We start from the raw sequence: 288,358 nt of genomic DNA on the forward strand, positions 1-288,358 counted from the left end.
TAACCCCAGGTCATATTATAAATCTTCCCTGATCTCCATGGCCAGATGTGCTCACTCCTTACGCTGAATTCCAATAGCATTTATTGTGTCTCAAGGCCCGCCCTTTATGTTGCATGTTTTACCTCTTCAACCAGATTGTTCCTCCTTCCCTTCCCCTTCCTTCCTTCCTTCCTTCCTTCCTTCCTTCCTTCCTTCCTTCCTTCCTTCCTTCCTTCCTCCTTCCTTCCTTCCTTCCAGCTTTGCTCTTTGCTTTAGATGGAATACTCTCAGGAAGTGAGAATAATTTTAGATGATTGGGTGTCTTCATAAATTATCCATTGAGAAAGCAAACTAGAGCAAGGTTAAAGTTGTAATTGGTAAAGGAGCAGCTGTCACTCATACCAGCCAGGAGAGGGGGTTGTTTAGTCATTTTCGTGGCTGGGACAATGCTCATGTTGTGTCTGTTCAGATGGCTGTGTGGTGATTTTTTTGTTTTGTTTTGTCTTTTGTCTTGGCCCACATCATGATCACAGAGTAGCCTTGTTTGTGTTGATGTTCACTGGGTGCCTGTTATGGGCCAGGCGTGTTGCTAGGTACTGGGATTCATAAAAAGGAAGACAGACATCTCTCCCTCACGGTTTACAATTTAGTGAGGGTGGGGGAGTATATCAATCGAGGTTCAAACAATGAACGGAGTAAGTAGAAAACATAAAGACATTTACTGTAAGGAATTGTCTTCCAGGATTCTGAGGCTGACTAGGCAAGTCTGAAATTCTTAGGGAAGGCCATCAGGATAAGTGTCAGCTGAAACTTTTGCCACAGGCGGAATATCTCATTCTCCTGAGAGGCTTTTAGTCTTCTCTTTAGATCTTTCAGCTGAATGAATCAGGGCCATTCAGACTGTGTACGATAATTGCCCTTACCTAAAGTCAGCTGATTATGGATTTTAATCACCTCTACAAAATACCTTCATAAGACCCAGTACAGTGGCTCATGCCTATAATCACAACATTTTGGGAGGCCAAGGTGGGAGAAATCTGCTGTTAATCAGATAGGTTTTCCTTTATAGGTTACTTGATGCTTTGCCTCATAGCTCTTAAGATTCTTTCCTTTGTCTTGACTTTAGATAACCTGATGACAATGTGCCTAGGCGATGATCTTTTTGTGATGAATTTCCCAGGTGTTCTTTGAGCTTCTTATATTGGATGTCTAGAGCTCCAGCAAGGCCGGGGAAAGTTTTTTCAATTATTCCCCCAAATATGTTTTCCAAACTTTTAAATTTCCTCAGGAATGCTGATCTTTCTCAGGAATGCCAATTATTCTCATATTTGGTCATTTAACATAATCCCAAACTTCTTGGGGGTTTGCTCATTTTCAAAATTCTTTTTTCTTGTCTTTGTTGGATTGGGTTATTCCAAAAACCTTGTCTTTGAGCTCTGAAGTTCTTTCTTCTGCTTGTTCAATTCTATTCCTGAGACTCTCAAGTATGTTTTGCATTTCTCTAAGTGTGTCCTTTATTTCCTGAAGTTGTGATTGTTATTTATGCTACCTGTTTCACTGAAGATTTCTCCCCTCATATCTTGTATCATTTATTTGATTTCCTTAAGTTGGACTTCACCTTTCTCTGGTGCCTGCTTGAATAGCTTAATAATTGACCTTCTGAATTCTTTTTCTGGCAATTCAGATTTTTCTTCTTGGTTTGGATCCATTGCTGGCGAGCCAATGCGACTTTTTGGGGTGTTAAAGAACCTTCTCTTGTCATATTACCAAAATTGTTTTCCTGGTTCCTTCTCATGCGGGTAGGCTATGTCAGAGGGGAGATCTGGAGCTCAAGGCTGCTGTTCAGACTCTTGTGCCATGGGGTACTCCCTTGATGTAATATTCCCCCTCGTTTCCTAGGGATGTGGCTTTCTGAGAGCCAAACTGTAGTGATTGTTATTTCTCTTCTGAATCTAGCCAGCAAGCAGGGCTGCCAGGCTCTGGGCTGGTACTGGGGGTGTCTGCACAGAGTCCTGTGAGGTGAACTGTGTTCAGTTCTCTCAGCTGTGGATACCAGCACGGTATTTGAGATGTCTCCTGGATCCTGCAGGAGGAATCCGCTTCCTTCAAAGGGTCTGTGGATTCTCTTGGCTTTTCTGGTATATTCCTGCAGTAGTTTTTGGAGCAATAGTCCACAATGCTAGTCTCCACATTCTGCTCTGTCTATCCAGAGTGGGAGCTGCACTTTAGTACTGCCTCCTTTCTGCCATTTTTTTTTCAGTCACCTGTCAGTTGAGAAATGTGTTTCTATTTTCCTTTGGATAACTGGAAGCTAACTAACGTTAAGTTTAATTTTTAATTTAATGTTTAATATTAAGACTACTTAAAAGACTTATCCCAGGAGCTTAATGCAATTATTAAAGTCATTGAATCTGAAACTAGGGAACTTTAAAAATACCAGTGCCTGGGCTCCACTGTGGACCAATTAAATCAGAATCTCTGACAGTTAGGGCCCTGACCTTGGTAGTTTGAAAATGTTCCCAGGTGATTCTGATATAGCCAAGGTTGAGAATAAATGCTCTAAATATATTTGAATTTTTTGGTTTTCCTGTTTTATACATGGTTTGATATTGAAATGATCATTCCATCATCTTTGGAAATAAATGCCTTCATAAATTGGAAATAACTAATTATTTCGGTAAAAATAAATACATGTTATTAAAGCCACTGAGACACTTGAAATCACCTTCCTAGACTGTAAGCACATGGAGGGCAGGTACCACGTGTTACTTAGACATTCATTAGGATAGGCAAGGTTGTGCTATAGAAACAAACAAACAAACACGAAATACACAAATTGCTCCCCTCTCAATTCTTAGACGATTCACAAAACAGAAGTTTATTTCTCACTTCTGTAAAGTAAGCCTGCTGTGCTCTAGGTGACTCTTCAGGCCACCAGTTCTCTGTGGATGACTCATGTGCTGCTCCACATCAACACATGGTCTCAGGATCACTGAGACAAGGGCAGAGAGGTTGTAGAGTTCAGAACTGACAACTGACACATGACACTTCTGTTCATTTTTTTTGGTCACCTAGCCATACATAACTTCAAAAAAAGGGGGAAAGGGCTGTGCACAGTGGCTCAAGCCTGTAATCCCAAAACTTTGGGATATCAAGGTGGGAGGATCACTTGAGTCCAGGAGTTCAAGACCAGTCTGGGCAACATAGTGAAACCTTGTCTCTACAAAAAAAAAAAAAAAAAAAAGAAAGAAAGAAAGAAAAAAAAGAAAAAAAAATTAGCGAGGCAGGTGGCATGTGCCTGTAGTCTCAGCTATTCAGGAGGCTGAGAGGTGAGGATTACATGGGCCCAGGAGTTTGAGCCTGCAGTGAGCTATGATTGTGCCACTGCACTTCAATCTGGGCAACAGAGTGAGACCTTGTCTCTATAAAAAAGGTGGGGAGGAATGTAATCCTTTGAGTACATGGAAGTTGAAGAAAAGTAGATACTGATGAACATTAGTAATATCTAGCCTGTTTGGTTTTATATTTCTGCACTTAACCTAATAACTCTCATAGTGTGAGAGCTTACTAGATATTCAGGAATCCACATTAAGTTATCCCTCTCTTATCCTTACAGGATATGTTCCAATCACCAGTGGATGCCTGAAACCTATATATATAATATTGAGCCCTGTATATACTATGTTTTTCCTGTACATGCATACTATGATGAAGTTTAATTTATAAATTAGGCACAGTAAGAGACTAACAATGATAATTAATAATAAAATAGAACAGTTAGAAAAGCTATCACAATATACTGTAATAAAAATTATGTGAATGTGATCTCTGTTTTCCCTCAGCTACTAAGTGACTGAGGGCAGGTAGTGTCTACAGCCACATGCTGGTCAAAGGGATGATTCACTTCTCAAATGGGACAGAGTGGGATGGCATAAGATTTCATCATGCTACTCAGAATGGAAAGCAATTAAAAATATATAAATTGTTTATTTCTGGAACTTTTTACTGATTATTTTTGGGTCCTTGGTTACTCAAGGACCACAGTTGACCTTGAGTAACAAAACTACAGAAAGTGAAATTGTGGATAAGGGGAAACTACTGTGCCACATTTTCTTCACTGTTAGAGATTATGCATCATTGTGTGTGTTCATGCATGTGTGTGCATGTGTATTTTTCTCTCCAGGCAGGTGCATCTCAGCATACTGGCTCTGCGAGTCTATAGCTCTGCAGATTTGCTATCTCTGGGAGTGGAAGAGCAGAGCTGGGATTCCCATACCTATAGCTGTGAGATCCAAGGTGACCTCAACCACAATGATAGTGCCACCACAGACACTCCAACTACTCATTGATCCTCAGTCACGTTTTCAGATTTTTCTCATTTATACTCAATAAAAAAGCAAATAGAACTTCCAGAGCATTTAAATGACTGGGGACGATAGCCTTGCCAAGTAGACACATAAAACTGACCCACCTTGGGAAGAACAGTGAACACATTATTCAAAAATATCACAATAAGTTTCAGGGAGGAGACAAATAACTCTATTTTCTATAGACAAAAAAAAAATCATTTTGCAACAAACCCAGATAAGTTCTGTTGTGAGTCAGTAACGTAGTTCCTGGATTGCTCCCCTGGTCAGATACATACCACTGGCTAGTGCTGTCCCTGCATCCCCGGATCGGCATAGCTCTGGAGAGTGGTGACTTGACTAGAAAGGGAAAGACAGGCTGTCCTGAGGTCAAGGCTTTTCAAGAACCTTACCAGTGACCTGCCAAGCTTCTGCACTTTCCAACCCCAGCTGTTCAGGTATCACCACCTCAAAAGGAAGGTTCACTTGACAGAGACTTCCACAGGACAAACTCACCAGAAACCCTCTTTCCTGAGACCAATTAGAATGAGAACATTTTCATAGTAGAGAGAAAATGAAGACAGACTCATATTTATTCAGACACTAAATTTTCATTGGAAATACCCTGTTTGTATTTAGGTTTTATAAAATTCCCAGTTGAAAAACTAGATTGTGATCCAAGTTGTTCTAACCATGTTGTAAAAATTGTCCAGTAACTAAACTGAGTAGCAAATAATCATTTTTCTTTAATAGTCACACCCACATTGACAGGCCTGGTATATCTTTTTTAGAAGAATTGTTTTTTTTTGTTTTTCTTTTTGTTTTTTTGAGACAGAGTCTTGCTCTGTCACCCAGGTTGGAGTACAGTGGTGCGATCTTGGCTCACTGCAATCTCTGCCTCCCAGGTTCAAGCTAATCTCCTGCCTCAACCTCTAAGTAGCTGCGATTACAGGCACCCACCACCATGCCCAGCTAATTTTCATATTTTTAGTAGAGATGGAGTTTCTCCATGTTGGCCAGGCTGATCTTGAACTCCTGACCTCAAGTGATTTGCCCACCTTGGCCTCCCAAAGTGCTGGGATTACAGGCGTGAGCCACTGTGCCCAGCCAGAATTGATTTGAACTTAAAGCAAAAGCATCTGTTTCAAAACTACATTTATTCAAGTTAAATAAATTCAGTAATTCTTATGTCAACTCAATATGATTAACATCAAATTAATAAAGTGAAAATGTTAGTTCTTTAGTCACACCAGCCACATTTTGGGTACTCAATAACCATATGTCACCAGTGGCCACCATTTTGGACAGCATGGATATAGAAGATATAATACCACTTCTGCATAATGCAGTCAGATATATTTATAGCTGTAACTCTAGCCACATCAAGGCAATGGCCAAGGTCAGGGCAGTGAACAGCATTTGCTTTTCCTCTACCTAGCTTGTAAGTCTTATACTTTATGGGCATATTTGTAATCACCTGATGTGTTCTTGCCTGCTGCACAGATAAGCCCAATTCACTGAGACAGTGTGATCGCAGTAAAGAAAGAGTTTAGGCCAAGTGCAGTGGCTCATGCCTGTAATCCCAGCACTTTGGGAGGCCAAGGCAGGTGGATCATGAGGTCAGATCGAGATCAGCCTGGCCAATATGGTGAAACCTCGTATCTACTAAAAACACAAAAATTAGCCAGGTGTGGTGGCACGTGCCTGTAGTCCCAGCTGCTCAGGAGGCTGAGTCAGAAGAATCACTTGAACCTGGGAGTCAGAGGTTGCAGTGAGCTGAGATCATGCCACTGAACTCCATCCTGGGCAACAAAGTGAGACTCTGCCTCAAAAAAGGTTTAATTAACTTAAGCCTGGTCAAGCAGAAAGGCTGGATTTATTACTCAAATCAGTCTCCCTGAGAACTCAGAGGCTAGGTTTTTATGTTTTGGTGGGTAAGGGGCTAGGGAATGGGTGCTGCTGATTGGTTGGTGATGAAATTTTAGGGGTATGGGAAATGGTCCTTGTGTACTGAATCTGCCTCTGGGTAGAGGTGGGCACAGCACCAGTTGAGTCACGAGTCACAGGTCTGGGTGGGGTCAATCAGTTGTCAGCATGCACAAGTCTGAACAACATCTCAAAAGACCAACTTTAAGTTCTGCAATAGTGATGTTATCTATGGGAGCAATTGAGGAAGTCACAAATCTTGTGACCTATGGCCATGACTCCTGAGCGGTAAGGGATTATAGAAACTATGCTTGGCTGGGCATGGTGGCTCATGTCTGTAATCCCAGCACTTTGGGTGGCTGAGGCAGCAGGATCAATCGAGCCCAAGAGTTCAAGACCAGCTGGGTAACATAATGAGACCCTATCTGTTAAAAAAAAAAAAAAGAAAAGAAAAAGGAAGAAAAGAAAAAGAAAAGAAAAGAAAAAAAAGAGAGAAAAGGAAACTACACTGACATTTTAGCAAAATTCAGACCCCTCCAATAATCCTAACGCTATAGCTTTTCATTAGTAAAGAGGGGTTAGGTTTAGGGAGGGACTATTATCATCCTTGCTTCAAAATTAAATTATAAACTAAATTCTTCCCATGATTAGCTTGGCCTACACCCTACACACAGGAATGAGTGAGGACAGCCAGCTTGCAAGGGTAGAAGTAAGATAGAGTCAGCCATGCTAACTTTCTCTCATTATAGTCTTTGCAAAGGTGGGTCATACTGACTCTAATTGATTGACTGCCAGACTAGACTCCTTGCTAGTCCAGGGCCTTGGATGTATCACCCAAGGCCTTTCTGTGAAAGACACTCAAATATTTGTTCAATGATTTCTAATTGTATCCATTACTTATTTGTAGCTTCAAAAACAACGTTTGAATCTTAACTTGTTTCACCTTGAGTTAATTTTGTTTCTATACCTCTTCAAAGAAAAGGAAGATTGAAGGGGTCTTTAACGCCTCCATTAACTCCTGCAACGTGAATTTGATATACTCTCTTTTGCATGAATTCAGCTTTGTGATTTCTGAAATGGTATCACCTGAAAGCCACTTAAGGCCAGACCAATGAAATGTTATAGGCAATATTTGAACCTAGGACTGACTGTTTTTTTTTTTTTTGCCTCTGCTCATGTCTCTTCCAATTCTAAAATTTTATGATTTAATAATTTTGGAAATGTGTCAAAGAGAGACTTAGTGTAATTCAAAATAAATTTCAAATCTGAGGTGTCTTGTTTTCCTTTTAGATATTTAGCCTGACAAATATAAAGTTTTGAATCTTAAATATAATTTTCATGTTTTGCTCTATCAAAAACACAATGGCTAAATAACAGGTGGAAATGCATTTCTCAAACGAAACTGCCCTAAATTACTTCAGCAATCACTTTGATAACTCTTTAGCCACCTGTGTATATTATTAAAAGATCAACCAGCAGGAAAGGTATAATTTTATCCGGGTGGAAGTCTTTAGTTTTAAGGTAACGAAGACAGGTGAATAACACCATTTTCAGATACAGCCTATTCTGAACAATGAGCTTTGACAGAACCCTGCTAGAAATTTATTCTTTGCGCTTGAGTCTTCTGATGAAAGTTTCCAGCTTGAAGCAATGGATTTAGGTACTATATTATTTATGCTTCTGCCGTAATTCTAAATGGACCCTTTTAAATCAAGAGCTAGCCCATCTTCATAGGAAACCTCAAACTTGTACACACCACCCCCCCATACCATCTAATTATAAAATTGAACATTATCAAAGAGAAGAAAAGAAGATAAAAAGAGTTTCTTTAGTACTTAACAGATGAGCCATTTGACTAGTCTCTGTGTATTACAGTTTTTTGTTTACAAGAATGCTTTTCAGTGGAGCAGGGACCTTGTTTATATTTGGTGTTCCCAGGATGCTTGGGTACAGTGATACTTAATAAGTGCTTTTCTAACAAAGTGGCATTCAAGTTAAAGCTCAGTCGGGCAGCCAAATTCCCCTTCCAAGCATTAAGCTATACTTACAGTGTACTTAAAGGATATTTTACGTGGAATTATAAAAGTTAACACTTCTGGCCAGGTGCAGTGGCTCATGCCTGTAATCCCAGCACTTTGGGAGGCTGAGGCAGGTGAATCATTTGAGGTCAGGAGTTTGAGACCAGCCTGGCCAACGTGGTGAAACCCCGTCTCTACTAAAAATTCAAAAAATAAGTTAGGTGGGCGTGGTGACAGGTGCCTGTAATCCCAGCTACTGGGAGGCTGAGGCAGGTGAATCATTTGAGGTCAGGAGTTTGAGACCAGCCTGGCCAACGTGGTGAAACCGCGTCTCTACTAAAAATTCAAAAAATAAGTTAGCTGGGCATGGTGACAGGTGCCTGTAATCCCAGCTACTGGGAGGCTGAGGCAGGAGAATCGCTTGAACTCAGGAGGCGGAGGTTGCAGTGAGCCGAGATCGCGCCACTGCACTCCAGCCTGGGCAACTGAGACTCTGTCTCAAAAAAAGAAAAAAAAAATTTTAACACTTCTATTCTTCTTTTGTCTGGGTCTAACTATCTTTAGACTTTGTCTCTTTATTCATACTGAGATCTGGATAAGAGGCACATACAAATCACACTTTCTCTTCTATTGCCAGAAAAGGATCTTCAAATGTTAGGCTTCAACTCTAACACGTTTTTCTCCTTCCCTGAAACAATTGATGAGAGTTGAAACGTCTACTGAATAAGTATTCTTATAAGGGCCTGTTGTTTTCCATGAAAGAAAATATATTTGCAGACCTGTGACCACCAAGGGATTGCGGTCAGGGGAAGGCTAAAGCTTTCTTCCTCCACCAACGGACTGCTTAAAGCCCCTTTAGACAAACATAAAAGACTCATAAAGTCAGTATGCTTCACTTCAAGCACAGCTTTTTCCTGCTAAGCTGCTCCTACTATATGGAAATTCTGGGGGTGTCAATGTTTGTATGCCCAACTGAGTATCTGTTATAAAACACACTTTTCCCAAGCCCCCACATTAATAATTTCTGACACATAAAAATTAAGAGTTCAGATTTAATTAATTGAGGACATTTAGGAAGGCTAATTTGAAAGTGTATAATATGGTTAAGCTTTGCGTCTCCACCCAAATCTCATCTTGACTTGTAATCCTGATAACTCCCACAGTCCCCATGTGTCAAGGGAGAGACCAGGTGGAGGTAATTGAATCATGAGGGTAGTTTCCCCCAAGCTGTTCTCATGCTAGTGAGTGAGTTCTCACGAGATCTGATGTTTTTATAAGAGGCTCTGCCCCCCCTTTGCTTGGCACCTCTCCTTCCTGACACCTTGTGAAGAAGGTGCCTTGCTTCTTCTTTGCCTTCTGTCATGATTGTAAGTTTCCTGAGGCCTCCCAAGCCATGCTTAACTGTAAGTCCATTAAGCCTTTTTCCTTTATAAATTATCCAGTCTCAGGCAGTTCTTTATATCAGCGTAAAAACAGACTAACACAGTAAATTGGTACTGACGTAGTGGGGTGCTGCTCTAAGGATACCCAAAAATGTGGGAGCAACTTTGGAACTGGGTAACAGGCAGAGGTTGGAACAGTTTGGAGGGCTAGAAGAAGACAGGAAGATGTGGGAAAGTTTGAAACTTCCTGGAGACATGCTGAATGGCTTTGACCAAAATGCTGATAATGATATGGACAATGAAATCTAGGCTGAGGTGGTCTCAGATGGAGATGAGGGACTTGTTGGGAACTGAAGTAAAGGTCACTCTTGCAATGCTTCAGCAAAGAGACTGGTGGCATATTGCCCCTGCCCTAGAGATCTGTGGAACTTTGAACTTGAGAGAGATGATTTAAGGTATCTGGTGGAAGAAATTTCTAAGCAGCAAAGCATTCCAGATGGGGCTTGGATGCTGTTAAAGGCATTCAGCTTTATTCACAAAGACATGGTTTAGGAATTGAAACTCCTGTTTAAAAGGGAAGCAGAGCATAAAAGTTCAGAAAATTTGCAGCCTGACAATGAAGTACAAAAGAAAAACCCATTTTCTGAGGAGAAATTCAAGCCTGCTGTAGAAATTTGCATAATTAAGGAGGAGCCAAATGTTAATTGCCAAGGCAAAGGGAAAATGTCTCCAGGGCATGTCAGAGAGCTTTGCAGTAGCCCCTCCCATCGCAGGACTGGAGGGCTAGAAGGAAAAAATTGTTTTATGGGTGGGGCCCAGGGCCCCCCTACTCTGTGAAGCCTAGTGATTTGTCACCCTGTATCCCAGCTACTTTAGTCATGGCTAAAAGGGTCCAAGGCACAGCTCAGGCCATGGCTTCAGAGGTGTGCCGCAGGGGTGGAGCCCTCACGAAGAACCTCTGCTAGGGCAGTGTGGAAGGGAAATGTGGGGTGTGGGCCCACACACAGAATCCCTACTGGGACACTGCCTAGTGGAGCTGTGAGAAGAGGTCCACCATCCTTCAGACCCCAGATGGTAGATCCACTGACAGCTTGCACTGTGCACCTGGAAAAGCCACAGACACTCAATGCTAGCCTGTGAAAGCAGTGAAAAAGGGGGCTATACCCTGCAAAGCCACAGGGGTGGAGCTGCCCAAGGCCATAGGAGCCCACCTCTTGCATCAGGGTGACCTCGAAGTGAGATGTGGAGTCAAAGGAGATCATTTCAGAGCTTTAACATTTGACTACCCCACTGGATTTCGGACTTGCCTGTAGCCCCTTTGTTTTGGTCAATTTGTCCTATTTGGAACAGCTGTATTTACCCAATGCCTGTAGCCCCATTGTATCTAGGAGGTAACTAACTTGCTTTTGATTTTACAGGCTCATAGGTGGAAGAGACTTGCCTCATCTCAGATGAGACTTTGCACTTGGACTTTTGGGTTAATGCTGGAATGAATTAAGACTTTAAGGCCAGGTGCAGTGGGTCATGCCTGTAATCCCAGCACTTTGGGAGGCCAAGACAGGCAGATTACTTGAGTCAGGAATCAAGACAAGCCTGGCCAACATGGTGAAACCCCATCCATACAAAAATACAGAAAATTAGCTGGGTGTGGTGGTGCATGCTTGTAATCCCAGCTGCTTGGGAGGCTGAGGCAGGAGAATCACTTGCAGCTAGGAGGCAGATGTTGCAGTGAGCCAAGATCATGCCACTGCACTCCAGCCTGGGCAACAGAGCAAAACTCCATCTCAAAAAAAAAAAAAAAAAAAAAAAAAACCAAAAAACAAAAAAAAACTTAGGAGGACTGTTGGGAAGGCATGATTGGTTTTGAAATGTGAAAGGGACATGAGATTTGGGAGGGTCCAGGGGCAGGTGGAATGATATGGTTAGGCTTTCTGTCCCCACCCAAATCTCAGGGGGGTTGTTTCCCCTATGCTGTTCTCTGATAGTGAGTGAGTTCTTATGAGATCTGATGGTTTTATAATAGGCTCTTCCCTCCTTTGCTCAGCACCCCTTCCTGCTGCCTTGTGAAGAAGGTGCCTCGCTTTCTTTTTGCCTTCTGCCATAATTGTAAGTTTCCTGAGACCTATCCAGCCATGCTGAACTGTGAGTCAATTAAACCTCTTGCCTTTATAAATTACCCAGTCTTGGGCGGTTCTTTATTGCGGTATGAAAATGGACTTTTCATTACCTAAAGTGGATTCCAATTTGAAACTTGCCATGTTGATGCTGAATACTCATTTCCAGTGATGCTAGGTAAGCACCAGAATGTAGTTACTGCTGGGATAAATAAGTGCACTGTAGTTCTAGGAAGATATGCTTTGTGGAGCATATTTTCACAAGTAATTATTAGTAAATATGTCCAAACTGGTCAGGATGAAAATATAGGACAGCATTACATTTGCATTTTAGCATGTATGTCTTTTCTAAATAATAAAAATTTGTCATTTATGCTTACCACATTTATATTAAAAAAGGTTTAGCAGGAGGGAGGTGAGGGTTGAAAAATTACCTGGTGGGTACAATGTTCACTACTGGGGTGACAGGTACACTAAAAGTCCAGGCTCCATCACTACACAATATATGCGTGTAAGAAACCTGCACTTGTACCCCCTACATCTGCTTTTAAAAAAATAATCTGAGAATAATCTACTTTGGGAATAGGAGAGAATTATCCTTTTCCTTTTTAATTAAATTAGAACAAAATTTATTAGTTAATTATCTCAGGTTTGTTTGCTTCAATTTTGGAATGGTGTGACCAAATAAATCAATGCTCCTGGACTGTTGCATTGGTTTTCTAAAAATGGAGTGAAGAGAAGTAAGAGGGCTTACATTTCTATTGCTTTAATTTTTTATGCAATAGTGATGTTGATTTTTCAGAGCATGTCTCCTCAAAATAGTCCAGATTTTCTGTCATTACAATCCTAATTGGAGAAAACCTAGAGTTTAAACATCTTTTTAAGTTTTTGATTCTGAGTGATATGGTTTGGCTGTGTCCCCACCAAAATCTCATCTTGAATTCCCAAATGTTGTGGAAGGGAACTGGTGGGAGGTAACTGAATCATGGGGGCAAGTCTTTCCTGTGCTGTTCTCATGATCCTGAATAAGTCTCATGAGATCTGATGGTTTTAAAAAGAGAAGTTCTCCTGCACAAGTTTTCTCTCTTTGCCTGCTGCCATCCGTGTAAGATATGACTTGCTCCTCCTTGCCTTCTGCCATGATTGAGGCTTCCCCGGCCACGTGAAACTATAAGTCCAATTAAACCTCTTTTTTTGTTGTTGTAAATTGCCCAGTCTTGGGTATGTCTTTATCAGCAGCGTGAAAACAGGCTAATACACTGAGGAAAGGGAGAAGTAAAGATATTTACATTTGCCATTAAATGTCTAATATGTGGCAAGTGGTTTGTAAAGGTTCTCACTTTTAAACTTCGCAGACTGTCTGGAATTTAAGAACCTAGCTAACCAACCCTAAATAACCCAACTAGTGATGACAGAGCACAGATTTGAACCCTGAAATGTCTGCTTTAAAATCTTATACACTTTCCAATACACTGTACTACCCCACTAGTTAAGAATCACCCCTCATGTTGAAATTTAATATAGATGGCCTTGAGATGCCAAAAATGAGATATCTATAACTATGTGTATATCTATAGTTTTTTAGTGTTTAATACATTTTTTCTTAATCTTACAACTTCTTGAGGATAGAGTCAATATTTCATGCTCTTTATGTCTGCTGCAAACATTGATTAGACTTGTCAGGAGCACAGTGCCTTGATGGTATCTGATAGACTAATTGCTTACAGTTCATTGTTAATCCCCAGGCTTCTTCATTTCCTTGGTTCAAATAAGGTCAATGTTAATAATAATTGCTCAAATTCCACTGCCTTCTTATCTTCACTTGTATTCTGAAGGATCTCAATTTAAAATCTCTCCTAATGATTTCTAGGGGCCCCTGGAGATGTTTCATGTCAATGCAGAGTTTAATTAAGATGTTTAGTTCTAGACTGCCTTGATTATGTCCTTGGACTGAATCTGAGAAATACCACTCACCCTGTGATATGGTTTGGCTCTGTGTCCCCACCCAAATATCATCTTGAATTATACTCCCATAATTCCCATGTGTTGTGGGAGGGGCCAAATGGGAGGTAATTGAGTCATGGGGACTGGTCTTTCCCATGCTATTCTTGTAATAGCAAATAAGTCTCATGAGATCTGATGGTTTTAATAAGGGGAGTTTCCTTGCACAAGATCTCTCTTCTCTTATCTGCTGCCATGTGAGACGTGCCTTTCACTTTCTGCCATGATTGTGAGATCTCTCCAGCCACATGCAACTCTAAGTCCATTAAAACCTCTTTTTCTTCCCAGTCTCAGGTATGTCTTTTTCAGCAGTGTGAAAACTGACTAATACACTCTGCAAATCATTCAGTCACCTGGTATTTTTAATTTTTTTTTCCTTTTTGATCCACCACTAAGAGTCATGGCAGCCAGTATTTGCATGTGTGTTTTTTCTTTTTCTTTATTTTATTTTTGAGACAAAGTCTCACGCTGTCACCCAGGCTGGAGTGCAGTGGCACGATCTCAGCTCACTGAAACCTCTGGCTCATGGGTTAAAGCAATTCTCCTGTCTCAGTTTCTGGAGTAGCTGGGATTACAGGCAAGCATCATCACATCCAGCTAATTTTTTGTATTTTTAGTAGAGATGGGGTTCCACCATGTTTGCCAGGCTGGTCTCGAACTCCTGACCTCAAGTGATCCACCCACCTCGGCCTCCCAAAGTGCTGGGATTACAGGCATGAGACACCGTGCCCAGCTGCAGCCAGTATTTTTTAATGCCTCCATAGTATGTGATACAGGTACCAGTTACTGGGAATGGGTAAAGGGTAGGTTTTCCAGAGTTTCCAAAGCTGCAAGTCCTGATAAGTGGCCTTTTCCTTATACTCCTGTGTCTCATGAAACATGAACGTAGCTTCTTCAGCTTTTATCTACAACCTGCCCTCTTCAGGGCTTAAATAACCTGTTTGTGAGAGGTAGAGTAAGGAGCAAGTATTTTACTATCCTCTATAAATTCCTCACTCCTTGCAAATCATCTCCACTAAAACTTCACCATTGCATCAGGTACTCTCAGACATGCTTCAGTCTCTAGGTACCTTGGTATCTAGGTTTTAGATATCTAGTATATTAGATCTAGATATCCAGGTATGTAGATATCTAATGTATTGCAAAGGAAAGGTTTCAACATGTTTGACTTGGGGCACCATATTGTTTTATACAATTAAGTTGGCATATGTTTTAATTCCCCCAACTCTCATTTAATATTCCTTTCCAGCTTTGCAATGTATCTGCCTTCTTCCTATTCGAAGTTTAGCATTGCCTTCATCTAGGAGCTTGTTAAAAATACAGAAATCTGGTCATTACTCCAGGCCTACTGAATTGGAATCTGAATTACTGTTGACAATTCCACTAGTTAACATCAAAGTAATTCGTATTCATGTTAAAGTTAAGAGGTTATGATCTCTATTAGTCTACCATGCCCTGAACTTATTAGGTAACAATGAGCTAGGTAGTTTGAACAAAACCTCCAATGAAACAACTAAAATGAACTGGATAAAATATAAAATTATCTTAAGGAGGTCTCAGACTGAAAGATTTCTCATGTGCCTGGCAGAAGCAAACAAAAATTGCCACAAGAGAATGGTTTCATCATCACAGGACTAAAATTACTTGTATAGATAGTTTTTAAAGTAGATATCTAACATGCTATCAAAGATACCAGATGCTCAGAGAACATAGGGGACATGAATGAGGTCCAGCAAAACAACAGGCCACAGCAATAGACTTTAGATCAACAAATTATTAGACACAAACCAAAAGACAACTGACTATGCTTATTTGAAGAAATATTTAAAATATCTAAACTTGGGTTCAGCCTCCATGAGTCAAATCTGTAATCTCAGCACTTTGGGAGGCTGAGGCAGGCAGATCACTTGAGGTCAGGAGTTCGACACCAGCCTGCCCAACATGGTGAAACCCTGTTTGTACTGAAAATACAAAAATTAGCTGAGTGTGGTGGCGCACACCTGTAGTGCCAGCTACTCAGAGGTTGCAGTGTGCTGAGATCGTGCCACTGCACTCTAGGCTGGGCAACAAAGGGAGACTGTGTCTCAAAAAAAAAAATCTATACTTGGAAATGTATTTAGTGAATAGAGAGCTGTAATAAAAAGTGACATAATAGATTTTTTAAAGGACCAAATAGAACTTCTACAACTGAAAAACAGTAACTGAAATTTAGACACAATTGATGAGTTTAACATCAGGCTAAGCTGAAGAGAGAATGTGTGAACTGAAAAATGGTCAGAAGAAATTATCTAGCATGGAGAGATATTAAAAGGGTGGATGAAACACAGTGGAAAAATCTGCCATGTTTAATTGGAGACATGGAAAGGAAGGAGAGAGTGAGAAGGGTACAGAAATGGCTGAGAATTTTTCAGAACTATTTAAGAAACTAACCAGAGATTCAAAAAGTTTATTAAATCCTAAGCATAATTTTAAAAAATCATATCTACACACATAGTAGCTGAAACATATCAAAGAAAAATCTTGAAATCCATTCTTGAAGAGGAATAAAGGCAAATATTCCTGTTACTATGTGGCATAACATACCACTGAAAACATAATGGCACAAAACCACAACCTTATGCTAACAAATTCTGTGGGTTAGGAATTTAGATAAGACAGAGCAGGGATAGTTTATCTCTGATCACTGGCATGTGTGAGTGGGATGGATGACTTGAAAGATAGGCTCGCTAGGATTGTCAACAGGAATGCCTACTTGGTTTCTCCAACATGGTAGTTTCAGGCTGATCTGTTTGGTTTTGTTTTTTAAAACATGGCAGATGGATTCTTTCATGGTGAACACCCAAGAGCAACAGGCAGAAGATGCACTGTGTTTGATGACCTAGCTTTAGGAGACACATTACCTCACTTCAACCAAACACTTGTGTGTGAAGAAGTCAGAACCCCACCTAAATTCAAGCTTAGCGGACATAGACACTAGTCAATTGGAGAAGTGTCAAAAAATCAGCTGCATTAAAAAAAAATTACCTTGGGCCGGGCACAGTGGCTCACACCTGTAATTTCAGCACTTTGGGAGGCTGAGGCATGTGTATCATTTGAGCTTAGGAGTTTGAGATCAGCCTGAGCAACATGGTGAGACTCCTTCTCTAAATAAAATAAAAATAAAAAAATCACCTTATCAAAACTAGGAAAAGCTGTATGCACACTAAGGACAAATCTCCTTAGTAGCATGAATTACTGCAATAACTTAACCAAGTTGTCTGATATGATTTTCATGGTGCTTTATTGAACACCTATTTTAATAGATTTATGGAGCTACCGGTTACTAGAGGAGATATCCCAGCTTATGCAAATTTCATTCCGCAGCAAAATACCAAGACTTCTTGGAGAGACTTTTAATCACTTTAACTTAAGCTCCAATATTAGTGGAACTATATAAACAGATGGTCAGAATGATCTTCCCAATTTTTAGAAAGAAATACATTTTAGTCCCAGGAAACCCTAATTCAATAGAACCATGTGAAATGCCACAAATACTTAGTGAACAAGTTAGAAAAATGGAAAATAAAAATAAAGAAAAAAGCCCATTTATCCTGACCAATCAATTTAATTAGACCACAATAGTCAACAAAATCTAGCCCAACCCTCTAGCTTTGGTCATATGTTCACTGTTAAATCAACCTCTTGTCCAAAGAAATATAATGCAGTGACTGGTTTAATCTAGGTACATATCTACCCCTCTAGGCTGGAAAGCCATTAGTTTCCCTCTTAAGCAAGCAGATACATAGATGAAAATTAGCAGTCATTGGGATGTGACAAATAGACGCGAGAAGAGTCACCTTCAAGTGTCCATGATAGGAGAAGGTGTATTCCAGGCAGAGAAACAGCTTATGTAAGGTTCTGCAAGATCATTGATCATTTGGGGGAAAATGGCAAGGAAGTGTTATGACTGGAGTAAATAATATCTAACATCCTTGGCCACTGAAATCCCAGGAACCAGACTATAATTATGTCACACTAAAAGGAGATTACCTAAGTGTTTCATTAACAACACTTTTTCAAAATAAACCAGAGACCTGTATTCTTATGGAACTGAGATAGGAGAAATCTCATAAATATTCTCTGGAAAAATATAGAGAATGAGAGGGTACAAAGCAAACGTATTATATAAAGGCTTAATTCTTAAAAACCTTATTTATGTTCTCTAAGATCTTAGTAACTCAGCTTCAAGCTAACGTTGACTACTCTCAATTATAGACTCTATTCATGGGTCCATGAACCTGGCACTTGAAAGCTTCCCTTGAAAATTACCTGTCAAAAATATGCTTTATCCAAGTGAAAACTAGGTTTATAAATACTTCAGCCTGTTTTTAACTCTGTCTCTGTAGACTAATATGTCATTTTCTGAGCAGACATCATTTAGGGTGACCTTTTCAAAATAGAGTCAAGGGTTCAAGAATCACATTGGCTTTGCACCTTGCTGCTTACAAAGTGTGTTTGGGAATGTTGTTGTATTGATTACTTACAACAACCCTGTAATTGAGGTATACTGATACCCCTTTTACAGAAGGATAAACTGAGGCTCAGGAAGGTCAATAATTTTCTCAAAGATACACAGATGGTCAGTGACATATGAGAATCAAGGTCACATTTCCTACCCCAAGTCCAGCCCTCCTTTGGCAGGTGCTGTTTCCTGTCATCAGTAAAGCAGATGTTAGCCAGGCATGGTTGCTTACACTTGTAGTCCTCAGCACTTTGGGAGGCCGAGGCAGGTGGACTGCTTGAGACCAGGGGTTCGAGACCAGCCTGGGCAACATGGCAAACCCCATCTCTACAAAACATAGAAAAATTAGCTGGGTGTGGCAGTGCATGACTGTGGTTCCAGCTACTTGGGAGGCTGGGGCAGGAGGATCACTTGAGCCTAGGAGGCAGATGTTGCAGTGAGCTGAGATTGTGCCACTGTACTCCAGCCTGGGTGACAGAGTGAGACTCTGTCTCAAAAAATAAAATAAAATAAATCAGACATCACTAGAGCTTCTCATTTATCAAAGTACAATTTGAATCACAGAACCCACATCATATATTAAGCTACTCTATGTAACTGGAATTATGGCAATAGTTTGTCTATACCCAGAATACTAGAATAATAAAAAAATACACATTACCTATTTTTATTGTATAATTGACCCTTGAATAATTCATGGGTCACCAGTGCTGACCCCCAGGACAGTCAAAAATCCATGTATAATTTTTGACTCACCAAAAACTTTACTAACAGCATACAGTTGACCAGAAGCCTAACAATAACATAGTCGATTAACACCTATTTTGCACAGTATATGTATTATATATGGTATTCTCATAATAAAGGAAGCTAGGGAAAAGAGACTGTTGTAAGATAATCATAAGGAGACTTCACAGCCTTTAGAACTATAAGAAATAAAGCTCTGTTCTTTAAAAATTAAATAAAAAGAAAATTATAAGGAAGATAAAATACATTTACAGTATTGTGCCGTACTTTTTGATACAATATGTTTATGCAATCTGTTTATAAGATGAATTGTCTGTCTGAAATAGTGGGCAACCACAGTTGTAGACCTCCATCTATGGAGGTCAAGAAATTCAACTTTTTCTTGTAATGTCATGACTTTTCTCTACTTTTTGCAACCACTTCCAACATCACTAGTGGCACTTTATATGAGTCCCATGCTGTTAGTGAAGGTTTACAGTACTGAATTAAATACAATGAAAAATCTAAGAGAGATCATTTTTTACTGTGCTTTGCAATTTGCTGGAGAGATGAACTGCTCACACAGAGATGATTGGCATCACACGGCTTTTTAAGAGGCTACTTGCAACACTTGAGCTATCTCAACAACAGGAGGTGAACACAAAATTGTTATGGTAGCACAATAAATACTACAGTTATTTTTATGTGGTTATGATTCAATACTGCATCTTTATGTTTGTTTACATTTTTCTTGATGGTGAATGACATCACGTACAATCTGTGTGCGTAAGTTTTGATAAATTTTTTATAATAGGTTTGTGTATATTTTATGCTAACAAATGATATAACAAACTAGTATTTATATATATTTTATGCATTCATAACATACCTGACTTCTTAATTGTGTCCATATTTCTAGGTTATGCAGTTTGCACGCTTTTTCAAATTGTCGCAAAACTCCAAAATAAATATATTTTCCAATATTTTTATCGCATGGGTCCACGTATAAGCGGACCCATGCAATTTGAACCTGTGTTATTTGAGTCAACTGTAATTTTTAGTTGAACACTATAGTTTCAATAAAGAAAATTATCAAAACACATACACAAAGCAAAGCAAAACAAAAACCACACAAGTGTGAATAAAACACTGCATTGTATGGATGGATCCTACATTCTTAGTTGTTTGTTCAAGGCTGCCTACATTTAGACTCCAAGCACTTCTGAATCATGAGTCCTCCCATTCTCCCACTCTCTGTGTCCTATATTGTCTCAGCTTTGAGTCCCCCTACTGTGACTTACACTCTTTCTTTTGTGTCTTTGCTACACCTCTTTCATTTCTGATTTCCTACATCTGACTTGAGCTTTCAGGCTCTAGTCATTAATAGACTCTAACAGTAACTAATAGTAGACTCTAACAGTCATTATTCCCCACTGATCCCTCAAACTATGTCACTGTAACTCTATTTATGTCTAATCTTTGTCTCAGAATGTGTATGTGATGAGAGCAAGGCAGATGGCAGCTTCATGGTTTCTCTGGCGTAATTCATAAATTACCTTTTTGTCTTCAAACCAAGCTTCTTGGCTTAGGTTGCAGAAGTAAGTCCAGCACTGCCAACCAGGCCAGATGGTTCTTAATTGGTTAAATGTAACTTTCTATAAAAGGTATAAAGTTATTTGTTTACATATCTTAATAATGCTGCCAAAATGTCCCCCAAAGCTTCAGCATTCTGCATTTCCATCAGCATTGCATGAGAGTGCTTGTTTCCCTCTACCTTTGCTAGCACTGAATGTTATCAATGATTTAAATTGTTGCTAATCATATCTTAGTTTTATTTTTATTTGCATTTTCCTGATGGCTGAAGAAGCAGATAATTTTTCTGCATGCTTTTTGGTCTTTTTCTTTCACTATTTATTAATTGTCATTATTATCTTCTGTCCAGTTACTGTGGAGATTTTTTTATCAGTTGTAGGAGCATTAAATAGCATGTTTTGTTTTTGTACAATATGGTATACATTATAAATATAGTGTTTTGTTATACAGTTTATAACATTTTAACTAAATTTACCTAAATATACAATTTAACTGAATTTATTTAGTTAAATATGTGCTTATTCTCTTGTATCATCTAACAGGAGTACCTCTGACAATATAACTCAAATTTAAAAAATAACTTCCATTATTTTAAAGATATTTGAAATATTTACATTTTATTCAATATTTTTCATTTTTTATGGATAACTTTGATTTGGTTATCAATTGCTGAGTAACATACTGTTTTACACCCAAACTTAATGGCTTTAAATAACACCATTTATTTTTTCTCATGATTTGGTGGATGAGGAATTTGAGCAAGGCTCAGCTGATTAGTTCTTCTGCTCCATGTGGCATCAGCTGGTCACTGTGTTGGCAGCATTCAGCTGACAACTGGGCTGGACTGGGATGGAAGATACAAGAATGAGTCCCTCCCATATTTGTCACCTCGGTGCTCCTCCCCATGACCTCTTTTTTCACGTGACCAGCTTGGGCTTCCTCATAGTATGGTGGTCTCAGGATAGTAATACTGTTACAGTAGGTAGTCAGACAGAAGCAGGGCAGGAGACAGCCCCCCTGCCCCCACCCGACAACTCCAAGGGATGTCAGGCAACCATCAGGTGATGGTCAGGTGGTCGTTAAACTGCCTCTCTGAAATAATAGTCGGGTCACAGCCGGTGCCAGGGAAAGGTAGTCTCCCGACAGATAGAAACACCAGGAACCGATGATCAGCAGCTTCCAGATAAGATCTCAGGAAATGGGTGAGTAGGCTCAAGCATATGCACTAAGAGACAAAATGGCGGAGTTTAACTGGTAACTGGTAACTTGACTGGTAAAGGAAAAATGCCTCAAGGGAACACGTGCATAACTTCAGCAAGCACTGTGCACGAGGCCCCTCCCAAGTGCTAGAAGGTCACTGTGCATGTGGACAGCCCACCCTAAGGGGAGAGTCAGGGGAGAAGCGATGCAACCCCCTGCACCCATGCCAAGGTATAAACCACATGTCAAAGGTCAAACTGTGCACTTGATCTCTCAGGTTGCCTGCTTGGCCCTGTTCCAAGAATACTTTCCTCCCTTTGATTCCTGCTCTAAAGCTTTTTAATAAACTTTCACTCCCACTTTAAAACTTGCCTCGGTCTCTCACTCTGCCTTATGCCCCTTGGTCAAATTCTTTCTTCTGAGATGGCAAGAATTAGCGTTGCTGCAAACCCGTGTGGATTCACCGCTGCTGACATACTTTGGTGCTGCGTGACTCGGATACATTGCCGTAGTGCTAACAATACTTATATTGCTGCTAGTTTTCCCCAAGAGAATATGAAGATTGGCAGGCCTTTTGCAGGCCACAATCAGAACTGTGTAACATCATTTCCATTGAATTCAAAAAGTTACCTCACTGAACTGGTAAGCGAGGGACGAATAAACTTACATTACTTTGAGGTTCATTTTTTAGAGTAGTTAATGATACTAAAATATATGTATTTCTACTTATAAAACAATAATGAAGACTTTTATGATTTTATATAGGTACACATAGGGCAGCTCTGAGCAGGGTAAGTTGGGGGTTTAGATCTGATCCTCTGTAGTTTTCTCAGCAATACCCGTCCCCAAATTTTCAGTCTTGACCCCCTCTACGTACACACTCATGCCCAGAGGAAACTGTTTAAAGGCATTTTGTTCTTTCTTGTCTTCCTTGTAGTTTGTAGATGAGCTGATAAATTATCTAAAATGTTATCACAAGTTGCATTTCTTCAATGTGGATATTGTCCTCAAACTGATTTCATGCATTTATAATTGGGTTTATTAAGCAATATGAACTCTGCAGGCTACAAACATACAAGTATTTAATTGTTGTCCACTTACCTTTCCAAACCAATTTTAAATACCTGTCTTAGTGCCTCCTCTTATCACTCAGGTTTGATTATGGCCTGAAGGAACTATAAGGAGAAGAGGGCATGGTTTTCTTTGTTCCTTTACTTTTCCACAGGCTTCATGGGTGTGCCGCCCGTGTAGCCACCTAGGCCCTACACTTTGTGAAATCATGCACTTGGTTTAATGCTTTGCTGTTGCCATCTTGAAATTCTTAATAATTTTAGAAAAAGGGGCCCTACACTTTCATTTTGCACTAGGGCTTGCTGATTATGTAGCTGTGCTGTTTTCTTGGTTTCAAATTTCTCCAACAGGTTGGAGGGAAAGGGAGGCAGAAGAAAAAAGAACAAAATTCTACTTATCTAGCCAATTTTGAAACACTCTGTGTCACGGTTGTCACTGTTTCTCTGACCATTGACAGTCTTCTCTGAACATTGATCCTGTCGACCTAAGAAAGAAACTAAGGCAAAATTAATATAAGTAGAGGGTTTATTTGGGCCAAATCTGAGGACCACAACACAGGAGAAACAGACTCAAATTGCCCTGAATATATTGTCCAATTAGCAGCAGTTACAAGTTGGTTTTTAAAGGAAAAAATAAGGGACAGTTCTCACATTGATTCATTAAAATAGCATAAGCTATTGATTGGCTATACACTGTTCTTTGTATCACAAATTTCAGGAACATGAAGATAATGGGTGAGGGTCACTTTATGCAACTCTAAGACAATAAACAACAAATGCCTTTAAACAATTGACCCTAGGCATAGGTGTGTATGTGGAGCGGGTCGAGATTCAAGTCTCTTACTTATGCCACTCTGGGCATGATACATTTCTCATACCTCATGTAGCTCAGACTGCTTTGAGCTAATTTTCTTTTCTTTTTTTTAAATTTATTATACTTTAATTTCTAGGGTACATGTGCACAACATGTAGGCTTGTTACATAGATATACACGTGCCATGTTGGTTTGCTGCACTAATTAACTCATCATTTACATTAGGTATTTCTTCTAATGCTATCCCACTCCTTGCCCCCACCCCACAACAGGCCCTGGGGTGTGATGTTCCCCACCCTGTGTCCAAGTGTTCTCATTGTTCAATTCCCACCTATGAGTGAGAACATGCAGTGTCTGGTTTTCTGTCCTTGTGATAGTTTGCTCAGAATGATGGTTTCCAGCTGCATCCATGTTGCTACAAAGGACATGAACTCATCCTTTTTTATGGCTGCATAGTATTCCATGGTGTATATGTGTCACATTTTCTTAATCCAGTCTATCATTGTTGGACATTTGGGTTGGTTCCAAGTCTTTGCTATTGTGAATAGTGCCGCAATAAGCATACGTGTGCATGTGTCTTTATAGCAGCATGATTTATAGTCCTTTGGGTATATACCCAGTAATGGGATCTCTGGGTCAAATGATGTTTCTAGTTCTCGATCCTTGAGGAATTGCCACACTGTCTTCCACAATGGTTGGACTAATTTACACTCCCACCAACAGTGTAAAAGCATTCCTATTTCTCCACATCCTCTCCAGCATCTGTTGTTTCCTGACTTTTTAATGATCGCCATTCTAACTGGTGTGAGATGGTATCTCATCGTGGTTTTGATTTGCATTTCTCTGATGACCAGTGATGATGAGCATTTTTTCATGTGTCTGTTGGCTGCATAAAGGTCTTCTTTTGAAAAGTGTCTGTTCATATCTTTTGCCCACTTTTTGATGGGGTTATTTGTTTTTTTCTTGTAAATTTGTTTAAGTTATTTGTAGATTCTGGATATTAGCCCTTTGTCAGATGGGTAGATTGCCAAAATTTTCTCCCATTCTGTAGGTTGCCTGTTCACTCTGATGCAGTTTCTTTTGCTGTGCAGAAGCTCTTTAGTTTAACTGGATCCCATTTGTCAGTTTTGGCTTTTGTTGCCATTGCTTTTGGTGTTTTAGTCATGAAGTCCTTGTCCATGCCTATGTCCTGAATGGTATTGCCTAGGTTTTCTTCTAGGGTTTTTATGGTTTTAGGTCTAACATTTAAGTGTTTAATCCATCTTGAATTAATTTTTGTATAAGGTGTAAGGAAGGGATCCAGTTTTAGCTTTCTACATATGGCTAGCCAGTTTTCCCAGCACCATTTATTAAATAGAGGTCCTTTCCCCATTTCTTGTTTTGGTCAGGTTTGTCAAAGATCAGATGGTTGTAGATGTGTGGTGTTATTTCTGAGGACTCTGTCCTATTCCATTGGTGTATATCTCTGTTTTGGTACCAGCACCATGCTGTTTTGGTTACTGTAGCCTTGTAGTGTAGTTTGAAGTCAGGTAGTGTGATGCCTCCAGCTTTGTTCTTTGTGCTTAGGATTGTCTTGGCAATGCGGGCTCTTTTTTGGTTCCATATGAACTTTAAAGTAGATTTTTCCAGTTCTGTGAAGAAAGTCATTGGTAGCTTGATTGGGATGGTATTGAATCTATAAATTACCATGGGCAGTATGGCCATTTTCACGATATTGAGTCATCTTATCCATGAGCATGGAATGTTCTTCCATTTGTTTGTGTCCTCTTTTATTTCGTTGAGCAGTGGTTTATAGTTCTCCTTGAAGAGGTCCTTCACATCCCTTGTAAGTTGGATTCCTAGGTATTTTATTCTCTTTGTAGCAATTGTGAATGGGAGTTCACTCATGATTTGGCTGTCTGTTGTTATTGGTGTGTAAGAATGCTTGTGATTTTTGCACATTGATTTTGTATCCTGAGACTTTGCTGAAGTTGCTTATCAGCTTAAGGAGATTTTAGGCTGAGACGATGGGGTTTTCTAAATATACAATCATGTCATCTGCAAACAGGGACAATTTGACTTCCTCTTTTCCTAATTGAATACCCTTTATTTCTTTCTTTTGCCTGATTGCCCTAGCTAGAACTTCCAACACTATGTTGAATAGGAGTGGAGAGAGAGGGCATCCTTGTTTTGTGCCAGTTTTCAAAGGGAATGCTTCCAGTTTTTGCCCATTCAGTATGATATTGGCTGTGGGTTTGTCATAAATAGCTCTTATTATTTTGAGCTACGTTCCATGAATACCTAGTTTATTGAGAGTTTTTAGCACAAAGGGCTACTGAATTTTGTTGAAGGTCTTTTCTGCACCTATTGAGATAATCATGTGGTTTTTGTTGTTGGTTCTGTTTATGTGAATGATTTTGTTTATTGATTTGCATATGTCAAACCAGCCTTGCATCCCAGGGATGAAGCCCACTTGATTGTGGTGGATAAGCTTTTTGATGTGCTGCTGGATTCGGTTTGCCAGTATTTCATTGAGGATTTTTGCATCGATGTTCATCAGGGATATTGGTCTAAAATTCTCTTTTTTTGTTGTGTCTCTGCCAGGCTTTGGTATCAGGATGATGCTGGCCTCATAAAATGAGTTAGGGGGGATTCTATCTTTTACTATTGATCGGAATAGTTTCAGAAGGAATGGAACCAGCTCCTCTTTGTACCTCTGGTAGAATTTGGCTGTGAATCCATCTGGTTCTGGACTTTTTTTGGTTGGTAGGCTATTAATTATTGCCTCAATTTCAGAGCCCGTTATTGGTCTATTCAGAGATTCAACTTCTTCCTGGTTTAGTCTTGGGAGGGTGTATGTGTCGAGGAATTTATCCATTTCTTCTAGATTTTCTAGTTTATTTGTGTAGAGGTGTATATAGTATTCTCTGATGGTAGTTTGTATTTCTGTGGGATTGGTGGTGATATCCCCTTTATCATTTATTATTGCGTCTATTTGATTCTTCTCTTTTTCTTCTTTATTAGTCTTGCTAGTGGTTCTATCAATTTTGTTGATCTTTTAAAAAAACCAGCTCCTGGATTCATTGATTTTTTGAAGGGTTTTTTGTGTCTCTATCTCCTTCAGTTCTGCTCTGATCTTAGTTATTTCTTGCCTTCTGCTATCTTTTGAATGTGTTTGCTCTTGCTTCTCTAGTTCTTTTAATTGTGATGTTAGAGTGTCAATTTTAGATCTTTCTTACTTTTGTGGACATTTAGTGCTATAAATTTCCCTCTACACACTGCTTTAAATGTGTCCCAGAGATTCTGGTATGTTGTGTCTTTGTTCTCATTGGTTTCAAAGAACATCTTTATTTCTGCCTTCATTTTGTTATTTAACCGGTAGTCATTCAGGAGCAGGTTGTTCAGTTTCCATGTAGTTGTGTGGTTTTGAGTGAATTTCTTAATCCTGAGTTCTAATTTGATTGCACTGTGGTCTGAGAGACAGTTTGTTAAGAATTCTATTCTTTTACATTTGCTGAGGAGTGCTTTACTTCCAACTATGTGGTCAATTTTGGAATAAGTGCAATGTGGTGCTGAGAAGAAAGTATATTCTGTTGATTTGGGGTGGAGACTTCTGTAGATGTCTATTAGGTCCACTTGATGCAGAGCTGAGTTCAAGTCCTGGATATCCTTGTTAACTTTTCTGTCTCGTTGATCTGTCTAATGTTGACAGTGGGGTGTTAAAGTCTCTCATTATTATTGTGTGGTAGTCTAAGTCTCTTTGTAGGTCTCTAAGGACTTGCTTTGTGAATCTGGGTGCTCCTGTATTGGGTGCACATATATTTAGGATATTTAGTTCTTGTTGAATTGATCCCTTTCCCATTATGTAATGGCCTTCTTTGTCTCTTTTGATCTTTGTTGGTTTAAAGTCTGTTTTATCAGAGACTAGGATTGTAACCCCTGCCTTTTTTTTTACTTTCTATTTGCTTGGTAGATCTTCCTCCATCCCTTTATTTTGAGTCTATGTGTGTCTTTGCACATGAGATGGGTCTCCTGAACACAGCACACTGATGGTTCTTGACTCTATCCAATTTGCCATTCTGTGTCTTTTAATTGGAGCATTTAGCCCATTTACATTTAAGGTTAATATTGTCATGTGTGAATTTGATCCGGTCATTATGATGTTAGCTGGTTATTTTGCTCGTTAGTTGATGCAGTTTCTTCCTAGCATCAACGGTCTTTACAATTTGGCATGTTTTTGCAGTGGCTGGTACCGGTTGTTCCTTTCCATGTTTAATGCTTCCTTCAGGAGCTCTTGTAAGGCAGGCCTGGTGGTGATGGAATCAGTCTAAACAACATCTCAAAAAGCCAATCTTAGATTCTACAATAGTGATGTTATCTACAGGAACAACTGGGGAATTTAGAAACCATGTGACCAAAGCCACATGACTCCTGAGACTACAGAAACTATGCCTACATTTTAGCAGAATTCAGGCCCCTTCCATAAATCTAATCTTGTGGCCTTTCACTAGTCTTACAAAAGCAATTCAGACCAGGCATGGTGGCTCACACCTGTAATCCCAGCACTTTGGGAGACCAAGGCGGGAGGCACCACTTGAGCCTTGGAGTTCAAGACCAACCTGGGCAACACAGTAGGACCCTGTCTCTCCAAAAAGAAAAAAGAAAGCCAGTCATGGTGGCACACATCTGTAGTCCCAGCTACTTAGGAGGCTGAGGTAGGAGAATTGCTTGAGCCCAGGAGATCAAGGCTGCAGTGAGGTGTGATAGCGCCACTGTACTCTGCCCTGGGTGAGAGAGTGAGTCTCTGTCTCAAAAATAAATACATAAAAAATAAAAATAAAGGTGATTCCAGCCCTGGAAAAGGGAGGTAAATTTTTTTTAGGGAGGGACTTTATTATTCTTGATTCAAAGTTATACTATAAATTCCTCCCAAAGTTAGCTGGGCCTATGACCAAGAATGACCAAGGACAGCTTGGTGGTCAGAAGCAAGATAGAGTCAGCTATGTCAGATATGTCTGTCATAATTTTGCATAGGTGATTTCAAGAAAATGGATATCTTTCCATTCCTTCACCTTTTTGTTCTATTCAGGCCCTAAATGGATTGGGTGATGCCTGCTCACATTGGTGAGGTGGATCTTCATTATGCAGTCTGCTGATTACAATGCATATCTTTTCCAGAAACACTGTGGCAGACACATGAGAAATGATGTTTTCCCTATCTGCATATCCCTTAATCCAGTCAAAATGACACATAAAATTAACCATCACACTGTGCTTGAGAAGTTTTGTGGGTATCCTGCCCAAGAGGGCTGCCTATTGGGTATTGGGGGAAATGGGAGATGGGGATTGCTGGGTCATCAGCTGCAGGGATAAGGGGTAAATCTGGAGTTGGGGTAGTGTCTCCCACATCAGAGAAATGGTAAAAAAGTGACCCCACAGAGCCCTCCACAAAATGCATACACATATTCATGAGATGGCAGACATTTCGCTTTCCGTCCCAAGGAGAACATAGCCAGCAATTGTATTAACCAGGGAAGAAATAATGGCTATCAGAGAATTGCAGTTGCACTTCCAGATAAAGAAAGAAATATTTACTCTATTTCCCTTCTGTCCCCCCAGTGCCCAATACCAGTGGAAATAGAACTAGAGAAGGCAGGAGAAGAACAAAACCACAGACACCGCCCCTCTTCCTATTTCGAGCTCCTCAAGCCAAAGCCAGCCAGGTGCTTAGGAAAGGGAGACAAGAGCGATAAGCTGCTTGCAAAAGCCAAGTCTATAAATTGGATTAGACTGACTGAAGATTTTAGTAATGCAAGTGACCAGAAGATATGGGATCTGCCATAGATTCATAATACAATGGCAGAAAAGAGATTTGACAGAATACAGTTGGCCTTACAGTTGGTGAAATTTAAAAATGCATCATATTTTTGTCTGCCTCACATAATTCGAGTTGTTTAATAAACCATTTACATTTGCAAGCTGACTGCTGAGGCAATGATTCCCTGTTCAGTATTCCCAGGGAGTTGGAGCAAGAGGGGAAAGAGAGAGAGAGAAACACAGAGAGAGAGAGAAAGAGTGAAAGAAACAGAGAGAGACAGAGAGAGAGAGAGGGAGAAAGAGCAAGAACCTTCTGTATGATTCCTTCCCTTCAGATCGGGACAATTTAGGTCCTATGTCTATTTCTGGGTTAAATGCTCTGATAAGGGAAGACTCTGGTGGGCTTGGTCCAGCCTGCATCCACCCTGGGAGTTGGGATACAGTCAGCTTCTCTTGCATCACATAGGTTATGTGCAGGAAGGTGGAGCCTACCAAAAAAAAAAAAAAAAAAGGTAAAAAGGAGAGAGAGAAGGCATGCTGCTGACTAGGGGACAAAAAGCCTCTACTACATGGTGTCACTGTATGTGATAATCATCTGCTTCCGTTTTGGCAATGACTCATGTGGCCCTTGGCAGTGTAACCAATTTTCTTTGGATTGCTTCACGCCAAAGATCCCCTCCATTACTCACAGTCACTATGAATGCCCAGATTGGGACAGGACAGTTGTCATTTTCAGTGTATAATTAGTGACCAACAGGTCTGTGTACTGTGGTGACGTTGTGCATACCCTGTTTCCATCGGCCTGTCTAAAGGGAAGATTCCTCTAACTCCTAGTTGTGTAATGAATTCACATTGCCATTTGTTACTTTGAAAAATAACCTCCTGTTACTTTTTCTCTTTTCTCGTTGCCTCCTGGAGTCAAGTTCTAAAAGGAGAATTTGAAAGTCTTCTCCCAGTGTGTTTAGGATTCGTTCATTCTTCCCATGCTGAGTGTTTGGCTCGTGCACGCTCCCTCTGCGATCCACTGAAAAATTCTGCTTTTTGGTTTGCTGCTTAATTTTCCATTTTGAACAGATGAATGGCACAGCATTACTCATTGAGTATTTAATATAATGTAGCGTTTTAAAGGATACATATAATATAGCATTTTTAAAATACTTCTAAAAGCATTATGAGGGAAGCCAAACTTTTTTTTTGGTGCCTTATGAAGAAACTTTTATTTTAAATTGTAAATTTCAAAGTTTTGGATACCATAACCTGGTGTTCTTCCAGATTGAGGGCATCTTTACATGTTGCGGTTAAATGCAGTGTTTGCCTGGAGGCAGCTTATATGAATGGTCTAGAAGTAGAGGCTCCTTCCCTAGGGGTGCTCTCAAACAGTCAACCCAACTGTGTAAATAGCCATCAGCTCCACTTTCCCAGCCTTAATTGTGCTCAATGTCAAGTAAGTAACACAGTTTTATTCACTGTTCTCTCTCCTTACTTTGGAAGAGTCACGGTGGCTGAGAAAATACATAATACAATCGAGAAAGAATGATTTGTGGGTTATGACTCTGCTTCTTTTTCTCTCTGCATTGTCCATCCTCTGACCTCCCTTGCTTCTCATGCTTCCAACTTATGCCAGTTAACAACCTTGCAGCAGAAGCTAAGAGTGCAGCCTCTGAGGCTCATCTGCCTGGGATCGATCCTGCTCTGCCTGTTTCTGGCTCCGTGACCTTAAGCAAGCCACTTATTCTCTTTGTGCTCCAAGTTTTTCAATAACGAAGTGGTAATAATAATACCTATTTCAGGGAGTTGTGGCGGAGAGTAAATCAGTCAATGCACATACAGCACTTCAAATCATGTCTGGAACATGGAGCAAGTGCTCACATAAATGCTAGTTGTTGTTGTCTCTGCTTCCTTGCTCAGGTCCTCTCAAATCTCTGCATCTTGATTTGCTTACCTATAAAATTACATTCAATTTTTTCCCCCACATTCAAATAAGTACGTGGACCTGAACAAGGAGCACAGAGGAAGAAATCATTAATAAAACACTGGCTAATTAGCATTGGTAAGCTTCTTGTCAAGGCTGTCCTGCTTTCCAGAACTATTAGAAGTTGACCCTTCTCGGACTTCTGTGAGATACTCATTAGCGGATGTCACTGTCTTAACTGAAGGGCTGGCCAAAACCTCCATGCTGAGTCAGGAAACTTCATTTTCTTCCATGAATAAATTTATTTATTTATTTATTATTTTTTGAGATGCAGTTTTACTCTTGTTTCCCAGGCTGGAGTGCAATGGCGTGGATTTGGCTCACTGCAATCTCTGCCTCCCGGGTTCAAGCGATTCTCCTGCCTCAGCCTCCCCAGTAGCTGGGATTACAGGCACCCGCCACCATGCCCAGCTAATTTTTGTATTTTTAGTAGAGACAGGGTTTTACCATGTTGGCCAGAGTGGTCTTGAACTCCTGACCTCAGGTGATCCACCTGCCTTGGCCTCCCAAAGGGCTGGGACTACAGAGTGAGCCACTGTGCCTGGCCAAATTTGTTTATTTTAAAATGATGTTTATTCATCAGTCAGGGGAGTTCCAGCGATGATGGTATTGCCCTCGACATTCTGAAGGATGAGACCCCATGACTCAGGCAACCTGCGCTTCTGTGTCACCCACCCATGTGGCAGCACAGGACAAATGAATGCAGCATGCAGGGACAGAAAGTGCTGGAGACAGCTGGAAAATGTCAGGAGAGAACAAAGGTGGGAAAAATACATCACCAAAGAGACATGGGGCTGAGAGGAAAAACTGTCCAAAGAATAGAGATATATTGGCTCCGTGTACACTACTGTCCTTTGATACATAGTTTACTCTTTCAACCCCGCTTCCAGCATTGTTCTCACGGTTATAACAAGGAAGCACAGACCCTCTCAGTTGATGAAGTGCAGGAAATAGCTGGCTTTCTCACCACTTCTTTACTTGGTACCAGTAATCGCATGCTGAGATCGACTAGTGAGTCAGTCCTCAGGGACCATCTCAAGTGTCACTCTTTGACTTCTTCAAAAACTTTCACATTTACTCAAAGGCCCTTGGAACCACTGAGGGGAGACATGACCTAAATGAACACTTTTCACTACCCTTTAAACCTTACTCTGCTTTTAAATTAAAGTTTTTTTTTTCTAGCATTTTTTATTGTTGCTATATGCCCAACTAAGTTTTATATATTATTTTAATATATTTTTGTTATGGCTCATCATTTATGTCCTTTACTAGAGTGAAAATTCTCAAATGTCGAAAATCCTCTCTGCTCTCCATTGCATTTATTTGTGTCATCTAGAACAGTGCTCAGCATGCTTGGTGTTGAATAAGTATTGGTGGAACGAGTGGCTAATGAATGGAATGAGTTTTTCTCCACAACTTTGCCAGCATCTACTATTTTCTGACTTTTTTATTTTTATTTTTTTGAGATGGAGTCTCACCTTGTCACCCAGGCTAGAGTGCAGTGGTGCAATCTTGGCTCACTGCAACTTTTGTCTCCTGAGTTCAAGCAATTCTCCTGCCTCAGCCTCCGAAGTAGCTGGAATTACAGGCAAGCTCCACCACACCCAGCTGATTTTTGTATTTTTAGTAGAAACAGGGTTTCACCATGTTGGCTAGGTTGGTCTTGAATTCCTGACCTCAAGTGATCTGCCTGCCTCAGCCTCCCAACGTGCTGGGATTACAGGCCTGAGCCACCATGCCCAGCCCTGACTTTTTAATAATAGCCATTCTGACTGGTGGTATCTCATTGTGGTTTTAATTTGCATTTCTGTAATGATCTTCATGAGAACATGCTCTACACACACCAGAAAACAAAAACCTTTAAAGTAGCATTACTTCTGGTCAGAATCTGACTTTTTTGATCTGCCGTCCTCATAAATGAGGGTGGGGTTTCTTCAAACAAATAAGAATTGACGATAGGAACCAGAGGCAGGGTCTGGAAGTTGAAAGCAAATGAAGAAGACATGAGCCCTACTACTCAGAAACTAGAACCGAGTTATGTAGAAGGCTTGAACAGCTCCCTGAAATTCTACCAATAATCCCTAAATTTTGTGTACTTGCAGCTTTCCTCAGGTTTTCAAAAGAGCCTTGATATGGTTTGGCTGTGTCCCCTCCCAAATAATCTTGAATTATAGCTCCCATAATCCCCATGTGTTGTAGGAGGGACCTGGTGGGAGGTAATTGAATCATGGGGGCAGTTACCTCCATGCTGTTCTCATGATAGTGAGTGAGTTCTCATGAGATCTGATGGTTTTATAAAGGGCTTGTCCCCCCACTTCGCTCTACACATCTCCTTGCTGCTGCCATGTGAAGAAGGATGGGTTCTTCACCCATGAAGGATGGGTTCCACCATGATTGTAAGTTTCTTGAGGCCTCCCCAGCCCTGCGGAACTGAGAGTAAAACTTCTTTCCTTTATAAATTACCCAGTCTCAGGTATGTCCTTATAGCAGCATGAGAAAGGACTAACACAAGCCTATGCCACAAAAATGTTAAGAATTATAGCTACATTTTTTCTTCGTCTCACTCAACACTCTCAGAGTTTTCCTCACCTCTTTGGGAATAGTTGTTCAAAATTTGATTTCTCTGCGTCTTGCCCGAGGCATTTAGGAAACAAAGAAACAAACTGTTCCTGGATGTTTAGGAGCAAGCTTCTTCTAACCTTCACGTTGTTTAGACACCGCACCCCAGACAATTGCTTTGTTCCTTCCTTGGTATCATCTCTCTGATAAACAGCAATATACAAAATGTTCAGTTAGAAATGGTCTTATATATCAGATTATTCACGACTTGTTATATTAAAACATACATTAAAAAATGAAGTATCAAAAGCATTTGGTAAATATATTGGAGAGCCTAGAACTCTCCAATACTATATACCTGCAATGAATATTTAAAATAAGATTCTGCTGTCAAAAATGCAGAGGGTAATGACTGATCTAATTCGGGGAGGTGGGTTTTTTTTTTTTGGCATTTCCGTGCATTTCATAAAAGGTCATCATGTGGTCTACTGCCCTGATTAGTAAAAATATTGCTAGGTTTAAAATAATTGGGTCCTGTTGCTTGACATAGTTGGCAAGAGTATCCTTCACAAATGTCACACATGGGCCTGGAGAAGGATCCATGGCACTTAAAGCTAGAGGCTGTCTTGGTTTCAACCGCCTTTATTCTGTCTCAACAAAGAGCCATTAATTCCACTTTTCTCTGTAAGAACAGAAACTCTTGTTTCTGCTTTATCTGTCCTGCATGTTGTTGTTTGTGACATACTAATAGAGAGACAGGTTGTGTGTGTATGAATATTTGGGCCAGATGTTCAGCCCAAGGACATCACGATTTGCCATAAAACAATCTTTGCACCTGGGTTTTGAGTGCTGAGAGCATCATTGTAAAATCCAGAGTCCCTACCATGTTCTAGATCAGAAACTGGCAGAATGAAGGGCATAGTAATGGGATGGAGTTCAACAAAGTGGTGGGAATCTTCCAAAAAGGAATAAAAACATGTTGATAATTGTTTAATGGAAGGCCATCTCCAAGGAACGGAAGGGCTTCCCTTAGCTTTTTGCAGAAAGGAGCTGTGAACACTGAACAGAAGAATGGGAAATTAGAGGACTTTCAAAAGGGCATTTTTGAAGGGACTATTCAGGAAAAATTTAGTTGGTTAAAGGATCTCTGCAACAATAAAAATAGATTAACATTTTGTGCACAAACAAGTTTTGCTGGGAGCAAGGGAGGCTCAAAGGATGTTTTTCTTCCTCTGTTAGTTTCATTCGAACCTGCCTGCACTTGGTTGGATTCCAAGTTCTGCTGGTAATGTCCTGGATATCACTTAAATTCATTCTAATACCTCTAAAATATTCTCAGTTTTGTGGTATTAAAATATTTTACGTCAAACATTCTTATATAATTCCAACAACATGCAAATATTTGTAGAACGCTTCACTTGCCTGAATCCAAAAGTAATTTCATAAGAAATTCTGAGCAGCTTTATATGCCAGGTAGCAGTCTCTAATGAGCTAAGAAGAGCATAAAAATAAAACTGTAGTTTTAGAATTAATGGCTGAACTTTATCAGATATAAACCAAGGCCTCAGTTCCCCAAGGTCTATTAGTTTTCCAGGTCTACATAACATCCGCTATTGTGCTAGGGACTATGGCAGAATTCATAGATGAGTAAAATGTGGTTTCATCCTCCAGGAATTCACAATCAGCAACGGAGACCACCTGTACGCAATGTGCCATGCTAGAAGGCAGATGGTGATAAGTGCTTGGACAGGAAAAGGTTAACTCATGATGCCTGGGTTGTTCCAACCCTGCACATTCCCCAGAGAGGTCTATTTCCAGGACTGACTTTTGGCTGGTTCCTAAGAGCTAAGCATTGAGCCTTGGGAATGTTCTGCCTGGTAAGAGTGTTTTGCATGCCTGAAGCCTTGGGCCATGCTGTACCACTGTGGCCACATAATTTACTCTAATAATGGGATGTATCATAAACATCCATTTTTGGTGTGTAGTGGGGGCTGGAGCATGAGTAGCCGAGGTCCATCACGTGGGTGCTGCATGCCTACATGACTGACCTCCAGTACCAAACCTGGACACTAAGGCTTCCCTGGTTGGCGACACTTCGCGTGTGTTGCCATGTATCATTATTGAAGAGTTAAGTGCATCCTGTGCAACTCTACTGGGAAGGGACAGCTGGAAGCTTGTATTTATTTCTCCCGGACTTTGCTCTATGTGCCCTTTTCCCTTGCTGAGCTTAATTCATTCCTTTTTGCTGTGATAAATCATAACCATGGATACATGGCTTCTGAGTCCTGTGGGTCCTTCCAGCATATCATTGAGTCTGAGGTTGGTCTTGGAGACCCCTGATGCAGAGTGCTGTATGAGAAGAAGAAATCATATAGAACTGTGGGGAACCCCTCTACCCATGAACATGCCCATGAACAAAGCTGTCTTCCATGGCATTGTCTCAAATGTAAGATAAAACTCCGTGGCCCACACATGTATTCACATATATAATTTTTCTTACATGTACATCTGATTTTCCATCTCCTTTGATTAAAAGGATTCGTGCTCAAATAATACATTTTGGGACAAATAGAGGGGCTTATGCTTGTACTCTCTGCACTTTGGGAGGCTAAGGCAGGAGGATTGCTTGAGGCCAGGTGTTTAAGACCAGCCTGGGCGACATAGCAAGACCCTGTCTCTATGGGGGAAAAAAAAAGAATATATTTTGGACTCCTTTGCATAGATGGGGAGCCTCTTAAAATGTGGCTTTGATTTCTATTCCCAGCTTCACACCTGGCGCCTCCCTCAGCTCATAGCTGTGTTACAATTGCATCAAATTTCCAGCCGAGTCTCAGGCTGCATATCCAGACTGCTGCTAATTATCTTTCTGCTCTGAATGTCTTCTCTTCAGCAGTTTGGGGTCTCTTCTCCCTACTTATTAAATGACTCCTTCATACCCCAAAAGCTGAGCTGAAATATTTTCTCCACCACATAGCAATGAATATTCCCCAGTGTTCCCTGCCTTGCCAGTCCATATAGAGTTGCATTATAGCCATTATTATATTGTTCTGTTAGACTTTGATGTGTACATTTCCCCTAAAGTCTGAGCTCCTAAGTGCCGTGCCGCGTGATTCAGCTCTTCATTCCAACTGTCTAGCATGGTGCCCAGCACCCAGTAGTTCCTAGGAAAATGTTTATTAAATGAAGGGACATGCACTTACACTGTGAAAGGAAGACAGTGGGCCCCAAGAAGATGTCAAGGACAATGGTTTCCTAAGGACTATCTGCTGAGTCTTTGATATGGACAACTGAGATGCTGGTAAACAGCCATGGTTAGGGAAATTCCCCCAACCAGTATGTTCTAGAAATAGCTTAGTGCAAGGAATCATCTTTCCACAGACGACTTAAGACTCGTGGATCACTCTCTGGTTTACTTCTAACAAGGCCAGACACAGACCCTCCAAATTTTCGTTTTTTATCTCATAATTAGCCAAGCTGTATCTATTGACCAACTGGAACAAAGGTTTGTAACTAAACTTTAGTTAAGCTTCTCTCCCTTCCTTGGTTCCCTGAACTTTGGCCCCTTCTCAGTATAAGAAGAGACCCCTCCTGAGACCAGGCTGATCTCAGGATAAAACATTCTCTAATCTACTGTGTGATTACTGGCTCACCCTGTGCATCCCATTCCCCACACCTGGTTCATTGTAGCCTTATTTACTCCTCTTTCTAACAAAACAAAACAAACAAACAAAAAACTCCTTTTTGCCTAACCCTTAACACATTTGCAGATCTTGTGGTTGGAGCATTCTTGTTATTGCAATAGTTCTATTCTCCACTGAAAGAGTCCCCCAACCCCGCTTGCCATAACAAGAGACCCCTCCTGAGACCAGGCTGATCTCAGGATAAAACATTCTCTAATCTACTGTGTGATCACGCCACCTCACTGGCTCACCCTGTCCATCCCATTCCCCACACCTGGTTCATTCTAGCCTTATTTACTCCTCTTTCTAACAAAACAAAACAAACAAACACAAAACTCCTTTTTGCCTAACCCTTAACACATTTGCAGATCTTGTGGTTGGAGCATTCTTGTTATTGCAATAGTTCCATCCTCCATTGAAAGAGTCCCCCAACCCCGCTTGCCATAATCTGTTTAAATAAAGCCTCTCTTTGCCAATGTCCAGAGTTTGTTTTTATTTAACAATATCCCCTGACTGACTGGAGAATTCAAAGCATGTTCATGCCTCCTTATTAGTGAATAAAACAAAGTGCCCATGATTCTCAATGTTCTATTTGCATATATTCTAATAGTTTATTTCCTGAATTCAAAGAGCATCATCCACTTACCTCTATCCCTGATGAGTTTACTTTGAGTTTACTTGAGTCTAGGTTAGTTTATCCCCAGGTTTGTAGACTCCTTGTCTGTCTTGTGCCTCTTTCTCCTATTCCCCAGATTTAAGGTAAAAGCCACACTCCATGGGCCTTGGGTAGGGAAATGCCCGGTTTTCAGGCTCCTTATGGGGATTCCCTAGGCGGCTGAAGGCACGTCCTCCTTTAACACCTCATAGAGACTCAGGCCCTGGTCCTTCAATGCATTCTTGACAACAGTGGTCCTCAACCAGTGATGATTTTGGCCTCCAGGGGACATTTGGCAAGGCTGGGAATATTTTTGGTTATCACACCTGTGAGGGGTTAGTTACTAGCATCTAGTGGGTAGAGGCCAGGGATGTTGCTAAACATCTCACAATATTCAGGATAACCCTCTGCAACAAAGAATGAGGTGGTCCCAAATGTCAATAGTGCCAAGTTTGAGAAACTGATTTCCATGAATATTACTGATTTTAACAAATTAAGCCAAGAACATTTACTTTTTCCAAAAAATGAAAGCAGGACAACAAAACTTTTCTAAGGGATATATAGGCCTTTATCCAATTGTACTGGGACTGTTTTTTCTATGAGGTGCTTAAAGCTCTTGCAGAAAAAATAATCAACAATCTGACAACAGAGATTTATTGATTAATTTGCAACGTTAGGTACAACATAGATAACTTCATCACATGGTTACAATCCAGTATTTGTGCTTTGTAAGATAAGTAAACATTTATTTGAGCACAACAAAAGTCTACACACAATATTCTGGGATTGTTTAAAAAATAAGTGTATTCTATTCCATTTGATAGCACAAAGAAGCACATTTCAGCGTGAATTGATGGATATATTTTAAAACTGGGCATTTAGTTAATGTGTCAAATTAAGCATAATAACCTAAATTTGGACTATCTGAATAAGAAATGCCTAATGAGCACTGGGCAAGTATCCTAGGATGGGAGTGGGGAAGGAAGTATGGCTTACAAGGGAGCTTTCTTTGCATTTCAAAATGTGGATGATAGAGAAGGTGAGGCCAGCATTCATGGTATGGGAACCTGTTCACATTTAAAATTACTTTGTGATCTTTAAAAATAGAGTAAAAGTATAGTTATCCAGAAATCCTTAATAAACATCTCTTTGATCAAGAAAATAAAAGTCCGTGTAGGTCATTTAGTTGGAAGGAAAGAAGACTTATTAGGGAGACATTAGATACCTTTATTTTTCAAAAGAGTAAATCTCTGTTATTAAAATAACTAAAATGTGTCAAAGTCTTCTTTTCCCCCAATTCAAGGCTAATATCTACGAGTCAGGGAAAGTCTATGATCCTAACTGATCATGTCAAACACAAGACCGTTACCCTGCTTCTGTCATTATAAATGTCACCGGAGCGGCATGTCTGCTGTACAGGTAGCAGCACATACGTGATGAAACAGGCCACTGAGCTCAATGTCAATATGTGACTTTAGACAACAATCTCTTCATATTTTAGGAAGCTCGAAGCTAACTCAATATATTATTTAAGACAATAATCTCTTTATAATTTACAATAAAATAAAGTGAAAGTTTGTATTTCATATTATTCAAGACACAAGCAGATTTTATCTGATAAGACTTCTTTTTTAAATATGAAAGCTTAGGATAAGAATTATGTAATCATGTTACACAAGTAATACAGTGATGGAAACAAGACAATCTTTTATCTTCCTCTTCTTCAGTTGAATGACAATAGTTTTCTGCTTAGCTGGGAGTCCACATACTATTTGGGAGAAGTGGGATATTTATCAGTGGGCTGCAGGGAATAAATGAAATCACCTCAGTAGAGGACGCTGCTATACTTTTATCAATGTCTACTGACGTTGATTTGAAAGTGGAAAACTTTTGTATAAAAGTCTGGGGATTTCTCACCCATATCTTAAGTATTTCTCCAGGCTGGCAGCCCCTTAATATAATCAGAAAAGTAAAATATAGGTTACAGAATACTTTTAAAAATTATTTTGACCACTGAGTTTGTTTCTAGTTGATTCATCTAATTAGAGACATTACAAATCATTTTATATGATTAAACTTATGTGAGTGTTGTTTTCCTGGAGATTGGGTCTCATTATAAGCATTCTAATTTGGGCCCCATTGAATTCTCTCTTTGTTCAGCCCTTCTAATCCAAGCTCTTTGGAACTCACCCACAAGTTGTATGAATTTGGACAGACCTATATTTTGCTTTTCCTCTGACTTATTCTGTATGCAGTGGATCTGAGTAGCAGATTTTTTTTTATAGTTCTGCTAATGTGATGTGATGTTTTGAGAATGTTTAGAGCATTTAGAACAAACCACTGTAATCTAAGTTGGAATAAAGGGAAGGAATGATCTATACGGCAGACTGCCTTATTATCCCAGTTCCAAGAGCCAGTCAAAGAGACTCAGTCTCCCATCCTTCTGCTCCTCATGCATTTTGCAGTACTGGACAACTGCATGGAAGATATCACCCACTTTCCAGGACTTCCGATGAACCAGCTGCACGACATCTAGAAACTAAAATAAAATGGAGAGTTAGGGCTCACAGAGCACAGAGGGTCCTCAAAGCCACCTCATTCAAACACCCTCGCGAAGCCAATGGCTCTCCAGTCTCTGTTTAAATGTCTCTAGTGTCAGAGGACTGTTTTCCGGGATAATCTATTTTCTTTTTAAGAATTTCAGATTATTACCGAACTTCATCAACTGAATTTTTTTTTTTCCACAGCAGTTTGCCATTCATTGACTGCAGAGGATTAGGTGGAATGAGACTAATTCTTTTTTTTTAAGAGCCAGTCTTTTAGATATTTAGTGTTTTCTTGGGTCTGCTTTTTTCTCAGTTAGACTTTCTGTAATAGGATTGTGTATTACAGCTCCCAGTCCCTTCTATTTCTATCAAAAATAAGATCTCATTGGGTGTGTAAATTTAGGCCAAATAAATCAAGTGGTAAACTTTGAAGCAGGACCACCTATTGGTTCTTCATTCCATCCTGAGAAGCAACTCCCTCACCCTCCAGGCTAAAATCAAGGATCAAGAAAGCCTGGCTTTCCACAGCCACAGGATCAGGAAAGATGGAGGAAACACCTTAGATTTGTCACCTGGGTATTGGTACCAGTTCTATTGGCCACAGTCTAGACAGAAAGTCTGGACTGCAAGTGAAATTGAGGGCTTGAAGGGAGGAAAAATGGAGAAATAATTATAAGTCATTCTCTTCATGGAACTGATGAAGTCCAGTGTGAAGGACTCTCTAACTCCTTAGGTACTTTTTTGAGGAAAGATGTAATGAAAGCCAGGAACTGTAGGAAATATTTTAACACATGTAACCTCATTCAATTCTGTCACAACTCTATGATGTGAGCATTTGCAGTGAAAAAGATGTGGGCTTGAAAGATGAAAAATTGTCAGTAGGATCACGGTCTTCTAACACTTACGTACAATGGTCTTTCTACCACCGCACCTTTCTGCATTTTGGTGGCAAAAGAACTATGCCTGCACATAGTAGGGGCTCCATGCATATTTGCTGAACGACAGAAGGGTTGCAAGGCCAAGCGTGAGTCAAATACATTCAAAGATCTCAAGAAGGCTGTTTGGAATATGGATAAGTAAATTCTACGTTCTTGATATTTACTTGGAGCACTGGGAGAAAAAATAGGCTGGAAATTTGGCATTGTTTTAGGAGGAGGAGAGCCTTAGTTGCTAAAAAGATGAGGATTGTGGTTCAGTTACTATTTCTTCAATTTTTTTCTAGGATTTTTTAAAATTAATTAATTATTATTATTTTTTTGGTATTTGTTTGCTCAGACTTCAGAGATCAGCCAGGAACTGGAATGCTAATTTCTTTCCAGTTTGAGTATGTTAATTCACTTCAGTTACTGAGAAGTTGTCTCATAGAGATCCGCTGTTAAATGATGTTTCTTCTCCCAGCTGTGATGGTACCAACTATTTGCACAGTTACAGTAATCAGTGCTTTATTGTACTCATTTGGCTTGTATTGGCTGAATCAAAATAAAGCAATTTCCTAGGCTGGAAAATGACATCCTTAACTTTTAATACCTGGAAATATAAACATTGTCTTAAAGAGTGTTAGGATGTTGTGAAAGGGAGACAGATGGGAGGCAGATGGCAACCATAGACAGCAATCTCCCAGCAGAAGGACATCTTAGCCATCTTTTCATATCTCGTGCCTGCACATAGTAGGTGCTCCATGCATATTTGCTGAATGACAGAAGGGATGCAAGACCAAGCGCGAGTCAAATACATTCAAAGATCTCAAGAAGACTGTTTGGAATATGGATAAACATTTAGCATCATTGAGGATGAACTTTCACTAAGTATTCATTCTTGAGTTTTAGGTAATGTATTTTCGCATATATAATTTAAACATGCATATCTTGAGGGTGTTGCTCGATAATTTTCTACTGCAGGAGTGCTCCTTGAAAATGACTGGAGGTTATAGATCTAGGAAAAGGCTGAACAGAGCCTGGAGTAGGAGAGTGGTGGGCAAGCAGCAAAATAAAAGCTGGTCATGGGGCACGTTTCTTATCACGTGGTGACTGAGTGGGAATATACGTTGTGGGGGTGAGATATGGGGCTGCTTCATGCTCATGGTAACAGCCACGGTGGGCCAGCTCGTTCACTCCCATCAGTCTCAGTGTTAGAATTTCAGAGAGGCTGGGTGCGGTGGCTCACGCCTGTAATCCTGGCACTTTGGGAGGCTGAGGCAGGCTGATCACGAGGTCAGGAATTCGAGACCAGCCTGACCAATGTGGTGAAAAGCACGTCTCTACTAAAAATACAAAAATTAACCGGGCGTCGTGGCATGCACCTGTAATCACAGCTACTCAGGAGGCTGAGGCAGGAGAATCGCTTGAACCTAGGAGGCGGAAGTTGCAGTGAGCTGAGATCTCACCACTGCACTTCAGCCTGGGTGACAGAGTGAGACTCCATCTCAAAAAAAAAAAAAAAAAAAAGAAAGAAAGAAAAAAATTTTCAGAGAAAGTATTCATTGCCTGGGACCTCTCACCACCCTTCTTAGCTTCTTGTCTACCTGATTCTTGACATTTTAGGAAAAGACTACAAACCCTTGAGGTTAAGGCTTTGCTAATGAGGAAAATACTCTTGGGAAGGGGAACATTTCAAGCAGCTATTAGTGATTTATGGAGATACATAAAAATAATTTTGTGAGCTGTTACTTATATCTAAGAGTGTATGTAAGATCCAAGCCATGATTTTGATTGAACAAAGGGATGATGACATGCGGCTACGGAATAGCAGTCTTGAAGGGAATGAAGGGGAGAAAGGCTAAAATGACAGCTTTTGTATGATTCCACTAAGCAGGCTTTTCCTCACTCTCCAGCTCTTACTGGAAATCTAGAAAGTAGAGTTCCTAGTGCAGAAGGCCTGGACATTGAGTTTCTGAGGTCTCACTGGGAGAGGCTCACAGGTTGCTGATTTGTTTCTCGAGACTTCTCTAAGGTATCCCCAGTAGTCTTGGCGCCTCCTTTCACTTAGCAAGTCTGTAAAGATTCCACTGATGGAAACATGACATTTGCCTTGGCTCCTTTCTGTAAACCGTGGCTTACAGGACCACCACCTTATCCCCAACTTTTATCTCTGAGTCATTTTCTGGGTGGGGGAAGAATCAGAGCTCTGGAGCAGATGCCAATATTTGCTAAACTCTTCCCAGAATTATCTCTGCCTCATACCTTTCTGGAAGCCCTAACACCAGCTTCTTTCCATCTATTTGGGGCCTGTGAAGGAGAGTCTCTCCAAAGTTGTCAAAATAACTCACCAGCTAGGCCACTCTGTGTATAGTTTGTGGTGTGGTCACAAGCTGGAATCTGTCATAATTTCTAAGTCCAGGCTGATATCCCAGTAAAGTGGCATTTAAAAATGGTCTGGCCCCACTAAATAGAGCATGCTCTGAGGCTGTGACGACTTAATCTTGGATATTGAGACCTGGAAACATCTTTGGGGCTGATGAGCAAGAAGAACTCTTGTTTTCTTTTCTTCCATTAAAAAAAGGTAAGAATGAAAAAAGATTGTGAAGAAGTCAGAAAAGGACATTCTAGTTCTTTACTGGGCTTTTAAAACCACGTTTTATTTAGCAGCAAGTCCTAGAGCTCTCATTGTGCCTGTTCATGCTATTGCCTGGGTATTTTCACAATCAGCTTTAGCAAGTCATGATTGAGTTTTTCTTTCCACTGCATTGAAAAATAAAAATGAAAATAATTTCATTTTCTGCCATTTCACAATCAGTGATAATTAGGTTCCCTTCCCATAGATCATAGTTGGCATTTCTTTGAGCAAATATTTTGTCTTAAGAAACTATATGATGGTATATCATCTGTAGACTCATTTGAAGAAAAGTATAAGATAGGAGATAACTTTTATATTCTTAGGTGCATTTAATAAATTAGATTAATTGTTTACAAAACTATATCATGAAATCTATGGGAGTTGTTGCAAGTTGTGCAATTTTTTGGAAACAGTCAACTTAGATTTCTGAAAGCAACTACCTTCTTTTGCTCCAAGGCAGAATTAGATTGCATTAAGCATAAGTGAGTTGGTCCCTATATTGCTCTGCAATTAAGGCCTGTAGAGCTATCAGCCTGAGCCTTGGCTGCACTCTGGAACCCCAGGCACCTTTACAAAACCCTGACGCCTGGGCAGCATCCCCAGAGAAGATTCTGATCTAATTGGTTGGAGCATTGGAGTTCGTAAAACCTCCCCACGTGACTCTAACGTGCACTAAATCTGAATAAAGGACTCAGTTTAAGGCACTTTCTTATGATTACAGATGAAGCGCCTCAGTATCAAATTCTTCTAATTTTCCCCTTCCTTTCCAATGAGTTTCTTTGAAACTGATAACCTTAACTGTAGTTTTTTTTTGTCTTTGTATTTGCAAAGGTAAGTCAAAAGTCAATACCATCAAATTGGAGACTATTATTCTAAGTTAAGTAACTCAGGAATGGAAAACCTAACATCGTATGTTCTCACTCATAAGTGGGAGCTAAGCCATGAGAATGCAAAGGCATATGAATGATATAATGGACTTTGGAGACTTGGGGCAAAGGGTTGGAGGCAGGTGAGGGATAAGAGACTACAAATTGGGTTCAATGTATACTGGTCGGGTGATGGGTGCACCAAAGTCTCACAAATCACCACTAGGGAACATACTCATATAACCAAATACCACCTGTTCCCCAAAAACCTATGGAAGTAAAAAAAATTTTTAAAGTCAATACCATCAACATTTTCTCCTTCATTTTTCTTCCACCACTTTGTATGTAAAATAGAATAAGAAATTAGAGGGAGGCACTCCTCTTCTGATGCCCACTTTCTTAGGAAGGTAAGCACATGCCCATTTCCTCCTTGGGCACATTCCTTTCTCTGCACTGCCCCCATAGAAAGGAAATAATTCTCAATGCAGGCTCAAAGATGAGAAAAATACCAATTTACTGTGAGAGGCAAGTCATCAGTTACCCCAGCTCAGAGAAGCTCACTGAATTCAAACAGTGAAGAGCTGGAGAGCAATGATCTTTGGATCTAAAACACCAGGACCATTAGCCATGTGCGTCTCTTTTATCGGCCTTGGATTAATTACATTCAAGTTAACTGATGTCAAGGTTTACAAAGTGTTTTAAATTATTGGATGTAGGATTTTCAGCAATCTTTCCCCTGGGATTTAGGATACTTTAAGGCCACCTCAAATTCTGCTGCTTGTCTAAGATATTTCTCTGGAAGGAGGTCTCAAACTTCAGTGTTTATCAGAATCACATCACTTGTGGGAAATTGTTAAAAATGCATATTTCTAGGCTCCACTCCCAGAAAGTGATCAGGTCCTAGAAGGGATCTAGCAATCCAACTTGTGAATAAATGTCTGTCCCACATGACTGTTTCATGCCCACATGGCTCATGGGAACAGTTTAAGAAATACTGTTCTCTGTGTGCTTCTTATTTCCCTTGTCCAGTAAAAGTCCCCATCATATCTCAAGGTTGCTATTTACAATCTGAGCTTCTCTCCGTTTATATTCTTCTTACCTTTGGTCTGTTCTAAATTAGAATGTAAAATCTAAGAGGGTAGGAAGTGATGTCTCTTGCTCACTGTATCTCCAGGGTGTATAACAGTGCCTGGCATTTGTAGATGCTTAAGACCTGATGAATGTTCTGAATGTATGATTTTCAGGTGCATTTAGCTTTTTAATAATTAGATAAAACACAAGTGAAAGGGAAAATTTGAAAATGAAGTACCATTTGTCACGAGAGGAGTATATTGGGCACTCAGAATGTTTGGAATTTGCCTTTTAAGTTGAACAAAGGATGGAATTAGTGGTGAGTTGCCTTTAGGTGACCTCCAACTCCAAGGCCAAGTTCCTGGGCAGTGGTGGGAAAGATGAGCTGTTTCATTATGAATTCCTGAGACCCTGTTCCCTAGCACATACCTCCCTTTTCACAAGGCAAGAAGGTTAGTAAATTGGGAACACAGTAAAATAAAACACTTAGACTAATTAGCCCAAAAAAATTTTAGGATTCACACAAATAGGAACTCAGGGATTCATCTGTGAATATTGTCCAATACCCTAGTGACAGCGGGAAGATGACATTTTCTGGACTTTGTAGAGACATTTCTTTAACCTTATCTAAGCTGATGAGAAGCTAATGAGACACCGCTGTTCTCGCATGACACAGCCTCCATGGAAGACGTGCTCTCTTTTGTACAACACTTGAAAATGGCCATTTAACTACCTGGCTAATTAAATAACATCCAGAATAAGGTCCCCAAAAGTACTATTGATAAAAGAAAGATTATCAAAATGTTGCTTAAGGGTTTTTTTTCTTTAACCAGTTCAGTCACAGACAACAAATGGTACTCGTATTCGTGGAAAAGCCACTATGTGCAGAGAGTCTTAGATGACTCAAAAGAAAAATTAGGAGATTTTGTTCTTAAAATTACATTATTTAGAATTAAGGTTCTTGAGCTGGTGCTAATTGAATGAGTGAAATATCATTTAATATCCTTCTTAATAACATTAGCGGAATGTCTATTTTCTCAGAAAAATAGTTGTATCCAAAAACAAGCATTCTCTTTGAGAATCGAAAATCATGTCGGGATAAACAAATACCAAGTCAGGGCATGATTTGTGTAACTCAGGTGTTTGTGAGACACCTCTTACCCTTGTACCGAATGGGGATTTATGAGAAATATATTCACATAACATTGTTTCTTCAAGAAGATACATTGAACAAACATCTATTCCATTCAGATACCACCTGAAAATCTACCATGTCATGCTCTTATTCAGGGAGTGGCAAGACATAGAGTTGGAACCAGCTCCTCTTTCATTTTCCCATGAGCCTGGGAATGTATTCCTGAGAATGCTTTTCCCTTCTCTACATAGCAAGGGGTCTTTGGGACAGTGTATGGCATGGGGGTAGGGTCACACATGATTATGCTTTTTTATTGCACCCTTTGCTGCTGAGTTATAAGGTCAGAGGAGAATTTATCAAATAGTGAACCGCTCAACACCTTGTAAATGAAAGTATGACAAGTATAGGAAGGTGCCTAGAATAATTTTGGGTAGAACAGCAGGCAGACATAGGCATGAAGGGAAGTGTTAATTACCAGTTGGAAAAAGGTTGAAGTGAGAAAGGGTATGAAAAATTAATTAGGTCACCTTTTCAATTTTTCCTGTAGTCAATCCCATGGACTAGTGATGCAGAAATAGAGAAGCTGTTCTAACTACTGTAAGCAGGGGCAAGAAGGTAAAGAACATTTCATTTCAGGCTGCTAGATTTTGGCACTGAGAATTAAAATGCAATTACACAGTTAAAAAAATCCAGATTGTAAGCCCAAGGTCATTTAACTTGAGAAAGATCCTTTTACAATAAAGAACTACTGAGAAGTATTTTATGGAGAAAACAGGGCGCAGGGGCTTGGCCTGGGAAATCACTCATGTACCCGATTTGCTCCTAGTCAAAAAGGGACAATAATATCTGTTCTGTTTTTTCACAGGCTTGTTGAGAAGCAAGTAGGATGAGGCACATGGAGGCACTTTGTGACAATGAGACACGGAAATCCTACCTGGTGGCTTGATAGGCAGGATCCTAAAACAGTACTCACGGTTTTTCACCCTAATCCCTGGGACCATGAATAGGATGAGATATCATGCCCTTATTACGCTACCTTACATGGCAAAAAGGATTTATCAGTTACCTTTGAGTTAGTCAGAAACCTATCAGGTAATTATAATCTAATCACACTTATTCTTTTTTGAGACAATGTCTGACTCTGCCACCCAGGATGGAGTGCAGGGGTGGAATCTCGGCTCACTGCAACCTCCACCTCCTGGGTTCAAGCGATTCTCCTGTCTCAGCCTCCCGAGTAGCCAGGATTACAGGTGCCTGCCACCACGCCTGGCTAATTTTTGTTTTTGTTTCTTTTTTAAGTAGAGATGGGGTTTCACCATGTTGGTCAGGCTGGTCTTGAACTCCTGACCTCAGGTGATCTGCCCACCTTGGCCTCCCAAAGGACTGGGATTATAGGCATGAGCCACCGCACCTGGCCTAATCACACAAACTCTTTAAAGACAGAGCTTTTTCTGGCTGGTGGCTGAAGGTATCAGGGAGATTGACACCAAAAGGACATAAAGGAGCCATGTGACAGAGAATGTGGGTGGCCTCTGGGCACTGAGAGTGCTCCTCTGCTGACAGCCAGCAGGGAAAAAGGACCTCAGTCCTACAACCACATGGAACTGAATTAGCACAACAATCTGAATGAGCTTGGACTCTTTCTCTTCCCTGGAACTTTCGGATAAGTGCCCAGTCAGGCTAATGCCTTAATTTCCACCTTATAAAACCTAAAGCAAAGATTACAGTAGAACTCACCCTAACTTTGGACCTACAGAGCTGAGTGCTGTTTTAAGCTGGTAAATTTGTGACAGTTTGTTACACAGCAATAGAAAACTAGTATGTTATTATTAATTTGAAATCTTTTAAAACGAGTCTACTTTTAAATTATGGAAAATTGAGCTTGAAGACATTGGGAGACAGATTCATGCCTTACTCTTAATAGCTAAGATTCTACCGCCGTTAATGGTAGGTCTTAGAGATATAGAATTAGAGTGATAGTTACTATTAATTTTGATGTTGGCTAAGGATCTCTTCCCTAGCTTTATATTTCTGGTAGGTGGAGAATAATAAATAAAAAGTCTTCCTAACACGAACCTGTTTGGAAGGGAATTAAAAATGCCTTCTCTTGGCCTGTTTTAGATGTCAGTGTGGCCTCACTTTGGTTTCTGTTATATATCAGGTTCTTCTTTCTTTCTTTTATTGAAAGGAGTACTATCAAGAAGTTTGTCCCAGAGCAAGAAAACACCAAAAAAAAACAGACTCTAAAAAAGTTCCCATCCCCTCAATTTACTTTTCTCACAACCACCTACTAGCCAAGACAAAGTAAGGATCAAAGAAAAGCTAAGTATATTATATTTACACAGGTGGAAGATTTCAATGTTCTAGCCGCAATTTTAAGATCAAGAACAGTCAGGATCAAATAATTCAAATGGACATGGGTTTACTGAGCATTTACTGAGTTTCCAATGGTGATGAAAACACAAAGCTTTCTTGTTTTCCAAACCTGGTACATGATACCTTTTCAATTCTGTTTTCCTGAGATTTCTTAAAGTAGATGGTGGGAATCCCCAGTTCAGAGGCAGCTATCCACTGCAGAGTGGCTCGGAGCTCGGCATCTGGACACTCTGGCTCCAGGTCAAAGTTGATCACCAGCAGGCTCCTCTGGGGGCTGGCTGTTCCCACAGGCAGTCCAGATGCAGGTGCTGAGAACAGACACAACCACAGCCTTATCCTTCTTTCCAAAGGGACAGCCCAGGCAATTGTGTGTCAAAAGTATGGGAAGGTGGCTTACCCTCTATGCTTTCTGACTGTCCTTTAAGAATCTCCTTTTCTTCTACTAATTCACTTTGGGAGAAAACAACAGTATATGGTTGGTAATGTTTAGAAGAGTAAGCTGTAAATGAAAGATGAGGCGATGGGTCTTACTGATCTAAAAGCTTCTGAAGTTCATTCTGGATTTATTGTTTTTGTAGAGTAGAGTAATGCTGGGAAAACATCAATGTGGCTATTATGTAAGATCACTGGGTCTGCAATAAATGTCCTCCTCCAACAACAACAACAGGCCAGATAACTCAAGTTACTTTAGTTAGGATAGCTAGTGTGGGAGACTGAGAGATGCAACCTTCTCTTCAACCTCCTTACCATAAACCTTCATAGGTTTAAACAATGAAAGAGAGATTTTGTGGGTAACTAGTTCTGATTTGGAGATTTATTCTTTTGCATTTTACTTTCATCTTAATGAATCATATGTTCCCATCTTGTCACAATTTTTTTTCTATACTACAATAGCAACATAGCTTTTATTTTATTTAAAAAATAATTTTACATGTATATGGTTCTTTGATCTGAAATAAGAAAAAAGACAACCAACAAACTGCAGAACTTAAATTTGACAGCAAAATATCACAATTAAAATTTTTCTTTTTCTTTCTTTTTTTTGGGGAAGTGTAGCAGGCTGGGTGGTTTAGAATGAGGGACTCATAACTGAAGTATTAGATATGGTAGAGTTTAATATTGGAGGTGTTTTCATATGGTGTGTACTTATTACAGAACCTTGCATGTAGTGGGAGGACTTGGTAAATGTTTCTAAAGTAAGAACATATGGCCAGCAGCTGAAAGGAAGTGGCTATCCTGGGAAGCCTGTGGTTGTCCTATATTTTTGTCGTGTCTAGAAATTAAAGTACAGGAGCCCTCAAAAATGTGTTGTTTGACGATAGATGATTCTCTCATTCTGCTACTGCTAAGATATGGCTGAAAAATTCCACTGTGTTCCTGATGTTGAGAGAAAGAGTATAGTAATTCTTTCATTCATACTTATTTATTTGCAGAAATGCTAATTTTTCAAGGATCTAGATTTTCTTCTAGATCTCTATGCAAGTGACATACGGGGTATGACAAATGGGAGGCACAGTTTCTGCTGTTTTGGAGCTGCAGGATGCTGACCATGGAGGTGATTTCTTGGCTTCCTCAGAATACAGATTTTCCCTGGGGTTGTAGGGTCATAGGCTCATATTGCAGAGAAAGTTGGGAAAAGTAGCTAAATAAATGTTTCCTGAAAGAGAAAAATAAATTTACCCTAAGGTAGTTTTTGTTTGTTTTGGTTTTTGGTTTCTCCTTAAAACAAAACAAAACAAAACAAAAAAACAAGATAATGTGTATGCTCATCTCTACTTGTGAATAATGGCTGTGTGGAGGAACAAAGGAACCACTGTCACCCTCAATCACTGAGGAGCACAACTAGTTAAATGGTGAAATAAAAGTGCTGTAGTTATAGATAGTGATTGAGAAAATAGGTCAGGGAACAACTTTAGCCTATACTTATTTATCATTGCTCTGAAATTTCAGAAATCTCCAAATCATAAGCTAAATCACAATGGTCAAAAATAGATTTCAATCATTTTAATTTTCCAGAATAACCACATATTCTAGAAGTAGTCCCGACCTCATGCTGCCCTCTCTTTTTGCGCCATATTTTAGGATGTATGTACTTCCTAAAAGTACTTGTCCTTCTCTAAGTCCTTTTTTCCTTCTTAAGGAAGTCCCCATATTGTGGAGAGCATAGTCACTGGGTGGGAATGACACATATCCATCATGACAACCATGTAATATTAGACACATTTAGTAGTGATAATCCCAGGTTTCTACATGTAAAGGAAAAGCCATTCACATTTGATTTTATTGAAATGATTATGTTTTATAGTGAAGACTATTGAGTAGTCTTCTTTAGTTGGCATGGTATAATTTAAATGGGTTCTTGCTTCTGTTTCTAGGTAGGTAAAATGACATACACTTCAGATTATATTGATAAGTTTTATCTGAAATGATTATTTCACAGGGGGCAGATTTGAAACCCAGAAAGCAGGTGGTGGTAGGGCAGGGCCTATTCTAGGCTTGAATTCTTCCTCCAGTGACATGGAACCACAGCAGTACAGACATGATGAGGTCAGTGGTTGGGCACAACCTGAATGATCAAAATGGATTGCCAGATGGAATTGGAGTAGTGGTCTCACAATCACTGCATCTCAGTGGCTACTTACTTAATCATGGGAGAAGATGGCATGCTTTCCTGATAAATGTCCAGATCCATAATGCCAAGACTGCTAGTGGCACTACTGTTGCCATTGCTGACAAAGCAAAAGTTTACATATTAATGCCCGTCTCCACCCTCTAACATGCTGCTGACAGTGATGTTCCATTGTTGTATAAGCTCCTTCCTTTGGTCCCCAGAAAAATATCGCTTTGTGCCTAGGACACCTCAATTCATATTTATTTCTGAACAAATTAAGAGAAATCATAAGGAGACATAAGCCTAACCAGCTCAGCAGATAATAATAATACTAATAATAATTTGTGAATAATAATAAGTTGTGATACCACTTTCTGAAGTGGTATCACAACTGGTAGATCACACCTAGGGGGTAACAATCAGTCTGCCTCTTTTCTTCATTCTAGTTACGGTGAAGGTATTTATCTATCGGCAAGAGATTTCTTGCTGCTGGGGACACCTGCAGAGATGAAGGAACTTCTGAAAACATGGGCTGGAAGGAACCAGTTTTGACAGAAACCAGTGGACTCATGTTCTCCCTTTGACATTTGGGGGATTTTCTCAGGGACATTCCATAGGATTTCATAGGCTGAGCATCTGGCTTGCTATTTTCCCATGAGACTACAGAACCATAAGTACAAAGCTGGGCAATGTCAATGTTTTATCACTCCTTTATCTTACAATCTTCAAGAAAGAGCAACACCTGGTACCTTTTTTACTGTAGAGAAGGAGGACCGCAGATTGCATCATGTTCATAGGCTGCACAATCAACATATGGTCTAGTTACTAGCCTGGAACTTACTGACTGAAACACAGCAAAGTTGAGCCAATTTTTAGGCTCTGTTTGTGCTTGTGAAATGAAATATATCCAATTTTACCAAACCACTCAGTCTCCTCACACCTTCTCTGTTTCCAGTGATGTCTCTTTCAAGCAAGGCTTCCAAAGGGTGAGTGGTGGTGCGTCGTGTAGTGGGACGGCTTTCTCCTGGATATACCAAGAGTAGATGGTACTCTAAAAGTAGAAAATATCAACTGGATGCCCTCGAATTTAAATTCTTGTCTTAGCTTTTGAGGGGGGCACCAGGCATATTCATGTATTGAAACCTGATGGCTCAAAATTGCACTGGAGATAATCAACCCTATAAACCTTACTGTTGAGTCCAAAGATTCGAGTTCTCTTTGCTTTTTGTTTCTATCTTGTAATACTTTCCGCTAGTTTTAGAAGTTTTGACAAACTCTTTAACATTGTGAAATGTTAAGTCCAAACAGACTAAACTCCCAGAAATAAAACTTTCCAAGAGTCATACATACACCCAGATGCTGATCCCATTTTCCATTTGGCCTCTGTGCAAAGTTTGTGGTTCGGTATCAAATGAGATTTTGGGCAGAAACACAGAGAGTCTTTTAGAGGTTCCACCTCAGCAAGGAATAGATTTTAGTTAATGTCTCCTGACTGGCTTGAGCCCTTCCAAATCTGATGTCTCTTAATCTCCTCTCTAGCTTTTTGGGAGGAACAATACAGAGGGCAGGGGAGATAGAGGGAGGAACAGTCAGGCCAAACAATACAACACAGTGTGGAAACACTTGCCTCGTGTAAACCCAGCCTGTGTTGCATCTGAAATACAAATGAACCAGAGACAGAGTATCAAACACACCAGGTGTAAAAGCAGCTCACCATTTAAAAACATTTACAGTTGTCATCATTGAATGTTCTAGCTGGGGCTTGCAGGGAAGGGAACACAGCTCATTCTTAATCACGGCCGAAGTAATTTAAGCCATAACTGGATATTAAGATACCTCTCAGCACAAATCATGACAGGCAGGCCCCTCGACATAGTGAGAGCTTTCCTTTTTTTGTTCTCTCCTTCTCTCTTTATTAGGGACCCTTTGCAGAGAACCATTAAAATGCATTTTTAGAATCTGTGTTGAGACCAATTTCCCTGGGAATTCAAGGGAAGAGCAGGTACCTCATGGATCGCTCACTAAGCTGGAGAAAGCTACTTGTGTCATCTGGGTTGTCCTCCTCGTTGGCAAGCTGGGTCCAGCTGCCTGTGCTCTCCTCGCTGCTGCTTGGAGGGTTGGGGGCCTCATCGGGGGCTCTGGCTTCTGTGGAGGCTTCAGCCTCTGGTACGTCTCTGGTATCAAGGCTGTCACTGTAGAGGGCAAGATATTATTACCAAGAGAGGCAGCACACACACACACCGAAACTTCACAGAGCCACTTTGTAGAGTCCCAATAAACAGGATGTCACTGGACACAGGCAGAGTCTCCCTGGGCTGATCCTTCTGCTGGTGCCCTAGGTCCCATTTGCCTTTTCAGGATTACTCCCCATCAGCCAGCTTTTCCATCTCTTCTATTAATCTCTTTCTACTGACTCCCTCCAATCATTTGAAAAACAGGTCGAATGTATGTAGCCTGGCCTACACACAAAAGAATTATTGAGGGACAATGATGTTTAAAAAGAAGATACACAAAGCATTCACCCGAGAGATTATGATTCAGTGTCTCTGGAAGGAGGTCCACAAATCTGCATTTTTATCAATCACTCCTGGTTGATTCTAATGCAAGAGGATCATTAGAAAAATACCTACCCCGTTTCTGGTGCTTTTTACCAAGTCATTTTGCACTGACTTGGTAAAAAGCAAGATGCCTCTATATTTTGATATGCATGCCTCTGTATTTTGCACTTGCACTATATTTTGTGCTGTATTTTACCCTATCTCCTCCCTCTGCAACCCCTGATTTATATCAGCACCACTCTTCTGGATGAGCACTTGCATTTTTAGGCCAAGGAGCTCTCCAGAGCATTTAACCCTTGATCTGACAGGCCTTTGTTCTTGAAGCTTCTCCTCCCTGGCCTCCTGTGAATTTCTGTCTCTCTGGTCCCTTCTTGCCTGGAACCCAGTTCTCTGTTTTTCCTTTAAGTGTAGCTATAGCTGGCTCTGATTGATTTCCTGTCCTCCTTTCCACAGTTGGTTCCTAAGCAATCTCATCCACTTGCCTGTCTGTGAAAATAGCTTCCAAGTCTGGATCCCAGCCAGGACCCTTCTTCTGGATTCTGGGCTCCTTTACAAGCGGGTCTTCTGCATATCTCATTAACATCTCAAAATCAATACATCTAAAACGAATTCTAATTGCCTTCCCACCCTCTTCCTGGGCTTCTTATTTCCATTGACTTTTCTGTGTGCCTAGGCTTAAAATCTTGCAGTCTTCCAATTTCTCCTCTTTGCCCTTTACATTCAATAAATTTCTTTGTTCATTCAGTTCCAACTCTAAAGCTTTCACAATTACTTTTAATGGCAAAACCCTCAATTACTGTTACACCAACATACTTTAATTTGTCTTTCTAAATTGCTAGAATTCCAGATTTGGAAGGAAGATTTCCTGTAGATGAAGATCCAGAAGCCCAATGAGATTGGAGGGCTTATGCTGAAACAGGAGTTGGTACTAGACATTTAGACCTTGTGTGCTTGCCTGGACTATAGTGCACCAGCCTTCCAACGGTTGTGCTTCAACTAGTCATCCACTTTCAAAACCTTCTTAACCCTGGTGCCAGACTAAAGTTCCTAAAGCATATTGTTGATTGCTCTTGTCAGGAGCCTTCAGGAACTTCCTGAAGCCAAACTCTATCCGTTGTGGGCTCCCCCTGCTTATCAAGTTTCATGTGCCTCAACCCTAATCACTACTTAACAAACAAAACTATCTACTGTTTTTCAAAAATGCAGGGATTTCTTGCCTCCCAGCCTTTGCCTAGTTGAGTCTTCTGACCAAATGGTGGAGAAGTGTGCTTCGAGCATACTTTCTGCCATCCAACTGCTGTAGATTCCTGTTCCACGACTTGTCACCTGTTCAACTTAAGTTAATAAATCTCTCCAAGAAAAGTAACAACATCTCATAAAGGTTTTTGGAAGACATAAATTAGAAAAAAAATCATTTAATGCATTTAGCTTAGTGCCTGTATATAAGTATCCAATAAGTATTCTTCTTTATTAATAAATTATATAATTCATTAAGTCTAATAACATGCTTTTGTTAAGAATCACGTCTAATAACACGCTGTTTTGATCTTTGCTTCTCACTACCCCTCAAGCCTCAGCCAAGACACTCCCACCTCCCCAAGGCCTTTCTTAATCTTCTTAGCTGGAGCTCTCTCCCTTGAATGGTTGAAGCAATCTATTTTTCTTTCTTTTTGGTGAAATGGAAGGCTTCCTGAGTCACATTCTAGTACATATAGTTATTTGTGTATATAATATTCGTTATTAAGAGTGCACTTGTTTGTATTTTAAGAACAGAGCTGTGAACACATAAACTATTCTTCAGATGAATATGTTATTGCTAAAAGTGTCTAGTTTCATAAGCAGAGCCACACTGTCAGTCTAGAGAGCTCCACTTGTTAAGTTGTAAACTGTGAAAGATCTGAGATGTGGCACTACTTGCAAGCTGGTAGTTTTTTGTTTGTTTGTTTGTTCGTTTGAGACAAAGTCTTGCTTTGTTGCCCAGGCTGAAGTGCAGTAGCATGATCTCAGCTCACTGCAACCTCCGTCTCCCAGATATAAGCAATTCCCCTGCCTCAGCCTCCCAAGTAGCTGGGATTACAGGCATGTGTCACCATGCCTGGCTAATTTTTTTATTTTTAGTAGAGATAGGATTTGCCATGTTGGCTGGGCTGGTCTCGAACTCAAGTGACCTGCACTCCTGGGCCTCCCAAAGTGCTGGGATTACAGGCATGAGCCACCGCGCCCGGCCTTTAGGGTTAATATTCAATCACCCTTTAATTCAGGTATCAGTGCCCTTTGCTCAGGAAACTCTGATGTACAGAAATGTAAACATGTTCATAGAAATTTGTCTGCAGACTACTTACAGGGTCATCAAAAACTAACAGTATTTATGTTTTTGACATTAACAGACATAAATGACTACAAACAAAAAGCAACAGCATATTTTGCTATTGACAGTAAAAATAGTCACTTGATCTAGTAGATGCTGGATTGTTTTACTCCAGGCCATGGTACCCTGACTGTGGAGAACACAGGCTGCTGACTGTACACACTGGGAATTACCCTCAGTGAAGGAATTGCCTTGCCAAGCTTAGACCCTTTCCCAGTGAGGATCCTAATGTCTGGCTAACATAGAGATACAAAAGCCCACTCCTTGCTTCCATTTGCATCAAAACTGACAGACCATCCCATCTTCGGGGTTTCCTGCAGGATGTGCCGAGGCCTCAGTTGCAGACACACTTGGGAAGGACCTCTCCTCTTGGCCAATCCTGCCTTTCCCACTTCCTTACATGGGTATGCATATATTTCTGCAGAGAACTCCCTGACAAATTATCTGCCTGCAGCTCTCCCTCTCAGAGTCTGTTCCCAGGGAATACAACCTAAGACAGGTGGCCTCTTTCATTTAAAGTAAAATATTGGCTGGAGAAAGGTCTATGTAATTTTCCTCAATCTTAGAATTAGTACTGTTATCCGTTCTCTGAGAATGGTTATATTTTAAAAATTTAAAAAAGTTCTCATATAGAGAGCAGAGTTTCAAATGCATAACTTTTTGAGTGTGATTAAAAATCTCCTTTTTGATGTGTGAACTTGTCACCTAAGGAATTTTACAAAAGGCTTTGGATGCTTGATCCTGACAGTCCTTCTCACAGTGTTCTGGGTAGGTTTGGCATTGAGGTGTGGTTATTTCTAGTATGCTATGCTGCTAACACTTTGTGAAAGAAGGTCCTTGCTTGGTTTTTCTTGTTGAAATATTGAGATTTTTCCAAATCGTGTAGGGAGGAAGGAGGAGAATGGTGCAGCCAAAGAGGCAGCATGGACTTAAATTCAAATGAAAGAAAAGTTCATTGATGACAAATGGAAATAATACACATATCCCCAACACAGTGCAAATAAGCCAAGAACCAGATACAAAGGAGAAGGTTCCCAAACCATTCACTTGCCTAGGTAAAAAGTCATTTCCTGGACCAATTTCTTATTAAGTTAGAATCTCATGTTATTAGAAACATTTATTCCAGGCTATTTCTTACTAAAGAAGTTAAATCTCAGTGATTGACATCCAACATCCTTATTAAAAAATGAGTCTGTCAGTGTATTTTACTTTATCTCAACTTCATGCTCTATTTAAAGTAAATCTCACATTCCATGTCACATAACTAGGAGTTCAGAATGAATAATCATTATCCACAACACTAGTTTTCATTTTGAGAGAAATTGAAATTTATAGTTCTGCTCATTTATTTATGAATAATGCACAGAGGTGTTGTGCAGATTCATGCAGATGGCTTCCCCCTTCTTATCTTATATATCATCCACAGAGATTCAGAAGATTATGTCATATCAAATTCCATCATAGAATCGAATCTCTCAGTTGGCAGAGATTTTAGAGACCATCTAGCCTGTAATTTCCATTAGGGTTCACTCTTGATGTTGCATATTCTATAGGCTTTGACAAATGTATAATGACTAATATCATACAGTATAAGTTCACTGCCCTAAAAATCCTCTGTGCTCTACCTGTTCAACCCTCCTGCCCTCTAACCTCTGACAACCACTGATCTTTTTATTGTCTCCATAGTTTTGCCTTTTTTGAGACTGTCATATAGTTGGAATCATATAGCATGTAGCGTCTTAAGATTGGCAACATTTGGCCAGGAGCGGTGGCTCACTCCTGTAATTCCAGCACTTTGGGAGGCCAAGGCGGGTGGATCACCTGAGGTCAGGAGTTCAAGACCAGCCTAGCCAACATGGTGAAACACTGTCTCTACTAAAAATACACAAATTAGTCGGCCGGGCATGGTGGCTCACGTCTGTAATCCCAGCACTTTGGGAGGCCGAGGTGGGTGGATCACAAGGCCAGGAGATGGAGACCATCGTGGCTAACATGGTGAAACCCCATCTCTACTAAATATACAAAAAATTAGCCGGGCATGGTGGTGGGCGCCTGTAGTCCCAGCTACTCGGGAGGCTGAGGCAGGAGAATCCCCTGAACCCACGAGGTGGAGGTTGCAGTGAGCCAAGATGGCGCCACTGCACTCCAGCCTGGGAGACAGCAAGACTCCATCTAAAAAAAAAAATAATAAAAATAAAATAAAATAAATAAAAGATTGACAACATTTAATAATATGCACTTAAGGTTCCTCTGTATCTTTTCATGGCTTGACAGTTCTTTGTTGTTAGTGCTGAATAAAATTCTATTGTTTGGATTTACCACAATTTATCCATTTACCTACTGAAGAATCCCCTGTTGCTTCTAAGTTTTGGCAATTCTAACTAAAGCTAGTATAAACATCTGTGTGCAGGTTTTTATATGGGCATAAGTTTTCAACGTGTTTGGGTAAATACCAAGGAGCAGGATTGCTGGGTTGTATGGTAAGAGTATCTTTAGTTTTGTAAAACACTCCCCAAATGTCTTCAAAAGTGGCTGCTCCATTTTGTATTCCAATCAGTAATGAATGAGTTTCTGTTGCTCCACATCTTTGCCAGCATCTGGTTTTGTCAGTATTTTGAATTTTGGGATTCTAATATGTATGTGGTGGTATCTGATTGTTTTGATTTGCAAGTCCATAATGACATAATGTTGAACATCTTTTTATATGCTTATATGCTATCCATACATGTTCTTTGGTGAAGTGTCTCTTCAGGCCTTTTGATCATTTTTCTTTTATATAAACATATATATATACACACACATATATATAAATATATCTATACATATAAATATATCTATACATATATAAATATATATACATATATAAATATATATACACACATATATACACATATATAAATATATATGTGTATATATACATATATAAATATATGTGTATATATACACATATATAAATATATATGTGTATATATACATATATAAATATATATGTATATAAATATATACATATGTAAATATATATACACACATATATAAATATATATATACACACATATATATTTATTATACTTTAAGTTCTAGGGTACATGTGCACAATGTGCAGGTTTGTTACCTATGTATACATGTGCCATGTTGGTGTGCTGCACCCATTAACTTGTCATTTACATTAGGTATATCTCCTAATGCTATCCCTTCCCCCTCCCCCCAGCCCACCACAGGCCCTGGTGTGTGATATTCCCCTTCCTGTGTCCATGTGTTCTCATTGTTCAATTCCCACCTATGAGTGAGAACGTGCAGTGTTTGGTTTTTTGTCCTTGCGATAGTTTGCTGAGAATGATGGTTTCCAGCTTCATCCATGTCCCTACAAAGGACATGAACTCATCATTTTTTATGGCTGCATAGTATTCCATAGTGTATATGTGCCACATTTTCTTAATCCAGTCTATCATTGTTGGATATTTGGATTGGTTCCAAGTCTTTGCTATTGTGAGTAGTGCCGCAATAAACATACATGTGCATGTGTTTTTATAGCAGCATGATTTATAATCCTTTGGATATATACCCAGTAATGGGATGGCTGGGTCAAATGGTATTTCTAGTTCTAGATCCCTGAGGAATCGCCACACTGACTTCCACAATGGTTGAACTAGTTTACAGTCCCACCAACAGTGTAAAAGTGTTCCTATTTCTCCACATCCTCTCCAGCACCTGTTGTTTCCTGACTTTTTAATGATCGCCATTCTAACTGCTGTGAGATGATATCTCATTGCGGTTTTGATTTGCATTTCTCTGATGGCCAGTGATGATAAGCATTTTTTCACGTGTCTGTTGGCTGCATAAACGTCTTCTTTTGAGAAGTGTCTGTTCATATCCTTTGCCCACTTTTTGATGGGGTTGTTTGTTTTTTTCCTGTAAATTTGTTTGAGTTCTTTGTAGATTCTGGATATTAGCCCTTTGTCAGATGAGTAGATTGCAAAAATTTTCTCCCATTCTGTAGGTTGCCTGTTCACTCTGATGGTAGTTTCTTTTGCGGTGCAGAAGCTCTTTAGTTTAATTAGATCCCATTTGTCTATGTTGGCTTCTGTTGCCATTGCTTTTGGTGTTTTACACATGAAGTCCTTGCCCATGCCTATGTCCTGAATGGTATTGCCTAGGTTTTCTTCTAGGGTTTCTATGGTTTTAGGTCTAACATTTAAGTCTTTAATCCGTCTTGAATTAATTTTTGTATAAGGTGTAAGGAAGGGATCCAGTTTCAGCTTTCTACATATGGGTAGCCAGTTTTCCCAGCACCATTTGTTAAATAGGGAATCCTTTCCCCATTTCTTGTTTTCATCAGGTTTGTTAAAGATCAGATGGTTGTAGATGTGTGGTATTATTTCTGAGGGCTCTGTTCTGTTCCATTGGTCTATACCTCTGTTTTGGTACCAGTACCATGCTGTTTTGGTTACTGTAGCCTTGTAGTATAGTTTGAAGTCAGGCAGCGTGATGCCTCCAGCTTTGTTCTTTTGGCTTAGGATTGACTTGGCAATGCGGGCTCTTTTTTGGTTCCATGTGAACTTTAAAGTAGTTTTTTCCAATCTGTGAAGAAAGTCATTGGTAGCTTGATGGGGATGGCATTGAATCTATAAATTACCTTGGGCAGTATGGCCATTTTCACGACATTGATTCTTCCTACCTATGAGCATGGAATGTTCTTCCATTTGTTTGTGTCCTCTTTTATTTCATTGAGCAGTGGTTTGTAGTTCTCCTTGAAGAGGTCCTTCACATCCCTTGTAAGTTGGATTCCTAGGTAGTTTATTCTCTTTGAAGCAATTGTGAATGGGCGTTCACTCATGATTTGGCTGTTTGTCTGTTATTGGTGTATAAGAATGCTTGTGATTTTTGCACATTGATTTTGTATCCTGAGACTTTGCTGAAGTTGCTTATCAGCTTAAGGAGATTTTGAGCTGAAACGATGGGGTTTTCTAGATATACAATCATGTCATCTGCAAACAGGGACAATTTGACTTCCTCTTTTCCTAATTGAATACCTTTATTGCTTTCCCCTGCCTGATTGCCCTGTCTAGAACTTCCAACACTATGTTGAATAGGAGTGGTGAGAGAGGGCATCCCTGTCTTGTGCCAGTTTTCAAAGGGAATGCTTCCAGTTTTTGCCCATTCAGTATGATATTGGCTGTGGGTTTGTCATACATAGCCCTTATTATTTTTAGATACATCCCATCAATACCTAATTTATTGAGAGTTTTTAGCATGAAGGGCTATTGAATTTTGTCAAAGGACTTTTCTGCATTTTTGAGATAATCATGTGGATTTTATCTTTGGTTCTGTTTACGTACCTGATTACATTTATTGATTTGCGTATGTTGAACCAGCCTTGCATCCCAGGGATGAAGTCCACTTGATCATGGTGATAAGCTTTTTGATGTGCTGCTGGATTCGGTTTGCCAGTATTTTAGTGAGGACTTTTGCATCGATGTTCATCAGGGATATTGGTCTAAAATTCTCTTTTTTCGTTATGTCTCTGCCAGGCTTTGGTATCAGGATGATGCTGGCCTCATAAAATGAGTTAGGGAGGATGCCCTCTTTTTCTATTGATTGGAATAGTTTCAAAAAGAATGGTACCAGCTCCTCCTTGTACCTCTGGTAGAATTCGGCTGTGAATCCATCTGGTCCTGGGCTTTTTTTGGTTGGTAGGCTATTAATTATTGCCTCAATTTCAGAGCATGTTATTGGTCTATTAAGAGATTCAACTTCTTCCTGGTTTAGTCTTGAGAGAGTGTATGTGTTGAGGAATTTATCCGTTTCTTCTAGATTTTCTAGTTTATTTGCATAGAGGTGTTTATAGTATTCTCTGATGGTAGTTTGTATTTCTGTGGGATGGGTGGTGATATCCCCTTTATCATTTTTTATTATGTCTATTCGGTTCTTCTCTCTTTTCTTCTTTATTAGTCTTGCTAGCGTTCTATCAATTTTGTTGATCTTTTCAAAAAATCAGCTCCTGGATTCATTGATTTTTTGAAGGGTTTTTTGTGTCTCTATCTCCTTCAGTTCTGCTCTGATCTTAGTTATTTCTTGCCTTCTGCTATCTTTTGAATGTGTTTGCTCTTGCTTCTCTAGTTCTTTTAATTGTGATGTTAGGGTGTCAATTTTAGGTCTTTCCTGCTTTCTCTTATGGGCATTTAGTGCTATAAATTTTCCTCTACACACTGCTTTAAATCTGTCCCAGAGATTCTGGTATGTTGTGTCTTTGTTCTCGTTGGTTTCAAAGAACATCTTTATTTCTGCCTTCATTTTGTTATGTACCCAGTAGTCATTCAGTAGCACGTTGTTCAGTTTCCACGTAGTTGATTGGTTTTGAGTGAGTTTCTGAATCCTGAGTTCTAGTTTGATTGCACTTTGGTCTGAGAGACTGTTTGTTATAATTTCTGTTCTTTTACATTTGCTGAGGAGTGCTTTACTTCCAACTATGTGAATTTTGGAATAGGTGCGGTGTGGTTCTGAGAAGAATGTATATTCTGTTGATTTGGGGTGGAGAGTTCTCTAGATGTCTATTAGATCCACTTGGTGCAGAGCTGTATTCAATTCCTGGATATCCTTGTTAACTTTCTGTCTCGTTGATCTGTCCAATGTTGACAGTGGGGTGTTAAAGTCTCCCACTATTATTGTATGGGAGTCTAAGTCTGTCTGTAGGTCTCTAAGGACTTGCTTTATGAATCTGGGTGCTCCTGTATTGGTTGCATATATATTTAGGATAGTTAGCTCTTCTTGTTGAATTGATCCCTTTGCCATTATGTAATGGCCTTCTTTGTCTCTTTTGATCTTTGTTGGTTTAAAGTCTGTTTTATCAGAGACTAGGTTTGTAACCCCTGCCTTTTTTTGTTTTCCATTTGCTTGGTAGATCTTCCTCCATTCCTTTATTTTGAGCCTATGTGTGTCTCTGCATGTGAGATGGGTTTCCTGAATACAGCACGCTGATGAGTCTTGACTCTTTATCCAATTTGCCAGTCTGTGTCTTTTAATTGGAGCATTTAGCCCATTTACATTTAAGGTTAATATTGTTATGTGGGAATTTGATCATGTCATTATGATGTTAGCTGGTTGTTTTCCTCGTTAGTTGATGCAGTTTATTCCTAGCATTGATGGTCTTTACAATTTGGCATGTTTTTGCAGTGGCTGGTACCAGTTGTTCATTTCCATGTTTAGTGCTTCCTTCAGGAGCTCTTGTAGGGCAGGCCTGGTGGTGACAAAATCTCTCAGTATTTGCTTGTCTGTAAAGTATTTTATTTCTCCTTCACTTATGAAGCTTAGTTTGGCTGGATATGAAATTCTGGGTTGAAAATTCTTTTCTTTAAGAATGTTGAATATTGGCCCCCACTCTGTTCTGGCTTGTAGAGTTTCTGCCAAGAGATCAGCTGTTAGTCTGATGGGCTTCCTTTTGTGGGTAACCCGACCTTTTTCTTTGGCTGCCCTTAACATTTTTTCCTTCATTTCATCTTTGGTGAATATGACAATTATGTGTCTTGGAGTTGCTCTTCTTGAGGAGTATCTTTGTGGTGTTCTCTGTATTTCCTGAATTTGAATGTTGGCCTGCCTTGCTAGGTTGGGGAAGTTCTCCTGGATAATATTCTGCAGAGTGTTTTCCAAGTCGGTTCCATTCTCCCCATCACTTTCAGGTACACCAATCAGATGTAGATTTGTTCTTTTCACACAGTCCCATATTTCTTGGAGGCTTTGTTCATTTATCTTTATTCTTTTTTCTCTAAATTTCTCTTCTCGCTTCATTTCATTCATTTGATCTTCAGTCACTGATACCCTTTCTTCCAGTTGATTGAATCTGCTACTGAAGCTTGTGCATTCATCATGTAATTCTCGTGCCATGGTTTTCAGCTTCATCAGGTCCTTTAAGGACTTTTCTGCATTGGTTTTTCTAGTTAGCCTTTTGTCTAATCTTTTTTCAAGGTTTTTAACTTCTTTGCCATGGGTTCAAACTTCCTCCTTTAGCTCGGAGAAGTTTGATCGTCTGAAGCCTTCTTCTCTCATCTCATCAAAGTAATTCTCCATCTAGCTTTGTTCTGTTGCTGGTGAGGAGGTGCGTTCCTTTGGAGGAGGAGAGGCACTCTGATTTTTAGAATTTTCAGTTTTTCTGTTCTGTCTTTTCCCCATCTCTGTGGTTTTATCTACCTTTGGTCTTTGATGATGGTGATGTACAGATGGGGTTTTGGTGTGGATGTCCTTTCTGTTTGTTAGTTTTCCTTTTAACAGTCAGGACCCTCAGCTGCAGGTCTGTTGGAGTTTGCTGGATGTCCACTCCAGACCCTGTTTGCCTGGGTATAGCAGTGGAGGCTGCAGAACAGCGAATATTGCTGAACAGCAAATGCTGCTGTCTGATTGTTCCTCTGGAGGTTTCGTCTCAGAGGGGTACTCAGCCGTGTGAGGTGTCAGTCTTCCCCTACTGGGGGATGCCTCCCAGATAGGCTACTCGGGGGTCAGGGACCCACTTGAGGAGGCAGTCTGTCTGTTCTCATATCTCCAACTCCATGCTGGGAGAACCACTACTCTCTTCAAAGCTCAGTTGGAAATGCAGAAATCATCTGTCTTCTGCATCGCTCACGCTGGGAACTGCAGACTGGAGCTGTTCCTATTCAGCCGTCTTGGAACTGCTTTTGATCATTTTCAAGTTTTATATTATCTTTAATGGACAAATAATAATGACATCTATTTATGGGGTACAGTACAATAATTTGATATATGTATACACTGTGGAATGATTAAATTGGGGTAATAAGAATATCCATCATGCCAAATATTTATATTTTTGATGAGAACATTTAAAACCTTCTCTTTTAGCTATTTTGAGATATATCATACATTATTATTAACTGTAGTCACTTTTCTGTGCAATAGAGCACCAGAACATGTTCTGTCTAACTATAGCTTTTTACCTATTGACTAGAATCTTCCTTTCTCTGTCCACCTCCCCCAGTCCCCAGCCTCTGGAAATCATCATTTTACTCTCTCCTTCTATGAGTTTGACTTTTTAAGATTCCATATGTGAGATCAGACTGTATTTGTCTCTCAGTGCTTGGCATATCTCATTTAACATAACATCCTCTAGGTTCATTCATGTTGTCACAAATGACAGAATTTCCTGATTTCAAAATATATTACAAAGCAATAGTAATTAAAACAGGATGGCAATGGCATAAAAACACACACATTGACCAGTGTAATAGGATAGAGATTCCAGAAAGAAACCCACATATCTATGATCAACTGATTTTTGACAAAGGTGCCAAAAACACATAATGAAGAAAGGATAGTCTCTTCAATAAATGGTGTAGGAAAACTGGATATCCACATACAGAAGACTAAAAATGGACCCTTTTCTCACCTCTTATATAAAAATCAACTAAAAATGGATTAAATACTTAAATGTAAGGACTAAAACTATAAAACTACTAGAAGAAAACATAGCTGAAAAACTCCTTGACTTAAACTGATTTAAAAATGAGTTTTTAAAGTTTTTATCTTTATGTTATTGAGTTTTAAGAGTTCTTTGTATATTTCAGGTAATAGTCTTTTATTAGATATGTATTTTAGAAATATTTTCTCCCAATCTGTGGCTTACCTCTTCTCATTCTCTTGTCAGTGTCTTTCACAGAGCAAAAGTTTTTAATTTTAATAAAGTCTATCTTATCAAGCCTTTCTTTTATAGATTGTGCCTTTGATGTATCAAAAATGTCATTGCCATACCCACAATCCACCTAGATTTTTCTCCTACATTATCTTCTAGGAGTTATTTTTTTTTTTTCCTGCGAGAGAGTCTTGCTCTGTCACCCAGGCTGGAGTGAGGTGGTGCAATCTCAGCTCACTGCAAACTCTACCTCCCAGGTTCAAGAGATTCTCCTGTCTCAGCCTCCCAAGTAGCTGGGATTATAGGCACACCAAAACACACAACTACTTTTTGTATTTTTAGTAGAGACAGGGTTTCACCATGTTGGCCAGGCTGGTCTCAAACTCCTGACCTCAGGTGATCCACCCACCTTGGCCTCCCAAAGTGCTGGGATTACAGGCTTGAGCCACTGCACCCAGCCATTCCAGGAGTTATATAGCTTTTGTTTACATTTAGGTCTGTGATCCATTCGTGTGATTTTTTCAAAGGGTGTAATGTGTCTGGATTCATTTTTTTTGGCATGTAAATGTCCAGTTGTTTCTGTACTGTTTATTGAAGAGACTATCTTCTCTTCAATATATTGCCTTTGTTTCTTTGTCAAAGATCCATTGACTCTATTTGTGGGTGTCTATTATTGGGCTCTCTATTCTGTTCCATTGCTTGATTTTGCCAATACCACACTCTCTTGACTACTATAGCTGTAGAGTAAATCATCATGTCAGGTAGTCTCAATCCTCTAACTTTGTTCTTCCTCTTCAATCTTGTGTTCAATATTCTTGGTCTTTTGGTCTCCATACAAACTTTGGAATTAGTTTGTTGATATCTGCAAAATAACTTGCTGGGATTTTGATTGGGATTGTAATGAATCTATAGATTCAACTGGGAAGAACTGACATCATGAAAATATTGAATCTTCCTATTAATGAATAGCCTTTATTTTTGAAGGAATTTTTGCTGGATAAAGTATACTAGTCTGACAGTTTTTTTTCTCCTTCAGCATAGTATAGTTGTCATACTTTGTCTTTTATCTTACATTGTTTCTGATAAGAAATCTGCAGTTTTATTTGTGCTTCTTAGTATATAATGTTTCTTTTTCTCTGGGCTGCTTTTAAGACAATTTCTTTATGATTTGCTTTTAATAATTTGATTATCATGTGCCTTGATGTGATTTTCTTTCTGTTGATCCTGCTTAGAGTTCATTATATTTCTTAATTTATGAGTTTATAACTTTCATCAAGTCTTACATTCATGTGTACCTTTAAGTCTTTTGGCATATTTATAAGAGATATTTAATTTCTTTATCATGTTTGTTTCCCTTTGCTCAAAGTCCTTGTCTGCTCATTTCATCTTCTCTGTAATTTCTGGATATGTTTCTTTTGATGATTATACTCCTTATAATGAGTGATATTTTTCTTCTTCTTTGTGTAGCATTTTTTGCTTGGATGTTACATTGCAAATTTATGTTGTTGAGTACTAGATTTTGTTGTCTTTTCTTTAAACAATGTTGAACTTTATTCCAGGTTAAATTAGTTTCAGTTCAGCTTGATCTTTTTGATGCTTGCTTTTAAGTTGTGTTAGAGCAAGTGTAGATTAGCCTTTATTTTTAGGGCTAGTTTAGCTTTAATTCTATGATGTGATGTTTTTAGGGTCTCTACTAAGTACTGTGTGTATGTAACATGGATTCTTCACTCTGGCTAGTTGGGACTAAACATTTTCCAGTACTATGCGAGCTTGTGGCATTGTCCAGCTTACAATTCTCTAGCATCATGGGGCTGTACCTATAGATTCATGCCTCAGTGTCCAGCAACAGGTCAAGGGGCTTCCTGTGCAGATTCCTCTTCTTTCTCTGCATATCTCCCTCTAGTCTGTGTCTCCTCACCTCATTGTGCCCACTGAACTCTGCTCAGGATTTCCCTCTTGGCATTATTGTCTGAAAAGGCAATCCAGATAGACAGGGCAATTATAGGGCTAATCACGTTTGTTTCCCTTCGCTCAATGTGCTGCTTGTTGTACAATGTATGAAATCAGTTGTTTAATTCTGACCACTAAAAAAATTATTCATGGATGGGCCAGGCACAGTGGCTCATGCTTATAATCCCAGCATTTTGGGAGGCAGAGGCAGGTGGATCACCTGAGGTCAGGAGTTCAAGACCAGCGTGGCCAACATGGTGAAACCCCGTCTCTACTAAAAATACGAAAGAAAAATTAGCTGGGTGTGGTGGCATGTGCCTGTAGTCCCAGCTACTCGGGAGGCTGAGGCAGGAGAATCGCTTGAAGCTAGGAGGCAGAGATTGCAGTGAGCTGAGATCGCACCACTGCACTCTAGCCTGGGTGACAGAGCGAAACTCCATCTCAAAAACAAAAGAAAACAATTGTTCACGGATGGAGGGCAAGTTGAGTTTCAATAACTTCATTGTGAGTAGAAACAGAAGACCTTTCACATTTATCTTTAAAGCTCTCTCTGTAGGTATGCCATTGTGGTTTTGATTTCAATAATTAATACGTTTTTCTATCTAGTGGTTTTTAATTTCATTATACTTTTCGTCTTTGTAGTAGTATTTTATTGATTTTTTATATCTATCTTATTCTATTCTGATGGTAGTTTGTTTCTTTCTCCTATTTTGTATGTCTCATTTTTTCCAAATATTAAACATAAGTACTTTACATTCTGTATTTAATAATTGCAGTGTCTGAGAACTTCGATAGGGCTAATTCTGCCTCTTCATGTTTGTGCTGAGTCTTTCTTACAGTGCCTTGATTCCTTGTGTGTCTTTCAGTTTAAGACTCTGAGCTTATACTTGATGGGGCTTTATTTGTTGAAATCCTTTAAGACTGGGCTTAACTCTCCAGAGATTTTACTTTTGTCTCTTCCAAGCTCTCACAGGGTTGTTAACCTGAGATTGTTTTAAGGTAACTTACCAGCTTGGGATTTCCTGGACCACAAGTATGATGCAAATGAGAATGACAAAAATGCATTAGGGTAAGCTGTGGTTATAAATTCTCAAGGGGATTGTTTTCTCCTCGTATCCAGAGCCTGAACCCTGAAAGATGCCTTTTTTTTTTTTAATCAGTTCACTCTTCTGATGGGTGAACTTTTTCCATAGTTCACACCTTTACTGAGGTTGTAACCCTTCAGGATGTGGAAGTCTGCCTCAGTTCCAAGTCTTCACCATTCGCAGACCCTCATTTCCTGGTTTCCACTAGCCTTTAGAAAATGAATTTTTAGGCTACAGAGACTGGTAGATGCCCTTAAGGGCAAGCACAGAGTCACCTTTAATTTACTACCTTTTCAAATTCTTTCTTTTTTTAACCTCTGAAATTTCTATAATTACTATTGTTAAGATTAGCCTTGCAAATAAGGGTAAATAAAATAATTCCTGAGAATATAGAAATGAGGGTAAATCATAAATGGCAGACAGCATTCTGTTTCCATCTCTCCAGATAAGGGTTCTTAGGGGCTGCTGTTTAAGACGGGGGTACCAAACATCCAAATCCATGGGGAATATATCACACTTGCTTGTCAATTTTTTTAATTGACAGTAATTGTATCTATTATATGGGGTATACTGTGATGTTTTCATATAGTTTTACCTTGTGGAATGATTAAGTCATGCTAATTAAAAAATCTAGCACCTCACATACTTATATTTTGTTGTGGTGAAAACATTTAATATCTAATCTTTTAACAGTTTTGAAATACACAGGCCAGGCCCAGTGGCTCACACCTGTACTACCAGCACTTTGGGAGGCTGAGGTGGCAGGATCACTTGAGCCCAGGAGTCTGAGACCAGCCTGGGCAACAGAATGAGATCTCCATCTCCACAAAAAAATTAAAAAATTGGGCAGGCATGGTGGTGCACACCTATAGTCTCAGCTGCTTGAAAGGCTGAGAAGGAAGGATTGCTTGAGCCCTGGAGGTTGGGGCTGCGGTGAGCCATGGTTGCACCACAGCACTCCAGCCTGGGTGACAGAGACTTTATCTCAAAAAAAAAAAAAAAAAAGAAAGAAAGAAAGAAATATACAATGCATTGTTATTTATTACATTCACCATTCTGGGCAATAGATCACTAAAGCTTATTTGCTTGTCTTCCTTTAAAAAAAAAGATCAGCTTCATACCTAAAAGGATGTTTATTATACTTAATCCAGGATTTCTAGGTGATTCATAGTGGGAACATTTTTCAGGCTGGCTAGATCACCATAATGCTTAAAATGCAAGTCTTTCACTCTAGTTCTTCTCACGGCTGGCACCTTCTCTTCGTTTAGGTCTCATCTCAATGCCAACATCCTATCTAAGTAGCCACTTTCCCTACCAGTCATTTGCTACCACATTATTTTTTATTTTTTCTCATCACACTGTACAATAATATTTTTTTGAAAGGTTTTCCTATGTACTCTCCCTGTCTCTCCCACTAGTGTGTAAGAACTATGAGAGTAGATATCAAGTCTTTCTATTTTCTTCTGTGTTTTCAGCCCCAAGGCCAACTGCTTGTCAGAATAAGCACTCAAATATTTGTTGGATGAATAATTTTTTTTCTTGAAGCAAATATAAATGGATACAGCACCTAAAATATGTTTCTAAAACTTAAGATTATGTCAGTAAGTATAGCATGTGAATGCTCAGAATTGTCAGTTTGTTGCTTATACTTTGTGGTCTCAACTTATCAAGAAGTCCAATAAATTCTGAAGTTGTTATTCTTTTATCAAAAAAGTAAGAAAGTGATTTTTATTTCAGTATATTGAGCATAAATAACTTTTTTTTAAAGTAAGAATCATGAAAACATGCCTAAAGAAAGTAGCCTAAAATTATTTTCAGGACATGACACCTCCCCATCTCCAAACAAAATTAAGAGTGCATATGCCACTTACCTTGTTTGTGTATAAGGGAGTAGAACTGTTTCACAGAGAAGTGAGTTTTGTACTTAGCTATTTGACTAATCAAATCCCATAACATCTCTGAGCTTAGAAAATGTAATCTAAATATGGTTAATTTTCCCTCTAGCAAATCCTGGAAATCCTCGTTTTAATAAAATCTTCGCAGTGTTTGTAAGATATTCCTTTTTCTTTGTTTTTTGAGACAGAGTCTTGCCCCATCACCCAGGCTGGAGTGCAGAGGCACGAACTCGGCTCACTGCAACCTCCACCTCCCAGGTTCAAGCAATTCTCTGCCTCAGCCCCCCAAGTAGCTGGGAAGGTGCCCTCCACCACACCTGGCTAATTTTTGTATTTTTAGTAGAGACAGGGTTTCACCACCTTGGCCAGGCTGGTCTTGAACTCCTGACCTCGTGATCCATCTGCCTCGGCCTCCCAAAGTGCTTGGATTATAGGCATGAGCCACCGCGCCCAGCTTTTAAGATACTTCTTTTGGAAAAAATTTCCTGGAATAAGGGTAATCATATACCCTAACTCCAAACAGCAATGACAACAACCAAAAAGCAAGCATTTATTACAACAGGCGAGGCCCTGAGTTGAGAGACTTATGTGCATTTCCTTATTAAAACCTTAAAGATCCTCTTATAAGATAATTATTATTCCTACCTATAGGTGAGTAAACTTTGGTAAACAGAGAAGTTGCTCATAGTTACAAGGTTAGTGAAATCCATGTTCTTTAATAATTCTTTATATTGTTCCACAAAGAAAAACATTTTCAATATTTAGTCCTTATGTTTTGGAAGCAGATGTAGGTCTTGAATTTCTAGGGTGGATGACTCCACATTCTTTCCTGTTTTATTGGTGGAAAACCAAACCAGAAATCATGATTTGAGAGGGTGTGTTCTTGGGCCATTCTATGTAAGTCATTTGGGGACTTTATTCATACATATTTCCAGTATATTTTGGAAAAAGCATTGAATTGTACCTATTTTAAAGATAATATCAGTGACATTTAATTCATAATTGTATTATGAATTTTATTCAACTTCAGTGACAATTGCTATTTGATCTCAGCCTACAACCATAAATCTTGTTGAACTACTATTTCATGAACATTCCCTAACTAGCCACTCTTTGGTTAAAAATCTCAGCTGGGTTTAAGATATCTGGGTTAAAGAAGACTCCAAATCAGGCATCTGGATTCTCTAAGAAGGGTTTTCCATTTTCTTGTATTTCAGGTTAAGGGAATTCTAAAGAATTACACATGAGCTAATTTGTTTCTTTAACTCTGATCACTTTAAAAAATTTGTAATTCTCCAAACGACCTAGATAAAATGCTTTGATAAATATTGTCTATAACTGGAGAACTACTGATGTATAAAAATGTGTCTTTTTGGTTAGCTCTGCCTACGTCATTTGATTTAGCTTTGTGTTCTTTTGCTTTTACGTTTTCATGCTTTCTCCTTATTCTTCCAGGATTTCATCCAATTGGAAAGTTAAGTTCTTAGTACTGAGTGGCTAAAAAAGAAATATTTAAATCCACCTAGACACTATGTACCAAATACACTCAACCATAACCACACCAGTAATGATGTCCTCTAATGGGGAGCACTGGTACCTGAGGATGAATCCCTTCTCCTTCCCTGGTGGAAGTGGAAAAGTATCAAGGATTTTCAGAGAGCTGCTGAAATTTGATGAAGGCTGTGTTCAACTTGTTGGCTGCCACTCTTGGTAAATAATAAACAATATAGGCATATGTCTCTGAAAAGACTTCTCCAACTTAGGTTTTCCAAGCCCAGTAGCTTAATTTTTTATTTTGTTTTCCTGTTTTTTTTAAATTTAATTTTATTATTATTATTATACTTTAAGTTTTAGGGTACATGTGCACAAAGTGCAGGTTAGTTACATATGTATACACGTGCCATGCTGGTGTGCTGCACCCATTAACTTGTCATTTAGCATTAGGTATATCTCCTAATGCTATCCCTCCCCCTCCCCCCACCCCACAACAGTCCCCAGAGTGTGATGTTCCCCTTCCTGTGTCCATGTGTTCTCATTGTTCAATTCCCACCTATGAGTGAGAACATGCAGTGTTTGATTTTTTGTCCTTGCGATAGTTTACTGAGAATGATGATTTCCAATTTCATCCATGTCCCTACAAAGGACATGAACTCATCATTTTTTATGGCTGCATAGTATTCCATGGTGTACATGTGCCACATTTTCTTAATCCAGTCTATCATTGTTGGACATTTGGGTTGGTTCCTAGTCTTTGCTATTGTGAATAGTGCTGCAATAAACATACGTGTGCATGTGTCCTTATAGCAGCATGATTTATGATCCTTTGGGTATATACCCAGTAATGGGATGGCTGGGTCAAATGGTATTTCTAGTTCTAGATCCTGTTTTGTTTAACTACAAACCAAAGCTAAAGAAATGATACAATGGTCTCATATTCAAGAATCTTATAAATTTTCTACAGAAAATATAAGGTGTAAAAGGAATGGAGAGTTCTTTAAGCAGCCTCAGAGAAATTATTACCTTGCGTCAAATTCAAAATGGATTGTCAACTATGTCATAATTTTCTGGAAAAAGCTGTTTAAATAACAATACTTCAGTGTTGCTTTGCATTTACACTGCCAGAATTATACCAGGCATCTAAAGGGCAGCCCTTGTGGGACACAGTGTCCTTGGCAAGATCTTTAGAAAAAGACAAAAAACAAAAACAGAAAGCAAAACTTGAAAGGAGAGACTCTATGGAGAAGAAAAATGAGAGGAGAGAAAAATGATGCCAAAATATTTAATGTCAAATGCCAATACTAATATTTATTTAACTGTTTTCAAATGAATAAGTTGCATCATTTATTATTAATATTATTGCATCATATATTATTAATATTATTATTTGCTTAAAAATTGCCATGAATGAATTTTAAAAGGTAGGAAACCATAGGAGATTAATTTTAATGGGAGGAATGATACCTTACTTCTTTGGTTATATAGATGAGTTTAGTTAGTTTTGGAGATTTTAAGAAGAGATTTACTTTCAACTCTCTATCATAAATGCATATTAACCTAGGAGATCGTTTTTTTAAATTACACTTTAAGTTTTAGGGCACATGTGCACAACGTGCATGTTTGTTACATATGTATACATGTGCCACGTTGGTGTGCTGCACTCATTAACTCATTTTTTTTTTTTGGTCTTGAAAATTTAGTTCTTGCACCAATCAAATCCTTTATGTCTAAAATTTAGACTAAACACTGATTAAGACGCAAACTCCAGTCACATGCACCCTATGTAGTCTGAGACGATTCACTCACCTATGGATTTGACAAGCGCTCATGGCTGTGTCTCCACCTCTCACCACATCTGGGATGTTTTTGTCATTTGAATGCCCTTCTGCTTCCTCTAGGAGGCTGCTTTTGGAAAGGAAGGGTTCAGGTTCCCCAGCACAGGCTTCTCTCTGATCTGTTTCAATCTGAATCAAAGGCACTTCCCTCGAGCAAAGTGATCGCCTTTTGTGGTTTATTGGTACAGGATCCTGGCACGAGGAAGTTTCTTTTTCAGAATTTAAAGGGCTGTGGTTTGTAAGAGAAGCAGTTTTGCTCAAAGATGACACTGGGGGCTGTTTACATTCGGTAACAGAGTCTTTCCTCGGGCAATCGAGAGACTCCTGAACAAGCAGAGTTGGCCCACTGCACATCCTGCTCGCAGCTAATCTATTTGCACACTTCTCTGCTTGCGAGGGAGAGCCACCAGAAACAGGCTCAGTGTCAGCTTCCTCTGCATCATCCACAATGATTTTGTTCTTGCGCATGAGAGCCTCGATGGAGCTAGCCCACGTTTCATGAATTAACATGTTGGTGATGTGGTCAGTCCCACCTCTCCGATACAAGCAAGAGTCAGATTTGCAGAGACCGGATGAGGACGCGCTACTGACCGGCTGCACGCTTAGGAAATCTTGTGGGCAGTTCTGAGCAAAGCCATCTAAAGAGTTGGCTTTGATGGGCACATTCACTGTCAGCCTGGAGCATGGGGATCTGCTGTCTGGCATGGACGACTGTCTGTGGCACACTGGGGATCGCAGAGAAGGAGACAGCAGGCCGGCTGTCCAATCCTGGCTGCTCCGTCTGGAGGAGGCACTTTCTCTGCTGTCTCTTTCGATGTCCCTCAGCATGTACCTGTAGAACTCCTCAGTGATGCTCTCTGTGCTGGACTGCTTAGAGGGACAGCTAGGCCTCACACTGAGGAGGTCACTTTTCCGGCACGCCTGTTGCATGGCTGAGTTCAGAATGCTGCTGGCGTTCTTGCCAGCATAGTAATCCAGCAGTAACTCAAATCCTCTCCCTTCATTTTCCATCTGGTTCACCATGAACCTGGAAAACTCATCGGTGATGCTCTCACAGCTCGACTGCTTGGAGACAGAGCTGGCCCTGCTGACCGGCTGGCTCAGCGTGCTCATTAAGCCCAGGCTGTTGACATAGGCCCTGGCCTCGGAGTCTTCCTCAGGAATGCTTTCGCAGCTGGAGGCCTTCAGCCGGCTCCACCTGTCGCCACTCAGTAACCGATTCCGGGGATAGCCCTGCGCTTGCCACATGCCGTCCACCATAGAGAACTCCGTTAGGTTCATGATCTTGGCTGCCACTTCATTGGCAAAAAGATTGACAGAATCTGGGACATCTTCAAGGTTCATGGACTCATCCACAACCCTGTTCATCAGCTTTTCTTTAAGCTCAGGGTGCTCGTCCGTCTTCCTCTTGATCTCACTGAGCCGGGGAGGCTTGTGTTTCCTCACAGCGGTCCCGCTCCCCTGGCTCTCTTTCTTCCTCTTCAAGGATCGGCAGGGTACGTTGGGTGTCATCAGAAACTCACTCCCTCTTTTCCATGCACAAAACCAGGGTTGTTTTCCACTGGAGTTGTCAAGGCAAATCGCTGCAATTTCAGTTGCCATGGAGACGACCGTGTCTGCTAATTCTTCTGCAAAGTCTGTAATGCAGTAGATGTCTGGATGCTTTGTTTGAAGCGTGGATTGAGCAGGAAGCAGCAAGTCATCCCCTAACAAGGACAGGTTGACTTGAACTTCGTTGATGCGAGATGTGGCACAGTTGTACTTTTCTTGGGTGTTTGGGTGGATACTCTCCTCAGCCTCCTGGGAACCACTTCTGGACTGGCTGACCGTTGGGGACCTTTGTCCTTCGGAAGAGGCTCTGCATTCATTCTCACTGTGATGAGGGCTTTTTGTATCCTCTCCTGCTATTCCTTTCAGATATATTTCCTTGGAGGATGTTGTAGCAGTTGAAGAATCGGGCACTCTGTGACTACGTGATAATTCTGACTGCAGCGTGGGGTTCTTGAAGAGGCCTGGCCTCACTCCACCCTTGTCTTGTTTTGAATACATGCCATCCACAAGATTGTTGATGACAAGACTCGTGTTGTGTGAATTGCTAAGTGGAGAGCTGCTGGAGGATTCAGTGGCTTTTGTCCAAGCTTGACTAGCACCCGGATCAGATGGCTGGCAGCTTGGTTCTGTCTCCCTCCTTCTGATGGTCTCCTTAGAAAGGACAGCAGGACATTCACCAAGCCATACAATATGACTCATCTTCTTGAACGTGAAGCATATCACATCTAAAAGCAGTTGATTTGTACTTTCCATTAAGGTGTCCAGAATTTCAGATGAATGCCTGTTGTCATTGGGGTCGATTATCATATTTTTGCGGTGAACTTCATCAATGGAATGCCTCAGGATAACATTGGACAGGGTATGTGCCAGTTCATTCCTGAGGACATTTTCTGAGCACAGGGTCTGAGACTTTGAAGCAGTTTCCATGATTCTCCTGTTCATGGAGTCCAGAAAGTCTCCAATGCTGCTGTAGGTATTAGGCCTTGTTAAAACCAGAGCAGCCTCCTTGAGCAATCCCTCGGCAATGGCTTCCTTGCCAAGCTCCATGCTTGCTAAACCACAAAGTGGGGGCATGGCTTCAGAAGCCTCAGCTGCAGGCGGGAGGCTACCACTTGGAGTCACTGAGCATGTCACCTCTTCTCTTTCACCCAGACCACAGACAGCCACGGCACTGGCCACCTGAGTCATGCCACACAAAGCAGATGGAAAGGAGTACTCATTGATGGAAGGTTCCTTGAGTCCTTGGGGTGCTTGAGTTTGCAGTGCATCACTGCCCCCTGGGGGAAAGTTTGAGTCCACTTGCTCCATTTTGAGTCTTTCTGTGGCCTGTGGACTGGAAATCGTTCCAATCACTGTGGCTGCACAAGCTAACGCCACTTCTAGAGCACTCTGGGGTTGTCTGCTGGAGTTCTCTCCAGAGAGGATGCTTGAGGTTTCAACAGAGACTTCCATCTCAGGCCATGAGGAGATGCCTGGCTGTGGGGCAGCATCACTGCCATCTGGACTCTGAACAACGACGATTTTGGGGAGCTCATTCCATGACCGAGAAACCACTGTATCTTTTGTGGAATAGCAACTGGGAAGCAGAGAACTTCCTACAGAAACACTGACTGCAGATTCCGGGGGTAATGTGGACTGAGATTGAGATAATCTAATAAATGCATCCTGCAGCACGGATTCTGCTAAATTTGTAGCATACTTGCCAGTGGTGACTTCTCCATCTTGTCTAGGAGGGAGAGCGTTTCTTGTGTCTTCATGGTCTCCTGGGTTTAGGTTGCTTCTCTGCTCTGCCACAGCACATGCAGAAGGTATATCTTTATCCATCATGGAGAAATAAGCATCTTTTGGAATATACAGTGCCTGTGATTTTTCCATTTGACCTTTAAAAGCTTCTGCATAATAATAATGTGTGGCTTGTCTCCCATTCCCCACAGCTTCGCTTTTCCACTGTGATGGCTTGGCTGAGGGATCTAGACTCTGCAAGGCTGTGTTCTTTGTTAGGTTTTCTGGAGATCGTTCTGTTCTAATCAATGGTGTGGGATATTTGTTGATGTATTTGTCTTCCAAAGCATAAAGCCACTTTTCCTTGTTGCAATTCCATTCCGCCTGGGTGGCTCCCTTTAGCTGTTTACTTTCCAAAACATTGGCTGAGACATTTATATTTTCATAACCTAGTAAGGAGAAAATGAGGGGCACTATTACTTTTTGGATAGCAGGTTACCACAAGTCTTAAGTAATAATTACTTTCTAAAAACAAAACATCAATAAAGACACATGCACACATATGTTTATTGCGGCACTATTCACAATAGCAAAGACTTGGAACCAACCCAAATGTCCATCAATGATAGACTGGATTAAGAAAATGTGGCACATATACACCATGGAATGCAGCCATAAAAAGGATGAGTTCATGTCATTTGTAGGGACATGGATGAAGCTGGAAACCATTATTCTGAGCCAACTATCACAAGGACAGAAAACCAAACACTGCATGTTCTCACTCATAGGTGGGAATTGAACAATGAGAACACTTGGATGCAGGGTGGGGAACATCACACACTAGGGCCTGTTGTTGGTGGGGGGAGTGGGGAGGGATAGCATTAGGAGATATACCTAATGTAAATGACAAGTTAATGGGTACAGCACACCAACATGGCACATGTATACATATGTAACAAACCTGCATGTTGTGCACATGTAGCCTAGAACTTAAAGTATAATAAAAAAATAAATAAATAAATAAAAATAAAGCATTGACTTTTTCTCCCCCTTCAAGAATAACAGTTTGAATGGTTTTCCTCAAGAAAAATGAATCTGAAAAGGCTTTCAAATTTCATGATAGAATGCCACCCAACAAAATGGCTTTCCATATGGGACACAAATGCAAGTAGGAGATGTTTGAGGGCTGAGGGCTGCCACCATTTTTCAGGGGAAAGCAACCCAGACAGTTGCATCTTAGAGCTTCCCATTGGGTACAGAAGGAGAAGGGAGGATGTTTACAGCAAGCTCAGTAGTGGGACTTGCTGCAAAGATTTGTTCTAAAGTTTGCATGAGACTTGTCCCAGGGACAGTGGCAACAACATCTGGGGTACCCCTTCCTCTGTGGCTAAAAGTGGGGAGGAGGAACGCATTGTTCATTGAGCTCTGTGAATGGGTCAACAGGAAGAGCTGAATAAATGGGTACTAAGCACTTTCCTGGATTATCTCTTTCTGTCTTCACAAAAATCGTTAGCTATAGGCATGATCGTACTCCCAAATTAGACAAACTAGGCTAGGAAAGATTAGATAACTGGCACCAGATCTCACAGCCTCAATGTGGCAGTGCTGGGATTCAAATCCAGGCTGGTCCAACTTGGCTTCAACTAATATATGGCTTTTATGGAAGTCTTAGGGAAGTTAACTTTCCTCCCAGTGATAGCCTCCATCTCTTGGCAGGCAGGAGGATTTTCCTTTAAAGTACACAAATTCCCTTCAGTATGCCTAAGGCATCTTTTGGGAGTCTGGATCCATCCAACCATTAAGTCCGCTAAGTGAGTTTGTCAGTATCTTCACCAGTGTTCTCATATCCTCCTTCCTTCCTTCCTTAAAATTCAGCAAGTAAAGATTGTGATGTGTCAGCCAAACTGATGTGGCCTGGAACTTTTCTGAAATCTCACCCAGACATTTTTATACGGGGACTAATTTCAGGAGGCACTAATTGGAAAGTTCTCACCGTTCCTAGATTCATCCACCTCGCTTTCCTCCTCCAAGTGCTCAGAAGCGGTGAGAAAGTCTTCCTCGATTGAGGATAAGGAACAGTTCGTGTCATCCTCCAGTTTCAAGATGTTTGTTTCCAGGTGGAGCTGTCGCTCCTGCACCAGTTCCAGACCAATCAGAAATTTGTTGATTTCAAAGATGATGCAATTGGTACTGTTTGGTCTGTTCCCTCTTGCACATTGGACCAAGCAGATATCTGGCAGCCAAGGGCACTAAAAGTGGAGAGAAAAGAAGGCATTTATTCAAAAGGGAAAATAAAAGACTATTGCCTCTGACCTTTCCTTTTCCACCAAGCTCTCCTGTTAATAGGAGTGGGGACCTTTAAAATATTTGAAATGTCTTCTGGGATTATATTAATAAACTGCTTGAAAAAAATTCAAGTGATGTTTGGAACACAAGGTACCTAGGAGAAAGCCTGACTTAGGGGAAAATAGATCAGCTGTAACACATATTTTAGTTTCCCTTGGTCAAAGCAAAAATTCAACTGGGTAAAGTTAAACAGGCAGAGAAGATTTTTATTCGAGGCTATTAAAATAGGGAAGAGAGGCCAGAATTAAGTTGGACCACAACTCCACTGAAACAAAAGGCAATAGGGTTTTTAAGGGCTAGAGTGATGGGGGAGATCATAGGTCATCTGTGTTTGATAATTGGCTTTACCCAAAGAAACAGTAAACTTCCTTGTATCTTTATGACAGGAGTTAGTTTTACAACCTGGAGCAAGATGCCCAGTGAAGTTAGGTTCTCATGCTCCCATAAAGACTGGGGACTTTAAGGGAACTATCTTCCTTGATGATTACATTTCAAAGAGACAGCTCCAAGGTCCTTGAGAAAGACATTTCTGGGTATAAAGCTGGCAAGAGGCTTTTACAAAAGGATTTACATCTCAAAAAGGCACAGGAGGAATTTACAATTATAAATTTTCTAGATTAAATGCTCTAAGAAAAGGGAAGTCAGGGTCTAGAGTCAGGAAGGAGCCTGTCTAAATTTTGGTCAAGCTGAAGGGAATGTCAGTGCTGTCTTGGTTACCTCTCCTGATTAAATTGAGTCCCAGTTTCTCAGATCAGTATCTTTCTCTGCCTTGAAGATACTCAGTAAAACTTCTACTAGTACTTTAGATGTACAGTAAGTGTTCTATCAACTACAGTTAGATTCTATAATTTGTATTGCTTATCTGAAGAATCAGTCAACATGAAATTAAATGAAATCCATAGGAAGTGAACTAATTATCTCTAAAAGACCAGCGTATGGGAAAAACAGTGATAAAGAGGCCCAAATTATAGAATCATGTACTAGTCAGACCTGTTAATTCTGTTCCGTTCTAGGGTTACAAACTATATCCTCATTCTCCACTACACATTGTCACTATTCATATTATTTATTGCTCATTGGAATCGTAATAAAAGGTTCCAATAATTCTAGGAGAGATGATTATAAAATGAAAAATTCAATCCTTCTCCAAGGGGTTTAGGAATCCCCTGGGGGCTCAAAAATAAAATTCCCCTAAATGCATATGTGATTAGGTCTATTTTTCAAAGAAGGTGGTCCATTGCCTTGCTTTTCTAAGTGTGGGTATGGACCTGCAGCCATGGCATCACCAGGGAGCTTGTTGGAAATATTTACTCTCAGGCCTCAACCCAGATCTACTCAATCAGAATCTGCATTTCCAAGGAATCTGTTGGAGATGCGTACATGCGTTAGCATTTGAGACCCACTGGTCTATAGCTTTTATTGAATTCACAAAGTATCTGTGATCCCCCGAATGGAGAGGAACTGCTGTTGTAGAGTAAGCAGAAGTTGGCTTAATTTTCTTTCCACTGAGTTTAGACACACTACACTAAACTGAAACTTACCCAGTATTTTCCGAGTGCCTATTGCATGCAAATTATGCAAGGAGGTGCATTTTCCGAGTGCCTATTGTATGCAAATTATGCAAGGAGGTGCAAATATGAATCAGACAATTGCTCTGGGGAGAAGGGCACACTATACTATCAGTGAGTCAACCTCATCAGAGTCCAAGTCATTCACATGGAGTTGATTCACCTCCAGGGCCAGGGGTGATCATGTGACTTAAGCCTGGCCAATCTGAACAATGCATTCCTTGGGTCATAGTGATTGGTTCAGAAATGGGCATGTGACATATGAGAGCCTATAGGATGCAATGAGACTTCTGCTGAAAACCACCTGGAAATGACGTCCCATTCACTCTTTCCCAACTTGAACCCAAAAAGATATTGCTTCCTTGTGGGAGGAGCTTGTCTGATAATGGGGCCAACGGAAAGAAAACAGGAAAGAGGCCACAAGAGAAAAATCCATGTCTTGATGACATTGTTTAAGTCTCTAATCTACTCCTGGATTTTTCTGGTTACATGAAACAATGTGTTCTCTTTTTGCTTAAGCTAATTTTCTGCCATGTTAGATTAAGAATCCTAACTGGGATTAATCAGGGTCTAGTAAGTTAAACTCAAGGTCAAGTCCAATTAATGTCAATACCAATTTTCATAGAGATATTGAAAGAAAGCTGGAATTTCTCAGTAATACCTGTACTTGCCAAAAGCTAGGAAAAGTGTTCTATAATGCAGAGGCAGTTTTTTTTTTTAAAAAAAATCTGTGAATTCTAGAAAGAAAACGGGAATAAAATCTTCACTCTCAAAGACATAATGTACAATTATTTGATAAGCCACAAATTACCTAGGATTCATGTGAAACTTATAGGACACAAGCCTTGTTAGTAGCTACAAAATCAGGGAGATGTGATTACCTGGAAATAAAGCCTCCTCGTTTATTAATTGATTTATCACACTGTATTATGTTTCTTGAAATTTGGAGACTTTTGGGCTTTTTGAGATTTTGAAGAGTTGAAGGATAAAAGAAGACTTTAAAAATTGACAGTGAAATTAAAACCCAAGGAAGAACAATTTGTGGAAAACAAATGCTCATCATTTTAATCTGGAGCTGTTACATATCACTGTAATATACTTTATGTGTATTTTTCTTGTAAATTAATTAATTAAACAATTTTACTTACATATCTTTAAATAAATAATGTTATAGTGATTTATATAATAGGAGTGAACATGAGTGCACGGAATGATAATAGTAGTATTTTAGTTACTGTTTATTTTTAATAACGTTTGTTTTGGAGGAGGGATATTTTATTTATTGGGCCCAAGACACTCTCTTTCCATCCTTGAAGCTGCCATCCTGGATTTACTAGCTTGGCTAGTTTGGTACCTCCTAAGGAATGCATAACATCTGAAAGATGATATTGTGGGATTCTGAAATAGAATTTTCATACTGCTCCTAAAAGAGAAGATGATTCTGTTTTTGTTTATCCAGTAGATTTGTAGAAAACCAAGCTAAGTAACCAATGCCTACTCTATCTGCTCTAGTTCAAATACAACTTAGGAATTTGAGAAGATAATAGAAATTAGGAGTTGATGTAAGAAAAGCTCTGTCAAACTCTAAGTGGCGCTATTTAAGAGAAATACAAATGCAGACTTTTCTCAAATATAAAGACACTTTGATTCCTATGTTACAGAAGCTTATGTGTAGCATCTGTTTGGGGTTTACACTGATCTGTGCTGAGCTAACTATAGATGTAAGTAAATGGCTTATCAAGAACTTATGTCTTACCTGTGAAACTTCAAAATCTGCCTGGAGATTTCCAGAGGCTAACCCACTTAGGACAACAATTTCATTTTCTTTTGGCTGTTGGACATTCATGGAACTGATAAGTTTTGGAAGATCTGGTGAAACGTTGACCAGTTTCTGTAAAGCAAGAATCTTTATTAGTTTAGCTGATTTCTTTTCACCAAATACTACTCACAAACTACTTTACCTTCAGAAATAATACTTATAACTGCTCATACATATAGACTGCTTAATCTACTAAGATTCTTACTAGAAGAAATTTTATAAAATGGAAGCATGCAAGTTTAGATTGAAAGAGAAAATATAAGCTTCAAAAACTCTTTAGTTCTACATTTTACAAAAGTAAACATTTTACAAAGTAAACATAAAGTAAACATTATGATAGTGATTACTATCATACCACAGGTATAAACAGTAACTTGGAAAAATTCTCCCTTTTAAGACCTTGCATAAAACATTTTTTGTTTTAACTAATAATCTTCCGATATGGCTTGGCTCTGTGTCCCCATCCAAATCTCATCTTGTAGCTGCTATAATTGCCACGTGTTGTGGGAAGGACCTGGTGGGAGATGATTGAATCATGGGGGTGAGTCTCTCCTGCACTGTTCTTGTGATAGTGAATGGGTCTCATGAGATCTGATGGTTTTAAAAAGTGGGAATTTTTCTGCACAAGCTCTCTCTTTGCCTGCTGCCATCCACATGAGATGTGACTTGCTCCTCCTTGCCTTCTGTCATGATTGTGAGGCCTCCCCAGCCAGGTGGAACTGTAAATCCAATAAACCTCTTTCGTATAAGTCCAATAAACCTCTTTCTTATGTAAATTGCCCAGTATCGGGTATGTGTTTATCAGCATCCTGAAAATGGACTAATACCTCTTCTTTTCTAATTTTGAATAATAATAATTATAATAAAATTGTGACTAGCATTGATTTTACTCTATGTACTAAGCACTATGCTAGAGCCTGTATATATGTTAAATCTGACTACATTTAATCTTCACAATAACCCTACATGGATTAGGTACCATTATTCCTTTCATGTTATACACAAGCAGCCTCAGGACCAGGCCCAGTAACTTGCACAGTTCATGTAGCTAAATCAGTGCCAAGGTGTCTGTATGCTGTTAGCCATAGCAGACAATTATTTCAAATCACTCACATAAACTCTTCAAACACACTACTCTTAGATGCCAACTTGCTTTGGCCCTCCCTGCTCTCTCTTTGATGGACTCTGCACCATAATTCTATCAAATACAATTGTATGTGTAATTTCTTTTGAAAATCCCATAGTACTACACATATGATGATATTTGGGGCTCGGTGAAAATTTGTAATCAATTAGCTGTGTGGGAATCTGGGTTTGAGAAGCTTGAAGTGCAGCATTGTCAATATGGGAATAACTGTCAGTAACCGAGTAATTGCAGGTCTACTGTTCTGTGAAAATCAAGTGGCAAATCGTGTGCTGTTATATATTAAACAGTATTACACCAAATGGTAAATTCAAACCATTGTCAGGTTTTAGCATGGAATGGCAACCTTATTACAGCACTTAATTCTTCCCATTGTATCAGCAGGCTCTAGTTCCAGAGGACTGAATAGATCTTCAAGTCCTTGCATACTGTCAAGCATTTACATCAGGGCCCTCACTGCCTTGGATGCACTTGGGGAATTTTAGCTGCAACAGGATGCAAAAAGTTCAAGCCAAGGGTACAGGTAAAGCATTTGATGAAAGCAGCAGGAAGAAGCAAATCTGAGAGACAGAGGGGAGGGTTGGCTGGTATCAGCAGGTTTTGGAAAATTCTTAGAAAAGTCATCTACAAATAGTCATTTTAAGGCACTGATGGGCAAGAGGATGTGTGCCTGTTTGGACAGTTCTGCCTGCATGGGAGAGCAAGTTTCACAAATGTAAAAAGGGCAAACAGTAGAGGGTAAGTGCTAGGGAAACGGTCGGGGAAATGGCCTGTAATGAAACTATCTAACTAAAGAGTCTCCTACAAAATGAGCATTATTTACAGATGAAATCAAGTTGAATAGTCCTTGTAATGACCTCCCGGACAGCTTGAGTTTCAAACGTTACCTGTTGCAGGTGCTCTGTGCTGCATTCATCCTTGTTCACATCAAGATTCACAAAGCAGACCTGGGAAAGAGGGCAAAAATAGTATGTTAAAGTAAAAAACCTGACTGTCTTTTTAGAAGAAAGAAAGCAGGAATCAGTTGGGGCAAATGCTTTGGGAGTCTTCCACATCTTAGACAGTCTGGCACAGAAATAGTCATTTCAGGGCGGGCGCAGTGGCCTATGCTTGTAATCCCAGCACTTTAGGAGGCCAAGGCGGGCAGATCACGAGGTCAGGAGATCGAGACCATTCTGGCCAACGTGGTGAAACACTGTCTGTACTAAAAATACAAAAAGTAGCTGGGTGTGTTGGCACGCGCCTGTAGTCCCAGCTACTCGGGAGGCTGAGGCAGGAGAATTGCTTGAACCCGGGAGGCGGAGGTTGCAGTGAGCCGAGGTCATGCCCACTCCAGCCTGGCGACAGTGTGAGACTGCATCTCAAAAAGAAAAAAAAAAAAAAAAGAAAAAAGAAAAAAAGAAATAGTAATTTCACTTTTGAGCCTCTAAATAGCTCTCCAACACCCTGCTCAGCTTCCCACTGGTTACAACAAATGCCCGCTTCCTTTCATGGCCCAACATACTAAAAATGTCTGCTTGTATTAGAGCCAATAGAACAGTTACAACAAAATCTTCAAGTTTATAAGGTGTTATCAGATCTCATGAAAGAGGAAAAATAACTTTTTATGCTCTAAGCCTCTGTTTGTAATTGCAATAAATACTTTTCTCTATTTTCTCCTTTCCTCTTCTCATTTTTGCTCCTTCTCTCTACCCACTTTTAATGTAGTGCATAATAAGCCAGGACTCCTCTTTGCCACATTGTTTTAGTTCATTTTACTTTATTTAACCTTGTTATACAATTTGCCTCTTTGTTAGCTATGTTGGATAAACGTTTGAATGGGTTAGTCTAAAAACAATAGCCATAATATTAAACAATAAATCTGAACAACAATGAAACATTGTTATAAAGTCATATGTTGCATAATGAACAACACTTTGGTCAAGAACTGATCACATATACAACAGTGGTCCTTTAAGATTATACTACCGTATTTTTACTGTTTTCACCTTTTCTATGTTTACATATGTTTAGATATACAAATACTTAATGATTGTGTTTCAGTTGCCTGCAGTATTTAGGACAGAAACATGCTGTACAGGTGTATAGCCTAGGAGTAATAGGTTATACCATATAACCTACAGGTACAGTAGGCTATGTCATCTAGACTTGTCTAAGTACAGTCTATGATGTTCAAACAGTGACAAAATCACCTAATCATGCATTTCTCATAACATGTCCCCAACAGTAAGTGACTCATGCCTGTAATTTAAATCCCAAATATATCACATAGTTAGAAAACTACTATGAGCATTCAGATGGGGTTGGAGAAAAGAAAGTTAAAGTTTTCAAAGAGGTTAGCTATGTTTTTGAAAGATAAAAAGACTTTTGTTGGGTAGGGAATGGGTGGGGACCATCACTAGTGGGTTGGACAGACAGTATGATTAATACTTTGAGGTGAGAAAGTGTAACGCTGTCAAGCCACAGGGAATAAGAGAATCTGACTGCAGGCAGGCCTAGAGGAAGGGAAGTGTTGGTAATTAGGTCTAGTTAGGTTTGGGCTAAATGAGAAAATGCAAATGAGGTTCTCTAATACTTTGCTAGCAATCATCCAAAGGTTTTTATTTCTAACTAGTTGATTTGATGTTACAAAACTGAGAACATTAATTACCTGGAATTTAGTTAGACATTTGAACTTTCAGATGCCTGCAAATATATGGGGCTTTCTGATCTTAGTTACATTTTGGGATCGTGGTTTCTTAGTCCATCTTTTTTCTTTTTGAGGTTAAAAAAATAATGGAAAGGTTTTGAGAAAGATCTTAAAAACTGAAATAGAAGTGTAAAGATCACTACTGCTTTAGTCCCAAAGAATAGGAGATTTCTTCAAGTTTCATGGACTCACAAGATCCTTGAATTGCAACCCTAGGATGCACCATCTCCCTGTTAAGAATAACTTGATGGGCATTAGGGGGAAGAAAGGGCATGAAAGGATGCACACTCCCATTCAGAAGTTCTTTTTGCTCTGGGTTAATAAGATGGAAAAATAGGAAGAAATTGGCATGAGTCCCATTGCAGACAGTGCAAATGGAAGCATAAATAGAAGATGGAGCTCAGAAGCAGTTCATGATCTAGGGAAGTTTGAGAATATTCATATAATAATTGAAACTTTGCCCTTGGAAAACTAGTTCAATATCCATCAGTCCTCAGGGACTTTTAATAACATGCAGCTGGCACTGGTGGTATTGAATTGATGAGAAGATTTTCCATTCACCTTAAAGAAAGGCCCATTACCTTGCCCCTGGGCATGACAAAGCTTTTATTATCATGCATCACAGTGGCAGAGGGCAAAGCAGAGATCAGAGAGCAAAGAAAGGCCTGTATAGTAGCAATGTATCTGCCCTCCAATATTTTCTTTAGTTTTCTGAGGATGAACTCTCTTTTAACCCATTTTAGGCTACTATATGAAACTCTGCCTACACCTGGAGGACACTCTCCACATTTGCTAGCTGAACCAAGATAAAAACAAAGCAAGACACAAACCAACTTCTTGCTTATACTTCTCACGCACATCTTGCAATATCTTCGTAGTAGGGGATGATCCAGGCTTCTTAAGGCCTGATGTGCATGCAATGTGGGGAGGCCTTCTTTAAGAAATGGAATAATGGCCGGGTATGGTGGCTTATGCCTGTAATCCCAGCACTTTGGGAGGCCAAGGTGGGCAGATCAAGAGGTCAAGAGATTGAGACTCTCCTGGCCAACGTGGTGAAACCCCGTCTCTACTAAAAATACAAAAAATAGCCGGGTGTGGTGGCGCACGCCTGTAATCCCAGCTACTCAGGAGGCTGAGGCAGGAGAATCGCTTAAGCCGGGAGGCAGAGGTTGCAGTGAGCCAAGATCACACCACTGCACTCCAGCCTGGCAACAGAGCAAGACACCATCTCAAAAAAAAAAAAAAAAAAAAAAAAAACCACAACAAAAAACAAAAAAAAGAAAAGGAATAACAAAATTAAAATATTCTAAATTAGGTGTGAGAGTGAATATTTACTTATTTAGAAGGAAAAAAGGAATCACAAGAAAGCTAGAACTTAAAAGGGCTGGCAAATACTAAAAACATAAAAACTGCCAGGAATATGATATCTAATTGACTGCCCAATGCACCTCCATAATATTTTTTTTTTACATTTTTGACTAACTACTCTTTGGTCACCTCTTCATGTGAAAGCAATATTCAAATATTGTCTTCTCTAGAGAAACTAGAAAAATAAGCTAGTTTTCCTTTGATATGGTTGACTGATTTTTTAACTTCCAAATTTTTATTGAAAATATGTTTTTCGAGGGTGGAGCCAAGATGGCCGAATAGGAACAGCTCTGATCTACAGCTCCCAGCGTGAGCAATGCAGAAGACGGGTGATTTCTGCATTTCTATCTGAGGTAACGGGCTCATCTCACTAGGGAGTGCCAGACAGTGGATGCAGCGCACCGTGCATGAGCCGAAGGAGGGTGAGGTGTTGCCTCACTTGGGAAGCGCAAGGGGTCAGGGAGTTCCCTTTCCTAGTCAAAGAAAGGGGTGACAGACGGCACCTGGAAAATCGGGTCACTCCCACCCTAATACTGTGCTTTTCCAACGGGCTTAAAAAACAGCACACCAGGAGATTATATCCCGCATATGGCTCAGAGGGTCCTACACCCACAGAGTCTCCCTGATTGCTAGCACAGCAGTCTGAGATCAAACTGCAAGGCGGCGGCGAGGCTGGGGGAGGGGTGTCGGCCATTGCCCAGGCTTGATTAGGCAAACAAAGCAGCCAGGAAGCTCGATCTGGGTGGAGCCCACCACAGCTCAAGGAGGCCTGCCTGCCTCTGTAGGCTCCACCTCTGGGGGCAGGGCACAGAAAAACAAAAAGACAGAAAGTAACCGCTGCAGACTTAAATGTCCCTGTCTGACAGCTTTGAAGAGAGTAGTGGTTCTCCCAGCACGCAGCTGGAGATCTGACAATGGGCAGACTGCCTCCTCAAGCAGGTCCTTGAACCCCGAGCAGCCTAACTGGGAGGCACCCCCCAGTAGGAGCAGACTGACACCTCACACGGCCAGATACTCCTCTGAGACAAAACTTCCAGAGGAACGATCAGGCAGCAGCATTTGCAGTTCACCAAGATCTGCTGTTCTACAGCCACCGCTGTTCTGCAGCCACCACTGCTGATACCAAGACAAACATGGTCTGGAATAGACTTCTAGCAAACTCCAACAGACCTGCAGCTGAGGGTCCTGTCTGTTAGAAGGAAAACTAACGAACAGAAAGGACATCCACACCAAAAACCCTTCTGTACGTCACCATTATCAAAGACCAAAAGTAGATAAAGCCACAAAGATGGGGAAAAAACAGAGCAGAAAAACTGGAAACTCTAAAAAGCAGAGCGCCTCTCCTCCTCCAAAGGAATGCAGCTCCTCACCAGCAACGGAACAAAGCTAGACAGAGAATGACTTTGATGAGCTGAGAGAAGAAGGCTTCAGACAATCAAACTACTCTGAACTACAGGAGGAAATTCAAACCAATGGCAAAGAAGTTAAAAACTTTGAAAAAAAATTAGATGAGTGGATAACTAGAATAACCAACGCAGAGAAATCCTTAAAGGAGCTGATGGAGCTGAAAGCCAAGGCTCGAGAACTACATGAAGGATACAGAAGCCTAAGGAGCCGATGCGATCAACTGGAAGAAAGGATATCAGTGATGGAAGACGAAATGAATGAAATGAAGCGAGAAGGGAAGATTAGAGAAAAAAGAATAAAAAAAACGAACAAAGCCTCCAAGAAATATGGCATTATGTGAAAAGACCAAATCTACGTCTGATTGCTGTACCTGAAACTGACGGGGAGAATGGAACCAAGTTGGAAAACACTCTGCAGGATGTTATCCAGGAGAACTTCCCCAATCTAGCAAGGCAGGCAAACATTCAGATCCAGGAAATACAGAGAATGCCACAAAGATACTCCTCGAGAAGAGCAACTCCAAGACACATAATTGTCAGATTCACCAAAGTTGAAATGAAGGAAAAAATGTTAAGGGCAGCCAGAGAGAAAGGTCGGGTTACCCACAAAGGGAAGCCCATCAGACTAACAGCTGATCTCTCGGCAGAAACTCTACAAGCCAGAAAAGAGTAGGGGCCAATATTCAACATTCTTAAAGAAAAGAATTTTCAACCCAGAATTTCATATCCAGCCAAACTAAGCTTCATAAGTGAAGGAGAAATAAAATACTTTACAGACAAGCAAATACTGAGAGATTTTGTCACCACCAGGCCTGCCCTAAAAGAGCTCCTGAAGGAAGCACTAAACATGGAAAGGAACAACCGGTACCTGCCACTCCAAAAACATGCCAAAATGTAAAGACCATCAAGGCTAGGAAGAAAACTGCATCAACTAACGAGCAAAATAACCAGCTAACATCATAATGACAGGACCATATACACACATAACAATATTAACTTTAAATGTAAATGGGCTAAATGCTCCAATTAAAAGACACAGACTGGCAAATTGGATAAAGAGTCAAGACCCATCAGTGTGCTGTATTCAGGAAACCCATCTCACATGCAGAGACACACATAGGCTCAAAATAAAGGGATGGAGGAAGATCTACCAAGCAAATGGAAAACAAAAAAAGGCAGGGGTTGCAATCCTAGTCTCTGATAAAACAGACTTTAAACCAACAAAGATCAAAAGAGACAAAGAAGGCCATTACATAATGGGAAAGGGATCAATTCAACAAGAAGAGCTAACTATCCTAAATATATATGCACCCAATACAGGAGCACCAAGATTCATAAAGCAAGTCCTTAGTGACCTACAAAGAAACTTATATTCCCATACAACAATAACGGGAGAGTTTAACACCCCACTGTCAACATTAGACAGATCAACGAGACAGAAAGTTAACAAGGATACCCAGGAATTGAACTCATCTCTGCAGCAAGTGGACCTAATAGACATCTAGAGAAGTCTGCACCCCAAATCAATAGAATATACATTTTTTTCAGCACCACACCACACCTATTCCAAAATTGACCATATAGTTGGAAGTAAAGCACTCCTCAGCAAATGTAAAAGAACAGAAATTATAACAAACTTTCTCTCAGACCACAGTGCAATTAAACTAGAACTCAGGACTAAGAAACTCACTCAAAACCACTCAACTACATGGAAACTGAACAACCTGCTCCTGAATGACTACTGGGTACATAACGAAATGAAGGCAGAAATAAAGATGTTCTTTGAAACCAATGAGAACAAAGATACAACATACCAGAATCTCTGGGACACATTCAAAGAAGTATGTAGAGGGAAATTTATACCACTAAATGCCCACAAGAGAAAGCAGGAAAGATCCAAAATTGACATCCTAACGTCACAATTAAAAGAACTAGAAAAGCAAGAGCAAACACTTTCAAAAACTAGCAGAAGGCAAGAAATAACTAAAATCAGAACAGAACTAAGGAAATAGAGACACAAAAAATCCTTCAAAAAATTAATGAATCCGGGAGCTGGTTTTTTGAAAAGATCAACAAAATTGATAGACTGCTAGCTAGCAAGACTAATAAAGAAGAAGAGAGAGAAGAATCAAATAGATGCAATAAGAAATGATAAAGGTGATATCACCACTGATCTCACAGAAATACAAACTACCATCAGAGAATACTACAAACACCTCCACACAAATAAACTAGAAAATCTAGAAGAAATGGATAAATTCCTCGACATATACACCCTTCCAAGACTAAACCAGGAAGAAGTTGAATCTCTGAGTAGAGCAATAACAGGCTCTGAAATTGTGGCAATAATCAATAGCTTACCAACCAAAGAAGTCCAGGACCAGATGGATTCACAGCCGAATTCTACCAGAGGTACAAGGAGGAGCTGGTACCATTCTTTCTGAAACTATTCCAATCAGTAGAAAAAGAGGGAATCCTCCCTAACTCATTTTATGAGGCCAGCATCATCCTGATACCAAAGCCTGACAGAGATATAACCAAAAAAGAGAATTTTAGACCAATATCCTTGATGAACATTGATGCAAAAATCCTCACTAAAATACTGGCAAACCGAATCCAGCAGCACATCAAAAAGCTTATCCACCATGATCAAGTGGGCTTCATCCCTGGGATGCAAGGCTGGTTCAACATATGCAAATCAATAAACATAATCCAGCATATAAACAGAACCAAAGATGAAAACGACATGATTATCTTAATAGATGCAGAAAAGGCCTTTGACAAAATTCAACAACCCTTCATGCTAAAAACTCTCAATAAATTAGGTATTGATGGGACATATCTCAAAATAATAAGAGCCATCTATGACAAACCCACAGCCAATATCATACCGGATGGGCAAAAACTAGAAGCATTCCCTTTGAAAACTGGCACAAGACAGGGATGCCCTCTCTCACCACTCCTATTCAACATAGTGTTGGAAGTTCTGGCCAGGGCAATTAGGCAGGAGAAGGAAATAAAGGGTATTCAATTAGGAAAAGAGGAAGTCAAATTGTCCCTGTTTGCAGATGACATGATTGTATATCTAGAAAACCCCATTGTCTCAGCCCAAAATCTCCTTAAGCTGATAAGCAACTTCAGCAAAGTCTCAGGATACAAAATCAATGTACAAAAATCACAAGCATTCTTATACATCAATAACAGAAAAACAGAGAGCCAAATCATGAGTGAACTCCCATTCACAACTGCTTCAAAGAGAATAAAATACCTAGGAATCCAACTTACAAGGGATGTGAAGGACCTCTTCAAGGAGAACTACAAACCACTGCTCAAGGAAATGAAAGAAAATACAAACAAATGGAAGAACATTCCATGCTCATGGGTAGGAAGAATCAATATCATGAAAATGGCCATACTGCCCAAGGTAATTTATAGATTCAACGCCATCCCCATCAAGCTACCAATGACTTTCTTCACAGAATTGGAAAAAACTACTTTAAAGTTCATATGGAACCAAAAAAGAGCCCGCATCGCCAAGTCAATCCTAAGCCAAAAGACAAAGCTGGAGGCATCACACTGCCTGACTTCAAACTTTACTACAAGGCTACAGTAACCAAAACAGCATGGTACTGGTACCAAAACAGAGATATAGATCAATGGAACAGAACAGAGCCCTCAGAAATAATGCCACATATCTACAACCATCTGATCTTTGATAAACCTGACAAAAACAAGCAATGGGGCAAGGATTCCCTATTTAATAAATGGTGCTGGGAAAACTGGCTGGCCATATGTAGATAGCTGAAACTGGATCCCTTCCTTACACCCTATACAAAAATTAATTCAAGATGGATTAAAGACTTACATGTTAGACCTAAAACCATAAAAACCCTAGAAGAAAACCTAGGCAATACCATTCAGGACATAGGCATGGGCAAGGACTTCATGTCTAAAACACCAGAAGCAATGGCAACAAAAGCCAAAATTGACAAAGGGGATCTAATAAAACTAAAGAGCTTCTGCACAGCAAAAGAAACTACCATCAGAGTGAACAGGCAACCTACAGAATGGGAGAAAAGTTTTGCAACCTACTCATCTGACAAAGGGCTAATATCCAGAATCTACAATGAACTCAAACAAATTTACAAGAAAAAAACAAACAACCCCATCAAAAAGTGGGCAAAGGATATGAACAGACACTTCTCAAAAGAAGACATTTATGCAGCCAAAAAACACATGAAAAAATGCTCATCATCACTGGCCATCAGAGAAATGCAAAGCAAAACCACAACGAGATACCATCTCACACCAGTTAGAATGGCAATCATTAAAAAGTCAGGAAACAACAGGTGCTGGAGAGGATGTGGAGAAATAGGAACACTTTTACACTGTTGGTGGGACTGTAAACTAGTTCAACCGTTGTGGAAGAGAGTGTGGCCATTCCTCAGGGATCTAGAACTAGAAATACCATTTGACCCAGCCATCCCATTACTGGGTATATACCCAAAGGATTATAAATCATGCTGCTATAAAGACACATGCACAGGTATGTTTATTGCAGCACTATTCACTATAGCAAAGACTTGGAACCAACCCAAATGTCCAACAATGATAGACTGGATTAAGAAAATGTGGCACATATACACCATGGAATACTATGCAGCCATAAAAAATGAAGAGTTCATGTCCTTTGTAGGGACATGGATGAAACTGGAAACCATCATTTTCTGCAAACTATCGCAAGGACAAAAAACCAAACACTGCATGTTCTCACTCATAGGTGGGAATTGAACAATGAGAACACATGGACACAGGAAGGGGAACATCACACTCTGGGGACTGTTGTGGGGTGGGAGGAGGGGGGAGGGATAGCATTAGGAGATATACCTAATGCTAAATGACGAGTTAATGGGTGCAGCTCACCAACATGGCACATGTATACATATGTAACAAACCTGCACATTGTGCACTTGTACCCTGAAACTTAAAGTATAATAATAAATAAATAGATAAAATATTTTTCAGCTTATTGTCAAATTCAGTGTGAAACTACTGTACAGTTTCTTTCATATATGAGTTGTTATAGGCATACTCACTCTTTGTAGTACCTTTACAGTTTTGTACTCTAAAGACATAATTCGGATTGATTCTCTTTGTTGTGATTTCCATGAAAAAAAAAATGCATCATGCATTTCTGATTTTCAATGCTGTACTATCAAATGAATGCCTACAAGGAGGAAATTTCTGGTTGACTGGGCATCAAAGAGGACCCAATCTTGCACTTAAGTTTTACATGTCTGATGATTGGAAGAATTTTACACAGAATAGCTTCTGACATGTAAACCTTGTTTCCTCTCGCTGCCTACATATTTTTGGTATTGGAAACTGTAGGATATGCTCACACCATCCCTGACCTGGCACATTCATGTTGCAATGTCTGCTTGAGTTACCACTCTTGATGGTAGAAGCATTCCTGGAAGTCATTCCTATGTGTGGATGGCTAGCAATCACTTAACTATATACGAAAGTGACCTGAAGCTACATAAATATATCTCATGTAAACAGAACCCCCCTCAATTTCCCTTAAGCCAGAGCCCAATAACACCTGTGGTCACTCCAATGACTCTCAGTATGCGGGGAGATAAGAGGTAGTAGGAGTCGAAATGGAAAGAGATAAGCATAGTTAAAATATCTTACTTTGAATATTTTACAAAAACACATAACCATGTGAATACATTGATAGGCCCTGTCCCAAGGGCCTTGAAACTGGGGCCTATGCACATTAACAGCCCTGAAACCTAAATTTTGGTAGTTTTACAGTAAATCCACTTCTTGATGAAATAGACAATGTGACTGGATTGCTCTTAGCAAGTTTTCAATCTCTACAAGTTTGGGCTATTAATTGAGATTTAAGCAACCACTAATGCTGAAGTCCAAGTAGAGAATACAGGAGCAGCCTCTGTCTAGTAGAGCTGGAGAGTGGTGAGCCTGGATTAGGAGGCTTTGATGAGGAGACTGAACGTTTGATGAGGAGATCAAATGTCTTCAAAGTGCGTGGTGTCAATGCTGGGTGCTGAGAAGACAAACAATACAAGGCGTTGTTTTTGCTCTTGGGAGTTATGATCTGTCTGAAGGCAGGACATGTCCTTAAAGTGACAGAAACATCATGGGCCATGTGTGCTGGAGAAGGGAGTTGGGAGAACTGGATCAATCATGAATGGTATCCAGGAGAAGGCTGAATTTGAGGTGAGTTTGGAGGTCAGGGGACATGTTTACAGTGTTATTACAGGAGGAAACTTTTGGTAGTGGGAAGCTGAAATAAAGTTTTTATTTTTTTTTGCAGGGGCAGTTAGGGTGAATGTTATGTGTGACTAAAATGATAAAACCTGGAAGATTCTGCATTACGGTTGCATGGGCTGGAGAGAAACCTGTCAGTGGGGAGGCTAGGGCTGCATGCTGGAGCCACCAGCCAATGGAGAACAAGGCATAATTACCGTGCTGTTATTGCATTCTCTGTAAAATGCCTGCATGAGCAAATCCAAATATGCCAAGTGACCTAGGAAAGGATTTTTTTTAAGTATGTATTTTTACATAATTATCCTTTTTTCTTGAACAGAGAAGTAGTGGATTTTCCTGCAGCCTTCACAACCTGTTAGTTCATGAGGGCAGGCCCTGTCCATCACTGGATTCCCAGTGCTCAGCATGGTGCCAGGCATCTGGCAGATGCTCAATAAATTCTCGTTGGTGAGTGCAAGTGACAGGTGTACAAGAAAGGGACATTTGTAATAATCATTTCCCTTATTTATAGAATGAATTCCAATGTAGTCAATAAACAGTTTTCTTCCCATAAAGGTATAGGGAATATGTAGAGACGCTACAGGAGAATTAAATGAGCTAATAAGCCAGCTATTGGCTACCATTTCCAGTACTTAGATTGGCTTTGTTTTCTCACAAAGAAGCATTTGCTAAAAAACAGAAAAAGACAAAATGTTGAGAATCATAATTGGTAATAAAGACCCATAAAAGGTGCTAACATTTTTCTTGGAATGGCAGCTCCTTTCTCTTCACATAAAATACATTTCTTTTGTGTGTTTGTGCACGTGTCCTTACTGAGACCATCTGCAGACATACTGAGCTGAAGCAGATGGAAACACACTTCATCCCGAAAGAACACAAGCACTTCTTCTCTTGCTTCCTGAACAGAGCTAATCTTGTGGTTGTACTCCACCTTTTACACTCTAATGCTGCTCTTCTATCACTATTATGGTTTTTAAACAAAACATTGCAGGAATAAATGTCACTGAGAAGATGATGCCACCTTATGATTTTGACTTTAATAAAATATTCCTCACAACTACTTACATACAATAAAATTTGAATGTCTATAGGAAATACACAGTTTTTTTTAGTATTATGGGTTATTAGCCAAGTAATCACAGTGATTACTCTTATTTATGACTCTCTTTTCATAAATGAAGTTCCATGTAGGCATTTGTAAAACTAAAATTTTGTTGTGAAATTTTATTAACTAGTGATATAAAATATATTTTTGTGAAAAGCTAATGTGAGGAAGAGGATGACATGAAAATCTAGTATTCAATACAAAACACGGTCATTTTTAAGTGGATTGTAATTCACAGCAACTTTTGCGAGGCAACTGTATTTCCTAAACAGTTTTATTTTGACACAAATAAAGTCAGACAAAATCAGTGCTTTTATATAAGATAAAAATGAGTTTGACTTTTTGAATTAAACACATAGAAAGAACTGATGACAATTGTTGGGATCAAATCCATATCATAAGTGCAGTTTTATGTTTTCATGTATTAATTTTAGTCAACATTTTAGACTATTCTGATAGTGAAATGCAATCATCAAGAAATGTCATTGTATTCTGCATCCACTAGGGGGAAATCATTGTGCAAGAGGTCAGATGACAGCAGGGTTTTAGCCTAGGAGATGAGCCCTTTGATTTCCTCTGCTTGATTTTTTTTCATTTTTCCTAAAGTTAGCTAACATCTACTAAGAAAACCTTTTCAGAAAATATTAACCAAAGGCATGATGTCAAATTGCCTTAAAATCTAGGCATTTGAATGTTGAATATGACCAAATATTTACTAACAGTTTTTCTTAGAAGAAAACCAATTCCTTCTTTGAGCAGCTTCTAACAATGCAGCCATCTGGCCATGTGGGATATGACAGCATCTCTTAATTTGATGGCATCAAAATGCTGATTCACAAAGCGTCTCAAGAAAACATTGCCTCCTTTCTTTTTCTAACCAAAAGGCTTCTGTTAGATTCAGGACCCTGGACCAAAATTACCTTCTAAAGAATATGACATTTTTTTCTGCCTAGTACTGTAGGCAATTTTTTCATCAATGGTGTTATGCCACCCATGCTGTGGACATTCCGGAATACATTTGACTGTTTGAGAAAATACTGCATTTATATCCAGTCATTGCTTTGAAGTGATTGCAACAATTACACAAAATGAAATATAAAGTTTTATTTACATTTAAGACTGTCCAGCTTCTCTTTTTTTATTGTCAACATTAAAAATAATTTTGAACTGCAATTCTGGGGGAAGCTCTTCAAGCAGTTTGTGATAAGAGATACAGTAAAAGGAGTACAAATATCTAAAATACTAGAGATCTTTAAACCTACCTGAAGCCAATTGTATTGATAGCTTAAAAAATAAAATTAAAAAAATAAGTATGCACTCAAGATAATTATCTATTTTGCCATAAAAATTTAGTGTTTGTCTTAGACATTTCATTTGAATCGAGGATACACTTATATGTAATATCTGATGTACATTTACTAGATATGTAACACATTATATTTATTTTAGATTTCCATTTTAAAGAACTGCTAGTAAGCAAGTGTTTCCTTCCTGAAAGTAGGCCCTAAGTAATTATTTGGACTAGAAGAAAACTGAAGAATCAGTAGGAAAATGTGTTTCTACATTTCACCTGCTTGGAAAAATTTGCTCTGGGCTATATAAAAATAAAGCGGTAATAGAAAATTAACATATTAAAAATACACAATACCATAAGATGTTTTCCTATATGATTTTTTAGGAATAGCTTTCTTGTGTTTTATCAGCCACTGGCAGTTTCTCTAGTGTGACTATTCTCTGTTTTCCATCAATCAGCAATTTTTTGTTGAATTCCACTACATGCTAACACTAGACTCTAAGTTTAAGGCAGATATTCCAGGCACTAATTTTTTTCTCGGGGCTAAACATTTTTACCTCCAAGGGCTCTTAGGAAAGTTAAATCAGGATTCTCCAAGTATTTGTTGGGAAGACAGTTCTGGGCTGGGCACAGTGGCTCACACCTGTAGTCCCAGCACTTTGGGAGGCCGAGGCAGGTGGATCGCAGGAATTCAGGAGTTCAAGACCAGCCTGGCCAACATGGCGAAACCCTGTCTCTACTAAAAATACAAAAATTAGCCAGGCGTGGTGGTGCGTGCCTGTAGTCCAGCTACTCAGGAGGCTGAGGCAGGAGAATCGCTTGAACCCAGGAGGCGGAGGAGGTTGCAGTGAGCAGAGATCGTGTCACTGCTCTCCAGCCTGGGTGACAGAGTCAGACTCTGTCTGAAAAAAAAAAAAAAAAAAAAAGAAAAAAGAAAACAGTTCTACATTCTCTGAAATCTTATGATCACTAGAGGGTATAACCTTGGCTTAGAGTAACTGTATTACTCTATGTAATACAGTGCAGATTTGCTGAATGAATCTAGGTGGTCATGTGGAGCGGAGGACACTGGCCGTGGGAGGGGATGTGCAGACGCTGGCTCTGCTCTCAGCTCCTATGCTGTTGTGAGGAAAGGAGATGGGAGCCATGTCCTGTGGCTTGTGAATTGTCAGGTGAGTCTTAGAAACAGAGCAGCTAATCATCTTTACTAGTCGGCAGTCTTAAGGCCGAACCATAACTATGAGGACTACTCTTGTTTCCTGGAAAAGGGAGAAGAAAGTGCAAGTGGAAATTAAAGGGCCCAAGTAGGAGAGAGCAGAAGAAAAAGAAACAAACAAACAAGAACAACATAAAAACAAGCAATCGTGCAAACAAACAAACAACCAATGGAGCATCACAGGTACTGGCTTACTCCTGGAAGGAGCTGCATTTAGGTCTGAAGACCAACGGGCTCTGTGAGTAGGAGCACTTAACCTACCTGCATGGCACATCAGAATCATCTGGATGGAGCTCTTACACTTGTATGTTCCTGGGCTCTGAACCACAACTATTTAATCAAAATCTCGGGTTGGGGCCTGAGGATATTTACTCAATTATTTATCAATTCTTACTATTATTATATATTTATTTTTTAAAGATAATGGCTTTATTCAGATCTAATTTACATACCATATGACGTATCCATTTAAAGTGTGTGATTCAATAACTTTTAGTATATTCATCATTTCTAAAAGAAGCTATATCCATTAGCAGTCATTCTCCATTTCCCCAAAATACCCTTTTCCCAGCCCTAGGCAACTATTAATCTACTTTATATTTCTATAGATTTGTTTGTTCTGGAAATTTAATATAAATAGAATAATATAATATGTAGTTTTTTGGTGACTGAGATAGAATATTTAAAAAGAACCGTCATTTCTGAGAACATAAAACAATTAAAATTTGGCTCCTTGCCTGTAATTATTTTTTCTGCCACCCAATTTCTATTTACTTGGCATAAGTATTTATTTCTGTTTAATTATATAAATGTTATCTACTGACCTAAGACATTAAATTGCCTTTTCTAAACCTTTATTACTTATGTATAAGAACCGAATGTTATTTTGTTTTTCAGGGCTATGGAACATTTAATTAAGAAAAGACTTTCATCTTGTTCCCAGAGGTGTTTATGACTTAATGGATATAAATGGGTGCCAGCATTATGGGTGCCACCTGTTATCATGTATTATAATACCAGGGAATGATTGCAAGAGATGCGCAATAGGTATCCAACTACATACATGAAATTACAAAAAGACTGCAATTTAAAACGGAAATATAGACATGTTAAAAATATCAACCATTTCCTAGTCATTATTGCTGATTAAATTTCAAAAATGAATAATGCTGAGAGAACTTACAGACCTGCAGACAACAGATCCTTTATTATTAGAGAAAAAAATATTGGATCAGAATGAGCAAATGCCAGGTTGTATGTGCAGATCAAACCCGTGAATCCAAGGCATAATTTCAACTTCTCAACACAATGTATGAAAGGATATATAGGCTAGCTTTATTTTAAACATTTAAAAGAGTTAGTTGAGGATGCACTTTTTCGTTTCATTTTGTTTTGAGATGGAGTCTCGCTTTGTCGCCCAGGCTGGAGTGCAGTGGCACGATCTCGGCTTACTGCAACCTCTGCCTTCCAGGTTCAAGCAATTCTCATGCCTCAGCCTCCTGAGTAGCTGGGACTACAGGCACGTGCCACCATGCCTGGCTAATTTTTGTATTTTTAGTAGAGACAGGGTTTCACCATGTTGGTCAGGCTAGTCTTGAACTCCTGACCTCAAGTGATCCGCCCATCTTGGCCTCCCAAAGTGCTGGGATTACGGGTGTGAGCCACTGCACTTGGCCAAAGATGTAGTTTTCATTGATGTTAAAAAGCTAATCAAATAATTGACAAAAATCTTCCTCAGGTACAATGAGACAACCTAACTGACTATGGTGTAAGAAAAAATGCCACAGACATGATAAATTGAACATAATATTGCATGCTTTACAATTTTGTAGAATTTTATGTTTTAACTCTTCCACTAAGCTTCCATTAAAGACTTTTTTCACCTTTAAAGTAATAAAACATAATAACATCTAGTGGTTGCTTTCTCCCTTTTCTGAAAATCATACACATTTGCACAGAGAAAATATGAAAAAAGAAAAGGTAGAAAGTCATGTTTGTAATCTGAACAGCTCAATTATTTTAGAATAGATAAAAGATAATTTATATACTTAGAATCATGGTGAATAAGGGATAGTGAACTTAATTATAAAATGCAAATAGTTTATCTAAACCAAACATCTAACGTTCATCTCTCATATGTTTGACAACCAAACTACTAAATAACTCCAAACTTAACCTCTCCAAGAAGCCTCAGGTATAATTGAGCAAACACTTTGTGCATCTTTAATAATTAAGAATGCTGTAATCTCATTGGTATAGGTAAAATTTATTAAAAATCCCAACAACTCAAAGCAATGACTAAAGGCACAACTTGAGTGACTCTACATAGGGAAGTAGAAAAATATTTAGAGGATTTAGTCCTAAAATATAGTTGCAAATGCAGGAGAGGTGCTTCTTTTTTTAACGGAATTATCCAGATTGAATATCTATATTAATAAAAGACATCAAGTGGTTCTTAGTTTCACGGGTACTCTAAGAACCACTCTATTTGGCCTGCTCCAGGTCTGCATATGAAAACTTTAGCCCAAGGCATGTATCTGAATTACTATCCCTATAGATGGGACGCTTTAGGAACTCATTAATTTAAATCTTCTAACAGACTGCCAAGTGTTGAGAGGTAACTCACTTTTCAAAAAAAATGACCATTAAATTCAAGCCTTTGAAAAATGGAATTCTGCAAACTATAGTTGACACATAATGAATAAATACATAGAAAAAGTAATTGGAGAAAAACAAAATACAAGAGGGAACATCTATTACAGTGAGTAGGATAACAACTAGTTTTTCATATTTGTTTCCTTTGACAATGATGCTAATTAGTTACTAAAATAGAATCTGGAGAGTGAACAGGCAATCTACAGAATGGGAGAAAATTTTGGCAACCTACTTATCTGACAAAGGGCTAATATCCAAAATCTACAATGAACTCAAACAAATTTACAAGAAAAAAACAAACAACCCCATCAAAAAGTGGGCAAAGGATATGAACAGACACTTCTCAAAAGAAGACATTTATGCAGCCAAAAGACACATGAAAAAATGCTCATCATCACTGGCCATCAGAGAAATGCAAATCAAAACCACGATGAGATACCATCTCACGCCAGTTAGAATGGCAATCATTAAAAAGTCAGGAAACAACAGGTGCTGGAGAGGATGTGGAGAAATAGGAACACTTTTACACTGTTGGTGGGACTGGAAACTAGTTCAACCATTGTGGAAGGCAGTGTGGCGATTCTTCGGGGATCTAGAACTAGAAATACCATTTGACCCAGCCATCCCATTACTGGGAATATACCTAAAGGATTATAAATCATGCTGCTATAAAGACACATGCACACATATGTTTATTGCAGCACTATTCACTATAGCAAAGACTTGGAACCAACACAAATGTCCAACAATGATAGACTGGATTAAGAAAATGTGGCACATGTACACCATGGAATACTATGCAGCCATAAAAAATGAAGAGTTCATGTCCTTTGTAGGGACATGGATGAAGCTGGAAACCATCATTCTCAGCAAACTATCGCAAGGACAAAAAACCAAACACCACATGTTCTCACTCATAGGTGGGAATTGAACAATGAAAACACATGGACACACGAAGGGGAACATCACACAGCGGGGACTATTGCGGGGTTGGGGGAGCGGGGAGGGATAGCATTAGGAGATATACCTAATGCTAAATGACGAGTTAATGGGTGCAGCACACCAACATGGCACATATATACATATGTAACAAACCTGCACATTGTGCACACGTACCCTAAAACTTAAAGTATAATAATAATTAAAAAAAAGAAAAAAAATAGAATCTGGAGGACATTATGCTAGATGAAATAAGCCAGGCACGAAAAGATAAGTACTGTATTAACTCATTTATACGTGAAATCTAAAAAAGCCAAACTCACAGAAGCAGAGAGTAGAATGGTGATTGCATGGGGCTGGGGGATGAGAAAAATGGGGAGAAATTGGTCAAAGGGAATAAACTTTCAGTTTTAAGATGAATCAGTTCTGGAGATCTAAAGTACAGCATGGTGACTATACTTAATTGTACTATATTGTTTACTTGAATTTTGATAAAGAGCAGATTTTAATTGCCTTCATCCCACCCCCTACACACACACACACATACGGTAATTATGGGTGGTGATGCCTGTGATAATTAGATTGCAGTAATCAGTACACAATGTATATACATAGGTCAAATCAAAGTGTATACCCTGAATATATGCAATTTTTGTTTGTTCATTAAATATTTCAAAGTAAACTAAAAGAATAAAAATCCGTGTTTCAAAACATTTTCTGCATGCTGAATACTGTTGTTATTCTTTTTTTTTTTTTTGGTCTCTGTTGGTAAAAACGATGTGTATCCTGATTTCTGAGTTCTTCGTCTAATTTACTCCCTTGAACTTCACTTGTTTTAGGCAATGACTTTTAGGAAAATGGCCTTTACGATGCAAGCAGTAGCTTAAGGAGCTCAGGGTGCTAAGTTGTGGTGAATAAATTTTGCACTTAAATTCCAGTTGTGGAACCAAGTATTAAAAATAAATAGGTGATTCAAAAAGCTTGCCAACACTTCATATTCTTTAATGCTACCAAAAATCATTGACAGCTACAGGATAGGGAACTGAGTTTTTTGTTTGTTTCTTTCATATTTCAATGTTTCTGACTTTATTCCCTGAAGCACTCATTAATCTGGCTTTAGTATATTCAGAAAACAACAACAACCAAAAGAACAAAGAAAAATTCTTTGTAATATCATTCTATTTTCCTGTCTGAGACTGAGAATTCCAGGAGGTAATTGAAGGATATGTGAACCCTCTATTCAGGGCCTTCAGAAAAGCCTCAAAAAGACCCCCCTCCTTGGGCAAGAAGAGACAACACTATCTGGGCAAGGGCAGCTGAGCATTGAAGTTTATCCTTTTGGCATTCCCCAACCTCATTATGATTCCACATGTTAACTTCTAGTTAACATTTTCCCACTTGAAAGCAGAATAAAAGCATAAAAAATATTCTTGGGCTTCAAATAGCTCTTGCCAAATACATTTTTAAATTTCAGTATCAGTACCTGAATGAGATAACAAACAAAAGTGGAATAACTCTCCAAAATATAAGTGAGTATATGTAGGAAAATGTGTTTCTTGTATTTTTATTTCAACATAAAATCACAGAATTTGAGAACAAGAAGTTACTTTAAAAATTACCTGGTTCAGGCCAGGTGCAGTGGCTAATGCCTGTAATTTCAGCACTTTGGGAGGCCGAAGTGAGCAGATCACTTGAGGTCAGGAGTTCGAGATCAGCCTGGCCAACACTGCGAAACCCCATCTCTGCTAAAAATACAAAAATTAGCTGGGTGTGGTGGCGGGTGCCTGTAATCCCAGCTACTTGGGAGGCTGAGGCACAAGAATCACTTGAACCCGGGAGGCGGAGGTTGTAGTGAGCCGAGATTGCACCATTGCACTCCAGCCTGGGCAACAAGAGCAAAACTCCATCTCAAAAAAAAAAACAAAAAAAAACCAACCTGGTTCAACTCTCTCATGTTATCTGTAAAGAAACTGAATTACAGATAAGTTAAGCAAAACATGCCAAGCCCCACAGCTACTTCATTCATTAATTTGTGTCCATTCATTCAATCATTCATTCATTCACTTTACTCACTCACTTATCCCTTTAAAGAACACTTAAGGACAGCCCCTCTGTGCTCACAGAGCTAGGTGTGGTATGCAGTGATGAGATGAACGAGATGGTCATGGTTCCTTGCAGTTTGGTGGGCTAAACTAGTCTAACTGTTTGATGATCTGAAACTTGAAATCAGACAGCTGTAAATGAAGACAGACTCCAGTGAGTGCTACAACAGAGGTACAAACTAAAAATTGATACTGAAGTCTGGACAAAAGAAAATGGGTGTGCTCTAAGATACGGAAATTCAGAAAGACCAGCTGGGGTTTTGAATGAGTTAATCGAGGATTCAACGTGGAAAGGAGAGTACACTGGGAGAGAAAGTTGGTAGGTGAAGAGTCCATTGTCTTGATAAGATTCTGTGCTTTCCGTTTTAAATACTGGGGAGTGACAGAAGATTTACTTCTAAAGACGGCGAGGAGGAGAAAAAAGTTGTATCTTATTTTTGCCTAATTGTCCGCTGGGGCTGAAGGGGACACCATGCTCCTTGAAATCCCTTTTGATTACCTTTAATTCATCAGTTCGCTGCCACGAAATTGGAGCACCCTCAAAAGATTTCCACAAGGTTAGCTTGCTTACAGGAGATCAACCCTGATATAAAACTCAGTCACTTCTTTGGTTTACATAGAAAAATAAATCATTCATTTCAAGTCTTTGAGTTTAGCAGGTTATCTGAATACCTTTTGGTGAAGGGGGGGGTGGAGATGGGTGGGGGGTATTTACCTATTTACCATTACCCTTTTTCTCTTTAATCATTCAACTCCACCTCATCTCTCACCTACTCCCTCCTGGCTAGTCCCTGACCTCTAAATTCTCTTCTCTTTATCATGTAGAACTGTTTCTTTGCTGAAGTACAGTCATACACCTCATAATGACATTTCTATCAATGACAGAACGCATATATGACTGTGTTCCCATAAAATTATAATACTGTACTTTTACCATAATTTTTTTAATGTTCAGGTATCTCTAGACTCACAAATACTTACCATTGTGTTACAATTGCCAACAGTATTCAGAACAGTAACCTGCTGTACGGGTTTGTAGCCGAGAAGCAATGGGCTACAGCATATGGCCTAGGTGTGTAGTAGGCTATGAGGATTAGTAATGTTGTTCATTTCTTCATATGTCTGTGGGCCACTTGTATGTGTTTTTTGAGAAGTGTCTGTTCATATCCTTTGCCCTCTTTTTATTGGGGTTGTTTTTTCTTGTTGAGGTGTTGCAGTTTCTTATAGATGTGTGTAAGCGCACTCTATGTTTGCAGAATGACAAAATCATCTAATGACTCAATTCTCAGGATGCATTCCTGTCTATAAGCAACACGCGATTGCACTGACACCAACCCAGACAGGGAAAGGGAGTGTGGGACGGTGCTTGAGAGCCCAGCTCCAATCCCAGCTCTGCTCCTATTGATTGTGTAAATTATGCAACCACTAGGAGGCTCCATATCCTTGCCCATAAAATGGGGAAAACAACAGTACCTATTTCATAGGATTTTTGGAAGGGTTTAAACACATACAGCTTACAAAGTCTAAAACACAGGAAGTGCTCAATAAATACTTTTGTTGTGTTACTGTTACTTCTCCAAACACTTATCAATGTATGTTTAAACATAATTAACTTTAAAAAATCTGTGCTATTTAAAATTTTTTAAATAACTATGTAAGTAATACACATGCACAGTTTGCCTCTTAATGAAAAATATCTGCCTTCTGCCCCACATTTTCTAAAGTGTGATTCCCTTCCCAAAGTAACTTCTCTTTCTTCCAGTATACTGTTGTTTATTGTTCACAAACGTGAGACATTGCTGCATTATAAACAATGAGGTTTTTGGCACTTCAAATTATTTATGTATTTATTTACAATAATTTTGGCTTTTATTTCAGATTTAAGGAGTGCATGTGCACCCGGGTTTGTTACATGGGCTTACTGCATGACGCTAAGGTTTGGGGTATGAATCTTATCACCCAGGTAGCTTTGTGAGCCCTTGGACTCCCACCTCTCTTCCTGCTCTAGCAGTCCCCAGATCTTCCCATTTTTTATGTCCATATGTACCCAATGTTTAGCTCTTACTTGTAAGTGAGAACAAGTGGTATTTGGTTTTATGTTCCTGCCTTAATTCACATAGGATAATGACCTCCAGTTGCACCCATGTTGCTGCAAAAATATAATTTCATTGTTTTTTTATGGCCGCATAGCATTCCATGGTATATATGTACCACATTTTCTTTATCCAGGGTAAACAGAAAACCTACAGAATGGGAGAAAATCTTCACAAACTCCAACATCCAACAAAGGTCTGATATTCAATATCTATAAGAAACTGCAATAACTCAACAAGAAAAAACAAATAAACCCATTAAAAAGTGGGCAAAGGATATGAACAGACACTTCTTAAAAAAACACGTACAAGTGGCCCACAAACATATGAAGAAATGATCAACATTACTAATCCTCAGAGACATGCAAATCAAAACCACAGTGAGATACCATCTCACATCAGTCAGAATAGCTATTATTAAAAGGCCAAAAAATAGCAGATGTTAGGGTTTGAAGAAAAGGAACACTTAGAAACTGTTGATGGGAAAAATGCATTAATTCAGCCACTGTGAAAAGCAGTTTGGAGGTTTCTCAAATAATTTAAAACTACCATTCAACCCAGCAATCCCATTGCTGAGTATAAACCCAAAGGAAAATAAGTCATTCTGCCACAAAGACACATGCACTTGAATGTTCACAGCAGCACTATTCACAATATTTCCTTTACCTACAATTTGTTCTTACCGATTTAATTTTTACCATATGCAGGTGGAATCACCCTAGGTGCTCATCAATGGTGGATTTGTTAAAAATTTATTTTTACTGATACATATTAGATGTACCTGTGTTTAGGGTACATGTGATAATTTGATACATTCACATAATTAAATCAAAGTAACTGAAATATCTATCACCTTCAATATTTATATTTTGTTTATGCTAGAAACATTTGAATTCTTTTCCTCTAGTGATTTTGAAGTGTAGAATTGATTAATGTTAACTCTAGTCACCCTACTGATCTATTGAACACCAGGTCTTATTTCTTCTATCTAAGTGATCTAAGTGTATAATTTTACTTATTAATCAGCCTTTTATATTCCCCCACTCCACCTTTATTTATTTATTTATTTATTTTGAGACAGGGTCTGACTCTGTTGCCCAGGCTGGCGTGCTGTGGTAAAATCTTGGTTCACTGCAGCCTCAACTTCCTGGGATCGGGTGGTCCTCCCACCTTAGCCTCCTCAGTAGCTGGGACTACAGGTGCCACCAACACACCAGGCTAATTTTTGTATATTTTGTAGAGACAGGGTTTTGCTATGTTGCCCAGGCTGGTTTTGAACTCCTGGGCCCAAGCAATCCTCCACCTCGGCCTCCCAAAGTGCTGGGATTATAGGCATGAGCCACTGCACCTGGCCACCCACTCCACTTTCTCTATCTCTTCTCAGAATTGTTATATCACAATTTTGGGCAAATGAATATTTAGTGTTTGCCTTGTTGTGATCAGGTAATTATTGTTCAGTAGGGACTACATTGTATATTGTAATATTTCCTTTACCTAAAACTTGTTTTTATTGATTTAATTTTTGCCTTATGCAGCAGACTGACTTATTGTTCATTCAATATTCATTCTTTTCTATATCCATAGGAAAAAATCTACTTTTCTGCCCCTTAACTTTGAGTTTGGCTGCATGACTTGCTTTGGCTAAGGGGACGTTAGTCAATGAAATGCAAGCAAGAATTTGAAATATGCCTGTGTGGTGGACTTGTCCTCTTTGTGCTTATGCCTGCCATTGCCCTGATAAGAACATGCTCTGAGGCTAGACCACTGGTTCAAGTGGGGTTGAAAGACACACAGAACACCCAGATCCAGAAATGCCTGCCTAGCCTAGGTAAGCTGCTCCCCTGACCCCACTGTAAAACAACCTGAAGACCCAGGTGAAGTACACTGCTGTCTACTGCTATTATTAGAACTCAATGGTTGATTCTTGTCTTAGTCTGTTCAGGCTGCTATAACACAATACCTTACACTGGATAATATTTAAATAAAACAAATATATTTCTCAAAGTTCTGAAGGTTGGGAAGTCCAAAATCAGGACACTGGCAGATTTCATGTCTGGCGAGGGCCTGGTCCTCATAAATGCCTTCTTGCTTCATCCTCACCTACTCACCTAGCAGCTCCCTTAGGCCTCTTTTGTACTGGCACAAATCCTATTGATGAGAGTTCAGCCTTCGTGACCTAATCAACCCCCAAACGCCCCACCTTCTATCTCCACTGCCCTGGAGATTATTTTGACATATGAATTTTGGAGTGACACAAACATTTAGACCATACCAATTCTTGCCGAACAAAAGCGAGCTCCAATAAATATTTTTCTCTATTTTCTGTTTCAATATAATAAAAGGTGGTGTGGATTTGAAGATTATGAGAGCCAAAAATGTAAAATTTAATTCAAGTATTGGAAGATAAAGTCAAGGGGGATTTTCCAGAAAGAACACACACAAAAAAGAGGAAATAATAAAAAATCTAAAGCCCAATTCAAGAAATCCAACATCCAATCTATTTTCCACTGGCAATGGTAGAGTTAGAACATTGGAAATAGAGGGGACAGAATGCATAAAACATAAGAAAATATTTCAGATCTGAAAAGTTTTGCTTAAAAGAGCTCACAAAATAGGCCAATGCTAATTCTTAGCATCATGAAATTCTAGAATACCAGGGATAAAGAGAGGATTATCATGGCTTCCAGTTTAAACAACAGCCACACAAACAAACAAAAAGAATCAGAACAATATAACACTGTTCAATAGCAGTGCTGGAAGCCAAAAGACATCAGAGCAATATCATTGAATTTTGAGTAAAATAATTTTTGCAACCTGGAAGTCTATACGAGTCAACCTATCAATCAAAAGTGAGGGTTAGAATAAGACTCTTTTCAAATAAGCAATACCTAAAGCTGTCTCCCATCCACACTTTTTGAGAATGGTAAACATTCTAGATATTTCTTTATTTGTGGAGACGTTACTTTTTTCCCTAAAACTTTTTCTCTTTCTTTCTTTGGAGTCTTGATGTTTTGTTTTATTCCTTTTATGTTAGAGAGTTTAAAAACTCTGTCCTTTGTTATACATTTATATTTAAGAATGATGAACAGATTTGAGGCCCCTGAGTGGTGCTGGTTAACTAATGGATTTCTCTCTAGGTTGATTGGAAGGGACCCAGTCATATCCTTAGAAGACTTCTTACTATAGTCTGTATAGTAAGAGCTAATCTGTTCAGGCTGCCATACAAAATATAATATATTAGATGAGCGGCTTAAGCAATAGAAATTTATTTTCTCATTGTTGTGGAGGCTGGACGTCCTAGATCAGGGTGCCTGCTGACTTGATTCCTGCTGAAGGCTCTCTTTCTGACTCGTAGACAGCCATCTTCTTGCTGTGTTATCACATGGTGGAAAGAGAGCTCTTATCTCTCTTCCCCCTGGTGTCTCTTCTTCTTTTCTTAAGGGCACTCTCCCTATAAAATCAGGACCCCATTCTCATAACCTCATTTAACCTTTATCACCACCCAAAGCCCCTATCTCTGTACTTGATCTTAGACAAAAAGCTGAGAAGCAATAGGCCCTATTTCCAAATACAGTCATGCTGAGATTAGGGCTTTAGCATATTAATTTCACTGGAATGCAAGCATTCAGTCTACAATGTATAGGTTGTACTTCCTGCAAAAAATCTGTTTGTCCAGAGAGGAATTCTTTAATTTATTGCCTGGGCATGGGTGTTAAAATCTGGCTTACAGCATTCTTGGATCTTGGTGGTACACAGGGGCTGGGGGGAGTGTCTTAGTGGATAGATTTTCACTGAAACTCATTTTTCAGGCCTATAATTTCCCCTACCTTTCTCTGGATGCTGGCCAGCATTACTATGGAATAAACCTTTAGTCCCTCTGATTTATTGAAAAACTACTGGTTGAGTCCTGGTTATGTGCCTGCTACTTCACTAAGTCTAAAACCTATTTTCAAATTGTTAGTTATTTCCTGGATTTTTAGATGTGAAATGACTTGGCATTTCCCTCTGAAGTCTTGTAATGTATTTAGCATTCTTATCTGTGCTACAATACATTTGGTTTCCATTTTCTGAAAATTTCACATCTCTCATCCATTGTCCCATTTTCTTTGTCCTTTGTGGTTTTATACATTGTTTGTTCTACTTTAAGTGTGGTTTCAGGAGGGAACAGAGATAAATTAATGTATTTAATCACCTATGTTTAATGCATCGCTTCAAACATTTCTTTCCATCAAAGACAAGATTTCTTCAGAATGTAATTCTGGTGCCAGCTCTTAAGCTAATACATTTTTCCTCATTTATTGCATTGAAATGATTGTCTTGGCAGTGATGGGGAAAAAGAGTACAAAGGAAATCATTGGATATAGGCAGTAGAAGTGGCCAAGGTAATACAACAGAAGAGAGTAAGCAGACCTTTCAGAGACAACGTGGAGAGGATTTGATTATCACATGGTGAGAGAAAGGAAGGAGTGGTCAAAAAGTTCTATGCATTTGGAAAAATCCTGAATTGTTTCAATAATAATATTTCCCTTTAGATAAAGTGCATATGAGGGTGAGAATAGGGTATTTTCTCTGGTGGGAGAATCATGTAGATGACAATGGAAGAGCAAAATTTAAGAAAATGGTAGGGTTTGGGCAAGAGACATTGCAATGGGTTGAGGATTGCCAGGAGAAAGTGAAGAATGGTATAGAATAGAAGTATAGAATAACATTTTGAGAAGTTTGGCAATAAATCACTTAATTACAGACTTGTAATCAGATAATTTTAGGGAGTAAATAATTTAGTTGTCCTCAACTGGGGAAGGGAAGAGAGGAGATTCAGAATTCTCCAGGGAGATTCATAAAATACACACGTTTGGTTCACTAACCTCCACAATCAGAATTTCTAAAAGTGGGACTTGGGCATGAGAGCACCTTGGAAAAGGTCCCAGGTGACTCTGATGTGTATTTGGAGTTAAGAGCTTATCTGCTGATAGAAAAGCAAATGGAGGCTTTGAACTATTAAATGTCTTGCCCAAGACTCATTGAGTGTGGGGAGAATTGGGACGGTTAATTAGTATACTGATGTCTTACCTACCATTCTATTCTAGATGGAGTGAAAACTTATGATATAAAAAGTGGTTTGCCTGTAATCTCAGCACTTTGGGAGGCTGGGCAGGAAGATGGCCTGAGGTCAGGAGTTCGAGACCAGCCTGGCTAACATGGTGAAACCCCGTTTCTACTAAAAATACCAAAAAATTAGCCAGGCATGGTGGTGCATGCCTGTAATCCCAGCTACTCAGGAGGCTGAGGCAGGAGAATCACTTGAACCTGGGAGGCAGAGGTTGCAGTGAGCTGAGATCATGCCATCGCACTCCAGCTTGGGCAAAAAGAGTGAAACTCCACTCCAAAAAAAAAAAAAAAAAAAAAGTGGTTTGAAAGATTGTAGGATCAAGGGACAGACAGAAGATGATTGAAGATAAAGCAAATTTAAGCCTATTTGTTTCCTAGAATGACCATGTCAATGAAGAGAGAGAAATGGAGAAGATAAGAAAGGGGATAAATAAATGGTAGAGTAATAAGAGTAACAGATAATGAGCATATTAAAACTAAATGGAAAACAAAGCAAAATGATAGTATGAATATGAAATGCCAAGTAATTAACAGCATCACCACCTTTTCCCCCCTCACTGGGGAAGGTTCATTCCCAGGTCCTTGGTTCATGCCATTACTCCTCTTATGTCTGTAGAGGAAGCCCTAAGCAATGAAGTGTCTGGTGGGTGAGACTCCAAAAACTAACTGCTGCTTCTGGCACCTTGGAGATTCTTGCTCCTCCCTGCATTCACCATGACTATAGAAAGTATTAACAGTGATGACAACAGATTCTCAAGTGAGAGTTCCAGCTCAGAGGTTAAGGGGAGCTGGTGACCCCTTTCTTAGAGAGTGCTATTGCATACTGATGACAGCTGATGGCATTGGGATTCCCAGTGATGGCAGCCTCAGCTGCCATCTAAAATCTACTACTCCCATGAAAGCTGTGCTTAATGGCAAACCTCCTGCAAATTCCGACAGTATTTTTAAAAACTTAAGCATGAATCTTCAAGACACCAGGATTCCAGATTGCTCCTCCAGTTTCATTGGGCATATTGCTGCTACTGTCTCCAGCAATCCACAGATCCCAGGGGTGAGAAATGGCCGATGCCAGTTTGATGAGATAGTTCTGATGTTGCTATCAGGATGGATTTTTGTGTTGTGCGCAACAGATCCTTGCTCCATCTTCAGTGACAGGATGAAGCTTAGAAACGGTGATGCATATATTCCTTCTCATCTTTCGGACCTTCTCTTAAGTGCTATCTCCTCAAAGTAATCTTTCTGAATCACTCTCCTACTATCGTCTCTCACAGCAGCTTGCGCCTCTCCTTCATCACCATTATCACAATTTATAGAAACGGTTGTTTAATTATTTCCTGCTTTTTCTCAACTAGAAGGTGGACTCATGAAGAGAGGGGCCATGGTCTGTTGCTATGTGCCCAGCACCTATCAAAGTCATGGCACCCTGATGATCAGTAAATAACTGCTAATTGAAGAATGGCCAGGTCACAGAGGAACATGTAGAGATATTGAAGTGGCCATATCAAATGTCCCATTTTGGCCCATGTCTGTGTTTTTGGGACCATCCCTTCTTGTTGTCTTTGGTTGGGAGCTATGTTACGGTGAAGTCGTGGCATAACCTGGAGGTACCTGCTTTCCCTAGGCACTGAGCTAGCAATACTCATTCTTTCTGACTTGAGAGGTTCTTAAGTGTTTCTTTTTCAGTTCAAAATCTGAACAAGGGGATAAAGTAAATGAGCAAAAAAAAAAAAAAAAAAAAAAATGTATCTTTGTTCTCCAGGAAGTATTACATAATGTATGAGCACGAGCCAGAGGAAATCACACTTCCACAGGGAGTAAATGCAGTCAATAAAAGCTTGTTTATAGAGTATTGGCAAATGTGCTTTTAAACCAATTATCAGACAACTTTAAAGTATGGATAGATAGAATTACCTTTATACTCTTTGCAGCTTGTATTGGGAAGGCCTCTTTTCTTTTTTGGATGGTTGCACATGTATATATTCAGGCATAATTTAAAGTGGGTTGGCCTACCAGTGTTCCTGAGAGTAGCCTGGATGGTCTCCAGGTTTGGGAAAGGAAGAAAATCATGAATCACCAGTGCTCAAGAAAGGCATATCTGACTTGTTCAATGGACTGAGAAAATTGCATTAAATATCTGCATTTGACAACTTAAGCATGCGCTCTCAAATGCCACTGCACAATAAGGAAGCGAGGCATGGCTGAAAGCAAAACCTGACTTGACATTATCCCTCACTTCTTTCTTTAAAGTTCTCTTCTATACCATGAATGAAGAAAATGTGATGTCCTCTAGAAGTATTCTATAATACCTTAAAAGAGCATAGCATTAAAATCAGATACTATAAATCATACTTTAGCTAATGATTATTAAATAGTTCTTTGTATTCATGTAACTCTTATCTATTATGAACTGAAAATGCCTTGACATAATATCATTGAAGTGATGATATTTTTATTGAGGATAGTAGGCAATAAAATATTCAAATGTGAAGTAAAACTCTATCCTTTCCTGGGGTTCTGTGTTTCTACATGATTATCTGCATCTCAAAACTTATGCAGTGTTTTATTCATCACTTGGGAAAATATCTGAATGCCTATGAGAGCAATAACTGAGAAATCACAACTACAAGAGAGAGTCTTCAGGGGGTGTGTGCCAGAGGACACTGAACGCAAAAAAGAGGAGAGGAGAGGAAAGTTTGAGCACAGGTTTGAGGGTCTTGGAGGCAAGGTGGGGGCAAGGACTGGGAAATGCATGGGGAGCCCATAAGATGGAGAGAGGTTTCCAGGTAGGGAACAAATAGCATTTGCCAAGGCTTTGTGGCAAGAGGGAGCATAGCGCATTTAAGAAATTGAAAGAAAGAGTGGTTGAATGCAGGGACTGAGCAGAAGAATGGTGGATATTGAGGCCAGTGGGATGAACAGGTTTCAGATTTTGCTGGGAAATTTCCTACAAGGAAATTTGAAGAGCTTGTCTTTATCTTGGAAGCACTAGGAAGCCAATGAGAAGAAAGGCCCCATTGGTTGGAAGCTCTTATTTGGTTTGGAGCTTTGTTATGATGAATAGTGACATAATCTGGTGGTACCTGCTTTCCCTAGGAAAGTTGACATAATTGTGAGGGCAGTTTCTTTTCTCTCCACTCTACTCCTGTCCCCATCCCCAACATCCCATTAATAATTGGTCTTATTTAGTCTCAGTTCCTTGTACATCTACAGAGCTGCTGAGATAGGACTACATTTCTTTTTTTGTTCCTGCTGACTGCTTAATTCAGAACTTCATTCTGTGACCAGAAACAAAAGCCTCCAGTTGACATCCACCACTCCAGCTACCCCATTCTAGCCCATTCTGCATCCTGCATCTCCCAGCCTGTCAAGCTTCCATTTTTTTGGCAATGTCTAGAGAAAACTTAGCAAAGTCACTCTGCATGCTAAACACTCATATGTACAATGTCTCATTATACACACATTAGGTTACATTTAGTATTTTTTAACCCTCAGGTTCATTATGCCATTATACCTGCATTATAACCCACATTATGCAATTGAATCCTCATCACTTCCAGTCAAGATAGGCATTAACATTTTACTGTACTCTGCTTGTCAACCCTGCACCTTAAATTATAGCCAAACCAGACCAACAGTGTTTCCTGAACACGCCCAGGGTTTTCTTTCCTCTGCACCCCGATCACGCTGTTAACGTTGCTGGAGGGATCTGTTACCTGTGCCCTGCTCCCCGTTCACTAACCAGAACATGCATTAAGACGTTAACCAATGTGCTAACTTCTTTACTACCTACACACACAGATTTCCTAGCATTCTGTGCTCGCCTTAGCATTCTTTTCAAGAGTTTCTATGTAGCACTGTGGCAACAAATAGAAGAGTCTTTTAAAAGTAGTTCATAAATTCCCAAATAGAAGAATCTGCTTATTCACTTTCAATGTTTTGTTCCATTTTGAATTTACATGTAGCATAGCTCACCTTTTTGGGCAAACAGTTCTATGAGGTTTTACACTTGTATAGATTCTTGTAACCACCACAGTATACAGAACAATACTAACTCTCCCAAGAATTCTCTGATGCTTGCCTTTCATAGGCACACCCTCTCCCTACACTTAACCCCAGCAATCACTGATCTGTTCTCTGTTCCTATAGTTTTGTTTTTTCCAGAATGCCATATAAGTGCGATTGTATGGTATATAACTATTTTCATACTGGGTTCTTTCACCCAGAAAAATGCATTTGAGTTGTATTCATGTTGTGTGTATCAGTTGATTATTCCCCGTATTCTACTGTCTGGATGCATGGTTTGTTTATCCATTCACTCATTTGTCTAGTCATTGCATGCAGGTGTTTTCATGAGCATAAATTTTCATTCCACTCGATTAAATACCTAGGAGTGGGATTGCTGGGTTGTGTGCTAAGTATATATTCAACTTCTAAGAAGTTACCAAACCGTTCACCAGAGTGCCTGTAACATTTTTCATTCCCTACGTACTCACTTTTGTATTTTTTTAATGTACTTGTAAATAAAAGGACTCTCTATAAAACATTTTCTATATCAATTTCTACAAGTAGTGAAGCTAAGCTGCAGTCATGGTCTTGCAGAGGATACTGCATGGGTTGGCTGAATATGCCAGCCAGTGACTGCAAAGGCTGCTATACCAGGAGAGAGAGAGGGAAAGAAAGATAATTTTTTCTCTGAAAAACAGAATCTTAAAGTGGACTAGGAGAAGTGGGTTTCTTTGCCACTTTATCCTCCAATTCTTGTCTTTAGGTAACACGAAACTTAAATACAGCAAAAAGCATTCATTCAGATGCTACTATATGGAAGTGATGGTACATTTTATCTTACCAATAAAGAATAATGTTTTCACAGATACAGAAGGCAGTCTGCTCAGTGTTACAGGGAGTACAAAGATGTAGAACATAGGATTCTTTCCTTCAGTGAGTTTGGTTGGCTTATCTTAGTGCCATCTGTGTTGATTATTATAGCAACAGTAGTAATAAGCTTCACAATTTATCATGCTCTATGCTAAGTGCTTGTACATAACTTAGCTCACTTAATCCTCATAACAACCAGATAAGCTTGACCCTGCCCCTGTATTTACACACAGATGAGGACATTGAAGGGCAAAGAAATTAATTCATTTCCCATGGCCACAAAATCAACAAACAGTAGAACTAAAAGTTTGAAGACAATTCTGATGCTATAGTCTGTTCTTTTAACCACTACATCACCATGCCTTCCCTATGAGAAAGGGTCTGAAAAGCAAATGAACAGATTAAATAGGATAGAAGGGATATGTCTACTGCTTGTTTGTGTAGAATAGACTGAATAAATTCTGTATTCAATACCGAGTTCATGGCTTTTTTTCTGGAAAAACTGTAATGGGAAATTATTAAACATAAAGCAAAAAAAGCAACATTTCTTTTCACTCACGCTGGCAATTCACTCTCGGTTTGCTAAAATTATGGGGTCAGTGACAAAACTCATATTTAAGTTTAAAAAGAATAATCACACGGGTTCTTTTTCCCATAATTGCAATAATTAAGCAGTGAAAGAACCATTACTTGGAAATGAGAAAACAGAAATTTCCATTTGGTTTAAAGTGGACAAATCAATTTTGATGAGTGAAAGAACCTAGTCTCAAATGGTTACAGTGTTTTTAATTTGATTAATAATTGGATACATTTTCAGCATGTCTTTTTCTGTAGCCAAACAAGGGTGTTTTTCTTTGTAACTATGACTTAGTGATAGGAAAGTGATATTTACTGCCATGGTTCTGATATATTTGTAGTCAAATCAATGATGTTTGTTGAGGAATGTTTATTCCATAAGGCATCTAATGTTGGGTTCAAATGGTGGTTTGGGAGAAAGCCACAGAGAGCCTGATGAGGGGCTGACATGGAGAGGCAGAGCTTAGAAGAGGCGTTCCCCAGAGAAAGGGGGAGAGGTGAGGTTTTTCTTAGGAAGAAGCAAAATTCTCAGAAAGCTCTGTGGGTATAATGGGTGACCGAGAAAGGACCATGGAAATAGGTGGTTGAGGAACAGCAGCCCTTGAAAGGGGAAAGCGATGGCTTCATCTCTAAGAGGAGAACACAGGCCAAAGCTGGTGACAAAGGCTCCATGAATCTCACTGGATTTGAGGCCAAACTTGGAACCTTTGGGATGCTTTGAACTACTCCATTTCCATATGTGTGCTCCAGATGTAATATGTGTGGGTTTTCTTTTCTTAGTGTTAAACCCCCTCCACAGCATAGCATAGGAATTGGGGATAATAACAGCAGATGTGCTCTGTTGGTTCTAGACAAGTGTACGTGAGGGATGGCAGGATCGGGGATAAGAACTTAAGTCAATTCACTTTACTATTATTATCATTATTATTTTATTTTATTTTATTTATTTTTTATTTTTTTGAGATGGAGTCTCGCTCTGTCACCCAGGCTGGAGTGTGCAGTGGCGTGATCTCGGCTCACTGCAACCTTTGCCTCCTGGGTTCAAGTGATTCTCCTGCCTTAGCCTCCTGAGTAGCTGGAACTACTAACTACTGGTGTGCCACCATGCCCAGCTAATTTTGTATGTATTTTTAGTAGAGACGGGATTTCATCATGTTGACTGGGCTGGTCTTGAACTCCTGACCTCAAATAATCTGCCTGTCTTGGCCTCCCAAAGTGCTAGGATTACAGGCATGAGCCACCGCGCCCGACCTAATTATTATTATTATTGGTCATTATTAGTTGGATTCTCAATTTTACCCATTACTGGGTAAATAGACTTTACGATATGGAATTCAAACAAAGATTTTTGCTTGACAATAACTATAATATTTGGGCTGAGGTATTTATACTCTGAATATCCAGGAAATATATATATATATATATACACACACACACACACATACACACACATATGTATATATATATTTTGAAAATAACATTAGCTGTGGCCACTAAAAAAAACAAAACCAAAACAAAATAAAACTCTTTTCATTTAAAGACTAAGAGCTCTTCTAGCGACTGAATCCAGATTCTGGCTTTATTAGCCTGTGAGATAAGGAATATCACCCTATTCCTTTCAGAGGTTACAAACTGGTACCCTCAGTTTAAAATTAGCTGTTAACCAGCTTGGAAATATGTTTAGTGTGGAATCAGTTATGCTTTAAGCAAAATCAAGGTAATATGAAACAATTGGATGATTTCATATAAAGAAACCCGGATTTTCGGCTCAAGAAAACCCAAAACCCAAAAACGACTCTGGGGAGAATGAGCTTGCATTTCTGTAGGGCAACCACTCCCCTGACCTTTTTTTTTTTTCTTTTTCTTTTTTTTTTTTTTAAATCTTGTCTCATTGCAACCTCTGCCTCCTGGGTTCGAACAATTCTCCTGCTTCAGCCTCCCAAGTAGATGGGACTACAGGGGGGTGCCACCACACTTGGCTAATTTTTGTGTTTTTAGTAGAGACAGTGTTTCACCATGTCAGCCAGGCTGGTCTTGAACACCTGACCTCAGGTGATCCACCTGCCTCGGCCTCCCAAAGTGCTGGGATTACAGGCGTGAGCCACCACACCCGGCCTCCCCAGACCTCTTTAATACATGTACTCCTCTGTTCCCCCAGTCTCCACCATTTCCTATCACATCTTGCACACTGAAGTCTCATGGCAAATGCTCTTTGTCATTGTTCTTGAACAGTCATTTTTTTTAATAATAGAGAAATATGTCTCCATACCATGTCTCTATTAAAAATGGAAAAAAAAATAAAATGCCAAAGCTGTGTATTTTTAAAAAATGGTAGAGAGCTTTTTTTGTGTGTGAAAGTAAGTCCTGGATCCACATATTGAATATGCAAACTATGTCTGTATTTAAAAGAAACAAAACAAAATCATAATATTAGAAATAATCCATCATGAAGAACCATACAGGTATAAAGAAAAGAAGCATAATGAATCAACTGGTGATCTTACAAAAGAACTGAAATTTTCTAAGCATTTGTTTTGTATGTGAGTAAAATAACTGGTGCTATTGCAGAATTAGTTATGCATTAGGGAATTAGTAATGCATTAGAGAAAATAACTTGGTTGGTCAATTGCTTTTTACAGATGGTAGGTTTATTAAAGTCTATTGAGTACAGCAGAAATTATGTGTTCTGAACAGAAACAAGCTTTACAAATAAAGTTCTAGGTGAGAATACTGTTGCTTGGCATGTAAAGTTAGTGCTAAGATTTTACTATTTAATTTATATGGAAAAGTGATTTGTGGCATCTGCTGAAAGCATAGATAGATCCCTATCTATCTATCTATCTATCTATCTATCTATCTATCTATCTATCTATCTATCTACCTGTCTATCTACCTGTCTATCTGCCATTCTATTACTGCCTAGTTGATTATATTTGTTTTTGGTGTTGATGTCAACTTTGATTTAACCCAGGAACTTTTGGATATAACACTTCTGATTATATAATATCATGAAATGACTTATTTTGCATAAAGAGACAGGGTGAATAGTTTACTGTAGACTGGTCAAATTAGTAAGACATAGTGTTGATGCTATGGTTGGTGTTAAAGTCTGATTTACTAACAAACTATACAGTGGCAACATTTTGCAACAATGTAGAATTTTAGCTCATGTAGCACATTATGAACTAGTTTTTGTTTTTATCTTTTTTGTTAAAAAGTTGTAACTGGACAATATTATGAACATAGCAATGAACTCTGTGAGCTCACTATGCTTCTATAACTTTCATCAAGATGATACTGCTGAATAAACTGGATGTGAAACACTACACAGAGTTTAGGTGGCTTTGTTATGACAAAGTGTTGTAGAGAGTTTTAGCTGTTGAAAGACACTGACTTATTCATGCATCTGTGGTTGCAAAGATTACATTAATGATTTGACCACTTTAATTGCCAGTATGACTGGTCTAACCACTGAATCGTTACAGGAATGCATTATTTCAGTGGTCCATTCATCCTGAAATTATGTATTTTGAGATGTCACTTGGGAAGACATAAATTGGTCAATCTTTAAGTGCTAATATTAGTTACCCAAATGAAAATGATCTACATTCTCCATACTATGGTTTTGAAGGCTGATGTTTAACAGCATCACTCTGGTCAATGTTAAACTTCAAGTAAAAGTAGTTGATATTGCTCAGTTCAATTTCTCTCTCAATATTTAAATTGGGAAGGAAGAACTACCAATAGAGATTACTTAAAATCAGAATCATAAGTAGTAGAATCTAAAAATGATAACATTGGAATACCAGAATTCTATCACTCTCCTAGGCATAGCGACCCTAAATGAAAAAACATATTAAGGCTTGGCAGTTCTTGTGTTTGGGACCAGCTGTTTCCTTAATGGAAAGTAGTAAAAGTAAACATCACAACCAGGCAGAAGAATCACGACTCAACTTGGTATTTATTGCACATTGTAAATAGAAATATTAAACCTGCCATTAACATCGTGTGTAGAATAAAAAGTTTCAGATCAAGTTTTAGTAAAGTATAATGTAACCATTGAATAATGTGATGTTTTTATTTTTTAGAGTCTATAATTTTAAATATTTGATTTGAAAATGTTATTTTCAGTATCACACATGTTTGTATTATGTTAAGTATTTTCATTTCTGTTCAGTAAAAATAACAGCTGAGGATTATATTTCTGGCAGTCTAGCTTTATTCCTGGGGTGTATCAGTCATTTACATTACCTTTCTTGCCCCTGTTGGTATTTGGGTTATATTTCCTGATATAGATGCTAATTAAAGCATGAAATCTTGATGGGAAAGAGTATTTAAAGAAGAGAGGAGAGGCTAATGCAGGACTCTTTAAATGGTGACATAAAGGCAGAGTAAGAGAACTAATAAAGAACACAAGTAGCCACAGAAGTGACCAAAAAACCAGGAAAGTGTGGCACTACAGTAGATGAAGAAAGACACTGTTGGAAGGGGCAAATTGCCATGAGCCTTGAGCATCACTGGATGGCCTTGGGTCTGCCAAAAATTTCATATCTTGACTGCTTATTATCAGGGTCATTTCTCAGCATGGTGTTTGAAGCAAGTAACCTTGAAGGATGGGGTACATTATTTTCCCACCTTCCCAAACATAAAGCACATTCATTTATGGCTTGCTGTAAATACAGTGATTTCTCCAAGCTCAGGATTTCCTGGCTGTGGGTGGATTTCTCCAAGCTCAGGATTTCCTAGCCAACTTAACTGTGAGTGTGGCATATACCTGGGAACCAGCTATGTCACTGCTGTGCTCTTTGGGAGGCAAGGGAAACCAACACAGCCAAGCTAAGTCTCAGGCTACTGTGTGCTGTGAGTAATAGAGTCCTTGGGTCCTTTTTCTCTGGCTCAGAAGTCTCATGTCTTTTTCCAACACACATGAAACAGCCACAGACTAGTTTATTAGCTTGAAAGTAGAGCAAAATCTCAGCTCCTTCACAGTCCTTGACAGAAAGGAGGTACCGGCATTGCCATGAGGTCAAGTAAGGCAAGGATTGAAAACAAGTCTATTGGTTCTGATAAACTTGGCAAAGAGCAGTTTCTATGGACTGCTGAGAGCTGAAGCTTAATTGCAGTGGGTTTAGTTGCTGCAGTGGAGACCGCAAGTCTAAACTATTTCAACAAGTTTGGCTATAAAAGGGGGCACTGAGAGTAATCTCTTAAAGAAGAAATGGGTTCAAATTCTATTTTTGACAGTCATTTTCTAGCCATTTCATTGTGCCTGGTCCCCTTAGGCTTTTGAGTTTGTGATTCCTGATTTAAGGCTACTACTGCTGACGGTTGTGCAAAGTGTAGGCTGCAGAACTCCAGCCGGCACCATTTATTTTCTAGTCATGGAAGAATGGCAGGGTCATCAGAATAATTTTCTAGAGAGAGACAGTGCATTGATTTGAGGGAAGGCTGCTTTTTGGGTCTGTGGCAAGGCTGCCTCTGGACACTTAGGATGAATCCTCCACTGAGCAAACCAGCCCCAGGCTATTGAGATGAATATCCTGCCTGCACTCAACAAAATTATCGTGAGTCAACTATGCACCAGAAATGGTACTAGGTAATGATGGTGCAGCTGTGCAAAAACCTGTCAGAACAATACAAGTGAGAGAAGCTAAGGAGCAGTGGGATGAAGCTTCAAATGGCATCCTTTATTCTGGGGGCAGGGGGGCTGTGGTTTCGCTTTGAAGGTTATGGTTCATGGTGGAATTTAATTATGTCCTTAGAGACTAAGAACCAAGCAAAACCCTGTAGAGTTACCAGAAAGAAGAGAGGTTCAGCTATTTTTTTCTAATAATTATACAATGGAATAAGTGTCAGAGAAGCCCCAAATGGTTCTTTTTCATTTTTTAATGTTTTCCCTGTACTTTGTCTCCAATAGATTTTCCAACAAAACACGGTTCATTCTACTGTTGAAATAAGCCTGTGTTCTGAAACTTGAAAGAACTGTGATCCCAGTGCCCATGAACGTCTGACTTCATTGTCAGCCACAGGTCACGTTTTGTACCTTCCAGCCTTGTCTCTCTCTCCCTTGGGTCTCACCTTGACACAAGGTAATTCATTTTCTAGAAAATGGTAATTTGTGCCTATTTGAAGTTTATCCTCTTTTAAAAAGGTTATTCAATTACCCTCTGTCCCCTTTCACAGTCAAGCTGTTAGAATCTGCAGATGCAAAGTTCCCCTTCACCTTCCAGAGAGAACACCCAGAGTCCCCTGAGCCCCCGGCTGCGTGGGGGCAGTGGAGCCAGGGCCCAGGGCTGCAATGAGCACAAAGCGTCTTGGTCGCATGTTGCTCAACAGTGACAAATCGTGCTCATTGCAGTTTCCATGCAAAAGGGAACACTTTTCTCAGCTACTAGAGCTGTTTGGAGCAAAAGGAATATCCATTCTTCCATGATAAATTTTCATTACAGCACAAACTTACGGGATCACATAATCTCTTCAAATTTGCCTCTGGTTTTTAGCGTTCGTTTAAACTAAGCTCGTAAATGGAAGGGTAATACTTCGGAAACTGTAAATGTATTTTTGATGTACTGTTCAGTTTGTTAACCTTCTCTTCATTTCTTTATTCATGCATCCTGTTTCATTATGTTTACTCCTTAATGTAAAACAGATCCAGAATTGTCTTTCCTCACCTAGTTTGAAAATTCAGCTCCAACGATGTGACTAAAAAAGTGCAGATCCCAAGAATATATGTTGAAAGACTCATCAACTTGGTTTTTTGTGTTGTTGTTGTATGGTGACATCAGGGCAGAAAGCCATTCTACTGCTCTGTTTCGCACAGAAGTGAAAAGAACTGAGAAATGACAGGAACATTTGCATCTTCTGTCTGAACACTGCAGAAGTCCCAATTATTTGAATTCTATTGACTCTCTGATAACTGCTAAAAACATTGATAGCTGCTCTCAATTGCAACATAAATAGATCTATTTAAAAAAATTATGCAATGAAAGAAAACTAATAAAAGCTCAATATCAAGCAAACAGTTTACAAAATATAAAATTCCATATAGGCTACCTATACTGAGCTAGGAATCTGAAAAGGTGGGTACTTCATTTCATATGCTCTATTACTATCATCCTGACTTGTAAATTGATAGGCTCTCCGGAGGGCTGAACCAGAAACAGCTAGCCATCAGCAACAAGATCAGAGACATCTGTCATGTAACTAGGGGCCTCTGGTTTAGAGCTGTGAGTGAATTTGATTCCAATCAGGGCTCTCAGCTTTCAAATGAGCACTTATGCATGTCTCTGTTTTCTCTTTTTTATATTGAGCAGGTACAGGTAAGATTTTTTTTTTAGGAAAGTGTTCTGCTGCTAGAAGAAAAAATGACACTGATCCAGGGTGTAATCAGAGTTTTATATGAATTGTTTACAAACATACATGTATAATCACTAAACATAAGTTATTAAATATACAGTTGGTCCTCTGTATCTGTGGGTCCCTATCACGTATTCAATCAAACATGGATTGAAAATTTAAAAAGAGTCCTAGCCAAAGCAACTAGAAAAGAGAAAGAAATCAAGGGTATCCAAACTGGAAAGGAAAAAGTCAAATTATTCTTGTTTGCTGATGATATGATCTTATATTTATAAAAACCTAAAGACTCCACCAAAAACTATTAGAATTGACAAATTCAGTAAAGTTGCAGGACACAAAATCAACACACAAAAATCAGTAGCAATTCTATATGCCAACAGTGAACAATCTGAAAAAGAAGTTAAGAAAGCAATCCTGTTTACAATAGCTACAAATAAAATTAAATACCGAGGAATAAACTTAACCAAATAAGTGAAAGAGCTCTGCAATGAAGCTATAAAATATAAATGAAAGAAATTCTAAAGGACACACTAAAAATAAAAAGCCAGTTCATGTTCTTGAATTGGAGGAATCAATACTGTTAAAACGTCCATACTATCCAAGGCCATCTACAAACTCAAAGCAGTCTCTATTGAAATACTGACATTCTCCACAGAAATAGAAAAAAAAACAACACCTTAAAATGTATATGGAACCACAAAAGACCCAGAAGAACAAAAGCCATCCTGAACCAACAGAACAAAACTGGAGACATCATATTACCTGGCTTCAAATTATACTACAAAGCTATAGTAATCAAAATAGCATGATCGTGGCCTAAAAACAGATACACTGACCATTTGCAGTCAACTTGTTTTCAACAAAGGTGCCAAGAACATACACTGGGGAAAAGAGAGTCTCTTTAATAAATGGTGCTGAGAAAATTGGATATCCATATGCAGAAGAATAAAACTAGACCCCTATTTCTCACTACATACAAAAACAAAATCAAAATGGATTGAAGACTTAAATCTAAGACTGGAAAGTATGATGTGCTTTTATTTTCTAAAGTTAGAGGTTTGGAATTATTTCTTTTGTTTTAGCTCCCAGACTACAAAATTGAATCTCCATAGCAAATGCCCTTTATGCAGCTCATCTCCTGAAATATTTAGTTTTAAAATAATGGTTTTCAGTTTTAAGGATTCACTTTTGTGTGGTGAGTACGTTTTTCTAAGTGTTTTCTACTGTCCAAGACTGGCCAGTCTGGAAGCCCCAGCGTCTCCCTCACCCAAAAGAGGCAGTTGGGCTGGGGTTAAAACTGGGCAAAGATCCCAGCACTTTTGGAGGCTGAGGCAGGTGGATCACTTGAAGTCAGGAGTTCAAGACCAGCCTGGCTAACATGGCAAAACCCCATCTCTACTAAAAATACAAACATTAGCTGGGTGTGGTGGCAGGTGCCTGTGATCCCAGCTACTTGGGAGGCTGACATGGGAGAATCGCTTGAACCCGGGAGGCGGAGGTTTCTGTGAGCCGAGATCATGCCATTGTACTCCAGCCTGGGCGACAAGAGCGAAACTCTGTCTCAAAACAACAACAACTGGGCAAAGACATGATGTAGGACTCCTGAAGCCACCTTCCAGAAATATTCTGACTTTTATTTATCAGTTTGTCCACTCCTTGCACTGTACCTTGTATACAGAAAGTGCCCTATTGACATTTACTAAATTTCTTTTTTTTCCTCTTTTTTCTTTCTTTCTTTTTTTTTTTTTTTTTAGAGATGGGGGTTCTCACTCTTGCTCAGGCTGGTCTTGAACTCCTGGGCTTCAAGAGAGCCTTCTGCTTCAGCCTCTCAAAGTACTGGGACTACAGGTGTGAGCCACTGTACTGGCCTCTTTATTTAAAAGAAGTTTTTTTTTTTTCTAAGAAAAGACATTTAATTACTAGAACCATCAAGTTTCTTGTTTGTAAACAACTGAAATGAACTCTGGCTAACACTAACAGCAAATAAATTTAATGCACAGATAAGGGGTAACACAGAACCAGATGAGGGAAGCCTGAGGAACCAAGCTTGGAAAATAGGAGCCACAAGAAGCTATTATAAATGGCTGGATCAAAGGTGGATTAGGCCATAGGAAGACTCTGATTAGGTCCTACTGCCATTGTTACACTGGCAGTTGTGACTTGCATTACTGCCATTCAATACATCGTGGTGTTGCCAGCACGGAGTAAGTTTTGTGCTGCCCCCACCTCACTGTGTCCCAGCTGGGATCAGGAACACGTGATTGGGCAAGCTTAGGTCAGATGCCTATGCGCTAGCTGGAAAAGGGGGACTTATCTGTCCATTTCAACTTCTAAAGGAAGTACAGTTGACCCTTGAACAATGTGAGTTAGGGATGTCAACCCCTGTGCAGTAAAAAATCCACATATAACTTTTGACTCTCCTGAAACTTAACTACTAATAGCTTACTGTTAACCAAAAGCCTTACTGATAACATAAACAGTGGATTGACACATATTTTGTTATATATATTCCATAATGATTCATATAATAAAATAAGCTAGAGACATAATTGTCATCTTCATGTCGAATAGGCTGAGGAGGAGGAGGAAGAGGAAGTGTTGGTCCTGCTGTCTCAAGGGCATTAAAGGTGGATGAAGTAGAGGAGGCGGAAGGGGAGGCAGGAGGAGCAGGCATAGTTGGTGTAACTTTGTGGAAATGCATAGTAAATTCTGTCTGACTTATTCGCTTTTTCATTTCTGTAAAAATGTTTTGAAATGATACCAATTCTTCTTCCACAGTCTGTCTCAGTCTCGGTGCCTCTATCCTAGAGGGGTCCACGTCATAAAAGAAGTCAAGAGCAGTCTTGAAGAATAGGAACTCTCCTGCCACACTGTCTAATGTCAATTTGTTTTCTGGCACTGTTTCTTTTATAATACATCGTCTTTCTCATCGTCTGGCACTGGTTCAGAAGCACTCATCTCTGTCACGTCATCTTTGGGCTCAATGGCTTTTACAGCTTTTTCAATAACAACGATGGCATCTTCAGTGGCGCAATCATTCCTGATTTTCATGAAGTTCTTTTTATCAGGATTCTCTTCCATAGCATTGACAATCCTTTCCATCGCATACCGTGTGTAATGAACCTCAAAGGTCCTTATGACACCCTGATTTACAAACTGAGTTAGAGACATTATGTTTGGGAACAAATAGACCACTTTGATTCCTTCGGTGTTGAACTCATGGGGTTCTGGGTGGCCCTGGGCATTGTTCAGTATCAAAAGAGTTGATGTTGTCCCTTATTGGCAAGGTACATGATGATTTCAGGGACGGAGCATTGATGAAACTAATCCAGAAGAAGGGATCTCATTGTCTACACCTTCTTCTTGTACAACCAAAAGACTGGAAGCTGGTGTCTATATTTTTTATCCTTCAAGGCTTAGGGGTTAGCAGCTTTATAGTATGGGTAGTCCTGGTCAGAAACTCGACTGCACTTGCACAAAACAGTAGTTTGCCTATCCCCTCCTGCCTTAAATCTTGGTGCTTGCTTCTTTTCCTTACTAATAAATATCCTTTGTGACAAGTTTTCCCCCCAAATAGGGCACTTTCATCTATGTTAAAAACCTGTTCATGCAAATATTTTTTGTCAATGATTTTCTTAATGGCATCTGGGAACTTGTCGGCTGCTTCTTGGTCTGCAGGAACTGCTTCTTCCGTTATCTTGATATTTTTTAAGCCAAACCTCTGTCCCAAATTCTCAAACCATTCTTTGCTGGCACTAAGTTCTCCGGCTTTACACTCTTTGGCTTCCCTTTGCTTTAAGTTGTCATATAATGACTTCACTTTTTCTCAAGTCATATCAGTCTATAGTATTCCTTTCTTGTAAAAGTTGCATTTTCAATACGAAATGAAGAGATATTTCACAAAAAGTGCAAGGCTTTTTTTTTTTTTTTTTGGTCTGGTGGCATAGCTGCAGTGATGGCTTCACAAATTTCATTTTCTTTCTTTTTAATAATGGTCCTTACACTGGATTTATTTACCTTGGAGTGGTGGGCAACTGCAGCTACAGACCTCTATCTATGGTACATATCAAGCAATTCAACCTTTTTTTTTTTGTAATGTCAGGAAGGGGTTTCATATGCCAGTTAGCTAAAGAATCCCCAACAGCAGTGTGATGGTTGGTTTTATGTGTCAACTTAACTGGGCCACTGGATGTCCAGATAGCTGGTTAAACATTATTTCTGGATGACTGCCTTCTACGGAACCTATCTGTGTCTGTGAGAGTTTCTGGAAGAGACTAGCCTTTGAATCAGGGGACTGAGCAGCACAGATTGGCCTCCTCAATGTGGGTGGGCATTATCTAATTCATTGAGGACCCTAATAGAATGAAAAAGTGGAGGAAGGGTGAATCTGCTCTCTGACTGAAACCGAAGAGCTGAAACATTGATCTTCTACTTTTTGTCACTCCTTGTTCTCACGTCTTCACACTTGAACTGGAATCTATGCCATCAGCTCTCAGGCCTTTGAATTGCACTACTGGCTTTCCTGGGTCTACAGCCTGCAGATCATGAAACTTCTCAGTCTCCAGAATCACATGAATTCATTGAATAAGCAGTTATCTATAATTGTCTACTATAAGTGTCTACTAATCATGCTTTTATCTAGCATCATAACTTTTTTTTAATACGAAAAATTCAAGAAGGTGGGAACCATAGAAGATGAGTTTTATTCATGCTAGACCAGACACATTGAGAAGCTACTTTTGCATGATGTGACACTGCATTTTCCAGAGGAGATGACCCCAGTATACATCACCCCAAATCCATGTTTTACAATGTACTATTGACACGTGTCTATCAGGAGGTGTGGTCAGGGTTCCTTCCCCTTTTCTCTGGGTGGGCTGTGTTATCCTGTAAATAGCCCTAATGACTTCTGAAGATAGGCCATAAAATGTAACATAGCTTCTAGCTGGCTCTTGGAACATGTACCTTGAGAAACCTGAGCCACCATATATGAAGTCTGGCTCCATTGAAGATGCAGTGCTGGAAAGAACACTTGAAGAGGCCACAAAGAGACAGAGAGAGATGCCTAGGGATGCCCAGCTATTTGAAGTCTCAGTTTTCCAGCCCAGGTGTCAGACATGTGAACCAGCAAGCTTCCAGTTGGTTCAGCCCGCGGCCTTCCAGCCAACACAGCTGATGCCCTGTGGAGCCAGGCTTTGAGTCTTCCAGCTGAGTTTCAGACAGTATGAAGTAGGAACAAGCCACCTGCCCTGTTCCCTGGCTGAATTCCTGATCCACAAACTGTGTGAGCATAATGAGAGGTTGCTTTATGCTACTAAATTTTAGGTTAATTTGTTGTTCAGCCATACTAACTGGAACAGATAATCAGAGATGGAAAGAAACTTTGAAAACATCTAGTCAAAGCAGTTTATTTTACAAATGAGGAAATTAGCTGAGAGGGGCAGAATAATTGACCCCAAATCTAACAGCTCATTAGTGGCAGATCAAATGTTCTTTCCCTCCGGATGATGTAAGGAGAGTGCTGGTCTGGCATGGAATGCCACACATGAATTACAGAATTAGGATAAGGACTTCGAATTGAATGAGTGTTGGTTCATACAATTCCAGATATTTGATGAATAAAGTCAGGGCCAAAGAGCTCTGAGGTCACTAAGAGACACTGCCTGCCTGAAAATACACTAGGCAGAAACGGTCTAGAAAAACAGTAATTATACAGATATGTGCAAGTATGTGGGTGTTAGGTAGGGGATAGAAGATGGAGGAATCTTTCCAACTCTGATTCTGCCAGAAGTATTAAGTGGGTAGTCTTGAAAAAAATTGATCCTTAATGTACTGCCTGCCTCTCAGGAAGGGCTAAAAGACTATAACATAAACAGAGCCTGACACTTCAGGAATCTTTGTTTCTGAATGTATTGCTCAGATTTTAAACTGTGCTGCAACCCTTTCCAAATTAAATCAACACATCAATAATCACAGACTTTCAAAGCAGAATGTTCTGGTGAACCCTTAAACCACTGTTACATGGTCACTCCACTTTATCTGCTAACGAACAAACCTGCTGCCCTCAGAACCACATGGACTGAGAGTTTACAAGCATCAGCCCCTCTGCAAGTGATTTTGATTATGTTACATTTACTTCTATCATCATTTAACATCTTTTTTTTAAAAGCATAAAATCAGTAATTTTGGATCTAATTGTGTCACAGTGTCATGGGGAGGACCAAAGAAAAACTCCCAATGACCTATCAATAATTAGGAGAGAACCACTCTGTGAAATATCAGAGACAATGTAGAAAACAATAAATTGAAGCAGGTTCAACATTCAGTTTTCAAAAGTCACCATATAGGTGGATAAGGATAAACTGCTGCAGACTTAACCTCAAGGTCAAAGTTTCCATAATGTACTCCAAGTAATTGTCTGCATTAAGGCAGATTGTATTTTTGATAATTTAAAAAGAAGTGTTTGCAATGCAAAAAATTACTGTAAGCATATACTGTGATTAAAAAGTGTGTTCAAGTACACAAAATATACAATGGTTATAAACTGACATGATTCCAGATCCATGATCTGTACTTTACATTAATGCCCACGTATTAGTCTGTTTTCACACTGCTAATACAGATATACCTGAGACTGGTTAATTTATAAAGGAAAGAGGTTTAATTGACTCACAGTTCCACATGACTGGGGAGGCCTCACAATTATAGCGGAAGGTGAAGGGGAAGCAAGACACATCTTACATGGCAGCAGGCAAGAGAGAGAGAATGAGTGCTGGCAGGGGAAATGCCAGACGCTTATAAAATCAGATCTCGTGAGAACCACTCACTATCACCAGAACAGTATGGAGGAAAACACCCCCATGATTCAATTAACTCCACCTGGCCCCACCCTTGACACGTGGGGATTATTACAATTCAAGGTGGGGTGGGGACACAGAGCCAAACCATATCAGCCCACGAGAAAATTAATCCTGAATTATTTGAAGTCTTCTGAAATACACCCTTCATAGTTTGTAACTCTTTTATTTCCTTTGAGTCTGCTTTTCTATTCTCCTTCCCTTCTGCCCTCCTTCCTTTGATCTTTCTTCTTTATAATTTTCTTCCTTCCTCCCCTTCTTTTCTTCCTTCTCTCTCTCTCCTTTCTCTCCTGTTTTCCCCAATCCTTCTTTCTCACTCTCTCATTACTTGACAACATGTATTCCTGCCAATCAAGTCTCAACACAGCATGAGATACCCAATGTTATAAAAAATAAGGAAGAAGAGGAGGAGGAAGAGGAAAAAAAGAAAGAGGAAGGGGAGGAAGAAGAGGGCATTCTATTCCAAGCCAAGAAAATTTTGGTTCTGAAAGGGCAGAGGGTATGTTTATCTTAGTCACCATGGTAGCTCCAGGGAGTAGCACAATGCCTATTAAAGCAGGAAGAACATAATTATGAAAAAAATACAAATTATAGAATATCATCCCCAAAGTGGACCTCAAAGATGAGAGGGATTTTATAATAACTGCATTATTTCTGTTGTGCCACAAATGTAGTAACATTTTAGCACATTGTCTTTTGGTATATACAGATGTGTTTGTTTCTCAAAATGAGTAACACCTTAGTTAGACTCAGGTGTATATGCACCTGCCCTTGTTAACTTATATCCTGAAATCTGAGGCCCAGCAATAGGGAAATGTATACTCTGTTTACCCTTTCTTTGAATTACCAAGGGCTTGCTTCTTTTTTTTTTCAAAGGCTGACCAGTGTTTGGTCCTTTCTCAGCATTGCAAACCATGCATCGAATCTTTTGAGTAGCTTTTGAAATTTCTAGTAGGTTGTAACAGGCTACAGTAAAATGGGATGGCAAATTAGGGCTTATAGGACTAAAAATACTGTTAGTAATTACAGTTGAGAGAAAAAAAGCTAGATTTATGTAGGAACCAGTATCATTCTTGAAAATGATGCCGGATTACTCTTCAGAAGGAAAAGAAAAAGCAATGTTTCTCTCTCATTCTCAGATGTAAGTCATGCGGAAATGCTGCAAAACATGTAATTTCTTAGGACACTTTGAGTAGTTAAATTAGAAGAAGCTAATAGATGAAGGAAAGAAAGCCTTTACTAAAGTGAAACTACAATAGGAGGATATATACAAAATTGTTATGAAAAGGTTGTTTTGATAAAAATTTCAAAACAAATCATACACTTAAGTAATGGGAATCAGAGATGACATGGTTTGGCTGTGTCCTCACCCAAATCTCATCTTGAAATGTAACTCCCACAATTCCCTCGTGTTGTGAGAGGAACACAGTGGGAGGTGATTGAATTATGGGGGGCAGGTCTTTTCTGCATGTTCTCATGATAGTGAATGAGTCTCATGAGGTCTGATAATTCTAAAAATGGGAGTTTCCCTGCACAAGCCCTCTTTGCCTGCTGCCATCCACATAAGATGTGACTTGCTCCTCCTTGCCTTCTGCCATGATTATGAGGCCTCCCCCACCACTGGAACTGTAAGTTCAATAAATGCTTTTTCCTGTATAAATTACCCAGTCTCAGGTGTGTCTTTATCAGCAGTATGAATACGGACTAATACAGTAAATTGTTACTAGTAGAGCGAAGTGCTGCTGAAAAGATATCTGAGAATATGGAAGCAACTTTGGAACTGGGTAACAGGCAGAGGTTGGAACAGTTTGGAAGGCTCAGAAGAAGACAGGAAAATGTGGGAAAGTTTGGAACTCCCTAGAGACTTGTTGAATGACTTTGACCAAAATGCTGATAATAACATGGACAATGAAATCCAGGCTGAGGTGGTTTCAGGTGGAGATGAGGAACTTGTTGGGAATTGGAGCAAAGGTGACTCTTGTGTTATTTTAGCAAAGAGACTGGGGACATTTTGCCCTGCCCTAGAGATTGGTGGAACTTTGAACTTGAGGGAGATGATTTAGGGTATCTGGTGGAAGAAATTTCTAAGCAGCAAAGCATTGAAGAGGTGACTTGGGTACTGCTAAAGGCATTCAGTGCCAAAAGAGAAACAGAGCATAAAAGTTTGGAAAATTCACAGCCTGACAATGCAATAGAAAAGAAAATCCCATTTTCTGAGAAGAAATCCAGCTGGCTGCAGAAATTTGCATAAGTAACAAGAAGCCAAATGTTAATCACCAAGACAACGGGGAAAATGTCTCCAGGGCATGTCAGAGACCTATGCAGCAGCCCCTCCTATCACAGACCCTGAGGTCTAGAAGGAAAACGTGGTTTTGTGGGACTGGCCCAGGGTCTCCCTGCTATGTGCAGCCTAGAGTCTTGGTGCCCTGCATCCCAGCTGCTCTAGCTGTAGCTGAAAGGGGCCAATGTAGGGCTCAGGTTGTTGCTTCAGAGGTTGCAAGCCTCAAGCCTTGGCAGCTTCCACATGGTCTTGAGTCTCTGAGTGCACAGAAGTCAAGAATTGAGGTTTGGGAACCTCCGCTTAGATTTCAGATGTATGTTTGCTGTAGGGGCGAGGTCCTCATGGAGAACCTCTGCTAGGGCAGTGTGGAAGAGAAATGTGGGGTCAGAGCCTCCCCCACCCCCACAGAGTCCCTACTGGGGCACCACCTAGTGGAGCTGTGAGAAGAGGGTCACTGTCTTCCAGACCCCACTGTCCACGGACAGCTTGCACTGTGCACCTGGAAAAGCCGCAGACACTCAATGCCAGCCCATGAAAACAGCCGGGAGGGAGGCTGTACCCGGCAAAGCCGCAGGGGAAGAGGTGTCCAAGACCATAGGAGCCCACCTCTTGCGTCAGTGTGACCTGGATGTGAGACATGGAGTCAAAGGAGACCATACTGGAACTTGAAGATTTGACTGCCCTGCTGGATTTCGGACTTGCTTGGGGCCTGTAGCCCCTTTGTTTTGGCCAATTTCTCCTGTTTGGAATGGCTGTATTTACCCAGTGGCTATACCCTCATTGTATATAGGAAATAACTAACTTGCTTTTGATTTTACAGGCTCATAGGTGGAGGGGATTTGCCCTGTCTCAGATGAGACTTTGGACTGTGGACTTTTGAGTTAGTGCTGAAATGAGTTAAGGTTTTGGGGGACTGTTGGGAAGGCATGATTGGTTTTGAAATGTGAGGACATGAGATTTAGGAAGAACCAGGAGCAGAATGATATAGTTTGGCTGTGTCCCCACCCAAATCTCATCTTGAATTGTAACTCCTACAATTCCCACGTGTTGTGGGAGGAACCCAGTGGGAGGTGATTGAATTATGGGAGCGGGTCTTTCCTGCACTGTTCTCATGTCAGTGAATGAGTCTCACAATATCTGATGGTTTTAAAAATGGGAGTTTCCCTGCACAAGCCCTCTTTGCCTGCTGCCATCCACATAAGGTGTGACTTGCTCCTCCTTGCTTTCTGTCATGATTATGAGGCCTCTCCAGCCACTGGAACTGTAAGTCCAATAAACCCTTTTTCCTACATAAATTACCCAGTCTCAGGTATGTCTGTATCAGCAGCATGAAAAGGGACTAATAAAAGAGACCAACCAATTAAAGTCTCAATGACTGTAAGTGAAGTACTTCAAACACTTGATGCAAAAAGGACCTGAGAGATTCCTCAGATTTAGCAAGAATAGTCCATACCAAACCATCAACACAGAGAAGTAGTATTTATCTTTCAAAGTGTTGGCTATTTGCTCTAGAACAGATGTTGGCAGACTTTTTTTTTTTTTTTTTTGTAAGGGACCATGTAGTAAGTATTTTCAACATACACACCGTAAGGTCTCTGGTGCATTTATTTAACTCTTCTGTGGTGGTGGTGTAGGAGTCGTAGACAATAAGTAAATTAGTGGTGTGACTGTGTCTCAATAAAACTTTATTAACAAAGAGATGCCAACAAGATGGTGGAACAGGACTCTTTAACACTCCTACACCTACAGAAACATCAAGTCAAACAACTTTCCACACACAAAAATACCTTCACAAGAGCTATGGAGACCAGGTGAGAGATTATAGCATCCCCATGTAGCAGAGAAATAAGAAATAAGAAAAGACACATGGAACTGTGTAGGAAGGACAGTGTGACATTACTCACATCACCCAACTCCAGGCAGCAAAGAGTGGAGAGAGATACCTACTGAGTAGGAGAATGAGAGGGAAGTGAGCACCAGCCTTTGCCTCAGACCTCAAAACCAGGCCCCTCCAAGTAAAACCTCCACAGCCCCAGACTCTAGGCCAGTACCCACGAACAGAGCCTCCAGGCACCCTCCAGAACCTGGCAGGATCCCCCAGCCCCAGGCTTTAGGCCTATGTCACAGACTCAGTGTTTGGGCCTCTGCATTACCAGCCTGACCCTAACGGCCACAGCAGTGATCCCCAACCTTTTTGGCACCAGGGACTGGTTTTGTGAAAAATAATTTTTTCATGGAAGGTCAAGGGGAGGTGGGGCTTAGGGGTGTGGTGGGAAATGGTTTCAGGATGAAACTGTTCCACCTCAAATCATCAGGCATTAGATTCTCATGAAGAGTGCGCAATCTAGATCCCTCGCATATGCAGTTCACGATAGGGTTTGTGCTCTTCTAAGAATCAAATGTTGCTGCTGATCTGACAGGAGGCGGAGCTCAGGCGATAATGCTTGCTTGCCTGCCACTCACCTCCTGTTGCATGGCCTGGTTCCTAACAGGCCACCAATTGGTATGGGTCCGTGGCTCTGGGGTTGGGGATCCCTGGCCCACAGCACTAGGCTGGCGCCTATGGCCCCAGGCTTCAGGTCTGCTCCAGTAGACCCTAGTGGCAGGCTGGACCCCATGGACTGAGGTTCCACGACCACTCCTGCAAGATCCAGGCTGCAGGCCTAGACCTATCCCCAGGGACTCAAGCTCCAGGCCTTTCCCATCACTGGGCCAACCTTTGTGAACTCAAGCTCTAGGCCTATCCCAGTGGATGCATGTGCCAGGGCCATTCCAGTGCCTGACCAGCCCCTGCAGACTCAGGCTCAAGGCCCACCAGCTCCAGGTCAGCCCCTGTGGACCTAGGGTTCAGCAAGTCCCCTTGAATATAGGCTGCAGGCCCATCTTCGTATACCCAGGCTCCAAACCCATCCACACAAACCTAATCATCAGGTTCACCCTAGTGGATCCTGGCCTCTGGCCCATCCTTATGGACCCAGGCTCAAGGCCTACCTGTCTGCTGATTCAGGCACAGGCCAGCCAGCCCCTGAATGCTAGCAGCAAGGCCTCCCTCAAACCACGCCATGTGCATATCCACAGGCAGAATAATGAAATTAGACCCTTATCTCACACCATAGACAAAACTAAACTCAAAATGGATTAATGATTAAAATGTAAGACCTAAAACTGTAAAACTACTTGAAGTAAACAAAAGCATTGTTACTTGAAGTAACAATGTTTTTTTTTATATGAACCCAAGAGCATAGGTAACAAAAGCAAAAATAGACAAATAGAATTACATCAAACTAAAAAGCTTCTGCACAGCCAAGGAAACAATCAACAGAGTGAAGAGACAACATATGGAGTGGGAGAACATATTTGCAGATCATGCGTCTAATGGGGTTAATACCCAAAATATATAAAGAACTCAAACAATTCAATAGTAAGAAAACAAATAACCCAATTTAAAAATTGACAAATAATATAAATAGACATTTGTCAAAATAAGACATACAAATGGACAACAGGTATATGAATAAAAAATGCTTAACATTCCTAATAATCAGAGAAATGCATTAAAACCACAATGATGGCCAGGTACGGTGGCTCACGCCTGTAGTCCCAGCACTTTGGGAGGCCAAGGTGGGTGGATCAGCTGAGGTTAAGTGTTTGAGACCAGCCTGGCCAACATGGCAAACCCCATCTCTACTAAAAGTACAAAAAATTAGCTGGGCATGTTGGTGGGCACTTATAATCCCAGCTACTCAGGAGGCTGAGGCAGGAGAATCACTTAAACCCGGGAGGCAGAGGTTGCAGTGAGCTGTGATGACTCCATTGCACTCCAGCTTGGCCAAAAAGAGTGAAACTCCATCTCAAAATAAAATAAAATAAAATAAAATAAAATAAAATAAAATAAAATAAAATAAAATAAAATAAAACCACAATGATGTATCATCTCACACCTGTTAGAATGGCTATTATCAAAAAGACAAAAGATAGCAAGTGTTGGAGAGGATGTGGAGAAATTAGAACCCTTGTACACAGTTGTTGGGAATGTACAGCTATTATGGAAAACAGTATGGAGGTTCCTCAAAAAATTAAAAATAGAATTACCATATGATCCAAAAATCTTACTACTGGGTGTGTATCCTCAGAAAGGAAGATAAAAACTCAGAGCCCTACTTCACTCTGCCAAAAGGAAAAAAAATATTAAGCTGAAAGCTGAGTCATGCAAGAAGCTGCCTTTCCTTTTGTTCCTAAGCCAACAGCTGCAGAGAAAAGGTTATATATCTCCACAGGTAGCTACTCTATGTTCACCTTATCTTATGTAAAGTGCTGAGTGCAAGAAATACACAATTGACCATTCTCCCACCTACTCCTTTTCTCTTGCAAAACGTGGATTATTGTACCCTCTCTCTTTCCCCTCCAGCCTGCTTTTCCCCTTTAAATATTGAAGCCCTCAAAATCATCTTTGGAGAAAGGCACAAACCACAGACTGTTTGATTCCATGTTCTTTTCTTCTAGGCATGTCCTTAACCTTGTCAAAATAAATTTGTAAACTGATAGAGATCTGTTTCATATACTTTTCGTTCACAATCCAAAGGGTATGAAAAAAGTATGTCAAAGAGATACCTGCAATTCCATGTTTATTACAGTATTATTCATGATAGCTAAGAAATGGAATTACCCTCAGTGTCTATCAGTGAATGAATGGATAAAGAAAATGTGGTATGTATACTCAATGGAATACTACTCAGCCTTAAAGAAAGAAGGAAATACTCTCACTTGGGGCAACATGGATGAACCTGGAGGATATTAAGTATAAATAAGCCAGGCATAGAAAGACAAACACCACTTAATTTCGCTGATGCGTAGAGTTTTAAAACGTTAAATTCATGTAAGTAGGGATTAGAATGGTGGTTACCAGGGGCTGAGAATGAGGGTGGGGTTGAGAAGATGTTGGTCAAAGGACACAAAATTTTAGTTACAAAGAAGGAATAAGTTCAAGAAATCTATTGTAGAAGATGATGACTGTAGTTAATAACAATGTGTCGTATTCCTGAAAATTGCTAAGAAAGTAAATTTCAAGAGTTCTCACTACCAAAAAAAAACCAACAATGTGAGGTAATGTGTATATTAATAGCTTAATTTAGCCTTTCCACAATGTAGACATATATCAAAACAGCACGTTGTACATGATGAATAAGTACGATTTTTATTTACCAATTTAAAAAACAAATAAATACTCTATTTACAAAACAGGCAGTGGCCCAGATTTGGTTCAAGGACTGTATTTTGCCAGCTGCTTTTCTAGAAAATCAAGGATATGAAATCGTAAGATTTCATTTTCCCAATTAATCCATTAGTTGGCAGGTGACATGGCCGGGAGGAGATTGCTTGGCATTTGTAACTGGAAGACCTGAGTTCAGGCTCAGATTTCATCGCTTTATAATCCTGGACAAGCATTTAACCTTTCAACAACCATGCACATTTCTTCACTTACAAAATGTATTCCAGCTACTTCATGGGGTTGCTGTAAAAACTTAGGGAGAAATATTAGTCAAAGTACTTGTAAACTAAAGCATTATGTAAGTGGATAAAGTTGTTGTTATTAACAGGTGATAAGTGGGCAGAAAAATTCTCAGGAAGGCATCTAAAATGGTAGCAATAAAAAGCATGTACATTTGTGAGATCGCTAAACAGTCACTTTTATAATTAAGGGATCCTCTGTCTTTGTATAAAAAGGAACAAGGATATTGTTCAGTCACCACGAAGTCACAGGGCTAAAAATGGGTATAAATAGTGTGAAGACAGTGCAAGAAGGGCTGGGACACTGGACCCCTGGGTGGATTATTCTTGGCTCCACTATTTACTAGCTGTGTGACTCAGTTGCATCATTCAAGTTAGCCTTCCCAGGAGAAAATGATACTCCTTACCCCTCAGAGATGCTGTCGGAATTAATGAATCCACCTAATGTGCTTAGGAGAGATTCTGGCAGACCAGAAGTATTAAGTAAATATCAACTCTTTTTTTAATTGAAGTGATTCATGAAGTCACATAAATTAGGAGTGGAAGATTCCACAGAAGTCATTTAGTGCACCACTCTCCACCTCTGTGATATCATGGCTCTGTGTTCACTCTGCCTCTGTTTGAACAATTTCTTTATGAGGAAGCTCATTACTTCATACAGAACTTCTCAGTACAGATAATCTATTCACTATTTCACTTGTTAATATAGGAAAGTTGTTTCCTCAAAGAAAAAATAAACCTCTCAACCCAAGAAAGCTTACTGAAAAACAAAATAAGAAAGAAAAAAAGAAAGCAATAGATGGGGTATATTACCTCCTTTCACTCTTCCTACACATTTCTAAGCCTGAGTAAAACGATGGGCAGTGTCTTGTCACCTTAAGAAATGATGCCAGAATGGCTGAACTAATTTATATTCCCACCAACAGTGTACAAGTGTTCCTATTTCTCCACAGACTCGCCAGCATCTGTTGTTTCCTGGCTTTTTAATAATTGCCATTTGACTGGTGTGAAATGGTATCTCCTTGTGATTTTGATTTGCATTTCTCTGATGACCGGTGTTGATAAGCTTTTTTTCTATGTTTTTTGGCCGCATAAATATCTTCTTTTGACAAGTGTCTGTTCATATCCTTTGCCCACTTTTTGATGGTCATCTAGGATCTAGAACCAGAAATACCATTTGACCCAGCAATCCCATTACTGAGTATATACCCAAAGGATTATAAATCATTCTACTATAAAGACACATGCACACGTATGTTTATTGCAGCACTATTCACAATAGCAAAGACTTGGAACCAACCCAAATGCCCATCAGTGATAGACTGGATAAAGAAAATGTGGCACATGTACACCATGGAATACTATGCAGCCATGAAATAAATGAGATCATGTCCTTTGCAGGGACATGGATGAAGCTGGAAGCCATCATTCTCAGCACACTAACACAGGAACAGAAAACCAAACACCACATGTTCTCACTCATAAGTGGGAGTGGAACAATGAGAACACATGGACACAGGGAGGGGGATATCACACACCACGGCCTGTCGTGGGGTGCAGGGCAAGGGGAGGGAGGGCATTAGGACAAATATCTACTGGATGCGGGTTTTAAACCCAGATGACGGGTTGATTTGGGCAGCAAACCGCCATGGCACATGTATACCTATGTAACAAACCTGCACGTTCTACACATGTACCACCCAGAACTTAAAGTAAAAAAGAAGAAAAAAAAAAAAGAAATGATGCCTACTAGAGGAGGCTTCTAGAATGCAATGGTGTTTAAAAAACCTTCTGTCATCTGCCTCTCAAAGGAATGACTGGAACATCCAAGCCCATTTCATCTTTCATAGGCAGTTCATGTTCATAATGGCCTCCTGACATTAATAATTAGTATTAAAAAGTTATATTCCAAATATTACTGTAGTTAATAATGGTTATATCAACAGTAGAGCATGACTACAAACCGAAAGGTCATCTCTGCACAACTGAAAATCGCTAAGTCTAAAGGCTGCATAAATTTTTCCTATAATCATTAACAAACTAAGAAAATAGATCCATTCACTTCATGTTGTTATACATTTATATATAAATATTGTTTATTATAAATTGGTATAAGTTTTGTTTTGTTTTCAAACAAATGATGTGATGTAAATTTTCATGCACCACAGGAATCCATTAATTTTTTATCATCTTAAATGTCCTGCAGAGCTTTGTTTTAGGCCATCTCTGAAATGTTCACCATTGATTAATTTTGAGAAGTGCTTTCATATGCTAAAAACCCAAGTGAACTTTCCCTAAGCAAATTAATTTCCCCTTTTGTTTCCAGGCACATGAATAAGGCTTGAGTCCAGTGTTTTGGCCATTCCTTGTTCTTTAGATCAAAGGGATCTCTGCTTAGGTGAAGCATGAGAAAGGGCTGGATTGAACAGAGAAAGAATGCATCTTTGCAGACAAATTTACCAAAGGAAGAAAAATAGTCAATAAAATTGAGTTGTCATAAGAGTGGTTTGAAGCCTGTGGCATTGATTGATGAATTTCCTTTGCTGTTACTGAGATAAACCAAAAATACACCTCTAGTTCTTTCACCTCTTAGGTAATTCAACAGAATGTGTTTTCACAGACTAAGTGCCAGAACAGCAGCGATCTGCTGAGTTAACAGAACACCATGCTGAAGGTCAGTGTAAAATGTATACATAAAGGCAGAAAAATCATGCTGTTCTCATTAATTAAGCAAAATATCACTTTCTTCTGACACTGCACTGTGAAGAACAATGAATAAGCATTTGGAAAGGGTCTTAAAATTTTGAGCTCACATAGTAAAGTCACTTGGGAATTTGTAGTAATAAATATCACTGTTAACTTTAATGTCAGGTTTATTTTTGTTTGCCTGTACCTACCTCACATGACTTATCATTGTTATTAGACAAAAATTGCAGTAAATTTTCTTTGATACAGATATATTCACCCATGGATTTCTGGTTGAAAATATGTAAACATTCTGATGACTTCAAGGATATAGGACTAAGCTCTCTTGTAGGCCAATGACATGATTATGTTGGAAAAAATGAACGGCATCAATAGACAATTTGGTCTTCTGTCCATTTGGTACTACAGAGAATGACTCAATTTTAGCTATTCAACATTTAACACCGTTTGACAATTCTCCTTTAATGTCTAAGTAGCTTTTAGCTGACAATTGCATTACAGGTCAACACATGTCATATTAAGGGCAACATTTTACAAACAATTTATTTCATGGGCTTATCTTGAAATTGCATTTTTAAAGTTAAACAATCAATACTGTTGAAAAAGGCTTTTAATGGCTTCTCTGGACATTAAGTGACCTCCGTTACAGGTTTTCAGATTAAGACTAACAAAAGCACCTTTTGAAGTTGGACTCCATGTATTATAAGGAACCCTGAGTTTTTTTTTTTCTGAGAAAAAAATCTTGCCTCTTTTCACAAATACCCACTTGTGAACTTTATGCAAAAATGAGATGTTCTTCCTCATTGACATTAGATGCCTTAACTTTCATGAAAGAGGTCAGCCATATCCTCAATGAGGCTAAATGCTAAAGGATATTACACTACCTCTAACAGAAGACATGAAACTGTGGACTCTATATTTACAAACCCTGCCTCAGTTATAAACTCAAACATCTCCAAAGGCCAGGCATGTAATATAAAGTGAAAAGAACTGGAAATGGAGAAAGTAGTGAGTTTCAGGTCTGGAATGACAGTATGAAGAGCTCTTAGGACAAGCTTCCCAGTGAAACAACAAAAAAAATTGGCAAAAATTATGAAAACAAGTATTATAATTATCTAGAAATTTCACTAAGGGCATATAGAAAATGAAGAAATATTTATTCAAGAAAATCTACTAAAACTCCGCTAGAAGGGAGAGTCTGTGAAAGTTAAACCACAACCCACTCCCTTCTTTCCCCTGCCTCCCCTCTTCCCAGCACAACTTGACAGAAGCTCCATTTGGGCATCTAAGAAGATGGTGCTTTCTCTCCCCTCAGGTCCCAACCAAGAATTACTGTATCTCACTGGGAAGCAGAGGCTACTCACATTTCTCATCCCTTTTAACTCCAAATTGAAGATACTAAATTCTCAGTGAGTGAAGCCAAGAAGCTGGGGACTCCTTTTTTTCATATAGGTCCTACCAATAAGATTGAGGTACCACCCCAGATATTTCAGGGTAAGAATGCCATGACCACCCTCACTCAAATTTGCTGGAGGGAAGAGGTTCCACACTAAGAGAGTCAAACCGGACCTCAGAGGATACCAGTCTACCTCATGACCAGAGTAGTGGTTCAGAGAGTTTGCCCAGGAGGAAAGATAGTCTGTGAAAGAGATCTCTGAAGCTCTCCTCAAAGGAACTAAGTGTATTTGAAACGGAGTCTGGGAAAGTTCAAGCCTAAGGGTTCTCTCAAAAACAATAGCCCCAGTTAATTAAGAGCAGCAAATTAAGCCATTGGCCAGCTAGTGCCCTAAAGAGAACCAGGGAATGAGACAGCTAAGAAGAGCCCTCAGGGGGTCAGAACAAAACTCAAAGGCTAGCTCCAAAAGTAACCCTTGCTGAAATTTAATTGGATCAGACTGCTGAGCAATTTACAGCCCAGGGCATTGTTGAAAACAATGATAAGCACAATCACCTGGCAAATAGTGAGGTCAAACATTCAGGGGCATAATACCACATGAACTAGACAGCCAAAAAAGAAAGATGGAGGAAAGACAGTCAAAGAGACCCATGCTAAGACCAGTGCCATCCTAGGTGGCTGTACAAAGTTTCAAGGCTATGTCCTCTGACGAATGATACCAAAGGCTTCACACTGCACTGGGGAAATAGACTTCACTAAAATAACCTAGCCAAATTACAAAGCAAATGAAAAATTAAGGAACAACAAAACAAGCCCTAGAGAGAAGGGAATGGAGTCAGTACCCAGAGTTGTTTGATAAAGACAATATGTTATCTAAGATGTTCAGTTTTTAACCAAAAAAATTATGAGACATGCAAAGAAATAAGAACATGTAACCCATATGCAAGAAAAAATAGCAGGCAACAGAAGCTGACTGTGAGATGTCAGCTTTAACAGACAAGGACTTCAAAATAGCTGCTACAAATATGTTCAAAGAACTAAAGGAAATGGTGCTTAAAGAAAAAAAGGTAAGTATGAGGGCGATGTTTCATCAGATAAAGAATATATAAATAAAAAGAGAGAAATTATTTAAAAGAGCCATATGAAAATTCTGGAATTGAAAAGTATAATAAAATGAAAAATTTAATAGGAGAGCTCAACAGTAGATTTGAACTGGCAGAAGAAATAATCAGTGAACTTAAAGAGAGATTGATAGGGATATGCAACCTGTAAAACAGAGAAAAAATAGAATGAACAGAGACTTTGAGAAATGTGGCACACTTTAAGTTCACCAACTACATACAATGGGAATATCAGAGAGAGAGGAGAAAGAGAGAGGAGCAGCAAATACTTGAAAGAAATAATATCTAAAACCTACAGACTTACTGAAAAATGCATAGTTTTTCTTTTCTCAGCTGTTTCAAAAAGCAATATTTTAAAAAGAATATGCATAAGTTGTATTCTTAGACCTATAACATATACATTTCTATTGTACATTTCATATTACATTTCTATGTAATACATTTGACAAAAACATCACAAAGAAAGGGGATAGAACTGAGTTGTACTGCAGTGAAGAAAATGAGACCAGGTAAAATAAAATCACAAGAAAAGTGAAAGAGACCCACAAATTGTAAATATAAAAAATTCTATAAATATATACTTCCTCTCTATTCTTTTCTTGGATTCTTTAATAGGCATAAAATTATAATAATGTACTGTTGAATTTGGAATATATATAGATGTAGTATTAATAACATTAAAAACACATAAATGAGAAGTAACATTTCTATCTTTCTAGAAATAAGTTTATATGTATCTAAAGTGTTATGTATACCATGTATTCTGGGGTGTTAAATTGTAAATGGTAAGTATTACAGCAACCACTAAGAAAATATTTTAAAAATACAGTAAAAATTGCTCTAGAAACTAAAATGTTACACTAGAAAATATTCACTTCACACAAAAGAAAGAAGTTAAGCAGGAGTACAGGAACAAACATAATACGAGACATATAAAAATCAAGAAGTACTAAGCAATATAGTTTGGATGTTTATCCTCTCCAAATCTCATGGTGAAATGTAATTTCCAGTGTTGGAGAAGGAGCCTTGTTGGAGGTGTTTGGGTCATGGAGGTGGATCCCTCATGAATGGCTTAGCACCATCTACTTAGTGATGAGTGAGTTCTCAGTTAGTTTATATGAGATCTGGTTGTTTAAAAGAGCATGGCACCTCCCTCTTCTCTCTTGCCATGTGATGCACTGGCTCCCTTTTACCTTCTGCCATGATTGTAAGCTTCTTAAGGCCTCACCAGAAGCTGAGCATATACCAGGGCCATGCTTCCTGTATAGCCTATAGAAATATGATCCAATGAAAACCTCTCTTCTTTATAAATTACCTAGTCTCAAGTATTCTTTTATGGCAACACAAATGGACTGACACAGAAAATTGGCACTAAGGAGTGGGGCATTGCTATAAAGATACCTAAAAATGTGGAAGCATTTTTGGAACTGGGTAATGGGAACAGGTGGGAAAAGTTGAGAGGGCTCAGAAGAAGACAGGAAAATGAGTTTGGAAAGTTTGCAAGTTCTTTGAGAATTGTTGAGTGGTTGTGACCAAAATACTGATAGAAATATGGACAGAGAAGCCCAGGCTGAGGAGGCCTCAGATGCAAATAAGAAAGTTATTGGGAAATGGAGCAAAGGTCACACTTGTTAAGCCCTAGCAAATAACTTGGCTGCATTGCATCCATGCTCTAGGGACTTGTGAAAGTATGAACTTAAGAGTGATGATGTAGGGTATCTGACAGAAGAAATTTATAAGGAGCAAAGTGTTCAAGTGGCAGCGTGACTGCTTCTAACAGCCTACAGTTAGATGCAGGGGCAAAGGAATGACTTAAAGTTGAAACTCATATTTAAAAGGGAAGCAGAGCAGAAAAGTTTGGAAAATTTGCAGACTGACCCAGTGGTACAGAAAGAATCCAAGCAGGCTGTGGAAGAACCACCTGTTAAAGAGACTAGCATGACAAAAAGGAAGCCAAATGCTAATATCCAAGGAAAAAATGCCTTGAAGCAATTTTAGAAATCTTTGAGGAAGCTCCACCCATCACAGGCCCAGAGGCCTAGGAGGAAAGAAAGGTTTCAGGGGCCAGGCACAGGGCACCATTGCCCTGCTCAGCCTTAGAACACTGCTCCCTACATCCCTGCCTCTCTGCCCCAGCCACATCAAAGGGCCCCAGGTACATCTCTGGTTGCTGCTTTGGAGAATGTAAGCTGCTGTAAGCCTTGGCAGCTTCCATGTTGTGTTAAGTCTGCAGGTGCACAGAATGCAACAGTGAAGGAGGGTTGCCATCTTCCACCTAGATTCCAGAGGATGTATGGGAAAGCCTGGGTGCCCAGAGGCAGAAGGCCTTACCAGAAGCACCAAGAGAAACTCTACTTGGGAAGTGCTGAAGGGAAATGTGAGATTGAAGTCACCGTACAGAGTTCCCACCAAGGAACTGCCTAATGGAACTGTGGGAAGGGGGTTGCTGTCCTCCAGACTCAAGAATGGTAGAGTCGCCAGCATCTTGTAACCTCAGCATGGAAAAACTGTAGGCACTCAACTATAACCTGTGACAGTAGCCATGGGGGCTGTACCCTGCAAAGCCACAGGAGTGGAGCTGCCAAAGGCCATAAGAGCCCACCCCTTGCAGCAGGACATAAAATCAAGGATTATGTTGGAATCTTAAGACTTAATGCCTGCCTTGCTGGGATTCAGACTTACATGAGGCCTATTACCCCCTTCTTTTGGCCAATTTCTCCTTTTTGGCATAGGAATGTTTACCCAATGTCTGTACCTCCATTGTATCTTGGAAGTAAATAACTTGTTTTTGATTTTACAGGCTCATAGCTGGAAACAACTTGGCCTTGAGTCTCAGAAGAGACTTTGGACACTGGACTTCGAGTTGATGCTGAAATGAGTTGAGACTTTTGGGGACTATTGGAAAGTGATGATTGCATTTTTCACTGTGAGAAGGATATGAGATTTTGGGGGCTGGGGCAGAATGATATAGTTTGGATGTTTATCCCTTCCAAATCTCATGTTGAAATGTAATTCCCAATGTTGGAGGTAGAGTGTTGTGGGAGGTGTTTTGGTTTGGGGGCATATTCTTCATCAATGGCTTAGTGCCAACTCCTTGATGATGAGTGAGTTCAAGTTCTCACTCAGTTCATGTGAGATCTTTTTTTTTTTTCAAAGGATGAGCACCCCCTACCTTGTTCTGTCTCTTATCATGCAATGTGCTGGCTCCCTCTTTGCCTTCTGCCATGATTGTAAGCTATCTGAGGCCTCACCTGAAGGGGAGCAGATGCCAGCACCATGCTTCCTATTTAGCCTGCAGAACTGTGAGCCAATTAAATCTCTCTCTTGATAAATTACCCAGTCTCAGGTATTCCTTTATAATGACAGAAGAGCAGACTAATACATATGGCAGCTGTAATTCATCTATATTAAAAATAGTAGTAACATGCAGCTAGAGTAAACAGTCCAATCAAAAGTCAGAGTTTGTAATACTGGATAAAAAGTAATATGCTATTATGTGGTGTGAATAAGAGACACAGTGGAGTTTGAAGGATATAAATAGGTTGAAAGTAAAAGGATAAAAACAGATTAAAAATAAAAAACATGCAAAAAGCAAGAATTAGAAAGCTAGAGTGACTATACTAATATCAAACAAAATAAACTTTAAAACGCAAAATGGAGGTCAACTGAAGATGGATTAAGGACTTAAAACTAAGACCTCAAACTATGAAAATTCTAGAAGATAACATTGGAAAACCCGTTCTAGACATTGGCTTAGGCAAAGACCTCATGACCAACAACCCAAAAGCAAATGCAACGAAAACAAAGATAAATAGGTGTGACTTAGTCAAACTAAAGTACTTCTGCACAGCAAAAGGAATAGTCAGCAGAATAAACAGACAACCCACAAAGCAGGAGAAAATCTTCACAATCTATACACCTGACAAAGACTAAAATCCAGAATATACAAGGAACTCAAACAAAATTAGCAAGAAAAAAGCAAACAATCCCATTGAAAAGTGGGCTAAGGACATAAATAGACAATTCTGAAAAGAAGATATACAAATGGCCAAGAAACATTTTTAAAAAATGCTCAACATCACCAATGATCAGGGAAATGCAAATCAAAACCGCAATGTGATACCACCTTACTCCTGCAAGAATGGCCATAATCAAAAAATAAGAAAAAAATAGATGTTGGCATAAATGTGGTAAAAAGGGAACACTTCTACACTGCTAGTGAGAATGTGAACTAGTACAACCACTATTGAAAACAGTGTGGAGAGTCCTTAAAGAACTAAAAGTAGAACTACCATTTGATCCAGCAATCCCACTACTGGGTATCTACCCAGAGGAAAAGAAGTCACCATACAAAAATGATACTTGAACACGCATGTTTATAGCAGCACAATTCTCAGTTGCAAAAATACGAAACCAGCCCAAATGCCCATCAATCAATAAGTGGATAAAGAAATTGTGCAACATATATATGTGTATATATGTATATATATGTGTGTAGATATGTATATACACATATATACATATACATATATGTGTATATGTGTGTAGATATGTATATACACATATATACATATACATATATGTGTATATGTGTGTAGATATGTATATACACATATATACATATACATATATGTGTATATATGTGTGTATACATACATACATATATGTGTATATATGTGTGTACACACACATATATGTGTGTACACACACGTGTGTGTATATATACACATATGTGTGTACACACACGTGTGTACATGCATACACATACATACGCATGCATACACAGATGTATACACACATGCATACACACATATGTGTGTATGCATACACACACGCATACACACATATGTGTGCATGCATACACACACGCATACACACATATGTGTGCATGCATACACACACGTATACACACACGTGTGTGTATGCATACACACACGTATACACACATATGTGTGTGTATGCATACACACACGTATACACACATATGTGTGTATGCATACACACACGTATACACACATATGTGTGTATGCATACACACACGTATACACACATATGTGTATGCATACACACACGTATACACACATAATGTGTGTGTATACACACACGTGTATATGTGTGTGTATACATACACACACGTGTATATGTGTGTGTATACATACACACACGTGTATATGTGTGGGTATACATACACACACGTGTATATGTGTGGGTATACATACACACACGTGTATATGTGTGGGTATACATATATACACACATATACCTACATATATTCACATATATACATATACACATATACATATATACATATATACATATATGTATATATGTGCCATATATATGTATACATATATGTGCCATATATATGTGTATATTATATGTGTATATATGTATATACATATATACATATATATGTGCCATGTATATATACGTATATATACGTGTGTATATATATGTATATATATAACACTACTCAGCCATAATAAGAAACAAATTAATGACATTCACAGCAACCTGGATGGAACTGGAGACCGTTTTTTGAAGTGAAGTAACTCAGAAATGGAAAACCAAACATCATATGTTCTCACTCATAAGTGGGAGCTAAGCTATGAGGATGCAAAGGCATGAGAACAATACAGTATTCTTTGGGGACTCAGGGGAAAGGATGGGAACAGGTTGAGGGATAAGAGACTACAAACTGGGTTCAGTGTATACTGCTCAGGTAATGGGTGCACCAAAATCTCACAAATCACCACTAAAGAACTTACTCATGTAACCAAATACCAACTGTTCCCCCAAACCTAGGGAAATTAAAAAAATAAAAAAGCACAGTGAGTTACTTCACTCACTAGGAAGGCTGTAAGCCAAAAGACAGATAATAACAAGTTTTGGTGAAGAAGTAGGGAAATTGAAACCTTCCTATACCACTAGTGGGAATGTAAAATGGTGCAGCTGCTTTGGAAAACAGTTTGGCAGTTCCTCAGGCAGTTACATATAGAGTTACCATATGTAGTAGTACCAGCAATTCTACTTATCGGTTTATACCAAAGAATAATAAAATTATATGTCCACACAAAACTTGTATGCAAATGTTTATAACAGTATCATTCATAACCGTCAAAAAGTAGAAACAATGCAAACCTTCCTCAACTCATGAATGAATAAACAAAACCCACACAATGCAATATTACTTAGCAATAAAAATAAATACCATACTGATACATAATATGACATGAATCACCTTGAAAATATGCTAAGTGAAAGAATCCAGACACAACAGGCCACATATTGTATGATTCCATTTTTATGAGTAAACAAATGTATGGAAAGAGAAAATAGCCAGGTGTGGTGGCTCATACCTGTAATCACAGCACTTTGGGAGGCTGAGGCGGGGGGACCACTAGGTCAGGATTTCAAGACCAGCCTGGCCAACATGGTGAAACCCAGTCTCTACTAAAAATGGAAAAATTAGCTGAGAGTGGTGGCAGGTGCCTGTAATCTCAGCTACTGAAGAGGCTGAGGCAGGAGAATCGTTTGAACCCAGGAGGCAGGGAGGTTGCAGTGAGCCGAGATCACTCCATTGCACTCCAGCCTGGGCGACAGGGCAAGACTCCGTTTCAAAAAAAGAAAAAAAAAAAAAGACAAATCTATTGGGACAAGAAGTAGATTAGCAGTTGCCTAGGCCTAAGGAGGATGGTATGCCTGGGAAGTGATGACTAAGCAAAGTGGAGTTTCTTTTGAGGTAATAAAAATGTTCTAAAATTGATACAAATGTGAGAATCTTGAGGGTACTGAGAATAACCAACAATCTAAATATCTAGGTACTTTTGTATAATACTAATTTTAGGTTTTCAGCATGGATTAATAATGCAAATATCTTAAGCCTCAAATAAACATGATAATCTTATAATGAATAAATTGTACCTTATGAAACATTTTCTTAAAATTATAATATTTGGAGCGGGGAACCAACTGGAATATTTTAAAAGTGATGTATTCACTACTAAGAGCTAGTGGATTTAAGCTTCGGGCCTGGCTCTACTATTGATTTACTCTGTGGCCTTGAGAAATCTCTTTTCTTCATTGCTGTTTTGTTTTCTCACCTGAAAAATGAGTAGAATGGGCAATATATCTTCTCAGGTTTATCATAGCTCTTGGGTTCTGCGATTTCACAAATGGAAGCTTAGTCACTTAGTTTGGCAGAATAGAAAAACACTTGTACATTCTATTTGTTTAGCATATGGTGCAAATACATTCACCAGTTGATATTTTATTTTGGTCTTATCACTAGGATCTGACAGATGATTATTGAAAGAGTGTTTCCAATGTCAAAATGTGCCAATGTCAAAGTGTTTTTCATTGGCCTGGCATTTTGCATGCCGTTTAAAAAATTAGGATGAAGATGGTGAATCAGCTCCTTTGGAATTAATATCCAGTTCAACTAAAAAGTAAGAGCCATGGTCTTGAATTAGATACTAGATTGACTCAGCAGCCCCTGGAGGAATTATGTGATGCTGAGGGTGGCAGTTGGGAACTAGGAATGCAGTTACTCATACCACGGTAACCTTAAAATATATCTCGGAATTAGGTGCTGCAGAGGATTTTGGGAGAAAAAGATACCAGCGACTTTTCGAGGTTGCTGGGGTCTTTTTGTTTTTTTCTGTGTTTGTTTGCTTTTGGTTTTTGCATTTTAAATATTGAGAAGAAACATGTGGGGCTTTAAGCAACAAAATAGTGACGCTGGGGCTGAAAACACATAGCCAGAATTGCAAAATCAAAACAGCTTTGATAATCAATTTAAGATGAAGGGTGAGGGAGAAGGTGTGTTTCTCAGGATTATAGATTGGAAAAACGTGTAGATTCCAAAACTGTCAATAGAAATGGGAAATTTGAAAGACAGAACATATTTTTGGACATCTACCTTTAGTCATGTTGAAACAGGACATTTTGGCCATGTGCAGATGGGAATACCTAACAGGCACTTGGGCATCAAGTCTACAGTCCAGAGATGGTAGCTATGAATAAATAGCCGTGGCTGAAACCAGGGGATATGGAGTGAGGGCAGTGAGTGAGAAGCAACCAGGCTTTTGGAAAGATCTTTGGGAAACACCACATTAAAGTTCCTGGTGGGGAAAACAGAAGTTCAGGTTGGAGACAAAAAGGTAATGATCCCAAAGGCAGGAGAAGAATTAAAGAGAGACTAGTGTTTTTAAAGCCCTGGAGAAATAGCTAATTTTCAGAAGCTGTGTGGGGGTGTGAGTTCAGTTCTACCAAGAGCTAAGTAATATAAGCAGTGAAAACATGTCAGTAGATTTGGTGACACTAATAAGAGAAATTTCAGCAAAATGGTAAGAAACGTGAGCTAGAGAGAAGAGATAGTATACTTTTAAATTTTTTTTTAATTTGGTAGTAAAAGAAGAAGGGACATAGTGGCAGTTTGACAGGGAGTGAAGGTCAAGAAAAATATTATTTATTTTGCTATTTGCTTTTTAAAGGGCAGTTGGAGAAACGTAAGTATTTGTTGGATGGAGAACTATATGCAAGAATATAAGAGTGTAGTGGTGAATAGCACTTTCATTAACAATGATGACCATTTGTTGTCTTTTGTGATAGAGCAATTTTGAAGGAGCATCATATTAAAGTAATTGAGAAACCAGCTGTCAGTTCCCAATAAAGTAAGGGCAGGAAATTACAGTAAGTTTCCAGGAATTAATCTGAATTTGAAAATTTGGTGTGTCTCTCACTGAATTGTCCTGAAGAAGAAATTCTTTAAAGTGTTAAGTAATGTTTAACAATTTTGCATGAACATGGGTGGATTGAAAACATCAGCAAGAACTTATGGGGCAGCAAGTTGGTACCAGGGGACTTCAGACTAATAAAACGTGGGCAAAGGAACATAGATGTTTGAAGAATAGCAAGCATTCTAATTAAACCGGGAAAAGGGCAGTGACTGGGAGTGAGGGCTGATCAGGAGGCAGTGTGGAGAGGGCAGATGTAGAAGACTTTGAATTGGATACTTGGGTGCGATTATACCTACTGGATTAATTTTTATCTTTTGGATCACTCTTTTGGTTGAGTTTTCATGAAGTAAACTGCTTGCTTATCAGAGTCGCAGTTTCAACAGAAATATACACCAGTCCCTCTGTGTACGTTGCAGACTGGTTCCAGAACAAAATCACCACCCCCACAAGCCCCTCTCCCTGCCCTTGAGCACGCTAATATCTCCTGCATATTCGAGTCCCACAGTTGGCCTGGGAGGAACTTGCCCATACGAAAACTGCATCCCACGAATACTCTATTTTCTCTCTGAGTTTGGTTGAACAAAATCCACTTGTAAGTGGATCTGTTCAATTCAAACCCATGTTGTTCAGGGGTCAACTGTGTGTGTGTGTGTGTGTGTGTGTCTGCGTGTGTGTCCACTAACATTACAGATGCTGTGGTGCTGCTGGGTGCCGTCTGGAATATGAAATGAAAGCAGTCTCTGGTCTATAAAGAAGTTTAATATGTAAGTTTGCAAAGACAGAAATTTCGCTTCTGCTTTTAGCACTTTCTCATTTCCTAACAAACCACTAGAGTGAGCTTGTCTTATTTTTACAAAAGAAAGAAATCATACTCTGGAGTCTCTAAACTAAAAAAAACATACATCCTGGGGGTGTCACTAGTCAGATCCATCTTTAATTACTTCTATTTTAAAAATTTACCCTGAGAATCTAGGTGTTTTTCTTTTTTAAGCTATCACTTCTAACTAGTTTTCCTAAGATTTCGGAAGAACTGATTAAGACAGACATGTTAATCCAAACAAATAATTTTGCTGAAGAGAAATAGAAAATTATGTAGTCAGTATCCTTGAAATTTAAAGGTATTTTAATGAGAAACATTGTTTATTATTGTTTTTCTTGATTGACAGGCTTTCCTCTCAGAGGATAATTGCTATAATCACAGGAATTGTATAAAATTTGAAACTTGAAGCTATTCTGAGCTATTTTAATAATGTACTCTTCTGTCAAAATGAATTAAAAAATAGTTGAGAAATGGTATAAAAACCCAAGTTTTAAAAACACACTTCGATTTATTCATCTAATTGTATTTCTAGCGGCAAAAATGTCCAGATACATAAAACATTTCATTATATATTTGAAACTAAGGCTTACATCTCTTGCTATTTTGGGGACCCTGGGACATGCAGATTATTGACTGAGCACTTCTTTTTTATTTTTATTTTGGTGAAATGCATCATTTATTTTTTTTCAACTTTTATTTTAGGCTCAGTGGGCACATGTGAAGGTTTGTTACACGGGTAAATTGTGTGTCATTGAGATTTGGTGTGAGAATAATCCCATGACCCAGGTATTGCGCATAGTACCTGACAAGTAGTTTTCCATCTCTTGCCTCTTCCCACACTCCATCTCTAGCAGTCTCCAGTGTCTGTTGTTCCCACCTTTATGTCCATGTGTACCCAATGTTTAGCTCCCACTTCTAAGTGAGAACATGTGGTAGTTAGCTCAGGACAAAGGCCTCCAGCTATATCTGTATCTGCAAAGAATATGATTTTATTCCTTTTATAGCTGTGTAGTATTCCGTGGTGTATATACACCACATTTTCTTTACCCAGTCCACCATAGATGGGAATCTGGGTTAATTCCAGATCTTTGATATTGTGAATAGTGCTGTGATGAAGAGACGAGTACATGTGTCTTTTTGATAGAACGATCTATATTCCTTTGTGTATATACCCAGTAATGGGATTGCTGGATTAAATAGCAGTTCTGTTTTAATTTATTTGAGAAATCTCTAAACTGCTTTCCACAGTGGCTGAACTAATTTGCATTCCCACCAGCAGTGTATAAGTTTTCCCTTTTTTTCTGCAACGTTGCCAACATATGTTTTTTTTTTAATCTTAACAAATGGCCATTCTGACTAGTGTGAGATGGTATCTTATTGTGGTCTTGATTTGCATTTCTCTGATAATTACTGATGTTGAGCATTTTTTCCTATATTTGTTGGCCACATGTATGTCTTAAGAAGTGTCTGTTCCACATGCACACATATGTTTATTGTGGCACTATTCACAATAGCAAAGACTTGGAACCAACCCAAATGTCCAACACTGATAGACTGGATTAAGAAAATATGGCACATATACACCATGGAATACTATGCAGCCATAAAAAATGATGAGTTTATGTCCTTTGTAGGGACATGGATGAAGCTGAAAACCATCATTCTCAGCAAACTATCACAAGGACAAAAAACCAAACACTGCATGTTCTCACTCATAGGTGGGAATTGAACAATGAGAACACATGGACACAGGAAGGGGAACATCACACACCAGGGCCTGTTGTGGGGTGGCGGGGTGGGAGAAGGATAGCGTTAGGAGACATATCTAATGCTAAATGACGTGTTAATGGGTGCAGCACACCAACATGGCACATGTATACATATGTAACTAACCTGCACATTGTGCACATGTACCCTAAACCTTAAAGTATTAAAAAAAAAAAAAAAGAAGTGTCTGTTCATGGCCTTTGCCCATTTTTTAATGGGGGTTTTTTTTGCTTGTTGATTTCTTAACAGGGTGGTTTTTTGCTTGTTTACTTTTTAATGTGGTTATTTGTTTTTTGCTTTTTGATTTCTTTAAGTTCCTTATAGATTCTGAATATTAGATCTTTGTTGGATGTATTTTTGTGAATATTCTCTCCCATTCTGTAGGTTGTCTGTTTACTTTGTTTATAGTCTCTTTTTCTGTGCAGAAGCTCTTTAGTTTAATCAGGTCCCACTTGTCAATTTTTGTTTTTGTTGCAATTGCTTTTGGGGGCTTAGACAAAAATTCTTTGTCAAGGATGATATCCAGAATGATATTTCCTAGGTTTTCTTCTAGGATGTTTATATTTTTAGGTCATACATTTAAGTATTTAATCCATCTTGAGTTAATTTGTATATATGGTAAAACGTAGGGGTCTAGTTCCTTTCTTCTGCATATGGCTAGTCAGTTACCCTGCATCATTTATTGAACAGGAAGTCCTTTCCTCATTGCTTGTTGTTTTTGTTGAAGACCAGATGGTGGTAGATGTGCAGCTTTATTTCTGGGTTCTCTATTCTGTTCCATTGGTCTGTGTCTGTTTTTGTACCAGTACCATCCTGTTTTGGCTACTGTGGCCTTGTAGTATAGTTTGGAGTTGGGTAATATGATGCCTCTGGCTTTGTTATTTTTGCTTAGAATTGCTCTGGCTATTCAGGCTCTTTTTTGGTTCCATATTAATTTTATAATAGTTTTTTTCTAATTGTGCAAAAAATGACATTGATAATTTGATAAGAGTAACACTGAATCTATAGACTGCTTTGGGCAGTACGGCCATTTTAATGATATTGATTCTTCTGATCCATGAGCATAGGATGATTTTCCCATTTGTTTGTGTCATCTATAATTTATTTCAGCAGTATTATGTAGTTCTCTTTGTAGAGATCTTTCACCTCTTTGGTTAGATGTAATCCTAAAATGTGTGTGTGTTTGTGTGTGTGTGTTGTGTTATTTGGCTCTCATCTTGAGTATTATTGGTGTACAGAAATGCTACTGATTTTTATACATTGATTTTGTATCCCGAAACTTTATTAAAGTTGTTTATCAGCTCTAGGAGCCTTTTTGTGGAGTCTTTAGAATTTTCTAGGTATAGAATCATATCATCAGTGAAGAAAAATAGTTTGACTTCTTTTTTTACTACCTGGATGCCTTTTATTTCTTTCTCTTGCCTGATTGCTTTGGCTAGGACATCCAGTACCATGTTGAATGGAAGTGGTGAGATTGGACATCCTTGTCTAGTTTGTCTTGTTCCAGTTCTTAAGGGGAATGCTTCCAGCTCTTGTTTTTTCAGTATAATGTTGACTGTGGGTTTGTCAGAGATGGCTCTTATTATTTTGAGGTATGTTACTTTGATGCCTAGTTTGTTGAGGGTTTTTATCAGGATGGGATGTTGTATTTTATGAAAAGCTTTTTCTGCATCTATTGAGATGATAGTATGGTTTTCTTTTTAATTCTGTTTATGTGGTGAATCACATTAATTGATTTGTATATGTTCCACCAGCCCTGCATCTTAAAATTAAAGCCTACTTGATAGTAGTGAATCAACTTTTTGGTGTGCTGTTGGATTCAGTTTGCTAATATTTTGTTGGGGGTTTTTTGCATCTATGTTTATCAGCGATGTTGGCATGCAGTTTGTTGTTGTTGTTGTTGTTGTTGTTGTGTGTTTGCCAGATTTTGGTATCACAGTGATGCTGGCTACATAGAAAGAGTTAGGAAGGAGTCCCTACTCCTTTATTTTTTGGAGTAGTTTCTGCAGGATTTTGGCACCAGCTCTTCATTGTACCTCTGAGAGAATGGCCAAGCACTTTTTATAAGAGTGGCCCAGAGCTCAGCCCAAGCCGCTTTCTCTATCTGCACATTCTCTCTGGTTGGCTGATCTTTACTTTCTGATGGTCACTCTGAAGACCCTAAAATGTCTATCTCTTGCCCTGATATTGCCAATAACTCCAACTTAACACTCAACTATTTTCTTGACTTCTCCATTTGAATGACTAAAGGGCATCCAGCATCATCCCCACTTCCTAGCTCCAGCCCATTCTTCCCCTCCTTAGTCTTCCCCTTCCATACACTAGAAGCATCCATACACCTAGGAACTCAAGCCATAATCATTGTAGTTATTCCTGATTTCTCTCTTTTCTTCATGTAATTCATTAACATATGCTGTTTAACATACATGTACTATTTTGTAGCCTACTTTTTATATACAGTTACATTATTGGCCTTAATTTCCATGTGCTTAAATATTTCTTGCAAATCTAGTTTATGAAGGATGCAAGAGTCTTCATGATGTAGATGTCCAAAGTTTATTTCACTATTCCTATACTGCTGGGCATATAAATTCTCTCTTAAGTCTTGCCATCACCTGCTGTTAAGTATATTGAATACTTATCTGATGCTCACTGTGTGTAGGCACTCTTCTAGCATTTTACCAGTGATAACACACTTAATCCTTGAATCTATGAGGTAAATAAAATTATTATCTCTATTTTGCAGATAAGGAACCTGAGGCAGAGAAAGACTAAACTCACTCAATATTACATAGCTGGAAAGGGGAGCCTATGGGGTTCAAACCAGTGGTCTGACTCCAGTCCCAGGTTCTAAATTGAACCATTCTGTTTGCTTAGACATACCATCTTGTACCATAACCATATTTTATACCAGTCTGCATAAATGCAACTGTGGTCATTTCTTTAAAATATGTCTCTAGAAGTGGATCAGTAGTCATACATTTAAAATGCTTTGTGTGAAACATATTACAAAATTATCCTCCAGAAAGATTATACAACTTTATCAACTTATACTCCCCCTGTCAGTTGCTGAGTGTCCTCTGTACTGTGCGTACATTAACGTTGGGTGTAATAATTTCAAAACTCTTGAGCAATTTACTCAAAATAAATGGTATAATAGTTATAGTTGCATCTCTTTGATTACCAGAGAAGCTTATTTTTCTCATGTGTATGCTATCAATTGTATCTTTTCATATGGCTTTTGCAAACTTTGCTACTGGAATTTTCATTTTTTCATATTGTAGTACAGAAACTCATTATGTATTGAGATTAATACTTGAGTTTGTCAAATACATTGCTTACCTTTTTTTTAAACACAATTGTCATTTGGTTTTTAAATTATGTTTATGTTATTTACTGAAGTACAGACATTTTAAAATTTGTTTCTGCAGCTGCATGATACTTAAATAGTCATAGAGACAATCACCTATATTTCACTATAAATTAATTTTCATCCTATTAATTATTGGGAGTCTCACTCTACTTACTTAATACTTAGATATATATTGTAATTCTTTGAGCAAGTAAAACAAAGTCATTGATCTTAATTTTACATGTAGAATTCTACCTACAACCATAAGATCTCATTTGGAGTCCATTTTAAATAAAAATAAATTTGTAAAAACTTTTTCTTTAATAGTTTCAGGATCCAAGATGTTGATAAACGTATGGAGTAAGTCTAAAGCCTGCACTCCATACAGTATTTACTGAATATACTCTAAATTAATGCTGCATTGTTTGGCAATCCACTTCAAGTTTAGCCTTCAAGTTGTTTACTAAAAGTTCCTCAATTTTTTTGTTCGTTTGTTTGTTTTGAAACAGGGTCTCACTCTGTCACCCCAGCTGGAGTGCAATGGTGTGATCATAGCTCACTGCTGCCTCGAACTGCTGGGCTCCAGTGATCTCTCACCCCAACCTCCCAAATAGCTGGGACTACAGGTGCTTGCCACCACATCCAACTAATTTTTAAAATATTTTGTAGAGATGGGGCACTCGTTTCTTTTGCCCAGGCTGGCCTCGAACTCCTGGGCTCAAGCAATCCTTCTGCCTCGGCCTCCCAAAGTGCTACGAGTACAGGTGTGAGCCACCGCACCAGGCCCCACTCTTCAGTTTCATGTTTCACTTTTCTTGGTTTCTGTTTCTTCCACACAACCGTCACAGATGTTGAGTCACCTGGCTGCTGTGATGAGTGACTCTTTTCTCCACCGATGTTCTGTGTCATGCTTTTCCCCCAACCCCCCAGAGAAACCTAATTCATTGTCTTCAAGAGGCTTGATAAAGTTTAGTAGAAATTTCATTTGACTGAAAGTCAGAAAGTTTCCTCTGGGCCTGCTGGATTTGCTGAGGTGCCTCAGGAACTGCTGCAAAGGGGAAGCCACACAGATGGGCTTGGGGTTTCCCACTCTGCCTCACTCAACTGCCTTGCTTTATCTGTTTTCTCTAGAGCTGGATTAAGGAGCAAGCCTCCCAAGTAGGTCCCTTCTGCACCCACGTAAGGGGGATGGACACGAAAATTCTTGGAAATATGTTAAAATGGAAGAAACAGAACTTATCCAAGGGTCTCTCTCAGAGCGTGGTACTGGCTGAAGTTGGCAGAAATAAGCCCTCTCTGGTGGGGGCTGGGAGCTGCCTCTCACTCTGCCCTCCGCAGCCTGCTGCTTGCTCAGGTAACTCTTGATGCTTAAACTGATTCCTAAAGTGAGTGGGTCCAGCCGGATACAGGACTTTTATTTTGCTCAGAGGCTGGATGACTTCTGCCATTAGCATTTGATAGGTTCTTACTTTTCTACAGAAAGCATTTCGCTCCTCCTTAAAAACTGTTAAATAAGTATTTAAAGAATTAATTCAGTACCCACTGTACAATGGGTACTGAACTAAGATTCCTGCAGGTCTGGGTTCAATCCTGGTTTTATGTATTTACATTCCACACTGAAGTGTGTAGAAATTAAGGAGAATCATGTCTGCAATCCATTCTCTGGTGTTTCCATTTAAGAAAATTATATATGTACATTTTCACAGAAACACATGTACATGCAGAGAAAAGGATAAAGCAAACGTGGAAAAATGTTAAAATTTGAGGAGTCTGGGGATCCTCTGCACTCATTGCAATTTTTCAGTAAGTCTAAAATTAAAGAAGTAATAATTTTGAAACTTGATTTTTAAAGAAAAAAACACTAACGGCTTCTTGAAAACTTCATAACTATCTGCACTAGGTAATTTAAAATGTCCTTTCACAGTTCTATAATTATTATATTATATATTATATAATGATTAAATATTATATGTTATATCATTATATTATATATTATATATATCATTATATTATATATTATATATCATTATATTATATATTATATATCATTATATTATATATTATATATCATTATATCATATATTATATAATAATATAAATAATATAATATTAAATAATTTAATATTAAAAATAATATTAAATAATAATATAAATATCATTATATTATATTATATTATTATATAATATATTATTCAAATTATAATATATTGTAATATTTCTTTGATCACGTGAGTCTAGATTCTTCCACAGAACAACTTATCAACTGTGGTGTTTGTCAAATAGGGCTTAGGTATATTTGGAGAAATAATATAAAATACGAATTATATGAGATGTCATTTGTCATTGTTTCCACTGGATTGCATTAGCACAGAAGACTCACAGAGCAGCTATAAAACATCTCAGTTTTGCAATATCATGTGAGGAATGTTGAAGGCTGCTTGAGAGCTTTATTTGCTTATTTACAAATTTAAGGCAGATAAAACACATTTTTAAATACTGTGATTCATCAATTAAAGTGCATGCTAGAAAAAAGGTATAATTTGTTTGGGGGATGATAGCTGGTAGTCTTCAAATAACCAATACGAAAACAGCCTGACAGTAACTATGAATAGAAATAATGTGAATGGTCAAGGTAAAGTTAATGAAGTATTAAACCAAAAGATGTTTTCTGAAAAGTCAAAAATTAAATTCTAGTAAACATAAAAAAACAGTGGAAGATTTTTAAAGAACTAATTTTGCTTGCTTTCTTTTCTTTCTTTTTCTTTTTTTTGAAACAGGGTCACACTCTGTTACTCAGACTGGAGTGAGGTAGTGGGATCATAGCTAACTGCAGCCTTGAACTCTTGAACTCAAGCAATCCTTCTGCCTCAGCCTCCTGAGTAGCTGGGACTACAGACATGCACCACTATGCCCAGCTAAGTTTTAAATTGTATGTAGAGATGGGATCTCACTATGTCACCAAAGCTGCTCTTGAACTCTTGCCTTAAGAAATTCTCCTGCCTCAGCCTCCCAAAGTGCTGTGATTATTGGCGTGAGCCACAATGCCTGGCCTAATTTAACTTTTAATTAAAAAAAAAGTCAAGAATACTGACAAGTTCAATTCCTACCACTCACATGAAGGACCTCTATCAAGATAATGTCTCAGCTGTTGGGTTTTGGAGATTGGCTTCCAATTCCATTATCCTACCCCTCATTTCCTTTCTTTTAAATAATGAGGTTTAAAAAATGCCACGAAGGTTAGTATATATTTTTTCAGAATAGCAAATTAGAAAAAGAAATAAAATTATATTGTTTGATAGGAGACTTTAATTAGAAACACATAAGCACAGTTTTTATATTTGATACTGATATGGTTTGTGTGTGTCCCCACCAAAATCTCATCTTGAATTGTAGCTCCCATAATTCCCATGTGTTGTGAGAGGGACCCGGTGGGGAGATAATTGGATCATGGGGGTGGTTTCCCCCATACTGTTCCGGTGGTGGTGACTAAGTCTCACGAGATCTGATGTATTTATAAGGGATTTCCCCTTTTGCTCGGTTCTCATTTTCTCTTGCCTGCCACCATATGAGTTGTGCCTTTTGCCTTCCACCATGATTGTGAGGCCTCCCCAGCCACGTGGAACTGTGAGTTCATTAAACCTCTTTTTCTTTATAAATTACCAAGTCTCGGGTATTTCTTTATCAGCAGCATGTAAACAGACTAATACACATAGCTTTTGAAAAACTACTGAAGATGTCTTCAGGGGGCTTCTGAGCCAGACTTCCTGGATAGCGGTTCCTGTTCCGCATGCCTATCATATTTCTAGCTGCTCCAAACTGCTCTTCACTAAGACTTCTTATATTAACCGTGAAATGAGTGCGGTTTCCCAGTGAAGAAATGACTATAACTCATCATTTGATGCTTGAGAACAAACAGGGGTACTGAAATATGCACACAACACTCTCAATATTTTCCAAGTCTGAGATTGTTCCTCAATAAAAATATTATGTGGACATCTTGAATTCAGGAAACTTTGCTACCTCTAACATACTGAGATCAAAGAAACCACACATCTAAAGACTAGAAGTTCATTACAGTGAATACCAAACCAATCACAACTGGATATGAAAACATTGGCTACTAATTTAGGTCAGGATGAAATAAGTTAAAGAAGCAAGAATAACCTAGAGCTGGGTCCCCCTAGAGTTATGAACCGGTTACAAAGCAATAATAACTGAATTACTACAGGTTCCTCAGATTCTCTTGTGATTATATGTAAAGACATTTAAGTTTGGGATGATTTTATAAAACTATTCTTAAAATTAAACTGTAATGAGAACATTATTTTAAAATATAATCTATTTTCCCTCTTTAAATTATACTTTCATTTGCATGCTGGTGTGGAGAACTGGTTTTGAAAAGGAATTAAGTCCTTATTCCTTGACGATTTTGGTCACTGCTTCTGTGTAGCTATTTTGCTCATGAATTCCTTGTCCTAGTCCATCACCTCTGTGGTTTACTTCTATTTTTTCTGTAGGTAATAATTTCCCTCAGGAATGTGCAATTCTGGACATCAAAGTTTCTTCTACCCATCCTAGAAATATGTGCCAAGCCAGAAAGACAGGGAATTTGGAAATTAAGAAAAGCAACTACAGGACACTTTTGAGAGATTAGGGTTAGTTTTTCATAGGGACCCTGAAATTTCCTTTAGGTTTAGAGTCCTGGATACTTTTTAAAAATGTTTTAAGTTTTAAATTGACAAATAAAATTGAATATACTTATTGTGTACAACAAGCTATTTTGAAATAAACAGTGTATACATTCTGGAATGGCTAAATTGAACTAATGAACATATGCATTAACTCACGTAGTTATCATTTTTTTTTTGGCTGAGAACACTTAAAATCCATTCTTTTGGCATTTTTCAAGAATACAACATATTGCTACTAGTTATCGTCACCATGTTCTACCATAGACCTCTTAAACTTATCCCTTCAATCTAAATTAAATTTTGTATCCTTTGACTAACATCTTCTCAACCTTCCCTGAATCCATTATCTCAGCCCCTGGTAACCACCATTCTACTCTCTACTTTTATGAGTTCAACTTTTTTAATTCAATTTTTCATTTTTGTGGAAGTTTCAGTTATTACAAACTATTGGGAGCAAATGAATCTTCCAATATGCCTCTTACTTGTGTATAGGTTTTTCCCATGTTAGAAGGATTAGGGAGAATCATAAAGGTGGGATAAACCAGCTGAACCACACTGATACCATCTGACACTATAAAGGGACTACAGATTTAAAGTTAGCATTCTAATTGCAGGTCTGAAATCCAGACCCCCAACATATACTCTTTGCCCTTCACTACACAATTTTTAGTACCTCAACTTTAGTGAGTTCTCCTGAGAGACTTTTTATTAGGAGCTGTTCAAATGACAACTTTGACCAAAGCGTGTCTGCTGATAGCTTTTCCTCTCCATTTTACAATTTATGGCTGTGTAACTAGAGATCTGTATCTGCAAATGCCTGAATTTTCCAACTCATCTCAAAACTGAATTTGCAAAGAAGATATCACTTAAATTTTTGCCACTTAATTCTTTGTGTTTTCCCCAAGGAATACTAGCCAGCAACTAATTTCCTGGACAAGGGATCAAAAGTACTAAAAGTAGCAGAATCATAAACTTTTGCCTAAACAAAGGGGTTGACTTAAGTCTATTGAATGGACTGTATTTCTGTGCAGTGTGAAATGTTTAACATCCTCTGTCTGCCAGTTCTGGTTCTTTAGTTCTGCTCATTATATATAAAAAGCCTCGCTATCCCATATTCAGCTTCCTTTTTTGTTTCTTTTAACAGAAATGCTGGCATGCAACTTACCTCCAGGAATAGCTCAGAGCTGATGCTCTCAATTTAGTCATGCGAATTACATTACATTTTTCTCCTCTTTTGAAACACTCTCCCCCAATCTCTGTAATCATGACCCCATTAGAGCTAGGTGATTTCAATCAAAATGAAACATATAGTTTTCTCTAACATATAGGAAGGAACATATTCTACAATAATATCTAATCACATTCCAAGCTAAAAGAATTATATTATTTATCTGGAAGAATATCTTTTCCCTTGGAAAAGAAAGTTTTGTATGTAAGGCTCAGCTTCAATATATTAAAATGTATGACTGTTTATTTTTTTAGGTTGAAAAATTTTTTTCAAGGTTTTCAAATAATGACTGTAACATATAAGAATGATGGAACATTTGTAGACACTTTTCATATTAGAAAATACCTACTAGCAGGTGATATAAAATATACTGAAAAGAATACAAGAGAGTTGTTGAATGGCTTTTTACTTCTCATCATACAATTCTATTTCTGAATCTTTTTCGCAGTCATTTTTGAAAATATAAACATTTTTTCTATTAGATAACTTACCTGTTAAAATGAGCAAAATGGGGATACAAACATTAGCTCTGCATGCTATTTTGTTAACAGTCCATATAAACCCGCTATGTATTTTCAAAGGAATATTTTCTCAACTTGGTATTTAATGAATTATGAAACTTTTGGTCCTAAACATGGGTACATGTGCCCGCTTCCCTGCTTTATCAGACAACATCCCAAGAATTCTGTGTACTTACAGAAGCACAGTTTTCAGACTTGTCTTCTACAAAACCAATTTGGCAGGGCATCCTCTGATTCTGCAACCAGTAGTCTGTTGACTCCAGCAGGCTATTGCTGCGAAGAACCTGGGGGAACCCAGAAAAACTCAGTTCTTATTCGGCAATCCTTTCTATCTAAACAGCAGCTCTCTCTCTTTTTTTTTTTCTTATAAAAAAACCTGTAGGTGTTTTCTTTTCCTCAGAGCTTCTGGGTGTTAGAAAAAAACTTGCAGGATGATAGCACCTCTAAAATGTATAAAATATCCAACCTAGAATTAGCTTGAGAGAAATATATTAATGTTAACACAGATGTTCTCTCATCAAATCCAACACCTGGAAATGTCAATTGTGTAGCTTTTGCATAATTTGCAATCAAATGATTGTTTTGGGGGTATGGCTCTGTGGGCAATGGGGATCAAATTTCATTTAGTGCTAGTGTTCTTTCACACTCCATAAGTATTTTCAATTAACAAAATATGGGGTTTTTCATTGATGGAATATTGATTCTTCACTTCTTTGGTTCTGCTAACATAGCTTTGAACTAGTGTACAATTTTTCTAGAACACCTAAGGTACTATGTTAAGTTTAAAAGTTGTTAGAAATAACTTATAAACAAATTGCATTAAATACCATTTGCCATTTAGAAATAGCACGGTATGGCAAAAATAATTGGAATACATGAATTAACAAAACCAAATATGACTGACAAATATCTAATTTCTGGTCTTGGATTCTTAAAGCAAGGAAGAACAAGCATATTTTGGAGCTGAGATATTTTGAAGATGAAATATTATCGATAACTGCTAATGTCTTTAAATTATCCAAATATTGGCTGGGCGTGGTGGCTCACACCTGTAATCCCAGCACTTTGGGAGGGCAAGGTGGGTGGATTACCTGAGGTCAGGAGTTTGAGACCAGCCTGGCTAGCATGGTGGGACCTCGTTTCTACTAAACATACAAAAAGTTGGCCAGGCGTGGTGGCGCACCCCTGTAATCCCAGCTACTGAGACAGGAGAATCACTTGAACCCAGGAAGTGGAGGTTGCAGTGAGCTGAGATCACACCATTGCACTCCAGCTTGGGCAACAAGAGTGAAACTCTGTCTCAAAAAAAAAAAAAAAAAAAGCCTAATATTGTATAACATTTTCTTCATCTTTTTAAAGATTCCCAGTGCTTTTCTGGTACCCTCTATTTTATTAGGGTAATACTTGACTACTACTTTCACTTAAGCAACATAACAAATTTAATCAGTTTGGTTAATGCCACTAAAATAGGATAGTACTTCAATTACATTTCATTTGTACAACAAAAGATTGTCTTCTCTTTTTCTGTAAAGACAGAAATACATTACTTTTAGTCTCTGAATACAGTTAACTAAATCTAATTCTGACACATTTTAGATGAGTAATATTACTCATCTAAAAATAATGAAAATTTATTAATGATAAATGTTATCATTTATAATATAAAATATAATCGCATATCAAAATATCATTTATTATATTAGTGATAAATTTTCATTAATAAATTTTCATCATTCTTTCTCAGAACAGTACAAAGAGACCCTTTGTGGATGAGCAAGTAATTGAATGATAAACTTGGATTATTACTGCAGACTGATGTTGGCTAGGGAACTTCTCAGTTCTCTTAAATATTTTACCTAAACTGGTTCTTAAAGCATGGGCTAGGACCTATCAGGGTCCCTGAAATCTTTCAGAGAGTGCAGCAATCAGACTACTTTGATAATAATACTAAGATGTTATTTGTTCTTTTTGCTCTTGTTGTCTCATGTATATTCTGTGGAGTTTTCCAGAGGCTACATGATGTGTGACAGCACAACAGACTGAATGCAGAGGCAGCCAGGATGGCTCAGCTGTCTTGTATCAAGTCAGACATTAAGGAGATTTGCAAACATGTGAATTGAAATCACTCTTCTCGCTAAAGGGTTTTGTTTTGTTTTGGAAAACAAATATTTTTCTTAAAAATATGTTATATAGGATAATGTGTTTATTATTACTTTAAAATTATTTTGTCAAATAACAAATTCTTATTTATTTAATTTAAATTCTGTTTCATTATTTGAAAATAAAATAAAAAATTTTCTTAGCTTTAATTTGTAATATGGAAATTAGCAATAAGTATAATCTCTCTAAACAAGAGTTTCTTCAGGTCCCTAATATTTTTCTTAGAGTGCAAAAGAATTTTGAGTTGAAAAAACATTGAAAACCATTGACCTAGATGAACTTTATTTAAAGCAGAAAAAGGCTCTAAATCCACTTCACTTTATGCCATTCACATGCCTTTCCCTTGTATTTCCAGCATAGAATAGAGTTTAAGAGCATCAACATTACTAGTCTAACTGGGTTGAAATCCTAACTTGGTCATTAGTAGCAGGATGACCTCAAACAGATGACTTAAACCCTGAGGTTCAGTTTCCACAGCTGTGAATGCAGATACTACTCATCTGGTGGAATCACTGAGGGTATTCAGTGAGATGATATATGTGAAACACTGTGCCATGGAAACGGTAAGCTATTCTCTCAGAACTTGGGTTTTACTGTTACTATTTGAAGGTGGCTGAAAAGGATAATAGAACATTGGATGCCTTCTGTCTGAAATGACAGGACTGAAAATATTTCAAATGTGTGATGGCAAATTTTCTTTAGCAAATATTCTGGTCTAAGGTGTAATTTTAGTTTTGCATTTTGTAGTATTAATAGTTACAGCTACTATTTTTACATGCTTAGAATATGTTGAAGTTGGGCTAAAATTTTCCTATATATATATTTTTACTTTTTCATTTAATCTTTTTTGCAATGCTCTATGGTAGGAATTATAATAAAGATACAAATCTTTACAGAAATTTTCAGGTTGAAAATGAAGACCTTGAGTCTCAGAAAGACATGAATTTCTGCCCCAAATTGTTCAGAGCCTGACTTTGGATGTGAAATTACGGAAGAGGGCTGTCTTATATACCCATACAAATGGGTATGATTTGAGGTAGGTTTCCAAAAACTTATCTGCATCTATTTTTTTTTTGTAAATAAAACTGCATTTTCTTATGGACTTCCATTTTAAAGTTAGTTTTCTATTAATGAAATTCTGAGGTGACAATTTTCTTGAAAGAGAGGAAACTTTTTGTGATGTAAATTATATAATGTAATTAATCTACTTGGCAAGTATTATCAGTATTTTAATTTCTCAAAGGAAAGGATGCTTTTACACCTACTTGAGTTATCTTTAAGCCAACTGATGTTATCATGCTTCTGCTCCTTGCCTTTCTGTGATCCCTAGATTTTGGAACACCCATCAATAAAACAAAGCACTTGTTAACTCTACGTCATAAGAACATTAAAGATTTAAAATGCAGGCATCATCGCTTCTTGGCCTTTTGGCTAAGATCAAGTGTAAAATACAGACATCAAATGAATATACTAGTTAATAATGTCTTACAATGCAGTTTAACAAACATTCTGACTAAGAATCACTTCTTAGTCATTCTAGAGCTCACTACTCAAAATTATATCCTGCACCTTGTCTACATTCTAAGATATTTAGGACACGTAATACCATGGTTACAACAAAATATTTCAACAGAGAAAAGCAACTGTCACTTATCGGTATCAGCCTTAGGAAGGTGACAGAGTTCAAAACACAATTCACTTGGTGCTTTCAGAAAATTGGTGTGCTGGGTGGGTACATTTTCGTGGTGAAACACAGACAGGCAGAGGGAAACTTGCCAAAAGTCATCAGTCTGAAACCTCCCACTGCGAAGATTCCAGAGCTATGAAAGGGGCTGTCTGAAGACGAGGCTAGTTGGGAGAAGAGCTGGCTACCTGTGGGATTTCACCTGCTCTTAACTGCTCTAACAGAGAAATGTGCACAGACAGATTAATCTGCCGAGTCCTCAGCAGATATTTTAAAGATTTTTTTTGAACCTATTTTAAAAATAAATAACTAAAAATATACGAAGATCTTGCTCTGTCCTATCCTAGAAGTGAGGAAAATGTGAAGTGCTTTAGAGACCTGCTCATTCAATGAAAAATTCTAGAAAGATTTCTCATTTGACTCTTCCATTTCCCTGGGATACTGTGCATCTTTCCTAAAGCACATCTTTGCTTTAGAAGAAACGGAAGCAGCAGAATAAGGAACTGGAATTTAAAATAAAACCTAAATCTTGCCGTGCTTAAGAAGAAATGTTTGGACGAGAGCTTCTTTGTTTGGTGAGAATATTCATTTGCCACATACATGCAACTTTAAAATTTTAATTTTATCATCGTTAAAAATTAGTTAATCTGATTATATCAGTAATTAAAATAAGATATATTTTTCCATAAATTTCATTAACATTTAGATGATTCATTATTAAATATTTATATTCTTTAATTATTGACCAAATAATAGTACATTTATTGAGAACTGTCTGGGCTAACACCCTAACCTACACTATTATCTGAATTAAATTTCTAGGCTTGTGAGGTAAATTCTCAAGGCTAACATAGATAAGGTTCTTAAAACAGTGCCTGGTGCATCCTAAGTGCCCGATAGGCATTAGCTATCATCATAGTTACTATTTCCTTTGCCCAGGCTTAGAGGGATCCATACTTTATCTAGATTTTGCAGAACTAGAATTTCAGTCAGGCTCCCAGACATTAGAGCCTCCACTAAGGCAGTGTTCCATTGAAATTATATAGCTTCTCATTTTCAGCTTCTACCAAATCCCAGTCTATGCATTTACCCATCTCTCTCTCTCTCTCTCTCTCTCTCTCTCTCTCTGAGCTCAGGTGTGTTCAGGAGGTTTGAATTCCAGTCCTGACTCCTTGTTAACTGTGTAGTTAAGTCCACTAGCTCCCAGACTCCCTTTGCCTTTGGTAAACAATTAAAGCAAATGATCTGAAGGCCACTTCTATACCAAATACCACGTAAGTCTCCTCCTCCCTTCCTCTTTTGCTCCTCCTCCCTCCCCCTTTCTCAAAAGTATGCATTGAGAGCCAAATAAGTAAAAGAGAATAAAAATGCAGACTTCAGTAAACCACTTAGCATCATATGTAAAGCAATTTTAGCCTGTGAAAAGCTTTTAGTTTCATGGCTTGGACAAATGATTAGGAAAAGAAGAATGCTTGAAGGAAGAATATGTGCTTGAGAATTCAACAATTTTGAAGCTTTATGAATATATTCTCTCTGCTGAGAGAGTTGCTTTCTGAGAAGGAAAAGAGAAAAACTCACCAGGCTCTCAATGGCTCATTTGTCTGCTATTTTTAGTTATGGACTTATTTTAGATGAAGAGCTAATAATGAATGTTTTGTGTGTTCACAAATTTGAAATAATAATGGCACATTTTCTTTTCAAATTTCATGAGTTCAGTAAATAAGTTTAGGAAGATCCTTTTGCTCTACATTACAGTTATGTTTCTTTTTATATAGAGAACCAAGTTGAAGAAATTTAGTATTGATTAGACAGAGAGGGAGAAATAGACTCTGGACACAGCCCCAAACATGACTGAGCAATGTCTTCATATTTTTTAAGTAATTTAAATTGGAGAAGACAGTGACTGGTGATTAATCTTGGAGGTTTGGAGGCAGAACTGAAATTAAACCCCATTTCATCCTACTGAATGAGCTTGGGCAAGTCATTTAACTTCTGTGGGACTTAGTTTTTACGTCTATTACATGAAGATAATTAAAGACATTTCAGAAGTTTATTCTAAGGATCAAATGAGAACATGCTTGTAAAGGGCTAGCCTCAACAGAGTATGCAATTGATACGTGGTTGCTATTAGTATCAGAAATGCAGGAAAATTTAGACAATATCTGTTTCATCGAACATTTTCTTGGCCTCTTCACAACATTTGACAATTTCTCTTCTTTTATTTATTATTTGTGATGTGCCATTCTCATTTTTCTTCTCTTACTTCTCTACTCTCCTTCAGTCAGTATCAGTCAACCAATGCTCATTGAGCTTTTTTGATGTCAGCACTGAGAATATTAAGAGCGATAACTCTTCTAGAGAAAGAACAAGTACTCTGACTGTGATAAAGGAAATCTGGTGCTTTGTTCCAAGACAATCCAGGTCAGCTATCCCAAGGATGGACTGGTCAGTTCTCCCTTGGGGAGGGGATGGCAAAGGGCTTGGCCCTTGACTAGAGCGTTGAAAGGTGGATCTGTGTTGTCTGGATGTATCAGGGCAGGTGGAGAAGACATGTCTCTCTTTTCCTACCCAGGTGCCATAAATATAAGTATTCTTTATAGTTTGCTCGTCAATATGTTGGTGTTTCTACTCCCATCAATCATTTTCCTTATCTCCTTATCATTTGCAGAGTTTCAGGGAATTAATTACCACCTGGAGGGATGACTTGCTGATCTGTAGCTCCAGGTTTAACCTTTCTGTAGAGCTTGGCTTTTCGCACTCCTGTTAGTTATTACTTTTGGATTTCTTGAGGTCACCTTGGACTATTCATGTCTACACACAAACTCCCTCCTTCCCCACTTCCAGTGCCTGAAAGAAACCTGACTTCCTGACTTCCCTATTTGCAGTTGATGTCAGGACAATTCTCCCAATTACCCTGGCTTGAAAATTTGGTGCTATCTGGAACATCTCTTTATCTATTTCCTGTCTTACAGTCTGCTCTCCAAAGTTTAATTTGGAGAGCAAATTACTTAACAATTAGCAATTATTTAAGTTCTTTCAATTACTTAAAAAATAGCAATTTTTTAGTGCATACCATGGATTACTCTCCAGGTAATACAACAGTGAGTAATATGTAACTGGTCTCCATATTTATGGAACTTAATATCTGGCATGGGGGCCAAACAGAAAATAAGGGAGCATTGAAGTACACACTTAATTACACACTGTGGTGGGTATCATGAAGAAATAAACATAGTGCAGTGATAGGGAATAAAAGGGATGGGGATTGTTATGGTCTGAATGTGTCCTCCTCTCTCCCCACCCACCCCACCAACTCATAGGTTAAAATCGAATCCCCAATGTGTTAGCATTAAGAGGTAAGGCCTTTGGGAGGTGATTAGGTTAAAAGGGCTCTGCCCTCATGCATGGAATTAGTGCCCTTATAAAAAAAGGCTTGAAAGCTTTTTGCCCTTCTCCCATGTGAGGATATGGCAAAAAGGCACCATCTATGGAGAATGAGCCTTCATCAGACACTGAATCTGCTGTCACCTTGATCTTGAACTTTCCAGCCTCTAGAACTGTGAGCAATAAATTCCTGTTGTTTGCAGATTACACAGTTTAATGTATTTTGTGATAGCAGCTCTCACAAACTAAAACAGAGATGATACTTGAGAAAGGAAGTTAGGGAAAGCTGGACACACACAAAGGTCCTATGTGTTCGTATCGTAATTCTCTCATCTCTCTATCTTCCTTATCTCTGAAATCCATCTAGCTCACTAAAACCAAAATAAAGAATAAAAATGTAAGCTTTGAAGACAAATCTGATTTCAAATTCCAATTCTTCCATTATTTAACTGTTCAACGCAAGGCAAGTCACTTAACTTCTTTGAGACTCAGTTTTCCCGAAAATGAGAGTGGTATTTCTACTCACAATGAGGAATCTTTTGCAGACATTAGAAATAATGAATGCACATAGTATCTGATTATTTCAAGTGCTCACAAAGAGCAGCTATTGTTATTACTAATATTATTACTAATGTTATATAATTCTCTCATAAGACTTTAACTTCAGTTGACTAACTGATCCAATAAATATGACTGAGGACCTTCTAATCCTTTCAGAAACTAAGCTAGGTTTTGCAAAACAAGACAGAGGGACAATATTTGCTGTGGGTGAGCCCAAAGTTTTATGGGCTTTTTGCCAAACAATAGGCTAGCATTCAAGACAGAACAGATTCTAATTCAGCTCTCTCTTGCTAATCTTTTGATAAACAGTGACTAAACTCCAATGTTTAAGATACAGCATTTTGCCCAATTTAGACATTTCCTAGGCTTTGTCTCAGATTATCTCCCTCCATAAATGCTCTGCTATAATCCACAGGTTTAATAAACAGCTCTACCATATAGCCTTTATGATGCACACATTTTTTTCATATCATTCCACCTGCTCCCTGAAGTTTTCATCAATGTTCTTCCCCAACCCTCAAGATATAACTGAAACTGAGCCTGTCCCAATATAAATATTTCTCTGTTCTTGTAAAGTCTTTGTAATACAAACAAAATTTCTTCCTCAGAATATTGGAAGGTGCATGCTTCCCAGTATCTATGAGTATTACATAAGTATATACGTATTCAATTTGTGTCCCACACTTTTCTCCCTACATGCCATTGGTACAGAGCAGCTGCTTGCTGTTAGACATCAAAATCTCTTATCAACATATCTTGAATACGTTTATTAGACTCTATACTTGATGATAACTTTGGACAGTGTGATGTTAACTTTCGAATGAGACACAAAGTATTAATGAATGTGTGCTGGCGATGTGGAGAGAAAAAGCTAGAGGAGCAGTAAAATAAAGGGAGCCAGAGAAGCCCATTGGAAGAGGCATGGGCATCGCTCAGAGGAGACTCTCCAGGCTCCTGTTGTAGTTCTAGGCTCTTTCTAGGGCACTCAGTTACATTTTCTTACACAAGAAGACTGCGATGTGAGTGGCTCATTGGACTTGAATAGTGAATGGTGAAAATGGAGAAGAGATGATTGGAATGAAGGCAAGTACTAAGACACTTTGACCTATTTGCTTGGCAAGATAATGACATCTTTACTCCAGGTAACATTTTCTTGATAGAGATACCGCATTCCTACAGAATTCACTTTTTATGTGTAAAGTTCTATGAGTTTTGAAAAATGCACATGATTGTGTAACCAGCAGCCGAATCAAGATATAGAACAGTTTCATCACCTTCCTCAAATCCATCCTTCTCCTTTTAGTTAAATGTATCCTAAGTCCCAGCCCCTGGCAACAACTGATTTGATTTCTTTCCTTTCCTTTTTTTTTTTTTTTTCTGTAGAAGGTGAATAAAGAAAATTGCAAAATTTTATTGGTGCATTGAAAAGAGGACCTGAATAAGTGAAAAATAGTGACAAATTAAGGGAAAAAATTGTGACATACTAAGAGATAAAAAGACAATATTTTAGCTTTATTCTAATTTATTGATCTGATTTGTATCCCTACACAATATTATAGCTTTATTCTAATTTATTGATTTGATTTGTATCCCTAAAATATTGCCTTTTCTAAAATGTTATGCAGATGGAGTCCTATAATATGTAGCCTTTTATGACCTGTTTCTTTCTCTTAGCATAATGAGTTTGAGATTCGTCTATATTATCGTATGCATGAGTAGTCACTTGTTTTCTTTTATTGCTGAGTAGAATTCCATTCTGTGGAGATACACAGAGTTTTTTTTTTTAAAGCCATTCACTAGCTGAAGGAAATTTGGGTTGTTTCAGTTTGGGGCAAATATAAATAAAGCTGCTATAAACATTTGCCTACAGGTTTATGTCTAAATTTAAGCTTTTGCTTTTCTTGGGTAAGTACCCAAGAATGAAATTACTAAGTCATATGGTAAATTTATAAGAAACTGAAAAAATGTCCTTTAAAGTGGGTTTACCATTTTCCATTTCCACCAGCGAGGTATGAGAGTCCAACTTGTCCCTATCCTTGTCAGTACTCAGTATTGTCAATTTTTGCTTTTACATTTATTTTAGTAATTCTAACAGGTGATAGTGGTATTTCTTTGCAGTTTGTTTTCCTTTCCATTTTAAGATATCTTTTTTCTTTTCAAGATACTTTTAAAATAAAAAATTAAGCATGGATTCCATATTGGCTCATATCATATTCAAAAGTATTAGTTAGACTCTATATTTAATGTTAGCTTTGGAATGCTATTATAAAACAAGGATAATGCCATCCATATTAAGTTTTCATTCGTTCTTTCATTCGACTACTTGTTGAGCACCTGCTGTCTGTACTAGGCGCTGTTTATTTAACTGGAGCATTGGTGCACAAAACAAGAATAACAACAACAAAAAAACCATTTTCCTTTTCATTCTGTTGTAGGAGGACACGTCATAATCACATAAATTATAAATAAGCATATATGTCAGATAATGAAACTACTATGAAAATAAATAACTATTATGAAAATAACTAAAGGGATAAGGAAATAAGGGATGCTATTTTGTAAAGTATATCTTGGCAGGCCTTTCTAAGCATGACATTGAGCAGAGATCTGAATGAAGTGAGAAGCCAGCCACACTCCCATCGGAGGACAGAGGAGCCTCCCAGGCAGAGATTACTGGGGAAAGCAAACGTTCATAGCAGGAGTGTGCCTGGTGTGTTTGAAGGACAGTAAATGGCTGGTGCAGAATGAGTGGTGGAGGAAGTGATGGGAAATGAAGGTTCCCAGTAGTGGGAAAAGAACCTTTTATCCTTCATTGAAAAGACATTCATTGCTGAGCTGGGCCAGATATTCTTTAATGTCTTGAAGCATTCTAAGAGTCTACAAAACATTTTTAGTATAATTTTGCAAAGTTTAGTCACTGGCTTAATTAATGCTTAATTGCTGACTTAAATATTTGATAATAGTTTAAAAGCCTAGTATACACACACACACACACACACACACACACACACACACACACTCTCTCTCTCTCTCTCTCTCTCTCTCATGCTGGACTAGAAGTCAGGAGGTTTCATGTAATTTTATACATTTAACTTCATGCTGATTTAGCTTACGCCATAGCAAACTTTCTGAGAATTCTATAGTCTTTTGTTTTCTACTCTGGGATATAAATACTTTTCCATTATTTCACAGGGAAACTGTGAAATGCCTATTTAAAGCACACTGAACTACTAAGAAGAAACAATAAAAGAAAATGGAAATAAAATTATTGTGTGAAAGAAAAAATTTGGCATCAGAAACTGAGTGAGTTAGTCTCCATTTCTCAGAAGGTTTAATTAAATGTTAGGATAACATTTTTCTCTTAATGATGATTTTATTGGATGACTGCCTGAGTCCTTGTGTATTATCCTCCTTTGACAAAAAGGAGAAATTGCTTCCAAAGTATGAATATTATTTTATTATTCATATGACATATTCTGTAATTCTATTTGGTTGGATGTAAAGCATTCATGCATTATACCATTGACACCTAAGAAAATTTAAAAATTTTGTAACTGATTATTTTAAAAGTGTTGTAAAATAATGGAGTTCTTTTAGCTCTTGGAACAAAATGATTCTCCGTTATCAAGAAGAATTTACCAGATCAAAGGTGTGATTGGTTAGAAGGGTTGGGAAGGAAATGGTTATTAGTGAGCCTACCATTCATTCTCTCCTTTTACTGTGAAGGGGGGGTAGGAGGGAAGACTACCAGAGAAGAGAAAAGGTAAACTTGTCATCTTATGATAAACATACAAATGAGTGACCTTCAGATAAACTAATTGTGTTTTTCTAGTAGGAGAGTCCTTATCTATGAAATGCTTTTTGCAATATATACCTGGTCTAAGTTTGCTTCTGGTAAATAAATATGGATTACACTGTTTTATGGAGCATTTATCTCTGACAAATATCACATAAGGATGTAATTTGAGCACAAAATGGAGATGCTTTATGAACAAAAGCCCTCCTTTCTTCAGAATTTATGTCCCCATATATGTAATTTAGAGACTTTGTATGTTACCCTGGGCCAGAACGCATCCTAAGATGGCAAGAAATGACCTGCATAGTTTCCGCACAGTCTCAGATATCTCCCTATTTTTCTTGTGCCACTCAATTACTCATATTCTGGAAGCTACACTGTATCTTAATGTTGTCAAAAGAATAAGAGTACAGAGGACTAGTTAGAGCTTGGGAACTGATGAGGACTGGAAAAGAAGTATCAAGCCACACTACTTCTGTCATATCACACAGATGTCAGCTGGCTGAAGAAGGCTTTGAAAGTTGATCAGAGCTTTATCCACACGAATGCAGTAACTGAGTTTGAGTCTCAAGTATAAAATGCAAGAGTTACAAAAACAGATACACTCAGGAAATGCAAATATAGTATAATTTATGAATGATCAGCAATGGTTTAAGCAGAATCAAGTTAGACACATAAATAGAGGACAGCTGATTAATTGTTATTTAGAGTCAGCATAATGCTATAATATTTATACTATCAGTGAAGGGAATGTGATTTTAACGCTAAGTGAAGGAAAATATAAGAAGAAACACACATGTAGGAAAATATATGAAGTGCATGAAAGCCTTCCATTGACTTTGGATTATTTTGTGTTGGTATGCAAAGTACAGGTAGTGAAGAATTTGCCACTAGACAAAGGGACAATGAATTTAATGGCCACATATCTCTTGAGTATTGGTGCATGCCTTTGGACTGTGGCATTAAAATACAAGTGATATGGCTGGCTGCAGTGACTCTGGCCTGTAATCTCAGCACTTTGAGAGGCCGAGGCAGGAGGATGACTTGAGGCCAGGAGTTCAAGAACAATCTGAGCAATATTGTGAAACCCTGTCTCTACAAAATAATAAAAACAAAAAATTAGCCAGGCATGGTGCCTTGCACCTATAGTCCAAGCTACTCAGGAGGCTGAGGTGGGAGGATCACTTGAGCCCAGGAGTTCGAGGCCACAGTGAGCCATGATCACACTACTGCATTCCAGGCTGGGTGACAGAGCAAGACAAAATAAAATAATAAAATAAAATAAAAAAGAGACAGTTCTCTTTTCTCTGACTCTTCTCTTCTTGGGAAAAAGCTACAGGAAACGACTGCCTTTTAAGATGCATGCAGATGGGCACATAATCTGTGAAGGGATACATCTGTTTCTTGGATGCTTTCCATCCTGGAGAGTATGAGCCCTGATATGAGTCTTTCAGAGTGAGTTCCCTTCTCAAGAGGCAGAGATGTGCCTAGTGAATGTTAGCGTGCAAAGGAGAGGGCTCATTGTAAGGGATCATGAGCCAGTAGGTTCCTTGTAGAGACATGTTCCAATTTATCTGAGCCATGTTATTCCTTCCCACTTTGACACTGGCAGGACTGAAAACTGGCACTTTAATCAGAAGGGTGAGTCTGGCAGGATATGAGAAAGACGGATGCTATGAGGACAGGTGGGGAATGCAGTGTCTACTCCAGGCTACTATGCTGGGAACTTTTCTTAGAGGAGGGACTGAAAGAAAACAGAGGAGACCTTGAGGCCAGTGATAGGGAGCAGGGTTGGCTAGTCTTTTTTTTTAAGTACCCAAAGATAAAAAGGAGAATTTTTAATGCCAGATTAGATATATTCAATGTAAACTTGTTGTGTTTCTGGACAGATATATTTAATACGTAATATATAAAAGGCTTGGGGGAATGACCACAGGAATTCAGAAAAGCAGATCACTTGCCTAGTTCCAGCAGTGCAGCATCAGCCTCAACTCCACAAAATGTTCTAAGCTATTTGAAGTTTTCAGAGTCCCCCCTTTTGATTTTTTTTTTTTAAAGAAAAAAGTAAAAGCATGCAGGTTCCTTCCAGGGGCTCTTCACACACAGTGAAAAGGATGCTCAAGGAACTGAGCTATAGAGAACAGAACAAGGTTGGCATGTTGGACTGTCACCACTGTACAGAAAAAATTGCTGGAGGCAACGAGAAGTGGGTGGAGTTCAGAGTCCAGAAGAGAAGTCCTCAAACAGGCTGACTTCGGAATAAGAAGCTGAATTGTATTCAAACTGCAAAACAACCATAACTGGTGGCTTAAAATTTTCCCACTTAGGGTCACCACATTGACATCTTCTAGAGGATGAGCTGTCCATGCAACACAGGCAGTCCCACCTCTCTGTTTCTGCGTGGACCTGGTTGCCTTTAAGGCGAGAGAAGCCATTCTTGACCTGCTTTTGCTGAAGGAAGAGAAAATGAGCCCTTAATCAAAGGTTTTATTACTTGCATTCTGTCCTCAGTACAACCCTGATGTTGATGTGGCTCAGGGCATACAGAGGTTTTCTTAGATGGTGAATGAAATCGCCTCCAGAGGGAATGTGGTGGCTGGCTCTGTAGATGCAACTGGGCTGAATCTGAACTCATGGCTTCTCCTCTCTGTCTCCCAGTGCCCCCTTCCCAGTGGTCTCAGATGTTCCACCACTCATAAACATCTTAGCCTAAGTAGTCATTCTCCTGTTCAGCCCTTACGGCCAAAGAGTCCTCCTGATCTTGACTGCCAAAGGTATCTCACCCAGGTTTCTTTTTCTCTCCATCCACTACCCCTACACTGGTTCCACCTCCCCTCCCCTCTGCTATCCCCATCCCCATCCAGTATTCCCCTCTTGAGATCCCAGATTGCAAGCTGTCTTTGTTTTAAGGAATTCTCTTGAAAACGATCAGATTAGCTTTCCTTAAGTGTCACTTTTAGTAGGATAATTCTCTATTTTTTTCTTAAAAATATCCCCATTTCTTCAATGCTTCTGATTACTCTTGCAGAATGGTGATAAAACAGAACATCCAGCTGTTTTGCAAAAACTGGCTAGGCCATTCTCTGGTATCAGAAATCAGCCTGAAGACCACTGACAGGCTGCTAGGTCAGAAGAGAGTGTTTGAGACTTGAGAGTTGTTTATCCTCCAGGGGGAAATTCTTGTGTCTTCCTTCTATAGAGATGTGAATAAGCTCAATAATGCTGATCTTTCTTTAATTTTATTTATTTATACTTAAAGTCCTTGCTTCTTTGAGAGAAACAGCTTCTACAAATACAGAATATTATATCTATTTTCCATCATGTGAATATCTAGCTTTGAAACACAGTGAAAGTACTTCTTAGCTTCTCAGAATTATTGGTGGGGCTCTTGTCCAAGAGCAATGAAACTCTGACTAATAAAAATGTCTCTGTAGGTTGCCTGTTCACTCTGATGGTAGTTTGTTTCTCTGTGCAGAAGCTCTTTAGTTTAATTAGATCCCATTCGTCAATTTTGGCTTTTGTTGCCATTGCTTTTTGTGTTTTAGATATGAAGTCCTAATGGGAGAAAATTTTTGCAATCTACTTATCTGACAAAGGGCTAATATCCAGAATTTACAAAGAACTCAAACAAATTTACAAGAAAAAAACAAACAACCCCATCAAAAAGTGGGCAAAGGATATGAACAAACACTTCTCAAAAGAAGATATTTATGCAGCCAAAAGACACATGAAAAAATGCTCATCATCACTGGCCATCAGAGAAATGCAAATCAAAACCACGATGAGATACCATCTTGCACCAGTTAGAATGGCAATCATTAAAAAGTCAGGAAACAACAGGTGCTGGAGAGGATGTGGAGAAATAGGAACACTTTTACACTGTTGATGGGACTCTAAACTAGTTCAACCATTGTGGAAGTCAGTGTGGCAGTTCCTCAGGGATATAGAACTAGAAATACTATTTGACCCAGCCATCCCATTACTGGGTATATACCCAAAGGATTATAAATCATGCTGCTATAAGGACACATGCACACATATGTTTATTGTGGCACTATTCACAATAGCAAAGACTTGGAACCAACCCAAATGTCCAACAATGATAGACTGGATTAAGAAAATGTGGCACATATACACCATGGAATACTATGCAGCCATAAAAAATGATGAGTTCATGTCCTTTGTAGGGACATGGATGAAGCTGGAAACCATCACCCTCAGCAAACTATCTCAAGGACAAAAAAACAAACACCACACGTTCTCACTCATAGGTGGGAATTGAACAATGAGAACACTTGGACACAGGAAGGGGAACATCACACATGAGGGCCTGTCGTGGGGTGGGGGGAGGGGGGAGAGATAGCATTAGGAGATATACCTAATGTAAATGATGAGTTAATGGGTGCAGCACACCAACATGGCACATGTATACATATGTAACAAACCCACACGTTGTGCACATGTACCCTAAAACTTAAAGTATAAAAAAACAGTCTCTAGAGATATGGATCACACTGTGAAAAAGCCTTCCGATTTGTATGCCTGTGCCTGAATGCATTAATTAAATTGCTTTCATTAATTACATCTTATCAAAAAGATATGAGCTTAGATGAAAGTGTATTTTGCAGAATAAAATGAAACATCCGGGGACATCCATTCTGTCATTCTTCAGATATATCTTTGCCACTGTTTACAGCAAATTTAAGTCTGTTTAAAGGGGGGAATCATGGCCAAGAACGCTCTTGAAACTTCATAAAGCTGTTCAGATATCATATTAATATCAGACTCTGCCTCTGGGAACCTGAAGTGTTTTCAGTCTGCCGCCTTTGGTAAGTCCAAGTTTAAGGTGGATTTAATTAACATGACATGAAAAGAGAAGGATATTCCAGGTGTTGATTTTTCTCCAACAAGTTTTTCCTCACATGAATCCTATGCAGAGACTCGGTTTCACTATATCCCAAATAGCAAACCTTCAGTCTAAGTAAAGCATAGATTGAAAATGCCCAGCTATTGTGGAAATATGACATTGAATATAATGCTTTCAGAGGAAAGGAAAATCTAACAGAAATTCAATATAATGGAGGCACATTGCATGCTACATTTACATCCATTTTTAAATTTCATTTAAATAAAGATTTCCCTTGTCTAAAAGATTATTTATTTAGAATGAACTAATATTCATTGAGCATCAATTATGTGCCAAGGGCATACACAAACCTTTTTGTATGTAAGTATCACACTAACCTTAGAGAATCTGAGTCAGACAGGTTACATCACCGGCCTAACCACATACAGTAAGAAGATAAACCTGGGATCTAATTCAGGTCTCTCAATTCCAAGTCCAGATTTGATACACAATATCCCACCGCAGCCCTGGAGATAACAGTTTTTTTATTTATTATAAAGAGACTAGGAAGAATTTTCACCTAGTTTTAAACAAATATAAAAGAATGACACTTGTAATCATTTAGCTCATTTAGTGTAAAATCCCTAAGATTCAGTTTAGTAATGGTGGTTGTATTTTTCTTATAAGAAGGAGTAGTTGGGTTGGGCATGGTGGCTCATGCCTGTAATCCCAGCACTTTGGGAGGCTGAGGCGGGTGGACCATTTGAGGTCAGAAGTTCGAGACCAGCCTGGCCAACATGGTGAAACCACATCTCTACTAAAAATACAAAAAGAATTAGCTGGGTGTCATGGCGTCCACCTGTAATCCCAGCTACTTGGGAGGCTGAGGCAGGAGAAACGCTTGAACCCAAGAAGCAGAGGTTGCAGTGAGCTGAGATCACGCAACTGCACACCAGCCTGGGCAACAGAGTGATATGCCTCAACAACAACAACAAAAAGGAGTGGTTGTATGAGATGGGGGCATCAGACAATGCTTATGATAAATATAATTCAAGGGATTCTAGGGGGAGAACTTTAGGGCTCCCTACCCAGCAGCTCTTTTCCATTTTTTCTTATAATATTTTGTAATTCTATCATTTTAAATGCATTATTTTGGGAAATCATGTTGCATATGTTAAAACTGCCCCTGTGTCTCAGTGCACATTAATTAGGGTGACATAGAGGTTAGCTGACTTTCCAACCTGGATGGATTGAAAGTGTTTGTTTAGAGCTTTGTAATAAGTAGAATTCTGAGGTCATGTCCAGGTTCAATAGGCTCAATTATCAATGTCAGTTAAGGGAGGGGGTAATAGTAGTAGCAAACATAACTTATTTGTCACCACTCCATTAAGCAATCACTAAAACCTCAGTGTGAATTTATCTAACCTTCCTAGCTCTTAAAAAAGAGGGAGAGAAAAGATAATTCCGAAGCCAGAGATGGGATGACCATATAAGTTATTTTGCATACCAAAGCACTTTTGAGAGAAAATGGGGGTCTTTAACAAAATACCAGGACAATATATGACAATTGTCATTGTATGGTATGGTCATCTTAGCTCTGGGGAAAGGCCATCTCTCACTACCAAAAATATATATTGAAGAGTTCCTCCCTAAGCACACCAAAGTCTCTTTCCTGATGCTATGGCTTTTTCAGAGCTGCAGGTTCCAGGGACCATATTTCTCCAATACTGCAGAGGAAATTTGAGGAACACAAGCAATTGTGTCTGGGTAGGATTCCTGAAACCCTTAGAGATTCATTATGAAACATGTGAAAGAAATTCAGTCAATTTGCAATTTTTTTCGGAGGCTGATTATCCAACTAATGCATTGTCTTGACCCTTGTTTTATTTCTCTCACCAGTTAATTTAGAAATATGTCAGTTCTAATAAAAAGATTTGATGAGGAAAAAGATGACACGATTACATGAAATGAGTTTGAGGAATTGCCGACAGATTTCAATTATCCGTGTTACTCTCAGTGAAGGCTGATTGACTGTGGAGAGTGGTGATTTATCAGGACAGCCTTGCTACTTCTCAGATGTAACTGTCCTTGTTCTTTTTGCCTTTTTTATACAGAACATACATTGCATGTGCATTTAACACACAGACCTTCACTTTCTCTGTTCTGTAATCTGTGATTAACAAGATTGTAAAGGATTAGCTTGCAATATTATTTAATAATAAAATAATTAATAAAGGCATAAAACCATTCAATGTTAAATGACTTTTTATTGGGTGCTTTTGTTCTGGATACAAAGAAGAAGAAAACATTGATGAACTACTCTTTTGAAGAGAAGGTAAGCAATGACAGCCCCACAGTGGCATACACAGTTACTAAATTGTCTTTTAAATGCAATTATTATGTAAGCTTGACAGAATATTTGAAATGAAATGAATGTGCTATAAATATTAAAAAATATATTACCAGGAAAGGTACTGACTTCTTCATTAATTTGCAGCAGCCCTTTCCAAGTTTGGGTGTATATTCTCTTTCTCAATTCAAATCTTGATCATCCTTCTGACTACCTTCTGCTGAACTTGCCGATGTCTATTGTAGATCTAAGGATGATCTTGGCTTGTAGCTTTTAATGAAAACAATATCTGTTTTCTATGGATTTATATAGGCACATCTCAGAGATATTGTGGATTCAGTCGCAGACCCCCACAACAGAGCAAATATCACAATAAAGGGACTCACAAAATTTTTGGTTTCCCAATGCATATAAAAGTTATGTCTATATTGTAGTCTATTAAGTGTAAAATAGCATTATAACCAAAAAAGTATGTAGATTAATTAAAAATACATTGTAGCTAAAAAAAATGCTAGCAATCATCTGAGCCTTCAGCGAGTTGTAATCTTTTTGCTGGTGAAAGGTCTTGTCTCCAGGTTGATGGCTACTAATTGATCAAGGTGGTGGACGCTGAAGGTTACAGTAGCTGTTGCAATTTCTTAAAATAAGACAACAATGAACGTCGCCACATTGATGAACTCTATTTTCATGAAAGATTTCTCTGGATCATGCAATGCTATTCAATAGCATTTCACCCACAGGAGAACTTTCAAAATTGGAGTTAACCCTCTCAAAACTTGCTGCTGTGTTATCAATTAAGTTTACATAATATTCTGAATCCTTTGTTGTCATTTCACAAACATTCACAGCATCTTCACTAGGAGTAGAGTCCATCTCAAGAAACCACTTTCTTCCCACAAGAAGTAATTCGTCATTCCTTCAAGATTTATCAGGAGATTGCAGCAATTCAGTCATTCTTCAGGCCCTACTTCCAATTCTAGTTTTCTTGTTATTTCAACCACATGCATTGAACCCTTCAGTCATTCATGAGAGTTGGAATCAACTTTCAAACTCATGTTTATGTTAATATTTTGACCTTCTTCCATGAACCATAAATGTTCCTAATAGCATCTAGGATGGGAAATCCTTTCTAGAAGATTTTCTATCTACTTTGCCCAGATCCATCAAAGGAATGATTATCTATGACAGTTATAGCCTTATTAAATGCAGTTCTTAAACATTAACACTTGAAAATCAAAATTACTCCTTGATTCATGGGCTGCAGAATGGAAGTTGTGTTAGCAGGCATGAAAACATTATTAATTTCCATGTATATCTCCACCAGAGATCTCAAGTGACCAGATTCATTGTCAATGAGCAGTAATATATTTTGATAGGAATCTTTTTTTCTGAGCAGTAGGCTTCAAAAGGGGGCTTAAAATATTCAGTAAACCATGCTGTAAACAGATGTGCTGTAATCCAGGCTTTGTTATTCCATTTATAGAACCCAGGTAGTAGATTTAGCATAATACATAGGGGCCCTAGGATTTTTGGAATAGTAAATGAGCACTGGCCGTCACTTAAAGTTACCAGCTGCATTAACCTCTAACAAGATGGTGTGTCCTTGGAGCAGTCAGAGCACATACATTTATTGATTAAGTTCAACATCTTATTTGGGTGCAGTTCCTGGCTTCCAAAACAATTATCACAGTAACGTCGAAGATCACTGGTAACAGATCACCACAATAGATATAATAATGAAAATTTGAAATATTGAGAGAATTACCAAAATGTGACACACAGTCACTAAGTGAGCACGTTCTGTTGGAAAAGTGGTTCCAATGGAATTGTTGGATGCAGGATTGACATAAACCTTCATTTTATAAAAAATGCATTATCTGCTAAGTCCAACAATGTGAAGTAGAGTAAAACAAGGCGTGCCTGTTGTTATCTCACATAATAGTTTAACTTATGAATTATTATATGACTTTTTACAAGAGAAACCAGTATTATATCCCAAACCATGCTGTGAATTCATTAAGGGTGAGGGTCATTTATGATCTATCTTTGCATTTCTCCCCAAGATCTAACAGAGTTTTGAATGTATTTAGGTCGGGCCATACGAAATTGCCTATATTTGATCATTTGTGATCTGTAAAAAAGACAATTCAATATGGTTCAATTTCCCAGTAGTTATTCCAGAAATAATTGTGAAATGAGTCAGATTATGTTAAAATTTTACATTCTTATTTGTAAATGTATATATTTATGTATACATATACACATTTAAACATATGCATACACACAAATATATATATATGCTAATGAAGTCATTTAGAATTAAAGATTAGCTTTAGTTTTAATTTTTTTCTTTTTTTTTTCTGAGACAGAGTCTTACTCTGCCACCCGGGCTGGAGTACAATGGCGTGATCTTGGCTCACTGCAACCTCCACCTCCCAGGTTCAAGCAATTCTCTTGTCTCAACCGCCCGAGTAGCTGGGACTACAGGCACCTGCCACCATGCCCAGCTAACTTTTGTATTTTAGTAGAGACGGGGTTTCACCATATTGGTGAGGCTGGTCTCGAACTCCTGACCTCAGGTGATCCGCCCACCTCGTACTCCCAAAGTGCTGGGATTACAGGTGTGAGCGGCTGTGCCCAGCACCAGTTTTAATTTTTTGAGTAGACATCCAGGCCCAAATAGCCCTTTCAGTTCAGTAGCTTCTAGATGGTATTTTGTTTTTAAAGAAATAAATGTGACCACCTCTTTTCCAGGGAAATAACTGTAGCTGAGATAACAGATCATAAATCCCTAACTCTCTAGGAATGGTAATACCTATATGGAATTATTTTCTCTGACTGTATGCTTGCTGATAATATTCTTCAGTAGAGTAATATTAGTGATAGAGATCTTTATTTTGAGTGCATGAGGTGTGCCAAGCACTGCTGTAAACATTTCACATCTATTAATTCATTGAGTCCTTGCTTCAATCTTATAAAATAGATAATACTATTTTCTTCATTTTTCACATGAGGAAATTGAGATATGAAGTAAAGTCATGTGCTCAAGATCACACAAGTAATGATGAAACTGGCTGTTAAATTCAGGCAGTCTGGATTCAATTCTTCTTTTAAATACCATACAACCTTGTATCAATAAACATATATGTATTTTTAAAAATTAGAATAAGCTAAAAGCTATTTAGCCCTGTAAAATGTACAGCATATGATGAAGCATTTATAATTTGGAGTTATAGAGTTCAACAGAGTATACCTAAGGCTTGGATACCTCTTTTATAAATAGTTTTATAAACTATTAGCTCTTTTATGAATAACTTGAAATCATTTTGAATTATAGTGCCTTAGTTCCCTGCGTTAAAAAGTGGAATTTATAGCACCAATTCCTTTGTAGGAATTTATAAGAGGAGAAAGAATAATAGATCATACAATATGTGTTAATATGAATCCTTAATTAATTAGACAGTTTTTTCACATTTGGTTATGAATGAATGGATGGAAATACTTTTGTAAAATTATGTTTAATTCTACCTTTCTGTAATAATTATATTTTTCAGTACAGATTAATTTCTCTAATACTTGAAAACTAGAAACTTATACAAAAGTCACACAAGCAGAGAATTAATGCTGCTTAACTGGGTATACATATATATATATATATACACATATATATGTGTAGATATATATGCATGTATATCATGTATATTACATATATACACAATACATACACATAACAATATGCTTAGTAACAGCATTTGTGTTAATTTACATCTATAAGAATTTTTATAATTTAATATTTTTGCAATAAATGAAATAACTCACTGTGATTGCTTCTGAATTGGGATGAGAAGAAACATATACTTCCCTGGAATTCAGCAGCAAACAGTGACAAAAGCATTAGATGGGGAACCAGGATCGTGGGCATTCTACTTCAAGTTTTGGGGCCTTAGGTTTGATTGGCTGGGAAAATGAGGTAGTTAAATTCTATGATTTTATGTTGTTCAAGGGTTTTTGCAAGTATCTTAGAGCATAGTTTCTTTTTTTTTATATCAGCTCTTAAGTCTATGTTCTAGAAAATAAAATTCTGTTTTTCTTAATAAAATAAGCCCAGCATACCCTTTGTTTTATGGAAATATCAAAAGCAAAACAGCCCTAAAGTTTTCTTAGATACAGATTTAGTAACTTAATATAATATGTTGAGTCATTCAAAATGCATGAACATTTTTCTGAAAGGAGATGCAAGAAACTGTTATTCGTGGCTAAGTTTAAGAAGAAGTACTGGTGAAAAGTCTTGGGTTGAGGTAGTATGGCAGCGGAGGCTTATGATTTTCTATGCCTGAATTTTCTCATCATTTCCATGAATTAAAATTTTAATGTCATCAAGGCTTACTTGGGAAAGCAAACCGTGAGCCATTTTGTTGTTTGTTTTTATTGTTGTTTCTACTTTAGGAAGAGTGCTTAAAATTTCGAATTAAATGAATGTTCAAGTTCAACTGACAAGAAGAAAGTGGCGTAAGGCAAGGTTACCTTCTTACAGGCTGTGATGGAGTTCCCCGGGCCGCTTCCTGAGCTGCCACAGCCTCTGCCCTGCTGCGGTTCCAAAACGTCATACATCCGTGATGACTCCAAGTTGCTGTTTGTGACCCAAAACAAAAACACATTCCAGTGAGTCATATCTATATTTGGAAATAAATAATAAGTAAATCACAACGTGGTGTATCAAAAATCATCTTTTTCAGATTGCATTAAACACTGCAAATCCCCCTGCTGAAATGGACATTTCTTTGTTGCATACACTTTTGTAATTGGCAGAACCACTACAGATGATCCTACTGTGACCACGAAAGTGCAGCCCAATGCCTTCCACAGTGCTTTGATGGACATCATTGCATCTGTCTGACTACTAGCCTTGTTAGCATCTTCTCTTAAGCAAGCAGCTTTAAAACCCAAATAAATTTTTCTCAATTATCACATTAATTCAGCTCTACAACACCAACACATAACAAAATATTCATTTTATTTTTTAAAATGGAGGTAAAATATAATTTTAATCTGGACTCAGAATAGTACCGTTAAAAAGAAATGAGGACTTTAGAAAATGCAGGTAATGTCTTCACCATTCCTGCGGCTGGAGATAGCTCCTCAAATTCTCTATCTCCAAAATTATAGACTTATATCCCTCCCCCTGTCTCTGTGAAATCTTCTTAATGGGCTTGACTACGTACAGAGCTGCATAAATATTTTTAAAATATTTAAAATTGGCTGAGCATGGTGGCTCATGCCTGTAATCACAACACTTTGAGAAGCTGAGGCAGGCGGATCATTTGAGATTAGGAGTTTGAGACCAGCCTGGCCAACACGGTGAAACCCTGTTTCTACTAAAAATACAAAAAAAAAATGAGGCAGGTGTGGTGGCATGTGCCTGTAATCCCAGCTACAAAGGAGGCTGAGGTATGAGGATCGTTTGAACCCGGGAGGTGGAGGTTGCAGTGAGCTGAGATCCCGCTACTGCATTCCAGCCTGGGTGAGACCCTGTCTCAAAAAAACAAAAAACAAACAAACAAAAAAGGCCGGGCATGGTGGCTCACGCCTGTAATACCAGCACTTTTGGAGGCCGAGGCCGGTGGATTGCCTGAGCTCAGGAGTATGAGATCAGCCTGGGCAACACGGTGAAACTCCATCTCTCCTAAAATACAAAAAATTAGCCGGGCATGGTGGTGCATGCCTGTAGTCCCAACTACTTGGGAGGCTGAGGCAGGAGAATAGCTTGAACCCAGGAGGCGGAGGTTGCAGTGAGCTGAGATGGTGCCACTGTACTCCAGCCTGGGCCACAGAGTGAGACTCCATCTCAAATAAATAAATAAATAAATAAATTACTTCTACATTTTCAACACGTGATAAAAATGAAAATTATTATCAAACTTTTAAACTAATATGACTGGAAACTCAAAATTAAACCTCATGTAAATATAAAAAATTATCTAAATGTTATATGCATTTCTAAATATTCTTCTTCTGAAAATATAATAATTTGGACTTTTAAAATGTACTGATAGCTTAGGTCTATCGGTTTAATATTTGTTCTTGTTGACCACATAGAACATGCACAATTCACTAACATGTACTTTTGGAATATAATCTGATAGTTCTGTATAAAATTTTCAATGCAACGTGTAGATGTTTTCTCTTAAAACAAGTGCTAAATAAAAGATCAGTTAAATAAACAATTTATTTCTAACTAACCTATAACTCTCATGTTTCAAGCACTAAATTCATCAATTTTCAATTAGCCATAAGTCACACAGGGCATTAGTGTAGCCTTTTGGCATTTCCATTATTATGGAATGACATTTTAAAAAATGACCACTGACTGTGCTGTGTAACAAATCATAGATTCAGGCAAAATCTGCACAGAGTAATTAAAATAAAATCTGTTTTGTTAAAATTTTTTATATATTACTTTTTGAGCAATTGTCACTTGAGGGCTAGAGTGAACCTAATGCACATGAAAGGATGACACCCATATTATCTTTGCTTAGCTGAGGAAAGATAAAAGGAAGGAAGGAAGGAAGAGAGGAAGGAAGGAAAGAAAAAGAAGAAAGAAGTAAAGAAAGGAAGGAAGGAAGGGAGAGAGAGAGAGAAAGAAAGAGGAAGAAAAGGAAGAGAAGGGAGGGAGAAAGACAGAAGGAAGGAGGGAGGGAGCGAGGAAGGAAGGAAGGGAAGGAGGGAGGGAGGAAGGAAGGAAGGAAAGAAATAAAGAAGGAAGGAAAGAAACAGAGGAAGAAAGCAGGAAAAAGAAATTAGCTCCATTTCCTGGCTGCCAATCCCGACCTATTCTGCCACCTAGCCTTTCTGAGTCTTAGTCTCATCATTTATAAATGACATGTTTGGACTAAAGTCTGTGGTTCCCTCATGGCTCTGGAAGTCACTTGGCGAAATATCAGAGATGACCTAAGTTTTCAGCCCCTATCTCTACAGGTTTCCTACAATGTGGGCCTATAACTTTTTAGGCTGCCGCTTACTTACCCAAGCGTGGACATCTCTTTGAATGCTTTCTTGTCCACAGGTCAGTTTGGCTTTTACCAAAAGGCCAAACAGCTATTATTGTTAGGTTCTAAATAGTTTACATGTGGAAGATAAGGCCATGCACCAAGCTAACTTTGAACTTGACCTCTAAGTCAAGTTATATGACTCCTTCTAGGAGCCAGCCAAGGCCCTGTGTGCAGTTCAGGGAGACACGATGTAGGGTCCCACAGCTCTGTGTCCTGTTGCTACTGTGACCTCCAGGCAGCTCTGATGGGCTAGTAGATCCCTTCCATGCAGGCCATCCCTGGACTTATGCCCAGTACTAAGACATCTCCCATGACTTTTCGCAGGGCTGGAGACTGCAGGAGTAGGAAATGGGCAAACTGAGAAGTAAGGCTGACACAGACCTCAGGCTGCTCCTTCCAGATATGAAACGTCATAGAAAGACCACTTCAAGGCCGGGTGCAGTGGCTCACGCCTGTAATCCCAGCACTTTGGGAGGCTGAGGTGGGTGGATCACCTGAGGTCAGGAGTTCGAGACCAGCCTGACCAACATGGAGAAACCCCATCTCTACTAAAAATACAAAATTAGCCGGGCATGGTGGTGCATGCCTGTAATCCCAGCTACTCAGGAGGCTGAGGCAGGAGAATCGCTTCAACCCGGGAGGCAGAGGTTGTGGTGGGCCGAGATCGTGCCATTGCACTCCAGCCTGGGCAACAAGAGTGAAACTCTGTCTCAAAAAAAAAAAAAAAAAAAAAAAGCAAAAAAGCACTTCAACAGCCTCTGGTCACTCTAGAAGGAAATCACATCTAAATTGGGCAGAGATGGTTAGGTCCAAAATTGGCGTGATGTAAAAATAGAGAAAACTAAAAGGTCAGCCTTGAAAACTACTGATTTGCCCATGAAGCACTTTCATTTATGGCTTTAGGTAGACAACCTGCTACAGTACTTTCTATGCGCCCAAAAGTTTAAGAACTGCTGAGCTCATCTAATAGAAGGAAGTAATGACAAGTCTACCTACAGATATCTTGGTATGAAAGTTTTTCTGCCTCTAAGGTGACTGTACAATCCTAGTTGAAAACGAAGTTATGGAAGGGAATTAGAAAGTTTTTTTTTGCTTGCCTGCAAGGCTGATGCCATTTGTTCTAATGCTAAGCCTGTATAGCATTAATAAATAAATTTAACTATATATATGCACATATGTAGTTGTTCATTGTTGTGAGTATTAAACGAGGAAGTTGAGTCACATGGTGGGGCAAAAATTAATGCATTACTAGATGACAAGTGTAATGCAACTTCACTACACCCATATTTAAAGCAAATGCATCTTCTGAAACACATTGTATATCACTTTAATGATGCCTAATATCAAAGAAAATGTAGGTAGGTTTATGTTTTAAAGCATGCAATATGAGTGTGCGTTTCCAATAGGTGACTTTACAACAGAGCCCAGTCTGTTCCCATACCTTTTGGATGGAGAACAAATTTTTAGAGTATTTACAATGATGCTGTCCGTGATCTCTAGAGAAGCAGAACATTTGCTGTTACAGGATGAGGCAGAGATGGCAGTGATATGAAACTCATACATTTATTAAAATGAGCTGAAATTGACATTAAAAGAAATGCTGTCAAGATACAGTACAGCTTTATAACTTGCTCCTAATGGGTAAGGCGGCAAATTCTTCCCTGGGAGATTTTCCTTTGATTTTGACAAGTGTTGACAATATTTATTAAGCACAACCTTTCAAACTGGTTTCATGCTGAAACCGTTAAGTGTGTTTCAATGAGGATGTAGATAAACATGGGAAAGAAGGCACAAAACCGAATTTGAAGTAGTGATTTTAAACCAGACTTCCATAAAGCAGCTTTCTTTATAGAACAATTTCATATATTAATAAATAAGATGCTAAGTTGCCACTGTACTTCTACCACTGCAGTGACTCATGCAGTATGAAGAAGTAGGTCACATCAATAGTGAAAATAGCCTAGGGAATATCCAGTTATTTCCCTAGAGAGAGATGGATCCAGTTACTGGAAACTGAGCTGTCTATACATTGCAATGCAAAGTTTGGTCCACGGACCAGCAGCATTGGTGTCACCTGGGAGCTTGTTAGACACCCAGAAACTCAGAACTACTAAATCAGAATCTGCATATTGACATTAAACTCAGGTAATTTATACATCCATTAGAGTTTGAGAAACACTTACGAAACATATTAAATTGAATTCACCTTCCATTTGCCTGTGGGACACCATTCTGATACTGAGAAAAATAGATCAGAGTAAAAGAGATTGGACAAACAGAGATAAAGAGGCTTGGGTGTAATATCCTCATGATATTACTTCATTTAGGAATATTCTACCTAGTCCCCACCTTCCCTTCTTGATAATTCCTACTCTGTCCTTTGGGTCTCAGCTTATAAATTACCTCTGGTACCTCCCTTCTCTCTTCACCCTGCCAAGGAGGCCACTTCTCCTCTCCCACACACCTCCAGTGCCCCATGCACACACAAACACACTTACGCTCCTGCCTCATTCCCACCCACATATTCCCACCCCACTCCAACGCAGGAAGTGAGACACTCTTCTTGTGTATTCCAACAGCACTCTGAGCCATATCTTGTTTTAGCACTTGTCCAAAAGGCATACAATTTTGTAATATTTGTCTCTTTCCAGTTTAGGCTGTAAGTTCTAAAAGGGCAGGGGATCACTTAGGACACAGGACAGTGCCAGTCAGTGGGAGATGCCCAATAAGCACTTATTGAAGTTGTATGTTCTTATCTTTCTGAGCATCCTGGTTAACCTCAAAAATTAGGCACAAACAAGTGTTTGAATTTAATGCTAAATTTTCTGCAGTGCTGACAGATGGTGTGATAAGCCACATCTGAGAAGATAATTTAAAGAATTTCCCAGGATAGTTCTAATGAAAAGAGATTCTGCTGTTATGCTTGCTAAAATGTCAAGTAAACACAGTGTAAAGTTAAACCATTTTAACAGATTCTAAAAGATAAGATTCGCTCTTGTCTTCTCCCTCCTTAAAGAATGCTCTTGGTGAAATGTAGTAATTATAATTCATTTGATTGTCTCAACCCTATTAGGGATATCTACTCTTGAGCTTTATATTAAATCCTTTAATCCCAACACTAGAAAAAAAAATTAAAACTCAGAGCTACCAGAAGAGATCTTCAGCAAGGAATTGAGATGTTGTCATTAAAATCAATTTAACAACATATGACAACCAAAAATTGAGAGGATTTTAAAATTTGCCTTCACACAGTTCAAAATGAAAGTTTGCTCAAGTGAATGTTCTTATTTTACCCTCTTAAATTACCCAAAGTAATTTACCTGTTACATGAAGCCCAGAGGTTTAGGTCAATTTTTCAAAAACTGACTTGTTTTAAACATCACGTGAGATGTTAGTGTCTCCTATCTTCCTCTTCTAACCAATCTTGACAAAGACTCTTTTCTTGAGCAAACTTTAGTCAAGCTCCTTTGAGACATCTTCTCAGCTAGGCCTGGACCTTGGCCTGCTGAGCCCAGCTGTAGAGAAGAATCCTGCTAAGTCAGTTTAGAAAGAATTCTCACATCCAAATATCTGATTAACTTCCTCATCCGCCCACTTTTGATACTTAAGTCCTTGGCCTGTCTAGTAAGCACCCCATTAGGACAGTTTAGCAAGAATCCCCTGCTGTTGACATCCCCTCTTAGTAATTTTCTGTTCACTAACCCCTTCACTCTGCCTGTGGGGTATAAATTTCCACTCGTCCTTGCTGTATTAGGAGTTAACCTCAGTTCTGCACCGACAGCTCTCACTCCTACTGCAATAACTTGCATAAAATCTGTTTTAACAATTTAAATATGTATCCAGTACAAAATTTTTCATTTATTGCTGTGTACATTTTTCTGGTTTCATCTCCTAGGTAAGAAGTTTATATTTTTTTTCTTTCTTTCCTAGGTTGGACATGTCATGTCATTCATGCAAATTAAATATGTCACCAACTCATTGGTAGCTGAAAGACCTACAAAATCCTCATTTATTCTGTAAGATTTTAGAAAATGTGTCATAGGAAACTATTACCAAACCTTGAAAATATTTAGAAGCCATCATTTTATGTTCTGTTTCAATACTTAAAGGTGGCTCCATAGCTGTAAAATAAATTCCAGACTTCTTAATCTCCTAGACCAGTAAAATAAAAATAACCACGGCAGTAATAATGTTATAAAGGGCCCAGCCTTTTATTTTCCCAAATAAACTTCAAGAAAACCCCTTATAGTTCTGCTTTAACCATCATTCTTCAAATAAAGGGCTTTGTAATGGTGTAGCAAGAAACTGTGATGTATTATCCAAGAATGAAGGATATTTCTTTTCAAGAAAAGATGGATGAGAACATTTTATTACAGCTTTTTGTCTTCAGATTGGTGAAAATGTTGTTGCAGACCTGAGTTTGCGTTTCACTTTTTGAGGTATTGGTAAGTGGCAATAAAGAAAATATAAACAGGTCATTCATTATTAATCATAAAACAAGTGTCCCATTCTTAGAAGAAAGAATGGCCTCAAATTTAGCTATCCTCTAATTCAATCTTGATTATTAAAAGAAGATGAAAAGCAAAGACACTACTTAGTATTGTTATTTCATTTGAGATGTAATTTGTAAATACCAACAGCGGATAAATTCCCTATTTTCAGTTCCGAAATCTTTTTTCAACAATAGCCAATATAATGTTTTCTCTAAAACACTATGTTGAATATTGTTCAATTAATGTTTTTTTATTTAGGCAACTCTAAATCTATCAGATATACACAGTAAAATGTGAAATCTCTTCTTAAACAGATACTATATAAAATTTCTGGATTACATTAGAAAAGACAACCAAATAGTAAACTTCCTAATGTAAGAAAACAGCTGTACTTCCAAATAGAATGTTATTGGAGATTATATGACAATATAAAATAACACTTATTGAACAATCTGTGCTTTGTAAATTGATATATTACCTCTCATTAAGAAGACAATAACAAGTTATTTCCTATGGTTTGATCACTACTGTACAGATTTACTAGTTTTATATCTTTAAAAGCTGTTTCACAATCTCAGGCTTTCCCAAGACCTCAACTATAATCCCTCATTCCGAAAAAGTATCAAGCAAGTGAGCATGATGACTTAGCCTTTTTCTCTTTTCTCTTTCATTTTTTAATGAAGGCTATGGGGGAATTTTTTCAAAATGTGTGCCCTACAAATAATGTGTATAAAAACATTATTTTAATGTAAGATAGAAAGTACACATTCCTGCTGCTAAGTTAATTTTGCATGAATATGTGCATATTTATACATGAATACCACTAGATCATTACTATAGAAATATTTATCCCTAGAGTTCTTTATTTCTTTATTTTTTTTCTTTCTTTCTCTCTCTCTTTCTTTCTTTCTTTCTTTTCTTTTATTTCTTCTTTTTCTTTTGAGATAGAGTCTTGCTCTTTTGCCCAGGCTGGAGTGCAGTGGCATGACCTCAGCTCACTGCAACCTCCACCTCCTGGGTTCAAGTGATTCTCCTGACTCAGCCTCCTGAGTAGCTGAAATCATAGGCACCCACCACCATGCCCGGCTAATTTTTGTATTTTGTATTGAAACATGGGGTTTCACCATGTTGGCCAGGCTGGTCTCAATCTCCTGACCTCAGGTGATGTGACTGTCTTGGCCTCTCGAAGTGTGGGGATTACAGGCGTGAGCTACTGCACCCGGCCTAGAGTTATTTATTTCTAAAAAAAAAAAAAATGAGGTATATATTTTTCAGATAGTCAAAGCACACTATGTATATGACTGCATTCTGCTAAATCTAGACTGTAGTTCAGGGACATTCAGAATGTATGTTACCGTAATTGCTTCATATTCCCGTGTTCTTCCATCAAACCACTTGGGCAGGTGTCTCACTCTGATATATGATCTTCTTCATACTACTTCTAACAGAATTTACCCTCATTTAATGCACAGCAGGTACTGAGCACTCTATAGCGTGCTTTACATACTAATTTCATTATACCCGTTTTATAGAGGAGAAACTGAGGATTGATGAGGTTGACACGTAATCCAAGTGATATAGTTTGGATATGTGTCCCCTCCCAAATCTCATGTTGAATTATAATCCCCAGTATTAGAAGTGGGGCATGGTGGGAAGTGATTGGATCATGGGGGGTGGATTTCTTATGAATGGCTTAGCACCATCTCCTTGGTGCTGTCCTCACAATAGTGAGTGACTTTTCGTGAGATCTGGCTGTTTAAAAGTGGATGACACCCCCCTCTCGCTCTCTTCTGCTTTTGCCATGTGACATGCCCACTCCCCCTTTGTCTCCCATCATGATTATAAGCTTCCAGAGGCCTCCACAGAAGCAGATGCCAGTGTTATGCTTCTTGTACAGCCTGCAGAACTATGAGCCAATTAAACATCTCTTCTGATAAATTTCCCAGTCTCAGGTATTTCTTTATAGCAAAAAAACAGCCTAATATGACAAGATTATATTGCTGCCAAATAACAGACCTAAGATTTCAGTTGCTGCTCTAGACACCATACCATGTTATTTTCCGCTGTGATCTCTAACACTCCTTTAAATGCTTTGCTTCTGTGACCGTGTCATCTAAGTGAGTCTAAATAAAGCCAGTTCCTAGTGTGTTGGCATTCAAGAATCTAAGGGCAAATTCCATTTCTACCAGTTACTAGAGAGATGGAGTTGGATCTGTTACTCAACCCTCTCTAAACCTTAGTTTTCTCATCTGTAAAATGCAGATGATAATAGAAGCTTTGTCATGAGATGGTTGTGGTGGTTTCATGGTGCTATTTCCTGTAAAGGAGTCATGTAGCACCTAGCACAGGTAATTACTCAATATGAAACTGAGAAATACCACATGAAGCCCTGTAAATCTATTTACTCTTAAGAGTCTCCTTCATAGGTTTTCAGCACATTTTCATATTCAACATTAATATATGCACATTTTTGAATAAATTGCATAAATATTTATTATAGTGACACTTTTCTTAGAGCTAGGATTTCAAAATATATACAATGAGAAATTTCTATTCTTCTGCTGACTATTAACTATTATCATTAGATTATAAAATGAAGAATAACAAAGGCTTTTTTTAAATCCAAGAGAACACAGAATTTAATCAATTATTCTAGGACAATACAAAGATGCAGCCTGTTCATGCGTACAATTTTATATCAATTATCATGGGAAAATATTGAGATCATTAAAGCAAAGCTCTAAAGCTTACAGAAGACTAATCTGATATTAGTGAAAAACATGAATTGAAAGTGTTTCCAGAGAAAAGTAGTGGTATTGCTAAAATGTTAGTTTTATTGGAGAAAATTTAATGGTTACATTAAAAATATATAATAACTATTTGTATTTAATGTATATTTTTCTTTTTCTGTTTGCCTTCTTAATTTGATTGGCAAATCCTTCCCTCTAGGCATTCCGGTAGTTATGGTTCTGTGGAGGCCCTGCTTCACTTATCACAAACACCACCAAATGGAACTGAATTAAGGAAATGTTACTGAAGGTTAGACATGGAATGGGACTCTGGCTTGAGACGCTCATGTTGATTGTTTACAGTTAAAGGCAGTCATATGAAATAGTATAATGAAGTGAAGGGGAGTAAAAGAGGAGAGAGAAGAAACGTAGTTGCATGTGAAGAGCATGAGTGTACACCATTCTGTTGTGCCCAGGGACTGCTGGGCAGAGTGTACATTTTAAGAAATCTTTGTTGATAAATAAGTGAAGGGATGAATTTTGTTGCTCTCTGAAATTAAGAAAACATATAGTATTCTGTTAATTAAAATAATGTGTTACTGGACGGGAGGCTGAGGCCGGAGAATGGCGTGAACCTAGGAGGCAGAGCTTGCAGTGAGCCGAGATGGCGCCACTGCACTCCAGCCTGGGTGACAGAGCGAGACTCCATCTCAAAAAAAAAAAAAAAAAAAAAAAAGGATTATATGTTACTGGAATATTATCAGCCATAAAAAAGAACAAGATCATGTTTTTTATGAGAACATGGATGGTGCTGGAGGCTATTATCCTTAGCAAACTAACGCAGGAAGAGAAAACCAAATACTGCAGTTTACCACTTTTAAGTGAGAGCTAAATGACAAGAGCATACGGACACCTAGATGAGGACAACACACACTGGGGCGTTTTGGAGGGTGGAGGGTGGGAGGAGGGAGAGGACAAGGAAAAATAGCTACTGGGTACTGGGCTTAATATCTGAGTGATGAAATAATCTGTACAACAAACCCCCATGACATGAGTTTATCTATATAACAAACCTTCACATGTACCCCCTAACCTAAAATAAAAGTTAAAAAATGAGTGTTGCTTTGCATGTTGCTTCTGGGAGTACACATTTATATGACATTTCTGAAAACCACCTGCCCATACTTTCCACAATTCTTATCCGTGCATGCTTATTAGTCAGCAATGCTTTCCACGAGGAATCTATTTTAGATGATAGACACCAAACGAAAGACTTACACACTGAGATATTCAATTTGTTATTCTTAATTAAAAAAAAACCTAAACATTAGAAATACATTCACCAATAAGTACATTGATAAGGTTAGTATGCAGACATGAAGATGATGCCCCTTTGCCCTCAAAAATGTCATGGGAAAATGTTCCCATGTTAACTGAACACAGTTGGGTGCAAAATATTACACTATGTAACTATTGATATGAATGTATTATTTTAAAATATAAGACTGGGCCAGGTGCGGTGGCTCACACCTGTAATCTCAGTGCTTTGGGAGGCCAAGGCAGGAGGATAGCTTGAGGCCAGGAGTTCAAGACAAGTCTGGGCAACATAATGAGACCCTGTCTCTATGAAATATATGTATATAAAGACAGGGCTGGATCCTGTCTCTAAAATAATATAATGACAATAAAAATATAAGTCCATTCAGGTCATTTCTTTCTTTTTAAATTTTTTTTATTTTTAATTTTAATTTTAATTTTTGAGATGGGGGTCTCACTCTGTCGCCCAGGCTGGAGTGCAGTGGTGTGATCTTGGTTCACTGTAACCTCCGCCTCCCTGGTTCAAGCAATTCTCCTGTGTCAGCCTCCCAAGTAGCTGGGATTACAGGCGCGTGCCAAGCCAAAACACCTGGCTTTTTTTTTTTTTTTTTTTTTTTTTTTTTTTGTAGCGACGAGGGTTTCACCATGTTGGCCAGGCTAATCTCGAACTCCTGACCTCAGATGATCTCCCCGCCTTAGCCTCCCAAAGTGCCAGGATTACAAGCGTGAGCCACCATGCCCAGCCATTCAGGTCATTTCTGTTCTTAAGATCTTGCAGGAGCTCTGCATTTTACTTCAAGCAAAATTGTAAGTCCTTGCCACGGACTACCAAGTCCTGCATGCATGGACCGTCTGTTACTGCTGTGACCTTGTCTTTTTGCCTTCTCCCTCTATCGAATCACTCTGGCCACACTGGCCTCTCTGCTGTTCCTAAAACAGGCCAGGCACAGTTGCTGTCTTAGGGCCTTCCCTAACTGTTGCCTCTGCTGGAAATGCTCTGTGCGTTGAGATCTGCACATCTCACTTCATTATTTCTTTCAGGACTTTCTCAAATGTCACCTTCTCAATGAGACTTCCTCTGACTCCCCTAACTAGATTTGCCACACAGGCCTCTTTATCTCTGTTTGCCCAGTCTCTCCTACCCTGATCTATTTTTCTCAGTATCAGTATGATGTTCCAATGTTCTATAGAATGTATTTGTTTCCTGTGTTTATTATTTATTTTATGTGCCTCTCCTTGTGTGCTCCCACCCCATGCCCTATAGATTATAAATTTCATGAATGCACTTATCTTTTTTGGTTTTCCACGATGTAGTTCCAGTCCAAGAATAATGCCTGGCATATTGTAAATGCTCAGGAAATGTTTGTTGAATCAATGAGTTCATTAAAACAAAAACATACATAGTTTCATATATATAGAAACATGAAAATGTTAATAGCAGCTATCTTTGGATAATGTAGCTATTTGTGATATTTTTTCTTGCCCCTTTCTATATTTTTTATATATTTAATATATACTATTTTGTGACTAGAAAAAGTTCTTTATTTTAAAATGGGTGATATAAAGGTATTTTGAAATCTAGTGCCTATAAACAAATAGGCATGTGAAATGAACAAACAGGAAATGTGAAATTCTATTACACTTAAGAGTTCTGAGGAAATTTTCTGATTATTAAATAATGCTTTCCTTTGAAATCAAATGAAATTTTCAATCTTAATACATAGGTTACTGCTTTGATGATGAGTTGTAATGGGTCCCACCAAAGATAACAGACAATTTAGCGGCCACAGTAAAGGGGACTGATGTGATTGGAAAAAGTGACAAAACCAATAAAGCCAGCAAATATTCCTTAAAGCCAAAGATAACATCCCACGGCAAAAGCTTTAGTCCTGCCTGAGAAGGATCTTTTATCACGGATAATTGTTTATGAGTCTATATGTTGCCTCCTCCATATCTCTGAGGGATGAGGCTGTCAAATGATTTCTAGTTGTATATGCAGATAGGTGGTGAAACGAAAGCAAACTTGGACAATCCTATGGAGCACTTCACTGATTCTGGATAATGAGACTTAAACCAAGAGCCAAACCTCTTGGAGTCAGCTGGATAGTTTCTGACACAGTTTAAAACAACGACATCATCACACCACAAAAAGGAATGCTCTTAAAAGCAGTATCTATCTTCTAATCTCCTAATGTGTAAGAATGGCCAATACTACTGGTTTCATTTTTCTTTAACTACTTTAGCGGACTCCAGGATTTATTGAGCCCTTTATTGGATTTACTGTCCTTTCTATATTTTCTATACATTTAGTATATATTATGGGGAGTATTTAGAAAATATTTACAGCTTGTAGAAAAATTTTTAAAGAAGAACCAAACATGCAGCATGTTGAAATGGGATTAAAGAATATTCGTTAAGAAAGAGTTGGGAGGATAAGCTTGCCCAGGTGATTTTGGCTCTCATTTTGGCAAGCATATTAGGATTCAATGAATGGCTCTCCAGAATGTACCTGGAGTTTCTATTATTACAATTATAGATTATTTCCACTTAATTTAGGTAACTTAATTCCCATCATGAATGCATTTTCCTTTTAGGACTTTAAAAAGTACAGCTTGTAGATATTAAAAAATTATAAATAAAAATATAGTAAACTTAAAATAGAAGTAGTTTTATATCAAAAACATTTAGCAATGAGAGTATAAACAGAACTGAGAAAGCGGGAGCCATGTTGGCCTGCACAGTATTAAATATTTTAAATTAGCTGCCAACAATTGAAGACTGAAAGAATGTACCTAAAAAAGACTGAGTTTCTGTCTTCTCTGGAAAATGTGGTAAATGGGGCTACACTGGGCAGTAATTGGCAAACTCGGGACCCCTCTAAATTGTGGCTTGTGGGCCTACTCCTTTTCATTACAATCATTGGCCTGGAAAATATTTAATTACATGATCCTCGGATAACAAACATCCCAGACATATTTTTCGACTTAGGTTTTCTCCCCTCAGATTTTTTTGCTTTTGTTTTTGCCTTTCACGTTAGAGAAATTGTTTGGTTTTCTTTTTTTTCAAAACTATGTTTAGAGCAATTTTAGGTTCACAGCAAATTTAACAGGAAGGTCCGGAGAGTTCCCATGTACCCCCTGCTCCTCCACACACATCCTTCCCATTGTCAATATCCCCAACCATAGTGGTACATTTGTTACAAAGGATGAACCCCCATTGACACGTCGTAATCACCCAACACCCACAGTTCACATTAGTGCTCACTTTTGGCCTTGTGTATTCTATAGGTTTGGAAAAGTGACACATATATCCACCATTATGGTATTAAACAGAGTGAGAGTATTTTCACTGTCCTAAAAATCCTCTAGCAAGCTACTTATTACTATTTTTTTTTAACTTTTATTTTAGGTTTGGGGTTGCACGTGAAGGTTTGTTACATAGGTAAACTCGTGTCATGGGAGTTTGTGTACAGATTATTTCATCACCCAGGTATTAAGCCCAGTACCCAATAGTTATTTTTTCTGCTGCTTTTCCTCCTCCACCCTCAAATTAACACCATTGGCTGTTGTTTCCTTCTTTGTGTGCATGTGTTCTCATCACTGATAAGTGAGAACATGCAGTATTTGGTTTTCTGTTCCTGTATTAGTTTGCTAAGGATAATAGTCTCCAGTTCCATGCGTGTTCCCGCAAAAGACACGACCTTGTTCTTTGTTAATGACTGCATAATATTCCATGGTGTATATGTACCACATTTTCTTTAACCTATCTGTCATTGATGGGCATATAGGTTCATTCCATGTCTTAGCTATTGTGAATAGTGCCAGCAAGCTACTTATGCATCTGACAAAGAATTGGATATTTTCTTCCTCTTGGAGACAATATCTATAAAAATAAAATTCAGTAATTATATCTTCACCCCTCAATGTTAATATGTACCAATCTCCATCTTAAGGCACATTTGCATTTTAGATTGAAGGAAGGCGGATTTTCCAATTTAGGTGGAGTTGAATTAAAATTGCCATATTTTATTTCTAAATTTGTTATTTAGTTCTTGAGATGAAAAGAATATCTGATTCACTATTGAACTCCACAATATACTTAGTGCAATGCCTGACAATTAGTCAGTGCTCCATAAATGTGGTAGGGTCAATAATGGCACCACTTAAAAGATCTTGTGATTTATCTTTAAGTAAGTTAATAAAGATGATCTTTTAATTATAACTCCATGCTTTTGTCTGTGAGAGTCTATAGTCCTGAGATACCAATGTTAGTGAATCTATCAGATAAGTAGAAATCATACATATAAACCGTGAGTGGAAATCTCATAATTTCTGTTTTTTAAAAATCAATACAAGATGCATATAGTTTACAATTGCAATATTTAAAACCAGTAGAATTAATGAGGCAATGTATAACAGTATCTACACATTAAATACATATGCCACCTGAGAAGACTGGCAGTTAATATAAATATGTCAAAGTCTGAACATTTCTTATGCCATAAGGTGTGGTGAAGATACTACTACGCAGAAGTCAGAAGACTGGAACTTGGGTCCCGACTGCCACTTTTACGAGTTCGACCTTGGGAAAATTCCCTAATCTCCCTGAGCTTCAGGTTCCTCATCTGTGAAATGGGACTCATATGATTCACTTTACAAGCTTTGTTGTTACCGAAGGGAGATAACTTCAGTCAATGGTAATAAACATACTTTATAGAGCACCTATTTTGCCCCAGTCATTGTGACAGGATTTTTATATTTGCCACTTTAAATCCCCACAGCATCACAAGAGGGGAGGTGCTATTTGACTATTACATTTCTAAGGAGACTGAGACTCAGGCTTAGCATTTACTCAGGCTTAGGATTTGTGTCTGATTGAGCTTCATATAATTGATGCGTTAAAGAGGTAATTTACATCATGTGGATAAAACTTTCAGGGCCTTCCAGTTTGTTTTATGAATATCTGGGTAAGAAACACACTTTGTGTTTCTCAGGCTTAATATTCTAATAGAGAGAATTTTAAGACCACATAGTTTATGAACATTTATTTCAGCTTTTTTGTATGACTTGTTTACTTTGACTAAGTCTCTACACAATGCTCACCTGTAAGGCATGCTCTAGTTCTCTTTTGCAATGCAAATCATGCAGATCAATAGGATATTACTTCAAATCTCAAAAGCTAAAAAGTCATTATAATTATGAAAAAATAAAATCAATAATATCAATGTATATAGAAGCAAGAAGTGAATAAGATGTAGTCACTTAAGTGCAACTTGATTTACTCAGTTGCACTTAATCAAGTGCAATTTGATTTACTCAGTTGCACTTAATCAAGTGCAATTTGATTTACTCAGTTGCACTTAATCAAGAGGCTTAATTTGGAATCCGAACCTAGACGAAACTGACTCCGGCCTGTGCGCTTTCCTGGACGCCCTGTTGTCCTCACAGAATACAACGTGCTTTTGTCCCATACTAACTGTCTTTAGAACTGTTTTTCTTTTGGGTGCTCTGGTTTTATTGAGATACTGGAGCCCAGAGAAGAGCAATGCAGACAGGAGTGAGGGTTAGCGTAAGAAGCTGCCTCTCTGGATGCACCAGGTTGTATGGCTACTCTTGTTGAGAGAAGAGGGGTACTTGGGTCATTGAGGGGTATCCCCCAAACACACTGCCAGTCCTAGGTTTCCATGCAAGTAGAAAACCATCCTCCTTTTGACATTTGAGGAAAGAGGAATGCTCTGCCTAACTAAAAATGTCTGCCACCTGTCTAGTCTTGCGCTGAAATCCCTAATTCCTTACAGTCATCTAAGCTAGAAGAAGGTAGCAGGATCGGGAATTGGCCACAGAATGGGTAAAATTTGATGGTAAAGAAGAGGGAAGGTGTGCAGCACAGTTTGCTGTCTGGCTGAAGTACCCTAAACAAGGACGCTTGCAAGGGCAGGGCCAAAACCCGAGACCTGGGATCCCAGAGGGCTCATGGGATGCTGGAATGGAAGAGGAGGCCCTGATCACGACTTGGCTTTATAATCCCCTGGACCCCACACCCCACAACCAACCTGGATTCCTGGGAGTGTCTCCTGGTGGGCAAGGCAGCAGAGAGGCAGGTAGGTGAGTTTGGTTCAACTACCCACATGGCTGACGGAGAGGACCACACCCACAATAAGGGAGTTACAAACACCAGCAGATTTGGAGAGAAAGCAAGAGAGGAGAGGGTAGGGGGAAAAAAAGAAACAGAAGTTTTAGTATTATTTAAGAGGAAAGATGCAGATCTCACCAGGCTGTTTTAAAAAGAACACAAGTAGCTAGATGGTGAAGATGTAATCATTTTGTTAAAACTCAGGAAAGAGTTGAAAGTTTGCAAATATATTTCCAGATAACATCTGTCTTGGGTAATACGCTGGATTTGTGTCTGATTGAGCTTCATATAATTGATGCGTTAAAGAGGTAATTTACATCATGTGGATAAAACTTTCAGGGCCTTCCAGTTTGTTTTATGAATATCTGGGTAAGAAACACACTTTGTGTTTCTCAGGCTTAATATTCTAATAGAGAGAATTTTAAGACCACATAGTTTATGAACATTTATTTCAGCTTTTTTGTATGACTTGTTTACTTTGACTAAGTCTACACAATGCTCACCTGTAAGGCATGCTCTAGTTCTTTTTTGCAATGCAAATCATGCAGATCAATAGGATATTACTTCAAATCTCAAAAGCTAAAAAGTCATTATAATTATGAAAAAGTAAAATCAATAATATCAATGTATATAGAAGCAAGAAGTGAATAAGATGTAGTCAGTGAAATTATCTTTACATCTCATTGCCTGATAGTCACTGGTAAATCATTAGAATTCAATACGATTTTACTGTGTGAATGAGAATGCCGGAGAAGAACTAAGGTAGTAAAATATCAGAGACATAAAGGCAGGACACCTGCCTTGTGTGGAGGGATTGGGGAAGAGAGCATTAGGGATGAAGGAGCAACCATCTGTAGTCACAGAAGAGGATCTCCAATCTAAGCTACTTATAATTCTCTCTGGAAAGGTCTTGCATGCTCTTTTTAGATTTACTCCTAGAAATTTCACATTTATTGATAACATTATAAATGGTTTCCTTTTTAAAATTTTCCCTTTTAGTTTGTGACTCATATGAAAAATTATTTATGTAAATTTTCTGATTTATATTCAGCAAACATCCTAAATTTATTCAGTCTAATAATGCATAATTTATCTGCAGATTATTTTTTATTTTCTATGTACACAATCAAATAAACTGGAAATGCTCAGATTTGGTTTCTTCCTTTCTAAATGTTTTACTGTTTGTTTCTCATTTTTGCTTTACTGCTTGGGCTAGGACCTTCAGGAAATGTTGAATAGAGTAATGCAAAAATCCTTAAAGTTACACCACCATGTATTATGCTTGCTATAGGTTTCTGTAGATACTGTTTATTAAGTTAAGGAAGTTCTTGTCTGTCTGTGGTTTTCTAGTGCTTTAATTTTATTTGTTAATTTGATTGATTATAATAGTTGATTTTCTAATGTTAAACCAGGCTTGAATTCCTGAGATAAACTCAGTTTTATAACAATATTATCTTTTTTACACGTTGTGGAACCCAACTTTCTAATATTTTGGTTGGGCAGCTGTTCTTTTGTTCATGAATGAGACTTGCTATATTTCCTTTGTTCCCCTGTCAAGCTAATTCAGGACATTTCTATTTTTCTACTTGCTGGGAGAATTTGTATACTATTGGAATTACCTATTTATCAAATATTTGGCAGAATTCTCCTGCAAAGCTATCTGGGAGTAGAAATTTTCTGTTAGAAGGTTTTTGATCACAGAATCAAATTAATGTCTGTAGACTATTTGTGGTTTCCATTTCTTCTTGAGTTACTTTAGTAAGTTATATTTGTACTCAAAATTGCCTGTTTTATCTAAATCTTATTTTTATGTATCAACATAACATTTTAATAATGTTATATTATTAATAATACTTTTGTCTGTAATATCTATAATGATGTTTACTTTTTTTTCATTTTTAACATTGTTTTATGGGCTTCTAGCCCTCTTTTAAAATTAAGGATACCAGGCATTTGTCAATTTGATTTGTATTTTCAAAGAACCAACTTTTGATTTATTTATTCTCCATAGTCTATGTTTCTTTTTTTGGAGACAGGGTCTCATTCTGTCGCCCAGGCTGGAGTGCAGTGGTGCCATCATGGCTCATCACAGCCTCGATCTCCTTGGCTCAAGCGATTCTCATACCTCAGCCTCCCAGTAGTTGGCACTACAGGTAAGCACCACCATGCATAGATAGTTTATTTATTTATTTATTTTATTATAATTATTATACTTTAAGTTTTAGGGTACATGTGCACAATGTGCAGGTTAGTTACATGTGTATACATGTGCCATGCTGATGTGCTGCACCCATTAACTCGTCATTTAGCATTAGGTATATCTCCTAATGCTATCCCTCCCCCCTCCCCCCACCCCACAACAGTCCCCAGAGTGTGATGTTCCCCTTCCTGTGTCCATGTGTTCTCATTGTTCAATTCCCATCTATGAGTGAGAACATGTGGTGTATGGTTTTTTGTCCTTGCGATAGTTTACTAAGAATGATGATTTCCAGTTTCATCCATGTCCCTACAAAGGACATGAACTCATCATTTTTTATGGCTGCATAGTATTCCATGGTGTATATGTGCCACATTTTCTTAATCCAGTCTATCATTGTTGGACATTTGGGTTGGTTCCAAGTCTTTGCTATTGTGAATAGTGCCGCAATAAACATATGTGTGCATGTGTCTTTATAGCAGCATGATTTATAGTCCTTTGGGTATATACGAAGTAATGGGATGGCTGGGTCAAATGGTATTTCTAGCTCTAGATCCCTGAGGAATCGCCACACTGACTTCCACAATGGTTGAACTAGTTTACAGTCCCACCAATAGTGTAAAAGTGTTCCTATTTCTCCACATCCTCTCCAGCACCTGTTGTTTCCTGACTTTGTAATGATCGCCATTCTAACTGGTGTGAGATGGTATCTCATTGTGGTTTTGATGTGATAGTTTAAAAAAAATTTTTTGTAGTGATGGGATCTCATTCTGTTGCAAGGCTGGTTATTTTTTCTTGTATTAATTTCAGGTCTTATTATCATTTCCTTTCTTTACTTTCTTTGGAGTTATTTTGTTGTTGTTTTTAAAATCTCAGAGGATAGGTGCTTATTATATTTAGTATTATATTTAGCCTTTTTTTAAAAAAAGTACACTTTTAAGGCTATATGCGTTTCTCTTAAAATGGCTTTATCTTCATTCTACAGGTTTTGAAATGTGGAATTTTTATTATCCTTAAATTCAAATTACTTTCTACTTTTCTTAACAGTTTTGTAGCTCTGTATGCTAGTGAAAGGGTATTTTAAATTTTTTATCCATTTAGAAATTTTCAATTTGTCTGTATTTCTAGTTAAATTGTATTGTACTCAGATAACATGTTTCACATGACATTAATCCTTGGTATTTGTTGAGAATTGCTTTACTCTCCACTATGCATGGCCAATTTCTGTAAACGTTACATACTTTCTAAAGCTTTTGGTTGTAGTATTCTACATAGTTGCATTAAGTTAAGCTGGTTGTGATATACAAATCTTCAAAGTTCTTTATAAATTTTTGAATAATTTCTTCTTGTAATTCTGTTTGATTTTGCTATTTTATTTTTGAGGCAATTTTATTAGGTGAATAGAAACTTAAAATAACATATCTTGCTGGCAATGTAGGTCTTTACCATTATACTTTATTTCTAGCAATGTCTTTCCATTTTAAAGTTCCTTTTGCCCAGCTGCATGTTTTCTTTGGTTAGCCATTTGATGATATATATTTTTCCATACTTATTAGTATTTCATGTTTTAAATATGTCTTACTTTGTTTAATTTTTTTAAAAATCCTGTTGATAATCTTTGTATTTAATTTGCAGCATTTAGTTCATTTACTGTTAATGTAACTGCTGATATATTTGGGTCCATTTAATGTCTGCTTTCCTACAATCCCATCTCTTCTTTATATTCTTTCTTCAGTTGCATTAGTCAAGTTTTATTATTTTTTGGCCTAGTGTGGAAGTTATACCTTCTTTTTTTTTTTTTTAGTAGTTATCCTAAAAATAAAATATGTATACTTACCTTATTATGTTCTAAAACTAATTAACATTTTTATCCTCCTCCTGGTAAATACAAGGATCTTAGAACATTTTAACTCCCCTAATATGGTTTGGCTGTGTCCCCAGCCAAATCTCATCTTGAATTGTAGCTCCCATAATTCCCATGTCTGTGGGGAGTGGGGGGACCCAGTGGAAGGTAATTGAATCATGGAGGGAGTTTCCCCTATAACTGTTCTCGTGGTGTTAAGTCTCACGAGAGCTGATGGTTTTATAAGGGGTTTCCCCTTTCACTTGGCTCTCATTCTCTCTTGTCTGCTGCCATGTAAGATGTGCTTTTCCTCTTCCACCATGATTGTGAGGCCTCCCCAGCCACATGGAACTGTGAGTCAATTAAACCTCTTTTTCTTTATAAATTACCCAGTCTCAGGTGTGTCTTTATCAGCAGTGTGAAAACGAACTAATGCACCCTCCTAACTTACATTATTGCCTACATTTTTATTATTTTTGGCCCCACAGGTTATTATTAATATTGTTTTATACAATCATTATTTGCTTAGATTTGCTGAATATTTAAAACTTTCTTCATTCTTTATTTCTTTTTGTATTTCACACATCATATCTGAGATTGTCTTTCTTTGGCTTGAAGTAAATCCTGTGTAATATTCTTCAGTGAGAAGTAACTTTCTCAGTTTTTGTCTGTATAAAAATGTCTTTAGTTATTCTTGCAAGATCTCTTCACAGATATGGAATTCTAAACTGCGATTATTTTCTTTCAGCATGTTGAAAGTATCACTTTATTATCTTTAGAATTCCATTGTTGTTTTTGTGAAGTCAAGTATCAGTCTAGTTATTTTTTAAAAAGGTCATGTATCTTTTATTCTGGCTGATATTTAAGATTTTCTATTTATCTTTGGTGGTCTGATGATATTTAGCTGGTAATTCCTTATTTTCTTATCAACTTTTCAATACTTTTAAAATGTTAAATTTTTTTTTGCAATTTTAGTCATTTTCAGCAAGAGGACTGATGAATAATTTTGTCATATTTCTGGAACAGAAATTCACAGGCATTTAACATTTATCTGACAGTGTTGGGAAAAACACAGAGAAGGATAGCACCAGCGGGCTTAAAGAAAAATGTGGATAGCATAAGAGAGACTTAATAATATTTGTGAGCAGAAAAGACTAAATTAGACAGAACTGGCCTATTGCCTGAAAAGCTTCCCAGAAAGAATCAGAAGTAGTTGGATAGAGAAGGATGGCAAATAGGATGTCAATCTTTGATGACTCCTCACTCTTGCTCAGTTAAAAAAGCAACTTAAAAATGATCAGGTTTTAGAATGAGATGCAAAAATGAAAAATAGAATTAACCATCTACTTTCTCTTTTCTCACATAAATTCACTCAACCAAAAGTAAATAAATAAATAATTAATAAAACGACAGACAAAATGCAAATCTTCATGTAAGTCCTAAACTGTAATGTTTAAAGACATTGCACTTACAAGGGGAAAATATACCTGCATTTTCCATTTCATGAAAAAAGAGTATGTGAGCCAAATCAACATTTAAAACATTCTTAACTTGTAAAGAATATTAGGGAGATTTTATAGAATTCCCCTTAGTTTTTATATTTGAAGAAACAAAATTAGTTAAAAATGGTAGTTTTAATTTGGACAGCATTTTAGAACTTAGAATAGTCAATATTACTTATTAAATTCTATTTTTGTACAATTTGTAAATAAACTCTCTCTCTCTCTCTCTCTCTCTATATATATATATATTTTATTTATTTTTTTTTTTGAGATGGATTCTCGCTCTGTCACCCAGGCTGGAGTGCAGTGGCATGATCTAGGCTCACTGTAAGCTCCACCTCCCAGGTTCACGCCATTCTCCTACCTCAGCCTCCCGAGTAGCTGGGAGTACAGGCGCCCGCCACCATGCCTGGCTAATTTTTTTTTTTTTTTTTTTGTATTTTCATTAGAGACGGGGTTTCACCATGTTAGCCAGGATGGTCTTGATCTCCTGACCTCGTGATCTGCCCGCCTCAGCCTCCCAAAGTGCTGGGATTACAGGCTTGAGCTACCTTGCCCAGCCATAAATAAACTATTTTTAAGCCCGTTACCCATTCAAAAGGGTTATTATTTAACTCACCCAAGAAAACCATTTTTAAAAAATGGTATAGCAACATTCCTCCTTTTTGTGTAAGTTATATTTCTAATTACAATGCATTTCCCAGGTACCATTAGGCATTAGCAAGGTGTTTAATTATACTTTTTCATCCAAGTTAACCTCAATTATTGTGGTTTCACTGAAAGTTTTCTTATTTAGTTCCTAGCTGTACCTTTGCCCAATTCATTTTCTTTCAGAAGATGAAATCAACACCTGAGATGGGACCAGTACGTCTGTTTAATGGTTAACAATGATTACCCTTTTTATTCATTCAGCAGTTACCATTGTTCATTTTTTTTTTGGGGGGGGGTGAGACAAAAGTTCGTGGAGTAAGAATTACTTGCTTTCTAAAGGTAGATCATTAATAAAGTAATTGAGTAATAAAATAATTGAAATGGAGATAATTAAATAGCCATAACCTATATGCAACTATTATTAATGGCAACCTGAAGCATTATGCTCCATATAAATCATAAAAACAGAAAAAGTTTACTCACTAAAAAGACCATAAACCGGATATGATATAAGTATGTGTTTCAGGTTTTATAACTCCATGTATTTCCAAATAGCCAAGGTTCAAGAAACTTTGACTTGTTCCTGGAAACCACATTTCATCTTTTCTGGAGGAAGCAGAGCATGAAATTTTCCCGAGGCTGAGCAGATGAGGTGTTTCATCATTATTAGGACAACATAGCCATTGGCACAGCAGGTTTATGCTGTTGCCTCATTAGATGCCACTGAGAAAACTGAATTAAGAGCAAAAAGTGAGCAAGTCCAACTATGGTGATTATGTAAAGAGACTTCCAGATGTCTTAGTACTTTAAAACAATGCTTCTCTTATTCCTAAAATGTCCAAAAGTGCTATACATATATCTTTGAGAGAAATCCTATAAATGTAATATTTATTGCAAATTATAGTTGCAAGCAGGCAAGAGAGCTTCTGTGTGATGCAAGCAAAGAGGACAAAGCAAAATCTCAAAATTTAGGAGCTGGTGTTTGTTGTAGCTCAGGGAGAAAGCTCAGCAGGTCATCCAGTTTATTAGCCAGCTTCTAGGCAGAGTGGAACTGAATGTGTCCTATATAGAAGAGCACTGTGGTTAGAAATGTCTTCCCTTGTGAAGGATTTAAACTAAAATGTGCCCACTAAGAGAAAAAGACTCTTTTATTTTTCCCTCAAGACCTACTTTGTCATAAGATCTTTTATATATACTTTTAGTGTTTACATGATAATTGCCCCCCAAATCCGACATATATGTTTCACATGTAGTTACATTCCAGTTGTGATAAAATAGCCACAGGAACTGAGAGGATACTTTATTTTTATTAGTGTTCCTAATGTACTGGCTCAATTCTTCTCCACTGTAGATGGAATGAAGTTTATTGCTTTAAGCAAAATTACCAGTGCAGCAATAAATTGTCATGGTTATATGTCCCGGGCCTTCTTGTCACTGATTCAAATTTACTTCCGAGCTCCTCATTTTCTAAGGTAAAGTCTTCTATAAATACACAAGCATTTCATTTCTCCTTAAACACTCAATCAAAATGGGATGTCTTTCTAATGATTTGTTAACAGTTCCATAAACAACTTAAAAGTACAACAATCAGAAAGAACATAATCCTTTCTAAGCAATTGTAAAACCAAGTAGAAATCTGTGTGCATGTTCATTCTTTTATTCTTTCAACAAATAGCTACTGATATGGTTTGGCTGTGTCCCCACCCAAATCTCATCTTGAATTGTAGCTCCTATAATTCCCATGTGTTGTGGGAGGGACCCTGTGAGAGGTAATTGAATCATGGGAGTGGGTCTTTTCTGTACTGTTCTTATGATAGCGACTAAGTCTCACGAGGTCTGATGGCTTTATAAAGGGGAGGTCCCTTGCACATGCCCTCTTTGCTTGTAACCATGTAAGACGTGGCTTTGCTCCTCTTTGCCTTCTGCCATGATTGTGAGGCCTCCCCAGCCATATGGAACTGTGAGTCAATTAAACCTCTTTCCTTTATAAATTACCCAGTCTTAGGTATGTCTTTATTAGCTGCTTGAGAACAGATTAATACAGCTACTGGGCAGCAAGCACTGTGCAAGGAGCTCAAGATACTGCAGTAAATAAAGCAGACAAACATCCCTACCTTCGTGGAGTTTATGTTGTACTGGAGAAGAGAGACAGAAAAGCAATAAAATAAATAAAAGTAAAATATGTAAGATATGAAGGAAAATAACATTTGAATATTACTCTTATAAAGTAAATATTTTCACATAAGTTGATAGTTTTCTTTGTACACAAATAATAAGAATCAGGTCAGGAAACATTAATAAACACATTCAGAGTAGTCAACTAATTTTGCCAAAGTCACACAGTAGGTCATAGAATATGATCTTAAAACCCAGGTCTTTCAATTTCATGCCTTGGGATTTTTCCATTACAAAATACTGCCTACACAGCACCAAAAGTAAATTACTTGTTTCCAGAGAGCCGTATATTGAATATCATGGAAATAAAAATTCAAATGATCTGAAAGATTGAATGTATATCTGAATATTCCAAGGTTTTCTACTCATAGCCTCAAAAAAGAAAAAGGCAGGACCCAATTAATAAGAATGGAATGGAGCAGCTGGATAATTAGCAATAGTACACCTGTTATTCCTCCTTTTTAGTTGTTGTTTTTTTAATAGACTTCTCTTTCGGAGGGATTCTGAGTCTATTTGTCTCATTGCAGGCACTTCTACTACCTTGGTTTATGAGTATGGGGGTAAAGGAGGTGTCATTTTGTGGGGAAGCTTACGGAGGAAAGCTAAGGGGTAGTACATAAGTCTGTTTTACAGTTGCAGGAAATGCCTTCATTGGAGAGTTTTAGAAGTAAAACATGGAGGGCAAAATATTTTCAGACTGTTTAGGTGGCCACAGAGGTGTAGTAGTTGTTTTGTTTAAGTTGGATAATTATGAGTCTTAAAAGAAAAAAAATGTCACCAAGAAAACAAGGCACCAAGTTTTAGATAGTTTTACTTTTTATTAAGCCATGGTTATTAGCCTGCTGTAGAATGCATGAGACCAGTGTGGAAATGCCAGGGGCACAACAGCATGTCAAGCTTAATGAAGCTCACTGTGACTGACACACTTGGAAAAGGTCAAGAAGTGTGCAGCAGAATGGGCAACACACAGATTCATTTCTTCCATGACTGTGCACTCAAGCAAAGCAGCATGGAGAATTGAGCCATTATTCAGTGAAATTCATCAGCATTCTGTTCAATGTTGACCATACATTCAAACAACTCTAATTTACTGCCCAAATTGCCCACTGTCTGCATTCTTTACCCACTTTGCTCTTTTTAAGACCAGAGAGGCTGTGTGAAAATACAATACACATATATAAGGTAATTGTAATTGTAATTTACTTCTTTCTTTCTTTCTTTTTTTTTTTTTTTTTAGCACAGTCTATGTGATTTTACCCCTTACAGTAGTGCCAAGAGAGCAATTGCATCCCAGCTCCAGTCTGAAAGTGGTTAAAGTAGCCAGGAGTAGGAAGAACCAGAGACAAGTTTAAATTGTGTCCTTGGGAGTATGAAAGGTCAAAGTCTGAGACACTGAATTCTCTGGCCAATTCTATGGAGTGAACTTAGGGCCCACTGGGAAAATAAGAAAAATATAAAAAGATTCAAAATTCAAGAAGAATAGAATTGGGAATGAAAAAGGGAGAGCTATTCTTAACTAGTTCACCCAAGTGATCCCATACCTCTAAGATTTTCAGTCTAGATTTATATTCTCACTGCAGATCTTTCCCTTGAGCTTCAGATTTGAATACCCAATGGCATGTTGGATGTCTACATCTACATATTTCACATCTATTTCAAATACAACTTATTTCAGTCTGCTCTGCCTTTCCCTAGGACTTTGCTGCTCAGTTTTTGGCATTACAATTAGCACAAATTATCTAAACTAAAGAAAAATTGAATTTACCCTTGAATCTCTTTTCCCTCACCCCAATCGAATACCAAATACTTCCAATTTTGCTCTCCGAATATGTCTTGCATTCCATCCCCTTCTTTCTGTTCTTAATATCACTGAATGGATTCAGTCCGTCCTTATGTGGCAGAGATGAAGAAACCAAGACTGAGGGATGAAGTAATTTACCAATGGGTGGTGATGGAGTCAGGGTTCCAGTCTGGACTGTAGGGTCCATCCTCTCCCCACTCTGAGCTCTCCCCTGCTGTCCCACCCTGCCTTTACCAACTCAGACACAGTCCGATTTCCTAAATATGGTGTGAAGGCAAAAATTGTACCAAAGTTAAATAGATAAGAAAGACTTTATTTGAGGCTATTGCAATGAAGGAGAACTCCATTTCTTAAATAGGAAATGGAACTCATTTCTGCTTAAACAAAGAGCAGGGGAGTTTTTAAGAGCAGGGTTGGGGGTGAGAATGAAAACCATAGGCCATCTGTGTTTGTTAACTGGCCTTATCTAAAGGAAAAGTAAACTTTCTCGTATCTTCATGAGAGGAGGGGCTTGCAAAACTGCAACTGGAAACAACGCACCCACAGAAGTTAGGCTCCTACCCTCCCACAGAAACTGGAAGATGGGATGCTATCTCCCTGCATGTTTGCATTTCAAGGAGGTGGCTCCCGGGTCTTTAAAGAAAGACATCCCTGGGTTATAAAATTGAACAGAGGCTTTTAAAAGGATTTATGTCACAAAAGGTTAAAGAAATAACTTACAATTACACATTTTCTAGAGAAACTGCTTTAAGAAAATGGAGGTCTGGGCCTAGAGTCAGGAAGTATATGTGAAGTTTGGCCAAACTGAGGGACATATTAAGGTCATCTTCTATAGACTACAGGGGGCTTCAATCATCAAGCCCTTCCCTTCCTCTCTGCTCTACTTTCTCACCACAGAGAACTATGTATTTTGCCTCTGTGTCATCATCACTATGTCTGTGGAACTAATTTTTATGTAAGGGCATCTTTGCAGTCTCCTTCCAGACCGATCTGTGGTTTGTTGACTGCTACTAGGAATCTGTTCTGGGGCTAGGAGCCTGCAGCCAGGAGCTTCTTGTTCATTTGGAGAGGAAGTCAAGGGAACCTGACATTCCCTATCCTCAGCTGCCAAACAAGATCTTTAACAGAAAAACCTCCATCACTTTGAAGAAGACATAAATCAGCCAAAATACAAATTAGAGTGGAGGAAGTTTAGCTTAATTTGGAGTTTTCAATGAACATGAGAATTGATGCTGTCAGAGGAATCTGGCATGGAAGCAGGGGAGGTAGAATATTGTACCAATCATGTCCATCTTCCCCATGATTATACAATTTAAATGTTCTTTAGCTAGATCTATGAGTACCTTCTGAATGAAATACTTTAATATATTTACTTTGTTACCAGTAAACTTTTATATACCAATTGTATTAGTCTGTTCTCACACTGTTGTAAAGAACTGCCTGAGACTGGGTAATTTATACAGGAAAGAGGTTTAATTGACTCACAGTTCCAAATGGCTGAAGAAGTCCTCAGGAAACTTACAATCATGGCAGAAGGGGAAGGAAACATGTCCTTCTTCACATGATGGCAGGATGAAGAAGTGTCGAGCAAAGAGGGAAAAGCCCCTTATAAAACCATCAGACCTTGTGAGAACTCACTCACTATCATGAGAACAGCAGCATGGGGGGTAATCGCCCCTATGATTTAATTACCTCCCACCAGATCCCTCCCATGACACTTGGGGATTATGGGAACTACAATTCAAGATGAGATTTGGGTGGGGACACAGCTAAATCATATCACCAATCAAAGATATTTGATGGGACAATGACTGCTTTTAGGTGAACTTTTTCAACATATTTTAAACCTCTGCATATTTGTGAGTTAATAAATACTTATTTTCAGTGCTCTGAACTCAGTGTCCCTTTCCTTATACTGACTTTCTTGGCCTTCCAAATAAGATATTAGCATCTGAGTTCTCTGCGCTCACAGGTAAACTTGGCCCAGATAACATTTATGTTTCATTTATTTGTCTAACGAACATTTGTCAGATCTGACATTGTGTCAAATGCGATGAGGCACTGTAGATGCAAGAGGGACAAAACTTAGATGAATCTTCCTTTCAACAAGCTCACAGTGAGTGGATAAGGTAGGTGTTAAACAAATAATCACATAAACAAGTACAAATGTGTCACTGTGATGAACTGTGAGGCACTGATACTTAGCAGGGATTTGACTTAGTAAAGGAAGTCCAGGGAAAGCTTCAGTGGGAATCTGGCTTATAAAGGATGAATAGGAATTAGCTTGGTAAAGAGACCCAGTAGGTAGGAATGACTAAAAGTAGGTCAGTCTAGCTACAGCGTAGACAGTGAGAGAATGTGAAAGTCAGGAAAAGCCTGGATAGGAAGACAGGGTGAGCTCATATGAGACCTTTGAGGTGTTCAGAGTAGATGTAAGTGGGAGGCTACTGAGTTGGCCCAATCTAGAAACAATGATATTTTCATTTGCTGCATGAGTTTCAGCCATCAGTGAAGAAAAAATGTTCGTAAGATATTTGCTCAGAGAACAGAAAACCAAACACTGCATATTCTTGCTTAAAAGTGGGAGCTTAACAATGAGAACATGTGGACACAGGGAGGGGAACAATACACACTGTCAGAGGGGTGAGGGAGGGAGAGCATCAGGAAAAATAGTTAATGCATGCTGGGCTTAATACCTAGGTGGTGGGTTGATAGGTGCAGCAAACCACCATGGCACACGTTTACCTATGTAACAAACCTGCATGTCCTGCACGTGCATCTTGGAACTAAAAATAAAACAGAACAAAATAAAATAAAATAAAATAAAATAAAATAAAATAAAATAAAATAAAATAAAATACATGTTTGCTTAGAAGTACAAATCCACATGGCATCTAATCCACTCTTACAAATTGCCCTTGATTGAAATGTTTGTTTGTTTTTGCCACCTTGGACTCCAAGCTTTTATGTCCTATTAAGTATGTGGTAATCAGTTGAAATGCCTCATTTATAGCATTGCCAGTACTATATTCAGAAATATTCCTAGGCTTTCTATCTATTGCGTTATTAAATTAGAGCATGGTTCAAGTTCATATTCCTTCAGAAGTACAATTTATTAACAAAATAATCATGGCCCAGAGGAAGGAGTCAATAGAAAATAGAAGGCATTTACCAATTACTAGGAATTTGCTTTGTTTTTATTTTTGATAGATGTTGGTTGTAACCTATACATATTCTTTGCTAAGAAATAACCCTTGAGCCATGCAGAGTCAGGAGTTGGGCCCCTTCAGAGGCTGAGGTTTGCTGCTTCTGTGTACTTTCCTTCCAAACAAATGAGGTTGGAGAAACAGGTTGATCTCCAGAATGAGAAACTCTTCAGATGCTTCCTGCCTTTTTATATCTGCATTTCAGAATCAAAAGAGCTAAATTAGAGAATTTATTAATAGTTAAATTTCAGGTATCAATTCTGATATAAGTAATATCTTGTGGAAATGTCTCTTATATTTGAAGTATTCTAATTGGCCAAATCAAGTGGATCCTTCCCCTTAATTACTGATTGGTAAGCTTTATCTTAGTTTAAACTTGAACAAGACCAGTGGTTTGGCAATTTTAAATAAATTATATTCATGCAGCTATTCAAAAGTTGTCCGTATGCAATGAAAAGTGTTCAATGAAATTAGTTGTTAATACTGACAACAGGGATTGTATAGCACACATACATTATATATTGCTATATTAATCTGACTTTGAGAGGTAACAGGATGGGAGGGACACAGGTTGGCAGAATACATAGGAGAGGAAACAAAGCCCTTCTTTTTATTTATTTATTTATTTATTTTTTTAGATGGAGTTTTACTCTTGTTGCCCAGGCTGGAGTGCAATGGCGCAATCTTGGCTCACAGCCACCTCCACCTCCCGGGTTCAGGTGATTCTCCTGCCTCAGCCTCCCAAGTAGCTGGGATTACAGGCATGTGCCACCACACCTGGCTAATTTTTGTAATTTTAGTAGAGATGGGGTTTCACCATGTTGGTCGGGCTGGTCTCAAACTCCTGACCTCAGTTGATCCATCCAGCTCGGCCTCCCAAAGTGCTGTGATTACAGGTGTGAGTCACGTGCCTGGCCACAAAGCCCTTCTTAAAGCCAGTACCATGAGGAGGTAGCAAAACTGGGAGGAACAGCTTTGTTACAGCCACAGAAACAGAATTATTAAGCACTGGGGCTCTCAGACAAAATCTTGCTGTCCCACTTTTAAAGTGAGCAGAAAGCAATTGCATGTCAGTGAGCAACTGGATATCAGCAGCAACAATGACAGGCTGGGGATTACCAATACAACCCAATGTTTTTCTGGTAGGTTTTAGATTTTTGCACTACCCCAGTGAATGACTGCAATTATTAAGCCAACTGAGTGGCATGGGGATCCAGGGAGACAGAGAGATGAGAGAGAGAAAACGAGAGAGAGAGAGAGAGATTTAATTAGAATAAAGAAATAATATTTATTATACATGTATCAAATGTTAGGGGCAAAAATTTTTTGATTGAATTCCAATAGCTTTTATGTTCACTATGCAAGATGCAGACTAAGGTACTAAGTGACCCACTACCAGCTCCTCCTCCTCATCTTATCTGCATATTCTCTCTCTCTTTTACTCCTTCTTGTTTTATCCCACTCCATCCTTTCCTCAGTAATATTGAAGAGGAGCAATTGTACCTATTTATAACGTACACAGGTCAACATGGGTGTTTGCAGGTGTGGGCAGTATTTCCACCTCCCTTGCTATGTGCTGTTGAGAACATGGCAATATAGCAACAAATATTGTGAAGAAGCCCTTTGGGATAGTCTGGGTTGCCTTCTTATTTGCATGACGTATGACCAACCTGTTGGGTGACTGTTTCCAGATGTCCTTGAAACTCAATAAGATGCTTTTAAAATGTCATCTTAATGACAGCTGCCACTTTTGAATAATCCTATTCTGGTGATCCTGTAATATTAGCTCTCCCCAGGAATGCCCCTGTGATGGTTAATATTAGCTGTCAACTTGATTGGATTGAAAGATGCCTTGATGGCTGGTAGAGTATTGTTCTTGGGTGTGCCTGTGAGGGTGTTGCCAGAGGGGATTGACATTTGGGTCAGTGGACTGGGAGAGGAAGACCCACTCCCAGTGTGGGTGGGCCAATTGGCTTGCCAGCACAGCAAAAACAAAGCAGGCAGAAGAAGATGGGATAACTTCCCTTGCTGAGTCTTCTGGTTTCCTTCTTTCTCCTGGGCTGGATGCTTCCTTCTGCCCTTGGACATCAGCCTGCAGGTTCTTCAGCCTTTGGACCCTTGGACTTACACCAGTGGTTTGCCAGGGCCTCTCAGGCCTTCAACCACAGGCTGAAGGCTGCACTGTTGGCTTCCCTGGTCTGGAGACTTTCAGACTTTGACTGAGCCACTACTGGATTCTTTCTTCCTCAGCTTGCAGATGTCCTATTGTGGGCCTTTGCCTTGTGATCGTGTGAGCCAGTTCTCCCTAATAAACTCCCTTTCATGTATACATATGTCCTATTAATGCTGTCCCTCTGGAAATCCCTGACTAATACAGCCCCCAAACATTGTGGTATTGAAATTATAGTTTCAACAGTGATTATTACAATAGTAACAGTTTCTGTTTATGAAGCATTTACAATATGCCACACACTGGGCTACAACCTTTATATGAATTAGGGCTTCCAGCCACCTCTACATTGAAAACCATCAGTGACATCACATTGTTTTTAGGAGGAATACCCAATGGTCCCCAAGGCTTAACCTATTCTGGCCCCTACCTTTCAGGTCTCATTGTCACTCATCTCTTCCTCATTTCCTGTACTTCAGGCACACACCTAGAGCTCTTTAAACGCTCAATTGCTCTCCTGCCTCTGGACTCTTTAAACTGCTGGTGTGGCTGCCAGAGCACTCTTCCTCATGAGAATGCACTCTGCCTTGCTCTCCTGCTTAAGTCTTGTTCATTGTCATATGTTCTTAAAGACCATGTTCCCTTTCCTTGGCGCACACATGTCAATTTGCTATATGTCCACTGATGTCATTGTCTTTCTCTCCATTGGTACCATGAGAAGGGGGTGGACTCTACTTGTGTTCATTATTGCATTTCAGCTGATATTATCTGATATACAATAAAGGATCAATATTAGTACTGAATAAATAAAAGTATGAATGGATTCTGTTTTGCCAAGGCTTATATCTGTTTTACATTAGACCTTAACTCTCTATAAAGAGACTTGTTTCTGTGGCAGCATTTTTTTTTTTTTACCCATCTCACAGGCATTTGGAACCCACTATAGGGGTCAATGAGTGACTCGGTAACTCTGTCAGACTAGACATGTATCCATTTCCCCAAAGTCCTGGTCACTTCAAACACTGGTAGAAGTCCCACTACACAGTTCTAATCCAATTGATCTATGTGCTGTCTTTTAGACTTTGAATAACACTGTGGTCTTATCCAAAGGGAAGAGAAGGGTATTGATATTTATCAAGGGCCTGCTTTCTTCCTGGAACACCATTTGGTGCCTTTCATACATTCAGTTGAAATAACTACCAGTGCATTAAAAATAGAATAATAATTGTAAGGTATTTTGGAAACATAAAGACCTCTGTAATATTAACTACTTTAGAACATTTCTTAGAGGACTGAGTTTTTGAAATATTCAATTGCACCTGCATTGCTTAGTGAGATAACTCACTCCTCTACAGATAACCTTTGTGAAAATAAAAATGATTTTTGGCAATGTCATTCCCTGGAGAAAATCTGATAAACTTAAAGTGATTGCAAATTATCCCCCAAAAGATCAAGTGTCCTTGTTATTGTTAAGCCAGTCTCTGCAATTACAAGATTGTGTAAGAAAGCAAGAGTTGTCTTAACTAATGTACTGAACATTTAACAATTAGTTTCCAGTAAAGTTCTCACCCCACCTACCTTGAATGTCTCTCTGTCCATTGCATCAACATATTTGGTGGTTGTTGCCTGTTGATTCTTTAAGAGGTTGTGATTTTTATTTAAGTAAAATGCTAATCAACTGGAATGGCAAACTTTGAGGAAGATGAAGGATTTCCAAAAAAAGAAGAAAGTAACGTTACGGAACTCTTTAATCACATGTCAAACTACCACCAAATGAGTCTGGCAGAGTGAGAACAGTTAATGTCAGAAGAGGAGAAAATCCATGAGGACTATGACACGATAGATGCCTCAAAGAGACAAATCTGAGAATCAAAGAATTAAAGGGAGTACTGGCAAAATTGATGAGGCTGTTTATGAGGTGTTTATGATCTTGTGACACAAGGGCCATGTTTACATACAATTTTGAAGGGAAAATTATGATCTATTAATCAACACCGAATTCATTGTTTATTACATAATTCATATTTACTTAAAAACTATTGACAAAATGAACTAATTTCCCTTATATTATTTTGAAAGAGAAATGCCCAAACATATTAACCTTGTTCAACATTTAGTATGACACCTAGACCTCCTTGTAGTAAATTTACTTCACATGCCTTTTTCCAAGTTTTATGTGCCCACACATAATGAAGACTAAATTCAAGTCACTAGGTTTTATCTCTTCCTTTCAAATAAGTTAAGTAAGCTGTTCCCCTGATTTTTTGCCCACTGTCAATCATTCATGCCAGTCTTATATAATTAATTTTCAAGGTTAAAACTTGTATCATATCTTCTCCTTTCCTGCCTCATTCTTTATATATGTTCTTATTTATCCTGTGGAAAATGTCTTTGACACAATAGAAATACTGAGGAAAATGTTATCGTTAATATTTTCACACATTTCTTCTGCGTGATGAATGACTATGATCTATAAGGCTGAGTGTTATTATGGTTATTGTATCATTCTTGCATTGCTATGAAGAAATACCTGAGACCTAGTGATTTATAAAGAAAGCAGGTTTAATTGGCTCACAGTTCTGCGGGGTGTACAGGAAGCACAGAACTGGCATGTGCTTCCAGGAAGGTTTCTGGAAGTTTACAGTCATGGCAGAAAGCAAAGTGGGAGCTAGCACATCACATGGTGAGAGCAGGATCCAGAGAGAGAGGGGAGGGTGCCATACACTATTGCACAACCAGATTTTGGGAGAACTCACTATCACGAGGACAGCACCAAGAGGATGGTGCTAAACCATTCATGAAAAACCCGGCCCCATGATCCAATCACTTCCCACCAGTCCCCACCTCCAACACTGAGGGTTAAATTTCAGCAGGAGGTTTGGGTGGGGACATACATGCAAACTATATCAATTGTGATAACAACTTCTCTAGTTAGGATGTTCTCTGAATAGTGAATCTCTTTCTTGGATACTTTTTATAACGATCCATGTGATGAAACTGCAGCTAATTTTCTATATTACCTGATTCTCATGAAGTCACCACATTTTTTTCACGTTTGCAAAGACAGAAATACCAATAGTGTAACAGAATGCCAGATCAGATCACCGATCTACTGATAATTAACACAAGTGAAGTCAATGTACCTTTTTAATCACTATATTGAAGCACTGTTGATTCATTTATTTAAAAAGTTGAAGTAAAAATTAAAAATATTCAGGATATATTAAATCCATGAGTCAGCAATGAACACATTATATGGGGCCAAGATTTTGCTTAGAGAAAAATGACTTCAATGGGTTCTTAATTTATTTTTATCTGAGTTTTATTTTTGGTTTGAATTACCCAGATAAATTATTTAATGTATTTTTCTATGTAAATTAAGTGGAAGAATTATGTATTCAAGTGAAAATAAGTGGGTAAGTCTATTCGTATACGCAGTCCACCAAAAGTAATTTACTGAATTCTTTTTATGTTCTTAGTTCAAAATTATAGGCTTGTAGGACAAAAAGAAATAAAGTATGTTATGTAACTTATATTAACACTGAAGTATATAGAAAGGAAATAATCAATTCTCTTAGTATCTTTGGCAGCAGTACTAAATATTTTAAAGTTTTTACTGTATTATTTAATTCATTGTAATATCTGAGAAAAATACACTAAAGTAGAAAATGTACCAACTGAAAAAGACATGCTCATACATTAATACCTTTAGTATACACTGATATATATGCACACATATTTAAAATGTGTATGTAATATTACACTTAACAAATAATTTAGGAAAATATCCAACAAAACTTTAGCATTCTATCTTATTATATATTTATTTTAAAACAGCTGATTTACTTTAATGCACTAATCATTTCAAAGAAACTACTTACAACTTTTTATATACAGTTTATCATGAAAGGCAAATTAAATATGAATAGACCATAATTTTTATGAGCTCCAACTTGCCACAAGAAAATTATTTTTTCTGTTGTTTTAAAGAAAATGATTGATCTATAGACTAATTGATTTAATAATGGATATAGACAGACCTCATTTTACTGCACTTTGCTATGCTCTGCAGATACTGTGTTATAAATGGAAGGTTTGTGGAAATTGTGCATCCAGGAATCCTATTGGCATCATTTTTCCAAACAACATGTGTTCCCTTAATGTCTGTGTGTTACATTTTGAAAATTCTTGCAATATTTTAAAATTTGTCATTATTAGTATTACAGCTATTATGGTGATCTGTGATTAGTGATCTTTGATGTTACTATTGTGATTATTTTGGGGCACCACACACCATGGCTATACAAGAAGGCAAACTTAATCGACAAATGGTTGTCTGATTGTTTTTCCACTGACTGGAAGTTACCTCTTCTCTCTTCCTCTCCTTGGGTCTCTCTATTCCCCGAGACAAAATAATATTGATGTCAGACCAATTAATGACTCTAAAACGGCCTGTAGATCTTCAAATGAAAGGAAAAGTCACACATATCTCACCTTACATCTAAAACTGGGTATGATGAAGTGAGGAAGGGATATTGAAAGCTGAGACAGGCCAAAAGCTAGGCCACTTGCATCAAGCAGTTAGCCACATTGTGAATGCAAAGGAAAAAGTGCTTGAAGGAAATTAAAAGTGTTAATCCAGGGAATACACGAATGATAAGAAAAAGAAACAGCTTAATTGCTGATATGGAGAAAGTCTGAGTGTTCTGGACATACAATCAAGCCAACCACAACATTCCCTTAAGGCAAAGCCTAATCCAGAGCAAGGCCCTCATTCTCTTCAATTCTATGAAGGTTGGAAGAGGTGAGGAAGCTGCAGAAGAAAAGTTTGAAGCTAGCAGAGGTTGGTTCATGAGGTTTAAGGAAAGAAACTGTCTCCATATATAGAAGTGCAAAGTCAAGCAGCAAGTGTTGATGGAGAAGCTGCAGAAAACTATACAGAATATTTAGCAAAGATTATTGATGAAGGTGGCTTCAATAAACAACAGATTTTCAATGTAAATGAAAAATCCTTACATTAGAACAAGATGCCATCTAGGACTTTCATAGCTAGAGAGGAGAAGTCAATGCCTGGCTTCAAAGCTTCAGAAGACAAGCTGACTCACTTTTTAAGTGCTAATGCAGCTGGTGACCTTAAGTGGAAGCTAATGCTCATTTACTGTTCCAAAAATCCTAGGGCCCTTAAGATTTATGATAAATCTACTCTGCCTGTGCTCTGTAAATGGAACAAAGCCTGGATGATAGCGTGTCTGTTTACAGCACAGTTTGCTGTTTATTTTAAGCCCACTGAGACCTGTTGCTTAGAAAAATATTTCTTGCAAAATGTTACTGCTCATTGACAATGTACCTTGTCACCCAAGAGCTCTGATGAAGTTGTACAAGAAAATTAATATTGTTTTTATGCCTGCTTACATAACATCCATTCTGTAGCCCAAGGATCAAGGAGTAATTTCGATTTTCAAGTCTTATGATTTAAAAAGTACATTTTGTGCTTGCTTACACAGCATGTTTATTAAAATTAGAATGATACAGAGAAGATTAGCATGGGCCCAGCACAGGAATGACATGAAAATTCTTGAAGAATTCCATATTTTTGAAAATTAAAAAAAATTACAAGGGTATAGTTGCCATACATAGTGATTCCTATGATGGATCTGGGCAAAGTAAATTAAAAATCTTCTGGAAATAATTCAGCATTCTAGATGCTATTATGAACATTCATGATTCATGAGGAGGCTGAAATATCAACATTAATGAGAGTCTGGAAGATGTTGATTTCAACTTTCATGGATGACATTGAGGGGTTCAAGGCTTCAGTGGCTAAAGTAATTGCAAATTTGATAGAAATAGTAAGAACTAGAATTAAAAATGGAGTCTGAAGATATGACTTAATTGCTGCAATCTCATGATAAAACTTGAACAAATGAGGAAGTGCTTCTTATGGATGAGCAAATAAATTTTTTTTGTTTGTTTGCTATGGAGCCTACTCCTGGTGAAGATGCTATGAACATTGTTGAAATGACCACACAGAGTTTAGAAAACTTAATTTGATAAGGTATTCTAAATGCATAAACTTAACTGATAAAGCAGTGACAGAGATTGTGAGGATTGATTCTAATTTTGAAAGTTCTACTATGGGCAAAATGCTATCAAACAGCATAGTATGCTACAGAGGAGTTTTTCATGAAAAGCAGAGTCAATCTGTGGAGCAAGCATTTTTGTTTTCTTATTTAAAGAAGTTTGCACAGCCACCCCAATCTTCAGCAACAATCACCCTGATTAGTTGGCAGCCATCAACGTCAAGGCAAGACCCACCACTAGCAAAAAGATCAGAACTCTCTGAAGGTTCAGATGATCATTACCACTTTTTTAATATAGTTTTTTTAAATTAAGATATGTACATTATGGTTTTACACATAATACTATCACACACTTTATATACTATGCTATAAAGTACACATAACTTTTGTATCCCCTGGAAAACCAAAAAAATTTTGTGCCTTACTTCATTATGATATTTACTTTATTGTATTTTTCTGGAACCAAGCCTACCATATCGCTGGGGTATATCTCCTTTCCATCTTGTTTCTCTAGGAATTTGTGACAGTTAACAGAAAAGATATATGCAATAAAGTGGAAAAACACAAGTTAGAACTCAGAGTTAAGAATACTAGAAATTATAATAAGAGGTCAATATCATGGTTAACAACAACACAGATACTCAGGTCATAAACTTCTACACTGTTGTTATAATTGAGTTTTGAATTTGTTTCCAGGACTTCTGGCAGCTGAAGTGAAATAAGGAGGTGAGAAATTGTATAGACATTATTTTTTCTTATGGAAAAGTAAAGAAGGTATTTAGACGTGGATGATAGGCATGTTTTTCTGTACCAGAAAATTTCAAGTGCTTCCAATTTTGTTTTGGAGATTTATTATTATTATTTTAAGTAAATCCAGTGCAGTCTTAAGTACAATCTGTTGCATATCATTTTATTCTTGGCTTAACTTCTAAATATTTGTGTGATTTGAGTAATTCCTTTAACTTTTCTTGACTTTGGTTTCTTCATCTGTAAAGGAAGGGGACTGGGCAAGATGACCTGCACTCAAGTCCTTTGTAATTCTAATATCCCACATCCAATGGGTTCCCATTTTCCCAACATAGAGAATAGCACTTGCTATTTAAAAAGGCAAGTTTGCCTTTTTATAAGTTTGCTTATATTGTATAGGTGAGTCTCTTCTTAGGAAGAAGTAGTTTTAAGTTAGGGGTCACCTGTCAATTATGTCGAATTCTCATAAGAATTAAATAAGAGAAGGACTGATCAGTTTGGTTCGTTTGCGAGAGATCACAAGAAATGAAAAGTTAATTTCAGAGTGGAATGAGTATCAACTTCCTGGTGTACTGGGTATCTACTTCCTAGCATGTCTCTTTACATCCTTTGATTTGTGGCCCCAGCTGTACTCACTGTGTAATTGGACCCACACACTGTTAATGTAAGGAAGGCAGGAACTGGGTCTTTCTTACTCCATTGAGAGTCTTGAAGGTGTCAGGAGAGAGTGTCTGCTCAATAAATGTTGACTGACAATTGACTCCTGAATCTTCTTACTCCTATTGACATGCTACCAAAATCAGTGTTTTGTCAACCCCTGAAGTCCTAGCACAGATGCATCTAACATGAGATTTAGCATCTAATGTCATTGTTTATCTTGAAAATTTTTGGAGTCAAAATAACCTTTGAAAATCTCTTAAGAGGCTTATAAATTATGGTATGTTGGATTTTGTGAAAAAAATCTTATAAAGTTGTGTGTGTGTATATCCTATTAAGAATATATAATATATAATAAATGTACAAGTTAAATATGTTTACTATATTTTTAATCATATGAGGATGAAAGAGAAATGAAAGAATAAAAAAAGGAAAATGATAATGTAGCACCGTATTTGCAAGAGTTAAAAGCATACGATACAACACCATTCCATCCCTAAATAGCAGCAGCTAGCTTGTGGACTATGAAATGGGCAATGTGTGAATTGATAACAGGATAAGTATGATTCCCAGTTCACACTCCATGTTTCTAGGAGAAGCCTACAGGCCATGGTATTTATTGTTATTATCTGGAGCTGGTCCATAGGACATACCTCCTGACTACTTGCACAACTGGTCAGGGTGAGACTCATTTCTCCCTTCTTCCAACTTCATCGTCATATCAATACATCCAGGAATATGTTGTTAGGTAGTGATAAGGGTCTTTGGAAGTCTAGAGCAAAAAGAGTTCTGTGAGATCCTTTGGAAATCTGCACAAGCCAATGCAAAGCCTATCTGATCACCCACCATTACAACCCTGAGGGTAGCTGGGTCAGGTAGGATGGGCTAGGTTATACTACAATATCACACAATTCCAAAACCCCAGGGGATTAAGACCACAAAGCTTTATTTATATTTCTTACTCATGCTACATGTCCATCATGGTCTGGCTTGGGGCTCTGCTCCAATTCAACCTCATTCTGAAACTCAGGCTGTTGGAACAGCCACAACCTGAAATCTGTTAGTCACCATGGCAGAAAGTAAGAGAAATGAAGCAAGTCACACATGAGATCTTTAACACTTACACTGAAAGAGACACATATCCCTTCTGTGCACTTTGCATTGGCCAAATCATATTATGTCACTATGTCTTATATCAAGGAGAAGAGCAAGTACAATCCTGCCCTATGCTTACAAGTACAATTGGAAAACTTGCTGAATAGCATTAATGACCACTGCAATAAACATGTGCCAAAGAGTGAATTTGGTAGGGTTTCCAGGTCCATCCTGATCTGGTTTTATGTTCTTGAATAATCTTTAGTTGTTTCAGCTCAGGAACACTGAATGACTCACGTATGGCAGAGGAGGAGCAAATAGTCTTGTCCCTCTTCCCTTTTATTTAATAAAGAAAGAAAGAAGGAAACAAGGAGAAAGAAACAAGAAAGAAATTAGTCCTAGTAGAATTTCATGTGTCATTTGATGTCCAGAAAGATCAGTTTTTTGTTCAATTAATGCCTATGTTACACTGAATAATGAACTCCCTCAAAGACGTCCATATCTTAATTCCTAAAATCTGTAGTATATGTGACATTGTATGACAAAGCAAAATCAAGGTTCAAGATGGAATTAAGTTTACTAGCCAGCTGATCTTAATATAAAGATTATGCTGGATTATCTAGGTGACCTGATGTAATCACAAGGTTTATTGAAATTGAAGGAGGGAGGCAGAAAAGGAGGTCAGAAGTCAGATGGTGTGATGGGAGAAAAGGACTCAACCCTCCATTGCTAGCTTTGTAGATGGAGAAAGGTGGTCATGAGGCAAGCAATATAAGCAGCCTCCGGGAGCTGGAAATAGCAATAAGACCATTTCTCCTGCGAAACCTCCAGAAAGGAATGCAGCCCTGGCGGCACCTTGATTTTATCCCAGTGAGATCCATGTCAGACTTCTGACCTACAGAACTGTGAGATGATAAATGTATTGTTTTAAGCCACTCATTTTCTGACAATTTTAAAAAGCAGCAATAGAAAAGCAATACGATGCCTTTATGTTTTTTGAACTAACTTGTACTTCAAAAACCATGGCTACTCTAACAAGTTCATACACTATTTCAATAATTTGGCTCTGTAATATGTAGTTAAAAGGAATAAAAGGAGGCACATTGATCTGCATGTTATTGTTATTTTCTTTGGAGAAAAACTCTGTTAATCCATGTGGCAGAATATGTCACCTCTTCTACCTTAAGGAGAAATGTGGCTTGGTGTGCAGGTAGAGGCTTTAGTGTCTGAATTCTTAGCTCTATTGGGAACAGATACAAACTTTCTAATTCACATGCTAAACTTTGTTGGCTGTCACTCCCTGTGTTTCCATTGCTTCCTGTGGCTGTGTCAAAGCCTCTTATAGCATCCACCCATCTTTGTAGCTGCTTTTGATTCAGAGACCATATTTTGAGAAAGACTGAATCAAAAGATATTCAGAAAGAAAGTGATATCTTGAGATTACATAGTAAGATAATCACAGGCAGGAACCTTTTTTTTTTTTCTCATATGCTTCAATGACGTTCTCAGAATTTGGGGTGAAAAATGTCTGAAATAAACAAAGCTATGTGGCATGAGAAGGTCTTGAAGGACTCCAGAGTAGAAATGTACTGGCATTAGAAAACTGAGAGGAACAGTGATGGAGTTAACATTAGACTTTGAGTTTGAAATCCTAGAGATCAAGTTCTGGCTCGGTCACTCACTACATGAGTAAACTTTGACAAGTCGTTTAACTTTTCTCAGTCTTCGTTCCTCGTCTTTAACATGGGAATATGACGCTGACTTCCAGTTTCCATTTGGAGATACTATTATTTTACACAAGATTTTTGGCTTTCAACAAAAAATTACCAGCCCTGTTGAAAAGCAAGGAAAATAGAAAAACACTTCCAAGGGATGAAGCAACCAACAGAACCAGACCTAGGTATGGCAGAGATGTTGGAACTATTTGGCAGGGAATTACAAATCATGATTATAATTTAAATGGTTCTGATGGAAAAGGCAGACAGCATGCAAGCTCGCATGAGTAGTTACAGCAGAGAGATAAGAACTATAAGGTAAAACTAAATGCTAAATGGAAATGCTAAAAATGTAAAACATGGTAACCAGATGAAGAATGCCTTTGATAAATATATCAGTAGAATGAACTCAGCCAAGGAAAGAATCAATGAGCTTAAAGATAGGTCAATACAAATTACCCATCTGAAAAAAAAAAAAGGAAAAATAAAGGAAACAAAAACAAAATTATAAAAGAACATCCAAGAGCTGTATTCTAATATATGCGCAATTAAAATTCTAGAAGGAAAAGAGAAAAGCAGAACAGGATAGGAAAACCATTTTAAGAAATTATGGCTGAATTTTTTTTCAGAATTAATAATAAGCATGAAGTCACAGATCCAAGAAGCTCTTTGGATAGAAGAGAAGTTAATACCAGGCAGAAACTTGGATCTATGCAAATGAAATGTCAGAAATGGAATAAATGAAGGCTTTTTTTCATATTTCTAATTATTCTAAAAATATCTGATGATTTAAAGCAAAATATATAGTGTGTTTATGACATTTGTAAAAATAAAATATGTGATGATATTAGCACAAAAGATCAGGGGAGATAATTTGGAATGTATAGTTGTAAAAACCTCACACTGGATGTGAAGTGGTATGTTAAAATTTGAAGGTAGATTCTGCTTAATAAAAAACATCTTCTAAATCCTGAAGCAACCACACACTTTTAAACAAAAGATAAATAATGAATCAATAAAGAAAGTAAAACAGAATCACAAACAAGTTCTCATTTAATGCAAAGCAGAGCAGAAGTTTTAAAAAGGAATAAAAAACATAGGACATGAATAGAAAATAGCTAGTTAATTTATCCCTATCTACAATCTTAACAAATGTGAATGGTCTTAACACATCAATTTAAAAAAGAGATTTTTAGATGAGATAAAAAGGTAAGATACAATACCCTATCTATAAGAAACAACTTAAATTTGAAGAGATAGATTTTTTTAAAAAGATAGAAAAAAAATAAGCCAAAAGGAAGACAGAATATCTATGCTAATATCAGATAAAGTCAACTTTATCTCTGAGTTATGTGAGCTATTCACCAGTATTAACTTAAAAAATCTATCATGAAACCATCATATTTAGTTCATTCAGCATGATGGGAAGCAATGGCTAAAGACTCACTATTTCTTGTACTTCATAATACTGTCTCAAGCCTCACATCCTTTTCAAATGTTTGAAGTAGTTTTCGCATTTCCCAGATGATGAAAATAAATCACAGAGTAGGTAAGCATTTTGCCCCAGAGTGGATAACCAATCACTAATATGTGACAGAACCGGGATCTTAATTACCGTGCTATCTTCTTTACAAAAGAGTTTCTGTAAGTATAATGCTGCTTTCCACCTCTGGGGGAACATTAAAAACAATAAAGCCCAATTCTCGAAGACAAGCTTTCTTTTGGATGGGTGGGTATTGCTTCAGTTCTTTTAAAGGCCTTGATTTCACCCGCCTCTTTCAAGAGAGTAAGACATTTATCTGTATCATACCCAAGGGAGAGTCCCTGCTACAATACAGGTTGTGGCATTATAGAAGACTAAAGTAGGAGCGACATAGAAGATAAGTATATCCAAGTATATCCATAGAAGATAAGTATATCCTGGACGTCAGCACATCCAGGAGGAGGCAGAGAAGCAACAGGTCAGGTAACTTGCCCAGACAGTCTCAGCCATTAATTTCAGAACAGGACTAAGCACCAGGTCTCCAAATATCAAATACAGGGCTGGGCACGTGGCTCACGCCTGTAATCCCAACACTTCGGGAGGCCAGGGCGGGTGGGTCACCTGAGATCAGTTTGAGACTACCCTGACCAACATGGTGAAATCCCGTCTCTACTAAAAATACAAAATTAGCCGGGCGTGGTGGCGCATGCCTGTAATCCCAGCTACTTGGGAGGCTGAGGCGGGAGAATCACTTAAATCCCGGAGGGAGGTGGAGGTTGCAGTGAGCAGAGATCGCGCCATTGCACTCCAGCCTGGCAACAAGAGCGAAACTCCGTCTCAAAAACAAAAACAAAAACAAAATACAAAACAACAAAACAAAAAAACAAATATAATACATCACTGTTTCCTCTTCCCCTCCTTACAATTATTTGTAGCTGTAACTCTGTAACACCAAGAAAAAACTCAATTCAGATGAGTAGCACTAGCCAAAGGAGGCCACTTGTAAAACAAAATATATCCTAATCATTCATTTATGAGATGATTGTAAGGGCCCATTTACAAGATCATGGAGCAAGGGCCCATAAAACTTGCCAGTATCTGAAGTGTAGTTTTAATGTTGGTCTTTTAAGCCTTTTTTTTTTTTTCTGTTGGGAATTGCCTTCAGAATTCCAGTCTCTTAACCAACTATCCACAACCCAGCAACAACGTGGACTCTCAGAGTTTGAGGCACCAGGACTTTCTAATTCCTAGTTCCTTTCTCTATAGGAAATTGTACCTCTTGGGCAGTGTTACCCTGAGAAGATAGTGAGACTTGGGGAATGTGCCCACAGCTCAGTGCTGGCCTTGAGGACAGTATGTATTCCAAGACAGAGAATGAAGTTAAGTGTACTCTTAAGGCAGTATTTCGTATTTGTCCCTGTTCCTCAACTTAAGAGTAATGGATTAATCTTTTCTGAAAGTTTTTCATAAATAGGACAAAGAAATTTAAATATACTCTTAAATTTCTCCTTTTGTGCAAATCTAAAATCAGTTAACCTTTCTATAAAAAGTTGGTGATGGAAGATCATAGTCCAGTATACAGTATTGGGTTGTTTGTTCCATTTTTAAAAATCAATTTTATTTTTCCTGGAACTAACATACTGAGGGGTAAAATCTTGAGATTCTGATGAGTTTTAGTGAAATGTGTTTGCAATAAACTTTAGATTGGTTAAAACAAAATGACAGGAAGCCTATATACATTATTACACATGGAGAAAATCAATCTAAATTGTTTTTTCAAAAGTTTACATTTGATGAGTTTTGATCTTATCATTCGAAGTGCCATATAAAAATTTTATTATTAAAATAGAATCCAGTAAACCAAGCAAAAAGAACAAAACAGTACAGTATAACAATGCAAATGTTTAGAAAACAGGGAACTCTCTTAACATTCAAATTCAAGCTTAGATATGGCCAAGGTGACAAACTATTTCTGTTTGCTAAAAAAGATTATTTTTAGCACTTGTTGGCTTTAAAAGATGGTCTCCTTGCTTTTAGGCTGCCCCCATGTGTTCTGATGGTATCAGTGTTTGTCCAAATTGTGTACCAGAAATTCTTTTTCCTTCCATTTAAATAAAGTATGGATTTTCAATCAGTACACAAGAGAAAACTGGACTTGAAGGCAGAAAAATTTTGTGGATGACCTAGCTCTGCTACATACAATTTATATGGATTTTTTAATACAATTATTTCCTTTATTTAATTTCCTTTGGCTTCAGAGTTTTCAGCTAGGAAATGGAGATGATAATATCTGTCATGATTGACTCACAAGGATGTGATGATCAAATAATTTAATATATTAGATAACACTTGATAACACCTTATGAAACACACACTAGTTACCAATATAAAAGTGAGACTGACTTTTTTTCTGTAAGTGGAAACTACTGCATTGTAATACAGTGTACTATAGAACACACTGGATGGATGTCCTTTGATTCTTTTTTTGTTTTTCTAATATCTAATTTTGTGACTTAGCAAATCAAATCAATTTTCCATAAAATAGATGACTAAAGAACCTCTATCAGCGCTTTTAGATTAAAAAAAAATCCCTCTTAAATTTTTTTTTTCTTGATGGACTACTAGTCAGAAAACACTTGGATTCCAGGTCTATAATGCAACTAACATGGAAACATTTAATCTCTGCACAGCTTGGTTTCCTTATGGAAGATATCTTCCAGCTTTGATAACCAGTGATTTTAAGAAATCTGTGATGCAATCCACATAATTTACTGCACCTTTAAAAATGAAAATATTCATAGTAAAAATGAATTAGAGTTTTCACAGAAGGAAGGGAATACAGTTTAATAACTCAAAGAACCCAAAACATTTCCTTAAAAAAAAAACATGTTTTACAGTTTCTGAAGTATATGAGTCAAATTTAGTTTTAATATCAATCATCACAGAATATTGCTTGATTGAAATTTCAGTAATTTATATTTGTGTTTAATTGAAAATTCTAAGAAAATGGAAAAGCCAACATAAAATATATTCTATAATTAACTCAATGTTATTAAATCATTTTGTTTTCTCTAATTATTAAGTAGAATGTCTTAAATTATTTTCTAATTCTTAAGAGAAACAGTGATTTATAACCACCAACTTAATTTTATTAGATACCAAAAATGTTTTCAGATTTGGACATCACAAGCCTTGACAATAACAATTTGATATTTGCTGATCATTGTTGGTTTCTTCGAAAAGCTTATGTGGAATATTCAATAATCAATTCTTTAAAATACAATGTTTTGTGAACAAGTAGCATGACTAATACATGATTTGTCTACACCATTAAAAATTTTAATTTTCTTTTTGCATCCCAATCCCTATGGCTTTCAATTAAGTCTTATAGAAAAGGAATGGTGTTTCTTGTATACAATGAAATAGAGGATTGAATCAACTCATGTACAGGAGTTAATTTACATGATTAAGAATGCTAATAAAATACCCGAAATCACTACACTGATTTGTGGATTAAGAAGGCTAATAAAATACCGGAAATTACTACACTGATTTGTGGAAATTGGTGAATAAAAAGTCAGGTTCAAAAAGCTTAGTTTGCTGCAGCTGATATTAAGCCTATATTAACATTTGGATAGGCTACTACAAGATACAGAGCAATATCATCAGAGTTGCTTTGCTCTTCATAAGGTCATTTTATAGTACTGAGACAGAAATAATTGTAATAAATTACTGGCACAATGTGTTTCTAGTAATTTGGAAAATGTTCCAGTATTTGAATAGAAATATAGTCAGGATTCAGGCGCAGCTATATTGGTCTGTAAAACCGGATTAAAGCAATCAATCTGTTATCAAAAATCTCTGTCGGAAGATTATTAGGACCACCCAATTCACCGTTTCAATTCTAATGACCATTTGCCCTAGACAGTAGAATAGATAGGTGGAGAAAGTGAGCTTCCAATTTACATGACTTTCCAAACACCTTAATGCCTTTGCGTAAATATCACTGGCAATTTTTTTTAAGTTAAAAAATCGGCAAAATGGAAAGACAGCGGTGGTCCTTTGACCCTGTTCCGCTGGGGCAGGGATCGGGAGGGTGGGGATTGAGACTTGACTTAAGAGCTGCTTCAAGGAGTGCACAGAAACCACAGCGGGCCTTTTCTGAACCATTTGCTATCCCCGCAGCGAAGGGACGCTTAAGGAGGAAGTGCCTGTGGAGCTGAGAAAGCGTTATTTCATCGCGGAATACAAATAATTCAGGTCTCTAGATGGCAGCCTTCAATGCCTTTGGAAAGCAGTCTCTCTCCTCCTCCGCCACCCCCACCTCCCCTCCCACCGCATCTCGGCTCCTTGGCAATGTAGTATCACTCCATGTGTGCCCTGGCCAGTGGATATTGGGTTTTGCTGCTCTCCAAGAATCCGAACTTAAAGTGTTTATTCTAGGGCCTGGTGCTCTGCTCTGGAAGCTACCTACCTGTTTGCTTGGGGAAAAGAGGGAGTAGGGATGGCACGAAGAGCCACGCTAAGCCGCTGCCGAGGAGAGGTGGGGCTGCGCCGCAGCCAGGGCACCCTCTCCCTGGGAGCAACAGCATCCTCGGCTCCCGGCGCGAGCGCTCCGCGCCCAGGGAGCGCAAAGAGCGCAAAGGCCACCTGCCCGGCTGGGGGAGCAGGCCCAGCACCACCGCCCCGATATACCCAGACGTTTATGGGAAAGACATAAAAATCTCAGGTTCTTAATTTCGCAAAGGACTGAGTTAGAAGGAGTGCGGAACAGGGGCAAAAAAGAGAGAGGAGAAAGAAACACACCCCGAAAAACACGTTACTCGCACCCGGCAGCGCCTGGGGTGGCGTCCGTGACCTACCCCGGTGTGGGGGACGAGCAAAGCCAAAGGTGTTAAAGAAGGAACTCGCAGACTGGCAGGGGGTGCGGGGATGGTGGAGGACTGTGGGACTGCAGGGGACCTAGGTGTTTTCTGCCCTGTCTTAAGATCTCGCTTTGGGGGCAGTCTAGGTATCGGTCGGGGGTGAGGGACAATCTTCCCCACCCCAGCAGCCCCAGACACCCGCCCAGGTCAAGGTGGAAGGAAAGCGGGGGTACTTTGCCCTAGCCCGGTTCCCTCCTGTTTTAGACCTTGGAATCTGTCTCCCCACAAGGTGTGAAACCTCTCCAAGCTGTGTCCGCAGAAAGTCCGGCTCCTGGCTCCACCTAGGGCAGAGCAGACCTCCGTCCCTGGGCCTTAGAGGCGGGCACGGGGCTGACCCCCAACCCGTGCCACTCCAGCGCACAGGCCCCACTCAGCATCGCGCCCTGTGGGGCAGTTGACAGGGTCCCCTGTAGCTCCAGCGAGGCTGGGCCGGACTTATTTACAAGTGCAGTGACCCCTGTCTCCTCGCTGGGAGCCCCGTGCAAACCGAAGCGCTCTGGGGCAAGTTGGTGAGCGACTCACAACGCGGAACGGAGTTTGATCGACATGGTATTGGGCATAGAAAGAAGCGGGTCTTACCTTGGTACCGAGAGCAGGGAGTCGCCATCCATTGTTGGTGGGCGCCCAGAGAAGAAAGATGGAAAGTGCAGGCGAAGGATAAGTCTGTGGTGCTAGGACCCAGCTCCCAGAGTGCCAGACTGGCGCGCGCCAGGAGAGAGGCGCGCAGGCTGGGGCGGCGGCGGCGCCCACGGAGACTAGCTCCTCCCTGGCCAGGAAGCTCTGTGCGCTGCGACCGCCCGCTGTCCCCTCCCGCCGTCCTCTCTGATCTTGCAGGAGCGCGTGGCCAACGCTCCCACCTTTCTGCCTGGCTCCTGCCTCCTGCAGGCGGGCCCCAGTCTCAGTTGCTCGAGGATCCTGCTCTATCGCTCATTCGTGCCCAGAAGCATAGGTGACTCCGACAAAATTCCTCTCTCCCCAACCACCGTCGTCTCCCCTCCCTTTCTCGCTGGCGTACAGTAGGTCTGAGCCCTGAAGTTGTTCACCCACTTTCCCACATTCACGCCCTCACTCCTGGCAATGCCCACACTCCCCACTGGTTGCGCGCCACTCCTCTGGCTTCCTGTCTCGATTTCATTTTTGTTTGTGGTCTACCATATTATGGTCGATCACTCAGAACGATGCTGGCTTTGACCTCCTAAGTCTTTTCCCTTTATTTGGACTTTCTCTCTTGGTTTTGGTTTTCACGTTTCTTTAACTCATTTTGCTTAACTGTGACTTAGTCTTCTCTCTCTTCTGTTAGAACCGTGTGCGCACATAGAAATCTCAAAACCTATGAGAGCGGCCATCCATCCGAGGACAGCACTCAGAACCTGGGAGGGAGAGCTGTCACAAACTTCCCCAGTTGATGGCTGGGTATCTCTCTGAGCAAAAAGGACAGTTTTCTTAGAAGAAAGACACTGATAGTAGCAAATATCTGCTAAAATGAGGGCACTGTTGAATCTGCTTCTTTTTCCAATTAAAAAACAAATTAAAAATAAAATTTGGGACTTCCACAAATGGGAAGATTGAGCCAATGTACTTTTAGCTATTCCTCCTAGTAAGTACAACGAAATCCCCCGGAGATTATCTATGAAACAGGCATGAGAAAAAGGTGGACAGAAGAATGCAGACCAGCTAGAGATCCTGGGACTCAAGGCTTGGCATGATGATGGGTTCCTGAGGTTCTCCCAGACTTTGGCTGAAGAAGATGACAACCCGGAAATGTCAAGGGGCAGAGACAGGAAAAGCCTTGACAAAGGACTCCTCTTTCTAGCCAAAGGATCAGGAGAGAGGCAGCTTAGCAAGATGGAAAATTTACACACAATAATAGCTCCACTGTGGCCAAACACCATGAGAAAAAACCTGTGGCTGTTTTTCAACTACACCATCAAAGGCCATGTAGGGAGCCTACATTTCACCATCTGTAGGCTCTAAGGATGTAAGTCAGTCCCCTGGGCGAGGTGGTGTCAGAGGAGACTAAGTAGGGACCAGGACTTTCATCCCCTCCAAACACTGGCCGCACTCTCCTCTTCATGTCTCGTTTCCCCCGTCATGGTGCCAAGAAGAGCTTGAACTTCCACATCCACACAGAAATAATGAAATCCCCTTCCCATTCCAAACATACAGGTGGCATTAAGGCAAAGTAGGGAGCCAGGACTTTTTAAAAAATATTTTTTATTTCCATAGATTTTTGGGGAGCAGGTGGTATTTGGTTACTTAAGTTCTTTAGTGGTGATTTGTGAGATTTTGGTGCACCCATTACCTGAGCAGTATACCCTGAACCCAATTTGCAGTCTTTTATCACTTACCCCCTTCCCACACTTTCCCCTGAGTCCCCAAAGTCTATTGTATCATTCTTATGCCTTTGCATCTTCACAGCTTAGCTCCCACTTATGAGCGAGAACATATGTTTGGTTTTCCATTCCTGAGTTACTTCACAAAGAATAATAGTCTCGTGTTCCATCCAAATTGCTAAAAATGCCATTAATTCATTCCTTTTTATGACTGAGTAGTATTCCATCATATATATGTATAGCAGAATTTCTTTATCCACTCGTTGATTGATGGGCATTTGGGCTGGTTCCATGGGATCCAGGACTTTTAATCCTAACAAGGAGTAGCAGCACCGCTTCTTCACCTTGGCATCAGTGGAGCTTGTACTTTCACATCCACAGAGCAGTAATCGGCATCCCCCGCCCCGCCCCACTTCCACTCTACACTGAAGCAGTGTCAGAGGAATTGTTGTGGAGAGTCAAAAACCATAGTTCAGAAGTAATAAGGCCCTGTGTGTGTCCCCTGTCCCCCACTCCCAATCACAGAAGGCCACATGGGAAGCAGGAACTAGGTACTCCTACCACTCTTAGCCAGAGAGATATCAGTGCAGGCCTAGTGAGGACCCTGAACTCCCACCCACCCTTGCTTCACAGTAATGAATGCCACTACCTGTTTTTCAAGTGTCAACAAAAGCCAAGTGAGGAGCCCAGACTTCTACCCCCACTTGGTAGTGATGAGGCAGTGCTGCCCTTATTTTCCTTGCCTTACAGGAGAAGTGTCAAGAGGATCCGTCTAAAACAGCTCTTTAAATAAAATTCAGAATGTTCTAACATAATGCCCCAAATAGGCAGGCTTTAATAGAAAATTATTTGTCATATTAAGAATCAGATCTGAATGAGAATCAACACAAAACAAAACAATCAATTGATACTATTAATAACATGGAAATGACAGGGATGTTAAATGTATCTGTCAAAGATTTTAAAGCAGCCATGATAAAAATAATTTAATAAGTAATATAAAAAAATAGAAAGTCAGCCCCTAAAATATCTAAGCAAATATAAGTAGAAGATGGAAAGAAAAACTAAATGGAGATTTTAGAAGTGAAAAATACAGTAACCAAAATAAAACACAAACTGTTTTATTAGTTGGAGAGAAACATCACTTTACCCATAAGGGAAATATAGTTCAAAAACAGTGGATTTCCCACTAGAAGCCATGGAGGACTGAAGTAATTGACAACATTTGTCAAGTGTGGAGGAAGACAACTATGAACACAGAATCTTATGTCTAATAAAAATACTCATTAGAAATGAAGATGAAAATGGTATAGGATTCCAGCAGAGCTCTCCTAAAAGAATGATTAAAGGAAATTCTCTAGACACCAATGAAACTGTCTTTACAGTTTCAGGCATCTTAGAATATCAGGAAAGAAGAAAACAGTAAGAAAAATTTGAAAGATACAACAGAATTTCTTCTTTTGAGTTTCCTAAACTATATTTGAAAATCAAAGGAAAGATTATGACTTTGATATGCTTCTAAATATAGAGAAAACATTTAAGACAATTATATTAAAGGGAGAAGGGTAAAGGGTGTAAGACAAGTAAAGTTTACACATTTTGCTCAAACTGGTAAATTGACAACACCAATAAACTATAAATTTATATATACATATACATACATATATACACATACATACATACACATATATATAACATGCATAGAAATTATAAAGCTATGCACATAGATATACTCAAAAATAATATAGGTTAAATCAATAAAATTGGTTTTATTGATTTAAAAAATTTTTTATTTTAATCATTTTAAATGATTTTTATCATTTTAAGATTTTAAAAAATGTTTAACCCATAGTAAAGGAGGAAAAAGGAAACAAAAACAAAAAAGGGAGAAAACAAACAGAAACAAAATAAAACCAAAAAAGGAGAAAACAAACAGAAACAACAAAATAAAACCCTGTCAATTTTGAGCTTAATGTACCAATGAGTACATTAAATGTAAAGGGTCTAAATAGAATGATTTAAAGACAGAGATTGGCAGTGTGGATTAAAAATATGACCCAATTATGTGCTCTCTGTAACAAACAAACAAAAGCCCCATAGGAAGATTGACAGTAAAAGTGTGATAAAAGATATATTACGCAAACATTATTTAAAAGAAAGCACATGTGGCTATATTTATATAACATACAATAGACCCAGAGCAAGGAAAATTACCAGAGACAGAGAGGGAGATTTTTTAATAATAAGAGGGTCAATCTACCAAGTAGACACAGCAACTTTAAATGTATACACAGAAACAGCAGAGCTGCAAAACATATAAAACAACAGAATAATAGAACTAAAAAAAGAGACAAATCCAAAATTATATCTGAAGACTTTAACCACTTTTTCTCAACAGTTGATAAAACAACTGGTCAGAAAATTATTGAGACTATTGAAAGACTCAGCAACAACATCACCCAAAAGGATCAAATTGACATTTATAGAATATGCCACCTAAAAATAGAAAACACTTTTTTTCAAGTGTCCATTGAACATACACCAAGATAAACCATATTTGGGGTAAAAAGGAAATGTCAATAAATTAAAAATAATTGAAATCATATATGTAGTGTGTCCTCCAACTACAATGGGAACTAAAAGGAAATCAAGAACAGAAAGATAAGAGGAATATATTCAAATACTTGGAAACTAAACAACACCCATTTAAATAATCCATAGGTCAAAGAGGGGACCTCAGAGAAAATTTTAAAAATACATCTAATTCAATGAAGATGAAGATAGAATATATCAAAATTTCTGGGACATTATTATGCTACATACTAAGAGGAAACTTCTGGAAATTAAATACTTGACAAAAGACTAGCATCTAGAATATATTTTAAAAGCCTCTCAAAACTCAACTGTAAAAAAAAAAAAAACTGCCTGGCACGGTGGCTCACGCCTGTAATCCCAGCACTTTGGGAGGCCAAGGAGGGCGGATCACGAGGTCAGGAGATTGCAACCATCCTGGCTAACACGGTGAAATCCCGTCTCTACTAAAAAAAAAAAAAAAAAAAAAAAAAAAAAAAATACAAAAAAATTAGCTGGGTGTGGTGGCGGGCGCCTGTAGTCCCAGCTACTCCGGAGGCTGAGGCAGGCGAATGGCGTGAACCCAGGAGGCGGAGCTTGCAGTGAGTGGAGATCGAGCCACTGCACTCCAGCCTGGGCAACTGAGTGAGACTCTGTCTCAAAAAACAAACAAACAAACAAACAAACAAAATCCAACTAGAACATGAGCTAAAGATATAAACAGGCATTTCACTGAAGAGGTTTTACAGATGGCAAATAAGCACAGGAAAAGATGTTCAACATTACTATTAGATAAGTTTTAATTTTGTGTTGTTTCTTGTTAGAACGACAATGATATTTCATTTTATACCCTTCAAAATGGCTAAAATTAAAAATATTTGCACAACCAAATGTTGACAAAGTTGTGGGAAAAATTGAGTCACTCATCCATTACTGGTAAGAATATAAAATATTAAAATCACTCTGAAGTAGTTTGGCAATTTCATAAAAAAACTAAACATGCTAGAAGAATACGACCACACAATTGCCCTCCTGAGTATTTATCTCAGAGAAATTAAGCCTGTCCGCGAAATATTCTTACTCCAATGTTTACAGCCATTTTACTTGTAATAATCAAAATCTAGAAACAACAAATACATCCCTCATTGGCATATAGTTAAACAAATTGGTATAGCCATTCCTTGGAATATTACTCAGCAATTAAAAACAACAACAACAAACTATCAATACATGAAATAACATGGATGAATCTCCAGAAAATTATGCTGAGTGAAAATAGTAATCCAGGTGGTTATATAATTGTAAATATATAATAACATATATAAATATATGTATATATTATGTAAATAATATATTATATATAATATATAATATATTATATATTATATATAATGTATGTATATATTATGTAAATATATAATGATATATGATATTTGTATATAGTATGTAAATATATGTATATATATTTTACATATATATAACATTTGTAGAAAACAAAATTTTAGAAATGGAGAGCAGATTAATGATTGCTGGAAACTAAGGAGAGGTGGGGAAGAAGGGAAGTGGATGTGGATATAAAATGGCAACATGATTGATAGATCTTTGTGGTTATGGAAATACTGTATATCCTAACTGTATTAATGTCAATATCCTAGGTGTAATATTATACTATAGCTTTTGCAACGTGCTACCATCGGAGTAAACTGAGTAAAGGGTGTATAAGATTGCTTTTTTTATTTCTTACAACTGCATGTGAAACAATAGTAATTTCAAGTAAAAATTGAATTAAAAAACAGAAAGAAAATATTGCTTTTATATTGTCAACTAGTATATTACATAGATTAAGTGCACAGCCTATACAAAAATTTAAAGATTTTTCTCTAGATTATGCTGTCTTCACTAAAGAAAGAAAATGATTGCCTTCCAAGTAACCACAATCAATGGGAATTTAGAGATAAGTAGAAAGGGAACACACACACACACACACACACACACACACACACACACACACACACAGGCTGATGCAAAGCCCTCTTAGCCACAGTGGAATAAAGAGATGTCGTAGCATAACTGCTGCTAATGAAACAATCATCAATATTTTAAAATGCTTTCAGTGCTTTAAAATCAATCCTGAATAGAATAATAGAATAAAATCAATCCTGACTATAATAATAATAGAACTGCTCCATTTTGTTGGAGCAGTTCTCTGAAAGATCAGCGCCATTGTAAGTTGAACGCTAAACGATCCAGGTCTGTTTCTTTCTTTTTTTTCTTTTTTCTTTTTTTTCCTAAGAGACATCTTGGCAGCAGAGGGGTGGAGTGAGGTGCTAAGTATACACACTGCACCATATGGGGACACTGGTTGTACTTACATTTCATTCTACTATATTTTTCTGATCTAAGGCTTTTGTAATCAGTGTATTCATTTTCTATTACTGTTATAAAAAATTATCGCAAATTTAGTGGCTGAAAATAACATAAAGTTTATAATCTTACATTTCTAGAGGTCAGTTAATGGTGGTTCTCATCAGACTATTACAAATTATCACAAATGTAGTGGCTTAAAACAACATAAAATTTATAATCTTACATTTCTAGAGGTCAGTTAATGGTGGTTCTCATCAGACTATTACAAATTATCACAAATGTAGTGGCTTAAAACAACATAAAATTTATAATCCTACAGTTCTGGAGGTCAGTTCATTATTGTTCTCATCAGGCTAAAATCAAGTTATCAACAGGTTATGTTGCTTTGGAAGCTCTAGGGAAGAATCCATTTCCTGGTCATTCAGATGGTTGACAGAACTCAGCTCCTTGTGGCTGTAGGACCGAGGTCCTCATTTTCTTGCTGGCTGTAAACTTGGGGCCACTTCCTGCCTCTAAAGTCAGCCGCATTTCTTGGCTCCTAGCCCTCTCTCTCTCCACTTGCATAGACAGCAATAGTGGGTGAAGTCTTTCATACACACTATATCTCGGGCTCACTTTTCTGCCTTTCTCTTCCACTTTTAATGGCTCACATGATTAGATTGGGCCACTTGGATAATCCTGGGTAATCTCATCTCAAAATCCTTAACCTAATCACATCACCAAAGCCCCTTGGCTCACATAAGGTAACATATTCACAGGTTTTCGGGACTGAGGCATGACTCTCTGACTGTCTTTTGGGTTCTGTTATTCTGCCTACCATGATCAGCCATTTTGGTGGGCTGGCATGGTGGGAAGGGAAGGAAGGCCGTATGTCTCAATTGCACAGCCATGCCAGGATTGTTGTTTCTTAGACATGCCCTGCTTTGCAATTATTCCCGGGTTGTCTCTGAGCCCACATCTCCGAGTTTTGGAGATTCTAAAGGATTGCACTTGTTGATTTCTTTCCCTCCTTTCCTTGGTCTATTCATGTTTTCATTATTCAACAATGAATACTCACTGTCTTACTCCATTTTGGTGGCTGCAACAAAATACAATAGACCGGGTGGTTTACAAATGATAGACATTTGTTTCTCACAGTTCTAGTGGTTCAGAAGTCCAAGATCAAGGTGCTGGCAGATAGAGTGTCTAGTGAGGGCCTGCTTTCCATTTACAGTGATACCTTCTTTCTGCATCCTCACATTGGCGGAAGGGATAAAGCATCTCTCTGGGACCTCTTTTATAAGGGCACTAATTCTATTTATGAGGAATGACCTTATTGCCTCCCAAGGCCCCACTTTCTAATACTAATTATATTGGTGATTGGGTTTCAGCATATGAATTCTGTGTAGGGGTGAGGAGGGGAACAAATATTCAGACCAGAGTATTCACTGTGTTCCACGGTTCAGGTACTATTGTAGGTAATGTGCATACCGAGAGGTATTAAAAACAGGAGCAGCCAAGTCCTTGCCTATGCCCACAGAGCATAGTTTCTTTCTTTCTTTTTTTTCTTTTCTTTGTTTCTCTTTCTCTCTTTCTTTTGTTTTTCCTTCCTTCCTTCCTTTCTTTTCTTTCTTTCTTTCTTTCTTTTTTCTTTCTTTCTTTCTCTCTTTCTTTTTCTTTCTTCTTTTCTTTTCTTTTTCTTTCTCTTTTTCTTTTTTACAGAGTTTTGCTCTCATTGCTCACGCTGGAGTTCAATGGCGTGATCTCAGCTCACTGCAACCTCTGCCTCCCGGGTTTAGGTGATTCTCCTGCCTCAGTCTCCCAAGTAGCTGGCATTACAAGCACCCACCACCATGCCTGGCTAAATTTTTGGATTTCTAGTAGAGATGGGGTTTCACCATATTGGCCAGACTGGTCTTGAACTCCTGACCTCGGATGATCTGCCCGCTTCAGCCTCCCAAAGTGCTTGGATTACAGGCGTGAGCCACCGCTCCTGGCCAGAGCTTAGTTTCTGAAGGAGAGGGCAGAGTAAATGGGAGACTTTTAGATAGTGATGTACAGTATAAATGACAGACAGCGGGGTAACTGTGGATTGGCTGGTGGGGAACATATTTCTCAAAAGGGAACATTTACACTCATTTCAGACAGAAAAAGCAAGATGTACACAAGTCTAGAGGCAAGTCTAGAGGCAAGAATGTGGCCAATAGGCAGAGGGAACAAATGGTTACTGGAATAATTTCTGAATCAGGCCTAACTTAAGGATGAACTTGATGTCTTGGCATTTACAAAGAAGGCTGGTGCATATTGTCTTTTTTTGTGATGGTTTCCCTCTTCCACATGTAGGATTTGGCCAGCTAAAGCTTGCACTTCACAATCCATTCTGAGGTTGAGTACAAATCTGAGAAGTGAGTATCATGGTATTCTTCTCATTTTCTCCCCATCATTCTCCATAAGTCTCATGGCATCCTCATGACTATCTCAAATAATAGTCCTGATCACTGACTAACACTGAGGTTTTTCTCCCAAGATATCTGACAGGTATAGTATATGCTTCTTCACTTAAATATAAAGAAAAGAGAAAGAAAAAAAGTATCAGGAGAGAAATCACAGTTGTAGGGAAGTGGTTCAGTCTGTAATTTACATGTCACACATTAGAGTATAGTCCTTACCAAGAGACAAGGAAAATGTCTATGTACATTCCAAGTCCTAAAAAATTTTTGATTACTGAGATTCAGAGCCTTACTTTACAAAACAAAATAGAACATTCTTGTGTTTCACAATTGCAATGATCACTGCACCTGCCAAAACAACTAAGCAATGAGGTTCAAACAAATTAATGGGAGATAGTTGCAATTTTTTGTGCAACATGTTAAAATAAAGTCGGAAAATTTATTTTTTTAAAAAAAGCAAATGGAGAATAGAGCATTATGGAACACTTCAAATCATTAGTTTGACTGAATTTTTTCTTCCCAGTTTCTCAGCTTTGCAAAGTTCTCAAATAGTCCCTGTGGCACTGCTCTCCAAAATGTAAGCTTCTACCAATTCTGAGAGCAGGAAGGGGTGGTGCAATTAGCCTGATCATTCTGGTTGGCAGCTGTCAGAATTTGAGCATCTAAAGGTTTGGGAGGGTGGCAGGTGCTTTTCTCTTAGTGTGGTCTCAAAACAGAGTCAGAAGTCAGTAGATTTCATTCTGATTTCTGGAAGAGGTATGAGGAGCTAGAATGTAAGAATTCTGAAGTTTCATATCAAAGATTCAATGATAGTCATAAAACTTGAAGGGATTACTGTACAGGGCCTGAACAGTTTCTAAGGGCAGGTGAAAATGACTAAGATTTACCTGTGTGGGCATAAGGAAATGCCCTACTTAGCTTTAAGGATATAGGCATAGAAAAGGAACAAGTGAGATGTGATATTTATTTAGCAGCTTAAGGAACCAGTATGCTCAGAGGCAGCAGTGAAATGGGAAGAAGCCCTTACATAGTCTAGTTATGGCTACTCTTGTCCATGTGGCCTCCTAATATCCCTCCCCAGTGTCTGCAGCATTGATGACACTGATCAAGTCAACAGAACACATCTGAATATGATCAACTTAGTGATCAACATTTAGCTTTAACAGTAAGCACCTGAATACGTTAACTTACACTTTTGGAAGATGGCTTTTGAGCATGGCTGAACCATGTTTTTGGGGCCAATGGGTCTCAACCCTGTCTATACATCCATACTTAAGCCCTTCAAAGACTGACCGAGTTAGAATTTTTAGAGATAATGCCCAGGCATCTGTATTTTATAAAGGTTTCTATGGTAAATCTAATGTGCAAAGTCTATATGAACCTTTACTAAGTCTACAGAAGACCTTGAAATGATATGTTTTCAAATATTTTATTTTATAGAGCAGATCACAGGCCTAGGGAAAAGACAACTTGCTTAAGATATTATGTAGTGCTGGGCCTAGAATAGAAATATTCCAAATCTTGCCATTTAGAAGAGGCCATGGCCGTTCAAGCGAAAGTGCCAGGTCCTATAGGGCAAATATAATTTTGCTTTTACAAGTCTTTAAGCGATTACTTTATACATCCTTATATTTCCTAGCAAACTTTATAGGTTTTCACAATGTTAAATAATTTATTCAGCCCACACATACTTATAGAGCTCCTTTTCAATAGCAGATCTTTTTTTAGGTACTTGGATTCCATTAGTGAATAAAACATTCACAGACCTTTGCCCTCCTGTTTTTTTAATATGTTCTCCTAGGAGAAGGCAGACAATCAACAACACACACAGAAGTACATGAATTGGTTTAATGGAAGGTGATATGTACTTTTAAGAAGGAAAAGTTGAGCAGAGGCGTTGAGAGTACTGGGTACTTCTAGCATTACGCAGAATGGTGGGGTTTGGCCCTACTGAGGTAGTGATCACTGAGGAAAGGATGGTGGGAGTGAATATCAGAGGGAATAGAGAGAATGGTTCCAAGGGAAAGTTGCAGGATAGGAAGGAGGGTGGGGAGGAGCAAATCATAAAAGCCCTTGTAGACCATTTAAGGACTCTGATTTTATTCTCAATGAAATGGGGAGCCTTTGGAGGGTTTTGAGTAGAGAAGTGAAATGCGATTGATGTTGTCAAAAGATTAGCTTGGCTGTGATGTGGGAATAGAGTCCACAGAAATGAGAGAAGATAAGTGCTCCATCTATGGGGGCATCAGGGCAGGGGTGAGAACTAGGAACATTCTGAAGACATTTTGTTGTTTGTTTAAAGGTACATTTTAAAATTTGTTTAAAAACATTTACGCACAGTAGAATTCACTTTCTTTTGAGTGTGTAGAGTTCTGGGTGTTTTGACAAACTTATCAAGTCAGGTAACCACCACCTAATCAGAATACAAGATGATTCCCTCTTCTCCCCCAAACTTCCCCTATACTATACTTTGTAGTCTTTCAACCATCTTCAACCACCCCTCACCCCTGGCAACTACTGATTTATTCTCCATTCCAAAATTTGTTGTTGTTGGTTTTTTTCCTCAGAATGTCACATAAATGTAAGTATGCATTATGAAATCATTTGTATGGTTTCTTTTTCTTAGCACAATGCACTTGAAGTTTATCCAGGTTGTTGTATGCCATGGTTTGAATGTATGTGTCACTCTAAAATTTTTATGTTGGAATGTAAACCTCGAGGTGATGGTATTAAGAGGTGGGCTTTTTCTATTTTTAAAGGAAGTGATTAAATCATGAGGGCTTTGTCCTCATAATAGATTTGTGCTCTCATAAAAGAGTTTGAATGGAGTGTTCTAGTGCCTTTTGCCCTTCCACCTCTTCTGCCATGTGAGAACACAATATTCTTTCCTTTTGCCCTCTTCTGCCATGTGAGGGCATAGCAAGAAGGCACAATGTTGGAAGCAGTGAGCAGTACCCACCAGACATCAAATCTGCTAATGCCTTGATCTTGGAATTCCCACCTTCCAGAACAGTGAGAAATAAATTTCTATTGTTTGGAAATTACCTAGTTTAAGGTATTTTGCTATAGCAGCAGAAGCAGACTAAGACATTGTGTCTAACAATAATTCACATTTTTTAATTGCAGAATTGTATTTTGTTGTATGAATGCACCTCAGTTTATCCATTTACTTACTGAAGAGCATTTGGTATATTTCCAGTTTTCTGAAAATTAAGAATTTGCTGTTATAAAACCAAGGTGGAAGTTTTCATGTGAATATACACTTTCATTTCTCTAAAGTAAATATGTAGGAGTGGAATTTCTGGGTCATATGATAAGTTTATGGTTTAACTTTATAGGAAACTGCCAAATTATTTTCCATAGTGACTACCATTTTGAATTCTTACCAGCAACTTAGGAGAGTTCTATTGCTCTACATTCCCATCAATATTGGATAGTATCAATTTTATTTTAATTTAATCATTCTAATGAGTGTGTAATGGTATGCCGACGTAGTTTCAATTTGCATTTAACTAATGATTACTGATGTTTAACGTCTTTTCTGTGCTTCTTTTCCATCTACACATCTTCCATAATGATTTATCTGTTCAAAGTTTTACCCATTTTTCCTTTTTTTAAAAATTGAAACATTGTTGAGTTTTGAGGTTTTACACTCATTCACACACACATTCTAAATATAATACCAAATTTTTCAGATATATAATTAATAGATATTTTATTTACAGTTTGTAAGTTATGTTTCTATTCTCTTAACAGGCCTTTCATAGTAACAAAGTTTTTCATTTTGTTGAAGTCTAATTTGTCAATTTTTTTCTTTGATGAAGCATGATTTCGGTGTCATTTTCAAGAACTCTTTTCTTAGCCTAATTTTCTTATTTTTCTAAAGGTTTTATAATTTTGCATTTTACATTTAAGTTTATAATCCATTTTGTATTAATTTTTGTATAAAGAATAAGATATTGGTTGATGTTATCTTTTTCATGTAAATGTTTCATTGTTCCAAAACAGTTTGTTAGAAAGAATATCCTTTCTCCATTAAATTGTCTTTGTAACTTTGTCAACAATCAGTTGACCATATTTGTGTATGTCTATTTCTGGACTTTCTATTCTGCTATACTCTTCTGTGTGTTTATCCATTTGTCACTACTATGACAGTCTTCATTACTGTAACTTTATAGTGAGCCTTAAAATCAGTTAGTGTGAGCCCTCCAATTTTGTTCTTCATTATCAAAGTTCTTTCGGCTATTCTAGTTCTTTCAACAAAAAATTTTAGAGATAGCTGATTGATATTGTATTAGCCTGCTCAGGCAGCCACAGCCAAATACCAAAGACCAGGTGGCTTAAACAACAGAAATTTATTTCTCATAGTTCTGAGGGAGTCTAAGATCAAAGTGCCATCTGATTTGGTTTTTGGTGAGGGCTCCCTTCCTGGCTTACAGAAAGCTCCTTCTCACTGTGACCTCACACGGCAGAGAGAGAGAGAAAGAGTTAGCTCTGTGGTGTCTCTTCTAATAAGAACAACAATTCTACTGGATCAGGGCCTCATCCTTAAGATCTCGTTTAACATTAGGTATCCCCATAAAGGCCGTGACTCCAAATATAGTCACATTGCTAGTTGGGCCTTTAACACATGCATTTTGGAGGTATTTAACACATGAATTTTGAAGAAACACAAATATTCAGTTCTTAACAGATCTCTATGGGAAAGCCTGCTGGTATGATTTAGGTTTGCACTGAATTTATATATTAATTTGGGAATTGTGGTTTTGAATGATTCATTCTCATAAGAAAGATATTATTTCTTTAGCATTTGGAATATTACATTGTCTTATGAGATGAAATGCACTTTGAATGTTTAATTCTATCAACTTCTAATTATTAGAAACACATATACATGTGCAATAGCTAAGGATATATCTGCTAGTGAGGAAAAAAACCCTCTTATCTGTGAAGTAATTTCCATAAAATATTGTAAATCCAGATGGAAAAACTATGTAGGTGTGATATTGATATATACAGAAAAGATAGTGAAAATATTTATATATTTATGTAATTGTTACCACTTCTTATTTATGCAGAATAATTAAAATAGATGTATTGAAAGTTCACTGATGAACACTTGATGCCATTTGTTTCCTCTTTCTTTGTTAGCTTTAATTTACTATTTTACAGATGTTTCATGTAATGAAAAATGGCTTTTGTTGATTTTTAAAATCCTCTTTAAAAAGATTATTTGAAATAAAATGATGCATTCTATTTATATCAGATACAAAATCAACTCAAAGTGGATTAAAGACTTAAATTTAAGTCTTGAAACTGTAAAACTTCTAAAAGAAAGTGAGAAAATCTTAATGACATTGGTCTTGGCAATGATTTCATGGCTATGACACCAAAAGCATCAACAGCAGAAACAAAAATAAACCAGTGAGATAACATCAAACTAAAAAGCTTCTGTACAATCAAGGAACCAACAGAATGAAAAGGCAGCCTGTGTAATAGGAGAAATATTTACACATCATATATCTGATAAGGGGTTAATCTCCTCATTATGTAAGGAACTGCTATAATTCAATAGCAAAAAATGAATAACTCAGTTAAAAAATGGGGAGATTACTTGAATAGACATTTCTCTAAAGAAGACATGCAAATGGCCAGGAGGTATATGAAAAAATGTTCAATGTTTCTTGTCATCAGGGAAATTAAAGTCAAAATCACTATGAAATATCCTCTCACATGTGTCAGGACAGCTCCTAAAAATAAATAAATAAATAAATAAATAAAAGACAACAAGTGTTGGCAAGAATGTGGAGAAACTGGGACACTTGCACGCTGTTGGTGGGAATACAAAATGGTGCAACTATTATGGAAAATAGTGCAGAGGTTTTTCAAAAATATGAAGATAAAACTACCACATGATGCAGCAATTCCTCTTCTGAATATTTATCCAAAAGAATTAAAATCAGTATACTGAGGAGATGTTAGGACTTCCATACTCATTACAGCACTATCTGCAATAGGAGAGATATGGAGATAACCTAAATGTCCATGGACAGATGAGTAGATAAAGAAAATGTGTAATACACATGCAATGGAATACAATTCAGCCTTTAAAAGATGGAGATTCTCACGCCTGTAATCCCAGCACTTTCGGAGGCTAAGGTGGGTGGATCACCTGAGGTGAGGAGTTCGAGACCAGCCTGACCAACATGGTGAAACCCCTGTCTCTACTAAAAATACAAAAAAAAAAAAAAAAAAAAAAAATTAGCCAGGCATGGTGGTGGGCGCCTGTAATCACAGCTGCTTGGGAGGCTGAGGCAGGAGAATAGCTTGAACCCGGCTGGCAGAAGTTGCAGTGAGCCAAGATCACGCCATTGCACTCCAGCCTGGGAGACAAAAGCGAAACTCCATTTCCAAAAAAAAAAAAAAAAAGATGGAGATTCTGAAATATGGAAATATTCAATAACATGGATGAAACTTGAAGACATTATGCTAAGTAAAATAAGCTAGTCATGGAAAGAAAAAAACTGCAAGATTCCACTTCTGTAGGATATCTAAGATAGTCGTATTCATATAATCAGAGTAGAATGGTGGCTGCTAGAAACTGGGTGGAGGGAGAAAAAAAGGAATTCCTAATCAACAGGCAGTAAGTTTCAGGTAAGCAAGATGAATAATGTCCAAAGAGCTGCTGTACAACAATGTACCTGTAATCAACAATAATGTACGTTTACAAATCTGTTACAAGGTGAATGCCATGTTAAGTGTTCTTACCACAGTAAAATAGCATCAAAAGAGAAATAAAATAGATGAGGTGAATTATGGAAGAGTAAATGATGTAGGAAAAGCACAAAAGCAGGAGCCAAGAGATTAGAAGCTGGGAGAATTTTCCTCTCCATATATGGTGTGCTGAATAACACTATGCAAGTCCAACTCCCACACAGACACACCCATAACACTTGTGGGACTTTACTATAAAGTTACAGTAATCAAGACTCTTATGTACTAACAAATAGATAAACACACAGATGAGTACAGCAGAATAGAAAGTGCAGAAATAGACATACACAAATATGGTCAACTGACTGTTGGCAAAGTTACAAAGACAGTTTAATGGAGAAAGGATATTCTTTCTAACAAACTGTTCTGGAGCAAAGAAACATTCATATGAAAAAAAAACCTCAGCCAATATCTTATTCCTTATACAAAAATTAACACAAAATGGATTATAAACTTAAATGTAAAATGCAAAATAATAAAACCTTTAGAAAAATAAGAAAATTAGGCTAAGGAAAGAGTTCTTGAATATGACACCAAAATCATGCTTCATCAAAGAAAAACAAACATCAATACTGTAACAATGGAAACACACAGGCCTTCTGTCCCAATGGCAAGCTACTTAGGGAGCTGTTAAATAAAGCACGTTTGTCGTTGTTGTTGTTGTTGTTTGCTTGTTTTTTTGTTTTTTGTTTGTTTTATTTTTGAGATGGAATCTCACTCTGTCACTAGGCTGGAGTGCAGTGGTGTGATCTCGGCTCACTCCAACCTCCGCCTCCCGGGTTCAAGCCATTCTCCTGCCTCAGCCTCCCAAGTATCTGGGATTACAGATGTGCACCACCACGCCCAGCTAGTTTTTGTATTTTTAGTAGAGACGGGGTTTCACCATGTTGGCCAGGCTGGTCTCGATCCCTTGACCTCACGATCTGCCAGGCTCGGCCTACCAAAGTGTTGCTATTACAGGTGTGAGCCACAGTGCCTGGCCAATAAAGCTCGTTTTATCTCCTTATTTGATTAACATACTTTCATAAGGTCAGAGAGGCCCGATTCTTGTCTTCCTAGAAGGTTCATAAGCAACCTTGGCAGGTGAAGGGAGAGCTGGCGCTGTCCCGTAGACTCTGGCCCCTTCCTCAGCCCACTCTCCTTGCTGGAGAGCCCATCGTTTTCAAAATCCTATAGTGCTGCCTTCTGTGTACTGTGCGGGCTGATTTGCCAGAGGGCTTTACTCAGTGCCTTTCCACCTTCGCATTTGCTTCTTCCCTTGGTGCTGTGCTACTCACTGGATGTCTCTGTGCTCTTACAGCTATCCTAGTGCCATTCCGCTGCTACTTTATACTCTACACGTTGCTATTTCGGTGGTGCAAGACAGGGAAGGAGGACATTCTCTTAATTCTGATTAAGTCTCAGTCTCGGGCAAGTACTGTACTCCTGGGTAAGGCTTTCTCATTGCTCCCTCCCCCAGCTGTAGTCCTGATCCCATCACGGAATTCCTGCTCTCTCTCCAGGGGAAAACATTTGTTCTGCTTACTTTCCCAGCTGGGATGGGTTTTACCCAGTGCCCTGAAGATGACAATGGTGCCCTCCCCAAGCCCCGATATTAAGGCTTTGTTTCTTTCTTTTTTTTTTAATACTTTAAGTTTTAGGGTACATGTGCACAACGTGCAGGTTTGTTACATATGTATACATGTGCCATGCTGGTGCGCTGCACCCACTAACTCGTCATCTAGCATTAGGTATATCTCCCAATGCTATCCCTCCCCCCTCCCCCCTCCCCACCACAGTCCCCAGAGTATGATATTCTCCTTCCTGTGTCCATGTGATCTCATTGTTCAATTCCCACCTATGAGTGAGAATATGCGGTGTTTGGTTTTTTGTTCTTGCGATAGTTTACTGAGAATGATGGTTTCCAATTTCATCCATGTCCCTACAAAGGATATGAACTCATCATTTTTTATGGCTGCATAGTATTCCATGGTGTATATGTGCCACATTTTCTTAATCCAGTCTATCATTGTTGGACATTTGTGTTGGTTCCAAGTCTTTGCTATTGTGAATAATGCCGCAATAAACATACGTGTGCATGTGTCTTTATAGCAGCATGATTTATAGTCATTTGGATATATACCCAGTAATGGGATGGCTGGGTCAAATGGTATTTCTAGTTCTAGATCCCTGAGGAATCGCCACACTGACTTCCACAATGGTTGAACTAGTTTACAGTCCCACCAACAGTGTAAAAGTGTTCCTATTTCTCCACATCCTCTCCAGCACCTGTTGTTTCCTGACTTTTGAATGATTGCCATTCTAACTGGTGTGAGATGATATCTCATAGTGGTTTTGATTTGCATTTCTCTGATGGCCAGTGATGATGAGCATTTTTTCATGTGTTTTTTGGCTGCATAAATGTCTTCTTTTGAGAAGTGCCTGTTCATGTCCTTCGCCCACTTTTTGATGGGGTTGTTTGTTTTTTTCTTGTAAATGTGTTTGAGTTCACTGTAGATTCTGGATATTAGCCCTTTGTCAGATGAGTAGGTTGCGAAAATTTTCTCCCATGTTATAGGTTGCCTGTTCACTCTGATGGTAGTTTCTTTTGCTGTCCAGAAGCTCTTTAGTTTAATTAGATCCCATTTGTCAATTTTGGCTTTTGTTGCCATTGCTTTTGGTGTTTTGGACATGAAGTCCTTGCCCACGCCTATGTCCTGAATGGTAATGCCTAGGTTTTCTTCTAGGGTTTTTATGGTTTTAGGTCTAACGTTTAAATCTTTAATCCATCTTGAATTGATTTTTGTATAAGGTGTAAGGAAGGGATCCAGTTTCAGCTTTCTACATATGGCTAGCCAGTTTTCCCAGCACCATTTATTAAATAGGGAATCCTTTCCCCATTGCTTGTTTTTCTCAGGTTTGTCAAAGATCAGATAGTTGTAGGTAAGCGGCGTTATTTCTGAGGGCTCTGTTCTGTTCCATTGATCTATATTTCTGTTTTGGTACCAGTACCATGCTGTTTTGGTTACTGTAGCCTTGTAGTATAGTTTGAAGTCAGGTAGTGTGATGCCTCCAGCTTTGTTCTTTTGGCTTAGGATTGACTTGGCGATGCGGGCTCTCTTTTGGTTCCATATGAACTTTAAAGTAGTTTTTTCCAATTCTGTGAAGAAAGTCATTGGTAGCTTGATGGGGATGGCATTGAATCTGTAAATTACCTTGGGCAGTATGGCCATTTTCACGATATTGATTCTTCCTACCCATGAGCAAGGAATGTTCTTCCATTTGTTTGTATCCTCTTTTATTTCTTTGAGCAGTGGTTTGTAGTTCTCCTTGAAGAGGTGCTTCACATCCCTTGTAAGTTGGATTCCTAGGTATTTTATTCTCTTTGAAGCAACTGTGAATGGGAGTTCACTCATGATTTGGCTCTCTGTTTGTCTGTTGTTGGTGTATAAGAATGCTTGTGATTTTTGTACATTGATTTTGTATCCTGAGACTTTGGTGAAGTTGCTTATCAGCTTAAGGAGATTTTGGGCTGAGACGATGGGGTTTTCTAGATAAACAATCATGTCGTCTGCAAACAGGGACAATTTGACTTCCTCTTTTCCTAATTGAATACCCTTTATTTCCTTCTCCTGCCTGATTGCCCCGGCCAGAACTTCCAACACTATGTTGAATAGGAGCGGTTAGAGAGGGCATCCCTGTCTTGTGGCAGTTTTCAAAGGGAATGCTTCCAGTTTTTGCCCATTCAGTATGATATTGGCTGTGGGTTTGTCATAGATAGCTCTTATTATTTTGAAATATGTCCCATCAATACCTAATTTATTGAGAGTTTTTAGCATGAAGCGTTGTTGAATTTTGTCAAAGGCTTTTTCTGCATCTATTGAGATAATCATGTGGTTTTTGTCTTTGGCTCTGTTTATATGCTGGATTACATTTATTGATTTGCGTATGTTGAACCAGCCTTGCATCCCAGAGATGAAGCCCACTTGATCATGGTGGATAAGCTTTTTGATGTGCTGCTGGATTCGGTTTGCCAGTATTTTATTGAGGATTTTTGCATCAATATTCATCAAGGATATTGGTCTAAAATTCTCCTTTTTGGTTGTGTGTCTGCCAGGCTTTGGTATCAGGATGATGCTGGCCTCATAAAATGAGTTAGGGAGGATTCCCTCTTTTTCTATTGATTGAAATAGTTTCAGAAGGAATGGTACCAGTTCCTCCTTGTACCTCTGGTAGAATTCGGCTGTGAATCCATCTGGTCCTGGACTCTTTTTGGTTTTTAAGCTATTGATTATTGCCACAATTTCAGAGCCTATTATTGGTCTATTCAGAGATTCAACTTCTTCCTGGTTTAGTCTCTGGAGGGTGTATGAGTCCAGGAATTTATCCATTTATTCTAGATTTTCTAGTTTATTTGCGTAGAGGTGTTTGTAGTATTCTCTGATGGTAGTTTGTATTTCTGTGGGATCGGTGGTGATATCCCCTTTATCATTTTTTATTGCCTCTATTTGATTCTTCTCTCTTTTCTTCTTTATTAGTCTTGCTAGTGGTCTATCAATTTTGTTGATCCTTTCAAAAAACCAGCTCCTGTATGCATTAATTTTTTGAAGGGTGTTTTATGTCTCTATTTCCTTCAGTTCTGCTCTGATTGTAGTTATTTCTTGCCTTCTGCTAGCTTTTGGATGTGTTTGCTCTTGCTTTTCTAGTTCTTTTAATTGTGATGTTAGGGTGTCAATTTTGGATCTTTGCTGCTTTCTCTTATGGGCATTTAGTGCTATAAATTTCCCTCTACACACTGCTTTGAATGTGTCCCAGAGATTCTGGTATGTTGTGTCTTTGTTCTCGTTGGTTTCAAACAACATCTTTATTTCTGTCTTCATTTCATTATGTACCCAGTAGTCATTCAGGAGCAGTTTGTACAGTTTCATGCAGCTGAGCGGTTTTGAGTGAGTTTCTGAATCCTGAGTTCTAGTTTGATTGCACTGTGGTCTGAGAGACAGATTGTTATAGTTTCTGTTCTTTTACATTTGCTGAGGAGAGCTTTACTTCCAACTATGTGGTCAATTTTGGAATAGGTGCAGTGTGGTGCTGAAAAAAATGTATATTCTGTGGATTTGGGGTGGAGAGTTCTGTAGATGTCTATTTGGTCCACTTGGTGCGGAGTTGAGTTCAATTCCTGGGTATCCTTGTTAACTTTCTGTCTCGTTGATCTGTCTAATGTTGACAGTGGGGTGTTAAAGTCTCCCATTATTATTGTGTGGAAGTGTAAGTCTCTTTGTAGGTTACTCAGGACTTGCTTTATGAATCTGAGTGCTCCTATATTGGGTGCATATATATTTAGGATAGTTAGCTCTTCTTGTTGAATTGATCCCTTTACCATTATATAATGGCCTTCTTTGTCTCTTTTGATCTTTGTTGGTTTAAAGTCTGTTTTATCAGAGACTAGGATTGTAACCCCTGCCTTTTTTTGTTTTCCATTTGCTTGGTAGATCTTCCTCCATCCTTTTATTTTGAGCCTATGTGTGTCTCTGCACGTGAGATGGGTTTCCTGAATACAGCACACTGACAGGTCTTGACTCTTCATCCAATTTGCCAGTGTGTGTCTTTTAATTGGAGCATTTAGTCCATTTACATTTAAAGTTAATATTGTTATGTGTGAATTTGATCCTGTCATTATGATGTTAGCTGGTTATTTTGCTCATTAGTTGATGGTGTTTCTTCCTAGCCTCGATGGTCTTTACAATTTGGCATGTTTTGCAGTGGCTGGTACCGGTTGTTCCTTTCCATGTTTAGCGCTTCCTTCAGGAGCTCTTTTAGGGCAGGCCTGGTGGTAACAAAATCTCTCAGCATTTGCTTGTCTGTAAAGTATTTTATTTCTCCTTCACTTATGAAGCTTAGTTTGGCTGGATATGAAATTCTGGGTTGAAAATTCTTTTCTTTAAGAATGTTGAATATTGGCCCCCACTCTCTTCTGGCTTGTAGAGTTTCTGCCGAGAGATCTGCTGCTAGTCTGATGGGCTGCCCTTTGTGGGTAACCTGACCTTTCTCTCTGGCTGCCCTTAACATCTTTTCCTTCATTTCAACTTTGGTGAATCTGACAGTTATGTGTGTTGGAGTTGCTCTTCTCAAGGAGTATCTTTGTGGCATTCTCTGTATTTCCTGAATCTGAATGTTTGCATGCCTTGCTAGATTGGGGAAGTTCTCCTGGGTAATATCCTGCAGAGTGTTTTCCAACTTGGTTCCATTCTCCCCGTCACTTTCAGGTACACCAATCAGACGTAGATTTGGTCTTTTCACATAGTCCCATATTTCTTGGAGGCTTTGTTCGTTTCTTTTTATTCTTTTCTCTCTAAACTTCCCTTCTTGCTTCATTTCATTCATTTCATCTTTCATCACAGATACCCTTTCTTCCAGTTGATCGCATCGGCTCCTGAGGCTTCTTTCTGCATTCTTCACGTAGTTCTCAAGCCTTGGCTTTCAGCTCCATCAGCTCCTTTAAGCACTTCTCTGTATTGCTTATTCTAGTTATACATTTGTCTAAATGTTTTTCCAAGTTTTTAACTTCTTTGCCTTTGGTTTGAATTTCCTCCTGTAGCTCGGAGTAGTTTGATCTTCTGAAGCCTTCTTTTCTCAACTCGTCAAAGTCATTCTCCGTCCAGCTTTGTTCCGTTGCTGGTGAGGAATTGCGTTCCTTTGGAGGAGGAGAGGCGCTCTGCTTTTTAGTGTTTCCAGTTTTTCTGCTCTGTTTTTTCCCCATCTTTGTGGTTTTATCTACTTTTGGTCTTTGATGATGGTGATGTAGAGATGGGTTTTTGGTGTGGATGTCCTTTCTGTTTGTTAGTTTTCTTTCTAACAGACAGGACCCTCAGCTGCAGGTCTGTTGGGGTTTGCTAGAGGTCCACTCCACACTCTGTTTGCCTGGGTAACAGCAGTGGGGGCTGCAGAACAGCGGTTTTTCGTGAACTGCGAATGCTGCTGTCTGATCGTTCCTCTGGAAGTTTTGTCTCATAGGAGTACCCAGCCGTGTAAGGTGTCAGTGTGCCCCTACTGGGGGCTGCCTCCCAGTTAGGCTGCTCGGGGGTCTGGGGTCAGGGACCCACTTGAGGAGGCAGTCTGCCCGTTCTCAGATCTCCAGCTGCATGCTGGGAGAACCACTGCTCTCTTCAAAGCTGTCAGACAGGGACATTTAAGTCTGCAGAGGTTACTGCTGTCTTTTTGTTTGTCTGTGCCCTGCCCCCAGAGGTGGAGCCTACAGAGGCAGGCAGGCCTCCTTGAGCTGTGGTGGGCTCCACCCAGTTTGAGGTTCCCGGCTGCTTTCTTTACCTAAGCAAGCCTGGGCAATGGCGGGCGCCCCTCCCCCAGCCTCGCTGCCGCCTTGCAGTTTGATCTCAGACTGCTGTGCTAGCAATCAGTGAGACTCTGTGGGCGTAGAACCCTCCAAGCCAGGTGCGGGATATAATCTCCTGGTGCGCCATTTTTTAAGCCCGTCGGTAAAATGCAGTATTAGGGTGGGAGTGACCCAATTTTCCAGGTGCCGTCTGTCACCCCTTTCTTTGACTAGGAAAGGCAACTCCCTGACCCCTTGCGCTTCCCGAGTGAGGCAATGCCTCACCCTGCTTTGGCTCATGCACGGTGCACTGCACCCACTGTCCTGTGCCCACTGTCTGACACTCCCTAGTGAGATGAACCCGGTACCTCAGATGGAAATGCAGAAATCACCTGTCTTCTGCGTGGCTCACGCTGGGAGCTGTAGACCGGAGCTGTTTCTATTCGGCCATCTTGGGTGCCACACGGGAAAATTTTTAAAACAAATTATATGTAGATGTTTAGAATGGTCATTATTTTTAAAAACACTTTTCCTAGTCACAAAAATCTTGATCAAATATAAGTAATAAATTACATTTTTCTGCATTTCAGCTCTAAAACCTGAAGTAATTGTTGAGTCTTCTTTTGTAGATATAATTTTTTCCTGTAATGGAGGTTATGATTTCAAGAGCATACTGGAAAAAAATTCTGTGGAATAATTACATAACCCACATATTTAAATTTAGATATTAAATATTCATTTTTATTCCATAATTATAAAATTAAATTTTAAAATAACAAATTTTCCTCTATCTTAAAGTGTTTTTTGTTTTATATTTTTTAATATTTCAGTTACAAAACTACCAGCTGTGCAACTGTATACTTTGTGTTCCCAAAGCACCTTGTAGGTCCTCTAGGATAGCTTGACAGTTACTGCTGATATTTTAATATTGTTGCTTATTTGATGTCTGTCATCATTGTTACATTGTAAGTCTCCATGGAGGCAGCATACAAAGCTATAATATCTTGTTCATCTGGGTACCCACAGTGCTCAGTCGGGCTTTGGAATGCAGTAATCATTAATGAGTATTCAGTGAATGAATTAATATTAATGGTGACTTAATTTAAAATATTTTTATTTCCATTTATTTCTTAAACTATTAAATCTATATTTGGACTTTAAGAGGAACTCCTTTAAAAATAACTGCTGTGTTTATTAGGTTCTGACTCTGGCTTTGGTGCTATTTTTGATAACAGCAAAGTAATAGCTGATTGATTTATGGGGGAGATAATGGCCATCATTGGTGATGTTCTGTAAAATATCTTCTGAAGTGTCATTCAACAGAAGAGGTGGCATGGGCAGTAAAGAACTCTATTATCTAAGATTTTAGTCACAGGATCGATTACATCTTATGTCTCTCATACAAATATTATCTTTGATGAAGTGAATAGCCCACAGAGTAGCCCAGACATTGTCAATGGTGCTATTTCAACTTTGAAAGCCTGTAAGACAAGGTTGTCAGTTTTCATGTGCAAAGTGCAATCTGTGCTGTGGATTTTTGTAAGAGATGTAGATACATTGTCTTCCTGGGAAACAAATTTTTGTAATTAACCACCAAAAAAAATGGTTTTTGATGTAAAGTGATTTGTCACAGAATCTGTATGTTGGTGAATGATTTTAGGTTTGGAAGCATACACTGACATAATTATATTGATTTGGTTTGTTTTACTCCAAAGTTATTCTCGATGATCTATTCTCTTAGATTTAGTCCTTTAACAGATTTTCTGTGTTTGACTTTTGGCATCAAACCTCAAACTAGATCATAGAAGGAACAAGAAAAATAATCAGAGGCAGCTTCTTTAGGCATTAAACCTTAACCTACGTATTTGGCAAACTACTGCCTTCACTATGACTCCAAGCTAGATTTGTGCTAGTTATGTATTGTTTTTCTTCATTGGAGAGAGTAGGATGGGATGTGGCATGTTGGTGAAAAGGCACACACAGTCTCTTAATAGATATATTTTATATGTTATTAATTTAGTATTAATTAGTAAACCATTAAAATTAACATATATAATTAATATGTATCGTAATTTGAATAGCAACTTTTATATACTAATTTGCAATAAAATAAGTATCAGGAATAAAATATACCCTTAAAAAAGTTATTCCATAGTTTGTTTGTTTTTTTGTTTTTAGGTCATATTTGTTTATAAAGAAAAAAGCTGCATAGTGCTAATATACGATATCAGTTTTTATCCTTCCTCATGTACTGCAGCTTGTTTAGTGTTTTTTATTCAACTTTATATATTGGCCTAGTAAATTAGTAAATTGAGTTCCATAAGCACAAACTCACTTGGGGATGCAGTAACCAAGAATCTCTCAACCCATAAGAAGCCCTTGATTAAATGCATTCAGATTAAAATCATATGTACATCATTTCTTCCCACACTTTTTGTACAAATTGTGTAATTGATAGAAATGAGAGGTTAAAGTTTGAAACAAAGGCAGGAGTCATAAAAAATGATTTATCATCAATACAATGGCTAGTGGAAGCCCACCTTTTACCAGTGAATCCTTCTTTTTATTCTTCTCAACTGTTTGCCTCCATTTATTAGTGAAAGAGATAAGTATGTGTGGGATATTGATGTGGAGAAAACACTGTCTGCTTACAGGTATAAACATAACTTCATTCCTTACTCTATTACTTTCTAACTGGGTCACCTTGGAAAAACTCATGTTTTTGAGCTTGTTTCTTCACCTCAATAATAGGAAATACAACCCTGATAACAATACTGTGAGCTTTAAAAAGTGGGGGTTGCTCGTTACATAACTTACTGCTTGCTTTCACGGAGTAATTCTGAACATACTCTGTGAAGTGTTTGGAAGCCCCTGCAATGTGTAAAATAATTTACATGCTAAGAAATATACAATGGCTGCAACTTGTGAAGGATTCAATTATTTATTTATTTTTTTATTTTTGGCTATTTGCAACAATAAAATACTATTGCTATAGCTTAAAAGTTATTGGCTGTTATTACTAATGGATGTATTTTTTTTTCAGGTTTTCACAGAGGCCTTTGTGGAGAAGTATCTTCTAGACTAGGATTCTAGGAGTCTAGACTAGGAGTCTAGAAGATACTTCTTTCTCTTTACAAAAGTAAAGAGAAACATGATTTCTGGGAGGGTAAATACATGGTTTAATATTTTTAAAAATATATGTTTCTATATTTTGAAATACTTGCCATGTTTCAACTGCAACAGGAGCTTAGAAGTTGCTAGCTCAGATCTCTAATTTCCCAAGGGAAAAAGACGAGCCAGATGACTTTTAAAAGTTCCCACAGCTAGACAGTGTCAGGATATGGCTAAAATACTAGTGAATGCTCTTATGAACTTTGGTATGCAGAATAATGACCCCCTAAAGGTGTCTATGTTCTAATCCCTGGAAGCTGAATATGTTACTGTATTAGTCTGTTCTCATGCTGCTAGCAAAGACAAACTCGAGACTGGGTAATTTATAAAGGAAAGAGGTTTAATTGACTCACAGTTCAGCATGGCTGGGGAGGCATCACAATCATGGTGGAAGGTGAAGGAGGAGCAAAGGCCTGTCTTACATGGCAGCAGGCAAGAGAGTGTGCAGGGGAACTGACCTTTATAAAACCATCAGCTCTTGTGAGACGTATTCACTATCATGAGAACAGCACGGGGAAAAACTTGCCCTCATGATTCAATTACCTCCCACTGGGGTCCCTCCCATGACATGTGGGGATTATGGGAGCTACAATTCAAGATGAGATTTGGGTACGGACACAGCCAAACCATATCAGTTATCTTACACAGCACAGAGAAATTAAGGTTGTTGGTGAGATTAAAGCTGCTAATCAGCTGGCCTTGAGATGGTAAGATTATCCTGGACTGTCTCCGAGATCTAATGGAATCACATAGATTTTTATCAGTATAAGAACCAGGAGAGAGAGAGAGAGTCAGAGGGACATCTGAAGACACTAAGATTCTGCCTTTGAGGTTGGAGAAAGGGGTCATGAGCCAAGGAATTCAGATTCCCTGTAAAAGGCAAGGAAGTGGACTCTTCTTTAAGTCTCCAGAAGGAATGCAACCCTGCCGACAACTTCGTTTTAACCCAGTGAGACCCATGTTGGATTTCTGATCCCCAGAACTGTATAATACATTTTTGTTGTTTTTAGCCACTAAGTTTGTGGTGATTTGTTACAGCAGCAGTAGAAATCAAATATATCAAATTATCAATATATCAAATTATTTCCTGGAACATTTCAGTTCAGGAGCTTGAGTCTTTACAAGTTAATATGATCTGGCAAGCTGGATGTACTTCCCTTTTAGACATAACCACCCAAGATAGGCTTGTTGTTCCAGTCAAATTTTAAATACCATTCCAAGGATGTGTATAATACAATTATAGAAGATGTAAGTACTGTTAAAAAAAAAAAAAGAAATTAAACAATGGAAAAAGTTAAAGGCAGACTGAGTGATCAAAGATATATTTGGAAGACATTCTTGGGAAAACAGTACCAAGCAGGAGCTAAAAAATTACTTTCTTAGCATCATAGAATAAGGATTTGAAGACAAGGCAAAGACAGAGGAAATTTGAAATCCCCCTAGGAGAGTTTCACTGTCACTGCTGTGAAGCAAGTTTTTACTGTTAGAGAGTTACTGACCAAATAAACCTACAGCCCAGTTCAGGATGGCTATATGGTTCACAGATTAGCAAGAAGTAGAAACAAGTGACACAAAATCCCAGAAAGTGGGCTGATGGAGCCGAGAGAGGGCAATTTTGCATCAGGGGTAAAAAGGGAATGAACAAGAGTCTGCAAGTTGGCCCGGTGTGGTGCCTCATGTGTGTAATCCAAGCACTTTGGGAGGCCGAGGTGAGCCGATCACTTGAGGCCAGGAGTTTGAGACCAGGCTGGCCAATATGGCAAAATTGCATCTCTACTAAAAATACAAAAAAAATTAAGCGGGCCCAGTGGTACATGCCTGTAGCCCCAGCTACTCAGGAAGCTGAGGTAGTAGAATTGTTTGAACCCAGGAGGTAGAGTTGCAGAGAGCAAGATCACACCACTGCACTCCAGCCTGGGTGACAGAGCAAGACTCTGTCTTAAAAAAAAAAAAAAAGAAAGAAAAAGAAAGAGACTGCAAGTTATATTGGAAGTGCATTAGTTGCCTATTGCTATTATAACAAATTACCACAAACTTAGTGGTTTAATACAACACAAATTTATTCCTTTGCAATTTTGAAGGTCAGAAGTCTGCTATTAATCTCATGAGGCTAAAATCAAGGTGTTAGCAGGGCTTGTCCTTTCCAGGGGCTTTAGGGGAGACTCTGAATTGATTCCTTGCCTGTTCTAGATATTAGAGATGGCTGTGGTCACATGACTCTAGTCTCCGGTTCTGTTGTCACATCGCTTTCTCCTTCCTTTGACCTTTTACCTCTTTCTTAAGAACCCTGTGTTTACACATTGAGCCCACCCAGATAATCTAGGATAATCTTTCCATCTCAACATCCTTTACTTAATTATATCAGCAAAGCCCCTTTTGCCACACAAGATAACATATTCACAAATCCTAGGGATTAGGATGAGAACATTTTCTGGGAGGCATTATTCAAAAACCCACCACAGAAATGTAGTCACATAGAATTTCCTGTAATTTAGACATATAGCTAAACTTGGGTTAAGAGGTGTTTTTGGTCATATTTCAAGTACTTTTTGAAGTCCTGCAAGAGGGGAATATGGAATCTGGAAACAGTCCATGTATTATCTGGAAGAATTCAGAATCTGTTACATGAATTTACTGTGAGGGCTGGATTTCCTCTAGATGGGGTTACTTCACATAGCAACATAGAAGCATTGCTGCAGATGCTGTCAGCATCTAGAACAAAACCCTCAAGCTCACTAGTGAGGTTGCTATGTAAAGCACCTGTGTCTACAGGAAATGCAGCCCTTGCAATTCAACATACATGAGCAAAAGATGCTGCCACCGGCCAGGCGTGGTGGCTCATGCTTGTAATCCCAGCACTTTGGGAGGCCAAGGTGGGCTGATCATGAGGTCAGAAGATCGAGACCATTCTGGCTAACACAGTGAAATCCCGTCTCCACTAAAAACACAAAAAAATTAGCCGGGCATGGTGGCACATGCCTATAGTCCCAGCTACTCGGGAGGCTGAGGCAGGAGAATCGCTTGAACCTGGGAGGCAGAGGTTGCAGTGAGCTGAGATCACACCACTGCACTCCAGCCTGGGCGACAGAGAGAGACTCCGTCTCAAACAAAAAAAAAAAGATACTGCCACCATCAAGGTTCTTGCCATTTGCTGTCCTGTTCTCTATATCTGCAGTCACTGCCTCACTATACTTTCTGAAGCCAAGTGTGTGGAGTAGGAGTTTAAATTGCTCTAGCCATCAAGCGATTTATCAGCCTTACTGTTCATTTGCATGTAAGCACATGTATATCTGTGCATGTGTAAAGGAAACCATAGAAAATAATGATAACTTTGTTGTCTAGAATGAACTTCTTAAATTTGAATGTTAATTTCAGTGATGACAGTTTACTGACGATTAGTATTTAAAGTGATCCATAACCCAATTCATTTTTGATAAATATTTCATATTTATTATAAAATTTGATAGCTGAAGTTATTTTATTTTTTCATTCAATGTAACTTTGTCAATGTCTAGTATGTGCAAATACTCATTTACTCATCGATTGCAGTTGCAATGCACTTGGTACTGTGGATACATCAGTGAACAAAGAAGGTATAATTCATTTTCCTATGGAACTTTTGTCCTAGTTTGGAAGGCAGACAAACAAATCAAAACAAACCTGTCAAATAAATGTCTGTATATACAAATAAATACGTTGAAAAAAGTTATAGTATTAAAACTCATTTCCCATATGTTCTCAGATAAAGAAAATTTTAAGTTTCTATGATTATTGAAGCCATTAAAATTCAGCATGTAATTCTTGTTTTTATTCAATAAGTATGAAATTAAATCTTGTTGTAAATGTCCATTCTTGGAAAATACCTGTCTTAACTTTTCCCTCAGTTTTTGGTGTTTCTGTTTTTAAAAGAAGGCTGTTGGCACTAAGAGATTTTCATACCTCAAGCAGCTACTTCTCCAGTCTTCCACCTCTTAGAAAATGTTATCACGGTTACCCAATACTTCAAGCAAACAACCTGATTGTTACCCTTGATCTCTCCCATTTTTATCCTCTATGAACATAGATAGAGGGTGGTCAGTGAGTAAGGAGGCTCCAGATGGGGAGAGATGATGAAGAGTTGATCATTCCAATGCTATTTTCATAATTTCTTACAGCTCTGGTATGAATGTGCTTGGAATCTTTAAGATGACTATGAGAGCTGTGAAGGTAGAAACATTCTATGTGTTTTTTATTCTGAGTGATTGCAACAGATGAGTAAGCAGGAAATTGAACCAGGATCAAAGACTTCAAGGAGACAAACCAATGCAGGTGTCTAGAAAGACTTAAAGGCATTGGCAGAGAGGAGGTGTCATCTAGAGGCAAATGGGGCTGGAAAGACTGAATGCGGTATCAGTGGATACGATGGGGGTAATTCAGCAGAGGCATCAAAGCAGAGTGGCTAAAGAAACACAGACTTTGAAATAAAGAGGTACTGCATTCAAATATTAAGTTTTCCACTTGAGATTTGCCTCTCATAGTCTCATTTTCCTCATCATAATGTGTAGATTATAATACCGTTTATCTTAAAGACTTGTTGTTTCGGTATTAAATGAAGTTTTAGATAAGATAATGTATGCAGAGCACTTAGTATGTTGCTGGCATCCAGTTGTCACCAGAGCTGGAGTCACTGTGATGCCAGCAGATCGGAAGCTTCAGCGCCCCTCTCCTTCGTGGTCTGTTCCATATCTGTGCAGAAGTCCTAGTAATGTGCTCATGTGGCCATCTTTTGCACAATATTTGTGAAAATAAAATATTCCCTCTGACTACTTTTCTGTTCTATTACCCCTTTGTTTCAGAGGGAGAAAGAGGGATCCATGTGACTGCAGAAAAGAATTTTTAAAATAAATTTAAAAAAGTAAGCCATTTCAGAAAAACAAGACTCAAAAAATAGATTACCTAGAAAGTTTAAGAGCATACAAAGACTCAAAAAATAGATAACATGGAAAATGTAATAAGATACATGGAAGGAAAATAGAATAATAGCCAGAAGAATGAAAATTAGATAAAAGAAAAAGTAATATGGGTGAGAGTAAAAGTGGTTCAAATGGAAGCCAGAAAATGATGTTTTAGCACACATGAAATTGAGGTCTTTGAAGAAGAAAAAAAGCAAACCATTTAAAAAAACAGATAATTAAAATAACTAAAAGAGTATAATTGGATCATTTAAAACACAAAGGATAAATGCTTGAGGTGATGGATGCCCTATGTACCCTGATGTGATTATTATGCTTTGAATTCATGTATCAAAATATCTCATATAACCCATAAATATATACACTTATTATGTACCCACAAAAATAAAAAAAAGAGAACTAATATTGAAAACTAAAATCCAATAAAATCTTTTTGGAAATAAAAAAATGAAACTTCTAAAATTCTTACTAATAGAGTTCATTTCAAAAAATTGATTTCACAATAAACTGAAATCTTTCTTAGTAAAGTTGTTAGTCTTTAAGGACAAAGAAAAAAATCCACAGGGCCTTCAGGCAAAGAGATCAAAGTACCTTATAAAGGTAAGAAAATTAGGCTGGCATTTGACTCTTCAGGAACTGAATGTAAAGCCAGTGTACTATAGAGCTGCATTTTCAAAAAACACAAAGATAGCATGACCCAAGAATATAATTTCCAGCCAGGCTGTCCTTGAAATATCAAGACTATAGAAAAAAACAGTTTTAAATATGTAACTACAAAGGAAATCCTAAATACATCAACCACTCTCCAAAATTCAAGTATATGGTGAGTTTCATCCTTCCAGGAGACAACTGGAGAAACTTCAGCCAGAAGACTAGTGGTGAACATTTAATATATTTAGTTGTAAAATTATGACTAAACTGAGAATGGTGACATGGATGGGAGAAAGCCAAGGAAACATTATACGTTCTAAAAAGGTGGAAGGAATACAATTTTAAAAATAGGAAGAAAAGGGAGAGTGAATGGGGAATGTTGCATAAGATCATTGAGTTTTATCATTAGCAAGTGAAAATCAAAGGCACTAGCCAGAACAGACAAACTAGATAGAAAAAGATTAAGTAAGACAAAAGAAGATTAACAACAGTATAAAAGGTTTGAATACAAAGATTTCTACTAAAATCAAAACAGAAATTTTCCTAAACACTAAAAGACATTTTGAAACATAACAAAGATGATACACCATTTAGAGAGAGACTTAGTAAAAATTACACAATACACATAGTGACTGTATCTTAATATGATAGGAGGATAGCTTCTGGTTCAGATGAAGAATATTGCAATAGAATGTTGCTATCAGTCAAAGAATCAGAACAAGTTGGATGATGTATTAGTCTGTTCTCACATTGCTGTGAAGAACTACTGGAGACTGGGTAATTTATAAAGAAAAATGGTTTAATTGGTTTACAGTTCCACAGGCTGTACAGGAAGCATGGCTGGAGAGGCCTCAGGAAGCATACAGTCTTGACAGAAGGCAAATGGGAAACAAGCATGTCCTACAAGACTGGAGCAAGAGGAAGAGAATGCAGGGGAAAATGCTACACACTTTCAAACAACCAGATCTCATAAGAACTCACTCATTATCATGAGAACAGCAAGGAGGAAATCCACCCCCATGATCCAATCACGTCCCATCAGGCCCCTCTTCCAACACTGGGGATTACAATTCAACATGACATTTGGGCAGGGACAGAAATCTAAACCACATTAGGTGAGCTATATAATCATATGTTTTTCAAACTCCCAAATGAATTGAGGACACAAGAAAATCTAAATGAACTTAACTTTAGAAACTAACATGATCTTAACAATAGAGAAGAAAAAATAGTTATCTTATGACTAAAGGAGTGTGAAGAAGGAAAATCCACCATTAGAAGGATGAGAAAACCAGCCTAATCCTTAACACGCTTTTAACAGTTGCATTGGAGCTGGCATGACAGTTTGACATTTCATGACAGGTCTAAGAATGGCCACTGCAATATCTCTTAGAGAATGTGATGGCTAATTTTATGTGTCAACTTGACTGGGCTAAGGGATGCCTAGGTAGCTAGTAAGGTATATTTTTGTGTGTGTGTATTCCAGTGAGGAAATTTCTGGAAGAGAATGACATTTAAATCAGTAGGTTGAATAAGGAATATCTGCCCTCATCAATGTAGGTGGGTGCCATCCAATCTGTTGAGGGCCCAAATTGAACAAAAAGGTAAAAGAAGGATAAATTATCTCTTCTTGTGCTGAGACATCCATCTTCTCCTGCCATCAGACATTGGAGCTCCAGGTTTGGACTTGGACTAAATTACTAGTGGGACCTCTCAACCTCCATAATCATGTGAGCCAATTGTCATAATGTAATATAATAGAAAATAGCTATCTATCTATCTGCCTATCTGCCTATCTATCTATCTGTCTATCTATCTATCTATCTACCTATCTATCAAGCCATCCATCCATCCATTTATCAATTGTCTTTCGTATTGGTTCTGTTTCACTGAAGAACCCTAACTAATACAGAGAGCAACAGACTTCTATGAAGTACTTTTTCCTTCTGGCCTGATAACTGCCATTGTTAGTTAATCTTTTAATTGTTCAATGGAAAATGGGGTGATCTTGCTTCATCATAATGTGCGTGTAATGCTTTTGTCAAATCAGCTGGTTTTATTGCTTTAATGACACAAAGCTTATTCTCTTTCCTATTTTTTCTTGTCATAGTTTCCTATTGCCAGCCTCCTGACACAAGTTTTACTTTCCCTGTGGCTGTTTCATAGGAATGCTGTAAAGATGAAATGAGATAATGCATGAAAAGAGTTTCCCACAGTTTTTGACATATAGCAAGTGATAACTACAGCAATAATTATTATTAGAGATTTTTTTTCTCCAAGTAGGAGCAGAAAGGAATATTCTTTAAGCTTATTCACCACCTCTTCAAAACCTACATTTTAAGTTCATGTAATTGGAGCTTCCCTGAGGCAGGAAGCTTTCTGACTGCTGGAGAGAAAAACTGTCACCAGCAATTCACTGATTTTCCTTAAACCCCACAAAGCAAGGGCCTGTTTGCTGGATCTCAACTCAGTGTGGGGGAAGTACTTGGGCCAAACTAGAAACAATTGATTTAATTAGGACTGGAACATTTTATGTCAATAAATGACAACAGGAAGATCAGGATTGCTTAAGAGGAATGAGTTATGGGTGTTTTGTTTGGTTTGCTAAAAAGTGTTTTGATGGTTTAACTACTTTATAAAGATATATAGCCTAAATCATATTATTGCAGTAAAGACCTTCATATCAGCCCAGTGGAAATTGTGAGTAGGCCATGTTTGGTGTTCCCATTTCTTGTCTCTCATTCTCACTCTTTATACCATATCTCTAGGTATTCTGAATTCAATTTTATAAGCCTCTATCCTTAGCTGTCACTATTGTTTGAGTGTTCCTGTGGCAACATTGGGAGGTGGAATCTTTGAGAGGTGGGGCATAATCAGAGGTGTTTGAGTCATGGAGGCTCTGCTCAGGTAGTTTGGTGCTGCTCTTCTGAGATTAGATTAGTTCTGTCAGGAATGGACTAGTTTCAGTGAGAGTAGGTTGTTATAAAGTGAGGTTGCCTCTCGTGTTTGTCCTTACTGGCATGCACCCACTTCCCATTTCTGCTTCTTCACCGTGTTGTGACAGAGCATGAGGCCCTCTCCAGAAGCCAAGCAGATACTGGTGCCATGCTTTTTGGACTTCCCAGCCTCCAGAATCACAAGCCAAGTAAACTTTTTTTCCTTATTACTCAGTCTTGAGTATTCTGTTATAGCAACACAAAATGGACCAAGACAACTGCCTACTATCCTCCCTCTAAAGAGGAGGCTGATAAAGTTTTAGAATTGTTAATCATCTCAGTTACATTTGAACTGACACATATTTATAAAACAAAATGAAAAAGACAAGTTTTCAGTTCTGGGTTCCAGAAGGACACCATTAACACACTTGGTTTACACATAATTTTTTTCTCTTTATTTTCCACAGAAAACTAAACACAACATCTAGGAATTTACATGTAGTTTACAGTAATTCATAACATGTCTCAATCACATTAGAAAAGGTAATTAAATATAGACGTATGAACTCAAGCAAGTCTCTTACCTTCTTGAGACCATAGATTAATTCTTTGTAAAATGAATTAATGTCACAAAGTGACATTGAAGGCCACTCACATCCAATATTCTCTAATGAGATGGTCCTTAAAGATTCACCATCTTTAGATGACTATTTGGTGATCTGTACGTCAGAAAGATAAAGAATTTTAAATGCAAAACTTTTTTAAATGGAGAAAGAGAGAGAGAGGTTGTGGGGGGGTGTGTGTGTGTGTGTGTGTGTGTATTTGTGTATGAGATATGGTGAGTCATGAGGCCTGTGTGGTGTTGCTCTTACTGATGAAGAATCTTGCCTCTCATAGCCAGGCTCTTGCCAGTTTCAGCAACTACATATAAAATATCTAATGGCAAGTAGAAGGCTTTCTTAACATGACTTCTTAAGAATGAATCAAACCAAATTCTGGAACAAGAGCTACATACACGAATATGTGCAACTCTAAATGTGATATTATTTAATATTGTCTTAATTTCCTCCTTAACTTGGACCAGGTTTTCCCTTAGTGTAACTAAGGGGATAGTCTACACATTCTCTGTCTCTTGAGAAAGTTCTAGAGTATTTAAACTTTTCGGACAAAAAGACTCTTTCCTGCCTGGAGACCAAGGTGAAAATGATTCTGCTATTCCATGAAGTGGCAATTTGGGACTTCAATGTTTAACTATTTCATGGCCACATGCTTGGAGGCTGCTCTTGCTTCAGGGTGTGTAAAGTCCTCTACATAGAAGACCGGGTGACTTAAGCATCTGGGAGCGATGGTTTGATACCTCAGACGGTTTATATCTATTTCAGGATCACTACAACTATAAGAATCCCCCAGATCTTTGAATCCTGTGACAATTCCCCACTCCCGAGACTAGATCCAGCATTGCTGAGAGCCTCTTTCTTGATCTGACCTTTCCACTTTAGCCTCTTGCTTGCCATCTCTCTCCCTTTATGTTCCTAGTTTCTAACCTCTCTGTTGGACTTATCCTTCAGTGCTTACTTTTATTTTTCAGCTACTGGCTTGGTATCTTTCTCACTCATTAACATTTCCTTTCCCTGCTTACTTCAGAATGAGTTAAAGTCACAGAGATGAATGATTCCTTGCACCTGAGACCCTCAGTTCCAGCTATAACATTTTTTTGCTTTTAGCAGGTGTCTGTGATTTCCTTCTGGGACAGGACCCTGCTGCAAACTCTCAATTCTTAGCAGCTAAAAGTTTAGGTTTGGGGTCCTTATTCTTAGCTATTATTGAATTTATTTTATTGCTCTTTTTAATGGATTATGTCCCCACAAGTTCCAAATCCCTGTACTCATTTTGTAACATTATTTAGAAATAAAGTCATTGCAGGGAAAGGATTCCCTATTTAATAAATGGGGCTGGGAAACCTGGCTAGCAATATGTAGAAAACTGAAACTGTATCCCTTCCTTACACGTTATACAAAAATTAACTCAAGATGGATTAAAGACTTAAACATAAGACCTAAAACCATAAAAATCCCAGAAGAAAACCTAGGCAATACTATTCAGGACATAGGCATGGGCAAAGACTTCATGACTAAAACACCAAAAGCAATGGCAACAAAAGCCAGAATTGACAGATGGCATCTAATTAAACTAAAGAGCTTCTGCACAGCAAAATAAACCACCATCAGAGTGAACAGGCAACCTGCAGAATCGGAAAAAAATTTTGCAATCTACCCATCTGACAAAGAGTTAATATCTAGAATCTACAAATAACTTAAACAAATTTACGAGAAAGAAAAAACAACCCCATCAAAAAGTGGGCAAAGGATATGAACAGACATTTCTCAAAAGAAGACATTTATGCAGCCAACAGACATATGAAAAAATGCTCATCATCACTGGTCATCAGACAAATGCAAATCAAAACCGCAATGAGATACCATCTCACTCCAGTTAGAATGGCGATCATTAAAAAGTCAGGAAACAACAGATGCTGGAGAGGATGTGGAGAAATAGGAACACTTTTACACTGTTGGTGGGACTGTAAATTAGTTCAACCATTGTGGAAGATGGTATGGCGATTCCTCAAGGATCTAGAACTGGAAATACCATTAGACCCAGCCATCCCATTACTGGGTATATACCCAAAGGATTATACATCATGCTGCTATAAAGACACATGCACACATATGTTTATTGCAGCACTATTCACAACAGCAAAGACTTGGAACCAACCCAAATGTCCAACGATGATAGACTGGATTAAGAAAATGTGGCACATATACACCATGGAATACTATGCAGCCATAAAAAATGATGAGTTCATGTCCTTTGGAGGGACATGGATGAAGCTGGAAACCATCACTTCTCAGCAAACTATCATAAGGACAGAAAACCAAACACCACATGTTCTTACTCATAAGTGGGAGTTGAACAATGAGAATACATGGACACAGGGAGGGGAACATCACACACTGGGGCCTGTGTGGGGGTGGGGGGCTGGGGGAGAGATAGCATTAGGAGAAATACCTAATGTAAATGATGAGTTGATGGGTGCAGCAGCCAACATGGCACTTGTATACCCACGTAACAAACCTGCATGTTGTGCACATGTAGCCTAGAAATTAAAGTATAATTAAAAAAAAGAAAATGTAAAAAAATAAAAATAAAAATAAGAAATAAAGTCATGGCAGATATAATTAGTTAAGTTCTGATGAGCTCATACTGAAGTAGGGTGTGCCCTTAATTAGGTATGACTGGTATTTGCATAAGACAACATAATACAGATATGTGCAGGGATCACACCATGTGAAAAAGGAGGCAGAGATTGGAGTGATGCATCTACAAACCAAGGAATGCCAAGAATCACTGGCCATCACCAGAAGCGAAGAGATAGGCTTTGTCATGGACTGAATGTTGCCCCTCCTCCTGCAAATTCATATACTGAAGTCTTAACCCCCCAATGTCTCAGAATATAATTTTATTTGGAGATAGGACATTTAAATAGGTAATTAAAATGAGGCCATTAGGGTTTGCCCTAATCCAATTGACTCGTGTCCTTATAAGAAGAAGAGATTAGGACACAGATACCAGGGGTGTGTACACATGAGAGAAGGACCACATGAAGAGGCAGCAAGAAGGTGACCATCTATCATCCAAGTAGAGAGACTGCAGAGGAAATCAACCCTACAGACACCTTGATCTTGGAATTCCAGCCTCCAGAACTTTGAGAAAATAAATTTCTGTTATTAAAGTCACCTGGTTCGTGGTGTTTTGTTATGCCCACAGCCCTAAGAAACTAATACACGTGTGAAATAGCTTCTTAGGTCTCAGAGCCCCCAGAAGTAATCGCCTCAGCTGATACCTTGATTTCAGACTTCTGGCCTTTGGAACTGTGAGAGAATAAATTTCTGTTGTTTAAGCTGGCATGAAACCATCCTCTCGCCATTTTTATCACCCTCTTCTTGACCCACATCTGTTGTCAGTCCATTCCATAATTTATTTGACAAGTATTTACTGACCTCACATATTATTTGGTGACCACTGTGTCTGTCTTTAGCAGGATATTTGAGACTAGACGAATAATGATTAGTAAGATTCTGTTTGTATTAGCTATCCATTTTTCGAAAGTCCTATATAACAAACAACCCCAAAATTCATGTCTTAAAACAAGAAGCATTTATTTTTCTTTGAAATGGTTAGTGAGTGCACTTGATAATGAAAGAAGATAAGGTACCATTGGAAGAATTTGAGTTTGCTTGCACTAGCATGAAGATTGCCTTAGTAAGAATATTCCTTCTGCTATGAATAGCTGAAAGAGCCTAATGTGATATCGTGAAAGGATTGAATGTTTAAAATTCCTATCTATTGTCAAAACAAATTGATTTTCTAAAGCTTGGACATTTCTGCAATTCAATTCCAATTCCTTAGAATACAGGAAACGGTGACAGAATATAAAATTATAAGGCTTTCTCTAGAAAAATTCAAACTTAAAAGAGTATAAAACAAAACAAAAAACAGTAGTATAAATATCAAATACTTGAATGGTATTTTGTTGTTGTTGTTGTTGTTGTTTAATTTGAGAGAGTCTCACTTTGTTGCCCATGCTGGAGTGCAGTGGAGCAATCTCGGCTCACTGCCACCTCCACCTCCCAGGCTCAAGTGATCCTCCTGCCTCAGGCTCCCGAGTACTGGGGCTACAGGTGTGCACCATTATGTTCAGCTAAGTTTTGCTTTTTTTTTATAGAGATGGGATTTTTCTATGTTGCCCAGGCTGGTCTCAAACTCCTGGACTCAAGTGATCTGCCCGCCTGGGCCTCCCAGAGTGCTGGGATTACAGGCATGAACCACCACACCCTGCTTGAATGGTGATTTCAACTGTGAATGAGAATTTTCATGAACGGCTTCAGAGTCTAATTGTGCTTTTTTATAAAGATGCAGCAAATTGAGATGAAAAGGAGAATGATAATTAGAAACTTTTTTTTTCTGGTACATTTGTATCAAGAGTTGTTTCTAAAGTCCATAAAGTAAATAAAAGATTTTAGAATGATGGGATCTTTCTATATTCTTGAGGTGTTAGGAGAAACCACACGTGTTTACAAAGGCAGAGATGGTGAAATAGTTTTAACACAGAAGTCCAAATAAGTATGAAATATATCTTCATTGTTGATATGCTTATAGATACAAAGAAGAATATGATATAGAAAAAGTAAGCCCAAGTCCCATCTCTAAGAGTTTGTAATAAAAATAATAGTAGGTTTATATTTCCTGATCCTGTATCTCAAAATTGAAGAACTGGGGCTTTAGGATTTCCTGCCAAAGCTTCCTATTAGATGGATACCTTGGTAACAAGATTTGTGTAATTTTTTTTAATCTCCTAAAGCCCTGCATTTGGAATTTACTCCATATGTAAAATATTTGATAAAACAAATGGAAAGAAAAGAAAGCAATGGTTTAACACATCAAAGCAGGCAATTTTAGCCTTTCTCTTTCATGGGTAAAATACATGGGGTCCTGTCTTATTATTAGTGATATTAAATCAGCAACAGTATTTTTGGTATGAAGCATTTGTCAGCACACAATTTGCCCACTGATACCAAACATAGCAGAGGAGGAAGAACCCACCAGAACCTTCAGTTCTGCTCAGTATGAGGGCATGTCAGATACCCTGGCACTTTTAGTGACCTATTCAGGTCCAACAAAGATAAAATTGAATTTAAAATCAATTATTACTCATTGTAAGGTAGAGATGAAAACAATAGAATTTATCTGTGTCCATTTTCTGTGAACGTCTTCAGAAAGGAATGTGGAATTCTTGGTAGCCACTCTGAGATTTGGAAAGTGCTGTTAAATACAGAAGTCACTGATCGGGCCCAATAGCAGGAGCTGGATTGTGGGCTGTACTATTCAGAAGCCTTTCATTTTGGGGTTAGTGACAAAATGCACCATGATAACTTTTGAGTCAAATCATCTCTGCGCTAATAAATAAAACATTACTCCTTATTACTTTCCCATTTCCTTCTCTTGCCCGTGAGCATTTTGAAATACTTGGATTCCTCCAACATATTAAACTAGAAATTTGTTTTGATTGAAATGTATTAGCCATTTAGTTCACACAAATATTATCTAAAATTAAAATGTATTGCTCAATAATGCAGACAGAGGATTTGGATAATGAATACCTATAAATACAACTATTTTTCCACACTCTTGATTGAAAATTGATTTTATACTCATTACTGATTTTTAACTATGCTTTCGTAAGGACTTTCTCTATTTATCCTGACCCTTAAAATATTGTAGAACATATAAAACATGCTATAAAGAAAGTACACAGCAATAAAATAGAAATGATTTATAATCTCAACAACTGGAATTAGTAGTAAAAGTGTAAATCCTGTCCTGGACTAAAAGTGAAAATCAGCTTGGACTGAGAAAGAAAACAGTAGTCCATGAATCAGGACAGACATAAAGCCCACTGCAATGTTAAAAGGAAACATGGTTGCTCCTGGGTCAAGCAGCAGCTATGAAATGCCAAATAATTCCCTCTTTCAGTTTTTTTGAGCGACTACTACTTTCTTAACAATGACACCCCTCACCTGCCTTGCTTTCTCATCATTATATGATACCATTGCTAAACTACCCTTATCTCATGTGGGCACCCACTTCCTAATGGCTATGGTCTGAATGTTTGTGTTTTCCGAAAATTTATATTTTGAAATCCTAACACTTAAGGTGATAATATTAGGATTTGGGGCTTTGGGGGTGGGGGGTTATATAAGGAAGGCACAGCACTCGTGAATGGGAATAGTGCCTTTATATAGGAAGCCAGAGAGAAGCCTTTCATCCCTTCTGCCATGTTAGGTTACAGTGAAAATGTGCCTGTGTATTAATCAGAAAGTAAGTCTTCGCCAGAGCCTGTGCCTGGATATTGGACTTCCCAGCTTCCAGAACTATGAAAAACAAATTTCTGTTGTTTACAAGCCACCAGTTTATGGCATTTTGTTACAGCAGCCTGAATGGACAAAGGCACTAGTTAACCCCTACTTCTAATCCTACTTCACAAACAACAGCCACTCCAAAGTGGATTCTATTCTTTAGACCCACTGCTGAATCTTTGAGTGGGAACCCTGATATGGTTTGGCTGTGTCCCCACCCAAATCTATCTCAAATTGTAATCTGAATTTTATCCCCACGTGTTGAGGGAGGGACCTGGTGAGAGGTGATTTACTCATGGGGGCGGTTTCCCTAATGCGATTTTCATAGTAGTAAGTTCTCACAAGATCTGATGGTTTTATAAGGGGCCTTCCCCACTTTGTTCTCTCTCTCTCCTGCCACCTTGTGAAGAAGTTTCCTGCTTCCCCTTCACCTTCCACCATGATTGTAAGTTTCCTGAGGCTCCCAAGCAATGTGGGAACTGTGAGTCAATTAAACCCCCTTTCTTTATAAATTACCCAGTCTCAGAGGAGTTCTTTATAGCAGTGTGAAAACGGACTCATACAAACCCATACCTGACAAAAATCACCTTCTTCTCCCTCTTCTTTAGTGGCATTTGCAGTTATCCTGGAGTTCCCCTTCTCACTGCATTAAGGCAAAACAATCTGCTTTTGCATCCTTTTCTTCTTCTGTGCAATGGATTCCAGGCTGATCTTCTATGACAAGATATAAATGACATAAATGACTGAAAGTTTATTGCGAATGTAAGGTAGATTCTTGACTTCACCATTAGGATGGTTTCTACATAAAAAGAAATCATACTTGATTTTTAAATAATGCAGCAAGGTAAGACCTCATTAAAATATCAAACAATAGTGCCACATATGGGAGATGCATATTTCTCTCAATGAAAAATATATGGTTGATCTTGTTATAAGCAAAGCAGTTAACAGGAAGGAATAACAAGAAATAGTATTACAGAGTGAGGACAAAGTCTATAGGATTGCTCAAGCCTGGATGTGAGTCACAAGTAGGAAACTCATTAACTGTGTGATTTTGGGTTCAGTTTCCCTTTAGGTAATATCTGCTTCTCAGGATGGATTGTGAAGCAGAGACTATAATGCCAGTCAACCATTAGGGAATTGATGAATGGTAGATGCTATTGTTTCTTCTGTTGTAACCACCAGGTTAGCAATCATTTGTGCACAAGTACACACATCTTTATGTGCATTCACATATATATATCCTCAGACATTTGTTCTCGATGATATCCTTAACTCAGCACACACACCCATGTTCATATCTTCTATCTGACATTTGAGGATATTGTTCTCATTTTTATAAAAGTTAACCTTTATGAGAACCCAGTTATGTTAAAAAGCAGAGAGATGTGAAATAGAACATTCTGTTATATAGATTTTTGGGCTTCACCTGTGTAATGATGTAAACTATGTGCAATAAGTCAAAAATCCCAGATGGTGCTGAGATCTCTATTTTTGGACTTGTTATAGCACCTGGAAACCTACGCTACTTGCATAACAAGAACTCAACTTGCAATAACAGTAGCATTGTCAGTAAATATTTTTAACTAGATATGATCATATATTAAGTATACATCAATTAGCATGTGGTCTTCACATTTCATATCCTGTTGACAATCGTTTAGTTTCTGTGAACCAATGTCTTAAAGTAAGTTTGTCTTTAGTCATAGGTGAATAGATACAATTCTCGGTGTGTGGGGAAGCATCTGTCTACCTCTCAGCATTGAAAATTCTTTTGCTCACTCCATATACCTGGTGCCTACAAAAAATTTGCTCATTTCCTTTAGAGTGTTGGGCCCTTTTAAAATGGAAATGTTTGTGGGAAGATAACTCTATAATATGTTGGAAATTCTTTCTACATACTCTTAATTTGATATTGGAGAGTAAGCTTTAATTGGAGAAAAGGTGAATTAATGTGTGAAGATACTGGATATCAGAGAAAGGTGAACTGGTTCTCCAAATAGTAAAAGAAAAATTTTACCAAATCAGTATAGTAGTAACCCTGGAGTACAACCTTGACTATGTCATAATTTACTGGTGAAATATTGCTTCTACCCAATCAACACAGGCCTTGGATTTGCCTGTATGGCATACATATGTATTGCCTAGTACAAGTGAATAGTGATTGTCTGCGTGCAATGCTACAATTGGTCCTCAGACACCAGCCTACATTGATTTTCATTGTTTAAAACTTCTACCAACATCATCATACTTACAGACAACATTTATTCAGTGTTTACTATGTTACAGCCATTATAATCATCATGATATATATATATATCTTTTGTCAATTAAACTACTTCCCAACAGTTCATTGAGGAAGGTGTATGTTGCTCTTATTTTACAGATGTAGAACCAAATACAGAACATTTATATAGCTTGCCATTATTATTAGGACTACTAAGTGGCAGAACTAACCCAGTTGTGTTTGAATCCATAGCTTATGCTTTTTACCACTTCAGTGTACTGCTTTACCCGCTCGGATGACTTCCTTCAATTTGATCTCATCTGTTTTAACCTAAAGGTGTTTCTCAGAGTCTGTGCATGGGAGTTGGGGTCTGGAAGTCTATTGTTACCATGCAATCATGCTAGGAAGTCTACTTCATTCTTTTCATGACATAATACTCTCAGACTTACAAGGTACTTATTTGCATAAATGTTTTGCTTTCTAAATGAACAGTGGCAGGGACTGAGTTTTGTTCAAATGTGTCTTTCATCTAGAAAGAAGAGTTGAATATAGAAGGTGCTACAGAAATTCATTTCTATTTATTCATGCATATTCATGTGAACTCCAATGACAAATGGATCTAGGTGAGCCTGAAATTTTACCTAGACTGAGGACACTATAAACATACAAAACCTTAAGCTTGATTACGCTCATCTTCCCTCAGGGAAAGTCCCCTAAATAGGATGAATGGGACTTGCATATAAGTAGACATAAAACAATAAATTATTTTAAGGTTCTTTTTGAGGGTAAGCCCAGAAACTGACAGTGAATTACTTTCAATTGAACTAACCAGCCTTTTATAGAATGTATTAACATTTTATTCTGGTAAAACTCAGAGTAATCAGTTGTTCTTAAGTGATTGCTAGAAAATTAAAGAACAAAGTATGCAGTGACTTTGCCAAGAACAATCTGTTAAAACAGTCTTTGAACAAAACATAGTTTATGAGTGATATATCAGTGTAAAGAATATCATGAATATATTAGTTTGGCTTACAATGTGTCAAAAATTCTAAAAAAAGGATACAGGAGTTTTTATATAATCACATGTATTTACACATGTAATAATTTTATAGATAATAGATAAAAGCAATTTGAATTGAAGAACTGGAAAAAAACAATTACTGTGATCTCTCAATTTTCAGGTGGGAAACTGAAGTCTTCAGATTTCAAAGACTGGACCAAGGTCATATAATTACTTATGGACAGAATTAACATAACAAATCACAATTTCTGACCTCAAATTCCTTGTGCTTTTGGCCATAGCAAATCAAAGAGAAAATATTATGAAAGAAATGTTTTTACTTGTAGTTTTACTTTACTTTGCCTGTAATACATTTTAACTGTATATGCCATTAGAGTACTAATCTTATTTGTAGATAATTACTGAGTTTTCCCTTCATTTTGAATATTTCTTGAAAATGTGCTATTTACCTCTGGGTTTTAAAATCTGGCTTTTTCTTTGTGAACTCACTAAAACATTTTTTGTAATAACTAATTATAATATTTCGCATTTTAATAATGCTTTTGGCCTTACAAAAATGCTTGTGCATAATATAACACTTGAGCAAGCAACAGTCCTGTTGGGAAGGTATGTCTTTTGATAAAGACCAATCTTGATTTTGTCACCTTCCCATTTAAAATGATTTAGATACTATTCCAGCCCCAGTATCAGATTATGTGAAGAAGCCAGGGACTGACCAAGCTTCCCCGACCCATCTCTCCATCTCTCTCTTTCTTTCTTCCCATGGATTTTCCACATGGCTGGCTCTGGGTTTCCTCGTAAATGGTAGCCTCAGGGTTTGGATTTCTTACAAGGAGGACGCAGGATCCCACAAACAGATGCTCCAAGAGACAGAAACTGGAAGCCACCAGACTTTTGAAGTCTGTGCGTTGGATCTAGCACCACATCTATTGTATTCTATTGGTCAAGCAGTCGAAAAGCCTACCCAGTTTCAAGGGAAGGGAAATCAACTCCACTCTGCAATGGAAGAAAGAGTTGAGCACACGGGGAGGTAAAAATCAATGATGGTCACCTTGTTTGAGTCACCATTTTATCATTAGTGTCTAGCACCATACCTGGCCTGGAGTAAATACTCAATGAATATTTGCTTGCTAAATTAATGAACAAATGAATAAATGAGAAAACTGAATATTAGAGCAGTTATGTGAACTGCACACCTGGCAAATGGTAGGGAGAGGAAAATCAGCCTTTTTCCTTTAAGTCTAGTGCTATTTCCATGACAATAAATTGTATGGCAAAGGAGTCAAAGACATTAAGATAATCTCAAATAATTTTTAAGTATTTTTGGGAGATAAAAGGTGGGACTGGGATTTACCTTAGACTGCCCAGCACAGGAAGAATAGACTAGAAAGAGGCCTGGAGAAAACTCGCGTTTCAGAGGACATTCAGCACAGTAGTAATTCCTTAACTTCCCCCTCTTGCACCGAAATTAGTGTGATAGTTACTACTCTGAAATTCCTCTAGATGATTTCCTATTCAAAGGAAATTAGTGAGATGTTATCTGTAAAACAGTTCAAGTCTTCACACTGGAACCCGGAGTAAAGACATTGTTCTCCACCACTCTAAGTAAAAGGATGTGTTACCCACTCTCAAATTCATATAGTGAGCCGTAAGCACAGTTGGATTCCAGAGGGAAGGAAAGAGTATAATATGCTGTTCTTACATGTGATGCATGAACTTAGGAGCTGTCTTTGCAGATTTTCCCAATTCCTTCAAATCTGGAAGTGTAAGAAACCTTTCCAAATATCCTGTCACTGAAAGATTTCCAGCCTAATTTGTAAAAAGCACTTCATTTTGTGAAGTTTTCAGCTTCATGAACATTTAACCAAATTGAATTTTCTCCCAGGAGATTATCTTGTGGCCAATAAGGGTTCATTTTTCTCATGAAGTCTTTTGTTGGGGTCAGGGGAGGTGTGGATAGTAGATGTTAAGTGAACAGTGCTTGTAAATCACCACACTTGACACCTTGAAACCTCCTCTGACTAATCATGCCAGAATTATTTACAAGATGCAAAAGTTAGTCTCTGTGAGCAGCAGAGTTACGTGGCAATAGAGGTCCGGAGAAGTTGCTCTAATTTGCTCAAGCAGAAACTCTTAGTCTAAGCACTGACTGGGGAGCATTTTATTTTATTTTATTTTATTCTATTTATTTATTTATTTATTTATTTATTTATTATTATTATTATACTTTAAGTTTTAGGGTACATGTGCACAATGTGCAGGTTAGTTACATATGTATACATGTGCCATGCTGGTGCGCTGCACCCATTAACTCGTCATCTAGCATTAGGTATATCTCCCAATGCTATCCCTCCCCCCTCGCCCC

At 38.4% G+C, this 288,358-nt stretch overlaps 1 protein-coding gene and 1 non-coding gene across 7 annotated transcripts; one reads left to right on the plus strand and one right to left on the minus strand.

Annotated features, from left to right (window-relative positions):
• Positions 1-38,970: 38,970 nt before the first annotated feature.
• SPHKAP (SPHK1 interactor, AKAP domain containing) lies at positions 38,971-241,076 on the minus strand. 6 transcript variants are annotated; one of them, XM_034955311.3, is made up of 14 exons: positions 240,858-241,076; positions 207,952-208,030; positions 190,836-190,941; positions 167,707-167,814; positions 86,349-86,408; positions 84,255-84,389; positions 80,578-80,833; positions 75,283-79,033; positions 54,496-54,681; positions 54,117-54,143; positions 52,521-52,607; positions 50,276-50,328; positions 50,002-50,186; positions 38,971-40,871 (listed from the first exon to the last, which is right to left on the minus strand). In XM_034955311.3, the coding sequence occupies exons 1-14, from the start codon at positions 240,883-240,885 to the stop codon at positions 40,728-40,730; spliced, it is 5,205 nt and encodes a 1,734-aa protein (XP_034811202.2). In that variant the 5' UTR covers positions 240,886-241,076; the 3' UTR covers positions 38,971-40,727. The 6 variants fall into 6 exon arrangements, with proteins under 6 accessions (XP_034811202.2, XP_034811203.2, XP_008973556.3 ...); XM_034955312.3 differs by lacking the exon at positions 207,952-208,030 and having other exon boundaries at positions 240,858-241,075; XM_008975308.4 differs by lacking the exon at positions 54,117-54,143 and having other exon boundaries at positions 240,858-241,075.
• LOC112439116 (U6 spliceosomal RNA) lies at positions 229,069-229,171 on the plus strand. Its single transcript, XR_003027422.2, has one exon. It is a non-coding gene; the product is annotated as a U6 spliceosomal RNA (small nuclear RNA).
• Positions 241,077-288,358: the final 47,282 nt, after the last annotated feature.

This window comes from Pan paniscus, chromosome 13 (assembly GCF_029289425.2).
Source record: "Pan paniscus chromosome 13, NHGRI_mPanPan1-v2.0_pri, whole genome shotgun sequence".
Taxonomy (NCBI): domain Eukaryota; kingdom Metazoa; phylum Chordata; class Mammalia; order Primates; family Hominidae; genus Pan; species Pan paniscus.

Coding starts and splice junctions, on each gene's coding strand:
- SPHKAP (XM_034955311.3), bottom strand. CDS start 240,885: ATGGCGACTCCCTGCTCTCGGTACCAAG. Junction 167,815..190,835: donor CCATCACAGCCTGTAAGAAG/GTAACCTTGCCT, acceptor GGGTTCCCCCAG/GTTCTTCGCAGCAATAGCCT. Junction 80,834..84,254: donor CAGATTTTGAAGTTTCACAG/GTAAGACATAAG, acceptor CTCCACTTTTAG/TGCCCTTGGCTGCCAGATAT.